The sequence below is a fragment of the Strix uralensis genome, chromosome 2 (genome assembly GCF_047716275.1).
Source record: "Strix uralensis isolate ZFMK-TIS-50842 chromosome 2, bStrUra1, whole genome shotgun sequence".
NCBI lineage: Eukaryota > Metazoa > Chordata > Aves > Strigiformes > Strigidae > Strix > Strix uralensis.
The window spans coordinates 78,683,333-78,971,690 of record NC_133973.1 but is presented as its reverse complement, the minus strand read 5'-3'; the positions used below and the strand labels follow the sequence as shown (position 1 = coordinate 78,971,690).

The window sequence follows — 288,358 nt, the reverse complement described above, 5'->3', positions numbered from 1 at the left end:
ACACACGTATTTCATGCTGTTTGGTTAATCTCAAAGCAGCACATACTACATATATAATTGCTCAGTGCAATTTTCACATGTGGCATGGATATGTGCACAGACTATAGTGTTTTACTGGAAAATTTTCAAATCATTGTATTGGTTTCATTCCATGGGAAAAAAAAAAAAAAACACCTCTGACTTCAGAGAGGTTTCCTTGGAAATTTTAGCTGATCTTGTTAGGTTGAGGTAAGAGCTCTTTTTCAGCAGGGAATCATTTTGAGAGAAAATTATTTAGCCACATTTGTTCATAATTTAGAAGCCAAATTAAGCAAGCCCATAATTTGGACAAATTTGGTGGCCTTCTACAACACGGTTACAGTGCTGGTGGGTAAGGGAAGAGCAACTGATGTCATCTACGTGAACTCGTGCAAAGCTTTTGACACTATCCCACACAACATCCTTGTCTCTAAATTGGAAAGACATGGATTTGACGGATGGACCACTCAGTGGATAAGGAATTGGCTCAATGGTTGCACTCAAACAGTTGCAGTCAACGACTCGATGTCTAGGTGGAGAGCAGTAACGAGTGCTGTTCCTCAGGGGTCGGTACTGGGACCGGTCTTGTTTAACATCTTTGTTGGAGACATGGACAGTTGGGTTGAGTGCACCCTCAGCAAGTTTACCAATGACACCAAGCTGTGTGGTGCAGTCGACACGCTGGAGGGAAGGGATGTGCCATCCAGAGGGACCTGGACAGGCTGGAGAGGTGGGACCATGCAAACCTCATGGAGTTCAACAAGGCCAAGTGCAAGGTCCTGCCCAGGGGTCAAGGTAATCTCCAGGCTGGGCAATGAGTGGATTGAGAGCAGCCCTGTGGAGAAGGACTTGGGAGCAGTAGTGGATGAAACACTGACTATGAGCCAGGCATATATACTCACAGCCCAGAAAGCCAACCATATCCTAGGCTGCATCAAGAGAAATGTGGCCAGCATGTCGAGGGAGGTGATTCTCCCCCTCTACTCCATTCTCATGAGACTCCAGCTGGAGTACTGTGTCCAGCTCTCAGCCCCCAGCGTAAAAAAGACATGGACCTGCTCAGGCGGGTCCAGAGGAGGGCCACGAATACACTCAGGGGGCTGTAGCACCTCCTTTATGAGGACAGGCTGAGAGAGTTGGGGTTGTTCAGCCTGGAGAAGAGAAGGCTCTGGCAAGACCTTCTAGTGGCCTTCCAGTACTTAAAGAGGGCCTATAGGAAAGATGGGGAAGGACTCTTTATCAGGGAGTGTAGGGATAGGATGAGGGGTAATGGTTTTAAACTGAAAGAGGGTAGGTTTAGATTAGATACAAGGAAGAAATGCTTTACTGTGACGCTGGTGAGACACTGGCACAGGTTGCCCAGAGAAGCTGTGGCTGCCCTCTCCATGGAAGTGTTCAAGGCCAGGTTGGACGGGGCTTTGAGCAACCTGGTCTAGTGGAAGGTGTCCCTGCCCATGGCAGGGGGGGTTGGAACTCGATGATCTTTAAGGTCCCTTTCAACCCAAACCACTCTATGATTCTCTGAGAATTTGTCTCACTTTCAGAAGAAAACCCTTTTCCTGATTGTTCTCCAAACCTATTTGTGCTATTTCTCTTTTCTGGGAGTGCTCAGGCATTCCCCAGTTAGAGGAAGTAGTGGACATTGTCTGAGCATCCTGAGTATCCACTGGGCCCAGCACTCCTGAACAACCTTCATCTGCTCCATTCACAATGCCTCCACTCTGCTGCACGTTTTACCCTGGTCACAACATGTGAGTGGTTCAACCCATCTGTGGGTCCATTTGTCCTGTACAAAGCCTTCTCACTGAAGGCCCCTTTTTCTGGAGCCTTGATGTTGTATCTTTCTCTTCTTAGTGGGAAAGTTGTTTCTCCCCATCATGAAGGCCCTCGAGCAGTAGCAACTTGTGCCTGCGGCTCTAGCTGTGCAAGGTATAGCATCCCCCACAGATAACATGATAACACGGACACTCTGCAGGCATAGGCACTTCCAGGATGATGCAGAATTTCTCTGTGTGAGCTTCCAAAGCCTGCTGTCGACCCTGAAGGAGGCCAGTTGTCATCAGACAAGCCATGCACTACAAACAAGCGGGCAGATTGCTGATAATCACAGGCACTTTGAGGAAGGTGGTGACATTGCTGGAGGGAAGAACGAGCCAGAGGTACAGTCTCTGAACAGCTTTGGCATGGAAATAAATCTCAAACAGCACAAGATGTCCAGAAGCAGAGAAGAACCAAGCTGTAGCATGGAAGCTGCGCCTGCTGCATGTGCTGCATGTGTGTGAGATGCAACGTTGATGACCCTTGGAGCCTGATCATCTGAATCCAGATGGGTGGTGCTCCCAGAGGTCGTGGACATTTCTTAAAATGGGCTAATACTCAAGACGAATCACAGCCAAGCATTTTCTCACCCAAAACATCAAGACATGTTCTTAGCCAAAGCAACCACATCTTGCCTGTCATATCTTCAAAGCTGCTTGCTGCTATCACAGAAATTAGACTGTGTTTTAACTGGGAAATAGAACTACTTTTGACCACAAAACTCTTGCAGTCTTTGATTTAGCAGGAAAAGAATTTTCTCCTCACTGGATCCTCACACTTTTCTAGATCTAATTATTTAAAAAGTTCTTGAAGCATACACTTCACAAGCAGATGCTTTCACGGGACAACTCTGCACTGTGGCACGTAAATGACTTCTGAGACATGGGAGAGCTCTACTCACTATAACCAAGGCAGAGCTGCTGGTTGCCTGGAGAATGTTACATACTAGGCAGGACGCTGTTGCATCAGCATGCGGGTTTCTAGAAGCAGGCATCTATTTGAATTCATAATCTATTTTGGGGAAAGAGTGTTTCCTGCTGGCAAATAACTTCAGGATACCCTCCAGGTGATATTTTCTGTAATTGATAAACAACCAACTCATTACATTAAAAATCTTCCCATTAAGAACAAAAATTGCCATATTGAGTCCAGCTTAGAATCCTTCTAACCTGGCACCCTCTCTGTAATGGGAAGCAAACCCAGATATTTCATGGGAAATCAGAAGTTTGGAAGGAACGCTCAATCTTCTGTTTTTAATGGCTGGAGAAAGGCATCTGTCCTAATGCCTCCAGTTTAATATCTCAGATGCTTTGTCATCACCCATTGATAGATAAGCCAGATGGGCACGTGGCAGACACTTGATATGAAAGGATGATGCGTCCAGAATAAGGAGACATGCCTTACCGCAAAGGAGCAAAGCATGCAGGGGAGAAGGCAGGAATGAGGACCTTCGGACTCACAGGAGGAACCCTAATACAATTCTAAGTTTTCACCTGCCACGTCCATCACTGAATTTTCCCGGGGGTACTTAATTATTATCATTTTCTTCTGGATCTTTGTGGCTATTTTCCAAAACAGAATTATATCCTCCCAAGGAAAGCACATTTATTTATGACTATGGCACCAAAGGAAGCCAAATATAGCAAGAGTAATGAGAATGGTTCTCTTTCTGTCCCGTTTTCCAAACAACCTACTTTCCAAGCTAGGCACGGGTTGCCTAAGAAGACTTCTACAACTATAACACATCCAGGACCTGAAACTTGGACTGTAGCAGACAAAAACAGTGACTGAAATGTGCCCAGCATCCAAATAACAAGCACAGAAAACATAGAGGTAAACCATCACACATCCTCTTTTTTCATAGATTTCCTCTTTATATTGCATTATATGCCTAAAGGGAAAAATCTGGGGCAGAGTTTTTGCTGGTCCAGTGTGTCATTGATTTCCTTTGAGAATTTTTAAGAACAACAGAATGTGTCTGTTCCTATATTTTTGATGTATTTATATCAGCAAATTAAAAAAAAAAAAAAAAAAAAGGTAATCTGAGAAAAAAGAAAAACAAGTAAAAACCCCACAGGAGACTTTTCTGCAAATGCATCATGCTTCCCTGCAGATAATTTTTATTCCATTTTCCTACATTAATCTTAAAGAAAAAACATGTTCATCCATTTTTTTTCAATCTTTTTATTTGACCATTGCAATGGTTGGATATTAGCAACAATACAAATGCTGGGGAAAAAATAATTGGACTTTATTTACCAAAACTATCAGAATTAAAATACTCTGTCCCACAAAAAAATGTCATTAGATAAATGTGATCTTCCCTGAAAGATCTTTGTTTACCCATAATGAGAATCTGTCAAAACCAAGCAAATATTGCTCTGTTAAGGTTAACCAGAGGTGTGGTGATTTCTAAACCTTTTGTTTAGATGGCTGTTACTGTTTGCCAGTATTTATTACCTGCAATATAGCTTACTTGAAAGAGATAAACCATCCATCAATAAGACATGCCCCTTTGGCAGTTGTTTTATCAACTGTTCCAAGCATCATTCTTTTTCATTAACTGTTTCATCAAACATCTGTCTGTCTTTCATCCTCTTCTTACAAAGAAACCTCCACAGCAAACTACCATTGTCACATCGCCCCTTGCAATGGGTAATATTGTGTGAGGTTTTTTATGGTTTGCATTATCCTCTTCAATCTCCCCTGCAGAAAGAAGTCAAGCAAAAGGTAGTATGTTTTACCGAACCACATGAAAAAAAGTCCAACATGTATTTTCAGGCACCCAGCCCTTCAACACATCGGTTAAAAAAAAAAAAGTATTTGTATTATTTATTTACACTTATTTACATATTATATTAAAATATGTAACTCTTAGAACCATATAACAAGAGAATACTACTAAAAACATATTGTTGTTGCTGTAGAAACTGAGCTCGATTTTTTCTGCTACACTAGTACGAAGCAATTGACATGCAAACTAACATCTTGGCACCTTGATATTTTTGGCTAATTAAGGTGTAAGGTACAAAAAAGAGATATTTGGAATGTTTTTGTTAAAAAAATACAACAAAAATGTTTTTGGGTAGAGCTGGAGGAGGAGAAGTTGTTATAAACTATAAAGCATAGAGAGAATAGATACTGTACATTTCTTCCCAAATAGTGTGCATGATCCAACAATATATTGTTCAAATTCTGATATTATCTTTTCAGTTTGACTGAAGTGACAAACATCGTGCTCTGTCTTTGGCAAAAAAAAGAATCACAGGCTCCAAACAAATGAGTGAGAGCATGAAGAATACAAATACATGAACTACAGATAGCTTATGTGAGATTTACTTGATGAAAGAGAGATAGAGAAATGTAATGTTAGGAAGCTAAAAGAGACAAGAAGAAAAATAAAGTACTTTCTAGACTTCTAAGATAAGTTTGGTATTGAGGGCAATTAAAACTAAATTAAGTCTAAACTAGATTAAACTGAAACTCTTTGGAGCTCAATATGTCTTGCAGACTGTTCTCAGTCTCCATCCCTATTTAAAAAAAAAAAATCAAATCTTCTTTAATTAAACAATTTGACCTTCATTCTTCTTCAGGAACAACTTTCAGTTTCTAAGGGATAATGAAAAACAAGTGAGTGGAACCAATGCCACTTCATACTCTACGTCTAACAGACCCCAGGAGCCACAGGCAAGAATGGAATTTAATGGCTGGAAAATATCAGAATTATACGAGATGACACAACTACGTATCTTATAAATGAAAAGGTAATTAAAGAATGATACAAACTCAGTATGGTACACCACTACTGTCTTAATTTTATCAAACCCTTCTGTAAAAGGAACAAGCTTTAGAAAACTCTTTCCTCTTAGGATATTATTAATAGCAGGAATAATTAATAAATAGATATTGTTTTATAGGCTTAATTAATAGAGTACAGGTGCTCTAGGAACAATACTGACAGTTTAAGCAACTTAGAAAGGCTAGGCAATAAAAAAGCTAGACATAGATTAAGTACATGTTAAATAGAACATTTTGAGCCTTTTCTCAGAAGTCTAAAAGTGAATTATGATGAAGATTGTTCAGAAGATAAGTAACCATGATAACCGACGACCGCATCAATGAGCAGTGGTGTCCGAAGAGGAATTAGAATGGAACGAATAGAACTAGTCGAAACTGTGGAATACAATGGACTTTTGAAATTGATGATGAATTGAGAGCTGAAAGTTCCTGGAAAATCACCAAAGACTCTTTGTATTGTATGTTATATCATATATATAGAGGGCAATTTTTGTTAGCTGTTGCCACTCACTGAGGTGATGGCCCAACTCTTGAGTTGTTAATAAAGCAAGCCTAGAGATACCCACAGTCTGGTGAAATCCTTTAACACCTACAACCTGTACTAAAATTTTCCATGTTTTTATCAACCACTTTTATTATGATTTCATGCAGAACAGTTAGGCATTTCCAAGAATGGGACTAAGGGACAGTAATTTGGTTTGCCCACATTAAAAAATTCTTACAAGTTTTTCTTTGAGACATGCCTGCTTGGAAGGCCTTGAAATTTGCACTGGGGAATTTTTAAAATGCAATTATATGACATAAATTGTCTCTGGAAAAAGACATTTTAACTCAGCACACTTCCAAAATATTGCTCCACCTTAGAAAAAAGTCACAATTCATACATGCTGAATAGCGACTTGCTATGACTTTTTCAAGAAAATTTATCAAAAATGTTGATTAGAGTGAGAATCCTACAGGCCACTGTTGAGTTGGATTTTTATTCTGCAAGAGCACATCTAAGCCAGTTTTGCCCAGGTTAACATCTGGAACCAACCTGTAGTAACTGAAGAGTATAGAGAGACTGGTTCAAATACTCACTCACTGGAAATCCAGGCAAGAGGGAAGACCATACCTTTACGATGTTCTGACTTAATCTCATATGATGGATTTTTTACTTTTTTAAATAATAGCCTAGAAAAATATTTAAAATTACAAAACTAAGCACTCAGGATTTGGAAAATACTAAAATGAAAGTTTCCTGTGCAAACACATTTCAGACCTTTTATTAACATTACAGCACAGTTATTTACATACATGATCTCATATAATCACGGAAGTTCAAGAAAAATTTTCCAAAAACATAGCCAAAGGATATTTTACCTTTAATTTAGCTCATGTGTAAAGATATGTAATACTTCATATAACTCTCAACAGTGTAATCTGTGTTTGTAATGTCCATCATGGTAGTAATTGCTGATTATTTCTTCCAGCTTTTCCTTTTAAATGCATCCTCCCAGTCCCTTAATTCTAGATTAGCATCTGTCGGGGTCACCATTAGCCGGGGTCCTTATTTCTCCATGCGGGAACAGAAACGACGCTACACCAATGTGATGATCAGGTCGTCCATCTTTTTTTTATTATTCCTTTTCTGGTTACATTTATATTCTACTAAGTTCCGTACACGCACTCATCTATCTTCTAATAGGCTACAGGTCATCTACACGCGCTGTTCACGTGCCTCTACAAGCATTTGCATTGGTTAATTGCAATTAGCACGTAAAGCCCAAAACTTGCCAAAACTCCCTTATCTCATACCCTGTTTTGCTCAGACTTGTGTGCTTTTGCTGACCACAGGTGTTTCTCACTTATCTGCTATCTTGTGTGGTTTTGCCAGCCTTATTTTGCTGGCCTTGTCTTCGTCCTTGCATTCTTCTGTCTGCACTAACTTTCTCCCAGCGCGGCCCAGACTCCTACAAGCATCTTTCCTGTGATAAGCACATTCAATTTCCATCAAAGGGAATGGAAATGCCACATACAGTTTGTAATCTGCACTTCTGTTTGTTACTTTCCTCTGATCACACGAGTTGATGCTTCCACAGCAGTGATCATCTCTCCACTCCAGGAGGTCATGCTCCCTATTAGAGTAACCCAAAAGTACATTGGTGGTTTCGCCACTCTATCACTTTACCAAATCCTAATTTTCTCCCTGTCTTGTGTCCACACGTCCTTCCATCCAGTTATCAAAGATTATGACTAACTGATGAATTTCAGGTCTTCTTTTTCCATATGGATTACTTAATAGTTTCTTTACAATGAGTCACATTTTCATGTTTTTCTTAATTTCTTATTAATACTGGCCCTTTTCAACTGGCAATTAACATTTTCCTTAATCTGAAGATCTGAAAATGTTCTTTCAGAGGTTTGTTGAAACAGGTTAACAGTAGCTAAACCTTTATAAATGTGTGACAAATGCAAATATATGCAAAAAATTATCAAGTAATTTATGAGATGAACCATAGACTAAATGAAGTTTTACATTTGACACGTTTTAGGCATGTAAATCTTAGTAATTTGGAAACGCACCGTGTTATAATTATGCGCTTACAGAATATGCTTCCTCTCAATAGATTTCCCAATAATAAGTCAACTAATATGCCAAACCAATTAATGCTCTGTCTAATGTACAAACAATTGCAAATTTGATTCCTGCTGAAAGGTCTATTTTTCTCACAATATAGCAAAATGGGTTGAATTTTGACTATTTAGCAATCTCTTTTCTCCCATTCTTAGGGAAACTGAAAGGAGAAATGAAGTTGTGCAACAGTAAGGCAGAATCAGTTCTGGGGGGGAGCAGGAACTACAGCTGAACCTTGAATTCTGGCAAGCCAACCTAGATCTAGTCGTAGTGCATTTCCACAATAGTTTTAATTATTTTACACTATTTCTGAATAATACCTGATGAAATGTACAGCTGATAGCAAGGAGGTTGTTAAGTTACCAGCTTGATACAGTAGGTAGCTTTCAACTTTTTCAGTAAGAAAACTGAAATTTTTGGCAGGAGCTCAGCAGGTATTCCACAGTATCTTGCTCATTGCCTCAGAAAAAAAATTGCTTTACTTTCATTCTGTGTACTTATAAAATATGCTTTACAATAAAAAGGGTAGTAACTAATAGAAACATATGAAAATGGTTGTGCATCTGCCTATTCCCGCACAGCCTGGCAAGATGCTTTGAGCACAGAGGCTTGCCAAAGAAATAAATATGTAATCAGACCTGCTAGCATTCACTCATTCAAAACTACATTCTTTCATACTGAATTCATTTTAAGGTTGTCAAGTTTTGCCCTCTAGGCATAAAGGACATTTACTGTGGATATTATGAGACATTGACAAAAATCTCACTGCTACTCATTCCCTGAGGACACTGTGATTGAGGAAATGGTGCTTCATGTAACAGCCCACACAATGGCAATGTACTCATTTTGGAGTAATTCTGTTCATGTTCATATCTTGCTTTTAAAAGCAATGCTCCCTTTCCATGCCAAGAAAAGCGTCATCCATAGACCTGCATCCAAAGGACTAGCAGGTCATTCAAGTATTTTCCTGTAGTCTAGGCTAACACAGGGAGGATCAGAAAGTTTCTTTGCTCAAAGCCTCTGTGACAAGACTCTCTTTAGACCAACTTGTCAGATGCTTTTGACAAACTGCCCTAATAAAAGCAACAATACCACTGAAGCCATCTATAAATCTTCAATAATAATTGAATTCTCTAATATTGAATTCAATTCTAAGACAGGAATTCTATGAATGACCAATTTTTTGTTTGGTTTTTGGTACCAGCTAATCCCCTGTGTCTTTCTCTTAGTTTCTTAGAGAGTAGTTACATCTCTCCTTACTACCTCTTGCTGTTATCAACTAAAATGGATTTATCTTTTCATATTTTATCCATTTTTTTTCAATACAAATCCCATATTTTTTGCATTTTTCCCAAACTCTGTTTTGCCAATACATCAAATCATGCAGTCCTACAAACACTTGGTTCGTAAGTGTCAGAAAGGTGCCTCCTAAGTTAACAAAATCACATGGTCTTGTCTTGAACTCAAAGGCCTACATTCATGATGAATACAAACTACTATTTTTTTCAGTGGGACTTCCATGTGCAGCTTAGTGAAGCTCAGGACGTTCAATAAATTATCCACCTTGTTTTACGATACAGCAGGCACAGCCTCAGTGCAGTATTATCTGTAATCCACAAAAACTTTGTCTCCTACTTCTTCCACTTTATCAGTCTTCAGTAAAATGACCAGAGGGAAGAGCCCTGTTTGAGTAGTCACTTATTTCCACAGATTATCCCAGACCAGTACACTTCATTCTGCACTGTCTGGGGGTCTCTGGTAAGGTTAGCGTGAACTCTATCAGGTATACTTGAGCTGTCAGAAAATACTCACACACATATACAGAAGTCCCTATGAGTTCTGCTTTCTGGGCAGAGCAAAATTCCCTCAGTCTGATGTCCTCTAAAGGATATTTGACTTTCAGTGAGTAAATCCGACAGGGGGGAAGTCTGGGATGCCTCTTCCCAGCTCTACATAATGTTAAAAGCTTCTTCACAGATACAGTAGCTTTTCAAATCTGTAGTGAGTAGGGTCGGCCATATAACCTACATGTGAAGCTTCCCTGTCTTATCATTAAGCTCATTAGCCATTTCAATGACTTCAGAAAGTTCCCACCCAAGAATTTTGGATCTCATTAGTGGTTGATGGCAAATCTCCAGACTCCCAGCATGCTTACCACCCCAGTGCTCCTCTCATCTTATGGCTAAGCACAGCTCCATGAAGCCCAGCTGTGCCTTCCCAATAGAGAAAACCAGCAGAAAGCCACAGGTCAGGGCTTCTTGGAGTAGAACTGAATTGGCAGCATCTCTGTCAGCACCCTTTTTAGGTACAGGCATCCCACTCCCCATGCTTTGGGCACGGGAACCGATGGCTATGCCCTTCCTGAGCTCTGAGCACAAGAAAGAGATGAACGAAGGATTTGTGAAAACTGTAGTCCACTACCGATGTTCATTACCAACAGGCTTGTAATTCTTTGCCTTACCCCACATTTTGGCCAGAGCAATTCTCAGACACTGCATCCTCTTAGCAGATAGCTTCCTCTGCCAAGATAGCTTCGGCCAGCGCCCACTAGAGCATAATTTACCACTGACATGAACTTATTCCATTTTGTTGCCTTTTGCTGGAAATCTGTCTTCATGCACTTTTAAAACTCTTCCCTGGACCCTCAGGCTATCATGGCTGCATTTTTGTGATACGTAGAGGATATGGAATCCATATGGACCATCAACAGGCACTTTAAACGTATGGTAGACCTCCTCATATGGTAGAGCTGACATATTAAGGACTCTGGACACAGCTGGCCTGTTACTAATGCCTAGAGACTAGGTTTGGATTTGGTTTGCTTTATCTTTCTTTCCTCTACCTTCATCTCATTCTTTGCTTCTGAAGGTTGTAATACAGACATGTCAAAACCTTCACCTGTAAGTCAGCATCAAAAAGTATTTTATAAGAATCTGAGACACCTTTCCTCATTTTGTTTGTTATTCCACATCTCCTATCACTCTGGCAGAAACCTTATAGCATTCCTCAGGTATAAAAAAATCATTTCTCACCTCTCCCTTTCTTTATAATCCATTTGTTAGCAGAGTTGTGAAGTTTAATAGATACTTCAATAAAGCTTCCCCTTTTCCAAGACTTGAATTTTCAATTTCTCAGTCTGAGTTTTAAAATGTCAATAAAGTTTCTCTGCACAAACTACAGTACAACACACTTCCTAGGTCTAGACTGTTAGAAGAGGTCAAGGTAGTCCTTTTGATGTCTGTTATTTAACAAATATCTTCCTTTCTTTCAAAACGTGTGGAATAGTTTTCAGCACTTTGTACTGCCTTTTTTTTAAAAAGTTGAGACAGACTGCAGAAGTCAAGCAATATCCAGCAACACCGACATTGCTGCTGACTGCTTTGTGGCTGTATCTACTTGAGCTCTCCTCAGGTACTTGTTCAAACCATCTTCAGTGCTGATACCTGCTTCTTCAGCATAGCCTCTGCCTGCTTCCCACACTTTGGCTTCAAATTTGTTCTAGGCGAGAATGAGCACCTGACATGGCAGAATCTCTGATCACATTGCATCAGCAACATTTTGAATTCCTTGGAACTCTTTCCAAGGAATATCTTAACTACTTTTTACCTAAGTGAAGTTTTTAATCTGCTTTCACCAAACTCTGTTAGGAATTAAAGTGGAACAGCATTGATCTGCTGGGTTTACCAGCAGGTTCTTCTCAACCCACTGCAGATGCTCCCTTCTATGTTTTGAATACTAGGGCGAAATGTATTCAAATGCATTCCTAGAGCATTATACTACTTGAGTTTAATGATCATTATACGCACAGGAATGGAAAAACACACACACACACACGTCAAGAGACTCTCTCGCTAGGCTTGCTCTAACAAATTGCATCAGGTTGTTCCTGCCTTCCCCTTCCAAGGGAGCTCTAACTGACTCTGACTTTCAACACTGGTACTCCAAAGAAGATTTGGCAACTGATTTTTAGGTCTTAGGCAAATGACTGATCTCATTTGTCTAGCTATTTCTCAAAGACAACTAGACAGTTTTTATGTAACAACTGACTCCCCGCATCTACAGATGGAAAAAGCAGCACGGGCAAGAAAAACATCTTCCATATCCTGCAATTTACATTCTCTCCCCAGTCCCTATTAGATACTGCATTCTTTAGCTAACAATCCTACTGCAGATTTATGGTGAAATAACCATTAAGACACATTAAGATAAAAGCAAATACATTTATTCATTTACACATGGAAAGCTGACAGCAATGTTACTACAGTTCATACAAACCACAGGTGACAGAAAGGCAGGAAAATCATGCTTATTTCAAGACCACATCCAAAAGGCCCTCCAGACAGAACCTGTGACAAGCTGTAAACACCTGATCGACAAAGTTGGGGTTTGAGACATTTACAGAAGAGCCCTTCGCATTAGAAAGCATGCTTGCTTTCTTAATTCATCTTCACTTTCGGTCCTTCTGAGCTTTTGGTCAGCTTAAAATAATTCTCCAACTCTGACTGCAACTCTTTCTTAACTCAGTCAATAAGATGTTTCTATCTTTTTCCCAAGAGCTTGCTGGCTGCTCCCTCTTGCTTTTAAAGCACTCCCATCCCCGGAGACAGCCCAGCTGCCACCCGTACCCAGCCTGTACTGGATTCAGCCAGGCGCTGCCTCACGGCTGAACCCCAAACAGCTCCTTAGTGCACCCCGAGGCCGAAAGCCCTCCACCAGCGAGTGGGGCAATGTTCAAAGCCACCCACCATGCACGTAACGAACTTCATATTCCGCGTGAGCACAGGGGACACTAATTACCTTAATTCAATCACATACTTGGGATTCGTGAATGTAGCGTACTATTGACTGTTGATTGAGAACTGCCACGGCTTTGACCAGGGGTACCGGCATGCTGGGCTCGTTTGAAGCAGAGCTAGACAAGGACCCACATAAACGTATCCGCAGCAGGCTAACGCGTTGGATCCTATACCCGTCTGCCTCAGACCCTATGCGCACCTGCCACACGAACGCAGGGGTGAGAGCCGCCCGCCCGGGGAGCCTCTTCCCGCCCTGTGAGGGAAGGAACAGGCTCCCCCCAGCAGAGCGCCGGCAGTTGGGCCTCACAGACCACCCCCCCCGCCACCGCCCTCGGGGGGGCGGAGCGAAGCGAGGGCGGAGCAGCAGCACGACGTCACCGAGCAGGAGAGGGAGACGGCGGCACCCCTGGAGGAGGCGCCTTGCAATCTCCCGCGCTTTCCCTCCCCTCCCCCACCGCTCTGCCCCCCCCCCCCCCCCCCCCCGGCACAGCCCCGCCCATCCCGCACCGCCCGACCGCGCCTCCGACCAATCCCGCCGAGATTGCCAGAGCCTCCCGCCAATGAGAGCGCCCTCCGGGGCTTTTCCCCGCCTCTGCCTCCCACCTCCGGCCCGGAGGCGCGCCAATGGGACAAGAGGAGATAAACCCCCCCATACAGGGACGGTTGTTCAGTCGCTCTCCGCTCCCCCCCCCCCCCCCCCCCCACCCCGGGACGTCATAGAGAAGGCCGGCCAATCGGGGCCGAGGCCCCGTGCGTCACAGCCAATGGGAGCGTTGGAGAGCGCGGCCGGCGCGGCCAGCCCCAGGGGGGAGCCGGGAGCAGAGCGCGGCGGCGGCGGCGGCTCCGGCGCGGGCTCCGCCCCCTCTCCCTCCGCTGGCGGCGAGGCCGGCGTTCCCCCTCCCCCGCCTGCCTGTCCCCGCCCGGCCGGCCTCGCTCTCTTTCCCTTTCTCAGCAATGGCGGCGGCAGCGGAGCAGGAGCAGCAGCAGTTCTACCTTCTCCTGGGCAACCTGCTCAGCCCAGACAATGCGGTCCGCAAGCAGGCCGAGGTAACGGGTCCGCCGCGCCCCGGCCCTGGGCGCCAAGCCGGCCTGTCAGACCTCCCGGACCTTGCCGGAGGGAGGGAGGGAGGGAGGGAGGGAAGCGGGGGGGCAGGGAGGCGGCGGGGCCGGCCGAGCCCCACGTGTGAGCAGCGGCACCAGCTGCTGCCGGGGCCTTTCCTTCTCTTCCCCCCGCCCCCCCTCCTCTCCCGCACACGCTCACGTCGGCGCCGGCCCTCCGCGGGGGAACCCGGGCGGCTGCGGCGGTTCTCCCCGGCGGGGCGCGGAGGGGCCGCTCCGGGTCTCGCTCCCGCCCCCAACCCCGGCGGCCCTGCGTGTCTGGCAGCGCGCGGCCGCCGGCCGCCTCGTGTCTGCCGGGCCCCGCGGAGCGTCCGTTCCGCCCCCCCCCCTCCCCGGAGGGTCTCAGTCTCCTCGCTGCCCGTGGCGAGACGGGGCCTGGGCTGGCTTCGCCTGGGCTGGCCGGTGTGACGGAACGCAGCCACGGCTCCGCGGGGCAGGGGAGGCCAAGCCGGCGGCCGGTGGTGGGGCCGGTCCTCGCTGGCCCGGGAACTGGGGGGGGGGGGGGGCGCCCCAAATGAGGTGAGGGCGGGCGTCTGCCCTCCGTGGGTGCGGAGCTCGGAGGGGCGTGATCGAAGCGCTCCGCCGGGCCCCGGGGGCGGCTGCACTTGTAGCCTCGATTCTGCGCTCCCGAAGTGGCCCTCGCAGGGGCCCCGTGCGCCCCCCCCCCACCCCCGGCCGTGCCGCCGGTGCTGGGGCAGGAGCGGGGCCGCAGCCGCCCCCCCGCCCCCGGCCCGCCCAGGTCCTCTTCTGATGCTACACTGTAGTTTGGTTTTTAACTTCGGAACGGGCCGTGTATTCAAGTGTTTCGTCAGCTAAGAAACATTTCACTAAAAGAAGCATTTTCAATATACCGAGTTTCTCCGTTATCAGCAAAAACTTTTCAGATGTGTTATTTCAGCTAAAATTCTTTGTGATGGCTAAGCCACGTTAATTCTTTCTCTCTGTCATGCTTAAGACTCCATTGTCAAGCCTAGTGGGGAATCTCTCCCATTGAATTAAATACTAGCGTCTAGGTTTAGCATGAATTCCCACTGCATGGCTGCATCGGGTCTTTTATCGCTCTCATCACTTCGGCGGTCAGCAGAGTTCAGCGCATTGTTTGGCAAAGAATAAAAAGTATTATTGTGCCTGATGCTGCAGTGAAAATTCATAAAATATAATTCGGGAATGAAAAGGAGGGGAGACATACATTTTTTTTAGAAAGCTAGCAAAGTTCAGTATTGATTACTGCAAACACTTTCTAGAGAAGCAGCAAGAATTATTCCCACATTCTGGAACATAGGACTGGAATTTAGGCCATTCCCTGGGATCTGAATCTCTTTCTCTTCTCAACTGCCTGCATGTAACATCAGAAAACTGTGAGAAATGTTCTTAACTTTATTAAAATTGTAACAAAGTAAATTTATTGGACAGCTGTGTCGTAATGCTTGTGAAATAAAACATTCTTGGAAAAGAAGTCAAACTTGGAGTTTTACAACTGGCATATTCTGTCAGAAACTTTCTTGGAACTGAGTTGGAGTTTTTTTTAATCTTCATAGATACATAAGCACTATGGTCAGTCAGAATAAGAAATACTGTCATGATAGGTTACCAAGCTTTTCAAGTCTGTTAGTTTCATATGCTAATACAACTGAGTAGTATAACTTTTACTTATTTAACTGCATTGAATCTAGCATTGGTTTCTGGATATTTCCAAGGTATTTTTACGATTTAAGAACATTCAGAGTGGAAGGGACCTCAGGAGGTCTGTCCTCAGTAGTGCAATCTCCTGGTCAAAGCAGTGTCAGCTATCAGGTCAGACCAGGTCACTCAGGGCTTTGTCCTCTCGAGTCTTGAAAACTTCCAAGAATGGAGACTGCACAGGCAATCTGAGCAACCCGCTCCTGCTTGACTGTCCTCATTAGAGCAAAGAGGTCTGGCCCTCTATCTGGTCTGAACCTCCTTTTTTCAATTTATGCCTGTTGTCTCTCATTCTTCCACCATACCACGCCTGTGAAGAACCCAGCTCAGTCTTCTTTGTGGTGGGTTAATGAACTTGTAGGTAGAAACACAAATCTGTCTACAGTGTAGCTAGATTGACTTTTTTTAAGTTGTCTGTTTCTTCAAGTAAGATTTGTTTGGATGAAAGTATTGCATAGCCTTTAGAATTATCTGCTTACTAAAATCATACAGGACTCATATTTGATCTTAAACATCTACATGGTCCAGTCAGGTTTTTTTTAAAAGTGTACTTACTTGTTGGAAGGCAATGTTAAATACTGCAGGGATTCACATAACTGCAGGTAAATTGAATAGCAGGTTTTTATTCAAGTCCAGTGAAAACCAGTGAGGATGATAAATGGGTTGACAGGGAACTGAAGGAGACAGGCTTGGGTTATTTCTAATAGGTCTGGTCATTAAAATTAGGTTGGGGGGGGGGCGTTACATTAGAGACTGGACTTGATGGAGATGTAGAGTCATATCCTGTTTGGATGGGGGTGTAGTGAAAGCTGTAAAAAACAGATGAGGGGGGAAATCTAATCACCTAAAACCTGTTTTTATTTAAGTGTTTATGCATATGAATCTATGTATGTGCTAGCACACTCACAACTTACTCTGACCGGTTTGCTGAAACATGGTCCATTCATTTTATCTGCTGTTAAAAATTACTGGAATGTTGCCTGTTGACTATAAAAGCCTGTCTTTCTCTTATTTGTGTGTCTGTCTTCTGATAGAGAAACTTTTATTGACTTTGTCTTGGTGATTTTATGCTCTTTTTTAACATATATTTCTCGGGTTTGGAAGAACGTGAGTAATAAGTGTAGATAATAGATATTTGCTTGTGTGTATTCTGAAAGTTATTCATGCCATGTAAGAAATTTCATAGAATCATAGAATGGTTTGGGTTGGAAGGAATGTTAAAGATCATCTAGTTCCACCCCCCCTGCCATGGACTTTCCACTAGACCAGGTTGCTCAAAGCCCCATCCAACCTGACCTTGAATGCTTCCAGGGAGGGGGTGTCCACAGCTTGTCTGGGCAACCTGTTCCAGTGGCTCAACAGCATCACAGTAAAGAATTTCTTCTTTATATCTGATCTAATTCTGCCCTCTTTCAGTTTAAAACCCTTACTCCTCGTCCTAGCACTATGCTCCCCAATACAGAGTCCCTCCCCATCTTCCCTGTAGGACCCCTTTAAGTACTGGAAGGCCACTATAAGGTCTTGCTGGAGCCTTCTCTTCTCCAGGCTGAACAACCCCAACTCTCTCAGCCTGTCCTCATAAGGGAGGTGCTCCAGCCCCCTGATCATCTTTGTGGCCCTCCCTTATACCTCTGGATAAGGTAGCTGGGAAACTAGTCATGATCTGAAAGAACACAGTAAAAGATACAGTGAAGATGTAGCAGGATGCAGGTAGCCAAGGCTTGTAGTAAGATTGGTAGAAGCCATCAAAGTAGTCCTCCACCAGCACAGGGGGAAGGTTCTGGTTTTGGCCATGTGTTCCTCTTGCCTACCTTGCTCTGGTGCTCCTTAGCATCCTCTGAATCCAGTTTACTGAATTGACAGAATTATGCCAGTGAACAACTGGATAGGTTGCTGCCATTTCTAGTGAGTTTAAACAGCTCAAAATAGAATTTATTATCAGAATAGGCATGAGGGAAGCCAGCTTTTACAGTGCTTTGGCTGTCCATGAAAGCATAGCTTCAGGTCCATGCTGGGCCTGTGTTTAGGGAACCTTGTTTCTCTGTTTGTCTTTATATTTGTAGATAATAGTGCAATATAAATATTTACATTCATAGAAATGGTTAATCTGAGAAGTCTGACCCTAAACCTCATTTAATTTTGCAGTCTCCATGAAATGATTAGATTAAATACAGGGATTCATTGGGGATTCAGAGTCTCATTGACTGTGAGTGTATATGAGCATGAGTAAATTTACTGGAGTATTAGAGATGCTGCAATAGTAAGAATGGGAAATAGGCAGGCAGGGAACTGATCAAAATGAACCTGGGCTTTGTGTTGTAGGCTTGTTTGTTGAGTTCAGGATGAGAGAGGGAATATTTGGAAAGGGTGGAGTAACTTATCTTCAGGATTGTGTCCACAAAAAATAACTCTTTCAGAGTTTCCATTTTATTAAGAGGGTTTCCCTAAGAGGGAGACTAAATAGTGTGTCTTGCTGAAATTCAGACAGGAATTTAAAAATGAAAAGTTCATATTCAAAATGTGTAGTTGAGATGTGTGACTGCAATGTGACATTGTAAAGGCTTCAAAAAGATTCAAAAAAAAGAAAACAAGTTTTTGGACTATGCGTTTGTCAGTGGTTATTAGTCTGTGATCACATTCAGTCTCAGGCTTCCAAAGTTCTTAATGCTTTGATGTGATGCAAGCTACGATGGATTCCCAGGAGAATATGTGATCCATATATGTTGTATGTCCAGGAGGATACATGTTTTGTTTATGTTGTATTTCTTAACTCATAAGTGGCCAGTAATGCATATGTAGATCATTCCAATATGGCAGGTCTTATTAGCTAACTAAGATTTTACTGATGATTTTAAAATAGGTCATAAATTTTTATTTTGACAGGTTTAATTTTTTGCTGTTATTTTCTATTAACTGGAGGATACCGAAGTTGTTTTAAAAGGAAAGTCAGTTCATATTAATGCTTAACACATGCTTTCTAGTAATTGTTTACACTAAACTGCATCACTTTTTATGCAGGAGACGTATGAGAATATTCCAGGTCAATCTAAGATCACGTTCCTTCTACAAGCAATCAGGAATACTGCTGCTGCTGAGGAGGTATGTCTCAGTAATCTTTGAATTCTGCAGATTTTCAAGGGACCTTGGAGAAGGGGGAAGGAAATCTGTGCCAGTCATTTTGGGATAGATGAACAAGTTGTGTATTAACTGAATAATCTTAATTTACTGCACATTTGTAGAGGGACCACTCATCTAGTTTGCTCATGTCAGGTTCACTAGCTGAGACTTTTTCATGTAGGATATTTAGTTTCAAAAGTAGTCTTTCATAAGTGACTGTTTAGATCTCCATTGTTTTCTGGTTGTGTGTTTTGCTTAATGAATGGATTCTTTCCTTAAAATGTGTAACTAATATATGACTGTTACTGTGATGTTCCTTCAAGTTACAGCTGAGAAATGCTTTCCGTTTTGGGGTCCTGTGCCTAAATGTGTTAAACTTATGTATCGTCTGAAACTTCTCATGTTTCTCAAATTGGAATTGGGGGGGAGATAAGGTAGCAGTTCTTTTTCATGTTTTATTCAGATGGCTTTTGTATTTTGTCCTATTTGGAGAGGATATGCTCATTAAGTCATCCAGCAGTGTTATAGAATGAATGGAGAGCAGTCTAAGCACTATATAAAATTTTTCTGTGGGCATACAGTAAGTGTGCCTATTAGTTATTCCTTAGTTTTGTAAAGGCTCACATGCTTTAGCAATCAGGTATAGTACTGGTAAAACTATTATTCACTTGAATATGCAGAGTGAAGAACTACTAAGCTTTCAAGATACTACAAACTTCAGAGTCGCTTAAAAGTAAAAATGTTTGACTTCTTTTTCAAATCTAGAGTTTCACTGAACAATGGAAAGATGTAGCATGTAGAACTTCTGAACAATGTTATAAAGAGAGTATAAGTGTGCTGTTTCTTTCTGGATAATGATCTCTCCTGGTAGATTGTATTTGATTTAGAGGTAGATGCTATTTGTGCTTTTTAATGCTCAGTAAGTATCAGCTTACTAATACTGATGCTTATCTACCTACAAGGCAGTATTCTGACAGAATCCTTCAATATTATACTAGCAAGTGGTTGCGTAAGAGCTATGTAGTTTTCTCTCCTGCTGCTCTGAGATGTTTCAAATGATAGAAAGATGTAGAGCAGTCTCTCCTGTATTTAAATTTGCTGTGAAAAATAGGATCCACCTCTGCCCCTTTTTTATCAGAATAGTATAGAAAATAATCAGAATAGTTGGATAATACTATGCCCTAGAAGTCATAGCTGCATTGCACATGCTTCTGTTTTGCATATATTTGAGAAGTCTTGAGTTGACAGCTACAAAGTCATGCTTGTGTAAATAAATAATTGCTGCTTGTATGTACTGATTTTATTCCCTTTACATCAGCTAAGGAGATAGCCCAGTCTAAAACTTGTTCAAAATCTTGCCAATGACTTGGCTTCCAACTTACTCAAGTGCAAAGAAACTTTACGCCTGTAGAAGTTACTCTCACCAAAGACATCAGAGGTTAACATTTATAGAATAACTTGACATTTAACTCCACCAATGGATAAATCAAAGAAGGGTTTAAATATTAGCTCATAACTTAAGTAGACATTAGGTGCTGAACTCAAAAATCCTGGTTAATAAAACCTGCAAACAACTTCTCTTCCCTGAAAATCCAAATACACAGTAGCCTAATTAGAGCCTAAGTGAAATCATCCCCATGCTTGATCTAAACATTGCATATAAGCATGCAGGGAAGCATTCTGTGCGTGTTCAGTATGGTGCTGTTATCAACAGCTAGGCATTTTGTGTCTGCATATGTTTTACGTAGATCCAAATGTTGGATAGGATGGTGCATATATCACCAGTGGATAGGGCTTTGGGCCTGATGTGTGTCTTCTGAGCATGTTGAATGGACTGGCACCGCTGAATACAGGCTGCTGGAAGAAGCCTTAGAACTTTAAGGATCCCTTTCCCAGGCTATGGGAAAGCTGGGTTTAGATCCCTCTTCATCCTGACGCCTCTGTATTGGTTTACCTCCTTTCAGGAAATCAAGGCTGAAGAAAATACTCCATCCTGTTTGCAGGAGCTGGGCTGCTGTGCTGTAGAGAATACAAGATTTGTAGGACTATTTGGACAGCGTTTGGGGGAATCCTGATGCCGCAACCTAGTAGTTTTGGCATTTAAATGGAGAAACAGGGATTCAGGTCCTGCTTCCAGGATCCCATGCATTTGACATGGAAAAAAAATTAAGCTAGATCAGAAATAACTGTTTAAAAAACTAACTGTATAACAAGTTTTCTCCTAGCTAAATGCCTAAACTGTGGAAATAATCACCTTTTCCCTCTGTTCTCATTTCATACTTTCCCGATAACAGAGTAACACTGTTCACAGAAGTGGAGGGAAGAGTCTGACTTAGCAGTTAGAACACTTCTATGCCAGATGATAATGTGAATTTGTACACCTCAGACTGAGGAGGGGCTTGAACCCAAGTCTCCAACTTCCTGAACATGTAGTCTCACTGTTATGAAGTTAGGACTCTACTTCTTCCTATGAAACTGCATTTTAAAGGGTTGAACAGAAAGGTGGTATGTTTTCACGGTTTATCTGATGATTTTTTTTCTCAGGATGTGTCTCAGCTGTTAGAGGCTGTTCCATTGCAGTTTTGATTTACCACCTAAATCTTGGAGAGGAACAGAAGCTCTGCATTTCCTCCTGCATTTGTTTTCTTCCTGGTTAACTCTGGACTGGCAGTTGTCAATTGTGTCCTAATTTACAGTGACTAATTTCAAGCCCTGAGAAATACAGTAACAAATGCTGTGTAAAACTGTGTTTCTGCTGTACTCGCAGCCCTCTTCGAGGGCTCTGACCTTTCCCTTCCCCCTCTCTGTATTGTCGAATGAAGGGGTTGCATTTCTTAGTCTGAAAACTACTTCTCTGGGCAGCTTCCTGTTCAGCATTTGGAGGGGAAGGCAGGCAGTCCATGGACTTCTGATGCACCACAGTTCTGCCTTTGAGTTGTATGCGGACCTTAGGCACTGCACGCTTTTAATTCCACATGGGGCTGGATCCCCGAAGGAGATTGTGCAAGTCCATCTTTGGACCGTGTCCTAAATATTGATTGCTTCCATCCACACATGTTTTTCTTCTTGAGGACTGAAAAGGAATGGTAAAACAAAAGTAAAAATCACTGTGACTGTGCTACACAAGATGTTCAGTCTTTTTCTTACAAAATATATAGGATTACCTGGACACTTTGAATGCCAGTGGAGGACATGGTATCACAGATTTCTGTTTGTAATTCTTCTGCTGCCCTGCTCAGCAAGTTGGTTTTCTTCTTGTGCCTTGGTTCTGTCATCTGTAAAATCCTAGAACATTTTTAAAGCACTGTAAATGCTATTCATAAGAAGCAGTGTGTTGAAATTTGAGTATTGTGACGGCTTTTTGTGTTAACACCTTTGACATTCTAATTGTATGTAAGCATCTCAGTAATTTAGACATGGAGAAGAATCCAATGCTAGGAGAGAATTCTTTTTTTATACTTTGTTGGTAGATGGAGGTTCTTCTTTGGGGATGTACACTTTATATTGCTTCTGTTCTCATTAAAAGCTATAGCTGCTAAGTTGTAGGATTTTAAAATGCTTGTTTAGGTACATATTTTGTAATACTTAAATATAAAAGAGCATTTGGAGTGTGTGAAAAATACATACTTCCTTCCTTAAAGCATAAGAAACAGCCCCAGAGCTACCATTAATCCAGGCATGTTGGTCATAATTAAATTGACAATGGTAATTTTCATACATAGGTGGATATCTGCTGAGGAAAATATGCCATTTATTATTAGAAGTCAATTGCTTCTTTGATACTCCTTCAAACATTTGAATTTGCGTTAGCAAATTTGAGAATTTTTTTCTACACTAGTAACAATAACCAGGAGCTAATTCATGTAGCACTGATCTTGAGTCTTTCTGTATGTCTTGTTACTAGTGTTTTTACTTTGCAGTCAGTCTGTGTTTGTCTGTCATCTTCTATTTTAAATTCTTCAGAAGCAGAAGTTCTTATCTTTGAAACTACGTGCTTTATGAAAACAAGCTCTCTTCCCTATCTGGCCACCTATTATTACTTCAGGAAAGGAATGAATATAATCTGAGTTCAGTCATTATCAGATGTCAGAGAATATGCACAGAAACACGATGCCCTGAGTAAGGGAAGACATTGCATCAGTGTGTGCCTTGTTTAGTCCCAGCAAACTCGCTGCCTAGTCAAGGCTTCTCCTATGTAAGTTCACCACACTAAGGAGGAGAAATTTAATCTTTAACAATATTGGATGGGAGAAAGAAAGATACCAGTATGTTGTAGTACCATTAAAGTTTTTGGACACATTGTTAGTGGGATTCCCAGAGGCAGCGGAGAAAGAATCTTTCTCCTTCCTCACTCATATTCCCTGTGTGGTGACCTATTGCTGGAGAACCTTGGCTTACAGCACAGGTGGGCACTGTTGATCCTCTGTTCACCTGCTATATTCCTTAGATCTACTAGGGAAGATCTGCTAATCCTGCATATGTGGTAGCTTTGGTCCACACTGGAACTGTTAAGGAGGAGATAAGGAATGATCTGAAATAAGGTCCAATTCTAGTCCTTCCCTTGTGCAAGTATAGAGACTTTGTGTGCACTACTGTTTAGCTGCATAAAAGAGAGATGGGTAGATTGTGGAAAGGCATGGTGAGCTTGGAGACTGCGGAACATAACAAGAATAGTATCTTGGGTGATGTTCTAACAATACCTGATTTTTACAGGGTACATTAGAAGTTGAGACTTTGCAGCAGCTTGTGTTTCTCAGCTATAGATTACGCAATGTAGTTGAGAGATCTTTTGGAAATTAGATTTTGTTAGTTCTGCTGCTCATTGAACATTCTTGAATTCCAGAGGCTGTTACAAGTGAAACTATTTTTCATTTAAGTACATGTTAAAGAGTAATATCTTAGGGAAAGAAACTGAATGCATGTTGCATTGGATTATTTTTTGTGGGGATTCAACATGTATAAGGTTTTGTTATACATGTTAAACTTCGGAAGTTTGGGGGGTGGTTTTTAATTACTGTTTGTCCTTCCAGAAACACTGGTTAGTGAACATCCTATTTAGTAAGATATTCAGAGTGCTTCATGTGTCTTTTTGCCTTTATTGCATGTGTTGCTCTATTCATTTTGAATTACTCGGCCATATTTTTTGCTTCTAGTTCTTGTATAATTGTAAATAAATATAGATATGTAAATGATACTGTTGTAGAATTGCTGTATGCAAGCAGGAAGCATAGAAGATTGTAATAGGTGGTATTGAGGTTCCTATGCTCAAATTCAAGTTTAAAGAAAAACATTTCATCCTAGGTCTGTGAAAGGCTGAAGGCTTTGGGGTTATTTTTTTGTTCAGAGTGGAGTTTTATTTGCTAAAATCTAATTCTGGGTTCCTGAATCTTCAGGGTGACGTTTGGTTGTTAGAGAAGGAGGGTTTACAGATTACTTGTCTGACAAAGTTGTCCCATTAAGTCACTTGTTAATCCAAAAAACCCTGTCTGGATTATAATTATCTCAGCAGGCTGTTTAAAATAGAAAGAAGACATGCTTTAAACATCTTTCAGTAATGCAGCTAAGTCCTTAACTTGCCACAAAATATGTCCAAGGTTCAGCTCTAGAAAAAAACTGAATACTTAGTGGATTTCATTATTATCTCTTCGAAGAGGTGTAATTGTCAGAAACATGGTTGTAAGCTGATGTTACTTTGCTATGTTTTTACTATCGTAATTGTCATCTGTTGCTTGAGAGGTGTTCCATTCACCAAACAAGCCTACACAGTGAGAACTGATCATTTGGAAGTATGATGTCAGTTATCTTTTCGCATAAGAACATGATTATCATAGCAAAACACTTTCTTACTCAATAGGCTAGACAAATGGCAGCTGTCCTTCTACGACGACTTTTGTCTTCTGCTTTTGAAGAAGTTTATCCAGCTCTTTCACCTGATGATCAGACCTCTATCAAAAGTGGATTGCTGTTGATTATTCAGTTGGAAACACAGTCCAGCATGAGGAAAAAAATCTGTGACATTGTTGCTGAATTGGCCAGGAACTTAATAGGTACTGTATATAAGCTGATATTGTGGTAAAATGTTTATGTATTGGTAGTAGTTGTATTTTTATCTTTTGTTCTCTTGTCTTGTGTAGACATTTGCACATGATATACTAACTGATTTCATGGTTTAAAACAAAACTTAATATCTGTTTACATTATCCTTAATCAGATAAAAATAAGATTCTTTAACTCTGCTTTTTAAATTGCTTGAGTGTAGATGATACTGTATTAAGGTTTAGAAATCCAATTTTGTTTAAATTCTCATGAATGTTATGCTCAACATCTACATCAGTTTCTTTTTTGAGTGCTGTTATGTAACAGTAAATATTGATCATCTTCTGTTCCTGAGTGTCTTTAGATTTGACACTTCAGCCATATTTTATACTGCGACTTCGACACATCTTCAGATCAGGTTTTTGAAGTTAGTTTTAGTAGTCATGTCTGGTTGCCCTGCACCAATGAGGTCTAACCACTCTTAAGTTTGCTTATCCGAAAACTTTGTTGTGTTTAATCCAGATGAAGATGGTAACAACCAGTGGCCAGAAGTTCTGAAATTCTTATTTGATTCTGTCAGCTCTCAGAATGTGGGACTGCGTGAGGCTGCTCTACATATTTTTTGGTAAGCCTTCAGACTTTGCTGTGTTTTTGCAGGTTAGCCAAATCATGTCTGTAAAAAATGTAAGGGAAAACTGTCACAACTTAATTAACAAGCAATCATATATATTTCATTTATTCTGTTGTATTGCGGTTTATTTAACTCTTACATGTACAGTTACAAACTGTAGCTTAAACAATGGATAAGTGTAAAATAATAGTTAAGGTTAAACTGTGTGAATTTTTATTAAATGTTTTGGTCTTTTCTCAACCTTAGGAATTTTCCTGGGATTTTTGGGAATCAGCAGCAACACTATTTGGAGGTTATTAAGAGAATGCTGGTTCAGTGTATGCAAGATCAAGAGCATCCATCAGTAAGACTTTTATGTTCTTTTTTTTAATTATTATTATTATTATTATTATTATGTCCTGAGCATAGAAACTTAGTGTAGTAGTCTCAAACATAAAGGCTGAACTGTAGATTCCAACCAGAGAACTGCATTACTTGAAACTGATGTACACCTGGAGTTTTGACTATGCCTACTGTAAACAAAAGGGTCGAACCTTTTCATGGTCCTAAAGTTGATGGGCATATCTGCACGGCTTAGGTCCAGACTCTTCCCTAGTAGTTATGCTTGGAGAAACCTTGTTGTAGTGGTCCAAAGCAGAGCCAGGGCTTTTAGCCAGCATCGTGAGGGTTCAGAAACTCCTTGTTAAGCTCTTTTTCTGGCCCTTGTGTTTAACAGTATAGGTACATAGTATCTCTACACATAGTATCTGTACACAGTATGTCTCAAAACTGAATACATGACAGCTCCTTGAACTGTTTGTGCATGCTTTGCTGTAAGGGCATGTTAGCAAGCCTTGCTTTTCTGGAAGGCTTCACATCTATTGATTTGTGCAATGAATTGTACTTTGACAATGTTTCTCTTGTGAAAAAATGCTGGGCAAGGATAGGAAACCCTGCTGTGGTATATGGGTTCAGTTTGCTGCTCGCCCATGGATTACTTTTTCTGACCTTTGAAAGTCAACTGAGTAACATTTTCTAAAGTACCACAAGTCATGCCTTTAAAAAAGCATGTTTTAAACACTGAGATCACACTTTTTGAAAAATGGGACTTTGACACTTGCATACACATTTGAAACTGGGATGGAAGTTGAAAACAATAGTGTTTTTCTTTTTGCTTTCATTAAAAAAACCAAACCCAGAACACCAAAACAAAAAACAAGCTAAAACAAAACTAGAGAATACTTGCCACCTGATAATGTGGCAAGTAATATGATAAACTTTTTTTGTATCATGGAGGACATAGATGTTGAAGGTCTTCATTATTGCTTTAATTTGAAGTAAGATTTAAAATCCCATGTTAAAAACTAATTGCTATATCTATTAGGAAAACGTAAAAGGGAAATGATAATACAAAATGTAGTCTCATAGCAGGCCTCGTGTTAAAAGAAAACCAAGGAATGTTTCGTTACCAGTTCTTCATGCTGCTTTCTCCAATCCTGCCTGTCTTCTAGATCAAGACTTTGTCTGCTAGAGCTGCAGCTGCATTTGTGCTTGCTAATGAGCACAATCTTCCCCTTCTTAAACATTTTGCAGACTTGCTACCTGGAATCTTACAGGTAAGAAACCACACAAGTAACACTTAATGTGCCATTACTTCCTGTATTGACTGTATCCAAACATAAATTATGGGTCTGCAAATTTCTGTAGCATACGAGTTTTTGCTGAGACTCGAATTAACTACATTTTAGCATGACATCAGTCGCCAGCAAGATACAGTAGAAACTGATAAGGAATTTTTAAACACAAGCTAATTGATAGGGTTTTAAGGAAAATAGTTCAATGCTGATTAATTTATACAGTGTTACGTAGATAAGTGAGATAAAATTCTTTGTAAGGTATTTAAATCAAAATCATATGGGTTTTAAATTAACCATGATATTGAGATATAGTTTAAATATGGGCTATTCTGAGATTTCAGGTAATTGGGAAATTCATTGACCCATGATATCCTGTATCTCCAGTTAAGAGGAATTGAGGAATTATTCTGAACAAAGATTCTCAGAGTAAGAACAACAGTTTGGATAAATGATCTTTATTGTTTGATAAATTAGAAACTTGCAAACAAAATGCATTTTTAAACTTCATATAATTTCTGAGTCTGGATTAGATCTCTCCTAGGATGGTTGAATTTGAGCAAAAGTTGGAATTCTAATAGAAGGGAGTTTACTTTTGGGGGGAAGCCTACTGTAAACCAAACCAGAGACAGAAATAGTTTGAGCTCTGAAGGACAATTTCACAGTGCAGTTCCCTTTCTATATCAAGAAAAAGTGGAAATAACTAAGTACCTGTGGTGGTGGTGGTAGTGCACTTTTGGCAATTTTAAATTAGGCTAAATTTAGGTTAAAGACTGACTTCTTGATACAGTCAGTACAGCAGGTTCCTGTTGACAGTGTAAGCTATAAACCTTGTCTGTGTGCTTTGTGGCAAGCTGAAGAAAAATTGTGCCAAGTTTACTGTCTTCTGCAACCAATGGAATTCTGCTTGATCTTAAATGGAAACTGAGAGAAAATTTGTTAAAATCAACTGAACTTGAAAATGGGTTCTAGTGTGTACAAGATGAGTATTTTGATATCGAGGTCGCTATCTGGTGGTTAGTCCCTGTCTGTGACTCTGGCAATAACAATTGTATTGTTCAAAGATTGTAACTGGCTGAGAAGACCGTGTCTGCTGAGTACTGCATGAGTGGGAGTGAGGCAAGATTTGGGGTGGGCATGCCATTTGTCTTGATGTTTGGCAATTAAATAGTATGCTGTTTTTAAACTTCAGACTAATAGCCCACTTTGTGATATGAGTTTCAATCCTACTATTTTAGACTGTGAAAACACATGTACTTGGCTTGCATTTTCAAGCTTTATATTGCAAATATAAAGCACAGAACTATGTTATGAAATCTATCTTTGTAAAGTACTTATTGTGAGAAGGACTAGATTTTCTGGCTGCAGTAACACAAGATGGCTATGAAGATCTGAGTTTATAAATAGGAGATGCGATGTGTTAGAATAGTGGTGAGTGACCTTTGGAGACAGTTGGATGCTTTTTTTGTTGCTGTTGAAGTTCATTTTGTTGAAATATTGGCATGGTAAAAAAGCTAAAAATAAAATTCTGACTTAGCAGTTCAGTCTTTTCAGTACGATATCTGTAATGGTTATGCTGGAAGTTGAACTTTCAGAACTAATAGTTGAAACTTGTATCCAAGAGTTTTATCCTTCAGTGGAGGTAAAAGCAGCCAGACCTTCAACTGACTTCTGTGGTTGTTGGTGTTCAATACTACAGAAAAGTGCCTCTGCCTTTTAGGACTCACCATGCACTTTTGAACTTTCTTCAGAAACCTAGTCTTGCATTAAAGAAATGTCAAAAGTTGCAATGAGTATAAAATACAGAGTTTTACAGAAACTAACAGTAAATATTACATTATCCTTTGCTAGAATCAGGGGACGAGTGGCAACTGTTAGTCCAAAAGGCCTTAACCAAGATAGACTTTTTCCAGAACATTTCTGATACTAGAAGATGCTGCTTCTGTGTTAAAAGTGTGGGCTGTTTGAGTGGCATTATCAAAACTGCTGGATTCTAGACTTAAGTATTAAAAACCACCTAAAAACTAAACTCTAAAATAACTAAAAAAACCCTAAACTCTAAAAAATGTTTCTACATTAGGAAGACATCAGATACTTTGCTAATGAAAATGCCTTTCAAAACCCAAAAAGTGTGTTTAAAGACTGTTTTTTCTTTGGAGATTTGAGTTTTCGTGTCCTACTTCTAGAAGAGTTTTAACACCATTGAATACCTGTGTGCTGTTTTGGTATTAGAGTATCAACTTGATCAGTTAAAAGTAAGTTTTAAATTACTTTTCAGAATGTAGCTATGGGTTAGGAAAGATACTTGCAAAAAGCTTGATTTCTTTTTCTCTTTCCTACATCCTATGACTGAAGGCTTTAATTAAGGCCTTTCAGGTCTGCTTTAATTCGGTGGCTCTCCAGAGTTGTCTGGAAAAAAAGAAATTATTTAATCTTGAAGTTCCTGGTGTTTGTAAGTGTAAGCTATTCAAAGATGCTTTCGTGTAACAGGAAAAAAAGGAGTTAGGCTCATTTTCTTTCTTTTGGGCAGAGTTACTTTGAGTTTTTCTTTATTTAAAACAGATTTTGAAGTTTTGCTTGTCAAAACAGTGTGTGTGTTTTGCATGTCGGTGCCTCTGATGTGTGACCTTAATTTTATCTGAGTGTCTGTCTACTGTGTTAGATTTAAATTAATAATGGTCAATATTGATGGCGTATGACATTGCAAGCCATAACTTGTAGAAAATGTGTAGTTTTGGACCCTGCATATTAACTGTTTGTAGTTGTTACAGATTGACGCATGCTGGCCGCCATAGCAGGGTCTGACCCTAGGATCCTGCTGATGAAAATGCAAAGTCTGAGTGAAGGCTTCCAATTAGTCTTTTATGAGTTCTCTGGTTACAGCTTGAGCTGGGTGCCTCCAGAGAGGGACCCCCAACCCAATTCACTCCTCTCAATTATACCCACACCACCCATCACCTGATCCTCAAGCCCAATAACTTAATTCTGGTTTGTGGTCTCTTGATTTCTTACTGGGTTTTCACTGTTGCTGAGCTGGCCTTCTTCTGAAGTTACTTCATTCTCTTGGTATTGTCTCCTTGGTCCTTCTTCATCCCACTCGTATCTGCCAGATTCAGCTAGTTCTTTGTCAGCAGTGTTAGTTTTATCAAAAAGTTTACTTGGCCAGTTCTTGCAGCCTAAGGCTTTAACTGCTTTAGCTGCTAATACTAAGCCACTAATGCTAAGCAAGACTATTCAGAGAGACAAGAATGCAGTTAATAAATTTCTTCTATAACAGTGGTCTCATCCATAGTATTATTTGTTTTTATTTAATCTTATCTTCTTCTTATCTCTTTATAGGCTGTAAATGATTCCTGCTACCAAAACGATGATTCTGTCCTGAAATCCCTTGTAGAAATTGCAGATTCTGTTCCCAAGTATTTACGACCACATTTGGAACCTACATTGCAATTAAGTCTGAAGGTAAAGCTAGGAATTGGTTAAAAAAAAAAAAAAATCACTCTTTCTGCCCCAAAATTGCTGTTCTAACTGTTTGCTCTAATCTGGATTGTAGTTGTGTGCAGATGCCAGTCTCAGTAACATGCAGCGTCAGTTGGCGCTTGAAGTAATTGTGACCTTGTCAGAAACTGCTGCTGCTATGCTGAGGAGGCATACAAACATTGTTGCACAAGCCAGTAAGTATTTTACTCATTTTCTTTGTGGAAACAATTTGTCTTCCTTTACAGTGTTAAACTGACTTTGCAGGTGGTCAGTGTCAAAACCGTGTCTAACTCGGAGTTTGCTGGTGCTGATAACTTTAGGTGACACTGAATTGAGTTTTCTTATGGAGAAAACCCCTTCTTCTTATGACTCTTCATAAATTAATCTGTGCTTATGCAGCCACCAACAATGTGAAAAAATATAGTAGACTCTTCATTAGGTGCTTCCAAGGAAAATACTACTTTCATGCTTTTCTGCTGTCTTTGGAAATTTGTACTGTAAAAAAAAAAAAAGTTGATGCATTTAGTTCTGAAGTTCTACGTTTGAAGTTTGGTATGTAGGCCAGATATTCTGTGGTGCTGGCAACTGAAGACTGCAGGAATTCAGCGTGCATGTTGAGCTTTAGTGTTGGGTTAAAGCTGTGAATTTAAAATCAGGTGCTTATATAAATACTTAGAGATAGTCTAATTAGTCTATTTAACATCTGGATTGTAAATTCTTTGGAGAGGCACTTTTTTAATCATGCATTATTATATGAGATCCTAAAAATAACTGTCTTCTGGACAGCCCCAGCAGCAATACTGTATGCACTGGTATTTCTCTGCCTTTTAAACCCGTTTTGTGAGTAGGTCAGGGCACTGACACAGTGGTGTAGCCCTCTTTTTGGAAAGATTCTTTTCCCACCTTGTTACAATTGTATTTGTCTAGATTCTTGCTGTTTTCTGAAACTTGCATAAAGGCAATCTGTTAAAAGGCAATTTTTTTACTTCTGTGCTTCGGCTGGAGAAAGTTGTTTATATGTATGTCACTAAATTAATCATAAAACTTCTGGAAAACGTGGACTGAATCTGCACTGTTTAAAAACTATTAACTAGAAGTTTTGCTTACTTGTAGAATAGTTTTTTAAAGAACAGATTCTTTTAGAATATATTTTGAAATTTGAAAATATTTAGAATTCTGTGTTTTCAGTCTATCCTGTAGCTTGTTGGGAATATTAACACTTGACACTTGCTGTCCCCCAAATCACTACAAGCTTCTTATCTGGTCAGGCAGCATAGTGGAGAAGTACCTTCTATCTCTTCAGAATGTATTACTTCTATATTGGGTTGCTAGTTGCTGTTTAGGAATGAAATATTTGTATTAAGATATTGCATTAAGATAAGGCACCATGCAGGAATGAAATGCCTTTGGTTTGCAACCTGTTGTAAAATTGCTCTTAATGAATCACTAAGGTGAAAGACATTTATTTTTCAGACCTAGTAAAGCAGTTATGTTCAGAGAATGCTAAAAAGGTAGCCAAAAAGGATTGCTTTTGTCTTGGTTTTGTGCCTTAGTTTAAAAGGCTTTCTGTTTTCACTAAAAAGTTGATAAATCACTTGATCCTCACAACTAGAACTGGGTCTTAGGCAAAACTGTCATCTTATGCTGGTTTTACTGAACATGAGACTGATTTAGGAGTTAATCTGTGTTCTGTGTACCAGTTATCTACTCAGGAATTCTATTTGGGTTCAGACTTCCCTCCTTGAGCTCAGAATTCAAGATAGCAGAGTGTTGTATTGCTTTTTCCCTAGAAATTGGAGCTGCAGCCTATCTTTGCCTGTAGTTTTGTTCCGTCTCCAGAAAATGGAGAGTCATGGCATGCTCTGACAAGAAGGAGGCTTAGTGGGGTCATCCTTAACTTGTTTGTAAACAGTCTATATATTGGCAATAATTAAATTTTGAGGGCTTGTTGGGACAATGTTGAAACTTTAATGTGCAACTCTACATTTAAAAAAATTCTCAGTGAAACTATACTTCCTGGCAACCACGTTCATATTAAACTTAAGAGGAAACAGCATGTTTACAAGCTTTTGCAAGTTCTAGATATAATGATGGCCAGACAGCTTTGGATGACAGTTTGTACTCAGCCTTGCTTGTTAGTAGCAACAAATGCTATGACATCAGTTTTTGGACCCGCATAGCATTTGTGGCGGATGATGGTTGACTTCCCTGTTTCAGAGATGTGACGATACATTGTTTTCATATCTGTGCTTGTGAGTGTCTGTGTCTGAAAAGCTTCTGGGCTATAATACTTTTTTTTGAGGAAATTCTTTTCAGTGACTGGTAAGTATATAGAATTCTGACATGTGGGCATCATGCTAGAGAGTTCATAGTGTCCATTAAGTTATCTTGATATGTTTATAAAAGCTCTCTGAAGGTTTTTGCAGCCATGGTATAATCTCTGGCTGAAGATATGTAGTCACATCAAGCAAATCAATACATAATTTGATCTTTTCTTGATACGTGCCCCACAATGCTGTCAGTGAGCAATAGTTTCTTCTGTCATCAGTTGACCAGAAGTTTCTCATCTGTCCAGATGTATGGTGAGGTGAGTTTGCTTAGGGTTGTGTCTCTGTTATAGATTTGCAGTAGTGTAAGTAAATTACAAAATTCACCAGTTTCAGTAAGTCTCAGCAGCAGCATGGACTACTGTATGCCTACTAGGTTTTGAGGTTGGTTGCTGTAAAGGTCAGTTAATGATGATGCCTGACTTCAAGATATGTGGTAGACTGTCCTAAAAAGATTCTTAAACCTCAAAGGTTGAGTATTTAACTGAAAACTTCTGTTTCCAGGGCAAAGTAAAGCTTTTCTGCATAAATTGTCTTGAATTCAAACAACTGCTCTGAGTGGTTAGTGTAATACAAGGTAAAGAATACTTCAGAGCACCTTACTTTGCTCTGAAAGTGCAAGGTATACTTTTCACCCCTTGGGCTTCTGAAGTGCACAGGAACAGGCAGGCTCACAATAGACAAATCCCTGCACTCCTTCCTCCTGTGAGAACACCTCAGAAGAATAGGTGTTGCTTATTACATAGTAGTTGCACATTATGATATAAAGCATGTGTAATAATAGCCTCTGTAAAGACTTACACTGAGAAGAGCAGACAGAATCAATCTATGGAGATAGAAGTAGAAAACTGGTGATTATTATGTGCAAGATATTTTCAAGATACAAGCCAAAAATTTACATTAAATGGGGAGAAGTTTCAAGTTCTAAACCATTACCTTACTGTAAAAGTAAATCTTCATGCTAAGTGACCACTGTACATACAGTTAACAAAAGTTATCATGTTTGTAAAACTTAAGGATTGAGTGTTGTTTTTCCATAATGAATATTGTCTCTTTCATCAGTAAATGTTCAAAGGATGATGTCAAAGTTCTTAAAGCATATATACTATTTTTAACGCTTTCAAGGAACTTTATTAAGGAATTTACTTTTTACAACCTCCATAATTTAAAAAAAATTTTGCATTGTGCTATTAGTCCTGGTAAGAAATACACTCAACTTCTTTTTACTCTCGATTTGAATGTTCTGAAAATACTTTTCCGAAAATCTATTGTGAATTATTGGCTGATGCAGTTTGACAGACTTGGCTATATGCTACTGGAAGAAGAGTTATTTTTCTTCAGTGATTTTTTTGAAAGGAGAGAACTTAAATTTTATGCTTGTTATTTGAGGAGCTATTTTAAGAAGGCAACCTAAGTTTAAAACTTCTTCTTTTTTAGTTCCTCAAATGTTAGCAATGATGGTTGACTTGGAAGAAGATGAAGATTGGGCAAATGCAGATGAGCTTGAAGATGATGATTTTGACAGGTAATTATGAAACTAGTTGTTTCAATATATTATCAAGACTGTGTGGCTAAAGGCAAATTTTAAGTGTAGGATGCAAGTGACTGCAGTGCATTACTTCTTTACTCAAGTAACCTTTATAATTTTGTTCCCTCGGTCATGAGTGGTATATATGACTCTTCTCAGACAGTTCATATGTAGGTTATTTACATACTGTTCAGCAAGTAAGTAAATTCTTTCACTATCTGTGTATTGCTGTAATTTACTTCTACAAGTTGCATGTCCTTTTGTCTTCTCTTTTGCACTGTTTTAACTTTCCAAACTTGTTTCTTCTGTCATTTATGTTGCTTGGTTCAGAAGTCAGTGCTTTGTAACCCTTTAAATTGAGGACTTATCCTGAAGTTAGTTGGAGCCAAAGCTGAAGGATGCTGACCTGTTCAATCATCTACAACCAATCTCTTCATATTTTTCTGTATCTGTGCCCCTGAAAAGGTGGTGTTAAAGAAGAAAAACTGCCTACCTTCTGAAAGGACATCAGAATGCATAGTGGAATTCCTTGCTGGATTTCATCTAGCTAAAAAATATTATGATTTTGCTTTTATTTTACATCTTTTGGTATGGCTAGTAGTAGCTTATTTTGTTGTGTCTTGGGCAAGAAAGATCTAATAAAGATGTCCAGTCTTTCTGATTTGCTTATTCCTGTGTGGTTTGTAGCTTGCTCCAAATTTTCACTAAAATGACAGTTTTGTCTACAGCATCTTGTTACATCTGCTCTTGTCCAAATATAGTTAGAATGGAGTAGAAGAAAGCAGAAATACATGTAGGAGATAAGTATCTCCAGAATTCTGTGAAGACACAGATGTTCATCTACCAGTCTAGACACTTTTGCCACATCTGACATCTCCTTCAAGACTCAGATTTAATTAGAGTTTTGAAACATTTGTCACAGAACACTTTGAAATCTTCACAGGAAGGTAGGCAAGTGAAGAGATGTTGATTTACTACCAAACTGTATAGCAACTTCTACTAGATAGATGTGTAGGAATTTATGGAAGAACCTGTTTAATATCTGCTTGCCTTAGAATACTTTTTTATGTTCCCCTTGATTATAGAATTGAAAGTAAGCTGTCCTTTCTTCCCCCTCTCACATGGTAGACCAGACCCTTTTAACTTGTTTTGTTTCCTCAACTTTGAAATTTTGCCATACAGGTAGAACTGTCAAACACCACTGCACTCAGGTTTGTCAAGTATTTGAATCTTTTCATTCAGCTAAATTTCAAGGGGAAATAGAGTATTAAAGTTCAAATTCTCATCAAGCCTTTCAGGGTGTGGAAGTTTATTCAGACGGCCTGCTTTAGGCAGCTTTAGTAAGTATGCTGAATCATCCACTTAAGGCATGCCAATTTCTCTCTATTTTCAGCAGAGTAACTTTGTTCTTCTAAACACAAGTTAGTTGCCTATGGATTTTAGAGTGAAAATTTTCCTTTTTTTTGTTAAGAGTCATGAGTAGAGTGAGCAAAGATCAGAAAACAAATCCTGCTCAGCAACCTAAGCCTAAAGGGGAAATGTAGCTCATTTGGTCCTCGAAGTAATAGGAGAGCTTGAGGATTAGACACAAAATACTGGACAACAGCTAGTCTCTTGTGACTCTGTGCGTGGTGTTAGTTTTTTCTTTTAGCAGGTTCACTCATGTTACTATGTGTTTTCCAGCACCGAAGTTCACCTTTGTGGAGAGTTGTTCAGCTGATGTGCATGTTAATCTCTTTTGGTGCTTAAGTCTTTGTGGCTTCATAAGACAACTGGAATTCTGTGCAGTCCAAGAAATGGACTAATGATCATCAGGCTGTAGCCTAGTTAGGGTGTGTTCAGATCTGACTAAGGGGGATGTGAGTCAGCCTACACAAAACCAGCAGGGAATATTTTAGCATTTCCAGTTTTTTGTTGCTCTGACTTCATAGAGCAGTAAAATTCTAAAGGAGGAAAAGGTTAATCCAACTTCCTCTTTTCCTGGCAAAAGCCTTGCAAACATTGCGGGAAGGTGTGTGGTCATTTTTCTAAGTTAGACTATCTTTATTTCCTCAAACTAAAGGTGTGAATTAATAGTGGGAGGAAAGAGCTCAAAGAACATAATTTCAGACAAAAATTGCCATTAACTTTAGTGAGTTTCCTCCTATCTAAACCTAAGCGCCCATGCTCTGTTGTCTTGCTGGTGATGTGTCTGTTTATTTAAACATGACTAATCTGAAGAACAAATACAATACTGTCAATATATTTGTGCAAACACCTTTGTTCATAGCATGTGAGTTTCTAGACGGTTTGTAAGGAAAATTGGGGATTCAAGCATAATAGTTGAAGACCTCTATTTCTGACCCAGCTGACTGCTACTTCAAAGAAAAGGGAGGTTCATCCCTTTCTGAACCATTACTCAGCTTTTCCACCAGCCTGGGTGTCTAGGATGGACTGTAATAACCTTGAGTTATTACAGTGCAAGCCATACCCAGACTGTAACTGGAAAGTTTTTTGCTTTTATGTAGGGAATAATTCTATTGGGTGGAACAAGACACTTTACACAGATAATGTTTGGCTGTTCTCAGTTCTGGAACTGGCTAAGAGTCACAGATTCCTCACCTGGGCTGAATATTTTCTGCCTGAGTCATTGTCAAGAGAACATGCTACTAGACTACTGGTACTGCAGCCATGCAAGAAGGGGCTCTTAGGTACCAAAGCTTGAATTCTGCTGGTTCACCTGATTCATAGCAAGTCTGAACTGGTTTGTGTTCTCGTGACAGAAAGATGATAGCCAGTATTATTGCTTAATTCATTGCAAATTTAGTTTCAGCTTTCTAGGTATGTGTAATTGTTGTGAAATTGTCTATACCTTCAGTGCTAGCAAGGCCCAAGTTTCTTTGGTAATAACTTAGTCAGTGGGCTACAGATAATAAATGTTTAGGTGGAGGGTAAATAATTATTTTGTGACTGGTGTGTGTGCTTTTAGGTTTGGGTATGCTTTATTTACTTATGGAGGCTCATGTGTATTCAGATGGCAGAAGTTTGAAGACTAGAACTGCAGGAAAGGGCACTTCCGTGCCCTGTTGGACTGTTTGTTTTATTGTAGATATCAAACCACTGATATTTCTGTAACTGATGTTTAGCAATGCAGTTGCTGGTGAGAGTGCACTGGACAGGATGGCATGTGGCCTTGGAGGAAAACTTGTTTTACCTATGATTAAAGAACATATTATGCAAATGCTTCAGAATCGTAAGTCACTGCATTTTCTTTTCTTCTACAGTTCTATCCTTTCTGGGAGCTTTGATACCTCTTAAATCTTTGTGTTTAGCTACTTGATATATTTTTAAACACTTCCACTTTTGATTTCAGCAGCAAAACTTGTAAATGCTGTGAACTTGGAAGTTTAGATTGTGATTTATTAAACTTCTATACAGTGCATTACAACATTTTTATGGAACGTGGACAGCTGAACAGAGATGTCAAAAACAAAGCAGTACATTTTATTTTTAAACTCACTTTGAATTAAATATAAATAAGGGAAGACTTTTTACTTTAGAATATTCTTTTTAAATCCCTACAGAGTGCCTCACAGTACCTCAAATATGCCTGAACTGCCACCTGTTATTCTGTAGCTCAAATTTTTTGCTTCTTCAGAAGTGCTGCATTTAAGTGAAATTTTAATACTTTACAGCATTACAGTTCATAGAGGAAAACTTATCTTTCCTTTTTTTCCCTGTCTGTGGTAGGCTGGCTGTCTTTTGGTATGGTGATTTTAATACTTGCTTCCTGAGGTGGTTCCATATATTCTCATCAGTTGTTTTGTGTGCTTCTTTTCCTCTTAAAATACCTGTAATGCGTGCTCAGGCAGTCATTCAAAAAAGTACTGTGCATATGCTACATGTGCTTTCACTTGACCTGTGCTTTGAACCTTTGAAGTAGAAGATAATGCAAAAGTTCTGGGTATTTTTCCTACCTTCATGATTTAAAACCCAGTCCAAAAAAGACTTGTTGCCATATTGGATATGGAACATAGGGCTACTCAAGGTACCACCTGTAGAGTGTGAACACTTATAAAGTCAGTTTGGAATTAAGTTTTTCCATAAAAGAAGTTTTATTAAGGAAATGGATTAACCTGAATCTTCCAGTGTTAACAGCTTCAAAGCTAGCAAATGCCTAGTTTTGTAGTACCCACAGAAAGGTGTAGAGTCTAATGGCTGTAAGACCTGACTCCTGTGAAGGGGAGAAGTCACGCTGTTGATGGCTGATGCTTTCTGCTGGGTCAGAGCTTTCCATAACAATTAGTACTCTTTGGAAAAGGGAAATGCAGTAGATATTGTTTGGTTCAGAGGCTTTCACTGGTAGGGAGTTGGGAGGAAAGATGAAGACATTTAGATTAAAACATCATCAATAGTCTCAGAAATCAAACTTTCCCTTCTCTTCTCCACACCGCTGTTCTCACAAATGTTTATTGAAACAATAATTTAAAACTTCTGGGTCTGGATTGGGTAGCCAGATGGTCCAAACATGATTGTGTTTCTTTTTGTAGTATCGTTAATTTCAAGTCTGGAATGCATGCTAATAGTAATACAGTGGGAGTAACAAGAGGTGCAGGCTTAACTAGGAACATCCAATGAATAGTGCAAAATAAACTGCTTCTTCACTGTAGCTTCTGTCAAGTTGATATTCATCTCATCCTGATCAAACAGAAGCTTGAGTGTCAGGATTCCGGTGCTCTGAACTGCAGTGTTCTTCATTCCAGGAATTTAATACATTACCAGCAATAATGAAATCTTGCAGTATTTTGGGAAAGAAGTTCTGATGCATGTCTTTCCCGCAGGTCATTTGATAAACCTGTTCTTCTCATTTTCTTTTCTGTAATCCCATGGTTTCTAGCACAGAGAAAGATTTTGTAAAAAAAAGAAATTAAAGTTTCTCATGTTTCCCTTGCCTAAAGAAAAAGGAGAGGGGCATGAAAGATCCATTTCAACAATACCCATTAGCCTGAGAATAGGCTAACAGGACTTGGAGGTGGGGAAAGCCTTACATCCCTAAATGTAATGTTACTGCTCTTAAACAGTCTTGGGGAGACTGTTGAAAAGTTTAGTACTAATTATTTCTTTGTTTTAAATCTTGATATTATTTGAGTCACTAGACCTTTTCTCCCTCCTGACATAAAGAGGAAGGTATAGACTTTCTGATACTATTAAAAAAAAAAAAAAAAAAAAAAAAAGATGGGAGTGAGGGAAAAATAAACACTGCCCTGATGTTTCCCTGGTTAGCTCATTTAATTAAAATGCAGTTCCCAGGTTTTAGTACTATGTACATACTTGTATCAGCAGTTGAGAATTCTTTTTTCTAGGTCTGGATTTGGCCTGGATTAGATACGCAAATTTTCATGCATCTCTGGATGTATGAGGAAAAGTGAAAAGTATTTTAACAAATCAAGTAGATGCAGCAGTTTCCCTTCCCTCTCCTATTCTTCACTCTTTCTCCTCCTGTAGCCCCCAGAAAGGTGATTTGTCTTTGTGGTGCTTTTTAGTTTCCAAAATAACATATTTATTTTCATTTTTACTCTTCTGTAGCTGACTGGAAATATAGGCATGCTGGCTTGATGGCTCTCTCAGCCATTGGAGAAGGTTGCCACCAACAGATGGAGGGAATTTTAAATGAGATAGTTAATTTTGTTTTGCTATTCCTTCAGGATCCTGTGAGTATAATTCTGGTAATGATTTCAAAATGTTTTCATTTCTGCTGTCATGACTATTGTTAACTATTTGAGGGAAATACTTTTTCAGCATCCAAGGGTAAGATACGCCGCTTGTAATGCTATCGGACAAATGGCAACTGACTTCGCACCTGGTTTTCAAAAGAAATTTCATGAGAAGGCAAGTAGTAGAATAGTAAAAAAAAAAAAAAAAGGTAAAACTATGTCCTCTTCAGAAACTGGTTCTTCTGAAAATAAACATTTCTTTTTCAGGTAATAGCAGCTCTTCTGCAAACCATGGAGGATCAAGGCAACCAGCGTGTTCAAGCCCATGCAGCTGCAGCACTCATTAACTTCACTGAAGATTGTCCCAAGTCACTGCTTATTCCATATTTGGATAATCTAGTGAAGCATCTTCATTCCACTATGGTGATAAAATTGCAAGAGGTATAATATACGGAACAAATTGTTTCATGAAGGGTAACCTTGTAACATATGCAGAATTAAGTATAGCTGAACCAAGACCTCTGAAATAAGCCAGTATACATATCTGCTGATGTGGGTCTAAACTGACAAGAATTAGGATACAACAAGAGCAGATTTTTACATTTGGCTTGCTTTTAAGTAAAGTATGTGCTTTAGAAATATAACACTTTATTCTTCCTCTTTCCAAGTTGATACAGAAAGGCACTAAGCTAGTTTTGGAGCAAGTTGTGACTTCAATTGCATCAGTTGCAGATACAGCAGAGGAGAAGTTTGTTCCCTACTATGATTTATTTATGCCCTCTTTAAAACACATTGTTGAGAATGCTGTTCAGAAGGAATTAAGACTTTTACGAGGAAAGACTATTGAATGCATCAGCCTAATTGGTCTTGCTGTTGGTAAGGAAAAGGTAAGCTTAGGTCTTATCTAATGGTCTAAATATATTTTAATATGCCTTTGTTTTTTGCAGTGTTAACACTGAATTAATATATTCACTTGTTAAACATAGAGCCTTGTTGCTGATTTCTGTTTGTCTTCCTGTTTTCATTTCTGAGGTGACTGTCTTTCTGTTTAGATTCACAAATTCACAATAGAATCTTATGAGACTATTACAGCTTAAGTTATTCTTGTCACACTGAACAATGTTGAAATCAAGCATTTTTTCTTTGTTTGGGTTTTTTTTGCCTTAAGAGAAATCTTGGAGCATCTCATTTAGTCAGTGTCAGAATGGCGGGAAAATTTTTCAAATGAAACTTAACACAGTTTTTGTATGCAGATGCCTGAAAAGATTTAAATGTGCTCATAATTGAACTTGAAGTACTTGCTTGTCATGAGGCTTGATGTATTTGACAGGGGTTTTTTTGATAAGTTGGTTAAAACATGTCTCTAAAAGTATGGAGAAACAACTGTGAAGGATGTTGTAAGAGTCTAAGTGTTCTGATAGCCAGTTCACATTACATTTTGCAGATTTTCGTTTTATTTTATTGAGTGAACAAAACGGAAAAATCGCACTTCAAAGTAAAATAATGTGATATATGCAGTACGAAAATACTAATAGTCCCCCTCAAAATTACCAGCCCCTTCCTTTGACTTGGAAGGACTACCAGAAAACTTACTGTTCATGCACCCAAATTTTAAACAAATTTTAAACATAACGAATGTTTAATAAATCATTCTTGGATGACTACTGGGAACATGGGCAGTGAAAAGAAAGTAGGTGTAACATCACAGGGGCATGGGATGTGACCTAAAATGTTACTAGATCATAACTTAGTGGCTTTTGCTGTCAGCTTTTATCCCAGTTCCAGAAAGGAGTCAAAATAGTAAGGAGGTATCCGGGAAAGTTAGAATTGTCAGATACTTTTTGTGAGTACTAGTATTTACTTATGTAGTGTTTTATTTAAATAGTCCTCTACTTCTAAGTATGTGAACAGAGGTACAGTGAAGCTTAAAACAAGAATGACGGTGATGCTTCCAGAAGAACTACTTGTGTTTTCACTTCTATCCTCATTTCAGTCTGTTTCCAGCTTTAGCTTATGTCTTGATAATATGTTGGATTCAACACCAAACAATTTAAGTGAGCGTTTAAGTCTGAAAAGTACCCTTTTAATTTGCGTTTAAAAACATAGTTGTTTCCTGTATCTAGTTTATGCAGGATGCATCAGATGTAATGCAGCTGTTGTTGAAGACACAAACAGACTTCAGTGATCTAGAAGATGATGATCCACAGGTATGTTAAAATCGTGCATAGCTCATTGGTTAGTGTTAAAAATGTTCTTTGTACGTGTAACATTTCCGTGCCCCCGCCCCATGTAATTACACCTTCAGATTAATTGTTCAGCATGTCTTACAAACACTGAGATTGATTGCCCTAAGATGGCCTTAGAGTCTTCCACAGAAGTATGATTAGGAAATGAGACTTTCAGGACCTATATTTGCTGAAGAAATTTCAGCATGTGGGTAATCATTCCTTGTCTTAGTAACTACTTTGTTTGGCATTGTATGACCTATTCCCTTGCTGTCACCTTCTTATAAATAGTTCAACAAGACTTGTTAGACAGCTGTTCTAATGAGTGGAGAGCTATTTTGACGTGCAGCTGAAAACATACTCCTCTGAAAACACTGTACTGCACTCTTTTTTTTTTTTTTTTTTGCTCTATTTGCTGTTTTCAGGAACGTGACTCAATAGTATAATTTAAATTCAGGAAATTATTCGTTTCAGAAAGAAATTTACTTTTCAATACAGTTGTGATTGCATTACAAGTACATCTTATACTGTCACATTTTTACATGTATAGCAACTTTGATCAGAGGTAGTGTCAATACATTGTTACAAATAAAGACGTGGGACAGATCTTTTGAAGATGCATTTTTATATGGATTGCATACTGGATGAGTTCTTCTCTTTGAAATAAGTTTTATCACTGCTGACAAATTCTTTTAAAAAGTCCTGTTGTGTAACATTCTTCCTTTATGTTTTTCTTTTAAGTAAGCATTAAAATAAAATGTGGGACATGAAAATTCTGACTGTCTTCTCTTTTATAGATTTCTTACATGATCTCAGCATGGGCCAGAATGTGTAAAATTCTTGGAAAGGAATTTCAGCAGTACCTTCCTGTTGTCATGGGACCTCTAATGAAGACTGCATCCATTAAACCTGAAGTAGCTCTTTTAGACAGTAGGTTTAAGATGTTTTGCTTGAAAGAGTACTGGAATACATGATTCTGTAGCACTTTTAGATTACTTTTTTTTTTCCCCCTCTGTATAACAGCACAAGATATGGAGAATATGAGTGATGATGATGGTTGGGAATTTGTAAATCTAGGAGATCAGCAAAGTTTTGGAATTAAAACTGCAGGCCTTGAAGAAAAAGCAACGGCATGCCAGATGCTGGTGAGTAATAGGAGAGTTTTGGTGATCTGTGTATTGCTGGACAATCATCTGAAGCCAAAATCTGTATTTATAGTATCAAATGAAATAGTTCTGTTTTTCTTAGGGTGATAGTGTTAAGTTTGGATTTCAGATGCTTCATTGCATGTGGCTTGCTTGATTAAAAACAGTTTCTTCAGTTTGGAGCTTCAATTTTTAAGATGAACAGATAGTTTTCCTTTGTTAGCAAAACTTTTAAGGAATTTGAGATGTTAGAATAGTTCCTTTTTGCAAATATTGATGTTTCTGAATTCGGTTTGAAAAACACATGTGCGTACTAAGAGTGAGACCTCATGCTGCTATCAGGTTTTCTTAAAATACCATAATGGAGGGAATAGGTAAAGAAATTATTGCACGTTTTGTAAAATAAATTTTAAAACCTTGAACTTTTAACAGTCTTTCTCACCACTACATAGTTGAAAAATATTAGTTACAGTATTTTCCCTTAAAGGTGGCATTTCCATGCTCTGTGTTTCAGGTTTGCTATGCAAAAGAACTAAAAGAAGGATTCGTGGAGTACACAGAGCAAGTTGTAAAGCTGATGGTTCCCTTGTTGAAGTTCTATTTCCATGATGATATCCTATTAACGAATTCTACTGTGAAAACAGAAACTTAGTTTGGAAGAATCAGAGTTGTACTTACTGTTTTCCTAAATGAATTGAAAGTTTAGTGTTAAAAAATTCTGTTGCTTTATAGCAGAAATTGTTTCTGAGAACGTTGTTTTACACACTATTTTAGGCAATGTATCCTACTTTTTCCCCCTAGTTTCTTTTTAAATAAGCATGTTTATAATGTTAAAAGCAAACAGTAGAGAAAGTGATGTTTGTGACAGCAAAGTGAAGGAGAACTTGTATAGCTGTTCTGTCATGGCCTGAAACAGGCTTGAAACAACTTTTAAATAGCAAACAGTTTAATTTTCCTATGATCTTAATCTGTATCTAATTAAGAAATCAAATGCACTGAACGGTAATTAAAAAAAGTAAATTTCAGGTAGAAAGCTAGTAACTTCATTACGGTGGTAGGTGCTTAAATTCTAAGCACTTTATGTAAGCCTTGATTGTTTTATTTCCTTAATAATGAAACGTGTTCGAGTGGCAGCAGCAGAGTCAATGCCCCTCCTTCTTGAATGTGCTAGAGTTCGTGGGCCAGAGTACCTCACACAGATGTGGCACTTCATGTGTGATGCGCTCATCAAAGCCATTGGGACAGAACCAGATTCAGACGTTCTTTCAGAAATAATGCATTCTTTTGCAAAGGTAACTTTCTTCCGTACAAATTTTGTGGTGTTGCTGTTTGTAGCTTTTTATGGTAGGAAAGGACATGTGTTTGGTGTTCATTGCAAGGCTTCCTCTACATGAATTTTGGCTTGACTAAATGTTGTTATAGCTGATTGAAGAACTTAGTTGTACTTTTTTGCAAGAACCAAAATACCAAAGTATTAACTTAAAATAATTGCCAGATTTGTTAATTTTAACTGCAAACCACCGCAGTTATGTGCATGAAATGTACAGTGGTGCTATGCCTTGCTTGCATAATTTGAGCATTGATTACAGTATGAATGTTCTATTAGTATTACTTCTGCTAGTGATCACTTAAAGCAGAGCATGTATTAATATTCTCTGTGTGCTTAGATTTCATTGAGACTGCTCATGAAACTTAAAGCTGAAAAACTGATCATTTTATTTCACTAGTGCATTGAGGTAATGGGAGACGGATGCCTTAACAACGAACACTTTGAAGAACTTGGAGGAATATTGAAAGGAAAACTAGAAGAGCACTTTAAAAATCAAGAATTAAGACAGGGTAAGTTAACACAAATTCCTGTTAACATGTGATAATGGCTGTTCTTTAAAGCAGAATTCCTAATAATTTCTGAAGACACAAAAAAAGCTTAGTTCAGATTTCTTTGATTTGCATACTTGTATAAGATAACTGGGATTTGAAACTACAGAATCCATGAGTTACATTTGTAAGCTTTGGGAGGATTAAGATGGCATCACTTGCAGAAAGACTGTCGTTTAATCAAAGTTGATGGACAGATTTACTTGACAGTGCACATGTCTATGGTGTTGTCATTTCTGTGGTTTTTTTTCATCTGAAGTCTTTACAGTTTTCTTAAAGCAATGGTAGTTTCTTATTTCTGTGCACTTTTGTCCTTATGTACAAGCTGGTGCATTTATTCCTATTTCATGCACTTTTACACATTCTTAAATTGAGCTATCTCATTATACTACTTGTTTTTCTGTGAAAGCTCTTTGAAGCTTCTTAAAGACAAAAAAATCCTGTTGCCTCTTCAGCTACTATTTCTTATTTTCTAAATTGGTTTCTGCATGATTTTTTCCCTTTCACAGGGAAAATGCGCTTCTAGAAATGTAATGGTTTAATATTTGTTTTTTAATTTAGTGAAAAGACAAGATGAAGACTATGATGAACAAGTTGAAGAGTCATTACAAGATGAAGTAAGTTGGTTTGGGGAATTTTTCCACTCATAAAGCACCAGGATGGAAATACATTACACAGATACGCTATGCTACTCAATTAAAGCATAGTGCATCCTCAGAATGATTTCTTCCTGGAAGAATGTTCTGTTAGCATATTTCTTCAAAACTTTGACTAAGAAATCCGTCACACTACATGTGTGAATTAGGAAAATACAAAAGGTTTCCTTGTCCGTTATACCGAAGGAGTAAGTTCAGGATATAGATCTTCATTTTCTTCATCCTCTCAGATAATTCTTAGACGACTTTAAATAGTCTGCTGTCAAATGCTGTATCAGCGGTAATCTAAAGCCTAGCCCTGCTGACTTGCTTCTTCTTTGTGCCTTATGACCTAGGCAGCTCTTAACCTTGAGCATACCTCTGATACCTAGACCTCTGACGTGTGAGGTCAGGAGCCTGTCTCAGAAAGAATAGACCTAAAATAGTATCAAAGGAGGACAGCAGAATGAATAGCTGGCATAATGTGTTTGCAAGCTATTGTGTTTGTGTGAGAGAATACCAAAGTGACTAGCTGCTAAGATAACAAACTGACTTTTTAGTTTGAAGGGGAGGTGACTGTAGAAGAGATACAATAGTTCTATTAAGTCATTATTGGTATGAAGAGAGTAATAAAGAATAATAAACCATTGCTGCTTATAACATGAGACATAAAGGATACTCAGTAAATTTAAGAACTAGGAAATTTTTTTGCCACACAATGCAAGTGTGAAGCTTATGAGCTTGAATTGTGAAGCTTGTTTATATGAGTTTCACCTGTATGCCAACTCCAGAATGTATCTTAACAGATCATGCACCCGTATGTAAATACTTACTTAAACAACAGTGCAGTTCTTGAGCCCCTTTCCTTTGGGAACGTTAGGCCAACATTCAAAAGGATAGGTTTCTGGTGCCTACATACTGCTTGGAATCAAAAAATAGCAAAACTCAATTTCTGAGCCAAGAGCCTTTCCTGATTTTTCTCCCTTTCTTACTTGCAATGTTTACTGTTCATTCTTGCAGACAGTGAGATAGGTGGTTTGTTATCTTTTTTTCTTATGTGTCACTCTGTACTGATAATGAGAGAAAATGCTAGCAAGCAGCAGTTTCAGAAGAGCTGAATCCATACTCTGCAGAGTTGCAAGGCATTTTTAAAAATGCTTTAATTTATATTTGACCTTGCTGATTTTTTTTTTAGACTGCAAGAAAGACTTATCTGCATTACCCTGTGAAAGTAGGAGTGGGACCAGAATGTCACTTGCCATATGGACAGAATTAACATGCAGTAATGAGTAACATTTGGATATGCATCTTTGATCCCAAATATGTTTATGTAGCCCTTACCTCAAGGCAGCAGAAATATAAGGGAGTACAGAAGTCATGAAAGATATTTGAACAGTAGTTTCAGTAAGGTATCCAGATACAGCCCTAGCTTAGGCAGTAACTGCTGATTTGATAGAGGGTAGGAGAAGGCATACACTAAGCAAGTCTTATGCTCTCCCCATGAACATCTGTTACCAGCTATTAGTAAACAGGCAATACCAAGCGAGGTGGACCTTGTGGTGTGTTGCAGCAGTTCTCTACCTCTATTTTCATTTGTGCGTGTTTTCTGGAGTTATTGGCTGAATTATTCCTTGAAAATGCAGTTGTTGTTTAACCAGGGAGGGTTTAAATATGCAGTTGTGGGAAGCTGTCTGCTGCATGAGAAATACTTACTAGTTTCTCACTAGGGACCAGAAGCTAGCTGTATTCTGTTTTCCCTGCTTGTTAAAGTATGAACTTGATTAAAGGAACCATCCTGAGTACAACAGAACCTGCTTTAAAAAAAGTTAAAGGGTTTTCCCAACACAAGTGTGTCCAGGGAATGATTATTCCTTTCAGATACAACATGAATTGATAGCTGAATCTGAGCTAAGGATCTTTACTTCACCAGTTTGATGCATTAATTGGGCAAGATGAAAAATGAAGTTAAGCAATAAGAGGAGAGAATTGATATTCCACATATTTTTGCCACAATCTTCTGTCACAAATCTTTTTAAGAAGGGTAAAAAGGAGGACCCTGGAACCTACCAGCCAGTCAGTCTCTCTCTGTGCCTTGTAAGATCATGGAACAGATTTTCCTGGAAGCTGTGTCAAGGCATGTGGAAGACAGGGGGCTGATTAGAGACAGCTGATGTGTCTTCACAGAAGGCAAATCATGCCTGACTAATTTGGTGGCTTCTGTGATGGGAGTGACTGCTTTGGTGGATTAAGGAAGAGCAACTGATGTCGTCTATCTTGACTTCTATAAGGCCTTTGACACGGTCCCACACAACAGCTTTGTCACTAAATTGGAGTGGTACGGATTTGATGGATGGACTGTTTGGTGGATAAGGAATTGGCTGGATGGCCATGTCCAAAGTGTTGCATTCAGTGGCTCAACGTACAAATGGAGATCAGTAACAAGGAGTGTCTCTTGGGCCTATATTGGGACCAGTTCTGTTCAGTATCTTGGTTAACAACATAGGTAGTGGGATTGAGTGCACCCTCAGCAAGTTTGCAGATGACACCAAGCTGTGTGGTGCAGTTGATGTACTTGAGGGAAGGGATGTGCCATCCAGAGGGACGTGGACAGGCTTGAGAGGTGGGCCTGGGCAAACCTCATGAAGTTCAACAAGGCCAAGTGCAAGGTCCTGCACATGGGTCAGGGCATTCCCCAATATCAGTACACACTAGGGGGTGAATGGATTGAGAGCAGCCCTGTGGAGGAGGACTTAGGGGTACTGGTGGATGAAAAGCTGGACATGAGCCAGCAACGTGCGCTCGCAGCCCAGAAAACCAATTGTGTCCTGGGCTGCGTAAAAAGAAGTGTGTCCAGCAGGTCAAGGGAGGTGATTTTCCCCCTCTACTCTGGTGAGACCCCCACCTGAGCATGCAGTTTTGGGGTCCACAGTACAAGAAAGACACAGACCTGTTGGATTGGGTCCAGAGGAGGGCCACAGAAATTATCAGAAGGAAGGAACACTTCTCCTACAAGGAAAGGCTGAGAGAGTTAGGGTTGTTCAGCCTGGAGAAGAGAAGGCTCTGGGGAGACCTTATTGTGGCCTTTCAATATATAAAGAGGGCTTACATGAAAGATGGAGAGAGATCTTTTACCAGGGCCTGGTAATGACAGGGCATGGGGCAACAGTTTTAAACTAAAAGAGGGTAGGTTTAGATTCAACATAAAGAAGAATTTTTTTACGATGAGGGTGGTGAGACACTGGAACAGGTTGCCCAGAGAAGCTGTGGATGTCCCCTCCCTGGCAGTGTTCAAGGCCAGGTTGGACGGGGCTTTGAGCAACCTGATCCAGTGGAAGGTGTCCCTGCCCGTGGCAGGGGGGTTGGAACTACGTGATCTTTCAAGGTCCCTTCCAACCCAAACCATTCTCTGATTCTATCGTTCTATGATTAGACCAAGAGTTGAAAAATAGTGGACTTAAAAAGAGGTTTTACAAAGCTGAATCATTAAACAACTTTATTCCATTACTTTAGAGGCCTTAGAGTTTCATGTGACTTCCACTATTTTAAAGATCATTAGTCTTAATGTGATTTGTTTCCTTTTCCTATCAGGATGACAGTGACGTTTATATTTTGACTAAAGTATCAGACATTTTGCACTCAATATTCAGCAGTTATAAGGAGAAGGTACTGCCATGGTTTGAAAGGCTACTTCCACTAATTGTCAACCTAATTGTAAGTACCTTGCTTTCTTTTAATTTGATTTCGAGTATGTTTTTTTCTGATGTGTTAATGGGTCTTCCGTGGTGGAATCTTGGAGATCTTGGTAGGTAGAATGTAGAGCCATCCACTGTACATGCCATCCCATTGTAGAGCCAATGTTTTACAAATTAGAGGCAGTTGAAGGTTTATCCTGGATCAAGTATGAAGTTGATAGTCTATGTTTTTTGAACAGCTGCACTGCTGTGCTACTTCTGATTTCTGTGTTGCAAGACCCAGGATCATTGAGAGACACAAGTATTTTGAGAAATTTAATTTGCCTGGGACTGTCCAGTGATCTCTAAAATGGATTTCAAGAAGAGGACCATAAAAGTGCTGCAGACTAGTGAGGAAAATTGAGACCGAAATAGCTAACAGTGTGAAATAGAGTTAAAGGATTTTAAGGATAAAATCATTATTATTTTAATTAGCTGAGATAATCACCTGGATTTTGTTTTGTTTATGGTATTGCTGCAAGTATCACTACAGAAAATTATATATTTGTAGCTTGAAATTTAAGCCAGGAAGATTTAAACAAAAGCACTAGACCACTGTTGCTATGATTGTTCTGTTGGTATAATCATTGACTGTACAAAACTTACAATTTTAAGGTGGCTTAAATGTTACCTGTTTTTGATGCAGTGTCCACACAGGCCATGGCCAGACAGGCAGTGGGGCCTATGCATTTTTGACGATATTGTGGAGCACTGCAGTCCGTCCTCGTTCAAGTATGCTGAATACTTCCTGAGGCCAATGCTACAGTCAATATGTGACAACAGCCCAGAGGTTAGGCAAGCAGCTGCCTACGGTGTTGGAGTTATGGCACAATTTGGTGGGGACAGCTATCGCCCTTTTTGCACAGGTACATACATGCATCTGGTAAAACTATTTGTGTGATTCTGAGGGGAAAAAAATGTTAAAATTGCTCACTTTTTGGTTAATGATGTCTCTTCCCTTTGGCAGTGAAATAGATTGCCAGTATAACCTGTGTGGCAGACTGGTGACGATTAGTAAAGTACCTGAATTCCTTGGGCTTTTAATGATGTTTTGCTTAATAGCATTTCTGTTGCAGCACTTACTGCTTAGCAAACTTGATTTATGTCTTTTTTAAAAAATATGATCTGACATGCAAATATTCATTTTGTAAAAAATAGTTTTCTGGTACACACCTGTCTCATAGTTGCTTTTTATTAATACTAATGTGGTTGCATTTTATTAATGCAAAACCCTCTGGATCTCTGGAAAAATTATACAAGTAACTTGGATTGAGGAGTAGCCTAGAATACAACTAATGTGGCTTTCTGCTTTCCTGTTATATAAAAAGGAGCCTGATTTCTGTGACTAAGAAATGAAATGAGTATGATAATGCCTATCAGAAACACTTCATCTGCTTGCTTTCTGAATGTCCCGAGTTTCTTTAAAACTTCAAATGTGTCTTGAATTTAAAGAAATTATTGTCTGCTGGCACTCTTCTTGCCAGTCAACAAAGTTAATTTTGCATACTAAATAGCAGCCCTTATCAGAGGTGATTTTTTTTCTTTTTTAAGAAAATATTTAGTCAGCTGTTTCAAATATGTATTTTACATGAATCTTAAACGAAAGCTGAATTAAATGATGTAAGAAACTAAGAACCATGTGATAGGGATAAATTAGGGCTTTAACGCAAGTCTTACATCAATAGAGGCTGTAATTTTCACTGTTAATGTAAATGTGACTGTCACATAGTGACAAGATGAGGTGTCTTTTTAAAAAAAAAAAAAAAAAGAAAAAAGCAGGGGGGTAAACCTTGCAGTGGAACATTAAGAACACTAAGATTTTAAATTGTCTAGAAAAATAATTTCTTAAAGGGGTTTTTTTGGTGAACTTTTTCATATGGTGTTTTATGTCCTGTCCCAAGACTAGAGGAGAGGAGACTGAGGTCAAGACAGTTCTGATTTTGGAGTTTTGGGGGTTTTTAACATCTGTTGAAGTCTAATTTTATTTTTCATTCATTAGACTTGATATCTTGACCCACTTAAAATTGTTAACAACTTTCATCCTTTTCTTTGTGTTTGGACAGATAATCCTTGATTAAACCCAGACACTTGGCTTCTCCTTTAGTTAGATGTTTAGATAAAGTAACTTTTTTATTTTGCAGCATGCAGCTTATTAGCAGGCAGCTCAAAAGTATTCTAAATACTTTTCTATGTAAATAAAAAAACTTTGTGATTTTTTTTAATAGATGATGTGCTGTGATTACAAACAAAGTAAATATATGTCATGAGAAGCTTTTCTACCCCATAGGTTTTACTGTCTTCTCTGAATACATCATGTTTGTGAGTTTTTATTTGTAATTTAGTTTCTTTACAGATTAATACATAGCACTGGCATATTGTTCTATTGCAAGTTTGGAGCAGTATGTAAAGACTCAAGACTATTCAGAAAAAGCAGATGTATTAACATGAGTGGTTTTGGCAGTCACTTGAAAAAATACAGGAATACAGGGAGAACTTGTAAATGGCGCAAGAGCTACATTATGATGAGAAAAATAATTAAAAATAGAATTAGTAAAGAACAAAGATTGAAGGAAAAACTGCAGCAAATCAAGTAACTTTCTAAGTGGGCTTACGGTTTATGTGACTGCAAACTTTGCCTGTTTCTTATGTTGGTGGAAGAATATAATCAGCTATGCTCTGTGTACGCTATATTAATGAACTGCATGTGTTTCTTCCTAAATCATATCCGTGGCCTCAACTTTTGGTGGTGCAAGATGTCAGAGCAGTCAGTCCTTGGAAAAAAAACCTATTATTGTTATTATAGAAGATGGTCTTTTATAGTCAAAAGAGCTTTTTAGAGATTCTCTACCACAACATCTATATGAGAATAGATCTGTTTTCTAGACAAGAAGAAAACTTGTCTGCTAAACTGTAGGGAGGAGACTATGCTGATCCATTTTGAGGCCCTCCTAATCTTATGGCTGCAAGGACACACATACCTACAGAGTCATCTGTTAGTATTAAGGAGTATGAGGAAACATGGATGAGATTTATCTTCAGCAGTCATGAAAACCTGAGGTATAAGATGCAGACTCAGTTTGCCTGGACATTGTAGACGTCTATGAAACAAATTCTGCTTTGCAGAAAAGTCTGGCATTGTTATCATGCATTCAATACACAAGCTAGTGGGTCTGATGACCAATGTTTCCGCAGTTCTGTAATGTTTATCAGCCCCATAAAAGTATCCTTGTCTAGCTTAGGGTTAATCATATTTTTCCATATCTGCTAAATTCTTCAAAAATCTAATTCAGTGAAGTTAATGTAGCAAGTGTCATTGTGTATTCCTTAACTGCAAAACTGCTACTTACTCATCAGAATGAAGTAGTGTGAAATCTCACTCTTGCTTAGTAATTGGAGTTATTCTGATGTGTGCATTCTGCACAACTCCACAACCTGTTTTCTGTGCTGATACAGAATTTCACAGCTTTAGCATTCTATTTTTAGTAGAACACAAGGACAATTGTTCCTGCATGCATGTAGAATGCTCTGAAATCTGCATGGACACTAGTAATTAAAAATGTGACATTAATGTTCATTAGAAATGTGCATGTCATTATCCATGTGACTGTTAAAAAAAATATATAATTGCTATTAACCTAGCAAGAAAATTGGCATTTTTCCTTGATGTTTGATTTTTATGATCTTAAACCATGCCAGATGGATTCACCAGATGAGATTACTCCTATGAGCTCTTCCTAGTGCACCTTTTAGTGGTGGGAGATGTGTATGTGTATATCTATATGTGTGCACAAGATGATGTACAGCAGGCATACACTGTAGACATGCACTACAGTCCAAATTAATGTGAATGTCATCGTAGCGGTGCTTTTCTTTATCTCATGTTTATAGAACCTGTTAGATTAAAAAGATAATGCTTGTTATCTATGTTTTTACTATACATTACAATGTTTTGTGTATTGTAGATTGCATAACTCCAATTGAAAGACACAGAAAGTTGGGGTTTTTTTTCCTTCTGAACTTATCAAGCAAATCCAGACTTCTGCAGTAGCTGTTTTCTTGTGTTTCCTTGCATAGCTTTATCTATCTGTTTGTTTTTCATATGATGACTATTGAGCAGGGAAGAACCTAGAAGCAGGGGGACATTGGGATGACTGGATTTTGGTGCTTGGGCCACAAAAAAATCCCATTTTTAATGCATGCAGTAGTCCCACGTAGAATTTATGATGTTAATAAAATATAACTTGATTGTGCATTAAACGTTATTCTTGTGTTGTTTAACAATTAGAGGCGCTTCCATTGCTGGTGAGAGTCATTCAGTCACCAGATGCCAAAACCAAAGAGAATGTCAATGCAACAGAGAACTGCATTTCAGCTGTAGGAAAAATAATGAAGTTCAAGCCTGACTGTGTAAATGTTGAAGAAGTACTGCCACACTGGTTATCGTGGCTTCCACTTCATGAAGATAAAGAAGAAGCTGTTCATACTTTCAATTATCTATGTGATTTAATTGAGAGGTAAGACAAAGTCTTGACATTAATGCACAAAGTAAGCCTGTTTGCAGGTTCTTTCCTTGCATTCATTTTCCAAAACCGAGAAACTGCCAGGCTAATCTGCATTTGCTTTAGAGAAGATAATTTGCAATGTCAGAACTGAGCCTTCCACGATGTTATTGCTGTTTTCTTAAACAGTGAGTGTTCTCATCCTAACTAATGCCTTGAAACAATTCCTGGCTGCTTTAGATGTATGTGATGGGAAAGGATCAGTGGGGAACTTCTACAGAAAATTTCAGGAAAATTTTTGATCCTCTGCTTACATATCAGCATTAATAATTGATGAGGTCTTTTTACTTAAGAGCAGCACACGTGCCCTTGCAGTCTTCTTTTCATAACCTTTTAAAGTAGCTTTGTACCTTTTTGCTTTCCAAGAGCTTGAGTATCAACAAAACAAAGTATGAAGTAGAGAAACAATACAGATAAATTCATGGTACAGTGTTATCTCCCTTAATAAGTTTTTAATAATAATTTCAGTTATTATTGAAAGTATCTTGTCCCACAGCTTGTTCATTAGATTTGCACTCCCTCCCATAGGTTAATGGAGAGAAAAAAGATAATAATTCTATTGTGGGTGCAAGTTGAACTTCATAATTGAGTGGAAGAATGTCAGCTTCTGAAACATGTAGTAGCTATGTTCTGGCTGACTCTGTATTATATCTTAGCAGAAAAACAGCAAGGAGATTATTTAGATTTCCTACAGTCTTTTCTGCTGTGTGAATACCTGTATCTCTTGGTGCTTTATTAAGGCAAGGTCTTAAAATGGGTGGTGGCAACTGAGGTCCCTAGACTGATAATGGTACGGTTGTGTAGAGGTATCATAATAATACTGACACGTATGCATACACGCATGTATATAGAAATCAGGAATTAAAGTACTAGCTCACTTTTGTACCCAGCTCTGTGCAGGTGGCTCAGCCTTGCTATGTATTTCTCTAGAGCTCTGTCAGTCCGACATTCACAGCCTCTGCATTCCAGCAGTGGTAGGTGGCAGGGCTGGAAGTAGATCATGTTTTCCACCCAGCTCACTGGTTGCCAGTACTCCCCTACCCCAGCACTTGGCTGGTAAAGAGGGAGAACTGTTTACTTGCTCTATCGGTGAGTGCTGGCAGAGAGCTAAGTCACTGGTGCTCCTGACACCGGTAATACAACCTCCTCCAAGAGAAATAAGCCCTTTTAGGCAGGGTATTTCTGTCACACTGTTTACAGTTGCATCTGCATGGAACTCAACCGTTCTGTAAAGTTCAGATCATCTTCCTGATAAAGTGTAGGCTGATTGAAGAATCAGCTGGTTAAATATTAACAGGAGAGGGAACATTCTGTCAGCAGGCAACAAAGCTATGCGTACTTATTCAGCTGAGTAAAATTTAGATGTAAATCACTCAACTTCCATGTAAAACTCTTGCATTATTTTTTTTTTTAGCTAAACATTAATTTATTTGTATTATATATTTTGATTGTAACAGCAACAACCCCGTTGTCCTTGGTCCCAACAACTCTAACCTTCCCAGAATATTTGGTATAATTGCGGATGGTGAAATTCATGAAGCTATTAAACATGAAGATCCATGTACCAAGCGGTTGGCTAATGTTGTTCGCCAAGTGCAGGTAAATAAATGCTTGCTTAGGTATAAAGGGAACATTTAGAATCTACTTTCAGAAGTAACCAAACTGTTAAACCAATTTTGAGAGGCTTGTCTCCTTAGAGAATAATGCTTCAACCAGTGATCTTGGGGATCCTTGGACATTCCTTGCACCATTAATGATAAAACTTGGTAACATTTGCACTTGAATAAAGTCTGTCTCCTTTGATAAACTTCAGAAGCTTATTAATTTATTGGGGGGAAAAAAAAAAGCTTTAAGATATATGCAGCTGAATGAGTAACATGCTAGTCAGTATTAGTTGTTTACACTGGGGTTTTTTTCTGAGACAGAAATTAAAATCTGGAGAGAAATCTGCCTGTCTTTGTATCAGTGAACTGTACTGCAGGATTTGATCCAACATGTGGTTCCTGTAAGAGTCCTCGGCACCCTGTGGTGGCTCACTAATGTAGCAGAGGTTTGGGATCTTTGCTAGAGAATGATTGCAAACCACAAGTAATTTTACTACTGCCCTCTTTAATGCAGTGCAAATATAGGCAGCTGTTCAGTGTTTTCCCTACCTTTGGGGAACTGCTTCAAGGTTTATTTCTCTTACTCCATAATGAGTACTTAACGGTGCTGGGCACTGGGGATGTCCAAGTATTTAAGCTGCACCTCTCTACAGTGTTGTAAGTGACAGTGCTCATAGGTCAGATCTGATCTGGGGCCAGATGTTATCAGATGGACATACTTGACAGTTGCAGCATCTAATGATAGAAAGTAGTGTGCCTGGCAAGGACATAGCTTATAAAAATGTGTAGAGGATTTGGAGCAGCAGCTGTTCAATTACTGTCCATTCTACCTGGCATGCTTTGGCAAAACCCAGGTTCAAAAATTTTAGGAATATTTGATTTTGGAAAGGATTCACTTGGATGAGTGTATCGGCCTGTGAGATCCATTATGTCTGGTAGAAAATTACTTGTTAAAACTCCGAAGGCATAAAAAGAATGAAATCAAGCAAAGTTTCAAAGTGAAAGTGGTATAAGTGGCTGTTCTAGATTCTGGCTGACAGATACGAATCCTTGCTGTTAGTACTTAAAGTCTGGGTATGGAACTCTATATTTAGGATATGCTGATCCATTTGTTCGCTTTACCTTAAATACTCAATGTTTATTTTTTTTTTTTTAACAATACAACAGCACATACATGTATAGATTAGTTGTGTATATCAAAGTCTTGCTTTGGCCAGGAATGATAGCATTAATGTGGAAATGCCTTCTGCATTGGTTAAATTATTTACCTTCAGACTGTGGTGAAAAAATCTTAAAAGGTCATGGTTTTTTTTAAAAATACAATTTTACCATGCTGTTACCAGTCTTATCTCTCTTCACACATAGTACTCTGACTTTAGTAAAGTACTGTAAATGTTTTATACCATGGTAGGAACTTTAAAGGCTGTGTAGTTGTTAACAGTCTGCCTCCTGCTTCCCAGATTCCAGGAGAAAGACTGTTGGGTTTTTTTTATGATCTCAGTAAGCTCTTCCACTGCCAACATCTGACATGAGCAACATTATGGTCACAGTTGGAATTAAACCTTTTTCCTCATGCTCAGGTACTCTCAGGGCAGAAATATTTCAGTGTAGAGTATCAATTTAAATGTGTGTGAGGAATGCTGGAAGAGCACATTTAATTCTGCAATATTCCACTATACATTGAGAGTCTAAAATGTCTAATATTATTTAAAACTAAAAACACGAACCCAAACTCAACTTGAGGACTGTTTTCAAATTCTTTCAAATTCTGTGAATCCATTTTTATTTGATTTTTTTAAAAGTGTGTGAGAAAAGGGCATTATAATAGAGCTGAACATAAAATATAACAAATATAAATTAAAACATTTTTAAAAATTTACTTCACGTATACTGCAATTGCAAAAGCCAATCTAAAGACCTACAGCCAGTCACCTGCTATTTTTTTTTCTTATCATTGTCCTTTTAAAGAAAGCGGGGTGCCAGTTGCTTCCAGCTTCTATTGATAAGTGAATAAATACTTTTTCACAACCTTTTTTAATTTTCAGCATTTTCTGGTACCATTAGAACCAGTCTCTACTGATGGTGACTTTAAAAGCTAATGTCTCGGCCAGGGGCTGTGGTAACACAGATGAGGTACACCGAGGGGCAGGAAAGTGTGGGTTTATTCTTCTCTCTGGGAAGTAATTAATTCCTTTCACTAAAGAGTAATGCTGTGTGTTGGCAGCAGAGTTTTGGACGTAGACACACAGTGCATGTAGCATGTCATGCTGCAATCACAGTGCTCCCTTCCTGAATGTGTCACTGGTGCGCCAGTGCCCAGAAGATCCTCTCGCATTTAGGCATGGTTCAGTTTTGCCTGAATGTTGATCTTTGAACTTTAGCAAATGGTTTTGGCTATAGTTAACTTAAAAGTGTCAATTGTCATTTGACCCGCTTAGTTACAGGAGGTTCCCGGGAGTTTCAGATTAATTACTTTGCTGCTATTTAACCAGAGCTTGACTCTGTTTGCATTTTTGAGCATCTGTAGTTGAACCTATGTAGGACTGTGTAGAACTGAAGATTTCAGTCTGTTCTCTTTGGCATATATATTACAGGAATAAGCCCAGTGAATTCTGAGCTTTGTAAACATATGAAAGTTTAGCATGTGCCTTAGAAGCTTGTCAGCCTGCATAAAGACAACTTCTCGTTTGTTTTCTAGACGTCTGGAGGACTGTGGACAGAATGCGTATCACAGCTCAATGCAGATCAACAGGCAGCCATACAGGAGCTCCTGAACTCTGCTTGAAGGGCCTTAATTATCATCTGCGAGAAAACTAACTCCAAATAAACGTTTACCCTATTGTTTAGGTTTCTTTTGTTTCTTTTTTGAGTAAAACCAGAACTGTAGTGCGTGTAGGCCATTCTTCTGCAACCTACAGGCAGTGGCAGCAGGAAGAAGCGTTCTTTCAGAACAGCGTTTAAAACGGTTTTTATCCCACAACACAGAAGAAGTTTCCTGTAAACCCTACAATAGCACTGAAGAGTATTTTTCTAACGGTATAAGCCATCCATACGATGGTGAAAGGGAAACAAGTTGAATTTTCTCATTAGACATAATGAATTAAGAACAGCTTTAAGACCTTCAGCAGTAGATGTACGTTATAACAGATAAACGTTTCTCTACATCTAGTGTTAATTGTATTAATTGGAGTGTGAGTCTTTGTAGGGTAGAAAGTGTCCTTCTGCCCAGCAAGTTAGTAGATCAAAAGATGAAAAACTGAAGACAAACATCGAGCATGAAGACCTCATTGATCGCACTTTCAGATTCCCAAAAACAACTTGTACAGTGACTCAATGAGGAAAGCTGTTCAGCTTCCAGCCCTTGAATGTGAAGTCTCTTTGGCATGTCTGACAGTATCTCATTCACTCCTCAATAAATGACATTGAAACACAAGAAGCTTGTGTAGAAGTTCAATGATGTGTGGTTCTTTTAATTTCCTCTAGTGAAAAGATGCAAGTAACAAGCTATACAAGTCATGATTTTATATTTGAAACTTTGTATATTGTTGCCTATTACAGATTTTATGCATTTTTTTCTTGACTTTTTAACAAACTTTTTGCCTGAGTGTGTAGAATGGAAACTTAATCTTGACTTAATGTTTTTCATGTTCAGATGCAATTGCATTTCATAATTTATAAAATGTAGTGTTGTTCCAGCTGCAAATGTGCAACATGGTCTGGCAGCCAGCGATACTGTTATGGTAGTCTCTGTTTTGTTTAAAATAATCATATAGTTGATAGCCTGACCTGAAAGAACCAAAAAACTTTATAGGTTTTTTTTGGTACTGCAAGAGCAATAAATACATCATTTACCAGCTAACATAGCAGCAAATGTAAGCATAGAGCATCTGATTTCTAACAAAGGTGAGTGATGCTTTTGCACTCTATTACTTTGAAGATGTTAGCAGAGGCATTGATCTTTAAAAACTTCAGTTTACTGAATTATTCTTCAAGTCAATCTCAATAATCTCTAAAAACATACAAGTATTTTCAAAGAGGGTGTAAGTTTTCTTCCTTTATAACAAGAAAAGGTAGAACTTCATGTGTAGTAAATTCCTCTCTTACTAAAGAATAAACTTAGTTTTGCCCTTGGAAATGTTTAAAAAGAAAAACCAGTACAGAATGAGGTGTACCAAAACCAGCCCAGGACCATTATATCAAAATGTTTGTGACACAAACTGCCTTAACCATATGGGTTGACGCTGTAGTTTGTTTAGAGGCAGCTGAAAGTGTAATAAAGTATCTACTGGTTCAGTTTCTACTTTGTTAAATATTGTTAATCTTGTATTTATAGAAATTCAAGTATTCATACACCTGGAAAATGAATTGTTAAGGATTAGATACCAGTACTGTGAGAGAACTAGTAAGTCGGGTCAATTATCTCAAGTGCTGGTCCCAACTACAAAAACTGTGCTATATCATATCCATCCCCTTTGCGTTTTGTTTTTTTCTTTTTTTTAAGTATTATTTATTTTAATTTCCCCTCAGCATTTACATTTTTCCCTGCAGCTTGCTTTTTGTACTTTTTCTCAAAGCTTCAGGCTTAAAATTTTATTTTCTCTTCTTTGGACTACCACTATGTAGAGAAAATAGTAGTACAGTTGGTATTTCCCTGAAACAGCATCAACTTTGGCTCCCTGTGACGTAAGAGAGCAGTATTTGAATTGCTCTCCTAATGGACGCACTTTAATCTTCTTTCCTTCCTTTCAGTCCATGTGAATAAGAACACATAAAACCAGGAGATGGGGTTGCTCTGTGTGCGAGAGCCAGCACAGAGCAACTTTGTGCAATTGCTTCTACCTTGTTAATCATTTTATCAAAGGGCACTGAGTGAGTCACTGTGCCAGCCTGACGGGTCAGTTCCAGGGAGTACCTGGAGGTCTCGTCTTGCCTGTCCCCACTGAACTTGTCAGGGTTAATCCAAAAGCTCCTCTAGCGTTCTCTCAACTCATGCAAGCTTTAAAAACTCTACACTTGCTTTCCACCTATTTAAAAGCTGTCTGAATCATTAATCTTAGCCTTTCAGGTTCATTAATTGATGATTGCAGTACAGAATTTTTAAGCAGTCAACCATTCTTCATCTTCCACAGTACTGAAGTACTGTTGACCAAAGTATAGTGGAACAGTAGCTTTATCTGCAGCTATCAAAAAATGAAAAGTCATATTAGGAAGGAGATGAAGGAATCTAACTGTGATACTGATATGGAAAGGGTTGTAGCTTTACTTCATTTTTCCCGAGTGTAACTCCAATCATGCTTTATCAAAAAGCTCAGCCAGTGCATTTGGTAAGACGTGTACCTAACATTGCAAACAACAGCAGTGCTCTGATTTGTCAGAACAAAGAGGTACTGAATCCACCCTAGACATCCAAGCAAAAGTGTTCAAAGTTGTACTTGGTAACGACAAAAAACAACTAGAAAACTCCTCACACTTTGGACAGTGTTCCAGTACTGCAGTTTCATTAGCTTATGTAAGCATATAATAGTAACTAGTATTTGTGAGCATTGCTTTCAGAAGTAGCTCATCTGAAGCTTAGGTGAGTTTCCATCTAACCTCTCATCTGTTCTTACTGTTCTGAAGGTGAAACTACTTGCTTTTTGTTTGCAGCTCTAGGTTATTCATGAAAGATACTAATGCAGATAAATGTCTAGTCTCCTTTGCCTGGCTTTGTCTACAAGATCTCCCTGAGAATCCTGTGCAGAACCTGTAAGAAAGTGATTTGTAGACTTCATCTTTTCAACATGGGGTTTGTGTACTGCTGTGGCATTCTGTAATTGCTTTTTCTCTGCAGAGACTTCAAAGTAATGCTGAGTGCAGGGGCTGGTATTCCCCAGCATAGAGCAGTTGTTATTAGGCCAGTTGTTGTCTGTTGTTCTCTACACATCTAGATCTTAGTCTCATGTATGGAGTATACATGTGAGAGTAAGATGTGTTTCACAGTTGGAATTTTTGATGAAATAAAGAATTAAGGAAGGTGTATTTCCTAATGACTGTCAGTATGCATGTATGCACTGGGTATGCAGCTGCCTTGAGCTCTTGAACTGGAGCTTTATTTTTGCCTTCATGGTATCTATAGGGGTCCATGCATACACTGAGTCTTCCAAATACAATGAGGGTGGTATTAATATGAAAGTCAAGTATTTGCCACCCCATATTTTTTTCAGCTTTGAAGTATTTTACTGTGCATTGTTGGGGAGCAGCCTTAGCCTTTGCTGTTTAATCATTCAGTCCTCTCTTATTTTGCTAATTTAGCCAATTGTACTTACTTGTATGGGGCTTGATGGTCCTTTAAATTCAAAGAAATGCATTTGTTGTCTTCCAAGAAGCAGTAAACAGGATCTAAGCTTCTAGTGGAGGCCCTTTCCCATTTTTTGATTATCATGAAGATGTTTGTATTGCTTCAGGAAAAAACATCTCTCAGGACAGCTTACCATCTGTTGAGACTTCAGAGATATGGGCTCAATACTGGATAAAAGTCATGGGATTCGTCTCACCCGATACTGGATATCTGTAGCAGTTTGTACATAAATAATTGTCTGCAGCCCTATTCAGTGAAGGAAAACAGGTGTGTCTAGATGATATATTTTGCATAAGGGAGTGTTTGAGACTAAAGGGGACTACTATCTGAGTTGGTGCTGATAGATGAGAAATTGTTAGTATCTCTGGTGGTTCTTGGGATGGTATTTATTATTGGCAGTTTAATGGCTCACTGAATAGCCTCAGTAGTAGTTCTATAATACCACTACTCAGAAACACTTTGATTTCCTGGAATCTATTCTTTTCCTACTCCTAGAATCAACCAATTTAAAAAACAAAAATCCTTTCTGTAAAAGTCCACACCCCTGCTGCCTCCTCCTATCAGCTCTCAAGGAGATTTCACTAACTCTTGAGGTGTTTCACATTGACAGGTAACGTACCTGCTATTTAATCCCCATTCAAAGGTGTGATTTAGAAGATGCTTCTGTTTCTGGAGAGTGTAAGCTGCCTCCATTGATACCTCCTTTTGTCATCTAGTTAGACAGATTTCTCTCTGGTTTATGCCTCAGACTAACATACTAATCACATGCTATTAACATGTACAATAACAAGTTTGTGCCTCTTTGCCACTACCGAATTAATTTTCCTCTTTCACAGGAGCCTCATTCAGGAGACATTACCCACTGCTATAGCCCTAGAAGCCATAAATTTGGTTTGCTCTTAGTTCAGGAAAAGGTTTCTACTGTATCTTCTCTGACACGAGAGATGTGAGGAAGGGAGGCCCATTCAGGACATGAGACAGCTGTGTGTTTTGTGACTTTGAATACAAAATGCTAAGCTCAGTAACAGTATGGTTATTCCAGTAGAAATCTGGGTTTGTCTCCCAAGTTTCAGAACACTTTTCTGTATCAGAGTATTTGCTTTTCAAAGGCAGTGTCTTGTTCCTTCACAGCCCACGAGGCCCAGATATTTGGTCTTTACATTGGTTGTGAGTTCACAGACTTTGCTGGCAGAATTGACTCTGATCTTTCTAATTACCTGATAGAGAAGAAACCACATAGCCTCTCAGCTATTCTATTTAGAAAATCAGCCTGGGAGTGGCAGCCTGGGCTGATGAGCTCCAAGTGCTCTTGCAGGGCTGGAGTTAGTGTGAAATTCACCTCTTCGGTTTGGAGACAAGGAACAGCAATTTCTGCTCTGGGGAGGCTGTTTCTACAATCTCTGAGAGATCTCTTCCTATCATTCTGGTTCAGACCAGTGACGTAATTTTCTCTGTTTTCAAGAAGGTAAGGTAGGACATAATATGTTCATGTCAGTTTTGATTTTTATGATTTTGCTTTCTCACTTCAGAGGCTGCCCATGACCTCACTTCAGGTGCAGGGAATTTTTGTGGCTGCTAAACCGTGAAATCAAAATGTCTTCTGAGTTTAGTAGTGGTACCACTCTTGGTTTAAGAATAACTTGAGCTAATATAACACTAGATGCACACAAGTATTTGTAGTGGAGTTTCACTTATTTAGCAATAGATACTGAAAATTTAACAGTAAGCGGTGAATGCCTTAAGGGTTGGTTTTTTTGGAGGATGCAGTGTTATGTGTTGCTGCTAGCAGAGGAGGTTCAAAGTTCTCCTGAGGCACTAGATGAGCAATACTGGTTGCTGGAATGGAATTTTGGAATTTTCTTCCAGAAAAGCGGGAAGGATTCATGTTGGCAGATGCTCCCTAAGGGTAAATACTGAAGTATTCCCAAGTTAGTGGTGACTGATGGGCATTACAAATTTAACTTAAGTCAGTTTTGCTCAGAAGGTCGTTACTTGTCTCCCATTTTACCAACACCATTACCACTGCTTGCTACCTTTTGCAGGTGGCCAGTGTCTTTTGAAGGCAGGGAATGAGGCAAAAAGAAAGAGGATATTTCTTCAACTTACTATTTCTCCATTAATGTGTGACTGCTTTTTTCCTAAGTAGCAACAGAAAATTATATTTCAAATATAGCTGAAGTATGTTTTTTTCATGTAATATGTGCTGGTAACAAAATGTTGGACTTTAATAACTGCACTGTCCTATCTTGCAGTGATAAGATTTTACGTAAATTGATTAAAAGATTTAATATTCAGTTCATATACTATCTTAAAAACTAATGTTAATCTTCCAACCAAGAAAAAGCTTGAAATAAAATTCATGTTTTGGATTCAGACTGGTGAAAAATATGGTCGTAACACAGGATCTTGAATCAGGGAGGCTAGCCTTGCCTGAGTTACTTGAAGTAAAATTGTGCAACATCACCATTTTTAAATATTTGAGAATAAAGTGCCAAGAGATGTTTTTACTGTGGAGTTTCGTCTGTTTAGGAGTTGCTGTTCGTGGAAAAAAAACCCCAAACCACCAAACCCCTCAAAAATTCTAATTTTTGTCAATAGTTAGCATGAAGAAGTGTGTGGATGCAGTGGTTATATTTCACCAGTTCTGTGCTCCAGCTAAAGTTTCATCTGGCCAGTAGATGGAGATGATACAATTGAATATTAGAGGGCCATACACTTGTTCTGGGGAAGTTTGCTACTTTACAGTCCCTATTTTTTTTGGAAGGGTGCTTCTTAATAGGACCATTTTATAGGCAGAGTGTTAAACTGTAACTTCTGTTTACTGGAAACCTGTGCACAGAGTAGGTAGTTTGTCTCAAGAACTGCCTATTACAACCCCAGAGAAAGAAAACAAGGAGAAAGGGGGAGTGTTAAATCAATACAGGTTTAACCAGGTCTTCTCCCTATCCCTGTTTCTCCCATCATTAAAAAGTTTGAATAAAGTACATGCCTGTAAATAAAGGCCTCATTGTAAAATGAGACAGCCATAGCAACCTTCTCCTTGCCACTATGAAGGCAAACTGTCTTTGGAACCTGCCACCTCTCCTCATCCACAGGGTACGGAGGAAATTAGTTTCATTTGGGGTTGCCTGTCAGTCTCTGAGAGCAAGTGAAAAGGAACGGCAGCTGTGTGGATGAGCTCCTGAGGCTCTGTATTAATGTCAAAAAGTGTGGATTCCTGTCCCTAAAATGAGTAAAAGCTTAATGACATTGCTGGAGGTGGCAGAGTGGGACAAGAAAATACATTTCAAGTGGAAAGTTAAAAAGGTTTAACTGAAAAAAAGAAGTTATGACATCTGAGAAAGTGGAGTCTTCATTTGCCCTCATTGTTATTAAAATCTTGTCACATAATATTTATTACCCTTGGGGGAAAACAAACAAACAAACCAACCCCACAACCCAAACAAACTACATATAAAATGGCCTAGTCCAAGCCTCCAAGTTGCTGGAATTGGACTCCTCTCATCACTCTTATGCCCGAGCATAAAACAGAACTCTTGAGTAGTTGCCCACTGTAACTTCTGTTTTCTAAATAAACATTTAATATTGTTTTACAGGTCCTAACATAAGTGCAGTAGATAATTTTTGTCCTGCCTCATTTTTCAGCCATCTTGTCTGTATTGTTTGGTTTGCTGGAACCCAAGTCCCTTTTGGTCCTGTAGAAAAGATGGTCTGTTTCAGTTGGTGCGTTTTGTAGGCTTATTTTTCTTCTTTGACTCAGCTGCCAATGTTTTTCCTTACAAAAAGGACAATGAGAATTGAAACAACTTTGAAAAAAATGAACTTCTTGACAAGAAATCACCTGGACTTTGTGTCTAAGCTATGCATGTTGGACACCTAAATATTTTCCCTTGCCCTTGTGCTGTAGCACCAGTCCTAACCTCAAAAAATGCAAGCGAGCTTCTATTAGATCATCTAAAAAAGAATCATGATTCATTTTCCCCCAAATCCTAGATTTCTCTGGTACTACTATAATTATGGTGGAAGAGAATGATTGCTTTTGTTAGAAAAAGGGCAAAGCTGAATGACTTTAGGCTGGTTTTCCATTTAAGAATTCCTCTTCCTTCCTAAGGAGGTAGTTGAGCAGCAGGTGCTGCAGTTGCCACTGCCAGGGCTGTTCTGTGTAAACATCTGCGCACCTCTACCTTGACTTTGCATGCAGTCCTGATGCCAGTGCCAAAAGGATATAGCAGAACTGGAAGGGTTGAGAAAGAGGTGAGAAGTTTAAGAAGTATGCAGTGCAGCCATCTGAGGTGAAGCTAAAGAGGTTAGGGTTCTTCAGACTGGAAAAAGGTGGTAAGTGGAGGGAACAGGATAGACATCTACGCAGTTGTGAATGTAGGGGAGTAGGTGAATAGGGAACAATTCACTGTTTCTCATAACACAAGGTCAAATGCTACCCAAATAAACTATTAGACAGGATGATATTTAAAATCAACAGGAAATATTTTTTCATACACTGCAATTAAAGCATGAAACTAATTTCTCATGGATGTGTCTGGAAGTCAAAAAAAGAATCGGACCAATTATTTAAGGGTAGGTGTGTGAATGGTTAATAAGCGAGGTGCTCCAGAGGAAACTACTCAAGAAGTCCATAAATCGTTGGCTGTCAGAAGCTGGGCGAGTAGGCTAGAGAAAGGATCACTCTATTTGTCCCATTTCTTGTATTCTTTCCCTCAGGCTCTGTTACTGTCGCTCCTGTTAGACACCAGGTTCTCTGATCAGGCTTCACGTGGCCATTTGTACGCATCGTTCATTACAGCACACTTCTCCTCACTTTACCTTCCTGGTTTTGTTTATACAGATCAGAATCTCCTCACTATGTTGGAGTGGGACTTTGTGAGATACAAATAACTCTTCACCCAGGTCATACAGGATCAACTAGAACAGGAATCACTTCACATAAAACATATCTCAGTGCTAATGCTCATGTAGACACTTGCTCTGGGGCCTGAGAAGGAAAAAATGTTTTCTTATCTTGACACTGTTGAGCATTACGTGGATTCTAAATAAAAGACAAAGGAGAAATGAATAACAAATAAAAGCATAATAAAATGTTCTATACTTTTTTCCCTGTACCATTTTGAAGGACCTAATGGACTTTTCATGCATTCAATGTCTGAAATGCTGCATTTTAGTAATTTACACAAAGGATCAAAGTGCAGTAGAAAGTAAGGTATATGGTGAGACACTCTGGCTTTCTCTAGTAGAAGATTAAACCATTTTAATATTCAGGTAGTTTTATGAGAACTACAGCTCCTTTGTTACTGATCTGTCTCTTTAGGAGGAGAGATTACAGCAGGAAATAGGGATTAAGATTTCCTCCCCGGTGCCAGAGGGAGATATGACACAGTACAGATGTGCAATACCCAGTGTTGTCAACAACTGCAGAGACACTGCCAAGGGAACAAAATAAACAGGCAGTGGTGAAGCAATCGGAAATATCAAAGAAAAGAATGCATTTCAGAATTTAAAAGTATGACATGCTAGGTATCTTTATAATAAAGAGCTCCTTAAATTTAGTACAGACTATTATTAAAACTCCTGGTGCTTTAAAATATTTCCTGGGAACTATTCTAGTTAAGCCTGTCCTATTTCAGCAGAGTGAATTCAATCCATTTGTATTAAGCTCATGTTCATTTTGAAATCTAATATTTAAAAAATAAGATTATTTTCCTTTTTTTGTTGTTTCTATTGCAAATAGCAAATAATCACTACAGAAAATTAAGATATTTTTAAAGGACAAATTATCCTAAAGATTACTGATAAACCAGAAATGACTGTTTTCTGTGTTTCATTGTCAGAGCAAACAGAGAATCTCACATTTAAAATATTTATAAAGTGGAACACTGTACAATAAACTGAAAGGCTATGGAACACCATAATGCTGAAGGGAATGCAGATATACATGACATCCAGACCATTAACTGAGGAAACTGAAAAAAATACTAGTAACAACAGACATAAGGGAATTTTCTTCTCTTAAGTAAAAGTGGGAAAATTATCTAATGGGAAGCAGTGGTAATGAATTATGAATGATTATATTAGGTGGAAAAAACTGGGCATGGGAAAAATTCATACCACCTTTGCCTGTACCCTGCACCTCAGCAAATTAAGAGACTGTAAACAAAAACTCTTTTCCATCCATCTTTCAGCGTCAGAACCTAACCTGGGAAACGGGAGAGCATTCATCACTCACACTTGAAACTCACAGGCAGAGCCAAGTTGCTACAGACATAGAACAGGTTAAATAGGATCTTTGACAGTGATAGACCAGCTAACGTGGTTGCATGGGGAAGAACATGACCAACAGTTCTGCATAACGTTGTCGGCAAGTTGATGGGAGCTGATGGGACAAAAAACGTACACTTAGTCTACCTGACCTTTAAGGAAAATTTTCTTTCCTGATTTTGAAAGTAGATTATAGCAGAAAGTAGATGACGTCATTGTATATGATTTTTCTAATCAGTAAGATGGAAATGATGCTTCATATTTTTTTAGTCTAAATTCTACCTTTTAGAGCAGTTATTGTTTTCATTCATTGGAATTTTATTTCTGAGAAAAATAACTGCAGTGGATAAAAGATAATAAGCAGGAAAATAAATGCTTTTCAAGTCTCTAATCATTTGATTATTTGATTTTATTAAATGTAAATTATGCAGATCTTGCTAAGCTTTCTACAGTGAAATATTATTTCTGTAAATTATTTAACACCTTTCACTTTCTGAACAGAAAGTTTTGCAGATCCCTTTTGAAAAAGGAATTTCATTAGTGATATTATACCAAGATAGAAAATAGATGGTCTTGTTTCTCTTCACTCTGCTATGTTTCTCAATGGGAAGCAAATAAATTACCACCCTTAGAAGACCTGGCTTCTGGTCTGACATTTAGGAATAGGCTAATTTCAGAGGCTACATTCTGAAATAGCAAAATCATATGCTGAATTGATGTTTGCTTTGACAGTTTTACAGTTGCTCCCTCCAGCCAGATTTAGATAGTCTAAAAACTAAAACAGAAGAATGTGACAATGGAGAAGACAGTAATTAAGCCACCAGTTGTAACTAGCCGTTGTAAAAATAAAATTACTATCATCCAGCATGAAGCTAGAAAGGAAGGACCCATGGGAGATCCTGAATGCAACAGGGCACTAGATAAGGTTCCCCCACACACACTTTAAAGTGGGATTTATCCCAACAGGATTTGTTTAGACACACTGACATGTTCCAGGTGTATTTCCTTGCAGGAGGTCGCAGCAAAAATATTGGCTGGGGGGATGGGGGGAGAAGAGAGCAAGAGAGCTATTATTTTCATGGAAATCTTTTAAGTCTGATAATGCTAAAAGCCATGTTTAATGTTCTATATTCTTCTCATTTTCATATTTGCCAGGGGACTCTTTTCCACTGTGTTTATTCATGGTATAAATTCTGAGGGGCTGCAGAACAGCATTTTTTTCTGTTTTAGAACCATATTTTCTTATATCAGTCCAGGTACTTAAATGTTTCTTCATCACAGTGTTAAATAGTCTCAAAATCATTTAATGAATTTAGTTGCACTGTCCTCCTGGAAAGTATTGCCTTTTTTTTTTTTTTTTTTTTTTTTTTTTTTTTAACAGATAAACAGTTTGCTCTGTCCAAAATGACAAAAGCACTGGAAGAGAATGAACTATGGTGCTGGGAGTTCTACCCTACACTCTGAGGGTACATTTCTATTTCAAACAACACATTTGGTTTTCTTCTCAAAAGTAGCGTTGAAAGATTAACATGGTTAGTTGGTTGTTTTCTAAAAGCCACGTCCAACAGAGAGATGATGAGCTTTCATTCCTGCCCAACACACTGCATCTTGCACGGCAGGCTTGATGGCACTTGATGAAGGTGGCAGCTCTTTTTTAGTATTATTTTTATTTGTTACTCAACATGTGAAATCTTTTCATATCTGCAAAGATTTTCCATTATCACTTCTCTCTTCTCAGCATGACAGAAGAGGTACATTGTTTCTGATGGAAATACTGGCATAGAATATATATTTTGTCCTGATACTCAGTGTTCTTTTTGCCTTCTTTTGGGAGAAAAGGTGAAAATGGTTTGTAGGAGAGGAAACCTGCATAAGAATAGCAAAAGGATGTTTGGGGATTTTTTTACAAACCTCTGTATTTTTCCTTGGCTTCTCTTTTCCTGAAGGTTCTGATATTTGTAATTTGAGAAATTATTATTTTATAGATAATTATAATAAATTACTATTAATATTTTCATTTTCATTGCAGTAGTTGACAATTTTGTCCATTAAGGAATTCTTTGGAATCCTCAGTGTCATTTACAAAATGAGTCTTTTTTTCCTCCTTGGGTTTGCAGAAGGAAAAAAACAAGCATGAAGCAAGTATAAGCCGATGCAGTCTATGTAGTTTTAAGGAGTATAAATTGTTCATGAATTTCAAGTGAACTTTTTAGGTCTGAAGCTTCAGGGATGATTCATCTATTAATGATTGCACTGGTGATCATCTTAGCAGAGATATGCAGCTAACATAACAAATAAATTAATCCTGAAAGAGGCAAATACATTGGACAACACAAGGTAAATATGATGACATGTAACAGACATGACATTGTATGGTATTAATACCGAGGTTAGGGAGAGGGGCTTGTTCCAACAGCTTGATATGCAAAAGCTCTCTTTATATAAATTCTTAAGGACTTGGGAAACTTTTGCATATACCATTAAAAGGCTCTTTTAATTCATGATATTATACACTTTGAGCAGGCAGTAAACAAAATCTGTTAATTAGCTGGCTCTAAGCGCTTAAATGGCTTCTTTTCAATAGTTGAGTATTTCTTTCACATGGAAATCCTGAAGTTTGAGAATGGAAATGGACTCCTTTGCTAACTGGCTAAATATTTATTTGTTTTTTTCTTTGTTTTTTCCCTCAAAAGTTAAGACATGGTCTACTGCCAGTATTATACACTATTAGGAAAATTGTTAATTACCACTGCTTCTAGCTATAGTCTGACATTGCATTCTGATGTGGAGGCAAGAAAGACATATTAGTTCAACATTAGTAACCTTACCAGAAGAGCTAGTGGTATGATAATCTTAACAACTGATGACTGTAATAATATTTTGAGAAGACATGGATAAAAATATATTACAAGCAAGAGCCGCTCAAATGGTGGGAGGCATGTGTGCTACGAAACATGTAATAAAAATAATGGTGAAATGATCCTGAAAGAACTGGATGGATAATTCTGTCATGCTCTTGCACTGAAATCAGCAAAAACAGATGAGTTAACACAAGTTAACATAAGACATATGAGAGAGAGTCTAAAACTGACTAATCAAATGCCGTAGGTTTGCAAGATTGAGCCCCAAACCACATTTATACAAGAACACACTGATAAATCTAGCATGAAAGTATTTGCTGAAAGGGTCTTTGAAACAAAATTTCAGGCTCCAGGGAAAACATCTGTGGAATGTTTTATGAAAAAGAATTACTAGACAAAAGACATAGCTGAAATACACAGATTTCGATTAGTGCAGCATCTTAGCTTCTCGCCTTAATAAAACACAGAAAGACATTTGAACTAACACATATTTTAAAGTAGTTTACAAAGGAGGCATGGATTTTAAGGCCAGAAGGACCACTGAAGAATCTAGTCTGACCTTAGTATAAACCAGGTCAAAAAACTTAATCCATGTACTTGGGTTTTGAGTCCAATAATTTGGTTTGATGAAGCACACAGATAGGCAAACAAGTTACATGGCAGGTGAAAATGTGAATTTGCAGGTACTCTGCCATAACTGCCTGCATACATGCATACCTTCTAGAACCTCACAACAAATATGAGAAAATGTCGATGAAAAAATAACCGCGAATCATCCCAGTTTATGAGAGTTGTAAAAAGTGAGGGCTTTCCAGAGATCCATATTAGCATTCCATCATAGCTGTTGCCTTTTCTTTCCTAACAGGGAAAAAGGCAGAAGGCACAGAGAGGCAGTCTCCCAAGACGACAGAATCCTTTTAACATATTTTTCTCCTTCCCTTCCTTTCCCTTGGGTTTTGTCTTATCAGGTAAGGCAGAAATGAATGATCATGCCAGCTTCATCTTGCTTAATCTGAAATCCAGTTCCAGCTCTTCTCTTCTTTGTCAGTGGATGCAGACAAAGCTTATCTGTTTTCTTTCAGAAACATGAACTAACTAGGACCATTTTTCTAATTTCAGCGACTTTTCAAAAACAAATGCTGTTTCTCTCCAATTCTCCTGTTTATTTGATGTCCCAACAAATTCCACATCTCATTCAACAGGGAAGAAATGTAACCCTATATACTACAGGAAACTAACAGCAGCGATGAGTGCTTTTCTTAGCAATCACATCAGAAGAGTGCAAGTTGCTGCCATGTGTAATTTACAAGAGATAAATCCATTTTAGAGAAAAATTGCTGCTTAACAATTGTAGAGAGCATCAATGGGAATGAATGGGTGAAAGATGACTTTATGACCAACTAGATAAACATCAAGAGACAGTAAAGAAGTCCTTTTAGATGTCAGTCCCTAGCTGTCTTTGATGCCTTCAGAAGATTTAAGAATTGAGGAGTTAACACAATAAACACATGCAAGCTTGCCTGTGGCTCCTGCGGAAATGACAAACATATCATTATCTTTGATGCTTCAGTAAGTATACCATTCAAGATAGTATTTCACTGTTGCTTTTTGGAGCTCAGTAATAAATGACCAGTAGCTGCAGGGCAACCTGTTACTTCTGTTCAGTACTAAGAAATGCTTCAAGGTCACTCAAACTTGGAAGGCATTGAAGATGATCTCACTCACTTGATGGAGATTACAACAACTCTTTTGTTACATGTGAATGATCTGGAAGTGTACATAAAAAGGACCAGGAAATTCTAAATGCTATGATTGACCCTTACAGTGCTGCTCTTACCCTAACTGCACCTTAAGTGAGTTAGAGCTGCTGACAAAACATGTATTTGGAAAAAGGCAATCTTTTTTATTATGTCGGTGTTTTTAACCACAGTTCATATGGTCAGGCTGCTGGACTAAATGGTTGTTGTAGGTCCCTTCCAACCGCAATATTCTATTCTAATTCTATTCTATGTTTTCAGAATGAGAATGTAATATTTCTTCTTGATCTTCTACAGACAGACCGTACATTTTGTGTGGAAAATGTCTGGGGGAAAAAGACCATAATTACTATCTTACCAAGTATTGACAGCTAAAGGCAATTTGCAGCCTTTCAGTCAGTAATGTATATTAAGGTTTCAGGGCTGACCAAAGAAATGATCTCACAAGGTTGGTTGGCATATGCATTGAGGTAATTGTAGTGAGGTGTTTGTGCACAGAGGCACTGCTGTTGACAGCAGAGGAATTTGTCTTTTGGGGATTAAGCAAGGCCAAGGCTTAGACAAAAAAAAAAATATTTATAGCGTTCACACGTAATTTCTCTTTTCTCCAGTGATTAAAAACTGGAGATAGTAATTGGACTCCTTAAATTGTATTTAAATGCTAAGTGCTCAGAAGGGTTACTTTATAAATACACACTTAGTTTACTGCTCCCTCCTGGGTCACTGAGAGAACTTCAAAGATCTGAAGTGTCTCCCCTGCGTCACTCATTTGTGTGCACCACCCAGTCTTCTTCCTGAAAAAAGACTGGAAAAGACTCGAAGAGATGCACACCCCAACACTTCAGTTATGCAAATGGACAGTGGTGTTTTAAGTGCTGCTGTATGCAGGCAGCTATGCTGGTCCTAGCTGTGACAGCCTTTTTGCTATAGCTCCAAATCTTCTCTGAGGCAATGTACAGGGTCTATGGAAAAGGCACAGCCCCAGCCCCGGCCTTTGCCTGGTGGTCTCCTTTCTACTTACATACTGGAGAGTATGCCCTTGAAGCTCAGATTGCTACTACTTGTTAAATTTTACAGTGCTGTTATCTGTGGTTGTCTAACTAGGAAGAAAATATAGGTTACGAACTAGTAATTGTAAATGTGAATACGCTACCCATACACCTAGTCCTTTGGCTTCTCAGGCAAGCACTTGAGCGTGGAGGGCTACCTCTTCGTAAATCAAGCATTGATCTGTTCGCCGTTAATTCCTGGAGCCTCCCCCTAAAGCAGAAAAGCTGGGGTATTAATGGGTTTGCCCAGACCCCCTGAGGCAATGCTCTGGTTCCTCCCGACCGAGCCACCTAGTTTCACAGCCTCCCCGCTGCCGGCCAGGGAACCAGCTCCGTCTCCAAGGGCAGCAGGGGACAGCCCTCAAGCGGGGTGCCCCTGCCCATCAGGGCACCTACGTCGGACGGTCCCCGAAATCCACAGAGAGGGGCAGTGACCGCGCAGGGCCTCCGCGCTGCCTCGCCCCGGGGCAGCCGCTCGAAGGCGGGACGGGAAGCCCCGCCATCCCTACTCGGAGCCGCCCTCCGCTCCCCCAGCTGCGAGGCTGCAGCCGGGCTTAACCCTTCCCTTCCGCCGCGGCCACCTGGGCGCTGCTCGCCCCTTCTGGTGCCCGGGAGGAGGAGGAAGAGGAGGAGGGCGGGTGTCTGGAGCCCCCCCCCCCGGCACCGCAGCGGCGCAGGGCGGTGGTCGCTGCCCCTCCTCCCCTCCCCCCGACGGGCTGCCGGGTACCTGCGGCCGGGCGGCTCCGCCGAGGCGGGCACCCCGCTCCCCTCCGCCGCCGGCCGCGCCGAGCCGAGCGGCCATGGCGAGCCGCTGCCGCCGCCTGTGAACGCTGGAGGGGGCTCTCGGCCGCCTCCTCCCGCCGGCGGCTCCCCCTCCGGGAGGGGGCAGGGTTAGGGGAGGTGCAGCCGCGGCAGCGCGGCGAGCGGCGTCCAGTTCCCGCTCCCCCGGTCTGCAGGCGGCAGCGGGACCCCCCTCTCTCCCCCCACCCCCGTCGCCGCCTGCCCCCGTCCTCCTCAGCGCCCGGCCCGGTGGGCTCCCCCCGCTGCAAGGCTGGACATGGCGACCCTGCTCCTGCGAGCCCCCCGCTGTCCTCCTCCTCCTCCTCCTCCCCCCACCGCCACTCCTGCCGCCGCCTTCTCCTTCTCCTCCCCGTGGAGCTTTTAATGGCTCGGACCTCCGGCGGCCAAGCGCGACTGCCCCTGCACCAGCCGCAGCGAGGAGAGCCCGCGGGAGCCCGCGCAGCCCCAGCCCCGCGCACGGTAAGGGCGGCACGGCGAACAATGGGGCCGGGCGGGAGCGGCGGCGGGTGGCACCGCGGCCAGGGCTCGGCGGGGCAGGCGGCGGGGGCGTGGGGGAGCCGGCGGCCGGGAGCGCCGGCACCGCCGCCCCCTCCCGGGGCGGTGACAGCCGCGGGGCCGCGCTGCCCGGCGGGCCCCCCGCGGGCGCCGCTCAACCCCGCTTAATCCTATTACCGCGGGTAATCCGCGGGGAGGCTCCGCGCCGAGCGGCTCCTTGACCGCCCTCCCTCCTCCCTTCCCTCAGGCCACCGCGGCCGGGCGCAGTCCGGGCGGCGGCGGGGGGCGGCCGCGCAACTTGGTGCCTTTTGTTTCGCCCCCCCCAACTCTGGGCTGGGACCCGGCCCCGGCGGCGAGGGCGTCCCCCGGGGCGGTTGCCCTGCGGCGGGGCGGGAGCCCTGAGGGGACGCTCGGTGACGGGCGGAGTTGGAGGGACGGGCGTCCGCGCCGGCCCGAGGAAAGGTTTCTCCTAGGCCGGCAGCCGGCGGGGAGGTGCCGCCCCGGGGGGGGTGTGCGAGGGCAGCGCGCCGGCCTCCCGCGCCTCGGCCCCGGGGCGGCCCGGCCCAGGCCCCGGCGGCGGTGGGCGTGGGCTGGGCTCCCCGCTCGCCCCCGGCCAGCGCCGCCCCGGGCTCCCCGAGCGGCTGTAACGGCCGCCGCCGCCCGGTGCTCCCTCCGCCTTCGCACCCAGGGGTGCGCCGGGGTGGCCTCGGCCTGGTTCCCTCGACGCCTCGGCCGTGGCCGCGCCCGGGCCCGGGCTGGAAAGTTCGTCGCTTCCAAACCCGAGTGTTTCCCGCTCTTCGGTATGGCCGGCCTCGGGCAGGCGTGAACCGCTGGGGAAAGTTTTGAGTAAACAGTTTATTTTCAGAGTGGGAGCTCATGTGTAGTAGGCCTTATCTTTTGTGATTTGGCTGCTTTGCTTTTTTTTTTTCTTTTCTTTTTTTAAAGCAGACGCAAACTCTGTGGAGTTTGGGGTTTTTTTTTGAAGTTGCCGGATTTGCTTGATTGCTGGCATGAAATAAATGAAATGCGTAGCATATCTTTTTTTTTTTTCGGTCACAGCCTTCTTACCAGGGTTCCTTCAAAGAGATTTGTCCCTGGAGAGTGGGAAGATGATTGCTCTAAAGGAGCAGTATTGCTCAGCTGTTTTATTATTTGTCTCTCTCAGATACTTTGACTCTTGCTCCTTGTATTGCTTCCAATATGTATTTACAGCAAGCAGCTGATGTTGGAATCGAGCCAACAAAAATAAAATTCTGAAGGAGTCCAGTTAAGAATAGCCCCAAATGTTCTCTTGAATTAAGATATCCCCTTCCCGTACTTAGGGATGTTTATGCGAGAATTGCGGTATCTAGCTAAGTAGTGGATAAGAGTGTTTTAGAAATGGTCCGGCGTACCAAGAAAGTACAAAATCCTCTTAGCTATGCCTCACGTGTCCGACCTGCCGGGGTCTCGAAACTCTGTGCTGGCTGGCACGACAGGCTGGGACCTGCGTGCGCTCTGCCCGCCGCGTTGCCTCCTGGGGCTTGTAGTTACCCCGACGTGCACCTGACTGGTAAACTCTGCGTGTGTAAGGACCAGCCCGGTTCATGAGGCCATGTGAGAGCTCGTCGTCCCCCTTTGCCCTGGCCTTCCCTGCTATCAGCAGTGTCCGGTGCTGAGCAAAGTGTAACAACCTGGTGGCTTGGGGATCCCGCTTAATGGATTTGCTTTCTAATTCAGAGCTTCATTCTCTTAGGTGTGGTTTTGCTCAAGGATTGGGTAGAGTCTTTTTCCTTTGTAACTCACAAAGATGAGGGGTTATACGTAATGCGCTGAATTACAGTGGCTATTTTTCAAAGCTTAGACATTGCTATGTCAGCCCAAACACGCTGTAAGTTCTTTTATCCCCACAGACTTATGTTCAAGTGTAGCTGTGGAAGGGATCGTTGGCAATAGGGCCAACTGTCATCATCCAAGGGAAGGGGTTAGAAAGATGTATTTCTCTGCTCATTTTTTTGCAATATCTTGTGTATAGCCAGTTAAATTGTGTTTTTTTCTTCTGCACTCTGTTTTCTTCAACAAGCCAATAAACTAGGAAAGTGGGTGAAATGTTTAACCCACAGTAACATGGGACTTCAGAATGTCAAAAGTAGGTAAGAGATTGAATGTGTTATACCAAAGCCTGATTTTTATTTAATGGCTGGACTTCAAATTGGAAATCTTCCCCGCCCTCCAGGTTGACACAGTTCATTAGTCATTTTGTAATCAATATCTTAAAGCATGCTATTTCTAACCAAACTTTTTGAAAGAAAATTGTTGATGATAAATGACCAAAGGGGAAACACCACTTAAATGTGGTGTTTTGAAAAAGAAAATAGCAAGACTTGCTTTAGGAGATGTATTTCTGCATTAAAATTTAGTTAGAGAATTCTGAATTTATAGAGCTATCAGGTAAATTTTCCCTGCTGATTTTAGATTAATTTGACTTAAGAAAAAATCCAAACTTCCACTTAAGAAATTCATGTATGATGAAAATTAGCAGCTCTTTTTAAAAAAATATAAAAATTCTTGACACTGATGGATATGAGGCTGCCAGTGCTGGCAGCTTTTTAGATTATGTATGCTTCATGATGGAGCTATGCAAAAGAAACGTTTCTCTGGTTTGAAATATCTTTGCATTAAGTCTTGCTTTTGGGCATGGATTTCTAAAAGGGTGACTGGTGCAGTGACTCCCAAACTGGGATCTGTTAGGGCACCAAGCTGGGGAAGATGGTCCATGGGACCATATTGTTTTCACAGTGTTTGCAGTGACAAGTTGTCTGGCAGGCAGAGGAATTTCAGGTCTGCCTAGTGGGCTAAAGAATCATGTGCATGTCTCCGGCTGAGTGTGACCCCTCAGGTTTTGCAAGGTGCAAAACTGTGCAGAGAACGACGTTTGTCTTCTCTGATGGTTAATGGCTGTCCATCCCTCTTTCCCGAGACTGGAATTTGAAGTGTAGGTCAGTGCTCTGACCTCACCCGCCCCTCTGCTTCGCTTGGGGAAATGCAGATATGCGTCTTGCTGACTGCAGCAGAGATCCGGATCCAAGACTTCACTTCAGTAGAATTGACTTGACTCATCTTTTTAAACTTATGTTCATAATTAGGAAACATTTTTTGCAACTGTAGGATCGGTTTCCAAAACCTGATTATCGACATAAATTAAGTTCTAGTGGATGTTTTCTGCTGTTAAACCTCTGTGTTATTAATCTTGGTTACATTCTAGTGCAGAATCAATGTATTCGCATTATACTTTTCATACTGTGCTGCGATGTTAGTGATAGGGACTAAACTTACTGATTTTGGTTTCTGGTTTGTTGTTTTTTTTTTTCACCAATTTTTCTTAATGCTTGTCTATGCCAGTGTCCTTATTTTATATTGTCTTTTTTAGAAAAGTATGATAAAAATGCTGTTTATTGAATTTGAGTCCACCAACTTGTCCTGCTTTTTCTGTTTCTTCTTTTAGAAATTGTCATGTTTATCTTAAGATCGCCTTTCCAGATTTAATTTCATGACTTTGAAAGATTGCAGTTTGTGTACTTTTTTTTTTTGCATGTACTTTTCTGACTGGTAGGTGCTGAGTAGATGGTGAAGTTTATAGTTACAGGTGTTCTACTGAAATAGGGAGAGTAAAGGGGCAACTTGCTTGTCTGCTTGCAAAGGCACAGAAGACTAATTACAGAGATATAAAAGATCATCAGGCTCAGTCAGCTTTGAATTTGTGCAAAACATCAGTAAATTTGGCCTGCAGAAATGTACGTGAATCAGACAATTAGGTCAGTCTTTATCAGATGTGGGCACTATGTTGTTGGTAATCAATTGCAGCATGATGAGCTTTTTAGCCTTGTCTGTAATGAAGTAGACTTGATTAAATATTATGAGAAATGAAAATATGATACGCCTTTTGGAGGATTTGAGAAACAGGGTATGCAACTACATTTTTTTTTTCAGTGTGGAAATATAAATGGGGGAAATTATTTTTAATGTTTGGTTGTCAAAAAGGACTTAAAGAGAAAAAGAATGGTGGCTCTGTTAGTTGGTACTCAAATAAAATGAAGCTTTGTTGGTGAAGTTCACGGAGGTGCTAAGTTCTGTTTTCTGTTGATCTCGGAGGGAACTGCCATTTTTTGTAATGTGCCCTTGAATGTTACGCAGTAAAATCTGTACAGTAAAATCTGGCTTTGTGTCACAGCATAAAATGGAGCAAAGAACTTTCTTAAGCCATGAAATCTGGATACTGAGGTTTACACTAGAAAATTTCTGTACAATACATGTTTGTTATTAGGCATGAGAAATACTCAGGGGGTTGGGTGGTATTTTAGTATAAGGCAAGGATGGTGTTTCCAGACTGTTTTCTTTCCCAGGTTGTACTTTGGATGTAGTGGTAAAGCCCACTGAAAAGTGGGAGATTGTGTCTTTGAGATGGTGTTGCTGGTTCCCTCACCGGTGATGCCTTGCCTTGCAGCACTCTGCTGCTTGCCATTAAAATCATTTTTTTGGCTACCTTGGCATCTGTGCTGGAGGTTGCTGTCCCATGGTACAAGATTTCTCAAGTGAGTAGTAATGTTAACGACAATTTCAATCCCTGTTTCCTTCCAAATATGCTGACTTGGGGGGCTAAAGTTATGGTCTGGAACTTGCAGGGTGGCTGAATTTGCCATAATGAAAGTACATTAAGAGACTATTATACTCCAATTTGATGTGTGATTCTACTGTCTTGTAAGGCTCTTTAAATTGCCATTTCAAGCTCTCTCCCTCATTGGGTGTGTTAACACAGAAGTGAAAGGGTAAGTCGTGCAACCGAAGGGGACCTTCCACTCATCCCCCAAGGTACAGGTCTTCCCAAAGCATCTATTTCTATAATACACAAGGTATTTTAGTGTATAATACACAAAGTATTATAGAAATTCTGCAGCTGGGGATGTGTCACGTGGACAGTTTTGTCTGAGGAGAAGCTGTGACTTTCTGAACAGAGATATTGGTAGCAAGCCATCCCTGCTTGAAACAACTGTGTCTGAGCGCTGGCAGTACATTTGTATACACAGAGGAAATGCGAGCACTGCCTCTGGGGCAAGCTGCTTGTGTACCTGGATTGTCTTGTACAAAGTATTGCTAGGGAAGAGCATGCATTTTTATAGGTCAAAAGATGATTTACTGGTAAACTGGAAAACCTAGCAGTAATAGGAGAGAGTTGGTGTTGTTGGGTGTTTCCTTCTCCAGTCCGGGGCTGCTGCTTCTGCTGGTCACTGTTGGCCTTTCTGCGTCTTTCACTCCTGGTTATTGCAGGACCAGTTGTTTGATCACTGGTCACTAGTAATACTGACGACTCCATCTCTTTAGTCATGGACCCTTATTTTCAGTCACCTACACCACAGGCATAGGTCAAGAAGACATTGTCAATTTATTCAAGTAGCAAATGTGGCATAAAGGGTCTTGCTGCTCAGTAACCTGTGTACATTTAATTGGCTCTTTCTACTCTGCATCATGCATTTTTCTGTTGGTTACCTCTTTCAAATAATTTTTTTCTGTGCCTGGATTAACCACTTGAGCTGTAGACATTGTGCATTCATTTCTTCCATCTCTGAGTGTTATTTTTGGACATGTCCCAGCCTCTGTCTCCCCACTGAACAATACCAAAGGTGTTCTGTAGGGACCTTTGCTAGCCCAGCAACGGAGCACCGTCAGGCTGCTCATTAGTCTTTTATGTCTCTCCTTATCAGTTTTACTGTGAAACTCCCTATCGCTTCGGTTGCACATGTTAGAATAATTAGGCTTCCTGTTTGGCAGGTTTGTATAGCATTGATTTTGTCCTGAAAGTTCAGAGGAGGGGAAGGTTACTATTAAATTATATGAAATGGCAAGTACGTCTTTGGTAGTTGCCTTTTTCCATTATGAGGTGGGTTTAAAACATAGTTTTGCACAGAGAGGCGGGCATGCTGAGCAGACTTTCATGCTACTTATACAGGAGGTTTCCCTTGCATTAGTAAATAAGTGAAAATAAATCTTAAAAATCAACCTCTTTTAAGAGGGAAAGAGGATGTGGTGACACCACTATTTGGTTGGAACAGGGCTTCCCATCATTCAGAGGCTCTGGGAACACAGCAGGTATCAGGCTGACTTGGAGCATTTCCCTGGCCACCCTGGTCTTCCTACGAATATGGGAAAAGAGGATGGGGTGTCTTTCGGGGGTTGAGGATTTTTTTTCTGTTCGTCTCTCTCATCTCTTGAATTATCTTGGAGTTTGCTGCTGTTTATGGCTTACCATCAAAGTGAAATGAATTTGATTTGGTTTTATTTTGTTAATTCTCTGCAGTCCTATGATTGCAATAACAGTGATTACAGCTGAGAAGTCTCTGGCCAGCTCTTGCTGTGGTGTATAATAGTAGTGTCTTTTTCAGATTAAGGAAAAGTATGATTTGTTTAGTTTGTCCCGCCTGAGGTTATTTTCTCAAACATCAAGGCTAAAAAGGAAGGTAAAGCTATTGTGAAAGTAAGAATCTGCAGAAGTTGTTGTGTTTTCTCTCAGGAGTTTCCTATTTTCCAGGGAGCGGTTAGTATTCAGGCCCTTAACAATATGAAAAATATTAAAGGGAGAATGGGAAGGGGGAGATTCAGTTGCTGTACCCTTTAGAGAAGAGTGTCTATAACTATGTACCAAGTAATCCCTGTGCATTATAGAAGTTAAACTTAACTTTGTGTGAAACTTGGAGGTAATTTTCAGTCTTTTTATTTGAAGGCTCCTATCTTTGTGGAAATTCCTCCTGAAAATCTCTGTTTTGCATTGTGTTTGTAAGATCTGAAACCATTAATGTTTACCTTTAACATATTAAACATTCAATAGTTTTGTTGCTTTTTAAACAGAGGCATCAGTATATTCATATAGGAAGATCAACTGTATGGCTGTGCTGTTGTAACCTGTGTTGTTCATTAGCCATTTTTTACAGCTTAGCTCAATTAACTGGTGTAATGTGGAAAATAAAATTGTTCAACGTTTTGGTACAGAGCACCGTTTTATTCCCCTGTGTCCTTTGAAATGTTGAGCATAATTTTTAGTACTATGAAAAATAAAATACTAGAAACCATGAAAAGAAATACAGAACAAGCAAAAAGGAAAAGAAACCTAGAATGTACCGCCAATAAATATTGAACCTGAAGCTAGCAGAAAATATCCTCAAAGTGCTTCAATAGCAAATAAATAAATAAAACAGAGACAAAGCAGATGGTGTGATAGTATTGCAGTGGAGAGAAGGGCAAGTGACTCTGCCATTTGAATATAAAAAAGGTTTTAAAAGGCATTCTAATTAGGTGCTGCTCACAACTCTGCGTTTACTAATAATATTTGAATTTTGAGATAAGTCAAACGGCACAATTCCAAGGATATAGGATCCGTTGGCCTAAAACGTGTGAGTTGGAAGTGAGCCTCTAAGAGAAGAATTTCTAAATAGACCTGTAGGAGAAGAGAAGTTGCTGATGGTAATTTTATGGGGCAGGTTTTTCCATCTCAATTTTTTTTTTCATATTATTTACAATTAAGGCCTGAATGGTAATGCTTCCTCTTTGTTTCTGGCCATACCTCTGTAAACTGTTGGGCAACTTCAACCATGTTAGACAAACAATGAAGCTTAATTAAAAAATAAGTGCTGGATAGAGGAGAGACTCAAATCACAGCAGCTGTTGCTGGAGGTCATCTGCGTCGCCTGTCAGCTGCCCCATTGGCATATGTGTTGGCCGGGCAGTCGCATAGGTGCTGCTCAAAGCAAATGCAGCCTCATGCCATCTAATTAGCAGTGAGCAAATAGGACAGTGTCGAGAGAGGGGTCAGGAAGGCTGTCAGGAGAGGAGCTGTGTGGTGGGGCAAGCCAGTCAGGGCCTGAGGGAAGAGTTATCAGTTGGGTGGAAACCAGTTTTTATTAGCTCTGTTCGTCACCAAATGTGAGCACGTTTGCATAGTGGCTCTTAGTGGGGAGGAAACAAACCTAGCGCTAATGAAGCCTGTCCAGAAAGTGAAATCTTTATCAAAAACCTTGGCCACATTGACACCAAGCACAATTTCCCACTGTTACCTGGAAATGCTTTCTGTAGCCATGAAGTAGTGTGCCTTTATTCAATGAAGTACCAAAGCAATGGTACAAGAGTAGGATATCTGTGTGAAATTTACCTCCAGTTGTCCAGCTTTTTAAGTGCAAATCAAGGACTATTTCAGATTCTGAAACAAGAAATTATCAATCAGGCAAGACCTTAAACATGAGCATTTCTCCCTTAATTTTGTGTGCAGTGACTGCACGCTAAGGCACCAGAGAAATCGTTGGAGCAGTTTCTAGTTGTAATAACGCTTCAAGGATCATTTGAAGCAATGGACCAGCAAATGACACTTGATGGTAGCTCTCTGCTTGAGAAAATCCAGTGCAGGGAAGCCATTCCTGCCCTCCTGGATGAAGAGAAAGTACATGATGGAGGAGAGCTAGGGACTAATAGTGGCATGCTATAAGTGGGTGACTGAAAAATTAGATCACTGTTGTGATGGAGTGGTGTGTATGTATGTGTTTGTACATATGATGAGAAGTCTGAGTTCAGAAGCATTTTCTTTTTCTGGAACTAAGTTGTAGACTTAGCAATTTCCTCTGCATTTGTTTGTTTTTTAAAATCAACAGTCTATATATGCAAGAAAATTCAAACATGTGTGTGAAAGCATTAAAACTGAACACAGTTCTTATTGTTCTTAACCACATATTTGCTAGGGTTGCTTTGACTTTCTTAGATCTGCTGGTAAAATTTCTTTGGGCAGTAGATAAAACTACCAAATTTTCCTTCAAAGTTTCTTTCCTTAAAAGTGAGAGTAATGTTTGAAAATACGTGTGTTGCTATTTAAAATACTTACAAACAGAAGATAGGTGATGTGATGAGAATAGCTAATACGCAGAAAAAGAACAAACTAATTAAAGCTGAAGTAGTTAGCTATAGACATGGTGAGCTGTTCAAGTGTGTACCGCAATAGATGGATGTAAGTAACAGAACTACATTTTCACTCCCAGTGTCATGTAAAGAAAATAACAGGGAGAGCTAGGTATCCCCCTTCATCTTTGGATTCAGATTATCTGCAAAAGCTGCAGGATTAGATGGTATCTGTCCTTCAAGAAAGCTCAAAGAATTTTCATTTTAGTGTAAACATAATTCAAAAGAAAAAATCCCAAAGAAGAGTCTATGGTCTGCTTTTCTGCCTGCTTTTGTCAAAACAAAATGCCCCCTCTGACCTGAACAAAGTTCTTTCTACTTAAAAGCACCCCAAGATTGGAACCGAAGCTTAGATGTATACTGTGAAGGGAAAATGGTAGCTATACATCTAAAAAATATCTAGAGAAAAATGTAAAATACTTGTAGAACTTTTAAAGCCTCATCTGGGCTAACCTTGGAGCAGAATGAATTTCAGAGAATGCTGATCTAAGAACGGTTCCAGCTTGGCAAGGAAAATGTGATTTGGAGACGTGGAAGAAAAAATTAATCAGAATAATAGGTCTGACCCCTGCAAGTAGATTAGGCCTAATGAAATTAATATCTGAAAATTAATTATAAAACCAACCTGATAATATATAACAGGATTTAAGAGGATGTTTTCAAATCTGCAAGTAACTCCAGGATTCTTCTGCAGAGGAGGTCCCAGGAGTAGTATAAGAATATCTGCTTTTGTCTTCCCATAAAATATTTGAATTGCAGTGAGCAACCCCACTTCACTCGTGTGCATATGTTTCCTGTTGCAATCAAGTGACAGTTTGGCTCAACTTGGAAAGGGCTGAAATGCCTTAGAGCTGGATTGTACGGTATCAGCTGGGTAAAAGTTTCCTGAAGTCTTTTGGCAGTGTCTGACTTTTGTGAAATAAAATACGCTGCAGCAATTTCTAGTTTGTATGTGTGCATGTTGACCAATGAGTGAATTTATTCTAAGCATTAACTTGCTTGTTTATGGCAAATCCTGGAATAGCGTATTGTTTTCATTAGCTTTCCAGGCTAAATTTAATTGGAATTTTGTCAGGACGACAAGCTACTCTGGTTACTTTTGAATGTGTTTAAGGAAAGTTTCATAACTCCTTCTTCGGTATTCCTCCAGTAAGGCCTGATCCTTTTTTATCTACGAAGTTTAAAGCTTGAGGGGACAATAAAGACTCAAATCAATTGGAAGTAATTGCAACTAGATCATCAGCATAGTTTTGTTTAATTTACAGTGTTTATTTAGTGCTCTCCTGTTGAGGAAGTTTAATCAAATTCCTTGTGCTGCGGGGGACTGCAGGGAGGAATAGTAATGACCCGGGTGCTTGTTTTGAGGACTCTACCGTATATATAACCGTAGTTCTGCGTTTGGGAAAGAAAGAATTTTAATACCTGGTGTGGTCGCTGGAGTGGTTCCTCTGTAACTGGGCATGGGGACACAGAGGTTCCCTCTTGGCTGGGTGCTTTCAGTGGGGCCAGGCTTGTCCCCCATCAGTGCTCTTAAAGCATCAAGAGAGAGGAGCTCTGCTTTTTAATTTGAAGTCACGCAGCAACATAGGTGAAATGAGTCATTTGAATGTCAAAACAGTAGACACAATTGTGTTAATCCCATGTCCCTGCTATTTTGGAATAGGCAGAATAGCCTTTAGAAGCTCTTGGCTCACTACTTGTTGTTTGTACTTCTTGTTTAAGTGTGCTGTGTTTCAGTGCTCATCTCTGAGGGCTGTGTTGGTGGTGCCTGATGCAATGCACTGTGCAGAGCTAGAATCCTTAACCCCCAAGTTTGAGAGTGTGTGCACTATGGGACAGCTTCAGGCTGTTTTCCTCAGGAATAAGATTTGATGGGGACAGTTGAAAAGCAAAAGTCTTGACCTTTGAATGCATGGAACGTCACAGGGGATTATCCTTACCCAGTATGCAATTAGCTCATGTTAGAGGGAAGAACAGTAACCCATTTCTTTGTGCCTGTTTCTTTTGTCTGTGCTTTATTTCCCCCTTTCCCCTCCTTGAAATTCCCATATGTATATACTCTCAGTGTTTTAGCAGTATGTATGTTTTCTTCTGATTCACTAATAAGGCTGAATTTCTTTCGGGGTGAAAAAAACCCATGATGTAAATCAAGGTTCTTTGATTCTATTTCTGCACATCATGTGTGCTGCTGTTGTCAGTCCTGGGAAGAACCATTCCTCTTGTCTTAGTTTTAACAACAGTTTGTGAGGGAAAAAAATAAACCCAACAATACTGTCGCCATTGCAAGGCTGAGATTAGGGAAATGTATTTAATCAGTACAAATTAATGAATATATGGCTTTTCTTCTTGAAATAAAGGGTGAAGGGTCTGAATCTGAATCATTCCTTTAATGAAGGTGGGATGTTACTGATGCTACTTTTATCAGGTTTTTGGGTAGTAATAATTATTTGGTGTTCTCCAAACCTGGCTATGCCCTCATGAGGACAGGCTGAGAGGGTTGAGGTTGTTCAGCCTGGGGAAGAGAAGGGTTCAGGGAGACCTTATAGCGGCCTTCCAGTACTTAAAGGGGGCCAACAGGGAAGATGGGGAGGGACTTTGTATCAGGGAGTGTAGGGATAGGACGAGGGGTAATGGTTTTAAACTGAAAGAGGGTAGAGTTAGATTAGGTGTAAGGAAGAAATTCTTTACTGTGATGTTGGTGAGACACTAGAACAGGTTGCCCAGAGAAGTTGTGGCTTCCCCCTCCCTGGCAGTGTTCAAGGCCAGGTTGGATGGGGCTTGGAGCAACCTGATCCATTGGAAGGTGTCCCTGCCCATAGCAGGGGAGTTGGAACTCAATGGTCTTTAAGGTCCCTTCCAACCCAAACCATTCTATGGTTCTGTGACTCTGTATTGATTATTTGTACAATATTTATTCGATCTTCCTTCTTGAATTCTATGCATGTTTTTATTTCCCAACCCTTTTTTTAATTCGGTTACTATCTGTGACAGCATTCTATAGGATTTATCCATAATACTTGCCTTTATCTCCTCCATAGATAAGGTAAATGTGATGGAAGGACACACTGTTTACATTTTGTAAAGTTTCAGTAAGCTTATAGCCAAAACTGTTGCTGGTATAGACTCCTGGAACTTGTTAGCTGTTCATTTACATCTTCAACAAAAGTATAAGTATGTAAGTTTTGAGTAATACTCTTTTTCCATTAGTCCTACAGCTTTCTTGACAGTAAGGAAGGAATGCAAATCTTTGGAGGCTCATCTGGGGTTTTGATAGCTCAATAAAAATAAAATTTTTTTGGCATGAAGCCTTTAAAGGCTGCAATAGATCTTGTGTATGATTGGTATGAATTAAAAGGGCTGCAAATGGCAAGCCTGATGTTGGACAGTTATCTTGGTGGATTTGTTAGAGGCTTTTTTCCCTTCTCCCCTATGGCAGAAGACAGTCAGCTAAAGATTTTTTTTTGTGATCATCACAAGATTCAAATTTTAAATGTTTTTTAAATTCTGTGCTTTTTCATGTAAGTTCTACGTACACTTTGTTCTGTACCATATGGTTAAGAAAGAAACATGCACTGATTGTGAGACAGTTACCAACTATTAAGAGAATCTGTCAACGTCCCTGATTTATTTTGTTCAGTCATTTTTCCACTAAGAGAAATCCATCTAAATTTTTTTTTTTCATGGATTTACACATCAATGTCTTTCTAACACTTAACAGATTAGGCACCTGGAACAGTAAACATGTATCTTTGACTCTGTAATGGACAGGACTTGATATTCTGGCTGATAATTACCCTTGATATTACCTGCTTCCATCTTCGTTCAGTGATTTGTAGGATGAGGTTCCTGTTGTTTCTGTAGAGCTGTATTTTCAGTGATAGACTCAAGGGCAAGTTTTAGGTAACTACAGGCTTGAGCTAGTGTTTGTAGGAATTTTGGCGATGGTCCTAAATTGTCTTTTCTGTATCCATAATCTGATTCAAGGGTGCTCCCTATAAGGACTGATGTTTTTGTTCAGGCTTCTTTCAGATGTCTTAAATACCATTGCTTTCATTTAAAAAAAAAAAAAAAATCTAGTCCATAGTTTATGATCTTACTGTCGGGGATTTTTTTCCTGCTGGTAAACTGGCCTGTGTAAACCTGCTCTAATTACTCCTAATCTTTAAACTTCCCACTCAACTTGCAGACCACATCCCTATGGTCCTACACTTTATTATCCTGCAAATGGTTTGCTCCCTTGCTGCTCTGCTGTGTCAGTCTCCTTGATTCCCTGGGAAGCTTTTGTTCTGCCCCGGCGTCATCCAGCTCTAGTACAGAGTTCCCTGTGAGACAGAGCCCTTCAGGAGGACCCTGTGCAGGGGTTTGTCTTCATGGCAGTTGGCTTTCCAGAAAGATCATGTGTAACCTAGTTACTGGACCAGTAGATCTGTCACTCTCTCTGCTTCTGAATTTTAATAATTCTTTCCTAACTACTATCTTCCATGTTAGATAAAATATTCTGTATATTTTGTTTTCTTGAAATGTAGTTGCTCATTATTTTATTGCTGAGCTAAAGCAGTTTGTCATTAATAACCTCAAGGTTCCCTTTTGTTACCACATATATAGTCATTTTATCTGTGTTAGTAAGGCATGATGACCTATTTTGGTTAGTATGTCTGGTTTTTGAGCTGAAGGATGATAGCAGAAGTGTATCTTGGAATTTCATGGGTGTGCTAGAGACAAAAAAGGGGAGTAAAATACCAAAAATGTTGGTGGAGCATGGATTCTGTTCTGTAAGATGTTGGAAGCAGTTAGACTATGAGAGCTTCAAAGTGTCACCCTTGTTTTTAAAAACTGTCTTTAATAAGGAGTTTATTTATATACTTCTGATGATTCTAAGACCCTTCAAGTAAGCCTGACTTTGCTACAGGAATTCAGTAAGGTGCCACTATGCCTTACATCCATTAACAGAGGTTCTCTGCTGCCTGGCAGTACGTATTCCTTACTGACTGAGACAGCCAATAATTTTTTTTATTAGATGAATGCAACTTTGAAGGCTCCTCACTGAATGAATCCATTAAGAGAGTTGCCTAAAGGATATCTTATTTTTGCAGAACAGGCAAAAGTCAGAGTCACTTTGCAAGCTGAGGGCTGTGGTAACATACTATTTCTTTCCCTTAAAGCAATACTGCATTTAGCTGTTCTGTTGGTTCTTCATGCTTAGAATTTGCTAACTGGGAGGAAAAGAAAAGGATTGAATAATCATACCCATACTCTTTTTTTTTTTTCATTATGTTGTCTTCCATTAAAAAAAATCCCTGTTTTTTCCTTAACTTACAAGATCTAACAACTTCATAGGTAGTTGCTGTTTATCCATTTCCCCATCTTAAGTACTTCCAAAAGATGAGAACCAAGCCATAAGCATCCGAAGTTGTACACGTAGTTAGTATTCCCTGGCTACTAGCTAGTCCTAGTAGTTGCAAGGCTCATACTTTGTTGCAAGAAGGGTGAAAATGTCAGGTTCATGACTGTGTTTCTACTTTGTTTTAGTAACAACCTCGGCGGTTTTTCTAGCAGTTTTATTTGAACTGACTGAGTGAATAAAGAAGTGTAATTCACTTAGAGGCTGAATGTTCTGAGGCAAGGATACAGGAAAAACTGTGTAGACTTGGTAAACAGGGATGAAACTCAGGATCCATGGGAGCAAACCCAGGAAATAATGTGAGTGGTGAAACTGCAGGGTTTGCCCTTGAACACAGCTGATAACTGAAGGGTAGGAACAGTTTATCTTCTGTCCATGGGATGCTCCTGTTGACCTTGCTGCATTGCGTGGGCTGAGAATAGTGTGGTTTTCCCAAGTATGCCAGAGGGGATCTGGGGAGACCTTACTGGGAGAAGGGGAGAATTAGGGCTTTTTAGACACCAGCATATAGTGTTGCATGTGGCCTTTTTCTTTACTTTTTTTATTCTTCTCCCCTGTAGTCCCTTACTGCAAAGATTGTGTCAGTAGCTTTTCGGTATTGTGATACAGTTGCTGAGTGAAATGACTTCTATTTCTGTAATCTTTAACAGCAAGTAGAACTTATCAAAATTACTGCAAGGCTAGAAAACAGACTGGTGTGTATTTGATTTTAACATAGTTAGGATTTCAGGTCCTTTCTGGTGTGAACCTTTTATTCTACATATGAGTTGCTGTGAGCAATTGGGCTGCTTGCACAGCTTTCAGGGATTGCTCATACCTCCCCTGAAGTGTTACCCTGCCTGGTCAATTAAAACTTGCAGTTGGTACCACAGTTGTCATTTCCTCTTTGAAAGCATTCTGTAAGTACTTGAAAAGTTGATGTAAGTTGCTTCTGTACAGCGCTCTCTTGATTTCTGCAGAAACATCACTCTTTTTAGGCAGAAATATTCTAGGTGGTATTTCTTGGAGGGGCAGGAGGGAAGAAGGGCTTCCATGCCTCTCATTAGCTAAATGGGCCCTTCCAACACCTACTTCTTCTGTGCTTGATTCCTGGATAATCATTTTGCTGAGAGCATCCTTGTGTCGGCACAGTGAGCCAGAAAGGTTGGTGTTCTTTAGTTACATGCAACTTGAAATTCAGCCTCTACTGCTAGGAAAAGAGAAATTGAGCCATATTTTCCCTTTTGTAACCTTACAAAACAACCAGATGTAGAAGCATGAAAACCATTAAGATTTCTTTCCAAAGCAGGGGGGAAACATCCCTCTTTCTGAATCATTCCAGCATTCTTACGGGCTATTTTTGCATAGATGGGTTGGGAATCTCCTGTAACACAAAATGTTCATTTACGGTCTTATTCTGTGGCCTGGTTGAGGCAGAGCGCTGGTTTTATGGCTGCTGCATGCCGTGTCTCCGTGTGCACTGCCTTGGAGCCTTGTGAAAATCTGTGGGCTCTGCTGGGGCAGCCTGGAGGCTGCTGTCCCTGCTGTGGTATAGCAGTTTGGAGAGAACTGAAACAAGGAGCTGTGAAAGCATTGAGACGTTGTCAAAGGAAACTTTGAACTTCTTGGATTTGTTTTCTTTTAAGTAGTAATGAGAAGTCAGATTCTGAATGTTGACAGCAGTCTGCTAGTATTTCACCAGTATTTTGAGAAAAATTATTTCAGCATGGAAGCAACAACTTGGAAACATTAACTTAAAATCTGTAATGTGAGCTGGGCGCAGTGTTTAATACAGATCTTGTGAAGTAGCAGAGCTGTGGATGATAAGCAGGTTGACACCAGAAGGGATAAAAAATAATGTAAATGTCTTTTTTTTAAAAAAAAAACGCCCTTCCTGTTCAAAATAAAACTGACAAATTAAATTTGAACCTTCTGGGAAGGCCTTACCTGTACCTGCTAGTTTCACACTTGGTATCAGTAACTTCTCAAATTAAGTAGGTCAAACGATGTGCCTTGTGTACTGTCATTTATTGTATACAGTCATTTAAAATATATAAGGCAACTGAAGGGGAGCTACCCCTTACATTTTTTAGATCTGTTTTTAGTGTCTTTACACTAGATAAAGTTTTTATTTTTACATTTTTCCAAGTGTAAGTACTCTTCATTTTTTAAGAAGCAGAAAAGCTTTTGTGTTATGTACTTGTTTTCAGTTTAGCTACCAGATTCAGAGAGAAGATTTTCTTTTTGAATAAACTCAGGGCTGAGAACTCATCTGGGAGCTCAGAAAGTAGGAAAGCTTTTTCTTCTTCCTTTGTCCCTTTTTAATCTATGAACGGAATAATCAGATGGGAGAAAATTAGGATTATGTGCATTAAAGCTTGAAGCACACAATAAACTCCAGATATCTAACTGAAGGCATCATGCAAATTAGGTATCTCACAGGCTTAGTGGTTTTTAGATACCTAATAGAACTTCTTGATATTTCAGTAAATTTGACTATTAGTGAATTGGGAAGTTAATTATGGTCACCAAATCTTAACCTCTCCATTGTATAATAAATCATTCTGTTTTAAATAGCAATCTTGTTTATGGTAAAGTTGTGGGTGTTTTTCATTTTCTGATGCTTTTTTAGGGTGACTTTTAAGACATCTTAGTGGTTTAATTTTAGTTCCTTCCAAATGCAGTGCATTGAAAGACATAGTAAAATTGGCTTCTCGGTATAAAGAAACAAATTCACTGCTAATTTCTAAGACAAAAGGTGTAAAAGCAATCCACATAACCAAGACTGTATAACACTTTTCTAAGTGTGTAAATATTGTGTAACCTGCTGGTTATGGAAAGAGGTCCTAAAGTAAATGTAAAGACTATATTTAATTGCAAATGAATCTTTGAGATGTATCAACTGATGGAAATGAACTTCTAGAGGAAAATGACAAAAGCAATTTTAATGTAAGGGTTTTGTCCTTAATAATGTGTTTACTTTCCAATAATGACTTAAGCCATCTGTTTTACCTTTCTTTCATTTGGACCATAAAATTTATCTAAAAATACTTTCAAATAGTCTTATGCTGTCTTTTTTTTTTTTACTTCCCCAAGTTTCATGTCCTTTTAGAGCATGTATTAAGCCATGGAGATGAGTCAAAAGTAACACTGCCAAGGTGCAGACTACAACATAACTTTATCTTTTGTAAATGTTGAAGGACATACGCAAAAAAGTTTGTGTGGTTTTTTTGTTTGTTTTGTTATTACCTGTGTTTTGCTGCAGAAGAATAACCGATTCCTTCCAAGCAAGGTTTCTGATACTACTGCCACTAGTCTTAGTCTGTGAAGATACATCTTATGAAATGTATGAGCCTCAGATATACTTTGCGTGTGCTTATCTCTGAGAGATTTTCACCTCATTTTCCCCTGCAGATTAGTTTGTGCATGACTGGTTGTCTATTCAGATGAGATTTCTGTCCCCTGCACATGTGAACTTGAATTTCCTGCCATTTCACATGTTGGGGGGAGAATGGAATAACCTAAAAGCAGATCCTCCCAAGCACAATTCCTGGAAACTGTATGCCGTTGTGGGCATGTTTATTTTCTACTCATCTCCTTGCTGTGATAACCTCAGCTTTTTGAGGAAGGGAGCAGACAGTTTATTTAAAAACCTGTTATAGCAAATTTCATTTATATAAGCAACAGTAGATGCCTTCATGCTTCAGAGTTTTTCTGTGAGTCTGATCAAAGGATGCCTGGAGTCTAGAGCTACATTATCCTGTAATGTTACAGAGATTTCTTCAGCAAGGCAAGACTGAAAACTCAATCTCATACATGCTTGAAGAAATTGAAAGGGTCTATACTTGAACTTTCCTTTTCAGAGTTATCAGGAGCTGAGTCCAGTGTTCAGGCTCCATTTTTGTTTGTAGCCCAAGGCTCTTTTGCCTTCAGATCTTGGTGAAGTTGGAGGATAAAGAAACGTTCTTGGTGATGTGATGGGATTTTGCAGTGTTTATTCATGCCCTCCCTTCGCCCAGCTGCTTCCTGTGTGGTTACATCCAAGTCTTAACTTTACATTATTGACACTTTTTTTAGTTTTTGCTCGGATGCTACCTGGATACTACTTGATACTGGAAATAGGTTGCTTTGCATAAATATGCCTGCTGTCCTCTTTTACCAGTATGAAAACTTAAGTGCTTCCTCTTTCTGCAACTGGATCTAGAAGGGATAGTTATACTGGTGGCAGTGGTTCCCAGAATATTCATCTGTGATTGGTGGGTAGTCACAGACCCTCTCGAAGATAACTGGAATGACAGTAGCTTTCTATTTGAATTAAATGGGGGAGCAGTTAAATACCCTTTTGTTTAGGTGAGACAATAGTTTAGGAAGGATTTTTTTTTTTTTTTCTTCCCTGAACAATGGTCTTGTGAGACTGAACACAGAGGCTTGTGCTGAGCAGTTAGAGCACTGCTGGTGGTTGGCTTCATTGTCTGACTCCTTAACTGTGAATGATTCCCAAACAACACAAAGCAGCATATTAAAAATCACATCTTTTTATGACAGTGAATATTATATTACTATTACCAAAAGGTTTTAGCAAATTTCCTTGGAAAACGTTCTTTGCTGCAGCGGTTCAGCTTGCAAATTGGACCTGAATACAGGAAAGGCTGGGTGATTGCAGAGACACCTTGTAGATAAATTGTCTGGAGCACCTAGCAGTTTAGGTGCAAAGCAGTTAGGAGCAAAGTCTAGAGACTGTTATGTAGAAACAAATGGGGGCAGGGGGTGCAGTACCCCCAAAATGCCCCTTCCAGGCAGTGGTACATTAAAAATAACGTCAAGAGTATGTCTGATACTGGGCAAAGTGTGAACTATTATGGCAAATTTTCCTGCTGGTGAGGAGGTCTTGCAGTAAGCTGTGAAACTTGGTGCAGCATTGTTTCCATTCCTCCATGCTGAAATTGGAAACATGAAAGGAATTTCAGGGGCTGAAAAAACCCAGGATGGGCGAATATATCTTAACGTTAACTTCAAAGGATCTGTAACACAGAGGAAGTTGTTAAGGCTCATTTCTGACTGTATGTTTAGTACAGAAGGGGAAGAGTTAGTGCTGAAAGCATAAGAGAATGGAACAAGATAATACTGACCTCTGGCCTGAGAGGGAAAACCTGGCCTTTTCCCTTTGTAAGATAGTTTTCAAATATTTTCTATTCAGACTGAACAGTTGACTGTACTAATGAGGTCTGGTTTTCCTGAATGTGTTACACTTGCCATAAAAGTGCCTGGTGGTGGATCCCGTGACTGAATCAGCATGATTCTGGGTGTTTATAGGAAAGTACAGGTCAGGACTTCAACCGATGTCTGTCTGGTTGGACTGGTTGGTTAAAAGTGACCACAGAATAATAAATTACTTGCTATTAAATGATCTGGAGTCATATATTCTGATCTGTATCTAGCACTGGTAAGTTACAGAGAAGTACCAGTGGAACATTCATGGAGATATGCCACATTTTGTCTATATGAAAACAGAGCAATGGTGCTTTTATTTAAGAAACGGTCTCAGAATTAGTGGGAGCTCAGAGGCATGCAAAGAGAAATGAGGTACCAAGAATAGACTAGAGCTGTAGTCCAAATGCTTCTACAGTTTTGCAGAAATTGTAGATAAGGCAGAGTGTTGTGGGAGCACAGCGTTATTAGAAGAGGTAGGGCAGCAGTTATGTGATGATGATGCTCTGGATGGAGTTGCACTTTGAGATGAGTGGCACTGTTTTGAAATCACAGTGGAGAAGTAGGGGCGAGTCACCAAATCAGTCATCTTAGTGCCAGTATTGAAATTTGTGGGGTAATCACTGAGCTGAGACAGGCCCAAGAATATGATAAAATAAGCACTAACAGACTTACTGCCATCTGACAAGTGGTGCTGATATCTCAAGGAAGAGTTGACCTCTTCACACAACAGCATAAGGCACATCAGTGACTGAGCTTTGTTGTTTAACAAGCTCCTCGAATATATTTCATACCATGCTAAGAGTTAGTGTTATCTTCAGCGTGGGAAGGAAAATGTGGACAGCTGTTCCATACAAGCCTATCATAGGAGCCAGTAGAAACTAGTTGTGGTTTTATGTGGAGGTTCATGTGGTCAGCGCTGTACAGCTTAGAGCCTGGACAGTGAATAAAGGTGATCTCCAGTCTCTGCGGCTTTGAGTGATTTGTGCAGAACAGGAAAGCCACCACCCACTGTAGAAGTTATGGGGCAGCTGAAATGGCAGCTGAGCCCATTACAGTGTTCGAACAGATTGGTTTATTGGTTGGGTTTTTTTGTTGGGTTTTACTTTATTTAATTTTGTGTGTGTATGTAAAACTGTGTGCCTGCATGCAGAACATTGTAGAAGAGTGTAAGAGGTGGTGTGTGGAAGCAGAGAGAAAGTGCATGAGGGAAGAGATCTTGTTGAGCAGGCTGCTATCTTGAAAGAGATTTCAAGTTGGAAGTTTCCACATGACTGATTCATTCTTCACAGGGGAAGGATTTCTCTGGGTTTCAGCTCTATCAGTTTCTCCCAAGAGAAATAACATACCTAAGCTCTAAATATTTTCTAGGTATTTGAGCAAAAAATGGGTGATACTGAGAAATGCAAATTCACTTCTCACTGGAAGCTCACTTAGTACTTCTGAAAGGGAACCAAATTTTACATGCTTTCTTTAAGGCACTTTAAACATGTTTTTAACAACAGTTGAGAAATGCAACAGGTTAGCTGCTAGGCACAAAATAGAATTGTATTTATAATGTGGTGGTAAGACTGTGTAAATGGGCATATATCTCACCTTATGAGTTGCTGCATAAATCAGCTAGTGCCTCATAAATCTCATCAAGAGGCCATTTTCTTGACATCTCCCAGATTCGTAGTTTGCCTGCCAACCATTTTAGAAGGTTCTTGGGAGAAGAGCTGCATGAGTGGCAGGGGACGTGAAGGCAGAACAAGCTTTAATGCTGTCTGTAGTGCCTTCCCTTGCTGATCAGCTGCTTGAATGCCTGCAGAAGTAATGGCCTCTTTCTTCTTCCTCCTTCATCTTCCTCATCCCCTTCTGCTACTGCCTTTCAGAAACTGTGCAACTTGTTAAATAACTTTCAGATTCACTAGCACAGCACCCTAATTGAGCTCAGCCACCTAAAGTGGAGGACAGAAGCTCTTCTTGTATAACTCGGCTTTAATGAGGTTTTTAGTACCAGGCCACAAGTCAGAAGTAGGTAAATCTGATTGTTTAATGTAGGCAAAATTTCAGGTTGGCCACACCTAACCCAGTCTAGAAACATGTAGCACAGCACTGCTCATGTAACAGAAACACGTTTAATGAAGTGCAGCTCTCCAGTAGGAAGCAAATCTTTGTCTTGTGGCTTCAGCAGGTGCTGTTTATAGATGTTCCCTCACAGCCTGTGGGCAACCCTCAAGAAGAGAGTGGAAGAGGTAATACTTTAGGAGGTGGACATCAAAAGACGGGGCTTCCCAGCTCTGCACATCTTGCTGAAGATTCCTAGGCCTGTAACATGGGATTTAGCACTGCTGTTTCCAGCCAGAGATCTGGTTTAGCACAGCATGCTACCTCTAATAATGGCCAGTAGTAATGCTTAGGGGGAAAAAGTGTTAGTAAAGACAGTGATTCCTCCCAGCTTTTAGCAGGCTGCAGTTCAAGGACTTTGAGCAAGTAAGTAATGTCTGCACCTTTGTTTAACAGTCCTTGACAGACTTTCTTTTATGAATACATCTAATCATGTGTTAATCTGTTTTAAATTTTTGCCTTCACAACATCCTGTGACAGTGGATTCTGCAGTTAATTATACTATGGAAAAAGTACCTCCTTTTCCTCTTGTTTTTAAACAAACTGCCTGATAAACTTCATTTTATACCACTTAATTCATTTATTCCGAGACATGGTTTCCTATTTCCTTTCTCTGTAATACCATTCCTGGTTGCATGTCTGTCATCTTACCTAACTCCCCTTCTAATCTAAAAGCACTTGTTTGTTTAGTTCTCCTTAAGTAAAAGCTGCTCTAGACCTCTCATCGTTGTCACCCTTCCTTGAACCTTTTCTTGTTCTGCTATGTCCTTCTCTGAAAATTGCTCAGAGCGGCAGCCCTAGGCTGCACCAAGGATTTGCAGTGGTACAGTGGTGTTCCCTGTTGCATTGAGTATTCCTGATCTGCTCACTCCCAACGTTCCCTTTGCTCTCTCAACCGGCACTGAGCTTCGCTGTCTGTGAATGAGTGGTTCCTCACTTTAATTAAACTGTGGCAGCTCCGGGGTTTCCATTCACTATATATGATATTACTTTGTGTTTTGTGTGTATAAATACCTGACAAATCTATCTGCAGCTCTTCAGTTAGTCTTCCTGATTCTGTAATCACCAACAAGCTTTATCATCCTGCTGCTTGCTCCATTTTCCACATAAATAATGAATATATTAAGTAGCACAAATGCAAAACGAGAGCTGTTGTGAAAAGTGGCTATTTATTCCTGTGCTGTTTCTTCTCATCTAACCAGTTGTTAATTCACAGAAGGACCTTCCATCTTATCCCATGACAGTTCAATTTCTTTAAAAGCCTGTGGTGAGAGACATTGTCAAAGGCTTGTTAGAGCTCCACATACGCTACATATATTATACATACCACACTTATCCATATATGCCATGTGAAGTTTGTTGTAAAAGAAGCTGTGCCATGATGGCACTCCTATAGCATGTTTATTTGTATAACTGCTAATCTGTTTTTACAATTCCTATCAATTTTCTCAGTGTAGGGGTGAGCCTATAGCTACCAGCCTGTAGTTCCCTGGAGCCCTTTTATTGAAATTGGCAGCACATCCTCAGCTTTTTATATCTCGTTTGTTAAGTTTGTCTTAGAGGGAAGCTAGGCAACATGGTTAATAGTTCTGTGGTTGTATGCTGGAGTGCCTTTAAAATTCCTGGGTGAATAGCATCTAATTCTGGTAGCCTGCTGTTGGTCCTAAAGTCTGATCTAATGATGCTGTGTTTTTGACAGTTGTCTTGCACCTGTACTGTCTTCTTGCTCCTGTACACACCTTGTATTTTCCTGAGTTTCAGGAGAGTGGTGGCCAATTTATCTCTGTGGTCCCTTGGCCCTGCTGAGTAGGTGATCAGACCTTTCTTCTTCTGTGTTGCTGCCCTGAGTGATTCCTATGTGTGAAACAGGAGCTGGAAAGGCGGCTGCTGGAAGGCAGGAATATGCAGCCATGGGGGATCTCCTCTTTCTGCCTCAGTCCTAGTTTATGTTGGCTTTAGCAGGTCCAGAAGCCATGGCAATAATTATATACATATATATTTACAGGCTTTTACTACATGAATTATTTGCATGGAAGGTGTAGTTGAATGTAACTGTTTCCAGTCCTTATCACTCAGAACAAATCTCAATTTCAATTAAAACAAACTTATACAGATGAACTTTTTCAAATTTTTGCATAGGTAATGGATTTATTTAGTATATTAATGTATACTGGTTTGGATTATATTCACAGCAATATTTTAATGCAACTCTTCAAGTGTGTGAGAATTTAGGATCAGATGAAGGGGAAGATGTTTATTGTTCAGAAGAGTTAATGTGGATTTTGATTTTGAAGCAGTTCAAAATTCAGTGTTTCATATTAATTCCTGCCATTGATCTTCAACATTTGTAACAAATATCCTCAATTGTCTGCAAGCTCTATTTTTGATGTGAATCAGGCTTATGCTCCCATGTCTCTCATGGCTTTCTGGCTGTTTTTCTGGTTTTTACTCCCTGGAAAGAAAGATGTAATTCATTGTTCTAGTCTTGGAATACCTGAGGTGAGGCAGCAGCGCTGTTTTTCTTCCTCTCTTACCTGCTTCATTTTTGCCTTTCTCTGTCTTTATGTATGTGGATATTTTTTTATTCTGCTTCAGTTTGTGTGTATGTGTGTCCCATGGTTTTCCTTAATTGCTTTTTGCTCTGACTGTGCAGGATTCTGGCTTGTGTGTGACGTTTGCACAATCATTTTTATCTAGTTTCTTGCCTTTTTCAATGGCTTCTGAATCAACTTCCCTCCCTTGAATCAATTGAGGTAATGTGGCGTGGTGTTGCTTAGCAATGCTGGGAAGCTGATATAGCCTGGGTGTGTGCTGCAACTGCACTGAGCAAAAGAGACTACCTGTCCTCTGTGGTCTGTGCAGAGAAGAAATCTTGCATTTTCTAATGTTTTCAGCATTCTTGCCTTTGTGTTTAGGGTTTTGGTTTTTTTCCTTTAATGTTGCTGAGTAGCAGTTTTATAGACTTACAGATGTTCCTCCCCCCTTTTTCCTGATATGTGCAAGTGTAAAAAAACTTTATAGCGTGTAGAATCAAAATATAATTGGGATGTTGATTTTTAAAGAGCTGGGTATCTAATTAACTGTCTTGAGATAGGTATGTTTTCTGTCTTCCTCCCCCACATACCAAGCAAAGCTGTTGTGAAGGCAGAGCTGAGCTTTGTAGGATGTTTCAATCCTCCAAAGCAGACTGGATTGACAGCCAATCTAGTGTGCATAGCAGAGGATTAAAAACCAGGATGAATTTGATACCTCAACCATGTAAGCATATAGAATGAGTTATTTCAGCAGCAGATGTAAAGGTGTTAATGGAAGTTATTAGCTCTGAAATATTTCTTCAAAATTATTGGTGGTTACATTGAAATCTCTGAATTTTCAGCTGTGGCTAGATTTTAGTTTCTTAAATGAATGGCAAAATTGCAAATTGCAAAAGAACTAAAGTATTTTTTTCCACTTTCTTGTTTTGTCATTTTTTTCCAAAGCCAAGGGAGAATACATAAAAAAAAAAAAAAGAGAAATCTGCTAGTTTCCTTCTCTCCCTTGTTTTCTTTTTAATAAGAAGCAGTAGAAAAATTACATATAGGTGAATCAAATATCTTTGAGCCACAGTTTTACCAGGTGGTTGCTCTTAAGACAATTGCATGGGAATAGTGTGGGATAACCCCATATTTAAGTCATAGGGTAGGATAAATGTGAAGGTGGTATTTTCCCCTTCTAAACCTACCTGAATACAAACCCAAATTTTTACTTACAATTCTGGGGGGAGACTGAGGAGGTGTTTCCCCATCAGCCCAGAAGGAGTTGTGGACCCTGACACCTTTTCTTTCTTTGATGGCAGTTATATTGAGCGTAGCTGCATAGCAGATATAAAAACTTTATCAGACTTTTTGTTTGTTTGTTTCATGCAATAGTATTTGTGCTTCAGTAAGCTCAAGCCTACCATTCTTTTTCAGAAACTCTCCCTTGGTGTAGGAAGGCTTGCAATCTGCTTGTAAACTTTGTGTACAGTTAGCCAAAGGAATTGAGTAAGCGATCAGAGCATTCAGGTGCCTGGTTCCTGCTCTCTGAGTGCTGCCAGATCACCCCTTCCTTCGAGCCTGGACCCTAGAGCCAGACTGTCTTAGAGATCAACCTAGCAAACAGCTCTGCTGATGGGGTGGAGGAAAGATAATGATGAGGTGGGGGCATGGATCTCCGCAGCCAGATCTTAGGGGCCCAGCCTGAAGAACGGAGCTGAGCACTGAGGGTGCAACCATTGATGCCAAAATACACGCAGAAACAGACGGTGGTGGTGGAGGGTGGTGGTGGAGAGATGCAGTCTGGACACTGATCCCACTTCAGTGCTGTTTATTTAGGGCTGTAAAGGATTCCTTACTAGGTATGAGATTGCTGAGTGGTTGGTGTCTCTGATCAGCTACTCCTGCCTCTCTTAACCAGTGGTTTTCATGACTGACAAATGCATTTCCAGTAGCCTGCTAGTTGATTAATTTCTGGTTTAGACCATTTAATCTGTAGTACGCACTCATTTATCCTTGTCTATAAGGAAACAAAACACTGAGCTGGTGAAGGGATTTATAACAGGTTCATTGCCATGGTTTCAGACAGTCTTACGTAGCCTAAAAATAGATACAGGAAAGAATATTCTCTTCCCTTCTCTCCCTCCCCCAGCTCTAACTAATTGGAATTTCCTTTTTTGTTTGTATGGTTTTGTTGTTATGGATTTACTGACTGACAGGTCAAGCAAACTGGTTTGATGTTTTGTTTGAAAGAGGAAAGTTCATCATAGTATCTAATACATTGGGGAGTGACTTCCCTGCTTGTGTGCCAAGGCTATTACCTCCTGCTCCCTGTCTCTTACACTTGAGTAGTGCTGCTCTGGTGGACTGTAGCTTATTACAAACCAGTGCAATAATAGTCCAAGCTGTGTAAGGGACCATCCTGGGGATATCTTTGAAAATTATAACCTTGACTTTGCCCTGTGCTCAGCAGTGGAAACATACTGAGTACACGATAATGTGCCTTTAGCAGCCTGCGCTGCTGCCTGAACAGGCTTCTCTTCCAGAGTTGGGCTGGCTGCTTTGAGTGGATAACATTGTCCTGCAACCCCACAACTAGGGTGTTGCAAACAGGTGGGGGAAACAGACAGGGTGACCACTGCTTCCCCTTCTTGGTATCCTTGCTGAGACAGCACGACAGCTACGCAGTCTTGGCTGGCTTGCTTAAAGCTTGCTTGGGCATGGCTTCGCTACCTCCCGATTGCAATGTTGTTTGTCTATGTACGTCAGAAAAATGGAGGTGGAATGCTGCTTGGCAGTTAATGTTGTTCTCTTCTGATGTGTACCGGCTAAACTATGTTTAGCTTTGGGCTGGGTAGTTGAATTTCCCTCCCCCTTGCCTTCAACAGAGGTGTTGACTGTATCTGTTAGCAGGACTCCCGGATGCTTTTAGATCTCTCTCTCTCCAGACAGGAAGGGCATGGATTGGAATCACACCGATGCCTTGGATTTCCTGCATTGCTTCCTGTTGAATTGATGGGCCAAAAGCTAAGAGGGGAGATACTGTATCACAGGGCCTGTATTCAGTGTGCAACTCCTGAGGCTCGCAGTGTGCCTATTTATGTTGGAAAGCAAGTAAATAGCCCCACCGCAGACTTATCAACTCATATCTTGTAGTGACAGGTTTTGAAGCAAAGGGAAAGCGTTCCGGGTTGAATTGCAAAGGGGGAGAAATCCTGTGTGGTCTCTTAGCAGATTGTATGGCAAACAAGGTGTTGGTTCTGCTGATCCATTTTTCATGACCAAGGCTTTGACTGCCCAAGAGAAGGTGTGGTAAGTTTATTGATTTATATGTGTTGCTACTAGTACTGGGCCTTTTCTTTCTTGCTGCTGTTGCTTTTGTGGTCAGGGTGCCCTAACCTTCCTCTGTGGGGACTAAATGGAGAAGGACTGATGTGATGTCAGGATGCAAATATGTTACTGAATGGCTACAGAGTATTGCTATTTCCTTTACTTTTTGTCTTATTTACTGGTTGTAAATACTTGCAAATTTTCCCATGTTTCTGAACTGATTAGAGTTGTAGCTTGTTTTTCTATATACCATACTGCATAAAATTTGTATGTTTAGGAAGAAGGTGGTACAACATAGATAGGACTGTGGATAGAACAACTTAAAGGGAGGACTGCCATTCAGAAGAGATTAAACCTTATCCAGGAGTGTGCGTTTATGTAGGGGTGAAAGGGTCAGATACAGCCTGGCAGTTGAATTTTTGATGTTTTGCTATGAAGTCTTTGCTGTTGCTTGCATGCTGCATTGCATTTACTAGCTGCAACATGTGCCTATGCTTTCCTGCTGCTTTGTGTGGTATTGTGCAGTGTTTATGTGCCTAACTTTGGCAGCTGGAAAGTAGGAGAAAAGCAGTCCCTAAGAAGAGGTGAGAGAAATGTGCCTTCTCAGCCTTCCACAGGGGCAGGGACCTGCCTTGGCCTGTTCATCACCAGTATAGGGCAGACTATTTGGGGCAGGGGCATGGGTGGGTTGGGGTGGCTGTTTTGTTGTTGTTCTGAAGAACCACTCAGCTCCTCTTGGAGGGGAGGTGAGTTTGCCATCCTTTTGAAGGAGGCATGCTAGGATTTCCACAAAATGCAGGGCTTCCTGGCTGTAAAGGGTAGCAATGCGGTGTTTTAAAATTTAGTGATTTTTCAATTTCCCAAGCCAAACTGAAGCTGAAGGAGTTCCTGGAGGCCTCTGGGTATGAGAGGATGACTACCATCTGTGTTCGGTTGTGCGCTCCCTCAGGAGAAGTGCACACTGTTTCATGCAGGCCAACCCAGATTGCAGAGCCAGGCCATGTTGGTGACCCTGTGAAAATGTAATCCAGTATGATGCTAAAGGGGAAAATTTTCCATACCTGGCAGACGTTTACATATTTTTTAAGTGGACCTTCCTTATGCTGTAATGATTGAAACCCCTGGAAATACTCTACGCATGAATTTACATAAAATAAACCAAGCTGCATAATATTACACCAACGCATAGTAGTTGATCATCTCTTTCCCCTCCCATTTATCCAACACTTGTATTTCAAATGCTGTCATTTTACATCCATTTTTGTTCCCTCCAACCCTTCAGCTACTTCCTTGCTCTGCTCACTGCACACCAGTGTGTTCCACATGGGAATAGCTTCTGTGTGTGCATGCTCCCGAAAGATGCCTGGACCTTTGCATGAGTGCTCACCTCCTCTGTGGAGAGATGCAGAGACTTGGGGGGGTGTGTGTATCTGGGGGTGGGGGTGGCAGATGGCTAGAAGCAGAGATAGGGGGTGTATGTATGGAGGAACTCAGGTTGCTGTGTGCATCTACAGCAGTAGAGAAGTTGGGGGTGAGGTGAAAGCAATGCCAAAAGCATCAAAAGCTGTTTGTTTTGTCTGGATATTTGAAGGCAGATGCTTTGCTTGTAGACCTTGTAGGAATTGGAGTATTCATATTCAGAAGGTATGAGTATATTAAAGATACTGTTTTCTGGACTCTCAAGGTTGTGTCAGTCATGTTCTTTGCTTTCTTTAAAGTTCATTCAAGAAGTCAGTGCATCTTAGTACTTCAAATATCATTATAGATTAGATGCTGTTTAAAAGAACATGATTAACGTCGGAAAGCAAAAGTCCATAGTGAAAAGGTGTAATTCTCCCTTTTTGTGACTTATGACACAATCTCTAATTATTTAGTTACATTTTTCCCATCCCACAATCTCCATCTTGTTTGTTGGGAATGGTAGTAATGCACTGTTCTATATGATGTTGTCTGTGAGAAAGATCTTGTTCCTTGCCTTTCGCAGATGTTGAAAGAGGAGGGTAGTTGAAGAGAGCAGATGGCCTCCCACATTTAAGGAGTTGGATTCAATTCTTGACAGAATTCCCTGTGTTGTTAGGAAGTGACTTACCCAGAAAATGGTTAAATTCTTGGTAGACTTGAGATCCATGAGCTAGTTTTTAGAAAGCCTCATGCTCCTGGATGCAGCCTGTAGTAAAAGGATCCATAATCATGTGTAAAGAAAGCTGCAGGATGTGAAATACTTGAAGAATTATTTGGCCTTAAGAGTCTCACTTTGGTGGTACAAAATTAGATCTAGACTCCAAACTCCCCGTGGAGCCAATATCTACATGTCTTGAGGACCTGGGTTTTCTGTCTGTAATTCACCATATGGGGAGTAAGGATAATGTGATGCCTCTTCCTCTCACAAGGAGTAAGTACTTTTTGAGAGAGGACATCAGCCTACTATGCAGAAAGATGTTAATTCTGTCTTAACAGCAGAGTATAAGTAGTTAAATAAGCCTTAAGGATAGAACAGCGTGGAAAAAAATAAAGCCTGATTTCCTCCCCCATAACTGTCTGTGCTCCCGTGTGGTGAAAGAGGCAGAATGGTCTTTGATAGGGCCTAGGAGGGAAATCAGTGAAGGTTATGGTGTGCAAGAACAGGAAGGATAACTTGTGGTTTGATGGCATGCTTAAACGCAAACAATTCCTGATCCTTAACTTTTCCTGTCAGGTGTGCAATTTTCCCCTGTTTAAAGAAAAAAATGAAAATCCGTTCTGTTTGAAAATGAAAGCTGCCATAGAAGCTGTAAATTTTACACCCTCACTGGAGATTTCTGGCACTGGGGTGAGAGATGTGAGTGGCAGCAGCAGCAGACCGTCGTGCTCCTCTGTGTGGCTCTCTCCTGTGAGTGAGGGAGCCCCCTGAGCTGTTGTGAACATGCAGGACAGGACTGTTGACTTCAGGCCCCAGCTCTGGAAGGAAATGGACACAGCCCTCTTGTCAAAGAGCACTTTTTTCCTCCCTCTCATTTGTCTTGCCTTTCCTGACAATCCTTTTGCGCTTTTTGGGACCTGTCTCTAGTTCTTGGCTTCTTATTCTCTTTCACCTGTGGTTTCTCCTTCTGTCCAGACTCATTGTCAGAGACCGAACACCTTGACTGTCCTGGCACCCATCCCCACCCTTGTCCAGTTCTTCTCTCACATGCAGTCGCCTTTTTCCCTTTTCCTGCCTAGTTTTATGCACTGCCTCGGGATCCTTGTCTCCCTTCCCTGCCTGTTTCTCTCTCTCCCCCTCCTGTTTTGGGCCCATGTCCCAGTCTGCTCCTTTGCCTCCCTCAGGTCTGTCTCCCGTCCCTGCTGTGCGCCAGATGCATGCCTTCCGCTTCCTCGCTGCCCGGGTGCCAGCAGCCCCACCACAGCCAGGGCAGGAAAGGTGGGCTCCCTCCTCTCCTCTCCATGGCCTGCTCTGTGGGGAGACGTAGGGTTGCCGTTGGGAAAGTGTGTGAAGTTCAAGCATGCTCAGCAAGGAAAAACTCCTGGGAGATACTAGTTATTTACTCTAAAGAGGTCTTTGCCTGCCATGGGTATGCTGTCTACTACTATCGGATATGGGTACAAAAGCTGCTTTCCGTGTTCAGCATAATCTAAAGTTACTTGAGACTCAGGAGCCAAGAAAGGAATATGAGGAGTATAGGATGTTCTCAAAGGGAAGAGCAATCTAATACTCAGTCTCCGTGTTCGCCTGGCGCAGCAGTGCGCTCTGCCGTGCTGCTTTACTGGGAGACTTGTATTTAGTGAGAGGACCTGTTAAAATTTTTCGGGCAGCCTTCACTTTGACTGATTTGAAATGTATTGTTTACTATGTCACTCTTTCTGCTTGATCTTTCACTGACAGCTTCTACCTCTTGATAACTTAATTTTAAAAAAGGATCTGAGTCTTACGCCTCTCCGTCCTGCTTGGACTGTAAAGGCTGTTTTGGAGTGTTACTTCCAATGATGTTTTGACATGGGTGCAGACCAGTGGGCTGCTTTGGCAGTATTTCTGCTTTCTCTCCTTGCAAACGCTGCAAGGAAGAGAACAGAACAAGAGAATTGATGCTTCCCACTGTCCCCTTTAGTAGTGAAAAGTACAGATTCCACAGATAATGCTTTTTCACACTTGTAAGCAGGTGAGTAATTAGTTTTGAAATGTAACAGAAGCCACAGGGATGTAATCTGCACTAAAACAGGTTTGTTGATAAAGGGACAATGGGGTAGTGGAACAGGCAAGCCCTTCTCTAGGTACATCTTCTAAAGCTTGCACTTAATAGTGCTATGGTTTGGAGTAACATGCCAGTTTTCATTGTGAAGTAAGTTAGAGTGGAAAAAGCAGTTTATTCTGCAGACACAACAGCAGCTAATAGAGTGCTTTTGGTCTAAATCTGTCTTGTATGAAAACCAACCCTAGTCTGCCTTCATGCAGCATATATAATACTTATAATTTAGCCAGACATAAAATGAGGATTTACCTGTGGCAGCAGTGTATCTGTATGTCTGTCTCACAGTATCTCTGATAGCTGTTCACAGAATAAAAGCAGTGTTATCAATTATCTAAAGATAGAGAAGCACTGTATCTTGAAAGATCGGAGAGCTGTCGTCAGACAAACAGGGGCAGACAGTGTCTAGACTGTGCTGTTCAGCACAGGTAGAGTTCCTCCAGGAATCTTTTGGTGGCTCAAGCATTTGCACAAAGAGAAATGAGATAGAAATCTAAGCAAGTTTTAAAGTTTTGCTATAACTTTAAAAATAATTTTGAAGGAAGAATAAATACATAATTTTAAAACACTGTAGGTTATTTGAATCTGGATATTATACAATCACACCTCATGAGCCACTATATCTCCACCAGAATGCCAAAGAATCTATTAAATTGTTTTCTAAAGAGCAGTACATAAACCAAGTTTTTTGTCCTGATGGTACAAGCATTTCTTACTAGAAACTGTGTCATTACCAAGTGTGGTATTTCCTTGGTCAAGCATAGTAAAGGCTTCTGGTGAAAGACTTAATTAAAAAAAAAAAAAATAATTGTATATTCAATTATATAAATTTGTAAAACTGCTTGATAAAAAGTCTTTTGGGAACAGATGTTTAAATATTTAAAGCCTGCAGGGATTTTTTTCTGGTTTTATAGTGGGTTGTATACTGAGCATACAACTGTGACCATAAATATGTTTTTCCTGGTGGAAGACCTGTGTAATAATTTTGTGGGATTCTGATCATAAGCTTTGGGCAAAAAGGAAACTAGTCAAGGCCATTATGTCTTCAACTGACCATGTTTGGATAGGCATTTTCCCTGGGTGCATCATGCTGAACACTGATGCTGTGTTCATCTGTGGTTTCAAGCCACTGAGTCATAAGGGTACCCCTTTCGTGCAGCACAGCGTGCGTGGTAGCAAGCTCATGAGCTTCTGCTCTGTACTCGTGCAACACACCACAAATACAACAAATTGTAACCGATCTCTCTCAACAGGAAAGAGAAAGGGGTCTTGGCGTGCTGACCACTGCAGGTTGGTCTTCTGCTAGGGGTCTGCCTGCTCAAGGAAGAGAGAAGTTCCTCCGAAGGGCTACTGAACACCCCAATCAGGCTCTGGTGCCTGAAGCTCCAGTATTTGGGCAGTGTAAATACCTCTGCTATATACTCATACTTGGTTCAGAAAAATAGTATTTCCCCCAAGCTGTTTTATTTCTCAAAACCAGGACTGTATCAGATTTTCCCCCAACTGCTGAACAGTAGTATTAATGTAGTGTGTTATTTATTCTTTTGACATGTTTTTATTTCATGGAAAATGTCTGCGTTATGCTTGAGGCTGGGTACGAGTTGCTGGATCCCTTTCAGAATTCTGTTAAATCTGGAAGTAAATCAGATTACTTTCTTCTACTATAAGCACATTCGGCTTGGCTTTCATATGAGGTGTTGTATGGGTGAATGAGCCCAGAGCACTCCAGCTGGTGCAACAGCTTTATTTATGCAGAGTGATGGCATGAAAGGGTTTTGGAAAATGCTTTTTAATGAGTTCAGGAGTGATTTGTACTACCATTGAACCACCAAACTTTTAAGTTCTTACCCACTTTGCTTGTGTTTTCTAGTGACAAACTGTGGGCTCAGGTGATGACCCAGTTGATCAAGAAACTCTGTGCTGGATGGAAACACAAGAAAGAGAGGTTTTCTTAAACTCTCTTTATATGTTCCTAGCATTTACCACATGGCAATAAAGGTGCCACAGTCTTTCTGTCCATAATGTGAAATAGCTGTTTACCTAGATGATGATGCTTTTATAGCTCAACCTCAGCTTTAGGTCGTCTTAAAATTATAACATGTACCTTGTCACTTCTACAACATGTTTTATCATCAATAAAGGACTAGCTGGGTGACTTCAACATGTATTTCACCCACTCTTCACTCCTATTCCCCCCCCATGGATTTTTTTTTTTTAAATTGCACTTTGTCACTTGTGCAAGCATGTTAGGTTTCACTTTTTCCCATAGGTTTTAGTGACGGTTGGCACAAACAGGTTATGCCGAATGGAAGGGGTGTCAATGAAATTGAATAAAAGTATATGGTACCAGTAGCTTGCAACTTCTTCCTAAGCATCATGTCTTATGCAGTCAGTTTTGACAACAGGTTGAAAAACATCTCAGAAAGCAGGTTGTGAGTTTCACAGTAAAGAAGAAATATCCTCCCCCTGCCTCAAGGTAATGCAGAAATTTTATAGAAAAGATGTGATCTGTTCAATTGGGAAAGTGGCAGGAAAGTATTTAAAAAAACCCCACTGTGTTGAAGTTCACGTACAAATAAGTTATAAACACATACATGGTAGTTAAATGGCGATACAATAAATGCAAAGCAAGTGAGCGGTATTTAATTCAAATTTTAATGTGTCCAATAACAGATGAAGCATTTGGGTGGAAGTATCTTCATCTGGACTATTAAGGGATTCATGGCTCCAGGAGCTCCCCATTTTGCTCAGACTGTGCCTTTGGATTTGAAGGGAAAACACAGTTCTTGGGGGAGAGTCACTAACTGAGCAATTGGAGCTAATCATGCCCTCAGCTTAACAGATGGGACACTAATTTTCCTTCCAGGAATAGCCAGAATTACCTGTTTGTACAGTGCCTTCAAATTGACTGATTTAAAACCTGAAGAAAAAGCTTTAAAATGGTCTGTGTTGGTTTGAATAGGATATTGGTATTCCTGATTCAAGTAAATAACATTGATCATGGTACAGGCAAGCCATGAAGGGATAGTGAAGAATAAACAGGAGTAATTTGTATGAAGAGGTTTCTGAGGATTCCTTTGAGAGTGTGAGCATATGAAGGCTTCACTTAATTGCTGACTTACATATATATGATGGCTTGCCTGCAATAAGTTTCTAATGCAGGGTTGTCCGGAAAACATAGCATACAGCGAATCAATATGTTTACTGTTTTGTTTAATATCATTGACAATCATCAAAAGTAATTCTAGTTTTGTGGGTTTAAAAAAGAATATTTGTAGACTAGACTGGCTTGATTCAATCTGTATTTATGCGTAAGGGATGAGGGTTTTTCACAGAGGCAGTTGACAAGCATACAGAAATCTATTACAGCACTTGTTGATAGATGTACTGACAGGTGTGTGGTTGAGGAAAAAAGATAGCATACATCAGATTCGTGCGGGATGGGACTGCTCTTTGCTGACATCTGGCAGAAGACTTGGAATCTGGGACAGCTGCTAGTGCCACAGAATTGCAAACAGCTTTAGGACCTGAATGCAATGAAGATAAATGAGCTCCACTTGGAAGCTGAATGGCCCTAAAGGTAGAAGCAGTAATGAATGCAGGCACTCTGAATGCTGGACAGATAGGCTTGTGAGAGGTGTTTTTTTTGTCCTATACGTAGATAAATGTTCATTATTCTGGATTTCAGGCCACATTATTAGCATACTGAATAGTTTGAGTTTGTAAAGCTTTGTGTTACTTGCTGTTTAGGTCCCTAAATTTGATATTGGTTTCATGTTCTAGCTGGTTTGGTGCTAACAACTAAGCTTACTGTATTGCTCTACAAATCTGAGTATTTTGTCCATCTACATGACAGTACCATAGAAACTGGGTCAAGGGATAAGACAGTGTGATTTAGACGTTTTCAGAGTCTGACCAAGGTGGGCAACTTTGTGGGCTATCTTTATTTTCATGACAGGTGATGAATTTTATTCTATTATTGATACTCTGCCCTAGTTGAGGGCATTTCTTATTGCTGCAAATTTTAGGAAGTCTGCAGAATGCTGAAATATCTGGTTCTGAGACTTGCAAAAAGTAGACAGCTGTGGTGTTTTTGTGGGCAGGCAGGTTTTAAGAGGTTAATTTTCTGTGTCTTTAGGGACAGGAAAAAGAAAAAGCAAATCTGTGTTTAGAAATTAAGCCCAGTTAAGGAGCTCCCCCTTCATCCTGTTGTCCCCTATATAGTCAGGAGAGTAGATATGAGCTTCAGTGCTGATCATCTTCACCAGACCTCACCTAGAACCTCCCTACTTCTGACTTCGTGTGTCATCATTTACAACGTTAAAATACAGCTCAGTGGTACAGAAGAATTGGCTTTTTATAATACTTCCTTCTCTATCTGAATATTGTGGATGTGAGCAGAAAGGGCAGACAGGTGTCTGAAAATGAATCCATAAACCACCTTCAGTTGCAATGTTTCCATTAGAGGCTGAGCAACCAAGCATAGTCTGCTGGGTGCAAGCAGAGAAGCAGACACCCAGCACCTGTGTCTGTGCTACTGCCCTTCAAGCTTGAGCTGTTTTTCTATTAAGAGCTTTTTGGTGTCACATTTCTTTGCTTCCACAAAAATGCTGGTCTGTTAGCCTGATGAAAAATTTCTGGATTTATGTCAGATTTCTAATGTATGTTTTTCTTTGTAAGGACCTTTATGTAATTTCAAGAGTGTATGAGGTTCTGTGCCGAATAATGTAAAGCATGAACATTGTGTTAGTGAGGCATCTGTTTGTGGATTTTTGTAGTTCCTTAAGAAAATCAGCCTTTGAAGAGAAGATTTTTCCAAGAAATCTTTGATATTCTCACATGAGAAACTGCCAAAGACTCCTAAGATGATGGTGACTTCAAAGCTTTCAAAAAAATACCCCTTTCTCTGCTGCGGACTTCTCCTTCCTGCTGAACATACTTGTTTTGTATTTGTGAAAAGGATAAATCTGTCACCTCTAGGTATTCCCACACAGCTGTCCCCTGTGGTACATGGTGACTCCTGCTCAGGAAACCAATTTTGGTTATTGTTGTTTGCCTGGAACAGGGCTGATCCATCATTTTATGTAGCATGACTTGAAAATTTGCCATTTATTGCTGCGATGGCTAGTCGTGTGCATCATGTCTGCTGCCTCGCAGGTTGACTTTCACCACTGCTGCACCTGGTATGCATGAGTTTTCTGCTGAGCAAGTGCTGGAGATGGTTTCTTTCTTTTGCATTGATTCATTGCAACTTTCAAAATTGTTTTTTATCAAAGAAATTGTATTAGTATTATTTAGATGAATAGCTTGAATTTTTGTAATTGCCTTATTTGCGTTGTGCAAGTCTGCCATGGACTTGTGGAAATTAACTGGGATAATGTTTCACAAAATATAAAAACTTGAGCTATATTTGCGCTCTGTCTGCTCACCATCATTTCAGACTAGATTCGTTTTCAGTCTTCCTGGTCCTCTTGCCTTGTATTATATATTTTTTTTAATATGGGTTCAGAAAACTTAGTCTCTTATTTCATGTTTATAATCATTCTGGTATATTAATGAAAGTGCAGCCTCACTGACAATTTATGCTGCAGGTATAGAATTTTCTCTTAATGAGTACAGGTCTGCTATGTGCTTTTGACAGAGTGATACATTTACACGTACTTTGCTGTTGTCCATGGGGAGGGAAAAGGAAATGTGAAGGATCGGCACATCATATGAGAAGTGGGCTTGGTTGATAAATTAGCCTCTGCAGTTGAGCTGCAGAGGTGCAGACATGCCCTGCTCCTTGTGCTTTCAAGCATTAATGTCAGGTGCAGGGGTGCACTGGGTCTTGGAGAGAGGTTGTATCTCCACCCTCAGTTAGATTTGTCACAGCTGCTCTCTCTGAGCCCTCCACGTGTGACCTGTGCATATTACCTGGTATTTCTGTAGAACTTATTTGTGATGATTCCTTAAACTTACTCCAGTTTGTCAAGTTTTATGTTTTTCTGCAAATATGAAAGTGCTTAGAACTTAAGATGAGTACTTGACAGAAGTGTTACCTAGCAGTATTCACTGTAGTCCTCTCCACAGCTGAGGCTTTCCAAAAGTTTTACAAGAAGCTGAGAGTTAAAAGCACATCTGAGCGGTTTGCCTGGATTGCCCCTCTTTCTCCTTTCTGCTTCATGTTTGTTACCCTTCGGAAGATCTGGGTTGAATTTGTTCCTTTCTAGTCCTCTGGTACCTTCCTAGTTCTTACTGAGGTTTATAAGCCATTGAGTCAGTTTGACTCATCTCATCTGGTATTATATTGATTACTTCAATCTCTTTCAAATGTTTCATTGCCATATGATCTGAGAGACAGATCCGCAGCTGGTCTGCTCAGTGACTTTGCAGGCCAGTCACACCATCCCACTGTGCCTCAGGCTTCCCCACCTTTAAAAGGAGAACAGTGAGCAGTGTGCAGCCTTCTGTTTCGTGCTGTGAAAATGTGTTTAAGCAAAGCAAAAGAAGTGGAAAAGGCCTAGATACCTGGTACCATTCTCCCCCTATAACAGGAGTCTTCAGGCTTCTGGGAACCTCTTGCATCAAATGTCCAAACCTCATTGTCTGATCTGGAAGAGGAGAGTAGTTAACAGGTCAGATTAGCATCTATTCCAACATGACCCCTCTCCACATTTTTAACAGTGGCTTATTACTTCTCTTTTTCTCAATATTTGGTAAGTTTTGTAACCCTTTATTCCCAACCCTCCCCAACCCCCCCAAAGTGCTGTTTATACTCCGAGCTCCCTTTAGACTACATCAGTTTGATTGTTTTTTCATCCTGTCAGAAAAAGACATGGAAATTGGCTTGAACCTTTCCAATGCTATAAAATGCACCTGTTTTGAACATGGAGAACTAAAATTGCTTTATGCTGAGCCACATTGTGGCCTTTGTCCAGTTAATGCATGAGTATATACAGAACTTAAAATTTCAATCAAAGTATTTAGTATCTGTGTAAAAGGATTGTTAACGTGTGATTAGGACAAAAACATGTTTGCTAATCTATCTAATGGCAGTTGTAGCTTTTTGTGCCTTCCAGGTGTTTCAGGTAGAGTTGGGTGAGATGTCTTGAGTCAGTCTCGTGGCCTCCCAGCAGCTGGGTGGGCTCAGCTTACCCTGGCTTTAGGTTTGCCAGCCTGCTGAGAGCTGATTTAATTTGCTAACCCAGCAAAGAACAAAACACTGAATTTTTTTCTTTTGTGTTAGGTGCATTGGCTCAGTGAAGGCTCCGAGGAAGGTGTGAGTCAGTGCATGGCATAAGGCAGGACTGAATGGGTGGGAGCTGGGAAGGAGCAGGAGGGGCCAAGGCTCTGTTCTGGGCAGCTCTGCTGTCTCAGGTAACTTTTCTCCTGATGCAGGTTAGCTCACTGCAGCGGTCTCTCTCCATCTTTGCAGATGCTACGACGCTACTGAGAAGGGCACTGACACCCAGCAAATCTGCAGCAGAAATGATAGATGCAATTTTGGCCTTGGGTTTCACCAGCTGTCAAGAGCAGGCAGAAACTCTTTAATTTTCAGAGTTCAGATGAGTCCTTTTTATTTGTCACTCTTTGCTCCTTTACTGGTTGTCTACCTCCACTTACGTTTTGCTTAGAGCCACATATGTTAAAATCTGGTGGCCACTGCTTTTTCTTCTCCATTAATACCCTCCACAATTCATCAATGTCATCTTTCTACTAAAGTGTTCTTAAAATTCTCCATTCTCTGTCCAAACTTGATCCTTCTCCTCATTGTGACAGATGTTAGGTATCCTAATCCCCCCCCAGGTTTGTTCAATATTTGCTTAATACTCTTCTGTTGCATTCTGTGACCTTAGTTTGCTGTCTTCTAGATCAAAGTGATTTAGAGAAAGGTATGCAGCTTGACCAATGCACTGTATTATTTTAGAGAGCTTAATTGTAATAATTTTAAGGCCTCTTACATAAAGGCATAATAAAGATATTATGCTGATGTTATGACAGCACCACAGTGAGACTAGTGTCACACAGAAAAAACCTTAAATAATGTCCAGTGCAACATACTGATGTTTAGATATACATACAGATTAAAAAAGGAAGTCTGCTTCTAATTTTGTAAGTAGCAGATGCATGTGATCAGGATGGCCAATACTTCTTAGATCTTTGCTTCCAAAGGGAAGTGTGTGTGTAACTAATGGTTCAATATATATATTACAAGAGTTTCTATACTACTAACTGTTAATAAAAAACTTCTTGGCTGTATATATGGAGTGGTTTGGCTTGTACTTTTCTTCCATGATTTTTTTTGGCTCCTAAATTTGGGTCTTTTTTCCTTGTTTCACTAAGTTTATTGGCCTGTCTCAATGTGTGTGTGGGCCACTAGATCATCTAGTCAGAAGGACATTTATAGAAAGGTTCAAACTCTGTAATATTTCCTTGCATTGATTATTTAATGGTATCCCTTGAACTGACTGAATTGATTCCTATGTTTAGGATTTAATGGAAAGAACAGATTTCTTCATCCACTTTAAATGTATACTTAGCCAAAACCTACTGTAGTAATACAGCAATCTTTTCTGCCATGTTGGTGCTGTCTGCAGTATATGGTGACTTCAGAAGAGCTCTTAAACTGGCTTTTGAATTAATAAGGACGTGGACCAGTATCTCTGTGTGTGTAGTGGCACTTCCAGACAGGATGCATGTGTTACCTTTTTAAATGTTCCTCTGTACTTCGCATGCAGAAAAATTAGATTTCTTTGTAAGTAGGCTTGAAGTCTCGCTATGTAGAGCTTGGTGTCTTCTAGAATTCCTGCCTCCAACTGCAGCTTTCTTGTTGGCACTTCTTGTCTCATAAAAAGATTGAATTTAGTTTTAAAGAATAAAATAAATTTAATTCATTCCTCTTATGTTTTTAGATTACAATGCCAAGTGAGGAAAACTTTGCCTCTCCAGTAGTGTTTGGCATGTACTTGGGTAGGTTTCCTTAATGTCTCTCCAACCTTGATGGGTAGATAGTGCCGAAAAGTTTGCCTGCATTTTTTTGTTCTCCTTCAATCATGCCTTTTGAGGTGATAAGTAGAAGTGTGTGATCCCTAATTTTTCATTGCCTTCCTTCTAAGCTAACACGTCTTTTAATCAAAGTGCTGTTTTAAAAAAATTTTACTCCAAGCTACTTACTGTGTGAAAAATGTGTGGGAACAGATTAGTCAGGGACATGGAAGAGTGATGTCTAGTAAATAGTATATCCTGCTGAAGAAAGGACTGTTTTTATTATGTCATTTTGGAGGGAACTGGTGTCTTATTACCTGGCACTGTTCTTTATAATATACTGTTGAACTGGTGATGCATTCACTAATACATAGGCTATCTTGTGCTTACGATTTTTCCCATAGGTTTCTCAATAATTGTAACCTCAGCGTAAAGGCAGTGATAGACAGTACTCTTCTTGTGCTTCTGTTCAGCTGGGAAGTTACATTCCCGTTCTTTGTGTGCTACGTGTTTTTTTTTAATGGTCATTGATCAGCATATAAAAGCCACGCAGAATGAAAATGTGATTACCAAGAAAGATAAATAGACAGTAGCCGTGGGTTTCATCAGAAACCCAGCTAGAGTGTCAAAAAGCAGGGGGAAAAAGTGAAATAAAAGTCTAGTATGATGTGTAACATTTGACAAGTAAAACTAATGGTCCTTGAATTAGAAAAGAAGGTTCAAAATTGTGCCAGTTAATGAAAAAATCACAGTGAATCACTGTTGTAGCTCTGCTTTCTTTTTAGGATAGAATAATTATTTAGCAGAAATGTGCTCTGTAATATGGTGTGAAAGCTGCATGGAAACAAAATTAGCAAGCCATTTTCTGAGGTTATTTTCCATGGGTACGAAGCAGACATCCATATTCAGCAAGCGGTGCAGGTGAGCTGGTGCAGGTCTAGCCTTCCCCTAGCACAGCGAGGAAGGTGGGTTCCTTGCTATTCCCCTTCCGCTTACAGGGCTCCGTGGGAAATCTGATTCCCCGTGCTTTTCTCAACCAGTGTTATTGCTCTGGCTTTTTTGGGCCTTCCCAGTAGCATGTCCTTACAGGCCTTGGCCTATCAGTGGGATCAGGCTGGGCTGTAGGTTCTAGAGCAGCTCTGATCCCCAAAGGAAACAAAATATTTAGGCCGTGTAATTGGGGTGATTTTGTACTCCTTTGGCTTTCCTGCTTCACAGACCCTTAAGCAAGGTGGCAGCTGCAGAGGGCCAGAGGAAGAAATGCTGATACAGACAGGAGATGGTCAGCAAGTGATGAGTTGTCCCACCTGCTCTCCTCACTTTATGTTAATGGTCATATGGTTTATTAGCTGTAAGTATACGTACCATAATGCTTATGTGGAAAACCTCTTATTTGTAAGTGATATGGTCTTCTTTGCCCTTATTCTTTTATCAGATATAAGAAACGTGTTTCCCTAAACATGGGTGAAACAGAGCAGAGACCAACAGCAGGATCCCGATTGGGAGCTCAGGAAAATGCTGGGATCAGTACCTTGGAGCATGGACAGAAACCGCCTATGACACCTCCAGGAAAACTCATCTCTATCAAAATTCAGATGCTGGATGACACACAAGAAACTTTTGATGTTCCGGTAAGGATGTGGAGGTTGGGGTGGCTAAAGGTTATTCAGGCTTTTCTAAAAACACATGTTTTCAAACCAGTTCTCTTCTTATTTCAACTGTGATTCGTTGGCTAATGAATTCATGTTGCGGAGAAAATGACTGCTATATCAGCATTAACTAGATGATGGTGCAATAGAATAACATTAAACAGTGAAGTGAACTGTAAATTACAGTTGTTATTCTGTTTGTTTGAACAGCTTCAGAAGAGGTGAAAGTCCTTGGTGTTCGTTTTGTTGTTTGTGTTGTTTTTTTTTTTTTTCCCCTTCAAATATTACATCAGTTGTTTACTTTCTAAACTCTTGATATATTTCCTTGGTGCTGTTTTGCCCTTCATCTAGTAAACCATAGTTATAGTCTATACAGATTTTTTTTTTTTTTTTCCCCCTCTGGCAAATCCTTAGGGTAGTAACTTGAAATCATCAAAGTTTTCTCTAATTTATATCACTCTTACAGGCACCAAGTACTCTCACACATGTTGAGTGCAAGGAAAGAATCAAAACAATCTCATCTGAAGTTTCTCTATACCGCATTGAAATTAATCTAGGTTTGTACTTGGCAAGGAAACAGAGTTACTACTGCTTGTGTGTGTGTGTGATCAGAAGAATTAGTTTGAATTAGTGTTGATACAACAACTGATTCTGTTTTACAATATCTAGCTGTTAGTAACCACTAATATTTTTAACATGACACACTTAGGTAATTAACTTGTAAGGTTTTTTTGAACACTGTTGCCGTCATGAAAGTGTACTGGAATGTATGTTTTTTTCAAAGTCCTCAGTGTTCAGTGAATAGGAAACTGGAAGCCTGAGTTCAAATTTCATCCTTTGTTACTTGCATTTTATGTAGCTATGGTGACTTCCATGCCTTTTTCCCTTCTGCAAAATGGGGGGTTACTAGTGAGATACGTAGATCTTACACATGTAGTGCTCTGTCTGTGAAAGTGCTTATGGTCACTGAAAAAATCTTATCCTTGTATTAAAGATGAAGGAATTCCAATTAGGTTTGGTTTGTCTGTTTTGTGTGTGTACATGCACATGCTTTTTGGTCTACCCTCTGCTGCTGTTTGTGACCCAACTCCAACTGTGTGTTCAGTCTCAGATTTTGTTGTAGTAGAAAGTAAGTTCTCTGGACAGGTGAGTACGTGTGAACTGCACTGTCATCAAATGAAATGCTCATGTATGTAGCAACTTGTGCTTTTGTGCCCTTCAGAATGTCTATCAAATATCCGTAGCAAACAGACTAAAATTAGCAGTCTTTAGGTAATTGTCACTGTTCAAAAGTGTAGTCCTAGTTTAAAATATCAAATGCTAATGGAAGTTGTGCTGCTTATCTTATGGGGTGTGAATAAATATCCCTGTTATCCCAGAGACAAACTTTTTTTACCCCTCCACAGCTGCTACTTCACCATTCTTTGGAAAGTCATGCAATTTTTAAGAGTTAATTGTTCTATTTAAAAAAACAGTTAGTAGGAACCATTTTGAGAATAGGTACCTTTCATTAAAATGTTTAGAAGCAAAAGTAAGTAATGTGTGGATGCAGTATACCCATATAACTCCAGCTTTGCTTCTGGGAGTTTGAGAAAACAGGATTTTTTCTGATCTTCAACATTAGAAGATACCAACATTATTTCTTGTTTTTAAACTTCAGCAACACCTGGAAGACCTGGGTATTTAGACAACTCTCTGTTCAGATCACTTCAATATCATTATTTTCTGAGGCTTTTACTTCATAACTACCTCTATTCAAGGAAAGCCCAGCTGGTTTTAAAGTCAAATCTTGTGGTGAAATTTGCAGGATGCTTACATTATAAAGTCTCTTAGAGCAGATTCCTAAAGCCTTTTGCTTTAAGGTATGTATAGTCAAATGGAGCAATACATACAGTTTTCAGTCTGCTCTAAAAGGCATTAATTTTTTAGTCCTGTCTCGCAAAACAGAAAAACTTTTTTAATACATCTAAATTGAGATCTTTATTCATGTTGGAAAACCCATGTTCCTGTTTATAAACTTGCTGTTTTTAGCCGATCAGTGCAGTATACACAGAAAAAGAAAGTGACACCATTTCAACAAAATATTTTAGGAATGGCAAGTGTGACTGCAGACAGAGGATGTTAAACATACAGGCCTAAGCACATCTGTGGCCTTGCTTTTGAGTGGAGAATTAAAGGCTTTTTGCATGTTTGAAGGTCTGGACTACTCTTTCCAAAACTTGAGCTGCTGTGGTTATGAAAATAACCTTCCAAATATGATACAAGTATAAACTGAGAAGATTTTGTTTCCTACAGCTTGAGGAATTTTGCTGGACAGATTTTTCTCGATTAGCAAATGGGCAAACTTTGAGTGGTTTTATTGCTGCTTGTAATGTGTCTTGTAGGATGGTATGAAGTTTAAGTCATGACAGTTTATTATTTGCTTGTGAAGTCTCTAAAAATAGAAACAGGTACTGGTGCTGCTACTTCCTGAATTTGGGGAAAGTAGTGAAGTAGTTGGGACTGTCCATCTTCTAGTCTTCCTTCCTTGCTACTCCTACAATTCCTTTTGTTCACCACCACCACCCCCCAATTAGCTAAAACTGGGAAAAGTTTTTACCCATGTGGTGGTGTTCTTGGTTTGTTTTTGTTTTGGTTTGGGTTTGTTGTGGTTTTGGGGTTTTTTTGTGGTTTTTGGCTTGTTGGGTTTTTTGGTGTGGGTTTTTTTTTTCTTTTAAATTCTCTTCCAGGAGAGACAATATTCAATACCCTTGCGCTTAGGCAATCCTCTTTCTCCCATCGTGTGCAGATGACTTGTTTTTATTAGAGCAAAAATCTTCAGATTTCTATGTCTGTTCTGGATATAATGAAACAGGAGAAAAACATGACCTACTTCCATTTCCCCCCCAGTGCTGTTGCTCTTCGGGCTGTTTAAAAGTGAAGTAACTCTGGTGTCATTTGTCCTTCTAAAGGAAAATTGATTCTTTTGGTGTTAATGTTTTGATGTTACATAATCATACCATGCTTGGCTCATTGTATTAGCTTCTCACAAGCGAGGAAAAAAAAAAGGAAGGAGAGATTCACATGGCTTCATATGGGCCTGTAAATGTTACTTTTTGCCGGGAAAAAACCCATAAAGTACATGGAGAGAGTTTGTATGGGAGACTTGAAAAACAGAAGCCACAGTGAAGGCCTTTTCATCAATCTTTGCAAATGCAGTATTGTAAAGGGAAAGGATACATGAGAAAAATCTTACATGCTTCTTGCTGTTAACAAACAATATCGAATTGCAGAATTTCCAAATATTCCTATATTCCAAGAAGCCAGTGAAAGCTTGAATAGATAATCCTCGATCTTTTACACACATCCAGTTAGCTGGTTGCATGACTTTTTTTCAAGCAAATACAGATGCTTGGGGGAGGTGAGGGAAAAGTAGGCACTGCTGCTTTCAAAAAAAGGATATATTACTTTCACTTTGTATTTCCTGCCTTTGGCATAAAAGCAAAGTATAAAATTAATCAAATATCTTTTCTAGCACATTTCTGTTTATTCTGCTGTAAGAAGATAAATTATGTAGAATATCCTTCCCCCTCTTAAGTTATCTAGCTTTTTATGACTGAATTTCTGTACTTTAATTTGAGTCTGTTGTGAGCTCTCAGACAAGAACTGACTTCAGTTGCAGTTATAGGTGATCAGTGCCTGAAAATCAGGCCATGAGTTGAAAGTTCATGATCATTAGGCAGTTGAAGCTGTTGGTCATGGTGTTAGCTTTATGGAGGGGTTGCATACAAGTGTGGAATAATTTTTTTTTTGTCTCTTGCTTTTTGTTTCTAATTTCCAGTTTGTCTGTATTTACTGAAAAATTAGTTGGATATGCTAACTGAAGGCTGCAGAGGTCCAAAATATAGCGGTCTTTCAGCTAAGCGTTTGGCTGAGTTACGACTACGTGATAGAACAAGCAAATACAGTCCCTTTCTGCTAGGTGAGAGGACAACAGCTTTAGCTAAAATGACTCATGTGAAGGAGGAAGAACATTTTTTCACCCTTGTACACATAATGGTAATCATATATAGATAGATCTTGGGCACTTTGAAAGGTCGACACTTCTACCATAAGACTTGTGAAACACAACACTGCCAAGTAGAAGTTGTGTATTGTACAAGAGAGGGTGTAGATATACAATTCTGCTTGATTTTGCTCCAGTTTTATTTCTACCAGTCTCACCTAACTTAGTTTGTAGAGAATGGGATTGATTCCATAAAACCATAGTAAAATTTATGAATTTTCTTATGTTTGTTTTAATATGATCTCCCCTATAGATTCAAACCCGTTTAAGTAAAAAAGAAATAGATTTTTTTAAGGAATAGTAAAAATAGCTGATGGTTGCATCTACTGCAGATCATTCTGGGAAAGAAAACCCTTTTATGTTTAGTGTCCATGCCATTTATATTATATTTACTTTTATAGTTGTTTCAGTGCCCAAAGTGATCTGCTTTAAAACTACTCCTAAGCAGAAAGAGTCAGTGTTGTTCTTTTCTAGATAATCCTGAAGACATGACTGATTCTCATGTTAGACTGCTGGGATGATTCAGTGACTCAGACCAGGTTTTACCGTGACCAACATGATGCTTGTCACTGATCATGTCTTACTCTGAGTGAATGACACTGATGTGACTGGAATGATACTACTGATGCTAAATAGAAAGTCAGAGTAGTTTCTTGATACTACTGATGCTAAATAGAAAGTCAGAGTTGTTTCTTTCCAATTAGCATCAAAGGTGGGATCAAAGTATAACACAGGAGGTAAGGATTCTTCTTTCAGTTATGATCTGGTCTCTTTAATTAAAACCAAACCAAAGTCCTCTTTATTGTGTCTGGAAGAAAGTAGTTGCTTCCTTTCTGTGGCTGTCCTTTGGAAAGACCAAAACATTACTTGCCTGTCAGATTACTCAAATTTATTAAACATCTGTTTTGTGTCTTACGTAAACTTTCTTTCCCTCTGAATGTGTTCAAGCTTTGTGAAATATGCAGGGTTGGAAAATGTCATCCGCTTTGAGGGGTTAACACCTGGTTTCTTAAGCAACAGGAGTCTCTTAATAGAAGGCAGGGTGAGGGTATAATCCTTAGTAAACATTGGTTGTAAACATTTCATTTCAATTTGCTTTTCTCAGAAGAGAAAGGCTTCCTCATCTTTATGTTATCTGAGAATAAAGACCAAATGATCTTGGTCTACAACTATTTATCTTCCACTGAAGTTTGGATGTAGTACCTTGGCAGGGAATTTCTGTGCCTCAAGTCCCAGATCTTCAGAGAGAAAGACTTCATACGCCTGAAGTCCCGAATTTTCAGAGAACTTTATTATCCTGCTGGGACTCTGTTTCTTATGGCCAATGTTCTGGGTGGTTTTTTTTGTTTGGCTGTTTTTTTTGTTCATGCAGCCATATAATGGTGGTTCATATACCCTTTGTGGGGAAAATGCCTTCTGTTAAGTGTACTCCCCACCAACTTCAGGCCAGTGTAAGTGTGCCAGAAAAAGCTTACTATTAGAAAGTCTTGATACTTAACAACAGAGATTACATGTGCTTTATTATAAATTTGCATAAGCAAAAAATTTAAATACTAAATTTGAAATTTCACTCATGGTTTTATAAAGGTTTACATTATTTTCTGTAACATTTATGGGTTACGGTAATTGCTTTGTCCTAGATATTTACCACTCTCCTCAATATGCATGTTAGAACCAGTGAATAAAACAACTTTATGAAAAGAGCATTAGACAGTAAGGTAGTACGGAAACATGAAACAGTGTTTTATGCTTTCTTAACCAGCTTCAATTCAATATGAACTGCATTTTTTTCCAGCTTAGGAAGTGAACAGCAGGTCAAATGTCAAGTTATTCATCAGTCTGAGACTTTCTTTTCTTCTTACGCCTGAAATTATTTGGCCATCACTGTCAGAGTATTTCCAATGACTATCAAGCATTTAAATATTCCCTAATTGTCACACCAACCCTGTTGGATCTTCTGAAATTACAAAAAAAAAGGCATTTTTTTTCCCGTATAATTCTGAAACACATCAGATGCTTTTTTCTCAGCAGAAGATTATTAGTGGATACCCAGTAAACTGTGATTATTTTTTTTTGCTGTTGACAAATTATTAGAATGTCCTTGTTGAAGGACAGGGAATTTTAGTGACACTTGTGTTAAAAATTTATGTGCTTTTCAAAACAGAAAAGAGAATAATTCACAAGCAAACTTCTGTAATCTGAGGCAGCAGGCTATTTAAAAGGCTGATTTCTTCGTTATGATATTCTGTAGAATGAACAGAATAAGTGGGAATATAATTTTAAGTGCCGACAGATCCAGTCTATTTTCAGAGTGAATTGATGTATTTGAAGATAACTGGGGAATGAATGTCACTTTCTTGAATGAATTAGCCTAACTTTTAATCAGGGAAGTCTTCTCAACTAATGCCTTTTCACCTCTCTCGGTTCAGCTGGCTCACCAAGTCACACAGCAGTGTGTGAGCCAGCACAAAGCAGAGGACGGAGCTGGCACAGGGAAGGGCAGCCGTGAAGAGGCAGTGCGTGAGCGTTTCTGAACACTGCTGCCCTGACTTAAGGGGTCTGTGAAATCACGCTATTAATTTTGGTAACAGGGTCTGTGCCTGTAAGTTGGTTTGCACAGTACAGGTGAGGTTAGATTGATGCTCTGTGGGGAGAGCATGGGCTCCCTCCCCAGATAGCACCTGTTCAAGGAACAGAGGGAGATGTTTGCCATCTCTCTTCAAAGCATACAAGTATCAGTGAGTGGGTAGCTAGTGGCAGAAGTGGAGACTGGTTCTGCTGCGACTATGTTTTCCTGTTTCAGGGACGATGAGAGATATGTTCTGCCTCTGGTCAGAGGAAGAAGGGGAGCTGAACTGCCTGTTATGTGCTTCTTTCCTTCCCCCTGAGACTGAGGTTCATCTCTTCTGGCTTTAAAGATTTTAAACCTAGATGTCAAAGCCTCAGCTAATCACTCTTTCCTTCACAGTTAGGGTGAAAACATGGTCCCTTCAACAGGCTGTTCATCATGCCTGTCTTGAACATGTATTTTAGGATGGGATTAATTGCTCTCTGAAGGTGCTTGTGTATCCATCCCTATAAGGAGAGCATAGGACAATAGCTTAGACTTCATTTATCATCTAGGCACCTGACTTGTTCTGCAGAAATTCCTTTGTTTGCTTTTAGTTCCCAACCATGCCAAAGTGATATGTGAGTCTTCTCTGCACCCCACATAGGTGGCCAGCAGTGCTGTCTAGCATGGATATGCTGGGGTGGGTGTGTTATCCCTGCCGTGGTGCTGCTTTTCTCTGTCCTAATAGTAACAGAGAAGTTGCAAAATAAAGCATGCTGTGAAGGGACGGTGGGTTGGTGCTGTGCTGCAGTGGTGCACATGCATGCCATGATTTACTTAAGCCCATTCTTTGTCAGCACAAGGTGGTCAAGCTCAAGTCACTTTCCTTAAGCTCTATGAAAAACAGTTGTCTTTGCTTCTGGCCATATGCTCTGGAGGGGCATAATAAATGAGCAGGATAAGCTTCTGGGAGAAAATAGCTGCCTTCCTCCTCTTCCTGAATCAAGTAAGCGTGTGTTGTCCATAGCTAAAGAAATTCAGCATGTGATGCTTTGCCAAGAGCACAATCTCATCCTAGACTTCAGGCATTTCCAAGCACACCCAGTTTATAGTCCTGCACTGAGCAAAAGATCAGAAAACTTGGGCTCATATGTAAAGCACTACTGGTATGTGATTATATCACACAGCGTGATGAATGACGCTGTGAATTTCAGTAACTTACTTTGCAAGTAAAAGCGTATCTCCCTGTACCTTGTTCTCTCACCTGTTTGAGAGATGAAGGAACTTTTATTGTGGAATCCCTGTGCAGCTGCTTTCCTCCATTATTTTGAACAGAATGGAAAGTTATCTGTGTAAACAAAGGCTTAAGCAGTGCAGGATAAAAGAATAGCAAAATGTTATAAATTGTCCATTCGTTTCCCTTTCAGTTTGTTCTCAGTTAAACACGGTCACGTGTTAACAATTTTTGCCTGGTGATTAACACAACCTGTTGACATGCCTCTCTCCAAGTTTATTTCCATTCTATGGATTCCTTGCTCTGTGTCCAACCTTGCTTTGCTTTTTAGCTTGGGATGTAAATTTTCTGCACTGGGATTCATCTCTGTATGTTTGTCGGGGTCACCGCCTGTGCTTTTTTCTTTCTTCAAACCTTAAATCTGGCACAAGCCCTCTCTTCCTCCCTGCTTCTGCTGGATGCCTGGGTTGCTCAGCCAGTGAAACCACAGCCTTAGGAGCTACTGGAGGTGACAGTCCCACCCGCTCTGCTGCACTGGCAGGGGTGCTTGTCTGACTGTGGCAGGGCAGCCCGCGGGGGAAACCCTGCATAAAAAGCTTTGTTTTTCACCAGTTTAGCTACAACCATGAGCTTGCTACAAAATCAGATGGATGCTGATGTGGGTGCAATAGAGGGGAGGAAAGGGACAAGCACCATGTTAGCAGTGATTCAGACTGAGGTAGAGCTGCTGTGGAAGTACACAAGTGCAGAAGTGGAAGGAAGAATAATTGTTAGGAAGTCCCCTTAAAATGCTTAAGAACATGACTTTGTATCAGTTCAGATTTCAGCACTTCTTGTCGGTATCTTGTTCCTTCCTTGCTTGGCACTAAACATGCCACCTTATATTGCTTATCCTCTTTGTTCTCTCTGTCTCTCCACAGCTCCTTTGCAACTGCGGGTTCAATTCCTTGCTGTTGGTATTCTCCACACAAACAGGAAATAGTGCAGAAAGATGCAGGAGTCGTGGGTGTATCTCCTAGGTCTGTAACCAGTTTCATTCTGATGACGATCTCCTTCCTCAGCGCAGTGTCAGGTCTTTGTATTACAAGCCGTGTGTTGCACTGCATAGGGCAGAAAGTGCTCATCACTTTTAAAAGCTCTATCTTCACTACAGAACTAGGGATGCTTTCTGCAGTGGCATAGTCAAATTCTCATCCATACCCAAACTCTGCAAGTCGGATGATCTATCCAAATTTTACCTAAGGTAATTTGGGGTTTTAAAATGAAATTTGACCAGTTTAAAACGAACTAAAAAACTTACAACTAGGATGAAATGATTAAACAGTATGTCTTTGTCTAATCTTGGTACAATCTAAAGGGGGTCCACCAGTTCCCAGATTTAAAAGCCTTCAGAAAGACTTAGTAACAGGCTGCTTACTTGTAAAATTGTCTCCACTGCTCCAGCGAGGTGCCTTCACAAGGCTGTCATTACGATACACATGCACAATTAAATGTTGCCTTTTGCATGCCAATGCATAAATCACATAAAATGCATGGCTGAAAATGTCTGCCAAAGCCTTTGTACATATTTGAGTAAGGCTAGTGTGTTAAAATAATTTTTTGATAAATATATCAATTTTTGAATAAAAAGTGATGCATGAGGCACACATCAAGCACCAGATAACTCAGTGAATACAAACAGCAATAGCAGAAGTAGATTACAGTATCTCGTTTTCTTATCCCCATCCCTAAAGAGGAGGCTTTGACTGATAGAAATTGCACAAACATAATGCTGCCAGAATATAAATAGCAAATGGTGAATTGTGACTTAGTGCCAATTTGCTTTTTGATGGCCTGTTGGCAGGTGCAAATATTCATGCAGCGTACAGCAACAGGCAGTTTTTCTCCTCATTTCTTTTACCGTTACCTTCTCACTGGATTTCTGATTGAACCTGGAGTTCTTTCTTCTTTTTTTCTTCAGCCTTGTCTTGCTTTCATAATTCTGGTCCTGTTCTCATGCCATAATATCTTCATATGGTTCTTGCTGAATTTATTTGTGCTAATCTCCATTTAGTAGATAGTGGGTTTGTAGGTAGATGTTGCTTAGTATTCAGAGGCTAGTTCTTTGTGCGTAAAGGGGGACATCTTTTGTTCTTAAACAACTCTTCACATTTCATTGTTTCATTATCTGGTGCAGATGCTCAGTTTTATTCCCTTCTGTTATCTCACCCCCATCTAACTTCTTAGTTTTGTCCTTTCTTAGAAAACATCCGTCTTTGTATCCTCTGTATGGACAAGTTGTGTAGCTCCTCATAATGCTTTGTTACAGAGCTCTCTTTCTGGTCTTTTACAAGGAGCACATTTGGGCAGAGCAGCTGATACTGGATTTGGAGAGACTGCAAGTTAGGAGAGCAGCTTCCCTTTCCGATTACTGGCCAGATCCAGATAAGCCAGATCCTCAAACACTGTGCATTGTCTTAGGTCGACTGGAGTTACTGGAAATAATCTGGGTTACATTATGCAATGATGTGACCCAGGGGTCTCCTCTAAGAGTGCTGCCTATTGAAATTAACCTCAGATACCACAATTTTGATGAACAGAATTGAAATAAAAGGGATTTTGCAGAATTAAGGTAATGCATGTAAACTGATGTGAAAGAGAATGCTTTTTCAAACTTTATATAACAAGATATCTTACAGGAATTATAGAAGGACCTTATCAAGTAGTTTCTAGTGTTGGACTCACACAGATTAACGCTGCAACCAGAAATAAGTGTAGCCTGATGTTTTATGCTCTTAGATGTTCCAGAGTAATTCAGAAACACCTCTGCACTTAGGGGCAAACACTGGCAGCTGGTAAAAGAAAATGCTTTTCACAAAAGTACTTGAGTACTCACTCATGGCGTGATATAGACTGGAAGGAACCGCTTGAGGTAGTCTGGACCAACTCTTTGCTCAGGGCAGGGCCAGCAGTGAGCAGATTGCTCAGGGTCCCTGAGAAACACTCACTGTAAGGATTCAGGACTACTGTGTTTTAGTATCTTTTTTCTTTGAGACACTTAGCTGAATTTCAGAGTTACTAGTTGAAGATCTGTCACTTTTGAGCCTGTGGCTGGCAACTGTGAGGTAGAAAGTTTTAAGTTTCTGTGTGGCAAATGGGTGTTTGCAGCCATATCTGCAGGCTTATAAAAGAAACAAGACAGTAGTCATTTTATAAATGAGACATGTCATAAGCTTGCTTATGTTCTAGAGTTTGTCAAGCCCTTCAGATTTTCTTCTTAGTTTTTTACTTCATGTCAAAGTCTTAACTTTGTGTGTGTGTGCGTTGAAAGACTATGGAAGATTCTAAAAATAAAATTCAAGTGGAAAGCAGGCACTTCAAATGGCTGATTGTGTCACAACATGTTCAACTCCGTGATTTTGGCAATCTCAAGAGCAAGGTAGAAATATCAAGCTGCAGGAGAGCAGGCTTTGTGAACAGGGGAGACTTTCCTAACTGCAGCTGCTTAAAATGTCAGCACCCCCCCCAACCCCCTAAATCTTGTGAAAACCTTCTGGATTCACACCAGCTGTGGAAGAGCTAAGTTTCAGGCTTTTTTTCTTTGAAGTCAAACTGGATTGCTCTTCTTAGAGAAATAGAATTTCGAGCAGGTAATATTTTTGTTTCACTAACATAAGCTGAGTCTAGCTGTTGCCATTTCTTTTTGTATGTGTTCCATGAAACAAGTAACTTTGAACAGATACATGCCTTTCAGTGGAAAGGTCACTTCTCTGCAGAGCCTTTTCAGATCTGTACTGCTTATGTTTCATTACAGGGAAGATCGCATACGCACAACTTAGCCAGGAGAAGTGACAAATGGTTACTGAGGAAACAGTTCAGCATTTTCTTGGGCTGATGGAACACATCTTTGAGGGGTCAGTTAACGCTGTTGTTGCTAGTTGCACTGAAATGACAGATTTCCTGTATAGGTGTAGCTCTGGAGTAAATTGGTTGTATGTGTTTTGGATTTGGTGAGGTTTTTTTTCCCTTTGAGCTTCATCTATTTAGGATGCTGTGGGGGAAGAAGGAAACCAGAACTCAAGTCCTTAGCGTCTGTGGTAATATTTTACTGAGAGTTAAACTGAAAGTTAACTCCTTCAGCACTCTCAGAATATATTTACTAGTCATTTTTTCTATTGAAATAGAAATTATTCACCTGGCAATAAAGTAACATGAAAAGATTAAATAACTAAAATAACTAACACAAACTAGTATTTTTGAATCTGTTGATAGTTTAGGTGTTAACATTTAAATTTTCTATTTCAAATTAGCAAGATGTTTTAACAGGAGATGCTCACTTAACGGGAGATGCCTGGCTAATTTGACTGTGAATTATTCCTGAAGATAACTAACTTGTCCTCCTCTCCTGCAGACATCTTAGCACCACTCACAGGTAATTCATTTGTCCTTCGCCATCAGATCCTTACATTGATATTTCCTAGGTGAACAGATGTTGCCAATTACTGCTGTTTTCATGTAGGAGCATTTGAAGGCCCCGAAAGGCTGTCTAGTGGTGATGCAAATTCTTTTGAAAAGGTTGTGCACATGGAAGCTGATACTGTATCAATGAGCTTACTTTTTGTAGAAATGGTCCATGGATTCCTGGGCACTTGTTGCCATGGGCTGAAACTAGGACATGAAGTGCTTGGGTATGTATATAGCGTTGTTACCTCAGCATATAAACTATTTTTTACTCTTCATCTGTCACAACTGCACACAGTAGTCTGGCCCTGAAGAGCACTGTAGCAACGAGTTGAAGCCCTCACTGCAAAGGGAATGCCTTTGCTTCCAGGCTTCAGTCCAGGAGTGGGTTTTTTTTGCATTCCTGTACTGGTAGCTAAGAGGACCAGAGAGTGAGCTGGAGCACTAGGCCCATGATTTTCCACACTCCTTAGTTGGTTTTCTGGCTGTGTTTAGGCTGTTCCAAGGAGATCTCTCTGAGATAATTCTAGCTTTGAGTGAGGACTCATCCTGACCTGCAAATCAGTACATGCATTTCTAGTCTTTGGGGTTGCTCCCTCATCCTCTTTTATTTACAGCTGTAAGGATAGCCCTGGAGTACAGCTGAAGATGGGGCAACTCTTCTAGCATGCCAGATAATAAGCTTGTTGGGCTTTGTTTTCTTCTCATGTCATTTCTGTGTGTCCTGACCCTCTCTGATAAAATAATTTAATGGAAACATAAATGCCTTACTGAGTAAGGCTGGTGGTCCTTCTGGCTTTATATTTGTCTCCCACCCTGGCACATGAACTAGGGCCTCTGTCTTTCTCTTGTTATTCCCCAGCATCCTAAGTCCCTTTTGAACCTGCTGATGCCTCCTACCTCCACAATCTCCTGTGGCAGAAAGTTTTAGCAGTTTACTGCTGTTTATGTAAAGAAGCTCTTTCTTTTACCTTCTCTAAACCGACGTATTGGTTTCATCAACTGTTCCCCTAATCTCTGCTTTGTAAGGCTGAGCTATTCTATTTAAACTGCATCACAAAAATGGGCCAATTATTTTTATTGGGGATGATTACGTTTTAGTGAAAAACAAGTCTCTTGGTCACTGACTGACTAGGAGAGTGGTAGGTGAAGAAGATAGGTCTGTTTAGGGGAGGGCAAATCTACTTTGGTGACAGATCACATGCAGGCAAGAGAGTGATGGAAAAACGGTAGGATAGGTGGGGAAAAAGGGGCATCTGAAGATGCAAATATATAAGAAAGCATTAGGAGAAGGGGGAAAGAATTGTTCTGGACTTCTATACGTCTCCGAATTAATTTTCTTTTTTTTTGGCTGTACTTGCAACACTGGTGGTCTGATGCATTCGTGTCGCAGCATGACACAGTCACATAAAGGAAGAATACTAGAAAATAGCAGTGACTGCACAGCTCAGTGTCAGAACTGGAAGCAGAATCCCTTACTCTGTTTAATTGCCTCCTATCAGATGCTTACACATAGCAGAGAGTTAATGATGTACCTCTTAAAAATGACTGCAAAACTGCAAATTGCGAGTCTGTTACATTAATATGATTAATTTGAACTAAAAGCTGTAGCTAAGATACTGCAATGGCACAGTTGTGTATAAGGCTGTGAAGTTGTATGTGCAGCCATAGCATAACTGCCTGTTCCTTTCTCTTCATGTTCTGTAATGGCAGAAAGGGACTGATCTGTTAATTTTATTTTTAGCTATCAATATAGGTGTTGGGAGCATGATCTTTTAAATAATATGTTGAATCCAAATTACAGTGGTCTAACATATATTCGAGTGAAGAAAATACCTGCAATAAAAATACCCAAAATAACCAAGTCAGTCCAGGCCCTTACAGGTATCCAAAACGATGGACACTAGACTTCCAAAACAAAACCTAAGTGATAAACTTAACAGTAAGGTGCTGCAAATTAGCTTATGTCAGTTCTGTGCCTTTAAACATTGCAAGTTGCCGCAGTTTAAAAAGAAACCCAGGCTTCTGAAAACACAAGTGATAGAGAAAAGAATGATTTGGGTTTGTTTTGATTTTTGAACCTGTTTGTCTGAAAGAGTTTAATGTTTTGAGTTCGCAGAATGTAGAAAGATCGGGGGATTTTGATCCCCTCCAGGAACTGCCTGCGCCAGCTGCTTGAGGGAGTTCATCTCCTACTTGGCTTCACATCTGCTTATTGCCTCTCTCTGTTGCCGCCATCTTCACACCAGAGCAGGAGCCCTGTGACTCCCCTGGCCCCTTTTGCCCATTCCAGGGCTCGGCTTCTCACTTCCTGGGCTCCTGCCCCTGTTTCAGCCTGTTGCCAGCTGCTCAGGGAAGAGCTGCCGTGTGAGTGCTGACCCTTGGGGAGGAGAGGGAGGATGGTGCAGGACAGGTTGTCTTCTCCAGAAGGGGAGGGAAGTGAGGCAAGAGCTGTTGGAGCAAGTTTCCCAGCATATGGCTGAAATGACCAACAAGGTAATTCCAAATTACCGGAAAGGCAGGCTTCCTGCTGCCCTAGCAACAGAAGTTCCAACTGAATTTGTGATTCATGGAGAAAATAAGGTAAGCATTGGCAAAGGTAGTCCTGCTTATTATTCTATGCTTTCGTTTTCAGTTTCTCAGTGATGCAGTGTTTGAGATAGAGACATTGAAAGAAGATTTTCATGTTTAAAACAAAATTGGGAATGTTTGGTTTTCTTGCATCCTTTTTAAGAGAGTGGAAACATTTTCATCCTTGGTACAAGAAAGCTTTTATTCAGCCAAGCTTGAGCTAAGTATGATGAGAAGTCAATAAAACTTGTAAGTAGCTTGAAGGTTTTTCAAGTTTGCATGAACTTTTGTCCGGTGAGCCTTTGTCCTGGAGAGAAAATGTTTAGCTTGAAGGTTAAGATGAATTAGGTGACTTTTGATTATCCAAAGAATGAAGGCTGTGTTCGTACCCTCATTCCTGTTTCCTTTGCATATGGTTCTTTCATCCATTCAGTCTGTGCTAGTCAAGGAGGAGGACTGTTTGAAGAAGGCACTATAGAGCACTCTGTCTCTCATCCAGCAACAGCTGAATACTTTATGGAAGTATATTAAGTCCTTGACAGGAGAAGGTAGCCAGCTGGCTGCTGCAGCAGGATGTTCTTGTTCTCCCTCTCAACTGAAAAGGAGGAGTTGGCAGAGCGCCTGCTGAGCTTACTGGGGAAGAGGGAAGGCACAGACTCTTGCAGTATTTTAACTAGGTGGGCCGTAAACCAAAAAAATAAAGTAGAAAACACATGTTTTGAGCCTGCTCAGGCCACCAACTGGAAAGTGGTAAAGGGCTGACTTTAATATGAGTAATTACCACCTAAGAGCCTCCATGGTTTGGGGTAGCTTAAGAAACTGCTTACTTAAAGGTTGCAAACATGTAAAGTAACTACACCAGTATTTGTCCTGCTTGAAACAGCATGCAGAGTGGTGGTGTCTTACTGGTTAATATAGTTATGTGACAGTTCTGCAAAATCTGGAGTTTGGAGATTATTTGACTATCCTTTCTTGTCCTAATGAGTACAGTTCAAGTCAAGATGTCAGTGTGGGTTACCAAGAAAGACAACTGGAAAGAAAGGTATTCACATTATAATTGGCAAGTTCAGAAAAGAGAGACCACTAAAACAGTACTCACCACTTCATTATGCCAAGTTTTGAAACAACATGAGATGCTATCCAGTTGATCATTCATTTCCAAAAAGCAAGCAGGTGAAAACAGCTTTAAGGCACCAGTTAGCACAGAAATAGATACATATTTTGGGGGTAGCTGACCAAATGTGCTGAGGTACAAGTATTTGAGACAAACCAAGCCTCAGGTCATTAATTTATGGTCTGTTCTTCCCTATATGCTTCTTTAAATTAACTCTCTCAAGAAATGCTGTGCAGATTCTGCGTTGACTGACAAAGTAAAGCTCCTCATTTAAGCAGTGATGTTGGTGGTCCAGGTGATTTCAGTAATGCAATGAAGGAATCCTACTGGCTTATATAGACTCAAAGGACAAACCAGATTTGGGTTCTGTGTTCATAGATGCTGTTCAGTGACCTCCACTGTATTTTGGAACAGACCTTCTCCCAAGTTTTTCATGAGTACTGAAGATACTAACAATAAGTGCGGAGGCCTATATGGATTTTTGGTGATGGAGTTTTGTGTACTTGAAAGGTATTTGAAACAACCATGTTATAGAAGTTCAACCATTACAAATATGCATTCAGATGCTATAGTTCTTTGAATACATAGTCATACTAAGCCTCCATGTCCAAGACCCAGGTCATCATTTATGAAAATTACTAAATATCCATGTGGTCTGGACTGACCTTTCAAAAGGCAGGAAATATTGGCCTGAATTGCTTTCTCCTAATTTTGTTTTGATTGACCTCTTGAGTAGAGTTGGGGAAAAAACTTGAATGCTGCTATCAGTTTACTCTCTGTTCCCAAACTGGCAAAATTAAAATAAGCTCTGATACTTTTGTGCTAATGCACAGTGAATCAGATGTGTTAAGTAAAAAAAATACCTGTGACCCCTGAATGAACGGGTTATGGCTCTGGTTTAAGATTACACGTTGTTGTTATAATAGGTGCTGGTTTTATCTCCATCTTAGTGGCTGTTTGTCCGCTTCACAAGTTTAAAGATTATCTGGTACTGTTTGATGCAAATAACCAACCTGCCTCAAAATAGCAGAACCATACAGAGGTGGGTGTGCTGTGTTGTACATTCGTCTGAAATCTGGTTTTCCTTAACTTTTGTTAACAGCAAGCACAGTCACATTGGAAGAGATTAAAAATATGGGAATAGTTTATAATGTAGATGTAACTACTAATTGAGATGTTAAAAGTAACTTTGACTCTTTGTCAAGCATACTGTGTAGCCTTTGCTTGCAGATTTTATTTTGCAGCTTGCAGACACACTTCAGCTACTAGTAGAGCTCCGTGGGCAAAGGTTGAGAGGAGGGTTGGGAATTCATTATACTTTTTCAGTTGTTTAGAGAAGAGGGAATGGATACAGCTCAGGTTTCTCTTAGCAAGTTGAAGGAATTTCAGCCCTTGTTTTTAGACTCGCAACTGCTTGAGGCTTCAAAGCTGTATATGTGTGAAAGAGAGGAAAAGAGGGAAGGAGGAATACCTAACAGTGCTAATCTTATGTTAACATAAATGTAAGGGTTGAAACCCCAGCTGTAAGAAAACATCTGCAGTAGCAGAGGGGATATTCAAAACACATGCATTCAGTGCTCTCTGAAACAGGTAATGCCTCATAAAGACCTCGTTATCCTGTTCATCAGGGTACTGATTGTATACTCAATTTTTAAAAAATCTGTAGCTATTTTTTAGTTTTACTTCCAAGAAAACTTATATATTTTTAGTTACAAAATTTGACCAGAAATTTTGTAACCGAGCAATGTGTATGTAATTTGCAATAAGGAGACCATTTTAAAGAATTTGTCATACATTGAAGAATGGGATATAAGGAGAGAGGTTAACTTAACAAAAAAAAAAAAAAATTACCTAAAGTTTCATTTGGAGGAAGAAAATAGGAAGCTTTAGTTGCTTATTTTTACTTCTGGTCCAAGTGCTGAGAGTGCTTAAATGTGTCTCTCCCCTGTTTTTTACTGTGTGTGTTGTCAGACTTCTAATGTCTCCAGCTGAAAAAGGAAATTAAGCTGGAATCCCAGTTCCGTCTGTTCTTTTGTACAGTGGCACTTTCTCACAACAAGGCAGCTATTTGAAGCGAAGCAGGAATGTGTTGCCAGTTTGTCTCAAACTCTTGCTGACCACATGGGAAAAGCTCAAGAGCAGAGAGAAAAATCTTGGCCTTAGTCTGTTTTGTCCGCTTTTGCACAGGGGCAGAGTAACTCTCAAACCTGAAGAAGCAGTTGTTACTGTGTACAGGAGCTAGAAGTGTTGCTTGTTTCTGAGGAGGTGGCTCTGCTATAGACTTCTGCAACAAATCTAGCTCTGTGGGTTGCATTATAAGAATACATACAGTTAATAGGCAAAATAAACTGGACAATTATAAAATGTCTCACTTCTCTCCTACAGTTAAGTAATCTGTTTCAAATTCCAAATCACTGAGCAGAAGTAGTTAGTCGAACAGTAGTGTTGTATTAATACGCTATTTAAAGAGAAAGTGAGAGAGTATGTGTGTATTAGTATATGACATTACAGGATCACAGACTGGCTGAGGTTGGAAGGGATCTCTGGGGGTCATCTGGTCCAACCCCCCTGCTCAAGCTGGGCCACCCAGAGCTGGTTGCCCAGGATCGTGTCCAGACAGCTTTTGAAAACCTTCAAGGATGGAGACTGCACAGCCTCCCTGGGCAACCTGTGCCAGTGCTCGGTCACCCTCACAATTTCTAGATCATTGATAGCAGTACAGACAATCGCTCTGCAGGGCCCTCCATATACACTTGTAACTATGGGACATGAAGGCTGTCGTGTTGGCAAGGAAATCTCACAGAACACGTGAGGTTACTTTTACAATTTAGCTGGTGAATTCTCAGCAGTGGACAATCCACTCCTATGTGCCAGGAGTTAGGGGATGAAACTGCATTTGAACTCCTGCCACATGTAGAACATAAAGATATCACATCTCTTATCAGGAAGGCTTTAAAGGCACTTATCATCGACTGTATAGAAACCTTTGACACATGAGCCAGTTTCTACGTGAAACTAGGTGGACTGGATGCCGTGCACGTGCTTTGAAACAAAACAGAATTACTGCCAGAAGTCTTTGCAGACTTAATGTCTTAGAAGTGTCTTTTGTTTTTTACTTTTGGGTGGTGATTTTGTTACAGGACTTGATGTAAGTAATTGGAGAAATTAATGTTAGATTTTGCTATTTTAAACTGCTTGGAAGAAAGGTTGATGATTCAACTAGCACAGCTTTCAGTGTTCCTGCTATTATAAAAGATAAGTTTTATCAAAATATATTTTAACATATATGTGTTAGCACTGGAAATTATTATTTGCATTTTGGAGTTAATCAGTAATGCATGTCATACAATCCCGGGAATACACTGACTTATGGTGTTAGTGTAGCTACAGATGGGGTTAGAAAGTTCCTGCTTCAGATTTGTAATTTATACAGAGAAGAGAGAATTGTTCTCTCTCTACTTCTCTACTCTTTATCCTTCTAAAAAGAAGAGAGATTAAGGGATGTGATTTGAGGGGTGACACACGAGTTTTGTACCAGAACTATGAAAAAGAAGTGGTTTCTTGGGACTGAGCTGAGTGCAGTAATCACAAAATAACAGTTTTCTCTAATATGAGAAGTTATGGGTATTTTAGCAGAGTTCCTTGCCAAAAATTAAGCATTTACATTCATTTCTAACTGTTAAAGATATCTGGAAGCACTAGTGTAATCCCATAGGATGAGGCTTCATAAGCTGCAAAACCATCTGATAAATAGGTATTTAGTCTTGGTTAGGACTTTATTCCCTAGAGCCATACTAAGCTTGGGTTTATCTCATGTGCTGTTTGTTTAGGATGCTTTTATTCAATAAACTGTTCTGATTAATCATAACATCTACTCAGATCCACTCTGTTCAATGTGCCTTTATGTTTTCTTTTCTTTTTTCCCTGGCTAGCAAGAACATAGTGCTATGTAGGGATGTAAGTGTCCCTTCACTGTAGAAATTCTTTTCCAAGAGTCCAAAGTAGCCCAGGTTCAAGATTTTTTTTGTTGCAAACACTCTTAATAACCTTGTTAGTAAGTCAGAAATACTGGGTTACTAACTTCATTGATTATTTTTGTCACATTGACCTTGAACTACTAGACCAGACAGTAGCTGCCATTTTGAATGTAAGCAGAACTGTAGCTGGCATCAGCAGCTATTGTGCTATTTTGCATTATCTGTCTGTAGTCACATTCTTCTGTTTTGCTTTGGCACCTGCTGGCATTTACAGACCTAAATTCAACGGCAGTTGCACTGTGACAGTCAAAAATACGCATGCGCAAACTTATGAAATGGAGAGATCATACTTAAATGCCTTACAAGGGAAGGGAACCCAAAATGCAAAGCCAAGACAAATTACATATATAACTTGATACAATTAGCAGCTGTTGTCAACTTCTGTCAGACAAGTTATTCAAAGTTAAGTTTTTATAAAACATCCTGTATCCCTCTATCTGAATCATTTACTGTTAAAAGTATTAAGAAAGTTCAAATATAATTCTTTTGAGATATCTGTAGAACAAGGTAATATAAAATACTCTGACTGCTTCTGTCGGTTTTAAAAGTGCCCTAAAATATTTATGTTCTAAGCACGGAGGTATATACTTTTTCTTTAAAGTCACAGGCAAGTCTTTTTCCTTACAGTTTATCCACTGTATTATTTTTTGCAACCGGGCAAAAATCTGAATCTTCTGGTTTTGAAGCATCGCTATCTGGAAATATCCCACTGATTAAGATCCATATGAGACAATGTTTATTCCATTTTTAAGTGAGAGGAAAATACAGCCGTAAACAGGAATCTTTAGCTTTATCATTCTTGTTCCAGTGACTGTCAAACCATTGGTTTCCCACCATGGTTCTGGTTTTTGAATATCCATCAGTTACAATTTCATGAATCCTCATTGCTGGCAGTAACACACATGTTTTCATTTACTGCATTATGGCTATTCTCTAGACAACCAGTCTGTTGAAAAGAAATTAATCCCAGCAGTGAACTAGGATACTGAATTCTCAGCAGTTTGTGAATTCATGTTTTTACATTGAGGCTATTTATATCTGGATTGAATTAATTTGAATATGTAACCAGGTGGTTGTGGTTATGTCTTTTATTATCCACTGGATGTGAAAAGCCAGCAGAATGCAACTGCAGGATGGGAAAACTCAGCAAATTCAGTTGGGAAATACAGCATTGCATGGTTGAAAACTCAGCTTGTATTTCTTTCATTTCTGTCCATGATTTCAGGCAAGACTAGGATGAAGGAATACAATTATACAATATATTGTAACTAGGGTATCCTAAGTAAGGCACACCAGATACAATTTTTTAGATCTGACTTATTTTAAAATTTCATTGAAGAGGAAAATCTAGTAACTTGTTGCTATTTTATCCTGTGGTCCCCATTTCACCAACAATGAAGTCACAAAATATCCAGACAACATCTTAGACAACCTCTTTTGAAGGAGAGTGGAGACTTCATAGATAACTTGCAAAGCCTGTTACTAGGCTGCAAGCCTCAGCAGGGTTGTGCTTTTTATGTCTGTCTTCTCCAATGAATATTCAAAACTGTTGGCTCAAGGAAGAAACAGGCTTAGTCCTGAACTGCGTTTTACACGGAGCAAAGAAGTAAAAAGCTTTAACTTTGCTTCTGTTTGATATTAAGCACTTTAAACCACCCAACCGATTTTCTTCAAACCGAGTTGCTCCTTCTAAGAGGAAGCTCACTTAAAATGCAACTTCTGTAATTATCTCTTCTACCCTATTTCACTAAGATTGAAGGTTAAGGGTGAGTGAAAAATTGAAGGGATTTTTATCTCAGTCCTTGATTTGTTTTTGTCCAGTTTGAGAGAATTTCATAGCAAAAACTAGAGAAAGTGATAAACTTGAAAGATTGTAAAGGCAAGTAAAAACTCCACTGGCAAATTCTTTAGAATTATATTAAGCCCCAGTTAGGCATGTCCCCATGATGTTAGTCTTAGCTGTAATACTTGGTCATTCTTGTAGTACGTAAACAGCAACTGCACGGAGTGAGTAGTAGTGGCTCCTGAAATCTTTGCCTCTCTCTGCCACAAGAAGTACCTGTTCTGGAGGTTGCCTTTGGTAGAAAGTGGGTGATACGCTTTCTAACACTGAGCAGTTTCTGATCTTTGGACAGGAAGGGATTTAGGATGGTAGATACACCAGGCTTTTTTTTTTTCCCCAGATGTTACATTGAAACTAGTCTTGCTTCCTTCTTGAAGACTTGTGCTGGGAATTCACTGTTTATGATGTATTACTTTTAGTAGCAGTCTCTAAACACAGCCTGCCTTTTTCAAGATGATAACATGCCTGGAATCAAAAGTTTCTGAAGTGTTAGTAAATAATTGCATAGTTTGTTTGCAAAGAAGTATGCAGGCAGTGAATTTGAGTACATGCAGATAGTTCAGCATTTTTAATAATAAGAGTATGCATAGCTAGAGGATTAGGAAATATCTGGTTTAGAAATTGTTCTGTTGGTTTCTTTTTCACTATATTGATTTTACAAATTCTTTTTATCTAGTGAGTAATATATGCATGAGGAATATCTTTGTAATCCCCTGTGTCTGAGGGGCATCATCTCTGTTGAAATGTGTTTCCCAGATCAGTCTCAATCAGAATATTCTCTTCTATCTTGAGTCAATATACAAAGAAGAGGAAAACTCATGCAGTTTTGTTTTGTAAGTGGTAAAGAGAAAGGAAGCTATATGGTTGTTTTGATATGGAAACACTAGGACGACTTTTTTCCTGCTATGTGCATACAAGATAACATGTTGATAAAGCGGTACAAATGGTTTTGAGAATACCCATCAGACTCTCTGTAATCTCACAGAAAACTTCTGACATATGTTTGACTTAGAGAACATTGTAGTGTATTCTGGTTTTCCTTCTGCAAATTATTGTATTTGAATGCACTCAGTATTTTTGTTACTCATTCACCTACTCCAGTGTCTGTCTGTCTTTGCATTAAATAATTTCCACAGGAGCAGTTTGGGAATGGTGGTGGTGCTTTCTTATGCCACAGCAAATAACATTAAACACAGAAAGGACTTTGGAAGAAACTTTTTTATTAGGAATAACTGTTATTTCTATAGTGAAATACCTCTCTTTATATTGTGGCAATGGAGAGAAATACATCTGACAGAGAAATCATTTGTTTTGAGGTTTAATTTATTTGTGCTTCAGGGAGCAACCAAACCCAGTGACTCATGTGTGTATTGATGGTGGACCTCTCTGAGTTTTCTCTCCATGAAGAGCAGCACCTGGCCCTGGCTGAGGCTTAGTTCCCCTTGCTGGGGAGTGCACGTGCAGAAGGCAGCTGGCAGAATACGGCCACTCCTTCCACGGAAAATGTGAAATCAAGAGGCACAAGCCTTGGTTGGCATCCCTCAGGCCTCCACCATGGGTACGATGCAGCAACTGTTGATAGCAGCCCTGAAAACTGTGAGATGCAAAAGAGCATAGAGGAGTTGTTCGTTGTATTTTCCTGGCATCACATCGTGAACAAGGAGGGCCATGATCAGGAGAGGTGTATTAGTTACAGTATGTGTAGTGAGTTACAAACTCCCTTAAGTGGTTCCGTAGCCATCTTCTCTTTCTGCTATCATATTTAACACAGTGATTTCTTGGACAGTATACGTAAGAGTTTAAATAAATAAGTTCGCAGTAATTCCTGAGATTCTATTTGATTCTTCTGGTCTCTGCAGGAATGCTACTAGGCTCTATCTTCCCATTTTATGCATGAGAGAGTGTATGCAGGGCATACTAAATCACTGTCTGGAAATGCAGTCCAATATGGAACATACACAGAGCAAAATTAGGTTATTCAGAGCAGTCAGTTTTGTTTTTCTCCCAACTTATAAAACATGTATGGGGGGTGGGGCAGGGGAAGGCTCCCACAGTAGGTTGTTAGACGTCAAATGTAGATACAATTCTGTAAGTATAAAAAGTGAATACAAATATCCTCTAATAGATACCTTTGAAATCGGTATCTGTAAAAGCTTCTGTATTCTTACAGTTTTCTAGCCAATCTATATACTTTGGGAAGGGAAAACAGGCTGGGAAAAAAATGTGTGTTCATGAAACTGAGGAATGACCCTAGGCAGCTCTGTGTAAAAGACATCAATTGTTTGCACACCAATTAAAGGCTAAATGGCCTACTTCTTATTAGCTAAGTCTAATTTTGTTTCTAATCAGGAAGCTAAATATCAAGGCAGAAAGGGCTTTTCTGATTTTCTTCAGTGGCTATTACGTAAACATTTCATTGCAATGCACCTATCTAGGAAACAACACATGAATGGAGCAGTTCTGAATCCTTGCACTGTTGTTGGAGTTGGTCTTTTTTTACTGCCACGCTGTGATTTAGAAGAGCTGCTAACTTCTGAAAAACGTTTAGCAGATGCACCATCTAAGTAAAAAAGCACTCAACATAGCAACAAAAAAAGCTCTGCTCTTTCCAGTACACCACCATGTTGTGTTTCTCTCCCGAAGTTAAAATCTCACCCTACTAATGCTATCAGCATTGTCGCTTTTTTTTCTTCCAAATCAGTCAAATCAAGCATCCTTTAAGAAGAAAAATCAATTTAGCCTGTTAATTAGCTGGACTCAGTATAGTGCCTGAAGGCCAGAAGGTCATTTCCCATAAGATTTGCTTTAAAAATACAAACTAAATCGGAACACTCACAGCTTGTCATCAGAAAGGGCTCTTAATATTTCAAAATACACAAGTAATCTTTATCCTACCTGATATAAACCTATCTGAATATTCTAATTAGATATTTTTGGTTGTATTTGTTTTGGTTTTCTTTCTACCACATGTTAGATATAGGAACTTCAGCCAGCCAATATAGCCAGTATTTGGGCAAAATGTTACTACAGCAAGCTACCAAAAGGTTGTACCTGATAATGGATTGTTTTCTCATGGTACAAGGCTCTTTAGTTTCTCAGCCCTCAACAAAAGAGATTATAAAATTTAGATTACCAACTCATGAATAAAGGAAAACAACATTTAAGAAATTATTAAATGAAAGTGGGTGTGTTGTAACTGTTACTGCATATTCATAGTTACCACGCTGTCTCTCAAAGCTGCATGGAGAGAGTAATACTTCTTGGTGAAAAGCTGCTTTACCATTATATCTTTTTGGTGGCAGTAGTGAAATGTATTGAAATAGACGTTCAGAGTGATTTGTCTTCTAAACTCAGTAGTTGGTACATGTAGTGTGATTTGAATGGCCGTCAGGAATAGAGACAGTAAATTCATCTCAGAGTCAAACCTCTCTACAGAAAATCCCAGCTTATACTCAGTATCTTATAGTCCATGAAGCATAAGGAATTAAATTACTATTCAGAAAGACAATGTAAAGGCTTGTATGTCCCTGGTTTCACCATGAGCAATACTCAGATCTAACACGGTTCTTGTACAGAAGCTTGCCAACCTTTCAGCGAGCCGTCTGTGCTAAACACCATATTGGTAATGGCAGCAACTCAATAGCGCATTGGATTTCTTGTTTGCTGAGCCTGCCAACTAAATGCTGTAGGAAAGGAAACTTTTACATATTCAACCCCAAGTAAACTGCAGGCATACAGTCCCTGCTTTTTATGTGTTCTTGTAACTGCTCACCAGCTAGCAGCTTCTAAAACTTCTGTGAGAACTGAACTATGCTAACCCAAGCCATGCAATGGGTTTAGCAAAGTAGAACGGTCCTATTCAAACAACAAAAACAGACCAAAGAAGTCCTGACAAAAAACTGATTAAAATGTTTTATCGGTCAAGCCACCTTACTTTTCTTCTGACTTTGGTATGAATTTTAGGCCATGTTTAGGACTTGATTTAGTGGAAGGTGTCCCTGCCATGGCAAGGGGGTTGGAACTAGATGATCTCTAAGGTCCCTTCCAACCCAAACCATTCTGTGATTTTATGAGTTCCAACTCATAATGATTGACTTAGAATAATCATCAGCCATCAAGCTGAGTTTTTGTTTGTAAGGATTGCATGATCAGAGTAATAAACTCTTACTGCAGACATGTCAGCAGTATAGTCTTTCATCACTTTCCTTTGTCATACTGTTTAAAGGATTTGGTTCCCTCATGTGCCCTGATTTGTGTCTGTATTGTACAGTGTATTTTTCCAGAGGTTCACCTGGCTTGCACTGCTTAAAATGAGAAAGAAGACGACGGCCTCAAGAACTACTTATCTGTTAAGTGCATGTTAGCCACTTGAGGAACTTCCCTCTAAGGAAATGCATCTGAGTATCATTTAAGCAAAGATCATGTTCTGCAGCTCATCTGGCCAGGCAGATGCCAGTGGGATTCAGTGTAGCCACTCACAGAGCAGCTTGTGGGATTGGAACTGAAGATGCATTAAAACCATTCAAATATTAAAATCACATGCAGGAGGAAACAGGAGAAGAAAAATGGAAACCATGGTAATTAAAAAAATGAAGAGTTTGTTGTTGCTTCTTCAACTTACAAGTTAAAAAAAAAGACATTTGTAGAAATATTCTCAGATTTGCCAAACCCATGAGTTTAAACATCCAGTTGGAAAGACTTAAGAGTCGTGTTGGTAGTTCTTATGTTCATAAAAATCTTTCTTCTTCAAGCTTTTAAACTTTCTCTGACCTTCCTGGCAGTGCATGTATGACAGTTATAAATTGAAAAACTCAACTTGCAGCACATACAGAATATTCACATGAAGATTCTTCACCTTTCTCAGGTGCCTTTCCCACCGTGTCAAGGATCTCAAAAGTGATGGCATCCTTCTGCCTCTTGCCTGTGAAAGGAGTTGTTACTGGCCTGACTTTTCTCCTCCCACACGGTGGGTGAGAAGTAGTTCAGGTTACTGAACTGCTGAGTTCAGAATTGTGTCACTTTGGAAGTGGTTGGCATGGGAAAGTTATCCTGGTTACACAGGAACTGTTTACACCGGTATCTGTTAGGCAAGTAGATCACAGTCCTATTACATTCTGACAGGGTGGTTTTTTTTTCTTCAGTCCCTTGCTGGGTGATGTAAGCTAGAACAAAGATAAACTTTTAGATAAAAATGCCTGCATAGAGTGATGATCTATGGTAGTACAAATGAGAAGTTTGTTCCACCTGTTATTGAAGTTTCATGATATTTTCAAACAATGATATCACTTTAATTCACTTGTTACTGTACTGGGTTTTTAAAACGCGCACAGTGCTTTTTGCTAAGGGTGTTTGCCTGACCCTGAATTTGTCTCTGAATTTTTTTCAACAAAAATAGTTCATGAAGTTGCAGAAATTCAATTAAGTTATGAGGTGCTGTGCATCATCTTAATCGTGTTCTTGTTCATCTTCCTAGTTCTCAACAGATGTAACGTAAATACAGAGGCTTCACTGAATTTTAAACACATTTTATTCTGTTGGGTTTTTTTGGTTGTGCTGAGATACCAGTTCTGAGTTGTGAGCTAGAAAAAAAGCTTTGCTGTTTCATAGCTTTGTTGTGCCTGTTAACCTTTTTCTTGAAAGCTCCTAATGTCACAGTGTTTTAGAGCAGAGGGTCTTGAAATTTGTGAATGAAAGCTAGTATATCCTTATGTCACGTAAGCCGTGTGAGGGATTGTAATTCTTCCTTTTTTTTTTTTTTTTAATGGATGAAAAACTGTATGAAAGCACACACCCACAACCTTTACTCTTGACTCAACGGGGCCGGCTTTACACTAGCTTCTCAGTTTTCTCAGTACAACTACTCTGAACCCCAAGCAGAGGTTGGGATGGGAAGGGGCACTCTAAGAAGTTACTCAAAGTCCGTGCAGCATTTAAAACACCACCACCAAAAAAACAACCACCCCAAAACAAATTCAGTAACTGAGAGAAGGGAATCTGCAGTTCTTGGTTCCTTCTGCCAGAGCAGATTTTGCCTTAAAAAAAATCACTGGATAGTGTCCTAAATCTGAATATGTATTTCCAAAAATTCAGTTGTATGCTAGAAACCAAACATTGTGTTTTTAATGTCTTTGAATTAGTAGGACCTTTGCTTGATTTCTCACACATTGGGATTGGCCATTCTTGTGCTTGGAGGAGAACATCCTGGTCGCTTTTTCTGGGAAAAGATCAGGATCACCTGATTGGGAACAATCCCAAATGAAGTAAAGGTGGCAGGAAGCCTGCATGGATGAACAAGGAGCTCCTGACTAAACTCAGACATAAAAGAGGAAGCACACAAGGATTGGAAGCAGGGACGGATGTAGCAGACCCAGGAGGGATATAGAGATGTGGTCCAAGTGTGCAAGGATGGGGTTAAGAAAGACAAAGCCCACCTGGAATTGAGCCTGTCAAGGTACATGAAGGATAACAAGAAGTACTTCTCCAGGTATATCAGCAGCAAAAGGAAGACTAGGGAAAATATGGGCCTGCTGCTGAATGGGAATGGAGACTTGATCGCAGTAGATATGGAGAAGGCTGAAGTATTCAATGACTTCTTCACTTCAGTCTTCACTGGTGTAAGACTTGCCTTTGGGAAGTCCATGAGGCCCCTAAGACCAGTGAAAAAATCTGGGGCAAGGAAGATTTACCCTCACTGGATCAGGATCAAGTTAGAGAACACATAAACAAGCTGGACATACACAAATCCATGGGACCTGACGGGATACCTGCACGGGTGCTGAAGGAGCTGGCCAATATCTTTGCAAGGCCACTCTTGAAAGGTTGTGGTGATCAGGGGATGCTCCTGAGGACTGGAAGAAAGCAAATGTCTCCCCTAACTTTGAGAAGGGTAAGAAGGAAGATCTGGGGTACTATGGGCTGATCAGCTTCATCTTAATCCCTGGGAAGATGATGGAGCAAATAATTGTGGAAACCATTCTGAACAAGTGAAGGACAAGGAGGTGATTCAGAGTAGTCAGCATGGATTTATAAAGGAGAAGTTGGGCTTGACCAACCTTGATAGCCTTCAGTGAGATGACAAGCATGGTGGGTGAGAGGGAAGTAGTAGATGTTGTTTATCTCAGCTTTAGCAAAGCTTTTGATACTGTCTCCCATAATGTTCTTACAGACACTGGTAAAGTGTGAGTTAGGTAAGTAGATGGTAGGGTGGACTGAAAGGACTGAAACCTCTCTGAACTGCTGGTGCTCAAAAGTAGTCAAAGATCAGCAGCACAAAGTTCAGCTAGAGACAAGTCACTGTTTGACACTGAGACCAACATTCTTTTTGATGACCTTGATGATGGGGCATGATGCACCCTTAACAAGTCTGCAACACTAGGAGTAGTGGTTAATACACCAGTTGCTTGTGCTGCCATTTAGATGGACCTTGACAGACTGAAGAAATGAGCCAATGGGAACCTCATGAATTTCAGGAAAGGCAAAGTCCTGCACCTGGGAAGAATAACACTGCACACCAGTACAAGCTGTGGACTGACTGGAAAGCAGTTTTGCAGAGAAGACCCTGAGGGTCCTAGTGGACAACAAGTTGACTTGAGCTACTGATACATCAGTGTGACAGAGAAAAAGCTTTTTCCCTGTGAACATGGTCAACACATCAAGCACTAGAACAGGTTACCCAGAGAGGCTTTGGTGTCTCCATCCTTGTAGGAGATTTTCAAAGTTTTAATTGAACAGGGCCCTAAGGACCCCAACCAAACTTTGAAACTGGATCTGACTTTGAAGTTGTCCTTGCTTTGATAGGGTGGGAGAGAGGCTGAACCAGAGGATCTTCAGAGCTTCCATCCTACCAAAGTTATGTTGTAATTCTCTGATTGTAGCACAAATGCTATAAAAAGCACTCCTTTCCCCCCAAAAAAGCCCCAGAGAAAAATAAAGGCAATGGTCTTTCGTGTTTATGTGCTGCAACACAAATTAAATCACAACACATGTTTCTGTGGCTTATAGTTTAATAAAGTTTTTCCCACCTGTTGAATGTATTTAGACTAAAAATGTACACTTTACTCCAGTGTCATCTTCAATGTTATACAGTTCCTTTGCTGCTTTCTATTGTTTGAGCTGTGCCAGGTGCTGTTCCAGGTCACTTTTTTTCTTTCTCACGGACAGTGTGTTTTTCTCTTTTTCTCCTGTAAATTGTTCTCTCTGGGAGAATTCAGTGTTACGGTTCTCCTGGACACAATCACTTGAGTTGTTATTGCAGTTTGTTTTCAACAGATACAAAGGCACTGCAGTGCTTCCTTTGCTGAAGATGTTGCAAACTAAGCTCTCATTTTTTGTTGTGACTTAACTTTAATGGAGAAGTATGGCAGAATGACAAAATTTCTTCTTCTCCACTTTTTCTTCCCCCTCCCTCAGGGTTGATCCTGCTTTCACCATCTAACCTCTGAAAATTAATTCTAGATAATAAGTTGACTTGAGTCTGAAAAAGATGAGAAGAGGCATATTTATTCTCAAGGGAGCCTACTTTTAATATGAAATAGAATTCTTCTCAGTCCCCCATAACGTTATTGTTCTCTGAATCCATGAAGTCTTAGGCAGTAATACTGGATTTTTGCTTGTGTGCACTTCTTATTCTTAGTTATCTAAATACTTGAGTAGATGGTAAATTTTGTAAAGAAAGATTTTGGGAAACACTACATTTGTTGAGTCAGAACCAAGCCTGAGCTGTTTGTTTTAATCCAGAACACCCCAGGTCTGACTAACTTTTAGCCAGTCTAGATCAGGATACCTACTGATACCTCGAATTTGTGTTGGTCTGTCTGAGGGCTGGATGTAACTGACTAAGATAGAAAGAAGTATTTAAGGTCCTAAATTTCCTACTGATCTTGGTAGAAAGTTAGAATTCTGAGTGTTTCATTGACCTTAGACCAATATGCTTATTACTTTGTTTTGATGGGAAATAACATCAAAATTCCTGAGGTGCCTGGAGGAAGAGATGGTAAGGATTTGTATAGGCTTGCTATATTTTATGTTTGAGATAAGAGAAAAGGAGGAAAGACAGTTTTGGCATGTGGACTCTAGAAGTACTTTATCTGAAATTATCCTAGTAGAGGAGATGACATGAGGATGTTTGGGAAGCAGTAGGTACTAATTTTTCCATGAGATGTCACCGTGAAGAAGCATCAGTTTGCATAAGATCTGTTTAGTATTCCCCCACTGTGAATCTCAAGGGTTGTTTGGAGTCATCCACTGTCAATAAGAAAACCAAGCCACAAGTTTGGCAAATATTAACTCAGAGATTGTCTTTGCCTGTGAAACATTTTGTTTTAATATAAATTCAGCCTCATGCACAACTCTTTGAAGGATCTGGGCCAAAATTTGTTACAGTTGAAGCTAATAGGTTCTAACATTTTGGACTGAAAGAAATTTTAAAACCTTTTGGAAATCTAGGAAGGAAGTGCTAAAACCCAAGGAAGTACCCGCTTTTGTTTAAAGGAAATTGAAGTTTGGATGTTTTCTGTACCCACTCTGACAAGCTAATGATCTGTGGAATGAGCGGGAGACATGCTAAATGTCCCTGCTCAGTCATGTCATTTATTGCATCCTACATTCATCTGCACTGATGTCACCCTAGACTGTAACCTGTTCTGGTTGTGGACCTTGTAAGTCAATTAATGCTCTTCTGTTGCTATATATAAATATTGTTTTACTTTTGACCCTTTGAGACACCAATTTTTTTTAAGATAATATTTAAGAGCCAACAAGTTTTAACATTCCAGTTGGTATTTATGTTAATTTGAGTTCAATTTGTTCCCTGAGTTTTTGAGATCAGCTATTTTTAGCCTGGTTTCCTGAGGAACTGAAGTTTATAGGATGGCTGTATCTATCCATCTGTCTTCCACTGAGCTTTTTGAAGCCAATGATCAACTATCCTGATTTGGTGGAGAGAGTGAGGTCTCAATGCTGTTAAGCTCTGGCAAGTTTCATTAATAGCCTTGGTTTGGTAGAGAGGAGACACACAAATGACTACCCCATCTAAGGAAAAAGGTGTAAGCTAAGCTCAGCAGTTGTGTTTTGTATGGTTTGGTGGGAAACCAGTTGAGCCACGACTCAGTGCTGCTTCTCACTCATGGGGTACAGAGAGAACATGAGTGAGAGCTGAGATTGCTGTGGCTGGGGGGCAACTGGAAGTATTTAGATTGTGAAACATGGGCTGTGGATTATCAGAGTTGGGGGGATGTGTGGAGATTATGGACAAGGACCCCATGTTCCTGTGGTGAGGAGGATGTGTGAGTATGTAACAAGAAGTCTGTAGGGCATCAGTTTTATTGCTCTGAAAACTGCTTGCCTTTAACAAGGGGAGCTATTGTATGGACACTATTCATATTCCTGGAAGCCTGTAAAAACATATGGCTTACTCTTCATGTCGGGAGAGGGTTCTTGGACGTGGCACACAGGCTTTTATCTGGCGAATTTGCACCTACGAAACAAATGATCTCAAAGTGCTTTAGAAACAAGTTGGGCTTTGTTTTTCCTTAGCCCCTATATAAATGAAGTTAGGATTTCTTTCTCTATGTGAAACTGGGAACAAGGGAAGAAATGAGACCTAGAATTTTGGTTACGAATGGTAATGTGTTTGTGGAAACAAGCTCTGAGCTGAACTCTTGAAGTCAGCTCTCAAAAACGCCACACCTAGTGATGATTTTTAAAAAAAAGTTTCCTAGCAAAGGTTGTGCCAACAGAGTTTACTGCCAGAAGACAGTTCTGTGGTTTCAGTGACTGAACTTAAAGTATTTATGTACTGAAATAAAGCTGAGATTTTAATTCTTCAGGAGTTTACCTCATTTCTTCGGTATTCAAACACTTCTTGAGAAGCTCAGCGTCTAGATAATCAGTAGCTGTGATACTTGTTAAAAGAAGAACAAATCAAATAAATTCCATGTGCTCCTACAAAGGGAGGATTAGCACTAAGAATCACCACACGGCCTCTGCAATTGTGCTCATCGTAAAATTTAGGACGTGAGTTTTGTTGAAATGCCTGTCAGCTGTGATACTGTTTCATAAGCCGTGCTACCAGCAAAATCTGTTCAGCTTTAAATCTCCAAAAGACTTTCTTGGGCTTTGCACTGCCTTCTAGTTATGTGAATGCTTATAAACAAAAAGCACAACACAGGACTAGAATCTTACATTGCATTTTTCTGTCTCCTTCTTCTGTATAAAGCATGTATGCATTTATCTGTCTGATTACAGATAAGCTTGTAGAGAAGTGTGTTTCAATCTGGTTTGGTAGATTTTGGTTTACTTTACAGAAGTCATTTCTTGAGGAACAGAAACCAGATTTTGGTTATAATGAACTAGAAAAGCAAGACAAAACTAGGTTTCAGTTTTCTTCTTTAAAGCTGATTACTTCTTCAATTTTCAGAATCCAAATCAAACCCCCTGCTTATATGTGTTAAGTCGGCTTGTGTATCCATTCAGCTCGAAGAAAGGCTGGATAATTTGTAACAGAAACTTAGAGATCATGCAGTAGTCAGCTGGAATGCAGAAAATGAGGTCATGTTTTTTGACCTACAGTTGATTCTGCATTGCCCTGTTGTATCACTGAAATGCATTAGTAAATTCAATCCATGTATCGTTTCAGGCCTTTGGAGTTTTTAGAATTCTTTTGTTTTACTGCTTATTTCTGCAGTTACATTTGGGATATTTATCCTAATTGACCTTTATGTGTACCTCATGTACAAACATAGATTCTATAAAATATTAACAAATCAAGCTGCTCTACAGATCTGTCTACAGTAAAGAACTGTCATTTGTGAGCTTGTCTTATGGAAAAGCTTCTAATTTTTGGTAGTGACAGTATATTAGGAATTATGTTTTTGATGTGCCAATTCCTAGAGTCACTACCTAATCTGTTGTGCCAACAAAGCTGTTTCGTCAGTGAAGGTGATCAGGATTTAATCCAGCCCAATAATGACGACCCTTCTTTCTGTTTGTCAGCCTGTTGTTTTAGCTGAATCAGTTCCCTGAAATGCTTTGCTAGCCAAAGAATTTCTGCCATGTATGTGAAGTTGGTGACGCTAATCTGCAATGTTGAAACGTGAAAGTTAGTGAAAAGTGGGTTCCAGGAGCCCGGGAGACATGGGTTTGACCACCTATCCTCTCAGCGCTGAGAGGTTCCTCTTGGTTCTGCCACTGCATAGCCCAACTTACTGAATGAACTATTGCTGGAAGACAGCACTGCTTGGAAGGCTTCTCCTCTTTGTTGCCTTCTCCGGGAGAACATCTAACTGCCCTGCTGAGCCTGGAAGTTGTTACTGACATGCCTGGAAGAGCTTCAAGAGCTGGAAGTAGAGGTGTGGGGTAAAGCTAGAAGAGCTTTGGGAGACACCACCCTGACTCCAAAAAGCACCTGTAACTGCCTACTCTGGAAGTGGCTGCCAGCTTTTCTAGAGGAAAGGAAGGGAGGCACCGGTGCTGAACAGTGTAGTTTGGAGTGGGATTATGCATGGGGTGTTAACAGGGTCAAACAGTTGTCATGGTGCTGTGTTTTGGGTAGAGCAGCACTTCTGCATCTGTGTGCTGTGGCCTCCCCCTCTGCTGTAGTCGGTAGGCTGATAGGACCCAGTGGGGTGAAGGGCAGGTGGCTGCGTGGTGAGGGAAGAGGCTGAGATCCTCATTGCCTGTGTGGATGAAGAGCTCAGCCATGGAATAGAGTAAGGAGAAGAGTAGAAAATGTTTATTAATTGATTTCTTACTGGGTTTCTTTCTTCTTTCTCCTGTCTTACAAATACAGTGTGCTGTGCTTTCAGTTCTATGCTGTTTGTGACTTTAAGCCCAGAGAAACCCATGCCTTACCATGAAACTTATTCCTGACAGTTATTTTCAGGTACAGCCACGCTGCAATTCTTGAAGATACTGAATGTAGCAAAAGGAATGAAGACACCAGACAGGAACGGAGGACTACTGGAGGAAAGGGAAGGCAGGGAAGATCAGACAAAGTGTTAAATCAGAATGTCCCATGTGAAAACTGTTGGTCTGTGCACGCCTATGTCAGGTGTACTTCTGCTCCACAAAAATGGCTTCTTCCATATAGAAGATAGCTTAGCCTGAAGGGGTGAGGCTGGGCTTTTTGCTTTTGCCTTGTGCCACTTTCAAAACACTTCCTTTACCAACAGGTATTAAAAAATTCCATATTATATTAATAACAGAATTTCTTCCACCATTTACTTATGAAAACTCAGTTAACTGAAACGTATCTTTAAATGCCTATTTGAGAGTTCATTACTCAAATTACCAGCGTATCAACTTTTATTTTTTAAAGGAAATTGAATATGCTGAACATACTAGTATTTCCTGAGCTGCTTGATTATGTATAGAACTTACAGAAACGTTTTTCACATTTTTGTCAGATAAATAGAGGATAAATACAGTTATGTGCAAATACATTGGCCATTCCACGTAATAATAGATGTGCAGGTGCATGGGCAGAAAATGATATTTAAAGACATGCTGAGAACTAAGTGTATGTAGTGATAGTAGCAGTGCATTTGCCACAAAGCTTGATGTCATGTTAGCAATGGATATAGGCTGTAAACATTAGCGCTTAACATAAAAATGAGCAGAAACAGGGATGACAAGTATGAAAGTTTAATAGTCTTAGCTTGACATTTCCTTGCTAATTAAGTGTCTAAACATACCATTGTTAATTTGCTTCACAAAGGAGACTTGTGTATTTCCAATATTTGATATGCATCAAATTTATTGCACTGAATTTCTGTTGATGCATTTACCTAAACTGTAATTTGGCCCAGAATTCATATTTGAAGGTCATAGCTATTCTCAAAGATGAAAAAATTAAATCTAGAAGCGAATAGCAATTCTTTATCAAATACATCTTTTATGTTGTACACCTTTCCATTTCTTTCATACTGGTTTCTGCTGCTCTGAAGCTGGAGAGGCAGTTAGCAGAGCAGTGCAACATAAGCAAGAAATTTTGAAGCTATCAATAGCCTTACTTTTACATTTAATGTCATTATTCAAATCTTTACCCTCCATTCTAGGCTTTAAAAAAACCTTTAGATAATCAAAAGCTCTGCTGACAAAATTAATTGTATTTTTTCCATTGCAATACTTGCTGCTACAGGAAGATAAGGAATCAAATATTTCTGCTCATTTTTTTAAGAGCTTGGTGATTTTTTACCATGTTAAAAGCCATGTATGCTAAGGTAATTGTAGTGAAAATCAAAATTTGATCAAAATAAACCAGGGCATAAAGTAGTTGGGTTAAGGAGGCTGAGAAGAAATCTGTGTTCTCTTGGACCCCAAACTTGGTAGATCATAACTAGCTGGGAGGTGACTAAAGACTTTGCTCTCCTCTGCAGGGTCACATTAGAGGCAGAGTGTTGAAATGGATTGACTGTTGATAGGATTTGCCATACTGGATCGTGCTTTCAACTGTGTGCTTCTATTCTAGCCTATTACAAGCTGGCAGAATGGTCACAAAGGCTGTATTGAAATATAGGTTAGCTTATATATAGTACATAGTTAAGAATAGACTCTATTTCATGAGAAGTACAGTCCGAAACTGTTGTTTTTATTGTTATCTGCAACAAGGATCTGTTCAGTTCAGAATTTGTGGTGGGTTGTTTCACAAATATTTTCCAAGTATTTCTGAAAATTAGTAGAGTCAACGTAAATCTAAAGGTTGAATAGATACATTTTAAGTGTTTGAAGCTTATTCTTTTGCACTGGAGAGTAGATGAGGTACATGGAAGGGAGAATATAATGGCACATTGTATCATTTTCTGAAAAAAAACCTTACTGTTCCTTAGTTCTTCCTGCTGGACAGAATATAAATTGCTGGTTAGAGCTTTAAGAGCTGATAGAATGCATTCAGAGTTTTTCAAACTATTTTTGGATTTGCTTTAAAAAAATCCAGAACCTGACACTTTCATAGAGTTTAGAGATGACAGACTTTGTTTCTTTCAACTGCCTTACATTGTTGGTAAGCTTCATCTAGTTCAGTAATTCAAAGAAAATCAGCATGGCAAAGCAAGCTGGAGTTAGCAGAGCAATGGGGGAGCAGGTTGATCTGGTAACGACCCTGAGGTTTTGAACTGATGTGTTATATATTCATCCTTCCTGTGTTGTCAGTGTTTCAGAGGCAGAGCTCCCTGGGATTATTATAAGTTCTTTACGAATGACAACTTTTCTGCATGGAGTGCTTCTCTGTTTTCTGTCCATGCATGCAGGGACACCACCACTGTGTGTTGGGTGCAGTTTTCCTGTAACTTATAATTCTTCTGTCTTCTAATAGATGTTCAGTGACCAAATTCAGATGTGCTTTTCAAAACAGTCAGTAATCCAAAGTAATTTGATGGTGATTCAGATGTGTTCTGACTCTTGAGGCTCAGAGCAAGAATCTAAGCTAAAGACGTAGGAGCAAATAACCACCAGTAGAAATGGACATGTCGGCTCCAACACTGGAAACCAATGATTCCTTCCTAGTGTTGTCAGTGACTACCAACACCTGGAAGAGCTGCTGAGATACAGGGCTGCATCCTGGCCCCTATCTGGTGAAGCTCTCTAACCCTACAGCTCTTGCTAAACTGGGAGATCCTTCTGGCTGAAAACAACCCAGGTGATGACAGTGACAAAGAAAAGGCTTTTCTGACAACATACATGAACACGCAGCACGTTTAGTGAATGTACAACAGTATGTTTTGTGTGCTAGATAAGAAATAGCAATCTGAGAGGCCAAAACATGTGTGATCTGCTTACATGAGCACCACAGTTCTTGCAGGATCTAACAAGATAATCAGATAATAGGCTTCCAGCAGTTGCTTTTGTTATACCTAGTCACGAAAAGAGGAAGAGGTAGCCTATAGCGTATCAGGAAGTGATATAGAAATAAACAATATAGAGATAAAATCAAAAGGCATAGGATATCATGGAGAGGAAAGGATTGCACAGAACAGCCCTAAATGCTTTGATTACTCAGCATTATGTTCTTGTTTGCATGAGACTTATTTTACCAGAGAACAGGGTGACAGAACTGAGCAAATTGCTCTCAGTGAGGGAATGTTTAAAGACAAGATTAATAAGGACATTACAACTCACTCCTGACAAGGAAAAAGACATCTCTTTTCCTAAATGCTTGTGTTAGTGTGAGCGGTTTTTTGTTTGTTTGTTTTTAGGAGAACCAAATGCTAGCAGTATAGATGAGAAGGAACAAGTCATCAGTAACTCCTTTCTGCATCTGCTGCCTTTGTCTGTATATCTGCTTCCTTTCTGCATCTGTTGCCTTGTCTTACAGATCATTTAATTTTCAGAGATTAGACAAAAAATAAAAATACAATAAGCAGGTTCTGTTACCTGTTTACCATCCTTTTTTTTGCCCAGACCTCCTTGCAGGCTTTCTTTAGTCTCATTCTCAGAGTTTTGCTTATCCCTATCCATTTATTAGCTTTTCTTCCATTCCATTCAAAGCTGTCTATATTTAAATATCTCTTGACTCAGTTCATTGAAAGTGAATCTTCAAGTGATATATATATTGCCAATTTGTTCCCTTAAATTCTTTATAATTCTTTGTCTAGCTTTAGGTTTTGACTTATTCTAAGACAGTAGGTCCCATCTTGAAAAACTAGAAAGACCTTCTCATGTCTTGAAGCACTGTTGAAGCAAATGGGAGCACGACTTGAGTTGTTGCCCACTGAAAAAAAAAGATCGGTGATGGTGCTTCAAGATAAAGCTGTTTGGGTTACCATGATAATTTTTCTAGCAAGTAGAGTCAGTTGAATAAATTTACCAGCTTCAGACACAGTAAATGAGGCAGAGATCATGCTCACTAGGTTGGATGGTTTCAGGGAGGAGAATGAAATTTGCAGTGACACTTCTGCATGTATTAGAGCAAAGCTCCGGTCTGTAGAAGTGAAGGTATCTGCTTGCGGGTCCTTCCCTGTGGTGAAAGCATATAGAAATGTGGGAAAATCACAATTGTCATCATCTGTGGATTGTCCCAAATATGTGACTCTACACATACATTTGCCTCAGATAATTGTAAAATACCAAAAACCCACCCATCTTTTTTCATAGAAATAATTTGTTATTTGAGGTGACTGGTGCACTGCCCAGTGACAAAGCATGCTCTGTCCCTGGCATCTCTAAGAGTTTCCTTTTCAGATCCAGGGTGGTATTTTGAACTTTGTGCCTCTGTTAGCTCCTGCCTCGTGTCCGCCAGCTCCTTAGAGCTGCTGCCAGGTCTGACTCGTGTTGTCCTTTGGGCAGGTTCTCTTGTTGATGGGCCACATCTTGTCCAACTTGATCATACACACCAGGACATCATTCATAAATGTCTGTTTGCCCTGTAAGCGTTCACACTGCTTTGCTGGGCTGAGCACAGGACACAACTTTGATCCTCTGTAGCCCATCCTTTGAAAAATGCTAATTCAGAGTAGTCCGGCACTGCTCACCTGTTATCTCCTGCTCAGATCACAGCTCTTGATTATTTAGATTCATTTAATGGCTGCCTGCCTGAGTTGTGGCTTTGTCTCTCTGCTTGAGGATTCCTCTGGGGGGTCTGCTCAGTGCAAGTAAGATATACTGCATGCTTTATAAGAGGCCTCTCATTGTCTGCATGTTGTGTGTTATAGCTCCTCAGGGATTCAGCTGCAATAGTTAAGTATTATGGCAGCAACTTCCACCGACCTGATGTTATGTATAGATCACTTAATTGCATTCGAATGCCTGATGTTTACAGGTTTAAGAGATGTTTCTCTTTTGCAAAACCACCAGGCAAAACCAGGTATTTTCAAATTAAAGCCTCAATTAGATTCTTTAAAACCTATGTTGGAATACACCCACTGTTGGATAAGTATAATTTGTTTCAAATGTTACTGCACATACTGAATCCTTTCTGAAGAGCTGTGTGAAAAGATGATACTTTGTTCTGATCTGAAGTTGGATCACTTGGAGAAACATTTTCTTCATGAAATGAAGAATTGTTCTGAATCAACAAGGGAAAAAAATTAAGAGGAGAAATTTTTTTTTTTCAGTCTCTCTTAATCCCTTACACAAGAAGGAGCATTTATTTCAGTCCAAAAGTATAAGATCTAGTCAGTAGATTATGTGAGTTTTGTTGTTTATCCGCAGAAAGACTTGAGGGGAAAAATGTGATAGTGAATGCTTGTTAGTGAGATCCTTTTCTCTTAGAGAACTGAGCTAGAGCCTGAAGTAAAAATGGCCTTTTCTTGTACTTGTGAATTTGTTTTTTTCAATAGTTAGTAACAAAAATGTCTTTTTAAACATGAAAGAACTTTAAACTTGCAACAGCAGGTTGTAGTAGGCAGGAATGTGATTTCTGGTTTAAGTGTGATGGTGTGTTTAAAAAAAACACACCCCAAAACTGGAGAATTATTTTCTCTCAAGCAAATAAAATTAAATTTGTTAGTAATATGGACAAAAATCTCATAAGTCTGGCTGAAGTAAAAACTGGCATTGACCTTAGTGTAAAGATACAGCACGGTTTAAAGTATTCCAGGCAGGATTAATTCCCACTTAGTCAGAAGCAAATTTAAGGTTTGGGATGGGGGGGTTGGAAGGAGACAGATATATAAATAATTGCCTCCCGATCTGGAATTTCCGCTTGGTTCCTGGCCAGCTGGAGCAGTGGACATCTTGAGGCAGGACAGTGGTTGTTAGTTTTTCTCATCATTAGCAGTCAAGAAAGTTTGTCCTTCGACTTTGTTAACTGAGAAAACTTATTGAACTTTTAAAAATTGAGCTGTCCATGGGTATGTTCTATTTATGCAACAAACTGCATCTTTTAAATATGTTATCTTAAATTAGTCATTAAAATTGTTACTTTTGACAGGAAGGAGGCGTATTTCATTTACAGTGTTTCCTTACATATGCAAGACCTATTTTACTACATACTTAAATAATTATGCAGTGTAGTATTGATATCACAGACTTTCTTAAATGCTGGTGTGCTGCATGTGCTAACGCATGTGCATGAATATGGCCACGTTAGTAGCTCCATAAAATGCGAAGGCCTCTGACGTGAGGGACAGGCCTTGCTGGATCAGGGCCTGGGGAAAAATAAACGTTGCCATTTTCTTTTGGCGCAAATCAGAGGAATATCGGGCTTGGTTTGCTGTGGGCTACAGGGGCAGCTGCGACTGCAAGTGGAATCTCGAGCCTTGCCCCTAATCTCGGTGATGGGAAGCATCTCACAGCTCTTCCCTCCCCACCTGGGCTCGGCCCCTGCACCCTCTCCATCCCATAGCCCTGGCTGGCCCGGCGGGGCAGGGGTGCCCCGAGGGCACTGCCAGGCCTGGCTGGCCCTGCTCGTGGCCCAGGACCCCATGCCAGCCCCCGCAGGCCATCAGCTCCTGCCCCAGCAATGAACCGGCAGAGCTGGTCTCCCACTCCCCACTGCCTGGCCTGGCCAGGGCCCCTTGAGCTGGGCCCATGTCCTGGCCCAGCCTTGGCTGGGGCTGCCCCAGTGCCTGCTGGCTGCCCTGCTCCTGGCTGGGGCGGTGGGACAGGCCCAGGCTGCCAGACCTTGCCCTGCCACCCCATGGGGAGCCCCCACCTCTCCCAGTGCCCCAACCCAAGGAGGGCTGTTGGGCAATGCTGCTCTTTGACACTGTGAGACCATGAGTCATCTTCAAACCAGACTGCTAATGCTTATTGTGACCAGTAGAGCAAGAAGGATTTTGTAAGCAAAACGCAGCACAAAGCCTAGGGATACACCCTGCTCTTCTGCACTGCCCCTGCCAAGGCTTGTCCACAGTGGCACTGGCTGCTCCTTGGTGTACCCTCTGCAGCCTCACCACTGACTTCTTCCAAGCATTTCTCACTGCTAGATCTCTCAAGCATTGATGAAAGAGCTGTTATAATTTTCCTTCTTTAATGCGTGGTGGGTATAGGAGGGATTGAAGTTGTTTTCTGTTGTCACACAGTGCTTTTAGTGCCAGGAGCCCTGCTCCGGCTCCCTTCAATTACTCTGAGTCAATGTCTGACTTTCCCCTGAGCCATTTCTGTTTAATCCTCCCTCCTAACCTTCAGGAAGAAGTTGTCTTTCTCCTCTACTACTCACCTCCCCCACACCCTTTAAATGAAAACTCATTCACTGGCTTTCCATCTGTAGCAGAACAAACAGAAGTTTAAGAGACTTAATTACTGAAGATGTGCTGCAGTAAATACAAAGATCATCGATAGCAGAATTAAACCTTGGTGGGTAAAAAACTTGCATTTCAGGTGTGGAAAAATTAATGTTGTGCGGATCTCAAATAAAGTCGATTGAAAGAAACCAGTGACTTTTATAAGCACTACTGTCTGCTGCTAATCAAAGCTGTTATTTTAGAAAAAAATGATTGTGCTCATTAAACAAGTTACTTCCTCCATGTCAAGACACTCATATCTTCAATAAACTACTTATTCCTATTCCTTGTTCAGTTTTCTACTACCAAAACTCCATGGATTCTGTGTAACAAAATATGTAACATGTCACAAAAATGTATATTTAAATATTGTGGTGTGACATAACTCAAAACAACTAAAGAACAAGAGGTGCAATGGGTGACTGCCTCATTGCAAACCTTTGTCTTCCCCATTGTTCAATCTATGGAAATAGGAAAAACTACCATTTTGACCATAAATAATGTTCTTACTTGTTAAATTGCCATGAGAAAAGACCCTCTTTATATTGGCCTCTGCCTCATGCCTCCCTGTAGGACATAATGCATACATAAGATCCCTACATAAGGAACATACACTTTGTTGTGCATAAGATTTATGTAGTGAATTTTATCTATGCCTGGAATCCTTCTGTTATTAATGATTATAATTGTTAGGGAGTGTGAGCCATAGCTGCCATTCCCACAGGCAGCAGTCCCTCACCCCCATCTTCACATCCCCGCAGTAGCAGCATCACTTTAGCAGCAAGCTCAGATTTCCAGGTTTCTTCAGCTCATCTTGTTCTTTCCATCCCATCTTTGCTTTCCCCTCCTGTCAGTGATCCTAGCTCTGCCCTGTCCCCTGCCCACTGCTGGCTTTCAGCCTAGACATGGGTGATGTAGTGCAGTTTGCCAGTACTGCATTGCAAACCATATTTGAAATGGTTTTCCTTGGTGTGTATTTTCAATTGCTTCCAGGGCCCAGCTATCAATGCATGGGATAAGAAGCTATTCTTTTTCAGGTTATACTTGAGGAGTCATAAGTTTTTTACAAGTTTTTTTCAGTTCAGGTTAGATTTCCTTCAAAGATATATGCTTTTAAAGTATAATTTAAAAACAGAAGGTCTTAAATAATTTCAAGTGTTTTTTCTTCAAAGGCAAACTCAACAAAAGAAAGTTGTTTAAGTTTTTGGTTTTCTCCTGAAATTGTAGACCATGTGTACTCCAGACTTCTGTTGAGGGGTGTGTCAAGTTATTCTGTCAGTGAAAGTGTCAAGGAAAATATGTACCATTCAAAAACATTTGTATGTGAGACAAGTACCAAAGAAAGAGTTTTCTGGAGCCTACAGGAAAAGTCATGAATGGTGCTGCAGAAAAAGAAAAAGATGACTGTGGAAGTGTGGCCTCTGCATTCAGGTAGTGCTAACCAGCTTCCCCATCCTTCAGGTTTCTAATCGAGTAGAAAAATCAGTAGTACTATGAAAATTAGAGGGATAGTGGGTGGCCTTCTCACTGGTGCTTATTTACCTGTTGGAATAAGGGCTTGCAGGTACTTCAAGCTTTCAAGGCCTTACTTGGTATCGGTGAAAAAAATGCTGTCTTTTTTGAACATCAGAGGGTATCAACAACCTGTGCTACATAAGCATAGTCTAGAAGTACTCAGTATTTCTCTCTCTTTCTCCTGAACATTTTGCTGCACGTTTGGAGTGCAAATCCAGCCTCTTGAGAATGAGCCAACCTGGCTCCGTAAACAGGGTGAGCGGTCAAGTCTCCTCTTCTCCTGGACCTTTGTCTTTAGGCCCCGGTAGTGGACGTCTGTGTAGGCAGTGTGTCTTTGCAATGGGACACAGTGTCCTTTGGTGAAGTATATCGCGAGACCTAAGGGGTAATTTTAGCTCAAACAATGGCCTCTTATGTTGCCAATCTGATAACAGCCATCCTGGTTTACGGAGATCACTATCTACTTTATGCTTTGTGCACTGTCAGTCTTTTGCACATTAAAAATCAAATACTGTTTATATAAAGAAACAAAGTGGAAAAAATAGTTTCATTCCTGTTGAGAACTTGTCAATTTATGTTACTAAATGTCATATGTTTTTCCTGCCTGCGATCATTTTTTGCTCCGTGAACTTGTGGGGGAAGTGCTGCGCAGCATCTTGCGGAGAGGAAGCTGCTCGTTCGCTGCCCTGACCTTGGAACATCTCCTGGCAGCCTGTCCTCAGCCCGCTTCCTATGGCTTTTCCCACTGCAGAGCCCTTCCTCTGGGGACTCATCACACTGGGCTGTTGCGGCTCCTGCCTCAGGATGCACAAAGTCTGCTCAGTCTCTGCACAGCCTGGGAGGTTTTTAGAAGCTCGAGCGGCATCAGTGTAGTGGCTTCCCTCCTTTGATGTGGAGAGCTGAGGATGAGTTCCCAACCACAGGGATGCAGCCTCCAGCGGTCTTGCTGCCCACCTCTAACTGGGTGTTTGGCATTACAGCAAGCTGCTGTGAGCCAGCCAGCCACCTCTCCAACATCAGTTCCAGGTCAGGGTGGAGAAACACTGGCGGCACGAGGCAGGGACAGTAATATAGAACAGTACCTGTGTGGTCAGGGGTCTCAGGGTGCCTCAACCAGGCCCTAGGCTGCAGTCTTATCAAACTCAAATTCTCTTAATCCTCCAGCCCATGCTACTGTATCTGTAAAGCATCTATTGCCTATTCATGAGAATAAAAGCCTCCAAAATCATATTTGTACAATTAAAATCACTCTGACCCAGTAGCATGCAGATGTTCTTGCCTACCCCCCGATACTCTGAGGTGTAGCCAGAGACTGTTTCTGCTTGTGCTGTAGAAACAACTGGTGAGCAGGAGCTGTCTCATGCTTTTGCACCATCGTTTAGTAATTAAAGGCTAATCTTACAGCTGCCTTAAATGGCAAAATGGGAGCTAACTCTGCCATCTTTTTTTTTTTTTTTTTTTAAATTAAATAGATTGCAGTGCCTTGAAAATCCCCTTTTCAAATACGTTCTTTGCTGTTTGACTGCTTAGTATGTATCCCATAGTCTTACTACATGTTGATGCACTGACAGCTTTAGATCTTTGTATGATACATGAGATTATTTTTCCAATGTGAAGCAATGGTGTGTGTTACAGGTCTGGTAATTTGGAGTCTCAAATTGCGTTCCTGTCAGTAAAAGCACAACATTCCTTCACTCCCTTAACAAAGAGGAAATTAAATCTAAAAGTCTTTACATTTCAAATATTGAAAGATGGTAAAGGTCTACTGTGAATTGCCTCAGGAAAAGAAAAAGGCATCCCATTTTTTTTTCATATAACTGAACATAATTATTTAGATATCTAAACCCATTCCTTGTTGGACAAAGACTGCAGGATCAAGCTTTACAGTCCCTCATTGAAAGTCTGCTGCAGTATCAAGGTGTGATGTGACAGAATCAAGACAAAGAGCAGCTCACACTGCCTTTTTCTTTTCTTTTTTGGGGGGATTCTGTGCTACTTAAGCAGTACTTGATGTCTGGTGCAGTCTATTCCTCACCCCTCCACGCCAAGAATAAATTGTCACAGATTTATTCTGAATGTGATTGATCTCACAACAGTATGTGGTTTTTCATTATTTTCTTCAATACTCTTAAGAAGGTCTATAGGAGAGGTGGATTTACTGTAATGGCAGTTAAGTAGTTTAACTTAATCCTGAATAAACAAACAGATGCTCTCACCAAGGACCTGGCATCTGGGGCTGTCAACATTTATTACTGCAAGGCTTAGAAGAGATAAAATTATCATTAGCCTTCACAGAAAGACCACGGATACATTTTGAAAGGAATGTACTTCAAACTTCAAGCTAGCCCCTCAGAGAAACTAGTTCATGTATTTAGATGCCTGTATTAGTAATGACACAAACAAAATGCTGCTTTCTTCACTCGATTGTGCTTCAAAGCTCACATTTTACATGTTTGTGGTTCCTCCCTGTAGGCCAAGGCTGAAATAAGTGCGTGTTTACAATTGTACGAAGGTGCATCCTGCTATGAGTTTATACTCAAATTTTCTCTACAGCTTCTGCTGGTTTCTTCTAAAAACATCTCCATTAAGGAAACTGAATGTTATTTAGTAATTAACTGAGGTTTGGTAGGGAGTAGCCATATGGCAGTATGCCACTGTCAATAAGCAGTCTGGGGTGCAGTGCCCAAGGACTAGCAGGTCCAGGGGACTGTGTTGAGCATCCTTATTATATTTGCCTGTATAAAATACCAGGGTCTAGGATCTTTCAAGCTTTCAGGCCATTAGTTTTAAACCTGTATCTGTCAAAAACCCTAAATCCACAACTGCACACTTTATTTAATGCAATAAGGTGGTGGGTTTGTTTTCCCTGTGATCATTGTTCTTGACAGTGGTTTAAATAGAGAACTTCAAACTCAGATTTCATCCCAAACAAAGGTATTTTAGCAAAATTTGCATAAGTATTTGAAAGTGAATTTGTAATAAAAATAATAGGTTTAAAATTGACTCTTAAGTATTTCTCTGAGGGGAACACCCCCCATCCCAGTCCCCAAGAATACTTGGATTTCAATGGGTGGACTAATATTCCTTATAAGCCTGGGCTTAAGAGTTATACTGCAGTTCCTGTGAGAAAGAAAATGTTTTCTGAAGAAATTTCTTTTCCTCCAACCCTCTTTTACAGTAAAGCTAATATTTTCATGACTTTGCCAGGAGCGCTTATGCAGAAGGATTGTTGACCACTGCTGCTTGCTCTGTGCATGCTGCGGCCTGGGTCAGAAAGCTGCTGTGTGTGTTTTACATATGAAAGACAAAGACTCAGTGGAACTTTATGTCATCCCAAGGTCTCATCTTCTAATTATAGCTCTCCTTCCCTAAAAAAAGCATATATATACATCTCAAAGCAGTTCTGTCTTCCTGAAAGGTTGAAGATTCATGTGTGATATATTCAAACTGTGCCTTACAGTGAAGTTTCCCAGTAATATATTAGCTGAATGGGTTTCAGAAGGTTCGAGTTATCCACCAGAAGGAAAGATGACTTTCTGGTCAAGCTTGTCATGAGCAACTATGCTAGATAGACTGGAAAGTATTTTTATCAAGAATTCTTTACCAAGATGAGGCATTGGTTTTTTTGAGAGAGTATCTGTAGCTGGGAGTCTGAGTACTGGAAAATGGTTTGAACTAAAAATATCTCAGTGGACTTTGGTTCTTGATTTCTTATAAAATTGAAATGCAAATTTACTTCTGAGTTATTTCTTTCAAAGATTGACCGTAGAACACAGATTTCTGAATTGAGCAGATCAGAACAATTTGGATAAAACATTTGGAAACTGAAATTTCCTCCCAACATATTCTGAGAGCTCTCCCGTCTGCATTGCTTCTGTTTTATTCTTGCTCACAGTTGGCAATACCTTATGCCAGAGGTAGTTGAATTAAAGTCAATAGGCTAGATTATGTCCCGAGGACTTGACCCACAGTAATTGTGGTATGTTGCTGAGCAACCTCACAGGACTCCCAAGGAATGAACTGTGCTTAGGGAGCAACAATTTACTCATTTTTTTTTTTCAAGGGTTTTAGCAATTTGTTGCCAGTAAACTGCTTCTACTTAGCTTTTTTCCAGAACTTGCTTAGTTCTAAACCTTAGCTGGTCTCCATCTACCTGTCCTGGGAGAAGCAAATAGGGGCCTGTCCCCCAGTCCTCCATACACTTGTATTCCAGCAAGGAGCAGAAAGGGGCTACTTACTGCTCTTGTTCAGAAGCCCACCATATCAAAATCAGTCTTGAAAGGATCGAGTTGTTCATTAGTTGTAAAAGACAAATTACAGTCTGGGTTAATGTTTTGATAAAAACCAGACTTTTTTTTTTTTCTTCTGCATGTCTACCAAGGCAAGGAACTTTTTAGTTTTTCTTTGAGCAAGTTATTTGCATGAAGTTCATATTCTGTGGTTCTTTGTGTTATCAGCTGAAAAGAGTCGGTTCTTTCAAGGCCAGATTTACTGCTGAGCTTTGAGAGGGAAATAATTATTTTCAGAATAAAGTGACTTTTATTTCAGATCAGCATGTCTGCAGGGAGAGTGGAGCTATTCCAATGTAGTTTATTATTCAATACCTCTTCCTATTAACTTCTCATATAAAGAGGACATCCGTTCTAGCATTCTTCAGGAGCTGTGCCACTGCCATTTAAACTGGACGCTCATCCTGACAGGAGAACAGTTTGTAGAGCAAACCAGCACCACGATGAGACATACAGAGTTATGGTATGTTACGGTACAGAGTTACAGGCATATGTCCACAGACACAAATCAGTATTATAAATAGCTTACAGGAAAATATTTTTATTTCCGCAAATACTAAGCAAAGATTTTTTAGGCTTTCTCTTGGACTGAACTGTTAGGCAGAGAAACAGTTTGGCAATGGGGCCTTAAACGTTTTAAAATAATGTTGCAGCAAACCCATGATGCACGCTGTTAATATACAGGAGGGGAACCAAACCTCTGTAATAGCAATGTTCTTATTTTTTATGTGAATATATATGTTAGGACCTATGTGTAGTGACTGCTGTGAAGCTGCTTTTTCATTCTGCTAATGAACAGAATTTCATGTCTCTTGTCTCTGTGTAAGCTGTATAAACTTGCAAGACGTTTGTAGCTTGTTAGAGTAGGTTTTCAAAACAGCTGCTTTGATGACGGGTATGAAATTTGCACCCGTAAAAGGTGAAATCTCTCCTTTGATGTCTTCCCCATGAGAAGCAGTACCATTAAACTGCTCCAGATGAGATTGAGTATTGTTGGGGGCCATCTATGTGTGGATTTTACTTGACAGTATACTTTCTGTAGGTATTAGTTAAGTCACCTTTTGGGAAGGTGCGGAAGCAGTCTCAGGAAGAGCTTTTCCCACAGAAAAGGTTTGAAATATATCAACAGGAGTTCAGAGGGGGCTTTTTGTTTAGTGATGCTAGAATTGCATAAAGAAATTATTGCTCAGTCTGTTCTCTTTTTCTTTGCAAAACCCTTTTGTATTTCTTGACTTTGATAAAGGGGAAGCTAATAGACACAGAATGAAATTAAATGATGGAAAAGATAGAAAAGAGCATTTTAGGCCCTGACATTAGCAGATTCATCTCCTTGACAGGGTAGAGGCAAAGACCGCAAAAGCATGGCTAGTAGAAGTGAACTGTTATTAGCCAGCTCCATTGAGGGAAGACTTGGGATTTCTGCCTTTGCACAAGTTGCTGGAAGCTGAGCATGTGGTAGCTGTTGTTTGCTGCTCTGATCTCCCACTGAAGAAGCACTGTGTTTTTGGTCCTTACGAACTATGGACTGCTGCGATTCTGGTTAGCAGCTGGCTGTTAATCATTATGAACTCTTATCAGGTTTGGGTTTGGGAATCTGTAAATAATCAAACCTGTTTTATCTTTGTCATCCAGTTGGTCAGTCATCCCTACTGTCGCACAGAAAATGCAGAGTAGTTGGCCCAACGTTTCGCAGCAACCTGCTATCTCATTCCACAGATGTCTGCTGTATAGTGCTTAAGCAGGGTGGTTGGTAGGTGTCTTTTTAAATGGATGCAGTATGAGACTGTGTGTGTACCTGTGGTTGGGAGGAGGGAAAGAGATGACAGTTCATTGCTCAATTTGAGAATATGTTTACTTAGTCAGTCCTAGTATTAGTACACTTCAGACAAACACTTGGGAAAAAACCCTGCTTGCAGGCTCTCTGCAGGCTTTTTACTGCTGTGTTGCTTCTGTGCTAAGTTGCCCTCACCATTACGGTCTGTAGAAGACAAAAAGCCAACTTGACATGATACAGAATCATGACTGATAGTCAGATGAGCAGAAGCTCCAAGTGTGGTTCTTCCATCGTGATACCTGATGTGCTCCATGGATGCATCACCAGGAAAATGCCAAGGAGGTCTTGCAAGCCTGCATTACATCTGCATTTGGCATTAGAGAAATACCACTGGAATGTTGTGGCTGGTTTTGGTGCACAGCATTGAAGAAGATGGCTGGTTAATTTGCAGAGATTTCAGAAAAGAGCTGCAAGAGTGAATAAAGGGAAGAGATTAAAAAAAAGCTGACTGTGGAAAACAGGAGGTCATTTAGGAGACAAAGCTCGAAGTGATGTTTGGGTTGTGGTAATAGAGGAAACAACACAGTGTGAAGCATTACACTGCAGTGAAGAAGAGAAGTGCTGGCATGCAGTTGAAGTACAAGCAGCAGGTGGACCTATCCTAGATGTTGCACAGGGATTACTCAACAGCAAGATTAGAGGTTAAAAAGAGGATTTGAGACACCTGTAGAAAGAAGCTGGAATTGGATGTTACTCCAGCCATCAATCATAATTTTTCCTTATACTTGTTGGAAACCTGTTCCCATCACTCTGAAACCAACCAGACCTTTTCCAACCAGTGTCAGTTTATCAGAAGTTCACAATTACATACATAAATTCTCTTCCATCTTTGCTTGGCAGAACTCCTCTGGGTTGTCTGGCTTCTGCAAGCTTAAAATAATTAATTGGTTTCTTGCTTCCAAGACTTCAGTCAAGCTGAGATTCACTGATTCATGATTCCACCAGATACTGAAGTGTGGATCCATCTGCTCACTGTGCAGAAGAGAAATAAAGAAAAGTACTAAGATAAAAGCTCGGCAGCTGAAGAATATAGGCAGCTGAAGCCTCCTTGGTGGTACTTCTCACATCCATTCTTCCATGTATGTAGGTCCTTTCTACCAGCCCTTTTTTTGTCAGACTTTGAAGATTTCAGAGAAGAAACTGGAGGAGCAAAATAAGTCAAAATCCAGCACTTTTACAAAAAATCAGAATGATGCAAAAGTAGCTGAATTTACACCGTTTGCAGAATGATGTCAACTATTGTTGGCCATATTGGCTGGAAGCAGATGGTGATTGTCCCTCTGAAACCTGCTTCTGGCTGTTACTTTTGGAGCCGTTTCTTGGTGGCCAATTTTTTTTTTTTTCATCAGAAAATGATTTGGTAAAGTTCTGTCTCCTACTCGCAGTACAGTATGCGTATCAGCGTACTGTCAAATCACACCTTACTACAAGTTTTTTGGTATTGTGGCAGTCTCTTAAGGCCCATGTTAACAAAATAAAAATTTGCATAAAGTAATAAGGGCACTTTAAGTGTGAGAGGAAACATATGTTTTGGTGCAGCCATTCCGAACTTCTTTCTGATTCAGGTAGTTTCCAAACTGCTTGACACTAAATTGCTGACATATTTTTGTTTTGTTTAACTTTTTCTACGTTGCCAAGGGAGGTAGGAAGAAGGTTATATTTTATTGTCGCCTCCCCTGTGACTTTGCCACGGAAGCATTTTATGAGTTACACATATTTTTCTTCCACTGTCTGAGATGTAAATGCAATAGGCTGTCTGTGCAAAGGTCTGAGTTAAAAACATCTCTGAAGTGGAATGGGATGTCTCTGCTCTGGTACACTTTAAAGCTGTGGTCAAGGAGGATTTCAAGGGCATGTTCACCTTCATCATTCATAAACCTCTCTGAATCTGGAGAAGTTAACTTCAGATAAAAAAAACTTTTACTCTATTAAAATAACAGGTATCTATCTTGTATTGCTTTATTGTGGCTTCTATTAATCTGGTGACATTTTAGGAATTCTCCTACTTTTTTTGACTCATTACTCATTACTAATGTGTTTTAAACTCAGGCCAATCTTAATGCAAACTAACCTTCCATGTATAGGTAAGTCCTTTTCTTAAACTTCTAAGATGCATGAAATCCAGCTATGAATGACACAATATGTTCCACTACTTCTATTACTAAATATGGAAATAAATATGGTAATTTAGTTATCTCTGGTTAGTCAATTGTGTTGGTCAATGGTGTGACTTTTAAAGAACGAACAAAATACAACTTAATTCATTGCATCTTGTTACTGCAGTAATAATCATGAAAAGCAGTTGTGGTTTCTCTTTCGTTATATACAGAAAACAAATGGAAGGTTTTGTCATTTGTTGTTGCTAGATTTTGCAGTACACTAATGGAGTAAGGAGTAGAAAGGCAGGTTTTAATTAAAACTCTCCCTGCTACACCAGGAAAACTTACACCGCTAATAGTTTAGCGTGTGGCCTAGAAGAGACTTCATGTGAAAACAGAGCAGAAAGCGATGGTGGGTCACCTAGGAATGCTCTGAAAGACATGGTTCACTGAAAAAACTCTAATAGAAGGTAGATACTGTTGTACAAGCTCTATACAATGTAATAGACATTGAGGAACATTTATGTGCCAGAATAACTGGGTGTGACATGAGATGTACTGTTTGTGTGTGCAGTACACCTAGTGTCTGGGAAAAGGCAGCCTTGTAGCCAGCTTGTTACGTACTGGAAAAGTGCAATCATATAACCACTGAAAGGGCTTATTCAACCAGCTGTAGAAGTGAACTAAGCCTGCAAGATGTGTCTTTCCTCATAGTTCGTGTTTCAAGCTGAGCAAACTTGTAAAGCTCATTTGAAAACAAATTCCTGAACACTGCTCTAAGCCCCAAAAATTTAGCATGAGGCCCAACCTTTCTGTCCAGGAAAACGTTTCCACATTGACCAGGATACCTGCAAAATTGACTTCTCTACTCTCTCCATTTTCTATTTTCAGTAAAAACAGACAAGCTTAAATCCAACAGAGGAAGGTATGTGAGTGACTCTGTAGACACTAGTAGGTACATTATGGCAACCAGGCTTTTGATTTGAAAGGTAATCAGGTGTTTACAAGTTTGGGTAAGAGTAAAGTCCTGTAAATTAAGAAGAGAATGAATTTTAAAATTAATAATAGGCCATAATTAGTGTATACTGAGTGTAAGATGTAGCCATAATTTTGTAATCATTGTTTGCTGATGTAAAAAGTAGTAAAGAAGGAAGAAAATGTGGTGTTTTAAACTTTAGAGCTTTATCCTGGAATTCCCCCTTTATCTGTTGTACATTTTAGAAATATTGTCTTTACTTACAAACTTGCACATTAAGCCCTCTGACCTCAGTGCTAAAGATTAGCCACCACTTGAGACACTGGAAAAACACAGAGTCAAAAGAAAACAGAAGAATCTGCTGTTTTCACTTTCCACAGTGTGAGTTCTGGTGCCTGTAGGATGTCTGTCATTGTTTAATACTTTTTGCGTTACTATAAGGATAGTCATCTTGATATGAACAAGAGCATGTCTGTACTGCATCCAACAGCATAGTGTAGCCTAGTTAGATGTGAAAATAGCAACAGCACTATGTGGCAGCAGGGAACTCTGTGTAAAAAGGATTTATCCTCCTCAGTAAAGAACATCAGCCCACACCTCTGTGTTCCCAGCGGTAGATCTCTTCCGGTACCCTAGTTAGCTGGGGTATCATGTACGTGTCACATAGACATATCCTTATTTTGAATTGGCAATGACTAAAGTCACTGTCGCCCAATCATACAGGAAAATAAAAAGGCAGTTAACTCCAGGTAAGTTTACCAGTTGACTCCTACAGGGTCCCTAATCCTGAGAGTCAAGTGTAGCTCCCACCTATTTAGTTCATGTAATAAGCTGCATTAACTTCTCTTCTCTTTCATGTGAACAGGCCACTGTTAGTCTCAAATGCTATGTGTAGTACTCGCAGTTCAGTCTGAGAAGGTCTTTGCTCTTTTGGTAATGACTTAATCTTGATATTAGTGAATTTATATGTGGTGCCTGGTCCCCACAAGGATTTTGACTATATGACTACTCATCTTGGGAATATGCTTCCTGGAAAATCTAGCTTTCTGTGCAGTCCTCCTATATCTGTCTTGACCTTTCCTACGTGCTGCTTTGTACAGAGCATGAACACTACCTTGGCTCCTGCTAGGCTGAGGGAGGGAAACAGCACCTGCACACATAACATGTTGAGGTCAGATGATACTTAGAAAATGAATCCAATTTGTTTTTCAAAAGATGGTTGCCTAGATTTATGGACCTAAATGAATGTCCTGGGTGTTCTTTTCCCAACTTAGTTAAGTATCTGTAGCTCTCATTGCCTTCACTGACAACTGATTCTGATATTGCTCCAATTTTATGGGAATTTTGAATTCCAAACTAAGACACCTTCTTCTGTTATTTTGTCTGAGTTGCCTTGATTTTATTGCACCCTCCCTGCTCTGCTTGCCCCTTCTTTGTAGGAGGTATTTCTACAAAACAGATTAACTTTCTATGCTGAAAATTGAGATTTTTTTTTTTCCCCAGTGCACTGTTGAAATTTCCTTCTGCTCCATTTTCTGTCGTTGCAACAACTGCAATGGAAGATAGAGGCACTGTACATTTTTACAAGCTTGCCATTGCTTAGGGGCACGTTGTGAAAAGCTTAGCACATCCTTGTTCAGTGCTTGGAATTCTGCATTCCTACAGCAGAGAGACATTCACTCCAAGTGTAAGCTTTGGTCTGGAGTTTAAATATAGCACAAATATTGGGAAGGATTTTTCTCTTCTCATGCCCTCCTACCCTCAAGCAAATCTCTTGTATGGTGTTGCTTTCCAGATGTTCTTGTGAGAAGCAGAGAAGAATCACTGAGGTTTGCACAATGGGAGATAAGTTGTGGGTTTTTTTCCATTAGCTCTGCCAGGCAACCTGAAGTGCGAGATCCCAACAAGTTAGATTGGCTTCAAAACTGGTGTGAAGGAGAGGGGACAAATATTCTGTCAATAACAGAAATTCTTGATGTCGCTGGCTTGTTCTGTAAGTTATTTTATTATTACTGTTCTCCATGCAAACCATAACCACTGTAAAGGTGAAGACTGTAAGGAATGAGAGATCTGTAGACTTCGCGTAGGTCATTTCACATTCCAACTGAATTTCAATGTACAGCTAAATATAAATGTGAAGATTCAGTTATGCCAGTGCTGAGCCTCTAAGGCATGAATCCAAACCTAGTGCAGGCTGCAGACGTCACAAATTGTTCTGCCATCTCTGAGGCCTTTGAAGGAAGGGGTGAAATACTAACGATGGAAACAGGACAAATCCTTTCAGAGTCAAAGTGTTAATTGGGTTCCCTTTCTGGCAATTTTGCTCTTTGTAAAGATGGACCCTTTCTTTTGGAATACATGACACAGACATGATTGTCAGAAAAAGCCTTCTAAAATAAAACTTCTGCTGTCTGGTCTGTTCCTCCCTGCAGTTTGGAGAGGTGTAGTGGAGAACCTACTGACCTGCACCATCCTGTCTCCTTCCTTTCTCTGTCTCACGAGCTTGTACAGAAACTGAATTGTTGGTTTGCTAGTCTTGAGATTTTCTCTGACTGTATCTACTTGCTAAGGTCATTGAAGAAGTATTCCTGGTGGTATTCTACAACATTAGGATGTGAGTCAATATACAACACATTCATACTTTTTTTGTTGCCTTTTGTAGTGCAGAAAGGTGTGCCAGGCACCTCCTAAACAGATAAGGCCATGTAAGACTTTGCAGTGTGATTTTAACCATAAAGTAGGTCAGATATAAAATATGTACTCAGAACAGAAAGGAAGGACCCTAACTTGCTGGTGTCAATTTTTAGCTTATTAAGAAATTAAAAATACATGTCTTTGGCTCTGTGTTAAAAATTGTCATTGCAGAGACTTAGGCAAGGTGGGTACTGTCTCTGTGAAGAAGAGTGAAAAGGGCAGAGTAGAAGGTGAGAGAAATGAGCATATGGGATGTTGCAGATGGAATTAATAATGGACCCATGTCAATAATAAGGTACGTAATTTATGTTTGACCCATAGGAGCTTCAGCAGAGAATCTTCATAGTTTCTAAAGAACTTTCAAGATTTCCCTTGATGTCCACAAGAACTTGCAGTTTACATCAGCATGTTGGACATGTGGAGAAGCTTTTTTTGGTGGCACTTCACTTTATGTTCCCAGAACACCTTTCCTGAAAGTGATGAGTTCTGCAATGAATTCATTATTGGTTTTCCTTCTGTCATTTCCGAGGTTTAAGTATTTTCCAAGTGAAGTGGTAACTTGAGTCAGATGAATGCTTCTTCCTTTGGATCTGACCCTGAAAGGTGTTATGAGGCATTCATTTCCACTGACTTCGAATAGGAACAGAGAGTGCACAGGATCTTGCCAATTCTGGCCTTTAAATTGCAAATGAATGTAGTGCTTTTGATGTTGAGCACTCAGGAATACCCTTCATTTTACAGAGTTGCTAATTGCTTGATTGATTAAAAGTAGTACTGCATTGCTGTGAATGCAAGTTAAGTCTTCCTTTCAAACATATTGCTGGACTTCCCAAAAGGGTAGTACCTGATGTCAAACACCTCCTTATTTTACAGCCAACTCATATATGATCTGATGGTTTCAAAAAGGCTCCCCACCCTTCTATAAATTGTATTTAGCAGAACAGCTCTAATGCCACAGTATACATACTTAACATACTGTAAAACAGAATTCAGATTTATGAAGTTTCATAGAGTGGAATTGTTAGATATTGATAGATTTGGAAGATGATGGTGAAATGCCATCTTCCTTCTCTTGTAGGTTTCTGAGAAATCTGAAGCTCTACTCCCCTCTAGCTGCTGTTCTGTCTCTTATTTCCTTATTGTTGAGGGGGCCAGCAGGACTTGTAGTTTTCTTCTCACTTGCATGCTAGGTTCCTTCCCCTTATAGCAGTGTCTTGCTATCTACTGTAACTCCTCTTAGTCACCCAGCTATCAGTGTTAAGTGGACATAACTCCTGACTGGTTTGTTTTTGACCAAGTGGTTGGTCAGCATAGCAACAGCTGTGCTACTTGGTGTTTTGATAATTTCATACTGTAGCTCCTTAACAAAACTTAGCCTCAGAGCATTCAGTGTACCTCAGACTCTGGAATATGGCATTGCATTAGTATATGCTTGATTGAATATCTGTGAAAGTATTTTTGCAGCCATGAGAAGCCAAGAGAAATCCTAGGTTCTGTAGAAATTAGTGTATTAGGTCCACACACAGCATGCAAAGCCTCTCAGATGTTCTGGTGAGTTGAATTCCCATGCACCTTGAGTAGATTTTGTTGAAGCAACACCAGCGTGATCTGCAACAGTAAAAACTGATCATGCAAACGCTATTTAGCAGAAAATAACTGTGGTAGTACAGGTAATCTCACGTAGTTGGCATTTAGATCATTTCTGCTCTGCTGCACATTTACAAGTGATTTTTACCATCTCTAATGTTGGCTTAAGTGGAAGGCAGAACTTTCATTTGAGCTCAGCCACTGGATCAGTTCATACAGTTGGTCTGATTTATTTTCTGCTAGCTCAGCTGCTCACTTTTCGTTTCATTCACAAATAAAATGTGCTTAGACTAAATCTAAAGATTACTCTATCAAAGAATAATGCGTGGCTGTAAATTTACAACAGTGAAGTATTACTTTAGTAATACTCTGAAAGTTGCGGAGCAATAACCAAGCACATCAGAGTGGATCAAAATTTATCCGGTAGTTTATAGACTCCTCTGCTGCTAAAAATTGTCCAGAGACCTAATGAAGGCTCCACAGATTAACGATAATGTGTGAGCCTATTTGTCACATGGTCATTAGGTGGAATATGATTCATATTGGTACCATCCCCCAGTGCAGTAGTTGCCTGGTAAGTTTAAAAAAATATCGAGTAAATTACTCTTCAGATTTGCACTCTTGGTGGAAGATTCAAAACATGGTATGTAAGTGTATGTATTGTAAGCACCATCTGAATTTTCTCTCTCCATCTCACATGTTTGGTCCCTCTGGATTAATGGCAATGCAGAGAAAATCTGCACTCTCTCTCTCCCATGTTGACATCTCACTGGGGTTTATGAAGTCTGTCCCTGCTCTGCACTTGCTTAAAATCTTCCGAAATGTCTTCACTATTGCACAGCGTCACAGCTGCATGGTTATGACTTTGTCCCAGTGGTCGGAGTGGTTAAGTACAGCTGATAAACCTTTCTAAGTTTGAAAGCATCTTCCTCATTGCTGGTAGGCTAGACGATTACATTTATGAAAACAATTTTTTCAGTCTCACAAAGAAGTGTGCTTGAGAAAACAGGCATCTGGGGTAGCTTGTGCACCCAGGTCCCTGCCCAGGGGAGGAGGTAAAGGAGTCCACATGCCTCCTCTGCTGCAGGCAGCGTGGGGATTTGCATGAACAGATGAAAATACCTGCTGTTCTAGGGACTGGAAGAGTGGGTCCCCAGGGACTACATGGTTTCAGGCATGCACCTTGGTTTGGCCTGCCAGCTCTGACCTTGTGAGTAGAGAGGAAAGGTTGTGGGGATGTGCCAGAATCCCGCTTCCTCGGAGATCGGGAGCATAAATGAGCCACTTGCATGTCTGGTGGGTGAGTCATGCCTTAGAATAGCTGGCGTTTTTAACACTGTTGCATCCCTGAGTTTCCAAAAGTTGATGGGTGTATAGTCCCAGGCAGTTTTTCTGGGCTTCAGTGCTTCTCAACAACATGTAACACTGGTACCTCGTCCTGTGACACATGGGCTAAACTGTTATGTTAAAACCGAAACAGTGTGGTTATGGTGCTCTGCAAAAAGACTGTGGAAGAAGGGTTTTTTTTATTTGAGATCCGAGTCTGTGACTTGAGGGAACATTTGCTTTGCTGTGCTTGTGAAAACTGAGTGAGGACGCAGTTGCTGCTTAGCCCCTGCTGTTGCAGCCACCCCACCGAGGGGGACAGCCATGGTTTGCTCTCCTCTCCTCTCATCCTCCCCAGCCGTATCCCTTTGTCTAATTAAAAAAAAAAAAAACAACAAACACCTCCTCTTCCTCCTACAGATCATGCGTCTGTATGAAAGTGTGCCATACAAATTCGAGCAACTGATGATTGCTTACAACTGTGTTGCATTTGGCACCGCAGCCTGTTTGATCTACTCTTGTTACCTTCTGGGTTTTTTCCCCTTCTCCCCCCTTCATTTACACAGGCCAATTACCAGTGCACTCATTCTGTAAATTGGTTGCTGTTCCTATCAATCAGAGAATTGATTGGGGTAAACCTAATTCCTTCCTATTTTTCCTGCCCCTGAGGTCCCTTTCCGTTAGCCTGGCACCAGCCCCGGTGCACGAAATGGCTCTGTGGGTGCAGGTGCCAGCAGCAGGAGCAGCTCCTTTCTGTGGGAGGTCAGGGTGGGCTTTGGTCTGCTGTGTTTGTGAGACTCAGCCTGGGAAGGATGGTGATGGGCCATGCAAGCATGTGAGGGGAGAGATTGATTTTTGTCACCAGTGAAAGCATGGGTGACTACATCCAGAGTGGGTCAGATCACATGGTTTTATATCCTTAATGAAACATTTCTTGTGTTGACCTCTGCTGCTAATTAAAATGGAAAAGTAAACTGAGGTGGCCCAACTATTTTAGTACTTCACTGGTAATTGATGCTGCTAGTCACAGCAAAAGCAAACAAACCCTTTATGGGTTTTATTTTATGTTTACCTGGAGCAGGTAAGTGTTTACTGAACTGCCCAGTGCTTGTGAGAACAGGAATGGGATGCAGAAAACATTCTTCTCATAGCATAACTGCTTCAAATGGTTGTGGTAGAAGAAAAGAGCTGCACTGCCCTTTGCAAAGGGCCTGCTTTGATCAGCAGGGTTTTTTTTCACCTTTTGCCAGCACTGTGTGCCTTGTCTTAATACTCCCTTCTCCCCTCTTCGCTCCAGCTGCTTTTGTTTCTTTTGGAGGGAAGGGAAGAATCTTGCCACATCTTCCACTTCTGTTTTGAAGTTGTTCCCTCGCCCACTACCCACCTCCAGCTTGTGGTTTGTAAAGGAGTTTGTGTATGTAGTTACTATGGAACACCTTTTTGATGAGACATTCTTATCCAAACTGTGCAGAAGTAATTACTTAAATATACCTTGGTGACATGGTCTGCAAATCATGTTTTACACCAAGAGATTTCCTTCTGATCTCTCAGATACCTCAGCTCTTGGATAAGAACCAAATTTCTGTGTTCTTTTTTGGGGGTGTTTTACTTGGTCCTTTCTATACTCTGCATTAGGAAAGTAAGTTGTGGAGTTGAGACAGGATGCTGTTTGATACTGGAGATTTGTCTTCCCTTGGAATTATGTAGCTTTGCATATATAAAACTCAACTGCAGTGCCAAAAAGGCTGTCGTATGGCAGCTTTGGCAAGCGTTAGTAAAAATTGCAAGTTCACATTCTCTTAAGCTGCTTCTTATTTTTCTTAGTCAGTATGGCTTGGTGAGTGAACTTTGTTCTTCAAAGAGCTAAGCACTTTGCAGAGTCTATATAAATCCTAATTTTTTAAAAATTGTTTTTATTGGCTGTGCTGGACAGGGAAAAAAAGGACCCTAATGTAAAGACTGTACCGTTTTTCCCAGAACAGCAGCCAAAACACCTTCTTAGTTTGTACACAGGGTAGATGGGATGTAAAAGATGTCAACGAAGTGATGTGTATGAATTGCCATACCACCTCTCCCAGGAATGCTTTTTGGGTATTACTGAATTGTAAGCAAACAGTCATTTCAGATGAGATGGTGGTGAGAATGCCACCTGTTTACAGTCATTGCTTCATCTGCCTCTGAGATTTTCTTTTCCTTCTACCTGCATTTCTGCCAGTACCACTGACCTTTTTCCTTTAATGACTCCTCTACATTCTCTCCGAGAAAAGTTCTGATTTGGGTGAAAGAGAAATCACAAGCTCTTGGCTGATCCCGTAAGGGGAATTGATGCCCGTATTCTCCTTCCTTCACCCTTGATGCTAGGGAAGTTTACATGTGGGTGAGCTGTTAAAATAATCTCCTCTGCTTTTACAGAGTTTGTTTGGATTTGTTGTCACTATTAGACAACAAAACCTTCTATATTGTTAATAGTATGGATTTGGCATGATGCTTAGTTTGAATTGCTTCTTCAAGATAAAGGTGTTTTCAGTTTCCTGTTTTGGCTTTTCCCTTCTTTTTGTTGAAATCTGCAGGGGATCGAATCAATGCACTTGAATATCAGGTTTTGTACAGATTATCCTCAAACAGACACCTACTTTTCCAGTCTGGAGAAATCTGTATGACTCAGTGTTTGCTTGATGGGCCATGTAATTTTTTTTTCATGCTGAGAGAAAAGACTTTTTGAAATATGATTATTTTATTCTCTTGAATATTCTCTTGTTGATAGATTGGCAGTATTACCTTTATCGCCTTAAAAGTATTAATACTTGGCCAACTTGTATCTCTCACTTTTTATAGCACTTCTGTTCTAAACTATTTTAATTTATTTTTATTTCCTTCGCTTCAGCCTTATAGCCTTTATTTTGCAGCTTTTGCTATGAACGTGGACTACTTGTGAATGTCTCAGTAGTCACTTCTGGAAATCTTCTCTGGGTTGTAGCCTTTGGGGTTTTTTGATGCTGACAAGCTAATTACTAGCTCCTTGTGGTTTCCTTTACAGGTTTCTGAGCTGGCTAAATAAGAGATACCAGCCTTTGGCAGGGGGCTGCTGTTTGCCAATGATATACGGTTCTCCTAAATCCAGGAGAAGAGGGAAGTTTTGCTTCCTAAACTGGCAGCATTTTCGGGCAACTGATTTCCCACTGAAGTGGTGAGGTAGTTGAGTCCCTGCGATAGGCATCTCTCTGATGTTTATCCAGTAGCTGATTTTGCCTGGGTGAGTAGACTAAGAAATGGAGCCAAGTCCAGACTGCATCACTTGAGATGCCTCTGGTGGTGCAAGTGCCGTTGTGTTTGGCAGTGAAGGTCATCTTCATCCGGTACTTCCCTGTTATTGTTTAAAGATGTGGTGTACCATGTGCATGTATATGTATGTGTGGATCCAGATACGTATCGGAAGAAATGATGGCCACAAGTTTTCGACTGCTCTTGTTCTCTGGTTTCTGGTATCTTGGAAGATTCCTGATTATCTTCTTAACACCTGAGAAATAAGGACATGTCCCTTTTTCCATCCCCCAGCTTTTATGGATAGATGATCGTAATTACACGTTGACTTACTGATAGCAAAATTCACCACAGATGACTATAGTTGAAGTCACTTAGCTTTTCTTTCTGAGGAGACGTAAGCAGTGCTTTGAAGTTGGAGTTTGGAATGGGAGCCGGTATTTATTAAAGGAGTGGAGGTTGTTCAGCCCATGGATGTGCTTCCCACCCTGTGAAGCCCTAGGCATGATGAGGGCTGTAAGATGCCACATCAGCTGTGACAGAGCGCTGCTAATCACATACTGCCCCAGGTAAGCGTGTATAGATTGCCGTTGTAAATCACTCTCAGAAATCCTTTTAACTGGATCATGGGCCTTAATTTTGGTTTATGACATTTGTTCTGGCAGGTCAGTAACTGTTATGGATTTGATGACATTTCTGCTGTTGCAGGTGTCCTAACAGAAGGTGTTTGCTTAGCTGTCCGGAGAAGCCATGGGCATTTGGCAGAAAGCCCAACCTGTGGTTTTGGGTTTTTTTCTCAATAGGGTTTTAACTGAATCACTTCCCTTTGTGCCAGTTGCTCTTTCTCAAATAGAGAGCCAAGGAGCATCCCAATGAAGAGTAGCCAGCATGGGTAGAATCATAGAATACCAGGTTGGAAGGGACCTCAGGGATCACCTGGTCCAACCTTTCTTGGCAAAAGCACGGTCTAGACCAGATGGCCCAGCACTCTGTCCAGCTGAATCTTAGAAGTGTCCAGTGTTGGGGAATTCACCACTTCCTTGGGGAGATTATTCCAGTGGCTGATTGTTCTCATTGTGAAAAACTGTCCTCTAGTGTCCAATCGGAATCTCCTCAGGAGTAAATTGTACCCATTACCCCTGTCTTTTCCATGTGATTCCTTGTCAAAAGGGAGTTTCCATCTTCTTTGTAGCCATCCTTTAAATTCTGGAACATGGTGACAAGGTCTCCCCTAAGCCACCTTTTCTCAAGGCTGAAAAAACCCACTTCTCTCAGCCTTTCCTCACATGGCAGGCTTCCCAGTCCATTGATCATCTTTGTGGCCCTTCTCTGGACCCTCTCCAGCCTGTCCACATCTTTTTTGTACAGTGGGGACCAAAACCGAACACAGTATTTCAGGTGTGACCTGACAAGCGCTGAGTAGATTGGGATAATGATTTCTTTATCTCTGTTGGTGATGCCCTTGTTGATGCAACCCAGCATCCTGTTGGCTTTCTTTGCTGCTGCAGCACACTGTTCACTCATATTGAGCTGCTTGTCCACCAGGACCCCCAGGTCCCTTTCCACAGAGCTACTCCCCAGCCAGGTAGATCCCAGCCTGTGCTGCACTCCTGGATTATGTTTTCCCAGGTGCAAGACCTTACTTACACTTGTCCTTGTTGAACTTCATAAGGTTCCTGTTAGCTCACTCTTCCAGCCTATCCAGGTCATCCTGCAGGGTGGCTTTCCCTTGCAAAGTGTCCACTTCCCCACTCAGGTTGGTGTCATCAGCAAACGTCATGAGGGTACACTTAATCCCATCATCCAGATCGCTTATGAAGGTATTAAACAGCATTGGGCCCAATATTGATCTCTGGAGGACCCAACTTGTGGCAGGTTGCCAGTGAGAAAATGAGCTATTTCCTACCACCCTCTGGGTGTGGCCTGTCAGCCAGTTCCCCACCCACCACACACACCACTGGTCTAGACCATAATGCATCACTTTCTCTAGGAGGAGGCTGTGAGGAAGCCTTGGAGAAATCCAGGTAGACAACATCCACTGCTCACCCCACATCAACTGAGCAGGTCACTTTGTCATAGAAGGTGATCAGGTTTGTCAAGTACAATTTGCCCTTGGTGAATCCGTGCTGGCTTTTCCCAATTGCGTGCTTCATTTGATTTACAATAGCCCCCAGGAGGATTTGTTCCATGACTTTCCCAGGGACTGAAGTATGACTGATGGGCCTATGATTTCCTGGATCCTCTTTTAAGCCCTTCTTGTAGATGAGGGTGACATTAGCCTTCTTCCAGTCTTCTGGGACGTCCCCCGATCTCCACCACTTCTCAAAGATTATGGAGGGTGTTTTAAATTTCGTGACAAATTCTATGGATTTCATTACCTTTACACTAAAATAAGATTTCAAGATTTTTGAAAAAGAGGTAACTTCAGAGTATTTCTGGTAAACTATTATTTCTGGTTTGGTTTTTTTTTCTTTCAGGGTTTTTTTTGGTATCATTTACACTTTCTGTAAATGGTAGTCAAAACTTATCTCTTATGGAGCACTTACCATAGACAGTATCACACCGTAATCTCCACTTACTTTGCAAGATGTAGAAGTATGTGTCTAGAATAACTATCTTAACATAGATTTTCCATTCCCCTGAGGGTTTTAGATTTGGAGGAAGGATTTTGATGATGTTTTTGTCCTGTCAGCAAGTTTTTTCATTTTAACATGCAAGTCATGGACCCTTATGGATTAACTGTTAGAGTTCTTTTACTCATACAGTAGTGCAAAACTTGCATTAAAATATTCTGAATGTGCATTTCTCTCATCAGTTCTCTTTACACTACAGTACAGCAACAGTTCTGGAAGTCTTTTACAGTACTAAAATTATCTACTACTCTGGGGGAAAAAACTTGCATGGGTTTATTTAGAGAAAGCTGCATTTCCAATATGATGGGGTACTTTTCAACCACAGTGCTCTGAGATTTGAAGAGCCTAGCAAACAGGATAGTTGTATGCAGCTGCTATAGCTGATACAGACAGCTTTGTTGCATTGATTTTTTTTTTCCACCATCCTCTTTAAGAAATGGAAGAATGTTACTGTACTCTGTAAGACTACCATAGGTCACCAGGTATCTTTAAAAAAGAACCCCACCATCAGAATTAAAGCTTAGGCACATTACTGCAGGCAGTTAATCATTCTGGGTGTGGAGGGAATATGCAGAAACAAGACATTTCTCTGGGTGAGAACGTAAACCATGCTTTTGATTGAAATAATCATGTGGCGAACTTTTATATATGTTACACAGCTTGCCAGACTAAAACAATGGTACCAAGTGCCTTTCTGCGAGGAGAGTTCATCCAGCCAGTGGCTCCCTTTCCTCTGCCCTTTTCTCATGACTGCTCAGACCTGTGCAGGGATGGAGCTGTGGCATTATGGACTCCTGCAGTCTTCTCTCTGGGCTTTTTCCACCAGAAGTCCTGGGATGGGACCGTATCTGCCAAGGTGCACAGCAGGGATGCTTGCATGAGTTTGGTGATGTGTGTCACATGCAGGTCAGGTAACAGGCACCTCTCTGGTCATGCTGTAAAACCAGGCAGAAGCCACAGCAGCTTGCCTGGCTCACCGCAAGAAATGCTTTCAGCTCTTTGCCATAGCTGTTGTCCCTGCTCTCTTTATTTTCCTGGTTGAGAGAGCCTGGTTTTCACAGAATAACATTTAATATTTTTAACTTGTGCTGCTGTGATGAGCTCAGAGCTCAAGAGTGATGTTTAAAGCCCTGAATGGATCAATGCTGATCTTGGGCTATCTGATAAATTCTTATTTAGGTTAGGCCTCCTTGGGGCAACCTGTGGAGAACAGTATGTTAGATCCTGTGGCAGTTTCCTGAATGGAATAAGCCAACCCTCTGTAACTGGCCTACTTTAAGATTTTTTTAATAATCCTGACAGCAGACAGCTGATTTTTATTTTTTTTAACGGATAGACAGCTCTCATGCCAGATCCATGCTTTCCTCTTACTTAGCAAGATAAAAGAGTACCTGTTGCACAGTTATCCTTTTGCTCACTTGCAGGCACTGTAAGGGCATTGGAGGAACAAGGGGTGCTTTGAAATGCAGTCTTATCTATAAATGTGGTTCTGCCTCTTTTCCCGTTTGAGTACTGCAGAAACTGAGCAGGACTGGAGTAGGCAACTGTTGCTGAAAGCATCTAACAGCAGCCTTTGTCACTGGAGTACCTGCTTTCTGCCCGTTGTTGTTCTTCGGAGCCTATGAATTGTCAAAAGCTTGAGCCAAATTTCATAGACCCAAGCATCAGAGAGAAATACATTTGCTGTAAAAGGCGAGGGCACCCTCTTCCTGCCTGGAACAGCCTGAGCTGGTTATGAGCACAGAGCTGCTATTGTTCTGCCCTGGGAGACTGTTAAAAGCTTTGAAGCAGGGTTTGCATGTAGGTGTCAGTTTTCTAAGCAGGTTTTTTTTCCTTTCCTTGTTAAAAAAAAAAAAAAAAAAGAAAACCAAAGAAAGAACCTTGCCACCCTCCCCTCCCAGCCTTTTCTTGGCAGCAGCTGTTTGACTTGGTAATTTTTGTTTTTATGATGTGTTGTTTAGGCTTCCCAGTTTTTCTTTGGCCTGGCTATTTAACTTCTTTTCCTTGTTGGATCTAAATCAGCATATACTCAGTGAGTTAGTGCAGGAACTTTGCCATCACAGATACTGGAGATGCATGTTATATTATGCAGTATATTTTGTGGAGTATTATAGGTGATATGTGGTAAACTATTGTGCATGTCCAGCATTTATATTTTAAAATTCCTGTGTGAAATCAAAAGATTAATCAAATGGCTGCATTATAAAATGTGGGCAGGAGCTTAAGAACTGTAATACACAGTACTGCTGTTGTGTCTCTGCTGCGCTGTGCTACACAGCACCTCCATTGCTTGAGCCTAGCTTATGCGCACAGGGTTCATCAAAGTTTGAATCTAGTAAGGTGTCAGTCTGAAAGATGTCATCCTGCTCTGCCTCTGCATAAATCTCAGTCAAGCGCTAGAGGACACAATGAAACTGTTTTTAATCTAGAGGCTCAACTCAGATTGAATTGTGTTGGAAAGTTTCAGGGCTGGTGCAGTGAATGTAGGATAACCAGTAATTTCCCTTCCTGCATGACCTTTCCCAGTTTGCTGACCTGCACCTGACTTGTATGGGGAATAGCAATCAGGGGAACTTCTAAAATGTTTAGGTTCAACCAATGTTTGATAAGGGCTAGGGAAGAAATTCTCTTCTGCTTTACCGTGTGGTAGCTTCCTGTTCCCTCTTATTAAAATGTAAGATCCCACCCAAAGTGGAAGAGAGGCATTTGTTTACAGATGAAGAACATGAATGAAGGTCAGTCAGGGGTGAGGGTACTATAGGAAAGAGCCTGGTATGTCATGCTTTATTACTCTTATCCCTTTCAGAAGGTAAATCTAGAGTGAGTGAGAGAAAATGTGAAAAGAGTGACCTTCCTTTCTTGAGAGAGCCTGTGGGGAACATGGGGTGATTGAGCACTGGTGGAGACACTTCTGAGCAGGTACATGCAAGTCATAGGCCATGCATGATAGAGTCCCCATGGTCTGTTCAAGAACATGATATTGCTGTATTCAAACATCAGAAAATAAGCTTTAAAAACGTAAAAAGTGGGAAAAGTAATTTTCCTTTTATCTGTGTTTCTTGGAGATTTTTAGATTGTGTATGGATTGGGCTTTTAATCTTTCGTGTGAAACTGTGAAAGTTAGACTCTGTTCTTTCTCTGAAAGAAATACCAATTTATTGGACACATGGTTCCAGATTCTGGAGTTTTAGGAAAATCACCAGGATACCTGTTTAAAAGGATAAGAGTTGGCAGAGTGGGACAGGGCTTATCAGAGGGGATCCCCATAGCGATTCCTTTAAGTGAGGAGGAAGGACTTGACTTCTTTCCTCTGTTCTCCCTGTGGATAAATGTGAATTTATTCCCCTGTTTTCATAGATGTCCTGGTATTTTTCAAGCAGTGCAACTACAGCGTGAGGAAGACTGTATATGTTCCCATTTGCCTGGCTGGGAGGGTATGGGAGAAGCAAGGAGGAGAAAAGTGAAGATCACTGCCAGGAATGTTGTGGTGCCTTGCAAAGATTACACTGGCTTTCCTTAGAGCCCTCCTGACTGAGGTTGCCCTTGATTTTTAGCACTCCTTCAGACAGCTGGAGAAGGTGTCTGGAGGACTGGGGCAATGTTGCATGAGTTGTTGTTGGTCGAGTGGGTGGATCCATTGTGAACCTGAATGGATTCACAAGGAAAGGTCCATGAGGGCTGCAGCCGAGTGTCCCAGGTGGTCAAGGATTTGGTGGCGTCTTGTGGCTTGCCTTTACTGCATCTTTCTGTTGCTATATTTTGTCCTTGTTCAGAAGCTGCGGTCTGTTGGTTGGCCTGGTACTGCCGCATTCTTCGGCGCAAATTTTCCAAAAGCTTCAGCCTATGCTTATCAATGCTGTGCTTTGCTTTGCTACTTTCCCCTTCCTCTTCCAGACACCCACGCCATCTGGGAATGTGCACGGAGCTGCTTTTAAGAGAGGTAAACATCCTGCCTGGCAGCTGCCTGCTTCGTAGGAATAGCCATTAGGTTGCCTGCTGTATCTGCCTTTTGCTTTTGTGGCCGGTGTCAATGGATCAGGCTTGTGCCTGCCGAGATATGGGGGGAGAGAGGAGAGGTGGGGGGATCTCACCTGGTGAATCTGCACAGGGAACACGTAGAAAGGGGCAGAAACCACGGTGTAGGTAGGAATGTACAGCCTAGCAGGTAAGGTTACTTACTTTCCTAGGTAGGAAAAACAGGCAGCAGAGGAGGAAAGGAGTAATGCAAAATAAAGAGCCATTCAGAAATATGGTACAGAAGCTGGAAAGAAGGTGTAGTAAAACCAAGGAGGAAAAAAGATGCAACAAAATTAAGAGATGCTATGTTTTAAAATTAAGTTATAAGGAGTTTAATGATTTGCAAGAACTTTTGGGGTGGGAAGAGAAAGGGTAGTAGTGCTACATACCTTTAATCCCCCATGGTAGGAATAATACTCAGCTGAAAAATTAAAATCTGTCAAACCTTGTTTTATGGTTAATAAATACATTTCTCTGAGATGCTGATTAGAGGTGTTGAGTTAACAGCATTGGAAATGAGGCCATTTGCCACCTTCAAATGTAAAGGGTTTTTTTTTTTTTGTTCTCAAATAATTCAGTAACTTCCTATGAGCTTTAGTGGGCAAGTGCTAGCATGGCAAAGTTAAGTTCTTTATCATCTCTTTTGATCTCTGCTAACTTGCTGTTGTAAGAAGTGTAACTTGTCCTTGAGTTGGAGCTGCTTCATGCTGGTGGCAGCACGTAGAGTACAGAGTGTTTATTTAACTGGGACTGCGCTGCCTTTGCTCCAGCCAGCTGAGGGGGAAAGGGAAATTCTTAGGGTACACTTTACCAAAGGGAGATGAAAAAGTTTCAGCTAGGGCAGAAGATCTGGTGCTTTCTTTGTCTCTCCTATTTCAGAAGAGCTGAAGGTGTCAAGTTGGTGAGGAAAATGCTGACTTACCTGTTTCAAAAGAATAGTTCAGAACCCCGCAGAAAAAAACCCACAGTGGGTGCAAAGCTGGCGTATGTATCTGTTGTTTTGCCTGTTCAGAGAGACGATGTGCCCAGAGAAATGTGGTCTGGAGAATGGCAGTGCCTGCCCCCAACTGGGGAGGTGGCACTGGGCTTGGCAGTTGTACCCTAATGGCTTGATTAAGGGGAAAAAAGTGGTAGTTGCTAGGCGGCAAGGGGCGCGGATAGGCTGATGAAAGCACAGAGGGAACGTGTTTTCAGCAGATGCAAGACATTTGCATTCATTTTTGTCCCTGGAGCTTACCTGAGAAAGCCTTGTCTGCTTTAAATTGTGAAAAGTATACATCTATATTTGCTAAAAAGACTCTCTTTAAATTACATGTTTATTCTTACTTTAATCTGATTTTTATTGTGTAGGGTTCAAAACAACCCTTTAAACAAATCTTAAGTGTGTTTAAGCTATAATAGAGGAGAATTTCCTTGTATTTGTGTCTCCCCAGCCTCCACCAGGGAACCTGGAGGATGGTTCTCTAACAAGCTGTGGTGAGAGCAGTGGGCAAGATGGAATGGGGAGAACCAGGGTGCCAGCAGCAGGGGTGTTTGGCAACACAATCCTAAAATGAAGAAATAGTGGCTTTTGATGTGTTTTTTCGAACAGCATGGAGAAAAAAGTGGTTAATCTGACTATGTCTGAATTCTGAATTTTAAATTTGATGTAGCAGAATTCTTTTATTTTTAAGGGATAGATTACAAGGAATTAAATTCAGGTGACTTTATAGAACATATTACTTCTTTCCTTTTTTGATAGGAAAAAGGAAGGTGAGATTTCAGTGTTCCTGATGTGCCATTCACAAAATCTATGTTAAATATGCATGTTTTAGTTTGCCATTCAGAGTATTAAGTACTTTTAGGAGGAAGAAAGGTCTAGCATAATCCAGGCTCAGAAATGTTACCAGTCAATCTTCTTCATTTCTGCTTGCATAACATGGCATATTAGCTTCTTTGCACCCTGCCTGAGTGATCTTCATACATCTTAGTGAGGTATTTGACAGTAACCATCTTTTTTTTTCTCTTGACAGCTGAGTGAGGAATAAGACATTTATCTCATTATGTTAAATTTATCATTAGAAAGATTCATGTGATATTGATAAAGATAAAATCAGACGTTTCTTCTTGTGCCTGAGTCTGTCCCTGGCATGGGTGGGACCCTATGAATGCTTGAAATGGAAAGGAAAACAAACCCGTAACTGCTTCCTTGGTGGCAGTTCTGAATGCTGCAAAGCTTGCTAGTGCACACTTAAGGGCTCAGTGCCCAAAAAAATCATAAAAAGTGGCTCTCTGCCAGTTTCCCTACTCCTTTAATTGTAGAATAGGGATGACAAAGCTGTTTGACACAGGAATTTTGTTTCTCATGTGTGGTAGTTTTCTTGTGAATTAATAGAAGTTCAAGCAGATACTGTGCTGCTTGTGGTTGCTGTACAATAGCAAAAGAAGATGCAGTCCTCACATTAATAAGCAATTTACAGTCCCTATCAGCAGAATTAGCATTGATGAAGATTTTGCAGATTTCTTTTAAATTCTTTTTTAGTGGTAGAGAAGGGAGGAAAAATGACTTGTGAACCTAGTTAAGAGTAGGGTCTTTATAGGTAATGCGGAAATGTTACAAGTTTTCATGGTTGAATATGTTGTTTTAGTCTGATAAAAATCGTGATGCTATACTTCAGAAGCAGTGCTTCAAACACAGCTGAAGTATAAGTGAATGCTTGTAATTATTTTTCTGGGCTCCACAGGAGTGTCTCTTTAGACTGATGAACTTGCCTAAAATTCAATTTGAGAGAAACTTGGTCAGAGAGTCACGTAGTAAGGGAGGGAGGGTGTTTGGCACAAACATGGCAACAAACGAGTATGCTGCTCAGACAGTTATCTCTTCCAGTGAAGGCCTTGCCAAGGACCCACAGCCCGAACAACAGCCATGCAGAGCAGAAGGGAAACAATAGTTTTGCCGGTGTGTAAAAAGCATGGCTTGGAGAGCTGGGAGAAACCAACTGCAAGTTTCATGCTATGAGTGTGAGACTTTAACAGGCTTGTACCTTGCTTATGCTTAGAAGTTTCAATGTAAGAGAAATATGGATCTGTGTTTCCAACAAATAAAAGATACTACAGATTTCTGGAGATTGTTCTTTGCTCCAAAAGGCAGAGGGGATTTTATACATAAACCAGTCATATAGCTCTTCATGTCACCACTATATATCTTCAACTCCAAGTACCAGCCTGAGAAGGAAAAGAAGAAATCTCTTGTCTTCAGGTGAGTGACCTGGTGGGGTTTACCTACCAGCTGGGGTCACCCCACCACAAGGCAGAAAGAAGGCTCAGCGGAAAAGAGTCAGTATAACATGTTTAAAAGGGCCAACTAATTTCAAGAAAGCTTGCTTGTTACAAGCAGCTCCCACATCCAGCAAACCCTCTTGGGTGCACCAGGGATGGGCACTGTGCATGGAAGCAGCCTGGAGCAGAAGCTTGGGGGTGACAGTGGCCCAGAATCCAGCTGTTCCTCAGAGGTGCTGCCACCAGCACGGGTGTAACAACAGAGCAACCCTCAAGGCCCGTTTCAGAGGCTCTTCCTTTTTTGCCTAGCTTTGGTTCTGCCGAGTTGTATGTGCCATGATTTTCCCCAGAGGCCGACGTGGGGGATCATGGTTTCTGACTCATTTTTATTGCAAAGTTACGATCATCGCTTGCTCTCGAAGAGCTAGCAATGAACTGCATGCAGTAATGCTCTTCATTCTCTTTGATAGAGTACGCTTGTCAAGTGCCAGTGTTTGAGATCTATTTCAGCACAGGAAGAAGCTTCACCTTCAGATTTGAACGTTATCCTGCCAAAGAGAAAGGAACATTTTCCCCCTGACAGATTGTTTCTTCTTTGTTAAGCAGCAGGCAGACACTTATCTTGTTCAGTTTACCTCTGAAGAAGTGACTAGATGGTTTAATCCTACCCAAAGAGCATTAACATTTCTACAGGTTTGTTGAGGGCAGGATGTCTATCAGGAAAAGAACATTTTAGTTAGTATTCTTGCTGTCCTTCTGAGGAGCAGAATATTTGGGAAGATTTGAATGAAGGTGAACCCCCAGGAAGGCTCTTTTCATAAAATGTGCTGTCCATGGGGTAGGCAAACCTCAGGACTTTGGGCTAGCCTATGAGCTGACAGGGCTTGTGCCTTCAGACCTGGGGAATACAGACAAAGGGAAAACCTCCTGGCTCTGATCTGCAGTACAGCTAAATTTAATTTTGGTGTCCTGTTCACATATTGCTAAAGAAATTATTGTCGCTACACTCCCTCTGTGTTCAGATTGTGTAAGGAAGTTTTCTACTCTCACCCTTTTCTGGTTTTAAGGGCAATTTCAGGGTGACTGTCACACAAAAGCTCTTAAGTTGTCATAGGCATGGGGACGTTCAGGTGTTGGGCATCCCAGTGCAGCTCCCCTGGACATTCGAGAGATGGTACACCAACAAACTGCAGACCCTCTTGGGAATTACTAATGCAAACTTCTCTGGGATTGAGATGGCTTTTAATGGGCCACAGCAGTGTAGTTGTGGGGAGAGAGAGAGCTTCAAATGTGAGGATCTCCCAGGGGATTTTGAACAGTATCTCAGTTTGATTTTGCATGCTTGTCTGGGTATACACAAATGACAGCTTCAAAATCATTTCAGTGTGTGCTCCTTTCTACTGCCAAAATATCTGATGCTGTGGTAGATTCCACGGTCATAAACCTAAATCTTACATCAGTTTCAGACTATAAGAAGCTGAAATTATTAAGTCCTTCCAGAAGATAATGTTGGAGTCAAAGGGAAAACAATCATATGATAATAATTTTCATTCTGTTCACTGTCTTCAGCTCTCAGTCAATCTTTTGGATGTTTTCTCATGGGAGGAGGTGCATGTGTGTTTATGCTGATTCTTTTATTGTCAAGCATTTTGGTTCACTGGGGTGGAGCTTTCACAAAAGTGATTTTTAAAAAAATAAATCTGAAATAGTTGAAGAAAAATGTCTAAAAGAATGTTCCTGTTGTTAACTTGAGCCTTCAGTCATAAGCACATTGTAGGATTAAGGCTGCAGCCTTATTTCAGGTGTATTATGCCATAAATTAGACTTTCACAAAACAGTATACTGCTTCCTGGAATGGTTCTGACCTTAGGCTATTCCTTGCCCAGATTTTAAGCCCTTTCTCAGAAGCATGAAACCAACTGAACCTTTGCAAAGGAATACTTGCAAGACTGGTTAAGGTGAGGAAACAGTGGATGTGTCCCTTTTCTCATTTTTAGTAGCCTGCCTAAACCGCTGTGGTTGAAACTTTCCTAAGAAAACTCACTTAGTGTGGAACATGACCTAGCAAAATTTTAAAAGTAACTGAAACCAGTTTTTAATAATGAAAAGTGCCTGACAAACCCAACTGTAGATGCCACTACCTACTTCTATGGCGTGTAGCATGTTTTTCATGTGCTGTCTACTTAAAATAAGTTATCCAAATAAATGTAGGAGCATTTGGAGGCGTTCTGGCTTGTATACCTGCCAGTTGTGCCTTTGCTTGCAAGCATCATTGCATCCAAGCCAAATCCAAACTGAAATGCTAACACATGACCCTTTTCATTTGTCTCCAGTCTCCTTCAATGGTCGTGGCTACCTAGAGTTGCCATCTTCAACTTTTTATTGGTGGAGTATTGTAAAGACTAAAAAATCTTTCTACTGCTGGCCATATCCAGTTGATTTTTCCAGTACTGGTGGTTCAACAACAAATGCTACAACAATGTTGATAGCTCTTCTTCTGTTAGAATGTAGTGGGGTTTTTTTGTGTGTCATACCCCAGTAAGGAAGCTGTATTTTACTGGGATTTGAGTATCCCTCTCCATAGCAGAGATGAAGTGTATGCCCTCTCTTAACTGTTGGCAAGAGAGTCCTGTGCTCAGCAATAGGACATTCTTGTAAGGACTTAAGAGTCCAGCAAGCACTAGGAGTATATCTAAGGGCCTTTATTAGAAGTAGACAGAGTCAAATGGGGACAAAAAGATTACTTTATTGAAGAACTTTTGGGTTGCGGAGATTTTACATATATGACATCATTCCAAGTAAACACAGTTCAGGAGAAAGACCATGGGGTGGAGAAAGAGTGATGGTTTCAATACCAAAGCCACAGTTTCATGAGCTGTAGGGACTAGTTGGAGAAGGAGTGGCCAATGGTGAGTTGAATATTTTTTGAAATGTACTTTACTGGTTGCTTTTAAATGTGACTTTTTAAAATGAGTGGGCATTACTCAGAAAGACATTGTATGTGTTTAAAAATTCACAACACATCAATGCATTGCTGGATATTAGCTTTGATGGAGAAAAATTAATTCACAGCATCATCCAATGGCTGTGGTGGGTTGAGGAGCACTAGCATGCAAACTATTATGATCATAGATAAGCATACAAGTAAAATTAAAAGGTTAGAGAATGCAACTTTAACAAGTGAAGCTTAACAATTTTTTTCTTAATTTTAAAGAAAAAATTAGTCCCTACCTTATGAAAAACAATGTTATTTATATTGTTATCTATTTAATGCTATGTCATTAATTTTTACACTGTCTTCCATACCCAGCATAACTCAGAACTACTGTACCTTTAAAATATGAATGTGAGATGCAAGAATTAGACTTTAAAGGTTGTTGACATTAATTATAGATTAAGGACTTCTTGAAGATGTTAGCTGATTTTTCTTCTGCTAGCTGTATTGTAGTTTGCTTTTCAGATTGGAAGGAGGACAGACAGAGTTATGCTTGTGTAATTTTCTTCCAACAGTGCATTCAGAAACAATGTTTAAAAAAAATACAGAAAGGGATTTGAATTCTCATCTTCTGGATTGCAGGCACAACAGGCTAATGCAGCTGTAGAGAGGTGCTCAAGTAAGAGAGTTTATGTTATGAAAATGTTATTTCTGAGTAATTTCAAACAAAATCATGGCCTTTGGAATAATATAAAACTATTACTCATAGACCAATTATTTTGTTACCACTAAAATATTGAACCTTTTCATGCAAATTCAAGGTCAGCAACTGCTTCCAAGGTCCAAAGCAGCAATTCTGCTGTAGTAACCACAGTGCTTGAGGAAAACGGATGGCTCAGACTGTGTCTTAATGGCCACCTTTTGCTAATGTGCAAGCAGCAAATACCAACTAACAAGAATTTTTAAAATAGTCTTGTTTTCTGTTTTTACCATTATCTCCTAAAGTACAGAGGGGAGCTAAAAGGTGAAAATAAATGGATGTGACTACTCATTACTGGTTCTTTAGGTAACAACTTTGTGTTACAGATATATTGAGAAGCTTTGGATTTGCTCTGCTGGGCATTAGGCACCTGGAGAGGGATAAACACTCAAGAGTTAGTCATGTGAAATGTTGACCAGCAACAGCAGAGTGCTTGAGTTAAGTGTCATTCCTTGCGCTGAGTGGGGACCCTGAACCCAGCCAGCAGAAAAAGCCAAGAGAGTTTTAGACACTCCTGTGTGATTTTGTGGCCTCAAGGAGAGCAGGGTGAGGGGGCTTGGCTTTGGACCTTGCTGATGAAAATACTTCAGTTGCAGTCATGAGCTCACCTCCCTGTTCCAGAGGTCATTAATGTATTTTCTCACTTAACTTGAGTTTGATATGAAGTGTACTTGGTCTTCGGATGGAGAAGACCAAAGCCCAGGTCTGTGCCCAGGTGGAATGTATTTGTGAAGGGTTTAGAGGTTGATATTCATTACCTCCTGACTCATGTTGTCCATTAACATAAGGCAGGGTAAAGGCGGAAAAGGTAGAATAGTTTGGGTATGACTTGGCAGCTTTAAAAAAGAAAACAAATGTAAAACAAGAGCTTATTGTTTTACTACTGACACACTGAAGTGTTATCTTTTAGGTAGCCCATTTTTTAAAGGAATTTTCTAATGCCCCCTGTTTATGAAAGCTGCCTGAAATACCTTCCCCAAATTTTCTTTTTGGGCTATATAAGAATGTATTCCCATGCTTGGTGTCAGTACCTGACTCTGCTCCTTTTATTTAGACATTCTCTCTGGACAGTAGTGGGATGCTTGTTTACCGACTGCAATATGAGTCCAATCTGCTTTCAAACTCATCAAATATAATTTGAGTGCAAAGCCTACAGTGTGGCACCTGTATTGCATGAAATTCAAACCAAAATGCAATTGTTTGTCACAAGAGAGAGTGAGAGGTTTGTAGGTTTGATCTTCCCGTCAAGAATCTAATCAACCAATGAAGCACTTTTGCTATGTAAATAATGCAGGGCTTGCTGCTGTTAGTGAAGCAGAATGCACAGCTGGTTTTTATTGTGGATTTTTTTTTTTCCCTTGTAGCTGTACTTTGTTCAGGCTGTCAACGTGGTGGTAAGGTCTTATGGTATTCTGATGATACCCTAGGAAGAGATTTCTGTTTCTCTGATGTGTCATGTCAAAAGTAGCAGATGGTGTAAAGAGACAGAGCAGTTAAAGCTGGAAGAATATTAGGGAAATGTGAAGGGATGAGATCAGAGAGCCACAGCAGCTATGGAAGTCCTGCAGGCAGGACAGCGTATGAGGGGAAAGGAGTTCTTCAGTGACACCATTTCTGCTTGAAACTCATGTCAGCCCACCATCTTGAAAAACAAATGAGAATTCTGTCATCCTCATTACCTCTACCAAATACTTGCATTTGATCCTGCCTTGAAGGTTGAACAAATTGCTCTCAGGAGTCTGCTGGGAATAAAAGAAATTAATTTTATAGTTGTAACAAATAATTATTTTTAATGTTACTGCAGTACATTGGTATCACTTGAGTGCAGATATGCAGAAACAATGTGAGTGTTTGAGAGGTAAGCTGTCTTTTTAAAACTGAGATGAAGAAGCAATCCTAAACCTGAAAAGTGCTGGAGTTTTTAAAATTAGCTGGAGTTCTACAAGTCTATTAGTAACAGCATTGAGTCCATGATTTGCCTCATATATCAGCATAATTTTAAAGGGTTTGTCTTAGTAGGTCCATTGACTTTTGCTTAGAAATGACCAACTTCTAGAGGAGGAGGAACTGTGGCTGCTGATGAATCAGGACAAAACCAAGGGAGAAGACCTCAAAGCAGCTGGAAAACAAAAAACATTGTGGCCGGGACAACAGGCTGAGAGAGAGCTCTTGAGCAACCAGAGGGTTGTGGTCAAAGCTCATAGCTGCTTTCTGCTTAAAAGCAGCAGCAAAGAAGTTCAAGAAGTCTCATTTGGAAGTTGAATGTTTAAATTGGGCGTCTACACTCTTCCATTTTTAGGCATCCTAGTGCTTTTGTGTGTGAAGTTTTGGACTCCTTCACACTTTGTTTCTTTGAATTGTCAACCTAAGCATTCAGAAGTCATGAATCAGCCTCCCTCTGCCCCCAGTGGCTTAGAAACCATGAGATTTTAAGAAGTAACAGATGTTTTGTTCTTTTTATTTGCCTTCTCGTTTTTGAGCTTGCAGAGTTCATATTTTAAAAGTGTTTCTCCTCGAACCCCAGGCTAACACTTTATTTATTCACTCTTTAAATTTAAAACAGATTCTCCCATCAGCCTTAGTAATGGGGGCTTAAAGAAGAAAAATTCCATGCTTATGACAAAATGACGAGTTGGCGTTGCTAGGTTCCTTTGGTTTTCTTTGGGAATATAGGATAGGACTTGATTTTCTGGGTTACTGAGCACAGTTCTCTCTTATTGCAAGCAACCATATTATATAATCCCATCTGTAATTTATTTTGACTCCATCTTAAATGTACTTACATTTACTGTCCTCTATATCCCCTATGGAAAACTATTCCAGAGCCTCACTAATCAATCAGTTATAAAATTTCTTCTAATTTCTAGTATAAACGTATTCATAGCCAGACTAATACCCATTTGTTCTCGTGTTAACATCATGCTTCAGATGGTGTGAGTGTATAATGTTCTTTCAGTTTTATTTCTGCTTTTGCTCTCTTTCCTGACATCTAGCTTTTGTTCAGGTGTGGTCAACATCATCTTCATCATTGCAAACTATCGGAAAAATTGTACTAAATCAGTATAGCCTCCAACAATCTTAAGCTGGTAAGCCATCCCCAGTACACAGTGGCCTGTCTTTCTTTCACGTCTTTGATGTGAGCAAATTTTAGGAATTTTGCACATTTATATATAATGCTCGAATGTTGGGTCAGTTACAGTAAAAGTAGTACAGTCTAGAACGAGATAAACTTATGATACCCCTAGGAAGCAGTGTAATCAGAAGTATGCATATGCTTTTGATTAACAGTTCATCCTAAAGATTAAATAGAAGTTAATACGTGATTTAATGGCAGTATGAGAGTAAAGTGGGGAAGGTATGCTGCTTACTTCCCAGGTGGTGTAGTGTAACCTAGCATGTAACTAGTTTAATTGGTGATGTATGGAAAGTTACAGTGGAAATTATGTAAACATTCAGGCAGAATGGGCGTTCTCTGGAGATTGTCCCAGCTAATCATTGCAGATTATATTACCTCACAGTTCAGTCTTACTTTGAGAACGCACTTTTCAGACTTGAATACTAAGAATAAGAAGATTAGGCTGACATTTTGGGGCTTTCAGTGGCAATTTGAATACTGATTGAGCTGAAGACCTGCAGCTCAATTGCTTCAAAGATTTTGTTTGAAATTTGTCAGTGTCCTGGGTTTGTTTGATGCACTTAAAGCAATGTCTGTGGTCATATGGGACATTGCATCAGATCCTCTGCAATTAGTTTTCTGATAGATTAGCTCTATGGAAGCTTCTACCTCCAATTTAGACTTTCACCTGTGTGTCTTAAATTTGATTTTGGTCAAGGAAGGTGAAAAGTGAGATGCCTGAAAGTGAGTTACCTTTCCCATAGCTATTTTCTAATAAACAATCTTTTGATAATCTGGTTTCTAAAGTATCATGATTGCTAGTGGTTGGCAGGTAAGATGTCCGCAGTGAAAGACTTTCAAGACACAAGTTTGAAATGGCAAAATGAAGAAAGATCATAGAATAAAATCATTTAGGTTGGAAAGACCTTTAGGATCATCGAGTCCAGATAGCCTGTTGCTGCTTATGTTACCACTTTCCTAAATGGTAACTGCAAGGTCTTAAGAAGTCATCTCTTAATGCAGATAACTCATCATTTAAATATATGAATGAATGTTATTCAGTGCTCACCAATCTGGTGTATTTTGACTACATCTAGGTTAATTGCATGACATTTCACAGTACCAGATTTTCTGGAATTGATTTGCTGAGATTTTTCAAAAAAACTTGAACTATAAATGATAGTGGGGGTGTATAGTTTGAGGTTTTTTGTTTTTCTGGATGATTATCACTATATGTAGGAACAGTAGTAAGTGGTCAGACATGCTGGATTTCACCTGCATTTGTGGAAGAGTACTGCTGCTTTTGTCAAAAACATGTTCATTTGGGATATCTGGTCTCACTGGCTACCATATTTTGAATTATTTCTCTAAGAATTTGTTTTACTTTTGGGAGGATTGCTTCTGTTTTGAATTGCACATAGAGGATGGTAATAACAGTCTGGAAATTTTGTTCAAAAAGGCATAAGGCTTTTTAAACTTATTTTTTTAGGCATCAATCTCTTTGAGAAAAGACTTACTATCGTAGTTTTTGAAGATAAAATGACAAACTAAGGAATAGTGAAATATACTGTGCATGCTTGTTTTTATTTTATTCTGTTTGCCTCCCTCCCCAAATACAGTTCGGTGCCCAGCTCTCTGCTGTTGTTCAGCACAGGTCTTCTCTGAAAGGCACTTACATCTTCTCTTCTCCCCTCCACCTTCAGTGAAGGAATACCATTACTTTCACACTGCTGTGGTATGTGTCAGTCACTAGACATTGTAGGGAAAGGCATTTCAGGTGCTTTTGCGGTTGAGGCTTGCCAGCCCTAGTGGGAAAGGATGGCAAGGTGACATCCACTTACAATTCAGCAGCACCTGAAAAAATTTATCACCTATGTAAGTCCCTGAACTTGGGTTTAGTTAGGAAGCTTATTGCCACTCCTGTGGCAGGGTCTGTGTTTAGGCTTCACCTTTCTGTGAGATGAAGAAAGTGAAGGTAGCTCAGAAACTGACTGCTTTAAATTAGCTCATGTTCCTTATCAGAGCTTCCTGCTTGGACTTCTGTTCACCTCTCAGGGTATCTACACTAAGTTGCTTTATTTTTGTTGTTGCAGGCATTCAGACTTTTGAGGCGAAAACACTAGGCAAACTTGGACTCAACTCAGAGCAGCTGTTGCTTTAGCTGTTCTCTCTGTTACAGTACTTGGCTGAAAGGTTGAGTTTTTTGTTGTTCGTTTGTTTTAACCATGTGAACAAATGTCAAGAAAGCAAGATATGCTTCCAAGACTGAGATGTAACACTTATTGCTTCAGTCCTGACATAATCAGAGATTAATTTTTGTTCTACTGGGAGTGAACTCGTAACTGTGGATAAAGGGTTATGGAGTGGGAGAAGCTGCCTCTTTTTATTTCTGTATGATTTTGAAATGTGCTTTTGTGTGATAGTGTGTGCCTTTCTGTGACAACACTGACTACAGATAAAACATACATGTACACACATCAGAAATGAAGTAGAACAACCATTTCCAAATGTGGTTTTGGCCCTTTCCCTGGCCTTGTGAGAGTGTAGGGAGGATTTCCAAAGAGAGGGCTACCACCAAGTCCTAGCTGATTTTAGGAACTTCACCTTCTTGCCTCCCCTGTGCTTGTTCTTGGTTTAAGGACACAAACAGTTTTACAGTAGGAGTAACTTCTGGGCAGAGTTTTGACGTGAAGGCTGGTGCCCCTAACATGGCTGATGCCACAGGGACAGGCTTCCCCCACCTTGACTGGTGAGCACAAGCGCGTGCTGCCTCCTGGGTGCCTGTGTGTTGGAAGGGCAGTAGCTGGGGTTGTAACAGGTACCGTAGATTAGCCTTCCAGTTATGGGCAAAGTGACCAGGAGCCACACGTTTAAAAACCAGCTGTGTAGTGACCAACGCAATCATTGCAAAGTTTAAAAAAAAAAAAAAAAGAGAGAGAAGAGCGTGTTGCTGAGTGTAAGAAACCCACTGTTTGGTGAAAACAGTATTCACAAATTACTTCAGATATTGTGATGCTCTTCAGTTAGGAGACATTGTGAAGACATTAAGAGTTTCTGGTTCAAGGTGCATGGTTGTAAGGGACCAACGTCTGTAGTTGTGGTTTTTTTTAATATGAGAAGTGAAACTCATCAGAAAAGTACAGCAGAATATTAAGTATTGAAAGGTGAGTTTGAGCACAATATTTTGGTTGAAGCTTTCTGTCAGTCTTTGTATAGGTGATTGACAGTTTGAAAATATAATACTTGGTGTTGTAGCAGTGGCTTGTGATTCTATATGAATAGTGCCCATTGTTTCCACGTAAAAGCCATCAGAAATAGTAGTATATCATGTATGCAGAGTATTACATCGATTGCTCTAACTACAGGATCAAGTCTCTGGTTTATGATACCTGTTGAAAACTTAGTGAGTGATATTTTTCTTTCCAGAGCATGGTTCTCAGTATCCTACCATGCAACTGTGTTATTACATTATTAGAGTGATATTTCTATGAATATTTAGAATTTAGAGGTGCAGTTTTATTAAAGGTGTACTGCTGTAGGGATTCTCATTATTTAGGCTATTTTTGTTGTCAGCTTTGGGCAGCTTCAGACATTCTCAACAAAGAAAGCAAAGCCTTGTTCTGTTTGCTTGATTTTATTTATTTATCTGTTTATGGTGTATGGACTTCTGTGATGCTTGGAACCATGATTTACAGTGTAGCATTTCAAGCCTATTGTGAATACTTTAGAGGTCCCTCCCGGCCCCACATAGGATACTTGACTAATAGTGACTGCACAAAACATCTTAAATGAAGTCACAAAACCAGATTTCACAAACCACTTCGCAGCAACATAAAAGGTTAGTGTATGTTTTCTGCTGGGTTTGTTGGGGTTTTTTGTTGGGTTTTTTTGGGTGTTTTTTTTTTTTTTTTTTTTTTTTACACAAGACTGGCTGTTTAGCAAAGTATGTTGTTACTAGAAATAACAGTAAGCAGATTTTTGCCTTTGGCAAATGCAGTCATTAAAACAGGGCTATAAATCACCCCTTGTGTAACTGCATTCATTGTATGTGCCATGGGTATTTTTCAGTCTGTTACTCTTAAGTGGTGAAGGAAAAAAAATGCATACATGTATTTTCAATATAACTATATAAATATATAGCTGTCTAATGGTTTTTATAAGGTATATTTTTCAAAATCACTTATCTATCAGTGTGGAGGTACTGGAATCAGAGACTGAGTATATCAGTTACCTGTTTCTTTTAATTCATAATGTCAATTCTTCATAACTAGAAAAGTATGGCTATTAGACATGTTGTTCGATTATTTGGCATCTATTTTAAGACCTTAAGGAGCAGCCTACCCATAAAGCACTTTATTTACATTTTTCCTATTTGAGTTTCTTCATTGTTCTTGAAGACTGTTGCTGAGCAATTTTCTCCTAGCAAAATTTTGCCTGTGGGGCCACATGTGTTCTGGGAAATACAATGGGCCATTCCAGCCGGCTGGCCTTGCAAGCTGCTCAGTTCCTGGACAGCAGCACCACATGTCTGCAGGGCCGGGAGGTCACTCAGCACAGTTGCTCAGCACCTTACGGGATGGGTCTGCCAAGTCAAAATTTGATCCTTATTCAGTAGGCTACTGTTGGACTCTGAATCTCCTTAAAGCCATCACTTGAAGTCTAAAAGAACTATAGACCTTCTTTTGATGAGGATAGTGCTACTGAATATTGTGTCGTTGAGTCTTGAGTTTCCTTTCACCAATGCTCTAGATGTAGAAAACTGCTCAGTGTTCGTGTTTAGGTAACAAATTTACTGGAGCTCCCTTTTAGTATTGGTCTCAACATGATACTGAATAGAAGTGGTTATTTATACTGTGAGGAAACATGGGACTTAACGTTTTGCTTCTAGCTCTGGGTTGTAAGTGCTGGGCAACACATTTAGAAATCAGAGGATTTTCCTGTTAATCGTAGCCTGCACTGTAGCTCAGTTTTGGGGACCTGTCCTTCTTGTAATACATTCTTAGTGCTACTCACTTTATTTCTGTTTTGTTGACTGTTGTCATCTTAAGACCTTTTGAGACCATTATCTTGCTTAAAACAAATACGCAGCTTTATAAGAATGTATGTTTCTTCTATTCACCCCTCTTCCCACAAACAAAAATGCCATGTGTATCATATCTTGAGCATGTGGAAAAACTGAAAGCAAAAAGTGTGCCAGACCATACAATCTTACCTGTGCTACAGTTTTAGAGTAAGATTGATTTCACCTGATTTTAGTTGTTTGAACATCAGATTCACCGGGAGTAAGAAAGGCTCCCCCAGTTATCAGTGGAACGAGAGGTGCCCCTGGTGAATGATGCATCTGTCTCCAGATAGGATGAATTTTCTCTCACAGCACTTCTCTCTTGTATGACTACAGAGAGACAACCTTACAATGGGCTTAGACTAAACACATAACTTCTAGACAGCTGAAGTTGGGTGAGTTGAATTCCACCATGGCCACCGGTGTAGCTGTGGGAGCAGTCTGCACAAGCCCACCACTCACCCCACAGCTCAACCCTGACAGAAATCTGTTGCTTTTAAAGCACTCATTGCCTTAGTTAAAAGTGTATTTAGGAACATCTGGGGACACTGTTGCCAGCAGTTATGAGGAGTGAAATGGATTTTAAGTGTCCTCTCTTGATCGTAATTATTGGGAGTGGAAGAGAGTTGGTCATGAAGTGCAGTTGATGGGGCAAGTTCACGTCTCTGCTGCTTTCAGGATGAATGGCTTTTTGCACATCAGCAAACATGTGGTCTGTGGAATTTTTATGTTCAGTATGGGATCCACATGTGATGTCAGAGAAATAACCTCAACAGATCCTGTGATTTCTCAAGCTTTTAAAATTACTCAGTGTAATGCTAACCCTAATTATAAATCTCCAGCAAGGGCACATATCCAGATATATTCAGCATCACTCAAAAAGAAATGTAAGCCCTTCCTTAAATATTTGATTTAATGTCAGGATATCCTGAAATAGCTGGTGGTGAGAGCTGCTTAATGGGTATGAATTACATTTTTTATTGGGAAATGTTTGTCTTTAGTAGTTTGATCATTTGAACTGAGTTTCAGGAGACTGTTTAAAATATTCTGATGATGTCAGTTAATATGCGTAATATCTTTTGTGTAAGCACTTATCTGTTTGCTAACACCACAGTAGACAAAACACCTCATGAATGTTAGTGATAACAAGAAATAAGCATACCACCATGTTAAAGATCACATAATCCAGAGGGAGAAGCAAAGTAGCAATGAGATGAAGGCCAAGTTCATCTATTCGGTTTTGGCTGGCCTGAGTGTTTCCCTGGAAATACTCTTTCTTTCCTTTTGCCATGAAGGAAGTCCAGGGCAACTGAATGCTTAATTGCAGTTAAAAAGGGATGAATCTCAACCCAGGCAAGGCTCTGAGGGTCATGGGGGAGAATAGCCATCGTAGTAAATAACATGAAAACATGTCTCCTGGTTAGCATGTAACCAGAGGTGGAGAACACCCTGTTTTGGTGCCGGGAAATCATGTTACTTTATACTCGAGAAGGAAGCGTGTGCCCTTGGAATGAACGGTTTCTGACGGTGATGATCATAACTCACCTTTTCCTGGCCTTAATTGTTCACAGTCTGCTTACAGTTGTGATATGCTGGGTGGAAGGAATTATCTGGGAACGGACTGAATTCTTGTTTTGGATTACATCCTTGTTTTCAGCCCTTTTCCCTTTCCCTGTAGGCTATAGAGAGAAATTAGGGGCAGCCCGTGGCTGTAGGCATGTGCCATCATATGGGAGCAACAGGAGCTATTGGCTGCTGGCATTTGCTGCTTTCTTAAGAGCAAGTACTAGTCCTCTCCGAGGCAAAGACTGTGCCTGGGTATGATGGTCCCACCAGTGAGAGCCACACACTAAACCCATTGGTGGTCTAATCTCTATATCATACTGTCACTGAATAAACCTCACTTTCTTCTTGCAACAAATTGTCAGTGTTGTAAGTACTCATAATACATATTGATTTTTTTTTAGACTTTTGGTAACAGCAATGATGATGAGATGTAAATTCCAGTGATGACAGACCTCTGTATTTGCTAGTCTTCACAATTCTTCAGTGTGGTTTTAGACCTGTTGTTTTACTACAGACGTGAAGACTTTTTTTCTTGGTGTGATCTCTGGATGGCTAGAAGCAGAACTGCAGCACCTTATTTGGTCACCAGGTCTTCGGCCTACCTGGGGCGTGATGGCCAACCTCCTCAGCTCCCCCAGCTTGTGCTCTGCAGGAGTCTCCCACTGGGGCTCAAAAGTCACCGCCTTCAGTCAGCATGTATGAATATGCTGAGGAGTGTTGATGAGCTGGTACAAATTAAAAAGCCATCGGGATGCCAGGCACACATGGCTCCACATACCTTTCTCAACCTGTAAAGCCTATGCCATTCTCCTGGCTAAGAGTTCATTCAATGTTCAAGAGTAGACAGGATGTCTCAAGCTGTTTAGTACCAACAATTTAAGAAATATTTACAGTCTTTAAAAGCAAGAGCTGATAATATTGGCTCCTTAATGCCAAATCAGGGTTACAGCTCTCCCTGTTTTCGTCACATGGTGTTCTTTGTCAAACATTAGGAAACGTGATTAAAAATGAGTAAAAGACCTGTATAAGAAGTATGCAATCAGTAATCACGGTTCAGTGCCATTGTGGTCTTCTGTATTCAGAAGTTCTTTCTCTGTGGAGATTTATTCTGAGTCTGACAGGGTAGTCTGACCTCTCTAAGTAAATTATGATGAAGAAAGATAATTTCTGAAGCTGGTAGCAAGACAGTGTTTTGGTGGAGTTGTGTATATGCTGGGCCAGAACTTCACTTGAGGGCTGCTGAGAACATGGATAAACTAAACATTTTATAAATAGGCAAAGATGAAGGATATTTATTAAGGCCCATAAAAGATATAAAAGTATTTTCAATTTGGAAAAAAACAAATCTGGAACAACTTTCTGATGAGCCTATTTATATAATAGATGATCAGTAGTAAATTCTAAGGGGCATTCTGCTGGCTTTTGTCTCCAGATATTTGTGGTCTTTTAAACAATTAACATTTAACAGGAGTGGCTGTTGATACTTGAGGTTTATCGTAAGGTTTCTATATCCTGGTAAGACTGTTCCTAGAAAAAAATTATGTCGTCCTTTTCGGTGCTTTGGCAAATCTGATCTCATCAGCGCAGTGCTGGGCAGGTGGGCCCTTGCTGCTTTGTAGAAGCCCCTTGCCTTTTCTGCTTATGTGCATGGCCAGGAAAGGATAGTTGCTCTCAGGTAAGCAACAGCTTGATGGTATTGAATTCTGGCTGTTAGAGGTGCAGTCATCCTTTCACTGGCTCAGTCTCCATCTGGAGGCACCTTCAGCAAGTGGTGCACTCTCTTTACATGTGGATTTGCTTAGTTTTATCTCCCTTTGCTTTCTGTTGGGGAGTTTCAAAGCCCATCTAAGGAAGGAATGAGAACACTCTGCTTTTATTTTGGTCATTTTCTGAAATGTCTTCTTGTAAGAGCCAAAATTCTATTTTACATAAGAACGAACCTCTATTTTATAAAGGTTCTCTGGTTGTGGTTTTTTTTCTTTTAAAAGTTAAATATTGTAAAGAATATATACCCATGTAAAACTGTTTTCAATAAGAAATTTATGCCAGCTGCAGTTACTCTAGTTTATAAAAAAGTGGAGGAAGAGGGGCCACCTCCCAGATGATTCAGATTTTAGGTTGACTGGCAGATAGTTTGAAAGCACTTATTTTCACTCTGTTGATCAGAAAGGGGTCTGGGAAAATTACTTTTCTACATTAGGCTCCTCAGTGAAGTGCTTGGAGTTAGGTGGGATTAATTTAGATTTATGCTTAAAATAAAAAGCAGAAGATGGAGAAGTTTGTTTTCTGACAAGTTGCTCAAACCCTGACAGAAAATATTTCTGATACTGATATACTCAAATAGCATCTTGTCAATAATCACTTGTAGCATCCAGCTACGTTCTTTTGTTGTAATAAAAGTATTGCTCTTGCATAGCCCAGGAATCTGGAAATTACCTGAATGTTAACACTAAATAATGCATATTTGTAAAGGTAAATTTCAAATTAGATGCATGCCATCTTTAAGCACATAAGGACTTGGTTTTCAGCACTAAGAAAAAAACACAAATTAGATAAAATCAAATCCTTTTCCAGTTACACACATTATCCTCAAGGTTAAATTGATTAAAACTCTCTTCCTGGAGGAATTCAACTGAAGACTGAAAGTGTGGTCAAAAAAGTCGCATTGTGTCAGCCTGATGTTTGACTTTTGATAGCACATCCCCAAAGACTTCTCTTTGACGTATCCTGAACAGAGAACGCTTGTTTCCCACAAAGCCTGTTGTTGCTGATAAAGCTCATCTATATCAAAGTGGTATCTAATATGGCACTGCTGTACTCTGGCTTCAAGAAAACAGTTGAGTGGCTCATTTGCCTTTGTAAATCTGCTGCACCTAAAGATTTATTTTAACAATACTCTCCAAAACCAAATCACAGTAACTAAGTCTGTACAACACATGTTTTTAAACAGAGCATAAAAGAAAACAGTATTGCATGTTAAAACAAAGTAGAAGCCATAAAAGTTGTGTTTCAGAGACTGTGTTAATGTACTTGTGATAATAACATGGTGTTGCTTTCCTTTGATATTTGAGGCCTCTATCTGAGTGACAGAGAGCAGATCTCTTTGGAATCTCTTTAGCTTGAACATTTTGTATGGTTAAATGAGCAATGAAGCAGAAAGGGTGTAAGCTATTTTCCTCTCAAGTATTGCACATTAACTGCAGACACAGACAATTCTGTAAGATACACACACGCACCAGCACACATACATGCAGAAGGGGTGGAAAATCAGGTGAAAGCTGAAGGTCTCATATTCAACATAAGTAAGAGTAAAACCTTGCCCATAGTCAGGAGGAAGCACTCTGAAGATCAATGAGAGGCTTTTTGCCTAGCTCAGACCACGTGCTGTTAACAGACAACATCACGTGCAGCTTGGAAGTCCTGCTGGCCTTTTTCCCCCTCCACCTTCCCCAGCTCCGCAGATGCAAACACAAATCCCTTCTTTCCTTGATTTGCCACAAATGTATAAGAGATCTCTGCTCTGTCTGCGCTGCTTTGCTGTTTAATGCCAGATTCAACATATGGGTCAGTCCCAGCAGCTTTGGATTTTGAAGTGGCTGGAGGCTGTCACTGTTTCTCCAGTGCACACCAAGTGGCACCACTCCTCTGTTTGTTCTCCCCAATGATTGCTACAGTTATGTGTTGTTTGCTAACAAAACCATTCATCAGACTTATACAATCCAGAGGCAGTTTCATCTTTCAGAGACCTGGGGTGACTCATGGGTGGATTTTTCAGAGTCTGCTGTGTTAGGAACACAGCAAGTTGTGGGCAGTGTGCAAAGAACGAGCAGAAAAGCTCCTGAGGATCCTTCTGAAAAACTATGTAGTTCTATTAAAAAGGGAGGTGGTTATTTTTTATCTTTCCTTGAAAATGTGACTTGACTACATCATTATGAGGTGCCTCTGAAAATCTGTTGGTAGAAGCAGCCATTATTGTAACACCCACTACACCAATTCCCTTTATTCTTTCCACTCTGGTTTGTGTCCCTCCAAAGGTAGCACTTTACAGTGATGCACAAAACACAGAGCTTGTACCTTCCCCTGCAAATCCCGTAAGTGTGTAGACAGTTCTCACTTTTTCTCCTGTGTCTTTATTGGCATGTTTAAAAGACAGTTCAGACTCCCAGTGTATTCAGTCTTAAGGTTTTTTGAGGCTGCTTAGAGAAATGTTGAATACATTTCCTATACATACATGATACAAAGGTTACTAAGCTGTTTGAGTCTGTCAAGTTGGTGACAGATCTTGCATGACCATGCAAGAAATTCTTGCGTATTGGGATCTTGACTGGCAAAAAAACAACCTGAAACTTCTGCCATTCAGATACTTAAAGATGAGATAGCTTTCTGAGACTTATGTTTTGCACTTGGAGGTTTTGTTTCCATGAAAACATTTTGTGGGTATGAATTTTACTCATTAGGAATGAACTTGGGACCATCTTTGTTTTAGATTCACACATAAAATATAGGGTTACTCCACATCCAATCTGGAGTAATTATAGGATGCTATAGCCAAGCTTTTACTTAGCCAGTCCATGTCAATTTTGCAAGACAGACTGGTACCAAGTGGATCCTACAGAAACTCTTAATTCTTTAAATTTCATGCAAGGTTGCCTTGCTTACCCTGTCTAACGTTGTGGCTGTAGGAGCACCAGATCCAGCTGGAGCAGTAGCCTCGCTGAAGGCAAGAGTTAGGGTGTAACGTGAGTACGTTATAGATTAGCAGCAGCCACAGCCTGAAGGCTTCATCTAAAGGTGTCCTTTCCAGTTAGCAATCCAGTCATGAAAAGGTCTGTGTCCTATTGTTAAAACATGCTTTCCTTCCCCTAGTAAAGTAAAAAGTAAAATATGTACAATCCTGGATGGTGTCAGCTCTTGCTCAGATTAATAGTCATGTTGAGACTGTTGCAGGGCTGAACAGGGATTATGAGAAGCTTTTTCCTGTTACATTCGATTTTGCTTTAGATTTAGGATTTAATATTGTACATCTCTCATTCTTTGTTTGTTTTCTTGTTTGAGGTTTTTTTTCAGGTTTCAGAGTTCTTGCATTTAAATAATTTCTTTTCTTCAAAGGGTTTTACTAGAATCATGGCTAAACTAAAATATATCCAAATAAAAATAGTAAATAACCACTTCACATTTCAATCTGGTTTTATAGTTAATAACTCCCATATAGTCATAACACTCCATATTCTCATGTTTCCAGTCTGCATATAAGGTTCTGTTTTCATGTTTGATGACTTCAGAATTGCCTACTCCTTCATTCTAATGAAGTGTTTGCTTATGGCTAAACAAAATGAGGAAGAATGAGCAGGCAAAGAAAACAGACCAGAGAAGAAAGTGTTCTGAATAATAGAATGATTTTATTTTCATCTCAAGCACAACTTAATGATAAAAAAAGAAAACCCGAGAAGGTGGTTAGACGATTTTTGCCTTGAAACCGAGAGGGGTGGTAAAGCGGGAGGCAAGGGGTGAGGGGTGTCACAGAGATTGGGGTTTCCTTCCCCAATTACATGCTGGCTGCTACGCTGCTGAATTACACTGAAAGCACTGAATGGTGCTATTATATTCCTTTTCAAAAGTTGTGGGCTATGAAATTCAATCTGAGGTATTTTTAATGAGTGTTCTGAGCCTCAGTTGCAGCTCTTCCCAAGAAACAAGGAGCACAGTGTGCTGCTAAATAGCGCCGAGGCCGGGGGTTAAACTCATTCAGTTTTTTGCTTGCAGGGAGGGAAAGTAATATCAACATTTATTTGACAGGTATATACTTGCTTCCAGAGTTGAGCTTCAGTAAAACAGCTTTCCATAAAGAAAACGTTCTGAAAAATGAGGTTCTATCAGCTTTGCATCAAACTCCCATCTAGTTCCTGAAAACAAATCTTGTGGTGTGTTTTCCAAAGCCAGTGCCCACAGTGCACATGCTGGGCTTGTGCTGTGGGCATCCCTGCGTTGCAGGATGCCGTGCAGATAGCCATCAGGCACATCTCTGGGCAGAGGCTCATGGTGGAGATGCAGCTTACACCAGATGGGGACATCTGCCCGGTTACACTCCCTGTCTGTCAATTAAGCATAGATAATTCAGAGGTAGTCTTTGTCAGAGAGGTGTCATCTGGCATCCCTGGGTCTCTGCTAAGGGTTTTGATATCATAGTTGTGGTGGCTTTTGGGTGACTCCTTACCTTCTCATACTTCTCAGCAAGACATAGCTTTTCAGGGAAGATTTTTTAGCATGCACCTGGTTTTAGAAAAGCCGTGTAGCACGAAAGTATTGTTGCTTTCCACTTCTCTTGTGTGCTGATTTGCAGACGAGTTTGTTTCGGTGCTTGAGGAAAGCACTGTTTAACACATCTACCCTGCGACTCACTCCAGGATCTGAAATTCATGATGGGTTGGCTCTGGTTCTTGCAAGTCATTGCCATTCAGCATCAAGGCTCTGAAGCTGGAATACATTGTGTCTGATACTCTTCAGAAAGGAAAATAGTCTCTTCCAGCAGTGGACGTTTGCCTTGCTAACGGAATAAAGAACAGCCACAAACCACTTTTTAGTTTTGCGAGTAAAATTAGGCAGAGATGACTCAGCATTTGCAGGAGCTAATTTAGGGAGTAAGATGACATATTTTTAGTATGTTTTCTCATTGTTTCTCATTTTTCTTGTCCACACTGTGCATTTAAAATTATGTTCAAGTAATTTTATGCTAGTAACAGTGGCTCTGGCAAAAGTCTCCCACTTGGAAGTCTCCAAGAACTGAATGGTTGGTGTGTGAAATTTTGCAGCCTTAAGCAGTTACTTAAAAGATTTGCTCAGCCACTACAGATTTCCCACAAATGTTTTACAGCTATCTGAAGGAAATTAGCAGTAATGGTTGTACAATAAAAAACAAGGTTTGGGTTTTTTCAGGAGGACTAATTAGCTGTGTAGAGACCTGTTGTTGCAATTTGATGGTTTTTTGGAGTTAGGATTTTTTAGGAGTTACTGAGATCAGCATTCACATTTCATGTGAAGGCATGCATTGTCCCCATCGGGACAGTTTCTTAGAGGATTGTTAGGCAGACAACAATGAGGTTTTTCAGCTGAATTCATTAACAGAGGGGATCAGAGCATCCCTTTTAAGTTGATAAAGTGATTTTTTTGGTGCGTATGTGTCAAATGTAGTTTTTTTAAATCAGTACAGAAACGTTAAGACAAGGTCAGTTGTACTGTCTAACTGAGAGTTAGATGTCAGCCAGTTAAAATGCTGTAAATACAATGAAAGGAACCAGTGAACTGGGAAACTAATCATAAAGTGTTTTCTTAATGCTTTTCACCATGAATAACATTTTGTAATAAACAGATGTGTACTTAGACTACAGTGACTAAAGGCTGAATGTTTTTTGCTCTGTAGGGTTTGTGGTGTTTAGCTGATGAGAAGTTCCAGATTTCCTTTGGCATTGATGACAGTGGAATGGATGTGTGAAATAAATTCTCCTGTGGGATTTTGTCCCTACAGCTACCTGAGGAGGAAATTCTTCAGTCTACAAGAATCTGCCTCTTTCTTCCCCTTTCTTCTTTTTACAAAGGGCTCTGCTAACTTTGTGGTGGTTGCTGCTGGCTCATGTAGTAACAAACTCCTTGTCAACTAGAAATTAGAGTAATGTAAAGGTGGGAACGAAAATCAGTGTTAATATCAGTTTGCATTTGTAAGAACTGCTAAGAAATCAAATGGTTGGATCATTACACCTGAAGATGACAGGTTGATCTGTGATATGAAGGGCTCAGTTCTGAAGGTGCCCAGCCCATCGCTTCTCCTTTTTTATTTCCTCACTTGCATATTGAAATAGGGTGTACAATACAGTGTGGGTGGTATTTGCCCATTAAGTTAAAAAGCTATGGTTTTATCAGCCAAGTGAAAAGAGACCAAGCAGAGCCTCCAATTCCACTAGCTTTACTGTACTGTCATTATGGGGAGGTACAGTTACCTGACGTTTTACTGTAGCTGAATTATGTATTAGTCTGGCTCTGTTGTAAGAAAAGTTTAACCAAGCACTGCTGAAAATACCCTCATCATAAAACTTTACATTAGCTTTCCTAGATAATCTTTTTCCTTCCACGCTATTTAACTATTAAAGAGGGTTAATTAATTATTTTCCTGATAAGTATTTAATTTGCACCAGAATTTTACTGTTGATTATTTGTAGTAAAGTTGATTATGGGCATTGGAAGAGAGTTTAAAGTCTAGTCAGAGCAATCCCTCTGCTTTGGCCTATTTTAGAAAATATTTTGACATACACCAGTTTGCCGTGATCAGAAAGAAAACCAAGAGCATGGTTACAATAACAAATCTGTATATGTTCAAATTTAGAAAATTGCAAGTTTCTTTTGGAGACCATGCTAGAAATGCAGGTGAATGCGACCATTATTAAAATCCTTCTCTTTGTATTTTTGCCTCAATAATTGTTTGCTGTGTTCATTTTTTGGTTAGCAAACACATACCTAAAATAGTCATTTTTTAAAGTAGTCTTGTTTGTCATAGCTGATAGAAGGGGGCGGGGGAGGAAGTGTAACTTAGCCTCTGCATTTTTTTTTTTTAAGGGCAGCTATTTAGAGTAAAACCTGCCTGAAGTAAAAAGCACCATATCTTACAATCACACTGTGTAGAATAGATGCCACCACCACAAAATCAACGGAAGGGTAAAACTGTACATCCAAGACTATGGAAGGCAAGCACTGACATTAAAGGGAATACAGCTTATGTGGTGAGTGTAAAGTAGGAAAGCAGTCCACTAAAATCTTGAAAGAAAGGAACACTAGTCTTATTGTACACACAGAGCAGATGATCAATCGCCTGTTTTTAAGGCAGTATAAGAGACTTATTCTGTTACTGCATTTGGCCTTGATCCTGCCTTTGATGGTATGTGCACAGTCTGTGCAAAAAAGCATGTGGGATACGTGCCAGGAGTGGAGCCTTCAACTACATTCAAATGGAAAATATCTGAAAAGCAATGAAGTGCCTTTAGGTTATCATGAAAATTTGCCTCTTCTACACCCTTCCTCCAAATGGGTGGATACCTGGTGGCTGTAGCTACAGAGTGAGGATCTGCATACTTAAAAGTAGTGGTGGGAGTGTGTGGCTGCTCTGTTAAAGGTGTCACTTCCCTTCTTTGCTTTGACCTGGTATGTAGGGATGACGAATCACGCTTCTTCCAACGCTTCCTAACTACCCAGTCTTAAGCTGAACAGCAAAGTAAAAACTAGTAAGCTCAGGCATAAGAGCTATCTTTACGGTCTAAAGCTATTTTTATAGTCATCTAATCCTTTCTATAGGATTAACACCTACACTTTGAAAGGGAGGAGAGGAGAAAAAGGGCAGAGGATCTCCAAGCGTCTTGACAGTGTTAGGTCCAGAGCAACAACACTCACAACAGTGCTTTTTGCTTTTTATGCACCCTTCGAGCAACAGACTTCTGCTAAATATGAATTATGCATTTCATTTTATGCCAGAAAGGAGAACTGTTTAAAATACAAAATTTGTCTTTGGATGCTGACAGCATTGTTCTCCTGCGAGTAGCTTTCAAGCCTCCTTTGAAGTATAAATTTCTGGCAGGGTTATTTGTTTAAGAACCCTGTTGCTCAATCTCATCTTTGAGGTTATTTTTATACTATTTGCTTATCATAAACACTTGTTGGTTGGTTTTCTTTCCCTTCAGAGCTGTAGATATATATATAATTTTTAACAGCTTTGAATAACTGAGAAAATTTATGCTGTTAAGAATGTGGGGTTGTTATTTTTAGTATTGATTACAACTGTATATGACTTCAGAAATAGTAATGAAAATACTGGATGAAGTTTTCACTATCATTTCAATGCAGTTATTAAACTGGAGTATAAAAATACTTTGGGAATCAGACTGATCTGAAGTCAAAGGGGTTTTCTGTGTAATTACCCATGAAAGAACAAAAAACATTTTAAACTTTGTGTTTGAACTTTATTCAATATAATATTTAAGGATTTATAAAATATTTAGCATGGCCAAATTGTCACATTCCATTTTTGAGCACTCAAAATGTGATAGGAACAGGACATTAATAGAAGTGTCTGCCTTTATATTGTGGCAGGTGTGAATGGTGAATGTACCTTTTTCTTTTAGATGAACATAAAGCAATTATTTTCTCTCCTTACCAGCTGTTACTAATGCATAAGCAAATATAATTTAAAAAAAAAAAAAAAAAAGACAAATTTTTTTCTGATCCATTTGCAGCAGTTTTGAGGAAGTAGAGAAGGAAAATGGAGTAGTCTGTGCTTTCGCATGAAACTGTCTTTTACTTTGACCAAAACACTGATGGGACTTAATTTTTCAGATGTTCTGAAAAAAGTACTTATTTTATTTGGGTTTTTAATCTGGTACTGCTCAGTAATGTAAAAACAAACAAATGAACAAAAGCCTTTTAATCAAAGATCTGTTCAATCTGGGATCTGAGATTAGTTGGCTGGACAGATAAAAAATGGTTAAATCACTATTTCACAGAATCACAGAATATTTGATCCTAAACAGACACTTTTGGTTTTTTTTTTTGGTAGATGGTTAGTGAAATAATTGCTAAATTAACTGGGGAGTAGCAGAATGTGTCCAAACCCACTTCTTTTAAAGTCCTGGATATCTTCCAGATATTGCTCTGCACTTCTTTTTTTAAAAAAAATCTGTACTGCAGTCTGTGCCAAAGAATGGTCTAAACAAATATGTAGAGGGAGATTTTTTTAAATGATTGGCGATTGCTAGAACATGAAAGAACTGTTGAACCTATTAAAATATTCACCACTGGAAGATCATAAGCAAAGTACTATTTTCGGTTTTGGTGGGAGTAGAGGGAGGGTGAATTGAGTAGGGCTGAAATAATGAGCAGACAGCAAATGTTGAATGCATAATGTGTAAAGCAGGCTACTCTGACTGGATACCTTCATAGCTTGCAGCCAAATGTGGTGATGCACATTATTCGTAATTTAGAACTTAGTGGCCTGACGTTCCTTGAAAATGTAAAGTGACTTTTAAAATGCAATTTCACAGAGCTAAATGAAAGGCCAGTTCAAAATGCATTAAGCAATAAGGGTGCGTAGCTGGAAATCAGTGAGCCTTTCACTGCAATAAATTTATAATGTTATTTAGGTATAACTAAATACCACCTCAAGAAAATAATAGTAATGCCCTTCTGTCAGTATGTCTGGGATTCACCTCATCTAAAATTGACCCTGTAACACAGGTGTCTGGACTCCTTGTTGAGAGTAAAAGAGTACAACTGTATTGCTAAGGAAAAGTTCATTGTCAATGTGCTCAGATGGCTGTTTTGGAGTAGGAAGAATTTCCATCTGGAGCTGCAATATTTCTTCATTGATTATACAAGAATCTGGTTGTCAACAGAAACAGGAGCAAGGGACTGCCACCCGCTGCAGCTGCTTCCTAGCTCCTAGGTGTTGCATGTGACCTTCCCGCAGTTGTATTCCACCAGTATACCACACCTTCCTTCTTTTCCCTCGCTATCTTACAGTGTGGCATCTGTGGTAGTGAATGGCCTGGAGGTATAGTCTTGCCACCAGCCTTCATTGTGGCAGCTTTGATGTCAATGTCCCACTTGCATGCCTCATCCTTCTCCTTTGATCTTCACCTTTGGGTCAGTTCTTACCCTCCCTGGTGCGAGCTCTCATTCAGTGATGCTCAGGGAAAGCAGGAGATTGGTCTTCTGGCTGTCCCATGTCCTCCATGTTTGGCCACATTGATGATCTTCCCTCATTCCAGTGTATGAGGCTTTCATGGTCATGTAATGGGCCTGTGCTTTCTCACTGTAGCAGGGAAAGGCCCTCCTATACTGTAGGCTGTTGTGCAGCCTTTCCCCACCCTGCAGCCTTACATGCATGCATAGCTATTTTGGGGGGCTCATGGAACCCCCTGGATCAGACCATGGAGCAGGGAAAGCAGCCAAGCTCTGGCTCAAGGGACATGGGTGCAGCTGCAGGGCTGTGGGATGGGAACCAATGAAGCTTGCCTAGTACTTGTTGTCTGAGGCATGGCAGCAGGGCCACACTTGATGGTCAAAAAATGCCTTCCAAGTTCTGTGGAAAACTTGTCTTGTCCCATAGCCCTCGTAACCATGTTCAAGTCAGACACAACTGTTGGCTACAGATGATGTCATTGGTGCGGCGTACTCATTCCTGAATGCTTCCTCTGTCATCTCGTGTTTACTGTGCCCTGAGTGACTGCTGGTTTGCTTCCATACCCAGCGGACTGAGATTTTAATTTATTGTGTTTAAATTTTTTAGTAGGGATGTCATGGAGCTGCACTGAATCAACATCTCTCTGAGACCCGAGAGTTCCAGTTTTTTTGATGATGTTGTTCTCTTTCTGGTTTTGCAAGACCAGAGTGTCATCAGGCTCTAAATCTCAGCAGATTTTACATGCACTGTGTTTCCGTTGAATAAACTGTCAGGTTTTATTTTGAGGTAGACTGATCAAAGCTAAGATGAGTTTAGAATAATCATCTTATTTACAAATACTTGAGTAAGAAGCATTTCATGTTACTGAGGCACACTCCAGAGAAAATGCCAAGGGACATAAATGGTACAAGACTGCCATTCCATTGTCTAAATGCCTATAAGAAAAAAACTTTATGGAAACACTCAGCAGGTTTTAATCAGATGCTTTTACTTGTGGTCTGAGATCAGACAGGCTTAGTGTCCTCAGCTAACCTTGGGCATTCTGCTAATGCATGTGGGGTCATTGCCTTTTTTCCTATTGGTCAAAAATCTCCATGCTCCCAGAGATGTCTTTTTTTTCCGGGAGGGACAATGAAATTTGGTCTTTGTCAGACTGGAGTCCATCAGGTACTTTAGTAAGACATATATACACATATGCACAGGCACTTTCTCATTTTTCTGGTTGTGCATAAGGATGAAAGCAAATATCCTCTGCCTCTTGCTGCCTTGAGGGTGACTGATAAACATGTCCTTCCACTCTCTAGCAGCTCCAGCCAAAGTGTGGAGGCCTGAGATGAGTCTGGGAGCAGGAACATTTGCCTGAAGTTTCTAAATCTAGGTGTATTTGTGGAGCAGTAAACTACTATCATTATTACACTAAATCTAATGTCTTTTTAATATTATTCTGTTACCTCCAATGAAATGCACTTACTGGGAAGCTTTTCCATTAAGAGATGATGTATGTTTGGATGTGCCTATGTACAGTGACACATGGAGTGGGAAATGTGGGAAGCTTTCTGTTAGAACTGACACACAAGGCGCAATGGCTGGCATGGGTTGGGCGGTGGTCATTGGGGATGCTTTAGGTTTAATGAAGCTGGAGAACGTGAAGTGAGTGTATTCAAATATATTTGCACTTGAGACTTATTTTGGATGGCATTACGTCAGATCAGAAGTGCTCTGTCTAGAAAAATATATGTCTTTTTTCCTCAGCTTCTCTGTATCCTCTTATTTGGCATTTTGGTATGAATTACTACTGCAAGGTTGGTTATGGCAAATGCTTAAAAAAATCAGTATTTCTATCTGCAGTTGTTCTTGATGTGTTTTCTGACAGTGTTCATGAGGCTTATGTTTGCTACAACTAACATTAACAAACAGTTAATAAAATAATCTAAGTGAGCATTGCTTCCTGGTGGCATAGGTCTGTTAGAGGCATTGACGGTATGTTGGGCAAAAACCTGCTCAGCAAGTTCCTGCGGAGGTGAGCTTGGCTTTTCCCTTCTGTCTTTCAAAAGCAGCCAGCATTGAAGGATTCAGTCATCGTGACCTGAGTCACTGGGGTGACAGCACCACTGTGGTGGCACATATATACTGTGCCTTCCTTAGAAAAATGTCATCCTTTTGATTTCTCTGGTATAAGCCTCACTACTGGGTATTTACTTTTCACAATTCATATTAGACAATGTTAGATAAATTGCCTTTGGAAAGGTGCTTTGTACTTTGGGTTGTGGTTGAAAACCAGGTATTGCCCTAGGTGGAAGAAACCTGGGGATTTATTTTTTGGTATCCCAGTGAAACAGAAACCAAGATGCATAGTGACACATCGGGGAGGAGGTAGGATTGAGCAGCTGCCCACTCGCAAGTAGCCTGTTGGTACGGGCACTGCTTGGAGATGCCAGGACGTGGGCTCAGGCTCAGGTCTGAGCCAGGTTGACCAGACTGCCCACCTCTAATGGTTTGCTTTTCTTCACTTGGTTGCTGCTGGTTTATTTTGCCCTAGTAATTATTTACTGGGCAGAAAGGAAAAGGGCCATTCTGTAGGTTGAGTCCAAGGGCACTCATCTGGGGTGTGATGAGTCTCCCGTACCAGTGGAGTTTCTACAGTTTAATGAGTTATTACTTGTTCTGAAGTGAGCGGAGATCTGTGTTGCAGGGCCTCTTGAGTTAAAATAGGTGCATTTGTCCAAGGAACAAAAATATTTGATTTCAGTGATTGGCCTTTTTATACAGAAACAGTGTTTTTTGCTGAAGGCTTGCTGGTGAGCTGTAATTTATAGTATTTGCTGCAGGTGTGGATTTAACTGACGTGCTGATGAGAAGAATCCTTATAATCAGCAAAGCAGCAGTTCTGGGAGCTAATATTGGGCTAGAACATCTGGTCTTTATAGAGGGAAGACCTTCAGTGTGTGGAAGGAATACTTGCTCTTGACTCTTCCAAATTACTTGACGATTCTGTTAGGGTAGCACAGACTGGCCTTGACTAGCCCTAATGCCTCGCAACAGGTGGCTCGGGATAAGCCCATATGAAGTCAGAACCCAGGACTTGAAGCCTATCAAGCAAAGTCCAGCAAACCCTCAGATCCTTGTGTTTTGTATGACAGGTCTGTTGGTGAGTGTTTTGATTTCAGTATGTTGTACACAGATGCACATAACACTATCTGACACAGCTTGAAGCTCCATGGGATGAAATAGCTATCTTGCAAAATTCACAGTAGAAATTAGCCTTGGCAGATGTAAGAAAACTATATCCTAAATCCTCCCTCTTCTACCTCTTCTATTTTATGGTATTTTTCCCTCAAAAATACAATGCACTGAAGATGGATTCTGAGCTGCCATCCAGGGAGGGATGGATACTTTCTGCTGCTTTAGAACTAGTGTAATTATTGTCAGCTGCCCTGTGGGTATGGTTGGAATATCCACTGATTTTGTAAACTATTTTTGACAGTGTTGTTTGCTGGACAGTTGGTTAGCACAATAATTTTTCTGCCACTAATTAAAAGTATCCTTGTAACCCTAGGCTTTGTTTTCTTCCCACAGCAAAGAGCTCCAGGGAAAGTTTTGCATGATGCTGTTTGCAACCATCTGAACCTTGTTGAAGGCGACTATTTTGGCCTTGAATTTCCAGATCATAAAAAGATGATGGTATGTATAAGATTAATTTTCAGCTGATTTTCACATTTATGAGCACTGTATTCTCTTCTTCTGCTCCTTACTTATGTTTAATCCTCAATCTCCAAAAGAAAAAAAGGACTGTTTTTAAAAAAATGTTCTTGCCTGCTGGAGTTGAAGAAATGTTTTTTAAACTTTGATTACTCCTGTCAGATTTCATCTGTGTTGAAAGTAACAGCCAATTCAGACACAAGTTGGAAAAGCATTTTATCTTTATCAGTTGCAGTAGAGAAGCCAAAGGCTGGACTGTTGCAGAGTCTCAACTCTGATTTTACAGTCCTGCTTAATTTGGAAAGCAGAAATAGTCTTTCTCCACAGACAGAGAAGTTGCAATGATTGTGACACAGTTCCATGAAAAGCATTGTGGGGCAGGAAAATGGATAGATTAAATATAACAAGGTTAATAAAAAGAAAAGCAAAACCAAAAAACCCAAATAAATTGATGCAAGTCCTGTCTGGGGAGCCATGTGGCACAGGCCAGGTGTCCTGGTCCTGTCTCTGAGAGCAGGTGCTGGCAACATTCAGGTGTTGCACTAATACTTCTGTGGTGGAAACTATCATGTAACAGAGAAAGTCAAAGGCTAATGACTTCTCAGCCTCTAATGACTTTCTTTCTGAAGTTTGTTTCACTTTAGACTTACTGTGTGACCTACTGGCATGTGTGCTAGTTACCTGGATTGTTTGACCAGTACGTTCTGGTGTGTACTGGATTTCTTGCCTGTTCAGTGAATTCTGCACCAGTAGTCTGACTGACCTAAACGGACATGACTTTGGGCAGTTACAAAAAAAATCTATTTTCTGTCCATCTATATAAAATTTCTGTAAGGAGCGGTATTTCTTAACAAAAGAAACAAAGGAGTATTCATCTGCTGCTGCAGTGATCTGTTGTACGTAGACACTAAAAGTGAACACTAGTGATCATAATGTTTTAGGCTAACTATAGTTAAGGAGGAAATTTTAAGAAATGGACATTGATCTTTAAAAGTGAGCCACTTCACAGTTTGCACAGTTTGCACAGATTTACATGAAGCACAGTTTACTAGAAAGTTTTGTATTCTGCCAGATACCCTTGGCTAATGCTTTAAGTAACTTGAGAGCTTAACATAACACTTCAAAACAGTGTAGCTGTACAGTACTATTACAACAGAGAGTCCATGTAGCCATGTTGATAATGACATACTGAGATTCCTGATGTATGTAAAGCTGAAACAAATCCTAATGTCTTGTGTATATACAGTTGCTTTTTAGTTTCCTAGAAAATAGAGAAGGTCATTTGATCAACATTTCTCTACTTCACAGGTTATTAAGTTTCAAATAGATGACCCTCTGCATTTTGCTCAGAGACCTGAAGTAAACTAACAGTTTTCAGTCTTGTGAAAACAAAATGGCTTATTTGTTTGAGGCAGAACACAGGAGAGATTGAGGTGCTGCCAGTGCCTGAGGTCCAATCAGTGGCAGGAATTGACTGGCTGAAATATGTCCAGACGGTCACAGTCAAGGAGCCAGGGCTCTGATGAAGAGGAAGGTGGAAGAAATCCCTTAATGCTATTGCCAGTTTGACCTGAAGGGAAATGCCTCCATCCAGAGCATGGTAATTCACATGGCCCCTACTCTTGCAAAAGGAAATATTAACCAAGTATCTGAGAGCACCGGTCCGTGTTTAAGTTGGTTGTTCCAATCTTTGTTTCTGAAATAGGGAGAATTCCCAAATCTTGCCCACATCTAGCCAGCTGTGCCCCAAAAATGGTGAGATTCAGTGGAAGTAACACCTTCAACCACCTAAAAGCAACTCTCGGAAACTCTGAAGCAGGAGATTTGATTATGAGTTGTCGTTTCAATGTGGAGCAGTGCTCTGAGAGTAATATTTACGCTTACAGTAACCAGCTTATATGGTGCAGTTGAGATGAGTGTTCCTGTGGGATTTAAAACTTTCTGAGCTTCATAATGGCCATAACGTAGAACTCAAGCATTATGCAAATAAAAATTGCAGTTAATGGTGTGTCTGAGAAATAAAACACACATGTATTTTACATTCATCATCTGAAGAGAATGAGTTCCTTTTCCAATGTAGAGTGCAATGTAAAAGGAAAAATAAATATTTAGAGTATATTTGTTTGGATGTAATCATATGTACATGAAGTCATATATTCACAGTTCAGCTGTGTTTGTTTCAACATGTAAGGCTCCAGACCTCATATCTGACATAATGACAGTAGTATGTCAGGAAGCCTGGCAGCTGTATACATTCAAGCATGCCATGCTTGTAGCAGACAAGATGTGCATGGGAGATGAATGTGGAGGGTCTGAGGGCTGACTTCCTTCTGGGACAAGGGGAAACGAGGCACTGTTGCCAAGCCTGGGGTTTCACAGAGTTTCATCACACTTGATGTCTGCCCCAATTCTCCAGCTGCTGAAATCTGGTCACTATCATGGAATGCCAGACTTTGTTTAAAAAATAAATAATCTATCCTTTGTAGATCCAGACAAAATTGAAAACATGGTTCTTAATTGAATCCTTGCATTATTTTTCATTTCCAGTTTATAAACCAGTCTCAGATTGGCTGTGTTTAGATACATTGTGGGAGTTGCATAATGCATAAATTTTGATTGCTTGGGTTTGGTGATAGTGGTAATGCCTTCATTTTGCCCCATCTTTCTCCCTGCACACATTCAATACGCACATTTCTAGTATCAGCAGTGTGGTCCAGCTTGCTTGTAGGATGATTGGGAAAGTGGAGAAAGGAGCGACGCACTTGTATGCTCATGCTGTATCATAAACTCCCTCTGGAGAGAGAGAAAATTTTTTTGTTTTTTTGTGTCAAGTAAAATACATTACTCCCATATTCTTGTAAACTGCCTGCTTCATATTCAAGATTATTTTTTTTCCCCACTAAACTTGGCAAAATCCATGACCTTCGTTGCAGATTTTGTACATGTCAACTTTCTGAAACAAAACAGTTTTAACTTACTGGAGTGCCAAAAAGTGTCAGAAACAGTTTAACGTGTAATAAACACTGTGTTCCTATTCTTGGATAACTAAGTTTCTTTAGCCCTTCTGAAAAAAAATAAAAACCCCAGACTTTCATAGACTGAGAAACATAAAAAAGAATTTCATTGAGAAACATTAGTGGGTGTGAAATGACAGGAATGTGAGGTCTTTGCTAATTGGAAGCACTCAGTAATGATGAAAATAGCAAACAGCATTGGAGGAGTTAAAGCAGGCCTCCTCCAGTCTGACTTCTCAGGTGATTTTCTAAAATGGATATTATGATATGTTTCAGTCTCTGCATAATCTAAAATTATTAAAAGGTTGAAGATGTCTTCATTTCAATACACAGTCTTTTCTAGAGGAAGAATCAGTTAATTTGGTTTTAATGACTTTAACCTTTGTGACGGTTGTAGGATGTTCCTCCACAAATTCCAGAAGTCTCCAAGGGAGAATCCATACAATTTAGTGAGATAACAAAATACAAATCTTGGGCATAGGCAGTTACCAGCTGAGGACTGTGAGCTGTCGCAGTTCTCCAGGCCCTGCCACTCATCTGGCTTTTACCTCTGCATGATTGTCCCTCGGCTTTCCATAACATTTTGCCCAGGCCCTTCAGACTGAGACTGCGGAACAGGGGTTTAGGCTCTAAAAACTGTATTTCCACCCACTGCTTCTCTTTTGAAAGCTGAAGGAAAGACCCACACACTGTCTTAAAAAATGGGTTGTTGAAAACCAGATGAAAGTAAACTCTATGCAGAAGTTACACTGTCCCCAATTAAGAAAGCCTAAGCCTGAGCTTCCCAGGTTTATAGAAAAGAGAAAATGTTGCACAGCTTGAAAGTAAGCTTCCTCCTACCCACGTTTTGTGCTGTTGTCTGCCTCGCTCCCTTGACCTGAGAGGACGTTGCTCCCTGGGTGTTGATGGTGAGGCTCCTTTATCTCCATGTAGCCAAGGCAGAGAGCTCCCTCCACATTTATGCCCAGGCCTCACAGTGAGACTCCTGTTGGGTCCCCAAAACCAGGAGGTGTTTGCCTTCTGTTTCTCTGTTTGCCCAGTGTCCCCAACTCAAAGGAAAGCCCCTTTCACTTGCCTTTCTCAGGATTAATTAGGGTGAGAACCACAATGACAGTGTAGGACTGTCTTTTTCTGAGCTCCTTGTTTCGGTTGTTCTTTCCACAAAATGAGTGGTTCCTGACCAAATGTGCTGTGATTGTTGGTATCCCAAGACAAGTGAGGAGGAGATTTCCTCACTGTTTTCCAGCTTTCTGAATCTGTACTGCTTCAAAAGCTGTGCCACAGTGACAGCTCATTAACAGTGCTGTTTCCTGAGCATCTTCTAGAGTTTGGGGGAGAAAACCTACTATGTATACTTAGGGAGAGCATGATGACCACACTGGAAAAAATAAATAAGTGACTATAATCTAAGTAGTGCAATGAAAAATGCTCCTCTGCAAATGGTAGTTTGTTCAGAGATGATGACACCACCTTCTTTTGTTTTCAGGTGTGGCTTGATCTTTTGAAGCCTGTTATGAAACAGATTAGAAGTAAGTACTTCCTTGCTGTCATTTATTTTGTCAGTCTGAGAGTACTTGAATAAATTAGGACTCTGTCAGTTGGGATCTTTATCTTCTCAACTTTCTTCACTGAATTTTGTTTGGATTATCTTTTATTTGTGGTCTATTCTTAAAAGATGTACTCTGCATGCTGTGAAATTATGTCACAAGAACGTATGAAGGGCCTGACCCAGTAGGAGTCTGAGGCTTAGTGAGTCACTAGAAGAGCCAATGGTGACAATAGAGGGAACAATTTTGTAGAGAAAAAAAGAGTGCAGTAAAAGCAGGATTAAAGGAAGCATACATTGTTGAAAGGCAGCAGTAATCGGGATAAAAGAGAAAGAACAGGAAGACATTATTACTGGGAAGGAGCTAGCAAATATATTACAACTGTGTGGGACATTGCTGCAGAACTTGGAACTGTCTTGAGACCAGGAGGGTAGGGCCATCAGGGAAAGTTATGGTGGGTGGTGGGAAAGGACAGGAAACTGTAAATAGCTATCAGCTCTGGGAAGAGTAGAAGTGAACAGGGAAGGTTTTGGTGATTTTGTTTCTCCATCAAATACCAGCAAAGTTCTTAATTTATTTGAGCTTTACCACTGAGATTAAGTTTTCCTAGGTGCCTTTCTGGTCATAATAGTCTGAATGTATGCTCTGGCACCTCTCCTTCTCCCGAAAGAGAGAGGCTTTTGTCAGTGGTCGTACTTGTAAGAGTCAGAACAAATGTGCTGCTGTTAAAACAGAAATAGTAATTGACTAGTGGACTTGAAAAATAGAGTGTATTTTAGCTCCTTCCTGTTCTAAAGCAAGGAGGATAGACACACATATTTTATTTGATCAACTGATGTAATTACTAAAAACAGACTCTCTTTTGGCAGAGTATCCCTCAACCAAGTTATTGTTCTATTTTATTGTGTAAATTTTATTGTGCAATCTCTAAATAACCTGAATACTAACAAAGGACAGGAGGTTATCATTTATGTATGCACTGCAGGTTCCATGAATCATCCCTTGTACATCATTCTGTGTAATAAAATTTGGCCAGCATGTCAAATGATGTTCACTAACTTACTTTGACATTTCCTCTAGGACCGAAGCACGTTGTTGTAAAATTTGTGGTAAAATTCTTCCCACCTGACCATGCTCAGCTGCAGGAGGAACTGACAAGGTTAGTAGCTGCATGACTGGGGTTTCTTTGTTCAACCTCTGGTGGACAGAGGGGAGAACATGGAATTTGAGACGGTTGGGTGAGGATCAATGGCTGCCTCTTAGTATTAGCTTGATACTATTTGCCCCCACCTTGAATGCACCTGAAAAATAGGCCCTAAGATTGGTTGCAGTCTGTGCTGAGGGACTCCACAAAGTGCAAGAGTCCTTTGCCTCCTTGGATTTGGGGTCCTGGGAGAGCTTTGCTCACCCCAAGAGAAGGCAGTCTGGCAGCGTAGTTCTCCAAGCCCCTTTGGCAGTGGTATTGGAAGGGAGCTAAGGGATGAGTTGGCACCCTGGGGTGCTCCTCTGCTGAGGGACACATGTGATTGCATCACATTTGGGAGAGAGTTGTTTTGGATGAACTGCCAAGTTGCAGCAGCGTTGGACCTTATTTGTACAGCCAACACAAATGCCAAAGGTTTGCACAGATGGAAGTGTGACTTTGAAGATGGAGAAATGAAAAGGAGAGGGAATAAAATGAAAAGAGGAAGGTAGAGAAAAATGCACATATATGCAGAAGAGTACCTTAAAGGTGTGTTTATTTTCAGTGCATTTCAAAAACTTCGTTTAAGCTCTGAATTTCACACTGCACTGGCACAGAGTCATACTTCTCTGTGAATAAATATGTATATGAGGAACCTATTAAGGTTCTTTCTTATTAACAGGTCCTTCCTTTATGGTCAGAAACACTGTTTTGTTGAAGTATTTCTTCACTGCAACTTTTCAACTCTTACCGATCTACAATATTATTATTTTTAATTACATTTTTCCATTCTGATTCAGTATTTTCACTATTAGTTTTTATTTTCAATCTTTCCACAAAGAGTTCTTCTGTCCTTATGACCTGCTTTATAAAGGACAAGTCCCACTTTGTGATATTCTGTGTTTATCTCTGTCTTGTTTTATTTTGGTAATAAAGCAATGGAATGGAAAAAAAAGATATTATTGATATCTCTTGCAGGCCTGGACAGAGAAAAGTAGAAAGGTAGGGTAGGTAGAAGGAATATTTTCTTGAAAGACTGAGTAAAACCAATAAAGGGATGAATGAAAACTCACAAAGTGATGTTGCTAATGAAACATTTCTGTTTCCAAATAGATATTCTGCATATCAGTTGCTTAGTATGTGAACTATAATTTGATTTTTGGTGAGCTCTTTCTGCACCTGGAGACGTGTCTCTGAATCGTAATGACTCTTTTGGTTAGATTTTAAATGTGTATGCTAGGGACCTTGAATATATGTACACAGCAGCGTGTAGGATGGGAAAGCATATCTGCAGGGAACAGCTTCATCACTTGAAGAAGCAGAGAATACAACACTTGTGTGCTTTGTTCTTCTACTAGGGTGAATTTTGTATGGGTAGGCAGATGCCTGCAGGTTCTAAAAGGACATTATTTAGATCTCCTGTATTATTTCATGTACTGTGCATGTTTCCATACTCCTCAAATCAGCTTGCCCTTTTCATGTAATTTACCTACATCTTCTCATTCAGAAACTCACTGTCCAAATGAGAGCTTTTCACTGAACCTATTAAAATCTAGTCTTATTAAAAACTATTGAGATCCTAGTATGAGTTCTCCAGAGGAGCTGCAGTCTTTGGAAGGGTTTTTAAGATGTCTAACCAGTTCAGGTTTCATACCAACTGCAGGAGAAATGCCCACTGCTAGCTCATTTTTTTTCTAGGGAAAAATTTGGTGCTGGGTAGAACTAAGCAATTTCAATTCCCGTTGAAGCTAGGAGAAATTTAAATGTTGAAATAATGTCATGGACCTATGTTGTCTCTGCACTTAAACCAATGATGTAGAATTGCCCTATGTTGCTGAGATAGTTTGGAGGCAATGTTAAAAATGGCTGGTGCACAGGCGGTGCAGTTAATGGGGCCACAAAAGTACCAGAGCTAGCTAGAGCTGTTTGATCAAGATCTTGCTCCTCGTTTCCAGGTAAGTGCCAAGGTGGAAGTTGAGAGTTCTCCTTGTATTTTACAGGAACTAACTGATACCTCTAAATCACTGGTTTATCAGGCATTTCTTCATAGTTACAAGCAGCTCCATTATCTAGTGCTGCTTGCTGTGCGGTTGCTGAGCACTTAATAGCTGTCACATTTGCTTCCACTGTCATATCTAATTGCTCTGGTTCCAAGGGAAGGAAGGAGAGAGAAAAACAGAGATATCTTGGTTCTGCAAAGCAGCCACCATATAAGACTCTAATGGCTGTAATACAGTATCTGTTATGTTTTATTTAGCCTCTAAACAGGAAATTCAGATCACTTCTGTAGATTCCAAAAAGTGAAAGGAACATGTAGTCAAAACCAGAGTTGGCACTGAAATACTTTTCCCTCTTTCCCTTATGCTTTGTGTAACTCTTTGTTCACTTCTGTTTTGCAGGTACCTATTTGCATTGCAAGTGAAGCAGGACCTGGCACAGGGAAGGCTAACGTGTAATGATACCAGCACTGCCCTCTTAATCTCGCACATAGTACAGTGTAAGTTCCCTTTTTTCTTCTTTCCAGGAGGATAAACAGGTTGATTGTTGGACATGCTTTGCTGGGTTACCTGTTCATAGCTGCTGTAGGGACAGATTTAAGCCATATGGGCAATTTATTGTATTTCTCTATAATGGCATTCAAATACAGATAATATACTCTTTCAAATAAAGAAGATCTCTTGGACACTGGATTTGCATTTTTTAAAGTACTGGATTTGATAGTCTGCCTATGAGGATTTTAAAAGCAAACTTTGCAGGTCGTGGCAAACAGGTTGAATTCTTCAGAATTCCTGTTTTATTATACTTTGTATCATGGAGGTGGTGGAGTCACCATCCCTGGATGTGTTTAAGGGTCGTTTAGATGAGCTACTGGGGGATAGGGTGTAGGGGAGAACTTTGTGGAGTAGGGCTGATGGTTGGACTCGATGATCCCAAGAGTCTTTTCCAACCTGAATGATTCTATGATTCTGTGTCAGCAGAGCATTCAAATTCCTGAAGATCTGTATGCTGTCTATAAAATGTCATAAATAAACGTGCTTAGAATGCCAGACTAAATCACAGTCCTAAGAGGAAACTGATAGAGAAGAAAAACACAACAGATTTCGAGCTTCAGTAGAATCATATATTAACTTTGTTCTTCACATCAAAGCTTCTTTTAGCTTCCAGATCCCTTGAAAGGCAGTGTATGCTTTCCATTTCAAGACTTTATGGATACTCATCTTGAGAATAACATTTGGAAAAAACACTTAGTAGCATGTATAATGATTGGAATAGACCATTGTTTTGAATGGTCATTGTACAATTCAGTATTGCATATTTCCACTGAAATGCTGTTGTATGGAAATTGCAGTCAACAAAGACTTTCAGAATCTCTTTAGTGATGAATAGATAAATCTCGTGATCCTTTGTCATAGTCAGTTTGAGTGTTAGGGCAGTTTCTCATGAATTGCTGTTGGAAAGACAGGTATTGCATGTTTTTCTATTTGCCATGGTCATCGTTGCCCGGGGTGACTTGAGTAGCAATAAGAAGCTGTACAACAGCCTTTGTGAAATTCTATTCCTTGTACCATTTTAAAACTGAGTATTTTTGCAGTACAGACTTAAAAAAAAAAAAAAAAAAAAAAATTAAATCCTTGGCTAGCAAGCTTTTTGTGTCTTTTAGTTTTTTCCTGTTACAGTGTCCAGCATGCCAACTGTAGTTCTTTCCTTGGTTGAGCTTGTTCTAACTTCCTTTCATCTCAGGCAAAAAAGTCTTGATTGTTTGGGGGAAACTGAGTAGCATTTGTTACACTGCATTCTAGGAGGGTGACTTTTCCTATTAAATACCTCTGCACCAAAGAAAGATGTTGGCAAGAGGACACCCTAATGCATGTGTGTCTCTTCATTTTAAGATATTTCTTCACGATCATCCTCTCTTGAGCTCTCATACTTTATATGCATTATTTTCCTTGTGATTTCTGCTTAGATCCTATGTCATGTCTTACTCATCTCTTATTGATTACTCAATTAAGTTCTTCACTGAACCATCTACAGCGCTGGTGTCTGAACTGCTCAGAGTGCAACTGCTTGTTTTCCTAAAGCAACAGCATAAGAGGATAAAATACGGGATGTCCTTTCACCTTTAGAAGCTGTCCCTTTCCCTTCTCCCCACAGTCAAACTCAAATTTACTTCAGTGTTTTTTCAAAATTCCTCTGTTACAGACCTGGCCATTACCCCTGACACACCTATGCAGGCTGGAAAGAAGCGTTCATTTCAAAGCGTGCAAAAATGGCTCTTATGCTGCTGAGATGCATTAAACTGTTGGATTAAATAATTTTCCTCAGTTGCTGGAAATGATCATGATGCATTTGAAATCTTTCTAGTTCTTCGTCCCCTTCACCTGTGAGCGTGAGGTGCAGAGTGATTCTGAACTGGGATTTTTAGGAATCAGGTAATACTCTTCTTATGGGAAGAGTAAGATAAGATACTTCTGTACTGAAAAATGGAGTTTTTCCATCATGTCAGAAGGAGAGAGGTGAGAGATTCATCATGCAGAAGTGAGACAGTATTCACACAATCTGAACTGCTATTTTGGAGAGAGGGATGTTGTGCCTTGTGGTGCACCTGCAGTGCTGCTTCCCCTCGCCATCTCCTCATTGCAAGCTGCACCTTGCTTTTTGCTATTTATGATTTTTCCTCTCTTCCTTTTTTGTGTAATAATGTTTGCTAGAAACCTCTGCTAGAAGTTTACAACTGTCTCATCCATCTTGTTTCTCATTAACATTTCCTTGTGAAAATTTTCTCTGGTAAGATTCTATAGCTGTATCTTACCCACATGACTGTCTTTTGTATTTATTTTCTCTCTAGCTTATTATTCAATAGCAAAAAATATTACGTATTTGTCTGCAACAAAAATAAAACTAGACAGCTGATAAGAGTAATGATATCAAAGTGGAAAGATTGAGGATGCAGGAGGTTAGGTATTGTATGTCTTATCGATGCTGTACCTACGAGCGGTTTCCGTATTACGTCTACAAGCTTATGTCAATGTTACAGACTGTTATTTATATGAAATCATAATATGACAGCAAATAGGTTTCTGTTAAATTAACATGTATATTACAGAATGAAATTTATATTTGAAACATTCTATTTAAAAGTACCTTAAAAGCATTGTAGAAAGCGTTAGAAGTGAGAGGACACTTCGATATTGCAAATGATGCAGTAAAGTGAGTATGTGAAGTAAGAAGATGGACTGATTAAAGGAAAAGAGGTGAAATATAAAGCATTAGACATATCAGAATTGCTAATGCAGACAGAATACAGCGTGGTGTAATGCACTTGCAAGGTAAGAGAAAAGGGAGCATAAGTGGAAATCCGTCTTCGGCTAAAACACATGAGAAGATTTTAAAGAAGAGTTATATGTGAGGTTAACCATATCCAAAATATAACTCCCTCTTATTCTACAGGGAGTGCTACTAGAAAGGCATTTAAGGTGGAAAAGGAGGACTAAGGAGAGAAGTAAAAGCTATTGAATACGAGGTCAGAGAGAACAAATTCAGAAGTAACTTGAAAGCCAGGAGGACAATTTTGATAATGGATTTACAGCTGACAAATGTAGAGAACATTATAGAAATCGTGTAGAGGTACTCTTGGCTCTGAAGAAAGCCCTGCAGAAGGTGATTTAAGTCCATCCATGTACAAGGACGTACAGGATATGAACTGCATTTCAAAGAATCAAGGCCCCTGTTATTTGAGGTGTTGCAAACCTAGGTGGGCTTACGGCTTCATTAAAGAGAAACTTGCCTTTCATTTGAGCTAGGGTTAAAAACAGACCCTAAAGATTTGTGATGCTAGGGTGAGTAAAACTGGTGTGAGGGAGCTGTTTCTGAGATGGAGACAGAAGGGACATTTGTACAAAAGAGAAATCTCAAAGATTCTGTAGTATTTCGGTTGTCCCAAAGAATGATTCAGAACAGATGGGATGAAGGAGGGGTGGAAGTCAGTCAGTCTCAGTTATCAACTCTTTTCCATCTCTTACCTCCAAAGTATAAAAAGTCATCATGTGGCTGCAGGCAATTTGGGTTGAAGGGCTACTGCTCTGTCATTCATAGATGCTTTGGTCCCCATCTTCCCTGCCTATGCAAGGTTATTGCTCCCCCTCTTCATTTGCGGGTACATCTGATCCCAGGCAAACTTTTGTCAGAAATCACTCACGGTGTTTTAAACATCATCTGAAATCTTTCTTTTTTTCTAAACCAACTGATTTTGGACACAACTGGTTTAAGGGTTCATTTACTCAGACAGAATAAGGTGAGGATGAGGCAAGCATCTGAACTTGGGCCTGTGATATCCTAAGTCAACTGCACAACAACATGTCTGACTGCAACCTGGATTTAATTTGAGGGTGCTGTATTTTAATTTCACTGACATTATTAAGGTAGCAGCTTTTGTTGTAGTGATATGCTATTCCAGCAGGTTTGCAGGCAGAAGCAGCTACACTGTTTTGTGAAAAAGCTAATAGCAAGATTTTCAGAGGCATTCCAAGAATAGCAGGCAACAAGATAGTAATCTGGCATCCCCACATAGATTGCCTGCGCCGCCCCGCCCCCCCGCCCCCCCCCCCAAAAAAAGAAAAGGAAAATTTAAAAAAAAAAAAAAAAAAAGGAAATCTCAACTCTCACTGAATGGGCTGCAAAATAAAAGGTGGGTGTGACATACTGTTGCACACATGGTATTGAATAACTGCAGCAGATGGGAGCAACTTTGAGGAGGAGGGAGACAGAATGTGTCTCAAACTGCTGCAAAACTAGAGGAAGACAAATGTTTCATAACCCCATGAGGTGGAATACATGCCTGTGTTCAAATAAGCAAACAAAACCGTCTCTCAGATTTTCCCCAAAAGGTTACAGTGTGGGGCATGGGCCTGAGGAGGAAGCTTGTGCTTGGCTGCTCCAGGAAAAGACACCCAAGCACCATGATGCGTGTGAGAGAGATGGATGAGTTCTGCTGAATTAGTGCTGTCCTCCCTGTCACACCTGCCCGAATCCCACACATAAGTAAAGGCAGCGCTGTGATGGCTTCGTTTGTTCAGTTGACATCCAACAGCTACTTACTTGGTTGGGATGGATGGGGGGAATCCTTGGGCTTCCTCTCATGTATCGGATACTAACACTGAGGAGAAGGGAGAAATGTGTGGAAGATAATGTGGTGGGAATCTGAATCAAAAAACCATGCCACAGCATGCAAGAAACTATGTTTGCTTCTCTGGCCTCTTCCCAGCCATCTGCACCTTTTGGATTGCCCGAAGAATTCAGTTTTAATATAATGTTTTAATAGACTTTTCTTGAAATTCTCCATAGCTGAGATTGGGGACTTTGATGAAACCATAGACCGTGAACACTTAGCGAAGAACAAGTATATACCTCAGCAAGAAGCACTAGAAGACAAGATTATGGAATTTCACCGTAGCCACATGTAAGACTTTCCTGTTCTTGTTATTGGCCTTCTCTTCCTTTAAATAAAGAATTCCTGTAAATATATGCTAGATCATAAGTACAAAAGAGATTTTGGACCTCTGAGTTTCTCAAAGGTTACTTCTCAAAACATTCAAACCTATGAATTTCCTGAAGGTTACTCCTGCCCTTCTCCCATCATCATAACAAGATGTTTAAAGAGCAATTGATTTTGATATTCATTCAAGCATGCCATTATTTTACAGACTATTTCATACAAAATGCTTCACTGCTGATTTTGTGCATGCAGGTATGATTGGAAATGACGACTGATTAGTCAGACACTTCTGACAGCAGTCTTTTTGATTTCAAGGACATTGAATGTTGCCTTCTCACCTTTCCATGCTATATTTAGAGATGGGTGAAGAAGCAGTTTAATGGTAGTTTTAGGAAAAGCACAAAGTGTTTGCAGAATTAAGGATTTGGGGGAATAGGATTCAAGATGATGATGCAAATTGGTATCCTAAGGTCTAGAGACAAGACTAGTAGTAAGAAAATGGATAAAAGAATTACAAATAAGGCATAGAAAGGTATTTTTTTGCTGTTGAGACCACTTTGAGACTTGAACAGTTTCATTTTGAACTACATTGAATTAGATATGAGTAGTATAGGGAGTTCTACAGCAGTAATAATCAAAACTTTTGCATAATTTCATCATGATTACTTTAGTGCTTATGGGTTCCCAACATTTATGTTAAGATTTTTATGTCTTCTGGTTTACTTCATTTTGGTATTGCATTCACTTTTAAAATTAACAGCATCCTTACATACTTCTATTTATAATTTTTCTTAGGAATACAGCGTGTTTTTTCAATGAAAAATACAGAGAGGTAGTGAATTCTGTTAAACCTAGCTGTATCAGGTGTCTCAGAATTGGAGCAATCAAAATTTCTTATAGACTAAAATCTGTGGATTCTTTGGTATGTTTTAAACTGAGATAAAGTTGTTCTGGCTGATATAAATCTGGGGACATAGAAAAACCATACGGATATTATACTCTGACAGGTTTCAGTCTCTTTGATGAAATGTCTCTTTGTTCTCTGGAGGACCTGTTGATCTCTATTAAAAGGTGTGAAGAATTTGTGTGTCTCCTCTGTTTTCTTTCTCAAGGGGACAGACACCAGCAGAGTCTGACTTCCAGCTTTTGGAGATTGCCCGTCGGCTGGAGATGTATGGAATACGCTTGCATCCAGCCAAGGACAGGGAAGGGACAAAAATCAACCTGGCTGTTGCCAACACAGGCATTCTGGTGTTTCAGGTTAGAGCTGCTCAGGGCACGACTTTGTACTTTTTAAGACAGAGAGATATCTTACAGCAATAAGAATTCAGGACGTCAGCCATGTCTAAAAATGTGGTTTGGAAAACTCAGGAACTTCCAATTTTTTTCTAACAATGACCTTAAACCTTTTATAGCTGCATTAGGTCCTTCACTTCCAGGGTCTCTTACCTTATTTGCATGCACAGGGTAGAACTCCATCTACAGCCACAGTGTGCTGTTCTAGATGCAAACTGATCCATAGCTCACATACTGCAGTCTGGTCATGCTGACACCTCCTACATATAGGAGCAGGTAGGTCTTGCAGGCATGGTGCATACTAAATAGGTGTGAAGCAGGGACAAAAAAACAGACAACTGGAGTACATAGAGAAGGATGTAGGTAGTGGATATAAGCTCTCCGTAATGTTACTTTGTCAGAGTTTTTACAATTTTCTTGACCAGTGTTGGCCATTCTGTCTTTGCTGAATCCATGAATCCTACTTCTTTCCCTAAAAGATCCAAAGTATTTCCTTAGATTTCCCTCTCCCCTCCCCATCCCCTCCCCATAAATTTATCAAAATCTTGTTCTGCAGTTCCCCTTACCTAAATAACAAGTTGGGCTTTTACAGTTGTGAAGGTACAGATAGTCAGCTACTGTAGACTGCTTTCACTTCAGATGAACTTCTGTCTACTAGCATCTGAAATGCTACTTACTTTACTCTGTGTTAAAAACAGTAAGTAAACTGTTTTTTAAAATGTCCGTTTTTACAATTGTCAAAAAAGACTATTCATTTTAACTGTTTGACTATGCTTAAGATACTAGTGTTTCTAACCTTATAAAGTACATTGAGTCCTTTTGTAAAGAAAACCAACAGCAACAAACAAACCTAGAAATATGTATGACCCAGATGCTCTGAGATCTAAATTTAAAGTAAATAAATAAAATTAAGAAAACCCTGATAACTAAATGGGTTGCTAGTAGAATGCCAAAACTGAAGCATAGGTTGAAACATGAGAATACCAGGATGTTGTTAGAAATGCACATAATTCAAATAATTGTGTGTTCTGGCCCTTCCCCTGCTACTTGACAGTATTTTCATCAGCTGAATTAATGAATTGCAAAGCCTTATAAATTAAGACTGTCTTAAGCTGAAAATATATGTCCACACAAAACAGCATGGACCTCACTGAGTCAGCTGGGATCCTTTCATAAAGATGTAGCTGCTGGTTGAAGGCCCAAGGCCTGATTTGTAAAGCTGTAAAACTCAGTCATCTCTTCCTGTCCTAATGTGTTCGGCACTTTCAAAACAGGGGTTTTTTTTAACTTTCAGAAAAGCTTGGAAATTTTGCTGGATCAGGCTCCAAGACTGAATGCTGAAAAGGCAGTCAGGCTCTGACCTGCTGGAGTCTGCCCAGCAATAGGTGTCTGGCAGTAGGCTTAGAGCTTCCTTCAAGCACTTCATAGGGCAAGAGTCTTAAGTTCATCTTTTTATTTTCGATATAACTGATAGAAATTGAAATATGAAGACCTCAAGGAAAATAAAGGTTCACTCATAAATGGCATAGAGTAGTCAGGCACTTATTTTAAAGCCTGCCATTTATTTAGAAACCAGTGTCAGTTCTGCTGAATATTCTAGGGGAGATTAATTATGTGATTCTTAGACAGCAGGTTGATTTAGCAGAGATCATCACACTGTCATTACTCCTACGTCCGTCTGGTAACGGCACCCAAATCAGCATGGGTTTCTACATTTAGCAATCCTGTAGTAGCTCCCCAAAACTCCTGTGCTGTGCTGTAAGCATGTTTGTATTGAAGTCTTTACTGAACAAACTGCTGTAATAAATATTTTAAAATAATACCTCCAATACCTTCTAACATACATTAAGAACGAGACTTCTGGGGGGTAGTGGCTGATGATGCAGTGGCTGGGAATTGTAGTATTTTGAAGATAATTCCTCTCAGGTTAGCTGTTTGCTTCTCGTTTTTGGTTGCCTTTTTTTTGGGAAAAGCATTTCACGACTCTTCAGAGACAAGTAAGTTATTTAGGTTCCTTTTACTTCTGTTGCTCGCTATGAAAGGTCAAAATACTCCCACTATTTTGTACTTCCAATACAAAACTTCCAGTTGCTGCTTTTCTCCCCCAGTTAAGTATATATTTAAAGGGGTGTTTATTTTGCCCTGTAGACAGACAGGGAGGAAGGAAATCTACCCCATCTGTTATGTGTCTGGATTCCCTGCATTCTCTGTAGCTGGTGGAAAGAGGAGGTGACACTTCTGGGAGGTGACTTAGTCCACTGAAAATCTGAGTTTGCATAGTGGAACAAGATAACATCATCTAGTCAAAAGCTGTGCTGCTCTGTTTTGTGCAGTGATACTGGGTCAGATACTTTCACATCAACTCGGTATACCTAGTTCTAGAAATATGCAAGAGTTTAACAATAAGTACCTGCCTTCAGTCACAGCACCAGATGCTTATGGTTTGCGGTGTCAGAGAATGAATGATAAGAAATACATAATTTCAAGTTAAGTGAATAGATTAATTTATAACAAGCTTTCTTTAGTGGTTTAGATCTCTCCATTCAGATCTGGAATGCTTAAATTCTGCTGGCTTTCTTCTCTGTAGGGTCACACCAAGATCAATGCCTTCAATTGGGCTAAGGTCCGAAAGCTGAGCTTCAAGAGGAAACGTTTTCTTATCAAACTACGGCCTGATGTGAATGTAAGTCCTTGTCAGGAATTGATGAAGTTGATGAAAGGTTATTTGGTAGATTTCTACTTACATATCAAACATATGTGTTTATCACTCAAGAAGATTTTTTTTTTTTTTAATTAATTGCTAATGTTCGCTGTTGGTACTGCACGCATCAACCTGGCATCTCAGGTGAGCAGTCTTAGCAAAGGACATGTAAACTAAATGTCACAAAGTTGTCTTCTGGATGCAACTCTGGTACTATATCATCAATTATTTCTCATTAATGTTAAGACCACTGCTCTATCTCTGTCATATTTGTCAATGAAAGGAAGTTTGAGCAATAGCCCTAGTACTGTCAGGCAGATCACTGGTGTCTCAAAGTGGGAAGGACAGGGCCTGTTAAGCCTGAAACCTAATGAGTTGGGAAAAAGTGGGGGTTTTTTGTAGCATGGTGCCTGCTTTGTCAGTGCATCTCCGTAATGTATGTTGCTTGCTTGCTTACGTTGCAAATGCTATCTCAATTTTCAGAGTTCGTTCCAGGACACCCTGGAATTCCTTATGGCCAGTCGAGATTTTTGCAAGTCTTTCTGGAAGATCTGTGTGGAGCATCATGCCTTTTTCAGGCTTTTTGAGGAACCTAAACCAAAGCCTAAACCTGTTCTTTTTTCTAGAGGTTCATCATTTAGGTTCAGGTAAGACCTGCATTGTTCTTTCCACCTTTGTTGCCGCCCCATTTCAAAATCACATCCATAATGATCTAGGATTAAACCTATTATTTTCAGCTCCCCTTTTTACATTGTAGTTTGCTCCCACCTTGCATTGCATCTTCTCAGCCAGAGCAGTGAGTAAACAAGCTATCACTTGTTAAGTTTCTGCCTGAGTAAATAGAAGACTGTAGGGGCATTCAACTTACCTCCTGGTTTGGAGAGTAGGTTTTGGCTACATCCTCTACTCACTGTGGTCTGTGCTACATACATTCAGTAACTTTATCCAGGCCTTGTGGTAATTCAGTTAGTTGAAAGCCTCTAATGAATGGGAAGAATTTAGTTCTCTGTTGAGCATTTTTGAGGTGTGGGTTTCCTTTACTGCTCTCAGTTCCCTTTGGAGTTTATAACTTTGCACAATAGGAAGTGCTGGGCTTTCTCACTACTTTTTCGTGACCTGTAGCAGAAGAGGAGAAGGCAATTTCCAGCCTAACTCTCTGCAGAAAATGTATATATGCTTAGCTATGTGTTTAATAGTAGCAACTGAGTCATGAAATAGATTTCAGCAGTTTTCATCTTGGTTCCAGGGTTTACTGATACCAGGTAAGGCGGGTATTTGACTCAGAAGGATTCAAAAATATTTTTTGTTCATGAGAGGAAAACTTAACCCCTGCTTCACTTTCTGTTGTGGTGACTTCCCAGTAATGTAGTACCCTATAAAGGGCACACAGCTGAATTAAAGCAGTTCTGAAATGGCATCAAAAAGTAGCTCCATAGCAAAAAAAGAAGCAAGTAACATGCAAAGTGATAAAAATCTGTGTGTATCTGACGAGGTCGCCTTCCTTATGATCTTATGTGAGCTTCTGCTGATAGGGATAAGTACTTTTCTGGTTGCTGTGACTTCATATGCAGGTCACATACATGTTTATGATGACCAGGTGGTATATTGTATTAAATATATTAACTGTGGTTTTCTTCCAGTGGTCGGACTCAGAAGCAAGTTCTTGACTATGTTAAAGAAGGAGGGCACAAAAAAGTGCAGTTTGAGAGGTGAGAGGAAATAACTATGAACTATGCCAATATGTTTTAATCCAAGAAAAGTCATGATTTCCAGTTAGTTATATTCTAAGATCTCAGTACCAGTCCAAGAAAAAAATTCCTTCTTTGTTGGTTTGACAGTTTATCACTTGTATAATATCCCCTTGGTCCTGAATGTTTGACAGAAGTTGGCATAACCTGTAGTTTGCTTAAAATCAATAGTGTTCAATCTGTTTTTCAGCAATGAGTGTCCTACCATCCCAGGTAACTTCCTCCCATATTGATTTGCACCCTCTTTGGTGGGATGTGGTTAATGTATGTGAACAGAGATGTTCACCTCAGAATAAAACTGAAAGTAACAGGAATAGGTATAGGTCTCCAGGGAAAGCTTCCAACTTGCTAGAGCCAGTTCTGTCTGAACTCATCTTGCTCATGGTGAGCTGAAAGTAATGGCCAAAATGCTACAAAGACCATGACATTCATTGCTTATGACTCATGTTCTGGTGATAGACCATTTTTGCTTCAGTCCCTCTCCCTTTTCTTACAATGGTATGTTTGCAACACATAGCGCATTTAAATTTTACAGAAAGGAGGAATGTTAATCTGCTTTGGAGCAAACTTTTATAAAAGCTTCTATTCAAATGTTTTGTTTTAAAGGAGGCATGTCTCTGGATTCCTATTTGTAGGAAAAAACAAAATGGCTTCTTACTGTGATTTTCCTTTTATCTCCAGGAAACACAGCAAGATTCATTCCATCAGGAGTCTGACTGCACAGCCTTCAGAACAGCATACAGAGGTGCCAAAACAAGTCAGTGATGTTGTTGAAACCCTGGATCATGCCTTTTAAACATTTCTTGTTAGATTACCCTGCATTGATTGCTGTTTTGAAACTCTAGGAGCCATGGGTGTCATAAGTTTCAGGTTCTGCAAGTGAAACAGAGTCATTTCTGCTGTGGAGCAGCATTGCTTCCAGACAACCAGACAAATATAAATAGTGAGCTTGTCTGAGCTGTAGTAATGACCATCTGAAAAATTGCAGTCCATAGTGTTACTGCTGGGGTCCTAGGTTGTAGCTGGTTATTGCATTCTTTTCTTTCACTGGGGAGTCTTGGTTGTCCGTGACAAGGTGTTTTATTGTATTAAACAGGGAGAAGAATTATTTCCTCAGAAAAATTATAGCTCTGGACTTTTAAGCCATTATCTCTGGTAGATACCTAATGTATTTTTCTTATGTTAATAGCTGTTATGCATTAGGAGTTTGCGAATCAGTAACCCAGTAGAGGCAAGATTGCAGCAGCTGCGTGTTTGCAGGTCCAGCCAGTAGTAAGGCTGAGCATGTATTTGCTATAGGCCCTGCAAAAATGCATATATACAATATATATATACATATACATATAGCCAGCCACACAGGTAAGCACAAACAGAAAACAGCACTCCCACAAGCACAAACAGTGCCAGTGGCCTCACCCTGTTCCACTCTTTGGCTGATCAGGATGCAAGTTCATTCATGGAAAATATGTATACATATATACAATGTGGATCTCTCCTGCAACTAGTATTAGACACTCAGGCAACTGGTATTAGACACTCCAGTAGCAAGCCCCTGGATCCCCAGGTCTCCCAGCAGCTGGAACCTGGACGTACAAGCTCTCAGGGCTCACAACCCCACTCCAATTGCTGGTACTCAGCTCTACAGACACACGTGCGCACGTACACACACACACACACACACACACACTATGGGTTCCTCCAGGAATTCATCTTAGACACTCAGGCTATCCAGTAACTGACACTTGAATCCTCTGATTTCCAGTTACCTCATGCACATGCAAAAGTGTCTCTCCAATAGCTGGTACAGACTTAGGACATTGCCAGTAATTGACCCCCAGGCCCCATGGTCTTTCCAGTGTCTGGCCTGACTTATGGCTGCTCCAGAACTTGGCTCCCAACTCTCTTATCCCACTCATCAGCTAGTCCAGTTTAACATATGCAGACAATTACACACTGACCTACCCACCCAACCAATATGCACATGTTCTGGTCTCCCCTGTTGCTGGCATCCTGGAAACACCCAGATGAGGGCCTGATGCCTCTCCTGGGACAGCCCTCAGAGGAGCCAGGCCGGGGAGCTCCATTTTCCTGACTAAGTTATTGGGGTTCCTCCACCTACCCGTGTTTCTCTGTGCTCATCTGTGTTTGTGGAGGTGAATCTTTAATCCCATAACCTTATGTTAGGTGAAGCTTAGATGGCAGGAGCAAGCTACTAGGTTAATGTATTTAAACCTTCACCTTCCTTGCATTGCTTCCTTTTGATATTCACAGGCTCTCTCATTTCTGAAAATCTCAGAACTTCAGAGAATTCTGTTATAAATGCAGGCCATTTCAAATATCTTTCAGCATTTTAATATTGCTAAGACAAGCTCAGGTAGATGGAGCATGGCTACTGGGCAGATTCAACATATTTATGTGTACAGAAAAGCCAGCCCATGGCAGGTGTGCTCCAGGGATTAAATGTGGGGTGCTCAAAAGCCCACACATGGCTTTTTTAGTCTATAAGTAGGCTGTGCAGAATTTGTCTTACTTGTTTATCTTTTCCTCCAGCTTCTCAGAGTAGTGTGAACAGGTTGATGTTCTCAGAGAGTTGATGGCTGCTTTAGGGCATGGAAACACCTCAAATACCCCTTTTTACATATCACCACATTCTGTATGCCTTCTCTTCCCTTGCTTAGCATATGTATTTTTCTGTTCTTCAAGATCAGAGACCTCTTTTTTAATTCTAATTCATTTTGAAGCTTAGGTTACCTCTTCTGCTTTCAAGAGACTCATACGTTGCTGCAGATGCAGTGCAAAATTCTGGTGCATAATTACACGTAGCCTTTTCCCTCTGGCTCCCTTCCCTCCCAAACCTCTCCCCTCCCACCCCTCCCTCCCCCCTTGTCTCCCCCTTGCCTTCCCTCTTTTATCTTTCCAGAGCTCTAGCTTTGCCTGCGGAGATGACAGTGATGCTGCAGCAGTGCAGAGCTGCCGGCAAGGAAAGGAATTGAAAGCTTCAACAGAAGACACTGGACAGCACAAGAGCCCTTCCTTGAAGAAAAGCCCAAAGGAAGGCAGAAAGGTGGATGGAGCAGTGGTGTCAACAGTGGAGGAAGAAGAGGAGGCTGCTAAGGACAGGATGCAGCAGAACAGACCTCAGTCACAGCAACCAAGCACAGGTCCAGCTTCCAGGGCTGCTCATGGCAGCAGCACCTCCATTCCTTTCATTGACTGCAGTGATGTAGATAGCGAGTATGATCTCCTCAGAGGACAAATAACCCGGTCATATTCCCAAACAAATGACAATTATGAGGGTGATTTGACCAGTGGTGCCTGTATTCACTACAGAGATGAAAATCGCAATAGAACTAGGTATAGGGATTCCTCAGCCTCTCTAAAGTCTTCCCAGTATCTCTCTGAAGAGTACCCTGATGATAACCCAGCTAATCTCTCCTTCTACACTGGGGGAAGCCCCAGGATGCCAAGGCACAGCTCACTGGTTGATGAAATGTTTAGAGGGCCAGGAAGTCGTAGTCCACTGGCCACTCCATTGCCTCCCAGTAGCAAAGGGTCAAGCCCTAACAGGAGCCTGAGTAGAACTGGCTCTCAGGGTTATGTCTCAGAAAATGGGCATGACTGCAGGGCGAGGACTGGGGAGGAGGACAGCCATGCCAGTAGCTGTCATGGATATTGCAGATACTCTCCAGGTTCTCAACGGCCTCGTGCACAGAAAATCCCAAATCTCTGCAATAAATCAGTTACAGATCCATTTATCCTAAGCCAGATATCCTCAACCCCTGGGCAGGAGTATAGATCAGAGAGATATTGTAAAGGAGGCGGGGTGGCTAAGATGTCTTCTCCAGAAGGCAAAATGATGGCCAATGGTATGCCAGCTGGGGCACAGCCAAAGCAGAGCCCAGTCATACAGTCACTGCATGCCAGTGGTGTGATGGACCACATGGCTGCAATCCAGATGATGGAGGGCTCCACCAGCAGTGGGACAGAATCTAGCGATTCCGACTCGGAAATCATTAACCCCTTCACTCACCCCCTGGTGTTTGGAAATCCCATAGTGCTGAGTTCCTCTCCCATGCCTAGAAATAAGTACTCCTTTGGAAGCCTTCAGCTTGAGGAGGAGGTAGAGGAGGATGTGTCTGTTGGCCTCAGTGATGAAGATGGTGTGCAGGTCTTCAGCTGCTAGGGACCGGGGCATATGAGACCAGTGGATACTGTGATTGCTCATTAGAGTGGTTGCATCTTCTGGGGCTCATGAAGAGTGGCTGGTAATCATTTCAGCGCATGGGCTGTTTCAAATACTATCATTGCACTGACCAGTCAGAGGGAAAGGATGCTAGAAATACAATAATAAGTCTCAGTGAAGCTTAACAGTAATGCATCTCCTCTGAAAGGCAGGAGGAGAGGAAGATTATTACTGATTTAGGTACCTTTGTAAGACTTTATGCACTCACTTATTCTTTGTATGAAGTCATGTATTGTAGCTTCTTTGACACTTGACTAGTTATTTTGACAAAACAAACAAAAATGAAATTAAGTAGGTACATTGTGCTCTTTTGTATGTCTATTACAATTTTTTTTCTCTCCCATATAAGGAGAGAAACTTATGAGTGCCTCAACAGAGTTAGGGGAAAAAAATTTAAACTTACGGCCAAATGCAGGCAGCTTGATATTCAAGACCAAGACTTGCTGAAATCTTGAAATATGCTGGAAAATCATTTCATAGCAAGAATGTGTTTGGTCTACTCATCTTCATAACCCATTTTATAATCTTAACTGATGAACTGAGGATAGAAATTAAGCATGTATACAGGAACAATGACAGTATTGGCTTTTTCTTCAGTGGGTTCAACAGGCTGATTTGGTGATGGAGATTTTGAAACCCCAAACTCTTCCTTGGGCAAGAGAGAGAACCAGATGAAAGATATAATTCAAGTGGAAAAGAAACTTAGATTGAAAGAGCTCTAATGAAGAGTGGTATGAGTTTGACTTTCAGGGCAGTCCTTTCTATCCTTTATCAGTGTGGTATAAAGATTAATTGCAAGAGATTTTTTCCCCTTATTCTTTCAGTGGAATTACTATGGAGACATCAAAGTTCTGTTGTGGGTGATTTTTGCTGGGGGGTTTGGAGGTGGTGGCTGTTTAATTTTATTTTTTGCTTTGATCATGAAAAGTCTTTATCTGTACAGGATCCAATTAGTCTGTCATAGACTATTTTTTCAATAGTGCCACCTCATAAATTTTTCATCCCCTGACAGAGTGAGTGATGGGACTAGCTGGGGTCCAGGCTGATTGTCTTCTATACTGTACATAGAATAGTGAGATTTTGGCACATGTGCAGAAGGACAAAGAGACTAATTCTTTGTAAACTTCCTTTTCACAGGCTAAAAGTATTGAGAATTAAGGCTGTATCCTAATAAAATCTGATTCTAGTTTCTCTTGAGTTAATTAAGAAAATCCAGATGAAAAGTCTCCTGCAGTTATTAGAGCTGGGAAACAAGACGTGCTCTTTAACACTGGCCTTAATTTTAACTCTTATATATTTTTCTTGCGGGGGAAGGGAACTAAATCTGAGAATTTTAAGTGATGAACAACAGCACTGACTGGACTGCAGATCACCTGCAGTGATCTGTATCATGCAGTACATGCATGCAGCAGTGATGAATCCACCCACATAAGTACCGATGAACAAGTTACAGGACTTTGTAAATCTAGACAATATAAAATTTTCAAAATCATTTTTACGAAAATAATAACATAAGAAGTCTTTTTAATTTTTCTAATGCCTTGGTCTATGCACACTTTAACGGAGTTTAATCTGAGTGAAGGATATTTAAAAAGATACCTACAGTAGTTAGGCATGTCTTGTCATATACTTTACTTTTTTGCAGTGAAATATATCTTTGTGTAAATATAAGGTTTAAGTCTCATCTCCTTTAGTGTGTTGGTTTTCTTAAAGATTAGGTACCTCATTTTTGAACAGGAATGATTTAAAGCATCTCTTTAGACAGTGGTATTTGGAGACAGGGAATGTTCTTGTTTGTTCCTGTAGTTTAAAGCATGAATTTAGAAACAGCAAGATTGATAATTAGGGGAAAGCTTGCCTGTATATTATTCTAAAAGAAGGTGGTTTGTGTTTTGGATTTAGAATAGCTGTAAAATAATTGCCTTGAACTTCTCAATATTTAAGATGAAATATAAGTAGCTGAAGCCCGCGTTAGCAGATAGCGTGAGCACGGAGAGTGGGTGCATGAGTGTTCTTTTCATTTTTTTGCTGCCTGTGCAGCAAAAGTACCAGTAGTTATATTATACAGTAAAGTAATAGCAATCTGGACAGATTAATTAATTGCTTTGTTAGCCAGTAAGATTAGAGTTCAAGTAATGGATTTTCAACAAAAGGATTTGCAGTTGTTTCTGCTACTTAAGTGAATAGATTTCCTCTTGTTTGGATTTTAGAAGTGGTGTTTACTATTTTCCATTCTTTCAGATAACGTTTTCAGGCCTGATTTCTTCTCTCATATGCCTACAAAGATAATGGATTTATAATTTTATAAAAACTGACGTGCTGGTAGCTGGACTTAGCCTGGTTGCTAATAATGTATCTCAACAGCTTTTCTTTTCCCTTTTGACTGTTATCCTCAAAAATTAAATATGAGGATTTTTCTCCAACTATTTTCTGTCATCTAGCATTTTTTCAATTTTAAATGTTTAAGTAGTTGCTGTTTTAACACATGTGGAATTCTTCCAGTTTGAAGAAATAAAGTTTGTAAAGTACATAGGAAATAATTTCATTTAGGATGAATCATTTTAGCAGCATTCTTATGCCACTGAAGTTCCGTTCAATATCAGTAGACAAGCATTTAATTGAAAACAGTCTGTGGGCCAGATTCCTTCACCAGACATGTGGTTCATAAGAGTGTTTGCCAAGAATGATAAGTGAGAGAGCAGTTTTAAACTGATGTTTTCACATAGGAACAGGTCCCTTTGAATTCATCTGGGAGTTTGTTTCTGTGGGACAAATACAGAAAGGCCTTAGAGGAAGGAACAGAAACCTTTGGGGCAAGACTGCAGATGAGATGAGATGGGGGAATTCTTGTTCTAGTTCACAAAGCACACATGGGAAGAAGAGCCTCTCAGTTCAAGTTAGTTGTTGCAGTTGTTGATTAATCTGCATACACTGGTCAACAGCAGTGGGCTAAGCATACCTGTGTCTCAAGTCTTAACAGAGGTAGTTACAGACTAAGTAAAAGATTTGATTCTCCCACCAATTCCAGTAGATTTTGGAGTGTGGATGATGGTACTTTTGATTCACCATTCTAAATTTTTATTCTCAGTAATTAGATTTTAAATCCCATACTCAGTAAATGCCCAGATATCCTTAGGCAGTTGCTGCAAACGAGGGAGCCTAATCCCAGCAAGATTGAGCAGCTACGTCTACTCTGAATGAGTAGTTCTGAGCCCCCCATCTCCTCTCTTTCCAGAGGATGTGGAGGAAGCCTCTAGTTGGACTGTCCAGATGGCTTATCACTGTGCTGAACCAACTCTGTCCACATAGTTGGATGAATGTGGAGACTAGTGGCAAAAGCAGTTTAGGCATTTGTCCCAAAATATGTGCAGATGTAGTTAGTCTATGGATAAAAGGCACTCTGATTCTTTCTTTGCTATTCCAGCTACTTGACCACATTCAGTCATCTGCTACAATGACAGCAGAAAAGTCACGTCCGACAAGTTTAAGTTTTCTCCAGCTCAGCAGCAGCTCAAACTTGGAATGTTCTGTGGGGATCTTCTGGAGATTTTTTTCATATCAGTCTTTCCTGGAATCTAGTTTTCCTCAGTGACCTGGGATATAAAATTTGAGAATAAATTGGCTAGATGAAGGAAGCGTGGATAGTGGCAAGTTGATGTAGCAGCCAGGACCTGCGTAGGATATTGCAGGGATGGAATTTTGAATAATTGATATCTGAATAGCCTAGACTGCACTATTTTTGGTTTAAGACCATATACCCTATCAAACATACTCCTTGTGCATGACAGAGAGGGGTGTTATCTGAAGATGATTTGCGCCTAGTGCTGCCATTGTCTGAAGTGACCCATAGCTCACAGGCCTGCCTGAAAGGTACCATCGTATTAACTGTTGTAGTGCACGCTAAAGACAAATATATCAAAGAAAAACTGGAAGAGAAATTTCTGTAGCTGAAAAATGTCAACATGTAACTGAAAGGTCTGCTGTATTTGCATGTACATTATGTGAGCTATGTGGAGCTGAGATCAGTTATAAAGTAGACAGATGAGCATAATGAGAGTTGCATGTTAATAATTTGAAAAATTAGATCTATCTACCAGTTTGCTTCAAGGTTAAAGGGCATGCAAAATTAGACAGAATTTCCTTGACAGAGCAGCATTGGCAATGACGAGCATAATAATTAGAACCCAGCAAAGGGTGAAAAAACAATGGTTTATGAATTAGTTCACTAAATAGGGCCAGTATTATTAGACCAGACTGCTTCAGGACCTGTATTTTCCCCTTTGATTATTTGTAGGGCTGGTTTCTGTTTGCACAGATGTTTGTGAAGCAGCTTTTATTAGTTGAAGCAGCGGTATTCATTCTGAAGCAGTAGTATTCATGCCAAAAGTTCCTATCTGGCCTCTCTATCTGTACATGCAATTACTTGGTGGTGACCAGAGAAAGTCAAATGGAAAATGAGTTAGACAGATCTAAAACCTGTTTATAGCTCCTCCTTTTCTTCACTAAGAAGCAGAGATGTTTCAGATTATGTCGTCTTCTGTCCCATGATAAGCGCATGCACATGCAGAGTCTCTATAATGAAGTAGAATTTTCTTCTGGGGGGGCTCCAGGGTTGGGAAGACAAGAAAAAAGAGAAGAATAGGGAATATCTTAAGCACACTAACAATGTCTAGCCTTATTTATTTACAGTTTCCTTTGGCATAGCATGCTTTCCATTCTTTTTCCTGAGAGTTTAAAGCCCCAGTAGTTTCTTAGGGTACTTAGAGAGCAAGAATTGTGATAATCAGTTGAACTGATGAAGCAGATCTGATTTTGAATATTGAAAAATTGATTCAGATCTCATCAGTATGATTTATATGCAATTACCATGAATTGTGGCTATTTCTGGCACAGTTCTTCAACAGAAGACAGGATGTCTGACCTATAAATTCTGTCAAATACCATGTCTGTTTAACTAGTGTCATTTGTTATAATGAGGCATTAGACTGCTGTCAGAGGTGACTTTAGAATGAAATTTTAATTGCTGCAATTTAACTTCTAATGATGAAAAACAAATTAACGGTCCAAGTTTTTCCTGACTTCCACACATGTGTGAAGGAGTTGGGTGTCACTTACCTTTGTGCACATGGACGTGGACCTCTGGAGAACCACCTCATTCAGCAGCATGGTTGTTACTGGCTGGAAAGGGCAGCGAGTGTGAAGGAAAGAGGTTCTCTGCTCAGGCATGTATAAAGTGAAGGAAGCCAAAGTCCCTTTTAGTCTTCCAGTAACGCTTTTTTTTTTGTTAGCTGCTGTCAGACACAAGTGGTAGGAGAACAGTACTTTTGTCAGAAACCCACCTGCTTGTTGGTGTCTCCTGCTTGATGATGATGATTTTGGGGTTTCTGATTGTGACTGATGCACAGTGTTAACATCAGGAGGTCCCAAAAATTGATGTGTAACTTTTCTCAAATGTGGGTAGCAGCAGACTCTGGTTTCAGTCAAGCTACATTAGGAGAAATTTTTGCCCATGCTGTCAGGTTCTAGAAAGGAAGGAAATTTAAAATGAATAAAATCTTTCCTCTTCTGTTTCAGTAATTTCTGTAGTTGCTGAAATATGCCTAGACAAGGGCACATATCTTATTTACTTATTTATAAGGGAAATAATTCTTGTGTAACATGTGGATCATGAGCAAAGGCATCTTCTACGTTCCTAGCTATGGTTAGGCTGCGTGGTGCCATTGATACTTTAAAATACAGAGCTTCTACTTAAAAATCAAAGGCATCAAATGAATAAAAAGCCTAGTTTGGGTGACATGTAGCAGTTCTTTAGAGTATTTTGTCTTCTGTTCTAATTCTGTGGTGTATAAAGAGCATGTAGAATAAGCTTGGTTCATGTTGTTTGTTATTAAAAGCAGTGAGCACTTTCTTTGAAATGTTATGAGATCTGGAAATCCTGTGCGTCTGGCTGAGCTGCGTATTCACAGGCACGTTTTTCACAAGTATGAGTGTAAGTAATGGTGGTGTTACTACAGTAAAGGGGGTAAAGACCTTAGGATCATAAATTTGTATGACATGATGATACTTAGTTTGCTCTAGAATGATTGGAGTTTTAAGGTATAATTTTTACTGATGATTTTTTTGTAAAGTTTTGGCCCCTGAGAACCATAAAAATTCACAGTTTCTACTGATAAAAATTATCTCAAAAGCCAGTAATGATACAGCTGTCACTGACTGAACGTGGAAGGTTGAAGGAGAATGAATGCTTTCTGATTCAAGAGCTTTCAAGCTTGTTAAAATTAGATTAGATGCTTGCTTTAAAATGCTGCAAATCCTGTTTTGAGAAGAAAACAGGTTTTTGCCTTTGATAGTTTACAGCAAAATCAGAGGTAGATCTCTCTGTTTAGTTCAGTGAATGTTAGAGCTCATGCCTGTTACTTTTACATGAGGCACTTAGAAGTCTTTGATTAGCTGAATCCGTATTTTCTCCCTTTCCTGCTAAAAAACTCACCTGGACCCACTAACAAAAGTTCATGAGCCTGGCAGTGTTTCACTTATCCAGCCCTTTCCTGATTGTGTGTGCACATGCATAGATTTTTTTAATAAATCTGAGTAGTCAAAATTAATTTTTTAAATTGAAAATACTGGGGATTTCATTCTCATTTTTGTCATTTGTTTAATACCGTTTAAAGAGAAACATTTTTTTGTTTCATTGTATGCACTGTTTTGTCAGCATGTACCTCTCTGGGAGAAAAAGCCTTTTCAATGTTCTGTCTATCCTCAAAGCATGGTGTATCTTCTGTTCCTTGCATTGTTTGGAGCACTGTCTCAATGTCCTTTTATTGCAGAAATACCTATTTGTATTGGGAGTTCCTAGTTCCTCTTATTACAGTGATCCTGTCTCATAGAGCACTCCTCACCTCAGAATTGGAGAAAACCCCCTCCAGGTTGTGAGTCTCAAGTTGAGAAACCATACTGTGTTGAGGAGCAGAAGAATGGAGGGAGGGGGGAAGAAGGTCTGTTTTCCAGGGCATTTGGGCTCCATTGAGCACAATTGGATTGCCCTTCATTTCCTAATGAAGGCTGCACCCAACGATGATCAAGCTAGTCTGCCATAGCTCGTAAGCAGGATCACTGCAGTCTTGGGGAGATGTCTTGTTGAAATGGACAGTATCTGTGGTATAAGCCTACATGGGGGCTGAACGTTTTCAATTCTGTTGTAGCACTGTGTCTTGCTGATTTAAAGACAAACAAATAAAAGCAAACCAACCCTAACGCTGAGTACAGCCGGGAATCCTTCTGTAGGTTGCTCTATTCCTGTCTGGAAAGATCAAGGCTAGACAAAGGACTGATGCCCAGTGACCTTGTATTCTTCCCAGGCTGTAATGTTTGCTCTTTGTTCTTAAGATGTGAGTATGCCCTGATGTAGGCCAACAGCAGTTACTGTCTGATTTCACACTCACTGCTGTCTAATACTGCAGTATACCAATAAAGCATGGACCTTTACCACCTGGAAAGGTTGCTGGCTACTAAACCAACACCAAGCTTGATGAGACTATAAGCATGTCAAGCCATTTAACTGTGTATGCATGGAATTAATTTTTTTTTCTATTATTTTTAGTTTTACCTGTACTGAAGGCTTTTACTCATTCTAACTGGTATTTTGCTGTAAAACTGTCACTGGTTTAATTGTTCTGTCCATTTGCTGGCTGATGCTTTGTCCTAAATATGAGGAAATCGGTTCATTGAGGAGGTGCACCATTCTCCCAAACCCCTGCCACTCACTGCCACTCCTTATGTGTGATATGGGATCTCTTCCTGAGTTGTTTCTCCTTCCTGTTCCTCCTCAAATTCTTTGGTACTGTGTTTAGGGATGTTTGTACATAAATTTATGGCTGATGTATAACTACTTTTCAAGATCTTTAATTCTAACAAGCTGTATCCAGCACTCCAGCTTGTTTTGTTTAATGAGGAAGAGAAGTGCAGCTTGATGAACTGGTCCCTCTTAAGCTTTTCTGAAAGTCGGTGGGATTTTGTTCTTACATTGAGGGAGAGCAGAGCAGAATCTTCATCCCATAACTCTGTTAGTTCAGCAGTGCAGCTGTGCCTGGTTCACAGCCAGGGAGAGAAGGGATGGACACCGTTATTAAACTCTTCTCCAGTCTAAGGTACTTCAGTCATTAGTGAAGTGCATATGAAAACTCCGGCCACTTCATCTGGTGCTATCTATCCCCTATGTCCTTTTGTACTACGCATCTTTCTCTGACCAAAACTTTTAGGTAGAGGTTAGAGGTATGCAACCATTGTGACTGTGGAAGATAAAGCAAGACCTAACTCTGTGGCCACAGCAGCAGCAGCTCTGCCAGATACTTTCTTTCAATAAGAGTCTTCATAAGTGATATGCTCAGTATTGCCAAGGACAAAGGGGCAACAGCTTGGGTTTCATCTACCAGACTGGAGTTTAGAGAACACTCATCTGCCCTGAAAGCAGAGTAACAATGATCTGGATGTCACAAGCTTCCCCTGACTGCAGAGCAGGCTGTGGAGCTTACCTAAGAGAGAATAAGCCCTGCAACGTTTCAGGTATTGAGAAAGGTGCTTTTCTGGCTCTTAACACATTTTAATCTTTAATAATAAACCTATAAACCTTGAGAACAATATAACCCTTAACAGCTGAGTTAGTGACCACTGTAGCTGTACATGAATTTCCAGCAGAAGTTCAGTTGACCTTAGTAATGGTTGATGTTTCCTCTCAGTTTCCATAACTGAGTCATTTTCACTTCTTGGTACTTCCCAGAGGAGGAACATACCCAGGAGCATCTTAACACCGCTGTACTCTTCCTTGCTGTTAAAACACAGTGTGTAGGGATGGGAACTGCTTCTTTTGAAGCATATGCAGCGCACTAAATAGCCTGAGTGTGTTATTCAACAGTTTCAGGAGAAAAGGAATAGAGGAGGAGTGTCTTCAGGATACATTGAGTCCCATTTGTCTTCCTCACAAAAAGGGAAGCCCTCCCATGTTAAGTTAAAGTCTCTAACCAAGGATTTCAGATTATCTTATGCTGTCTATGTAGTCAGCAAAGAAGGAGGCAGCAGGCAGTTCAGCTTGTCTATGATTTGAATTGACCTCTGGAAGAGACTTCATCAGTTGAAAAGTACTGATTTGAATGTTTTTTCCTGGTACTAGCTGCATTTTAAAGTGGTGTAGCTCAGCCAGCCCAAGGCTCCGTAGGTGCCAACCTCAGCCCCAGTCCCTGTGGGTTAACATCTGGGCATGACGGGAGCCTGGAGCAAAGCAGATACTGCTGGTGGGATGGATCGCAGCTTGCCAGCCACGTACAGAGCCCAGCTTGCCCGTCTCCGGCTGGGCACCCACCGCTTGCCAGCACTCCCCTGCATTCCCACCACCAAATTGCAGCAAGCATCTGTGATGTGTGTTTTGACAGAGGTATAGCTGTTAAGTATTTGATTTTAGCCACTGGGTTCATTTTACTTAGCACATGGAACTTGTATGTTGATGGGGAGTGGTTTGAGACACATGTAAAGCTAGGATGATAACCCATAGTTTAATGTCCTGTGGCCATGTAAAATGCCATTGGCATTTTGTAGATTTTTTTCAAGTTAGATTTCAATCAAGGTTTACTTTTTCTGTCACCTTCCCTACTGCAGCACCTCTCCCCAATGCCTGGAGAGTAAACTGGCTCAGTGGAACTAAGAACCACTCCAGGTATTTTGGCACTGATGGGCTAACGTGGCATACCGTGGTAAAGTGCATTCTCATTATTTGCCACTGTCATCAAACAGTGTTTGTTTCTCTTCTTAAACACAAGCTCAGAAAAGAATTGAAGTGCATGCTTAATTCCTACCCACTCCACCAAGGATATAATTTTAGTATGTGCTTAAGCAATCCTTAGATAAACATCCTTTTGTACTTGTCTCTTGGTTTGTGTGTATATAGCTGGCTCCATTATATTTGAAAGATGGCCCAGGTCTGAATCTAAATAAAAATCACTTGAAATATGAGCAAAGACAATTCCATGTTACCAGCTGCAAACCTTTTAGGTGTCTGATGTATTGTGCAGTACCACCTGATATCTGGCAACTGACATGCTAATAATTGCCTGTCAGTCAATGACACCTGTAGGGTAAAATGTGAGAAATTTCAGTACCCTGTAAATAAGATTGGTCCTCTCCCTTCTGCTTCTGTTTATATTCTGGAGTTTGTAGTTGATGAGTAGAGCCTGTGTGAATATACTCTTCTGTGGCAGGAGGTCAGATGAAACGCTAAGGAAAGACCATTTGGTTAATACAAGTTATTTGTTCCTCACCTCCATGAAAGTCACTTTGCAGCATTGCCATGACCCATCAGCATGATACATGTTCTGATTGATTGACAATGGGGGAGAGAAGACCTTCCATTTTCATTTCTTCATAACTTACTGACTTTCTCACAGGAGAACGAGTTTGTTTCCGCCTTTACCAGAAAAACATCTAATGTGTTGATCTTTGTGGCTGTGTTGGTTATAATTAGGCCCCAGAATGTGCTAATGTAACAGCATTTTGAGGCCCTTCTGTAATATAGCCACTTTCATATACCTAGTTTTATTTCTTACTTACTCAGCATATTAGCGAATGGGGTCTAACCGAGCCCTTGACTTGTAGGTAGTGGTGGTTGGATTTGGTCACTGCTCATGTCCATGTTGATATCATAAAGGAGGATGCAGCATTTCAACTTGCTGCAGAATAACTTTTGAGAATGTCAGTGATGTATCGATGTGCAAGTCTTTAATCAGTGGGCTGTATACTCAATGCTGTGAGCCACCAGGCATGTTTTTTTGTGACACTTTCCAGAATATTTTTCCCAAGTCGTGTCTTCCAAGTGTAGGTTAGGAAGTCTTTTAATTAATTGTTCATTTGATATTTTATAGTTTGAAATACTTGAGTTGTACTGATAAAAATTCCGGTACATCACAAGTTAGATGTAGGATTATAAATAGGTAGGTAGATATGTCAATATATCTATCTATCCAGATAGGTGCTATTTAACTTCTAGAATATAATGCCTGTGAACTTCTCACAGAGGTGCAAATCATTTATTCGCTGTCATATGACAGGCATAGTGCCAGAATTTCTTTGTTTCCACTTTCGAGGTGATATCACTTTTCTTATGTCTTTTGTAACATAGAGTTAAGTACTTTTAACCTTACAAACTTGCTATTAATCTGTTTCACTATTTCTCAATGATGAATTCCATTTCTTTTGAAAACAATGTATACAGTTGTGTGCTAGTGTCAATAAAATTGACATTTGTGTAACAAGCTGTGGCATTTTCTCAAATTTCACTTAACATTGATTTAGTGTGAAACTGTTGGTAAATCCTTTCTTGCTAGCTGTAATAATACAGACCTTTATTTCAGACAAATACTGCTTTGGATTTGATTTATAATAGGCTACATAACTGTCATGATTACGTAAACTGATAACTGTATTGGTTTTTTCCTTCTCTTTTCAAAGGAATGAGATATAAACATGAACTGGTTTGGAATTGGAAAACATTCGTGTTCTAGCAATAAATATTGAGTTCTTCCAGAAAATGAATAGGTTTTACCACTGGCCTAATTATATTTATTGGTGCCTCTGTTTACGGGAGTATCCCAGCTGTGTGGTAGCAACAGGAGCACTTACCTATCATAATCTAGGGAGGACATAAACACAATAGTGAAATGTATTTTACCTTAATGATATATGGCAATGTATGTGTTTTACATTTAATCCTGGACAGCGTATTAGCTGTGGTAATCAAGAACTTGTCACATTTTTTTGGTTGGATTTTAATGTATGATGCCCAAATGGTACAGACTGTAAATGTTCTTTCAGATGACAGATCCATCTTCTACAACAGGTTTAGATTTTCAGAGGTTTGAAAGAAGGGATAACTGGGAGAACACTGGACATTTTGGCAAACTCTTTCCTTTGTGCAGTCAGTAGTCTGGCTGCCTCCCAGAAGACAAAATGCTATGAGTAATATTTAATGTAGCATATATTAATCCATGGAAGTGTAATTAATTGTCTAATTCTTTAATATTTTTAATCCAAAATTAAATCGGACTATATCTGTGATAATCTAAAGTTGTCATGCTTTGTGCATTAAAAGTATTGCTTTTCTTATGTAAATGTAATATTAGCATTTCCATCCCAAACAATCAGAGGAGCATGGAAAGACCTACAAGGTATAATATACATACTCGTGTTGTGTGTAGAAATTGGGGAACTAGTAGTTTTCTCCCTTCATGTTAGATGTGACTGGTCTTAGCAGCAACACTGCTGTAGAAAGTCATAGTTTCTTCTTCTCTAGACTTCCACTAGATAAATTTGTTCTAACTTGTGTCCTGTAGCTCCCTATGAAGTACTGATTTGAGTCTTTGAAGTTCTAGTTTGCTAGAAAGAATGGCACTCCTAGGGTGACTTCTTCATTGTATTTATTTTCTTTCATACAGTGGATTACAATGGTGAAAAATTTGGTATTAATTTGATATTTAGCAGTAAATACTGCAGCTCAGTCATGCACGCCTTGATCCCTTCCCTACAGAGACACTAATTTCAGCCAGTTTCATCAGCTAAAAGAACACTCCAGTCCCTTGGTTAATGCAAGTGGATGCAGTTGCTCTGGCTTCAAGTCCATTTGGATTAGTTTGAGGACCCTGATGGCTGTCTCTTGTAGTGTAATTTCACATGCTGCAACTCAAGGTTGTAACTCTTTCAGGTACTTTCTAGAGAGAGCCTGTCCTAACTGATTTCTCTTTTACCATTTTTTTTTAGCAGGTTCTCTGACTGGCAGCCCTCACCTTTCAGAGCTTTCCATCAATTCCCAAGGAGGACCATCGGTGGCAAATATGTCTTTATCTCCAAACCTGAGCCCTGATGCTAAGCAGTCATCTCCCTTGATCAGCCCTTTGCTGAATGACCCATCATGCATCAGGACTGATGATGAGGAGGAGGTCAAAAGAAAGGTAAAGCAGCAGCAGTTGGCCTTGGCTCTCTTCATGCTGTGTTGCAACTAGTGCTGTTTGTCAAAGTGACTAATATCTAGATCCCCTGCAGCTTCCTCATCAGAGATCCACATAGATAACTTGAGTTCGGTCACTTGGTATCTGCTGTCCTCAGTCACTGTGTGTCCAAGAGCATCCTTATGCTCCTGAGGCCAAACACAGCTTGGAGCAGTTCAGAACTGCTGTAGCCAAGGGCTCAGTGCCCTGGATTCGTTCTCCTGAATAGAGATGAAGGAGTTAGGCACCCTAGCTCCTCTTTAAGCAGCAGAGAGCAGATAGGTACCTCTGTGTCCTAGGGTTAATATGGGATAAATCTGGGCCAGACCCATTGGTTACAACCTTAAGAGTTTGTTTTGACAGGGTCTTCTATAAATCTAGCTTGTTTTTAAGGTGTGGAGTTTGGTAGTTTGCTGTAACAAAACCGTCAGCTCCAATGTATTATCAAAGGGAAAATTTCCAGGTGACAGAAGGAAAAGGAACAGTGTTGGGCCTGTGCAGGAGTGTGCCACCCAAGCTCTGCAGTCTGTCTCTGCTGGGAGCACCATGGGGAGCATTTGGTTGTAGGAGTAGAAAATGCTCTCTTTGAACCACAGTCTGAGGCATTCAGCTGGGAGTGTTTGGCTCAGCCCCATCATTGCAGCAAAGCTGTAAGGGAGCATCACATCCAAAACTGCTCTTTGAAGACAGAAGTGATTCTGTCAGAGCCAGGGTGTTCTGGGTGCCTCTGGCTCGTCCCTCCTGTGCTGCAGGGTGAGGGGGAGTTGCTCTTGTCCTTCTGTTGCCTGCTTTTTCTCTTGAGCTTAGAGCATCTCAGAAGGAAGAAGGTAGGAACTCAGATGGCTTTGCTGGAAAGTGGAAGCATGTGTAAGGAAGACCTCTTTTACTACTGTGCATAGTTAGAAGATATGTGACAGAAATTTGAGAAGAAAAGCCAAGAATCAATAGACTCAGGATTCTCTGTGTCAGTCCAAGTTACAGCAGCTGGTGACTCCTGCGTATACCAGCTGATGGTGGTTCCTATGGGGTTGTATACTGACTAGGAAATGCCCACACAGTCTCCCCTTGCATCCCTTCCTAGTGCATCCTCTGCATCATTGGTCTACAGGGAGGAAATATAGAAGCAAAAGATCTCTGGATGTTTTGCTCTTCCTTTTTCCTTCCTGAGCAACACAGAGCAAGATTAATTGGGATCCTTTAGTTCTTCAGAATTCAGAGGTCAAAACCACTTTTGCCCCTTGGATAACACAGGAGGATTTGGGAGCTTTTTTCCTGAAATTTGAAACCTGTAGCATACCCTAACATCCTTCCCCTCTCCCTCTGTTAGGTTGTCCAGCCACACTAGGAAAATCTTACGGACTTGATTTTTTTTTTGAGAGTATTTTTAGTGTGGATTCTTAACGCTGATGATGGAACTTAAAATAATCAGACACGAATTTTTGTCATTTTGCCAAATCTGACATTTGTCAAATTTGATTCAAATGGTTATCTAGCCTACAAAGGATTTCTTTGTTAACTTCAAAATGTGTCCTGCTCCAGATGTGAGAAATAAGCTGAAAGGAACATCATCACCCCGAAGCTGTAGAAATCACCTTGGCAGAAAAAAAAGTCTTAGAACTTAGAACATAGAAAGTGCTTGTTCTCTTGTGTTTGCAAGGAAGGATTGTTTTCAGGCCTTTCAGGGCTTAGGAACAGTCAAGGGTCACTAGTCTGTAACTCTTGGTGATTGTTGACTGCAGTTTTTTCCTACGGAAAGCAGATGAAAACCTAATGTGTTTGCAATTTGCAGAGATTCCCAACTGAGAAAGCTTACTTCATTGCTAAAGAAGTAGCGACCACAGAACGAACATACTTGAAGGACCTTGAAGTCATCACATCGGTATGTTTACGTGAGCATTACTCATGAAACATGTGAAGCTCTAGTCAGCAGAAGTATTCTATCTGCTCTATTTAACATCTTAGCTGTTCCATGCTACTTTTATATTCTGCACTGTAGGTATTCTCTGGGAGTTCTAGGGAGGAAAGAACACAAAAAGCAGAAAGTAGAGATTTGTACTGTGGTTAGTAACGTACACTACAAAAACTGTATCAGATTGAGGAACTTGGGACACGGTTCAGTTATTTTTTTTCTTGCTCCCGTACTTTGTGGTTGCAATTACTAAAAAAGCCTGTGGTTTTTCAATGACTTCTCCTAAAACTGAAGTAGCTCCCTAGGGGGACGTATAAATGTTTTCGCTTGGATCAAACACCCTCCATTTAATATGAAATATTGTGGAGTACCTATTTGAATTGTTTGATTTTTCAGTAAGTAAAACTGTCTGTTAGACAAGTCATTAATCTGTAGCATCTGATCAGATTGTGACTGTTAAAATCACCAAGGCAAATACAAGGCTTCTTTGCACACACACCAACAGTCTTGTTTAACTTCCAAAAGTAACGTGCGCAAGATTTGGCCTTAAATAACAATTGTCTGTAAAAGGGCACTGGATCCGAAATCCCTCATGGTATTTCAGCAGGGCTGCCAGCTCCAGACCTCCCAGCTCTTTAATTGCCCAGTGTGTGTGAAACTCTGCTGAGGTGCGTTGCCATCTTCTGCATTGAGTGTTGTGGTAAGGAGGACATGCTGTGGGGAAGAATCTGTTGGTACCAGCTGGGAACCAAGGAGAGACACCTTCTCCCCAGCTTCTCGTCTGTTCCAGGAGCCCACATGGCAGATGCAGTTGACCTGATGCCAGCTTAGACATAGCCAGTGTAGGCTGGAGCAGCATGGTTGTTACAGGCAGCAAGATAGCTGTGGCTCCACTGCCTACCTACCCTGGCTTTCTGGGAGGCCGGGCCAACAAGGGAAGAGGCCAGGTTCTGTGGGATGGTGGTCATTGCTGCAGTCTCAACAGCAGATATGCTGTTTTCATCTTCTATTTCACCCAGTGCTGCAGAAACAAAGATTTAGCTCTTCAGAGCTAAACCCCATTTCCCACCTTGGCCTTTATTCTTGTAGGCAAATTTGAAATTGCTGTGCCACCAAGAGGCTGTAAGCTAATCATCAGGCCCATCAGCTGTGCTCCACAGGTGACTGGCCCAGGAGGCCACGGAGAGTGAACAAGTAGCCAGCGTTATTGGAAAAGGTAGAAGGAACAAGTGTCATGCATGAATTTTGAGACTTGGTAGGTGTGCAGTTCTTCAACCTTAGCTGTGCTCAGTGCAGAGATAAAGCAGGGGAGAAGGTGCCTTGGGAGGGATCTGTCTTTATCCCAGGTCTGGGTCAGCTCCAGCTGATGCAGTGTCAATCAAGACTGTTGTAACAGCTTTCTATGGTCCCAACATCCTTCTAGGCATTGCTGGAAACCAACCACAGATAGCTGGAACCCTTCAGGGCAGCAAGGAGTGAGTAGTATTATCATGTTGAAGATAATAGTCTGTGCCACCTTGGCAAGCCCCCTAGTCCTATGGCTTTATGTGACCCATAGGTCTATTAGGGTGAAATAAAGAGAATATGGAGCAAAACTGATCAGGAGCCTGTTGCAGTCTTAACAGTGTTTGGCACTGAGCCTTCTATTTTGTTCTACTAGTGTCTTGTCTCAGAAATGCAAAGTGCTGTCCTTCTACTTGTTCACTTTACGAAGTGCATGATGTTCTCCATCTGCACACAGCAACGCGGGCTTGAGTGCTTACTGCACTGAATCCTGTCAAAGGGATTTCAGACAGAACTCAGCAAAAGAAAATGCAGAGCATATTTTTTGTTTTACTGGAACATTTGCAAGTGTTGCAATATGCTTTCCCTTGCACCTACAGCATTTGCAAATTCAGTTTGTATTGACTAACCAGTTTGGGCTTGAGAAGAATTTTCAAGATTTGATCAGTGATGGCAAAGGGGAAGGGAGGGTTTTTTTAACTGTGCAGGGCTTGACTGCTGATAAGAGCACCAGTTCAGTATGTAGGAGTGTCAACAGTAGCCTGGATTGTATTCCTAGTGCCAGCTAAATAAGGTCCTTACTGGGTTAGGTGTATAAAGACAGCAAATGATCATACCTGCTGCATTCCACCCCCTGATAATTTTGCTTTTTTTTTGCTTTGTAGTGGTTTCAGAGTGCAGTGAGTAAAGAGGATTGCATGCCCGAAACACTGAGAAATCTCATTTTCTCCAACTTCGAACCTTTGCACAAATTTCACACTGGTTTTCTCAAGGAAATTGAGCAGAGACTTGCTCTGTGGTAAGATTATGTTTGTTATTTAGCTGTGTTATTTCATGCAGTTTAGCATCTTTGCATTCTCTTTTTGCTAACTCTTTGTGATTTACTGCAGTGATTCATTTGTGAAAGTCACAGATGTTGATTTTTAAGAGACTGGGTATATTGAATCATGCTTTGTTCGTGTTTACTTGACAAACTGTTGTTCGGATATCTCACTCAGGTACAGATGTATGCAAATGAGATCGTAATTCTGGATGGATCTTTCTCTTGCCAAACGTCAGTGTTTCTGTATGGCAGCTTTTCTGAAAAACATGTTGCAAGCAAAGGCTTATCAGTAATAAAGAGGGGGCAGCAAAGGACCAAGTCCTGTTTCTGTCAAATAGGTGTAGGCTGGGGGATTTCAGAGACCAGCTTCCTATTCTGCAGCACTGCAGTTTTGACACTCTCAGGGTCTACAGCGCACTCTACAAATTGACAGGGTGTTGGAAGACAATACTGGGGTTAAAAATTATCTGTCCTTAGCATAATAGTGACAGTAAAACATGGCATTTTTGTGAAATAGGTATGAAGTGAGTAATTTTTCCCTGGCAGGACTCTTAGGTCATTTGACAACTGATATCTGAGCAGAGGCAGCACACAGAAGCCCTCTCCTTGCTCTGATTTAGACCTGTCTGAACTAGATTGTCTTGCTCTGTGTAGGCATTTTTTGGTAGTTTATCTTTGGTGCTGGGAGCCCAGCTTTTCTGTCTCTGTTAGAAACATGACAATGGAAAATCATGTGAAAGCAGAGCAGGCAGACCTGATGAGTGCTAATCAGTTTAATGCCTCTTTAATTAATCAAAACAAAAACAAAACTCAGTCTTAGAGTGTGTGAGTTTAGCTCTTGTGATGTGATGAGCAAGGTCACTGAATGTGAGCACAACACATTGCAGACTAGTGCTATCCAAACCCACCCTGCACAGTTCCAGAATTAACGGGTATTTTCTGGGAAGAGGGGAGTGTAATACTGCCTCTTTAGAGCTGACATCCTCACCCAGGACTTTGTGGTTGATGTTTAACATAAGGTTACTCCTAAGGCATGTGCTGCACGGCAACTCTGCCTATATCTCCCTTTTTTCATTGGGCTGCTACTGCTTTAATCCAGTCAGGATTCTTACTGGTGTTAATTGCTTTTCAATAAGGAGCATTTATTGCAGGTACTCCAAGAAGGCTCTTTCAAATGTTATAAAATAGTGATTGTTTCTCCAACCATGGTGTAGGATTAACAGTAGTTGGGGTTAAGGGTGCATGATGAGAAAAGGAAAATGTATACAGTTAGTGAAGGGCCAAGTTCTGCTCTCTATCAGACCAGTCTAATCTAGGGAGCTTGCTGGGTACTGATTTCTGGGGCGTGTGTTGAAATAGAGATTCCCCCTATATCCTTTTGGTGGCATTACAGCTGGATGCCAACCTCTTATTCAGGTATGATGTTTTTAAAAAAATGCATGATGCTGCAATAACAGTCCGCTGTGGAAAGGTGGCGTTGTGGTAAATGGGGGGGAGATATGTTAAAAGAAAGAATATTTAGGCTTTTAGACTTTCCATGGTTTTATTTTGTTTCTCCATTCCAGAGCTTCTTTTAGAGCTGAGTAAGCCTTTTGTTTTCTAACTTTGCCTTGTGTCCTAAGGCTACAGTTTCACAAAGCAGTAAACCTCAGTTTAAGGCTCCTAATATCATATTTAAACTGCAGTTACCCTATGATATGGTAAAGTGCTGATCTGCTATGAAGTTACTTTGCAATCCAAATTTGTTCAAAAATATTCTGCTGAGGTAACTTTGTCCCAGCTGGCACCTCATTCTGACTTTGTCAGCTCAGCTATTGCATGTCCTTCTACAGTTAGCATAAAGCCAGTGGGAATTCTCTGTTGTCTGCTCTGATTCACTTGACAGAAAAGCAGTCACATTCCTGCCCGTGGTCTGCATCCAGTTTGCAACCGACAGCATGGGTTTGCCTAACAAAATTCCACTGTTGTAGACGGTGTTTGTTTTTAAAGTTCTGGAAGATCTGAATACATGCCTTAGGAAGGGAGGCGGATTTGCTGGCAGGTGTTATTTTGGAGGTGTTGGTGTTTTTATATAATGCCACAGATGCTGAGATAAGCTGCAAGCAATAAACTCTATCCTATAGAGATTAACATTTAATTAAACAGTGAGTGACAAAAATAAACAGCCCCTCAGCATGTAGAAGAAACTGGTGGCAATGTGGTAGGGAGCTTCTTCAGCCGTATGATCAAGGTCACTTAGCTTATTGTCCATACTGTCATGACTGTACCTGTGTCTTTGGCCCCGGGCTGTTTTCAGCCAGAAGGCTTCAGCTGCGTTCACCACTGCAGTGCAGAGCAGTGCCCAGCCTCTGCATCAGTTGTGTAGCTCCTCACAGGCCTGACTGAGCCGGTGGCACTGCTGCAGGCAGGTGTGGGCAGGATTCAAGCCAACTCATTTAAATCTTACTCTTTTATGTTAGCTCTTTTAAATTTCCAGGCAGGTGGAAGGGGGAGGAAGGTGGGATGCTTGTCTTGAGACATGAGCATACTCTGCATTCATCAGAGGGTGGCGTGTCCTATAAAAAAAGGGCCGTTGAATGAAAGGGTTGTGGACTTCTGCAAGCTACTGGAAGCCCCCCGGTGTTTTGTCTGAGAGGAAGAGCCTACCACAACCAGTCATCTGTGTTCCCCTAGTGAGTAGGATGCTGGGTTTTATCATCTTAAAGTGCAGTTCAGCCTGCTCGCTCTGCCTAGACAGCAGTGTGTTTGTCTCAGGTTTGTTTCAAACCTTTGTGCTGCGTGTTGGAAGCTCTTATGGGAGGCCATTCCCTGGTCTCTTAGGACCGCGTTGAAGCTAATGCTCTGCAAAAGAGCTGTGAGGAGAGCAAGGCTGGAGAGGATCGCATGTAACAATGTTAGGTGGCTCTGTGCTTTTAATTTGTTAAAACATCTATAGACTTTTAGTATTTGGCTCAAAGAAGCTCAGGTTGTGCTCATTATTAAAAGCATTTCTGGCTTCCTCGAAGGCTTCTGAACTGTTTGAATCTTCTGTCAGAGGCAGGCTGTTTGCTTCTGAACATCTTAACAGCTGGTATCCTTTTGACCCAGTTATAGATTCTGGCAGGTCTGATTTGTTTCTTTACACGATTCACCCATTTTTCTCTTTAGTACTGCATTTCTGAAGAGCAGCACATCTCAGTGTCTAGTACATAAGTGATAAAGTTTTTAACAAGACATGAACTGATGCTGACACCAATAGCCAACTGCAGAATATAGGAAGTTGCTACATTTTTCACAGCCAGAGTTTCTTTCTGGCCATGAAACTGAGCAGATTCCCAGTGGTTTTATTGCACAGCATCCTAACGATCAGTCATACCGTGCTCTGGGCAGTGTTTCCTGCTCTGCCTGTGCTGTTGCAGAGCCAGTGAAGCAGCCCATGAATCCCTTTAGTTGCCCCGACTGTGCTGAGCCCTCTGTTCACAAGACTGACCATGTTTCTGGGAGAAAGTGAAAATATACCCCACTGGAGGCCCTGTGGTTTGAGGAGAGGAAGGATGAGCTTTGGTGGATGCAGGCAGGCAGCAGGCAGGCGTGGGGCTCTGCCCTCTTGTGCAGCAACAGAGGAGGAAGGAAAAAGATCAGGAAGCTGCTGAGGTGGGAGAGGCAACAGGGCACATCAGGCTGTCCGGTTAGCAAGTGCCAGGAGAGCTGCGTCTGGCACCCAGGCCTCCAGGTCTTGGTCCTGGCTACCAGGACTCATCCAGGTTGCCCCTCAGCAAGGCTTTGAGTGCAAGGCCAGGAGTGCCCAACCCTTTTTTCTGGGAGGAAACATGGGAAGCATATCTCAGTGACTTAAAGCTAGCTCATGTTTCCCAGGGCCTGAGAGATTTTATGGCAAGGAGGAAGAGGTGTGGGCAGATCAGGCAGAGCGTGACATGCTCCATTAGCGTCTTGCCAGTTGAATCTGAGAAGTCACTTAGGTTTTGCTCCTTCATTTGTCTAAGCTGTTTAATATGCTATTCATTTGGGCCACAAGCACCATTTTCCAGCCAAAAAATTTGAGCTCATCTTCCCACACCCCTTTAAATGCTTGTATTCCAAGTTTCCAAAATGTTTTCTGTAAATTCTGACAGAAGGTGGCAAATGGAGAACCATACATTTCCTGCCTTGGTCAACTGATAAGCACTGCAAAGAGCAATGCTAGGGCAAGCCAGGATAGCCATTTCTGCCCTAGGAAGCCCTATCAGGTAGTGTGAATCGCATTTTGGGCCTTATCCATGTGCTAGGAAGAAAAAGAGTTACATATTTTCCAGAAATGCAGGCAGACTTGTCTTGTTTCAGGAAAGCCAGTAATTTGACTCCCAGTTCACAGGCACTTCTCAGGAAAGCTGCTACTCAGTACTACCAGATGTGGCTGAGAAATGTGCGGCTGGTAATTTGCAAAAAAACCCTCTTAGATCTTAGCATATGAGAGGAGAATGCTCAATCAGGATTCATGAAAGCAGTTTGAAAATGTGTAATAAAAAGCACTCAGGGAGGTGTAGGAAGATGAGCTAAATGTTGATTTATTAACCATTTTTTGTTTGGGAAGCAGTACTTGTGGTCAGGAAGAACAGCTTAATAAACAGTTTATATAAACAAGACAACAATCGTTATCTGCCTTCTCAAATGCATGAATGCTGACTCCTCAGCTGGTTCTGTGTGCCTAGTGAAGAAGGATGAAGAGGACAGTTTCAAAAGTGTCTTTGTCCTATGTAGAGAAATGAAGTATGTATTGTAATATAAACCTCAGAGGCACGCAGTGTGGATTCCTGAGACAAAGACATGAAGAGGGGCTTGGTGCCTGTGCATTGTGCTCACTTTTGAGAGGACCGTTTGCATTGCTGAAGTCACTTTTGGGTACTTCTGGGGATTAGAGTCATGCTATGCCCAAATGAATTTGAAATGGTGGGAGAGAAATAGCTTGTCCAGGATCCATTAGTCACCCCCAGAGCCATGTTATGTTCATCTCTGCAGCTCTTCCAGCAGGAGTGCCCAGGATTGCCTCTGAGGAGGTGCCACAGCAAAGTATGAAATGTTGTGTTTTCAGTATTTCTGTGAGATGGTGTTACTTGCTCTGATCTCTTACCATTTAAAAGCATTACTGACTCATACTTGCTGTAGATTGGGTTTCCCCCACAACAGGGATAGCCAGCCCAAAGTCTTTAAATGTGTGCACACTCGCCGAAGGCTTGGTAGGACTCTGGGAAGCTCTGGTGGCTTCGGCAGTACAGTTCCTGGGCTCTGAGCAGCGTTTCATGCACTACTTACTTCTGAAAGGACAGCTGCAGTGTCATCTGGAATGGGCAGGGCAGTAAGAGGCACTGTGTAATAGCAGGGTGTGAGCAAGGAAGAGGATGTTTTGCTTTTATCCGCTCTTCTTTTCCAGTTACAAAATGTTCTTCTTATTTAAAAGTCAATTGTAATGGGGAATGTTTAAGGTATTTCTTAATATTAGAACTTTAGTTAATAGTACTCTTAAAAACTCAGAAAGCGCTCAAAGACAAGCTATCTTTGGATACTATCCAGGAGGGACATGCTGTTCATGAGCATGTAATAGAAGGTCGCACACTGTAAATATAATTAGCAGCAATTGATACTTTTTTCGCTGAAATTGAAGGGCTGCAATCAAAGTTTTTCATGTTCACCTGGGAAAAAAACCAAATCTGTTGAGATATCTTTCTCCCCTTCTTTGCCTTCCTACCATCCCCATCAAATTTTTGTTTCTTCTACTACCGTTCCTGGATGACTGAGCATAGTATGGGCTGACTTGAGATTTCTTTCCATTCATTTTTCAATGATGTATACTGAGAAGTTTATGTAATTCAAAAATCCAACATAGCTGCTTGCGTAGTCCCTGTAAGTTGAGCTGGTGGCCATTTTTGGTAATATATAAAGTAATGCCTGAGTTTCTTATCAGGTATAAAAGTCAGTGGTCTCCTCTTCGCAATTGTACACTTGCAGTACTGTAAAAAAGAAAGGGACTATTTAGAGAAACATGGGAAATGAGTTTATTATAGAATAATATCTCCACTATTCAGCATGATTTTTAGTGACTTTAGACCTCCCCACACAATGTCAGTGAAGTGAAGGCACGCTATGTGTGGGCAAAGCAGCTCCTACATCTTCTATGGAGCTGGGGGTCATAAATCAGCTTTTGACAAAAATTTGTAAAAGCCTAATCCCTGAGCTCTGTCCCTTGTCACTGGCAGATAGATACTATGTTCAAACATTGACCCATGAAAACAAGGAGTAAAAAGAACAATTTAGCCATCGATGCACAACAAATGAGCAGCTTCTTCCCCCCCAGCAAGCTGAGTGTTGTTATTCAAAACATACACCACAGGGAGAACTCTCTGCTGCTATGCTTTGGGCTGTTGAAGCAGTAAGACACCATCTGATGGGTCGGGTGTTTGGTTTTTATTCAAATATTCTGTGTATTTGGATGCTCTTTTCTTGGGGTTTCTTTTCTTCTTGTTTCCTTGGGATTTGCATGTTGAGGAGCTGGGGGAGAGGGCAGCGTAGTGTAGGGGTTACTGTGGAGTCCCAGCAGAGAGCTGGGGTGGAGTGGAGGATGGGGTTTAGGAGGCAGATGTGAAGCCATCATGTTCCCCCATGCCTGGCTTCAGCTTTCCCTGCCTCTCTGCGCCACATCACAGCTTCCATGCCTATGCACCATCCCCGGTGGGAAAATCATCTCTGTTGCAAGAGACAGCATTTGCATGGAAATAAATAACCAAAGCAAGGAGAATGGCTGGAAGAAGGAGCAATACCTGGCCATCCCATTTCTGGATTGTCTTAGGGTTTTATTTTTTGCAGCAGTACGGATCTGCTGGCAGCACAGGTTGTCTCTGGCCTGGGCTGAGGGCTCTGGTATGATTCAGCTCTTCACTGCTCAGTCAGCAGCTGGAGAGAGGCTGTTGCTTGTGGGGAACCCCTTTGTCTCCCTCTTTGTCATTCTGCCAAGATGCAGAGTAAGATTCAAAGCCCTCAAACTGTTTTAAAAAAGCCTTGGACCAGTCTGTGGCCAAAGCCAATGAAGAAGAATGTTCCTGATGCTTTGCGTGTGACTGATGTGATGAGATGCTGTGCAAGCAGTCGGTGCTGGCTGTACTGAAGAGGGGAAAATAAGGAAATAAGGACCTGACCGTTCAGTGAACAAACTGCACTAAATATTAGCTGAAGTTCGTAAAGTCAGTGGAAGCACTCACTATGACTTTGGTAGGCGTAGGGTCAGCCTTTGAATAGTTAGCTAGCAGATAAGAAATTTGCAACAAGTATTCTAGCCAACCTGTACTGTAGCCTTGAGATCAGAAAAGCAACTTCTATTTAGAAATAGCAGTCTGTAATGATGTACTTAATATTTATCTTGGCAGTAAGTCAGAAAGGTACCAAACTGCTAAAGTCCATTAGATTAAATCAAACGTAGAGACATAAAAAAGGATCCAAGCAGTGCCAGAGAGTTAGAGAATAACACATAAAGCAAGAATTCTTCTAGAGATAATTACTGAATACCATGTCGTTACTGGCAGCAGCACAAATTCATCTGGCTTTGACATTTCTGGGATTGTGGCAGCAGCGCAGCATGAACCATTTGGGATGGGATGCTGCATGCTGGCTGCACGGGTGGAGGGCGACTTTCCCTTGCTTCCTGCCAGTGCGGTGCTACTGCCTTGGACTTCAAATGGTTGTGGTTTTCAGTCGGGGGCACTTTGATATGCACCACTTTGAGCAGAGCTTTAGTGGCTGGAAAGTTTTATTTACAACCTCTCAGAGGAAATCTCAGTGGGGAGAACTGCTGGATGGATAGGACGTGGGGGAAGGGAAAGGCAGGGAACAGCATAGAGGGAGCTGACTTGACAGGCAGAGGTTTCCTGGAGAGAGAAATTGGACTTTTATCCTCAGGTAATGTGGAAATTTTAGTCTTGTAACATCTGTACATACCTCTGCTGTTCCTTGCAACATAGACCATTTCTTGGGCATATCTGGAGTATGGCAGCGTTTATGTAATGCAGTGCTTTTGCAAAACTGGCAATGCTAATTGAAGTTACCATTGACACGACCCGACTTCCTACCCTGCTGTAACCTTTGGGTTCAGAAAAAACACAAAAAGTCTTGTTGAGAACTGTGGGTTTTTTGCTTAAATAAGCATGTGAGTGCCTGGGAGACTTAACACAATAGAGTATAATTAAAGACAGCCTGTGAAACTGGATATTGTTCAAATGAACATGGAGCAATCCCTTGTTTATCAGCTGAGCCTCTGTGTCTGTTGAAGGATAAAATAGGAGATGTTACTGTGTGGTATTCATAGCCCTCCAGATTTCCCAGTTAGAAAAGCATACAGAGCATGAACATAGCCATTTTTAACTTTACAAAACAAAATATATGTCTGAATATGCATCCATTCATGTAATAATATGGATTTTTTTTAAATACAAAATTTCTGTGTGTTTTACCAGTGAAAGTATATTCCTAACAGCTGTATCCTCTATGATTTGATGAGTGTGGGACCTCTCTGGCTAAATTGCTAGTACTAAGGAATGGAGAGATTTACCACCTGGTTGTCCACTTACTCCTTCACTGCACACAGAGTTTTCTTGGAAGAATTTTCTTGAGCTACTGCAAGTGGGTGAAAAACAGTATATCCATTTAGAGTAACACAAAACAGAGGTCCTGTTATCCTTGGGTTCATTTAGAGCTTGATTATATTTCTGTCCTCTTCCAAGGTGGTGCATTTCTTTGGCTGAATTGCAGTTGCTCACACCAGGACTGGATCTGCCTCCCAATACTCAATGTGGGAGTTGAGTTGAACTGAATTTTAAAAATTGAGGACAGCACATAAAAAGCCATGCTGCAGGAAAATTTAGATGCAGTATTAGAAGTTGAAAAGGAGAGGGGAACAGTGCTTTTCCCCACACTCCCCCTTAGTGATTTTCTTTTGAAAACCTAACTTGGGTGGAACAGATCTGTAACAGTTAGGTTCTTATATTCATGATTTTTCCTCCTGAGTTTTCCAAAAGGTATGTTTGGATTCAGTCAGAGTGTCGTATCCCTGCCTGTCTCGCACATGGGTTTAGAAGCAAACAGGAATATCTCTTTCATCAGGAACTGGATTTCTCCCAAATGGAGCACCCACCCAAGTGCAGCTGGCTGGGTGGGAGGGAGCAGTTTGCATTTTTAATACCAAAAGTGACATACTGAAAGAAAATTCCTGCCAGTATATAACACTTATGAGTCAAACCCTGATGCTGGATGGATTTTTTTTTTTTTTTGTCCCACTGTCCCTTGCACAAGCAGAAAGCTTTTCAGAGGAGGAACACCTGCGGATTCTGTGCTGGCATGCAATCCTTGATTCTGAACAGAATTATCTTTCTGCTCTGAGCCCACGTGTTGTGATGGGATTTTGATGTCTTCCTTCTTCTCAAGCCATGTTCAGCCTTCTCTGGTGCGTTTAAAAACGCAAGCAATTTTCTTTAAAGGTCTAATCCTTCTGTTAAGTGCCTGCCCTCTCTGTTGTTAGGAGTGCAAGCCAAGCTGGGTGAAGGATGTACTGTACCTGGGAATTACATGTCTGTCAGGAAGATTCCTCTCATGCTTCTGAGTGAAGGAGCATGGGGGTCAGGAATTTAAAAGAGATGAGCTATTGAGTTCCTTTCTGTGCCTGTAAGTGATTATGCAATTTTATTGCATGACTGAAGTGTGTGATATTTCTGTTGCTGACAGGGAAGGCCGCTCTAATGCTCACATTAAAGGAGATTACCAAAGAATCGGAGATGTTATGCTAAAGAACATTCAGAGTATGAAGGTAAGAATCATCCTGTAACTATTAAGCTTTGACACGGATTGGAATTATTGTGCTTTTCATTTTCATATGATGGTGCCTCTTGTGCTGTTTTTTGTCAATTGTAATCAAGGCTTATGCTATAAGTTTCCTTTGATGAAGTAGCAAGCGTTCAGTGAGCCCTGAGATTTCAGAATTGCAAGCTGATTTTAAATTGTCCAGCCCCTTTCCTCAGTCTACTCTCCAAATGTAGGAACAGTGAACACAAAAGTTCAAGAACATTTAATTTCCAGTTCTTTTTTCTTTCAAATAAGAAGGCAAAACATTGGAATTTGTATGGCTGAAGAGTGTTCAGACCCCAAGTGAACCTATCTGTGCATGCAAATATAAGTGTTAAGATATTGCAGGACTAGTGACCATAACATGGATATTGATTTGATTTGGGAAACATTTGTGCACTGTGGTGCCAAGTTAGGTGAAAGGTTTTGAATAAATGCGAATAATTGCCTTTGATCCCTTTAAAGCTAAAAGCAAAAATACGTGTATGAACTGTAAATCTAGGTGTAGTGTTCAGCAGACTTTGCATCTGTTCTTAGTCTGGCCGGAGGAGTATTTTTGATGCTCTGTGTTACTGAACAGCTTGGAAGGTAGGTGCAGGAGCCTGTGAAAACCCTACAGACCTTTACAGTATGGATGGATAACACACAGGTCTCCTTGTTATAATGTAGCTATGCATCCAGACCAGTGCCTGGCAAAACACGGCACTGCACCTTCAGCATGTGGATCTCAAAGTGCTGTCAAATCTGTCTGATAAATCTTTCCTCAGTGATTGCCACTTCAGCATTCTGCAGTTAGTGAATGGAGCCGCCTTGAGTCCTTGGCTGGAGGAAAGGGTAGTTTAGTCTTTACAGCTCTCCTGAGACATTAGTACTAGGCTTACGTTTCAGAAGGACAGAGAGATGCAGAGAAGTTAAGTGACGTGCAAGTGATTATACAGCAAATCAGAAAAATAGAACATCGAAATCTTAATTTACAGTCCCCAACAGAGACAGCTGTGTCACCAGTAAGGCAGCCTTACTCCTTCTGCAGTGTCCTTAGCAGGAACTGCTTTTTCCCCTCAAGACATAATTCAGATGCATTAGAAGAAACACATAGGGGACTTTTCTACCTCCATCGTTGCTCTCAAGAAGTATGCACCTTTTCACAAACAGTTTTTGAAATCACAGAGAGCTTCTGACAGATTCTGCTTCTGCTCTTGGTATCTTGCAACATTAAATTGTCTGTCCTTCACTGTCTGCAAGTCTAAAGCACTAGTGGCGCTAGTCTAAAGGCAGTGCACAGTCCTCACTGTAACTTAGACCTGTTGACGTGCTTTCACCTTTGCCATTCTCCCTTTCCCATTAGAGCATTTTCTTCATTTGCTTTGAGATCCACCACCACTGATAAGCACAGATATGTAGAGGAAAGAGGCAAAATCCAGTTTGACTTAAAGAACTGCACAGAAAACAATGAAGTTAGTTAAAACTCTGTATAGTTATCATGAGACTTCTTAAGAGACCTGAAAACTGACACTCCATGTTTAACTAACATAGGAAAGAAGTTAAGAGCATGTAATTAGTGGGCAGCCTCTGTAGTAGTCCAGAGGGTCTGCTGTGTCTTTGCCTGAGTTAAATGCTTGTAAAATGAATATGCAGTGTATGAAGTGGCTTGACTGTCGGGAAGGTGTGTTTCTGGTAAAGACATAACATAATCACAGTAGAGAGGGACTTGATTGAAAATGTGTCAAAAAGCACAAGCTTTAGATTAAGACAAACTGTCTTCTCAAGTCCATTCAACATATGCATTTAATTTCTTTTTGTTGCTGGTTAATATTCTACCGGGTACTGGGAGACTTTATTTGGCTGCCCAGAGAAGCTCTGTGCATCCTGAAGAACCAGTTTACCTTCTGCAAAACACAAAGCCCCTGTGTTAATTGTTCGAAAAAGTACTGCTGAATTGTTTTAAATGTGACTCGCGAATGTCTGTGATACTGAGACCTAAATGAAGTTACGTATTTCATGCAAACTTCATTCACTTGTTGGTGCCTGACTCCCCTGCTGCCAGTGGGATCATCTTGGAGACTGCACTAGGGAGAAGAGGACGTAATCTAAGGATGAAGAACTCTAGCACACCCATTTCTGTCAGACAGCTCCTCTATTTTTTGCATTTGTTTGGATTCCCAGGAGATGCAAATTCTCGTTAATAATGGGAGCAGAAGCTCCGTTTGCCTGCATCTTAGTTGCCCAAAAGCACCTAAGGGAATGGGGTGTAACTAAACCCCTTCATCCTCCTAGAAAATCCCATTTCGTTTCCTAGCTCTGCAATCGCATTGTCTAGCTCTCTCACTGTTGCACCTACTTGCTTGAGCTGTGTTCATGTTATCTTGCCTTTGGACTTCTCACTGATACCAGGCTTAGTTTTGTTTACTCATGTACTTTTGTTTTACAGGGAATGCAGAGGGGGTGGGAGTGTGTACTTCAAACGAGTAATGTCATTTCTCCTTTTCAAGTGAATATCAGAGCCATTGTGTTGTACAGTGATTTTGTTTGGATTTTTTTACTGGAATAGGTTTGGGCTGAGTCATGTCTCACAGTGATTACTAATAGCTCTACCCTGTGCTCTTTCTTTGTGCCTATAAGCAATTGACAATTCACCTGTGGAAGCACAATGAGATTTTAATTGAGTTGGAGAATGGGATCAAGAACTCTCGCAAGCTGGAGACCTTTTGCAGGGATTTTGAGCTACAGAAAGTCTGCTACTTGCCTCTCAATACCTTCCTTCTCAGACCTTTACACAGGCTTATGCACTACAAGCAGATAATGGAGAGGCTTTGCAAACACTATCCACCAAGCCACATAGACTTCAGGGATTCAAGAGGTAAGTAAGAGAAAAGACACCAATTCCTGGATCTGGAGAACGGCTTCCAACTCCATTAGAGGTGTGTGGATGGGCAAAAAATAAATCTTTTTTTAAGCCTACATTGAAAGAGGATTGAGTTGCAAAATCCAGCACTCAGAAGACCAGAAATGGTAGGATTAAGGTTGCTCTTGTATACACATTATGCCACAGTCTGGACAAGTACTTGAAAGAGAAATCTGCTGGGGGTTATTAAACAAACAGAAATTACATGCAGTTCGGGAAGTCGCTTGAACTGAAAACAGTTGGGAGGTTGGGAGAGAGCACAGGGAAAGTACCGTATGTGCTTGTCTTGTTCCTAGATTTCCCTAGAGATCCACTAGGAACATGGAATATTGGCCCAGGTGAACCCTTGGCCTGACCCAGTATGGTGGCTGCTGTTCTTATATCTTTAAGTGTTACTTGTCTTTTTTTCCAGACATATAGTTTGCTTTATTACCATTTCCATGATTTGTTTCAGGAACTCAAAGCTGCCAATGTGTTGTTTTTTCCAAATGTGAAGAAATTTTTCTCCTGTAGTCTGAACTCACTGCCTGCTATTTCTTTCTGATGATTTGTTTTCCTCCTTTCTTACCCCTGTCCCCCACCCCCGTTGTAAGCTGTCTACATAGATAACTGTGTTATCTACACTGTTATCACTCAGTGCAGATCCACGGAAGGACCAGGGCAGGGAGCAATGCTCAGCATGACTGCTCCTGGCTGCAAGGTGTTAGCTGAGTTAGTTGGCCAAGTTTCCTTAGTTGCCATGCGATGAGACCCACAGCAGGCAATGCACAAAATGCGGAGGGAACTTGACCTGTAGGAATAGGAAATGCCACAGAGGTCTGTGGCACTGAAGTGCTGCGTGACACAGATGTTTGCCTAAATGTAGCTACTACCCATTCGGGTGTATCAAGGTTGGTGCTCACATACATGATGGCACAGGGAGCCAGTCCATGAGCTGCTCCCCCTGAAAAGATCGAAGTGATTTTCAGCTTAGTTCTCTGAGTGGACTTACTGCATTGTTGGCACAGCAAAGACAAGATGCAGGAAGTAGATTGGCAGCAGCCTGCACTTGATTTGGCTTCTGCAGCTGCAGAGTGGGAATTTGTAGTGCCTGCTTCCTCCTGTATCCCACCTGATCCTTCTTCACCTGGCAAAAATCTCCTTTAACAATGGAGATTTCCCTTGGGAAAATCACTCCCAGGTGTTAGGTCACCCATTGTTGGTAGTGTCTTCAGAGAGAATGAAGTAGAACCATGATGCGACTCAGCGACATGGAGCCCTTTTAGTTGTTCTCATTGCTGGGTCTGAGGGCATACCCCAAGATTACTGTGTTTACCATCTGAAGTGACACAATACATGACACTGCCATTTTCTGGTGTTTTCAAATATGGACCTGACCCAGGGTGCTGCAGGCAGGGGTAGAAATGCTTTTTTTTTTTTTTCCCCAAGCATAGAGAAGATCCCTAGATTAATTGGAGATGTAGGAAATTAAGTCCTCTAGGAGAACCCAGTCACTGGTGCTCTGGATTGACCCAAGTATTCCTACAATGTTCCTGTGGCTAAAATAGAGCAAACTTTTGGTTGAAACAGTCTGTCTCTTCATTACAACATTCCACCCTCTCCCCTCCACTCCATAAGATGATGTCCAGAGTTTGTGCGGTTTTTAGTCTGCCTGAGTAGCTTTACACTGTGAAGGAGAAGGGTAACACAAGAAGGGTGGTGTTAATGAGCAGGGTGCTGCAGACAAAAGCTGTCTTTCTTTTCGAACATTCTTGTAAATTTTTAATAAGTGTTTTATGGTTTTGTCCATCTAGCTGCTTTGGCTGAGATTTCTGAGATGGTGGCTCAGCTCCATGGCAATATGATAAAGATGGAGAATTTCCAGAAGCTGCATGAACTCAAGAAAGACTTGATAGGCATCGACAATCTGGTGATCCCAGGAAGGGTAAGTAGCAGAGTTGTAATCAAGGTCCGATACAATTCCAAAGCATTAGGTATGTTTTAGAAACCTGTTTATTAGGAGCAACTGTGGAATTGCCTTTCCTCAAAGGACCTTTCCTCAAACCTTTTTCTGTCACCAAAAACTATCAAATGTAAACATAATAATACCATAGAAAACGGCGGCCTTTAAAGCAGGAAGAGGCAATCATCTTTATTACCTTTTTACTGATTTTATTAGGTTTATCTTATGTATAGATTTGGACGATTGTAGGCAATTCCAAACATCTATTACAACAGAAGCGGTAAAAATGTAATATTTATCACAGAGTTCAGAGCTTGAGCAGTTTCCTCATTTCTTGCTGCCCTTAATTTTTTTTTTTTTCCAACCCTTGATGCTAGAGCATGGCAGATTAAAGGAAAGAAAGACATTTGTGCTGGAGGACCTTCAGCTTTTTCACAATGCTTAGCTTTAAAACTCACAGCTCTGGGGACGAGCAGTCTCTTTAGTCTACATGTAACATAAGGCAATAATTTTTGAGACAGTGTTGCCTTAAGTAAACACTTAATTGTGTTATAAAAATATCAAAATTCTTTCTTACTTGTCATGCTTTTTTAAAAATGAAGGCTTATTTCAGAATAAATGAACGTCAGTGTAATATTTGTAGCCTTTTTTACTTTTCTAGGTGCACATATCTGTGCATGAAAACTTGAGGGGAAAAAAAAAAAGATTAAAAAAAAGATGAGTTTTGCATTGAACTGCAAATACAGCAGCACTTGAACTTTCCCTGCAGCCCATCCGTCCAGCCCAGATGTGCTCCTGCAGGATGGCTGGGCTACTGCTCAGCAAGAGCCACAGCCCCAGGTCTGCTTGCCACGCCGTGTCTGTGTCTAGTGCCACAGTGCGGTCGTGGCAGAGAGGCAGCTTGCTGAGCTCTCTAGGGTCTAGTTCATTTAACGATTCAAACATCTAGAAAAAGGGGTTTGAAGATGATGTGACACTGGGAAGGTGGGGCCGAGCACACCTATTTCTGGATTTGTGTCTGTTTCCCACTCCCTCACTTTGCCTCTTCCCTGTCTCCCAAGCAGCTGCCATGGTTCATGCCTCCTTCCAGTGATCCACAGAGCTCTCACTTCCTTGGCAAGCCCCTCAGGACATTCCACAGCCCGTGCATCTCTCTATTACATGAAATTAAATGCTGTCATTGAGTGTTTCTGCTTCCCTATTCTATTTAAAGACAGAGCAGCCAGCCTTCCTGTCGTAGGAAGTTCAAGAAAAGGCACACGGTGGGTAGAGGTTGTTTGCCTGCCAAGGCAAAAAGCATTGGCCACGCTCTGACACGTGCCCACAGTGTTGCTGCTCCCAGCCCTTTGGCTGCTCTTCTGCCTCTGAATGAAGTCCCTGCCCCAGTGCAGGCTAGGCTGGGAGGCAAATGCCACTGTCACCCATGGCTGGGGGTACCCAAAGGTGTCTGAACTCCACATCTCAGAGGAGAACTCTCATGTTAGGCCCATGATTCAGTGGTCTTAAAGGAGGCTGTAGGTAACTGTCCTCTTCACGTTGTCCCAGACCAGGGTCTCTGCTGCCACCGAGCTGCTTCCTGTGTTGGACGTTAAAACATCCCGTGGTAACTCAGTTGTGCTTGCAGATTGCAATGACCCACAGCTCTTGATTCGTGTGTTCATGCAGCACTTGCCGTGGTGGTGCTAAGCCTGCCAGTGGCTATTAGGTGGTACCGTATAAATAGTAGTTATGATTAATAGTCTTTGGTGGCTGACAACAGCTTCCAGTGGCCTCTCTGGTAACATAAGCCTACCGTGATACAGGGACAACCACCTCTAGCCACTTTTTCCACCCCTTAGCCCCTGCAATGCAGATGGGGCGGGACTGAACACATCACAGCAATCCAAAGGCTACTGGAGTGTCTCTCTGAACAGATTAATCTTACACAGCCAGTTTATTCCTAAACTGCAGGTGATTCGATTGCTTTATATGTATTTTACTTGCACAATTATGAGTAGAATGACCACAGGAAGACTGTAATAAATAAATATAAACCTTTTGGCAGAAGCTGAAGGTAGTAACTGAGAAATTATATTTTCATGCATTTCAGATAAGTGGAAGGGTGAGTTACAGTATAGTTCACAGTAAGCCCAGGAAATCCAGCATTTTGAAAGTTTCAGATGTGCTACTTTTCCTGTAATTCCATCCCTAAACATTTTTAAACGTTTTACATAAACATATTTAATAAACATAAAGGAAAAAAAAAAGCCTTGGTGACTGATAGTCAAGTCAATCCTATGACCAAGTAGTCACATTTATGCTTGCATAATAAAAAATTGTCATCATTTTTGCAGAAGATCCATATTTGTTTTTTATTTGTTTCCCACAGGAGTTTATTAGACTGGGCAGTCTTAGTAAGTTGTCTGGAAAAGGTTTACAGCAACGGATGTTCTTTCTGGTAAGCAAGACAACAGTTTTTCTTTATATAATGAAACACAACTATAGGCAACTATTAGACATACTGTTAGACTTGAATTGTGAATTACAGTAAGTGTTTTTAAACAGCCTTATTTAAGTTAACACAATACATCCCCTATGTAGCTGGTTAAGAATGTATGTCTCTGTCCACACTTGATAGTCTCTTTGTAACTGCTTCTTACAAAGATAAAACTATTTATTTTTATATGACATGGTGAACATAATGATAAAATAATACCTCCTAGCACACTGCCTTAAATAAAAGCAGAGCCGTCATAAAATGAAAAGTGGCACCAGGGTTAGTGATCATGTCCAGAGAAGAAGATAAAGAGTAACTCCTGGTGATACAAACACTAATCCACATAATGCTCTCAGGACACATTACAGAAGCAAGTTTCTCCACAAACCATCCAGTTTCAGCCCATGAGTGCCCAGCATGTTGACGGACCTGCCTTTACCTGGAGATACATTTTGTAGCTCTTGCACCAGGAAAGGTTATTTCCTCCCACCATCACTCGCAGCATTGTCAGGTTACAGTGATCCCACTTGGTCTCCGATCCACAGGAGCTGACCAGATGGTTCCTCCTCCCTTTTCTTCCCAGCCAGCTGACTTGCTCCCAAGCTCCTCATCCTGCTGCTGCTGAGCCCTTGGTGCTGGGACACTGGGGTGCCTGGCAGAGCGGATAGTCCAGAGTTACAGGGAAAAACATTAAAGAGTCAGTGCAGTGTGGCAGGTAAATACTTCATTGGCTTGTATGCAAAAAGTGAAGACAGTGGATGTGTAGAAAAGCTTGTGCTAGGTTTTATGAGATGTTTGACATTTAATCTTTCAAATGAGCCAAAGATAAACCCACTAAATCTACCTGGGTAGGACTATCCTCTGCCTTTAAATGCACTAAAGAGGAAGCCTAATGAATATGGTGCTTATTTTCTTGCATACCACAATGCTTGTTACCAGATGATGCCTCGATATTATACCGGTATAAAACATGAAAAAGTTGAGACTAGACTCTCAAGTCAATTGCTCATGCTGTCAAAGTCATCTTTGGTCTGTCTCAAGCACCAGAATCTTTTTGGAGGTAAAATCCCAGGTCAGTATTCTGGGACTCCGAATACATGTATAATCATTGGCAAAATTAAATCCCCCTCTAGTGGCTGATCCACATAGCTTCGTGAATAATTGCCACTGGATTGTAGACGCCTGTGGTGAGAGCTTGTTTCACACCACAGAGTATGATTTCCTTGATGCAGCTGTCTGGTTTGAGAAAAACCTCCTTTGACCCAGGTGGCACAGTGAATATGCCATTCATTTTATAGCAGGGGGTCATTTGACATGCTTTTGACAACTGCTGTTACATGCAGGAAGCTCCACAAATTGAGATACTCAGTCTCTTCACCTTGATATTTCTAACCTAAAGCTGTCTACCTTAAAACAGGTCTCCCAGCTTCCTTCTGAATATGGGGAGTAATAGTTAGCCACTTACTTTGTAAGAGTTAAGTTGGACACACCTCTCTCAGGCTTGCTTATCTTCCCACCAAATCAGAAGAAAATACTGGTAAAACACACTTACCTTCCATAGCTTCAAAGTGTGGCAGAGTGTGAAACGTACTGCTTGGTTTCACTGCTGTTGTGGCTTGTTAGTTCTGACCCAGAGATCACAAAGGGAAAGCATCGGAAGATATCTGGTGGAAAATTGTGGAAACATGCCTGAGACTAGCTGGGAAGGAAGGCAGGGAAAATAACAGGTGCCAATACTAGGTCCTGGGATATTGTGGAAGCCAGTGTTTTGCATTCATGCATGAGGGCTGCCATATAAACAGCTAGTACTGGCTAGCTTTCCCATATTTACCATTCTGATTTTTTTTATTTCCTACATACATCCATCATTTTAATAATGCTTATTCTTGCTTTTTAGTTTAACGACATCTTGTTGTACACAAGTAGAGGCCTGACAGCCTCAAATCAGTTTAAAGTCCACGGGCATCTTCCACTGTATGGCATGACAGTAAGTATTGTGAGAGCTTAAGGGATTCAAGCTTAAATGGCCGTTTGTGGTCCCTTCTTAATTGCTTGATGAATTTCTGCTGGACTGAAAGCAGCAGCAAAGGGCTGTTCTCTGGTTCAGGGAAGTTGTGGTTACATTCTGCAGTGCCTGACGGGGCTGTGTTGGGTTTGGCATGTGTTCATGCAGCCCTCTACACAGAGGTGATTATATAGCAAAAGGAGGGGGGAGAGAAAGGCATTTTGGGGGGTGGCTTCCTCATAATGCAAACTTCTTGTGAGATGGGTTCTTTATTTTTTTAAACCATAAATTTAACTGTGATTCTTACAAGTAATTCATCACCAATTGCTTACAAACACACTGTGAAAGGCAAGTAAACAGTAGCAACAATCTAATTTCTATAAAAAAACATTTCCTAATATTTTCAGCTCTGCATCTTAAAGCCGAAGTAGTGGGAAACAGACAGCAATATGTCATTTGGAGCTCTCGTTGCAATTCTTCTGGAAAACAGACAACTCAAGCCAATAGCACCTAGTTACCCCTTCTTTTATGATTTCAAAAATATTTTTGCTAGTTTCAAAACTCTTTCATTCCTCCTGTTATTTTCATTGGAACTTTTCATGGGTTTGTATCTATTCGGTACTGTTTTCCTGAGAATTGAGTTAGGTAATCACTACCACAGTAACTGAATTTCTCTAAACACTTGCGAGGCTTCAAGTTTTATCTAGCGTTTCTAGGAATCTATTCAATTATTGCTGTCCATTTGGCATGGACTTGTTCACAGCAGAACTGTTATGTTGCAGTGTCCAGAGCACTCCCAGCCTTTAACATATCCTTTTGTATGATGAATCACTCTTCTGATAAAAATACCACTATTTTCTTTTTTTTTTTTGACACAAAACAGACAAAGCCATGCTTTTGAGATTATTGCAGAACTACCTTAATGTTTTTCCACCATTTTTTTTCTCAATACCTAGCTCAAAATCGTTGTTTGTGAACATTTCTCTTAGTTTTTTTTCCCCCAGTGGTAAGAGCTTGTTCAGTTCACTGTTTCACCTTACGAAATACATACTTCCTGCAATCTGACTGCATTTGGGCTTTTATCTCTCAGATAGAAGAAAGTGAAGAGGAATGGGGAGTGCCTCATTGTCTAACCCTACGAGGTCAACACCAGTCCATTGTTGTTGCTGCAAGGTAATTCATTGGAGTCAACATACACATGTAAACTCTATTTCTCTGCAGCTTTCACAGTGGGACATGTAGAAAAGCAGAGAGGTATCATTTTATTGGATTAAATGGTTATTTTGGATTCACTCCTAAAACAATTAAAACAATTTCAAAGGTATATTCTTTTGTGAAAGTCACTTGTAAAAAAAAAAAAAAAATGACTGGGACAGAAGACAGTGGCAATTGTGCAAGTCAGAACCAAAACTAAGTTATTAGGAAAAAAAACCTAACATCTTGTGCCTGAATTTATTTATTTAAATTAAAAGTAAGCTCAACTTGTGACTGTTTCTTAGAGTTTGCTTTCAGCCTGTATGAAAGTGAATAAAACCTGAATTTTCATTGTTAGTACCCGTGCTGAAATGGACAAATGGACTGAGGATGTTCAGATGGCAATAGACCTGGCAGAGAAGAGCAGCGGCCCTGCCCCAGAGTTACTGGCTAGCAGCCCACCTGACAATAGTAAGTAAATGCTAGAGAGTAGGTTTTATTCACTTTCATTAGTATGATTGGTGATTGCTTCTAAGCAAAGTGGTGAAAAATGCTGGCCACAGGTCAAACTGATACATTTGAAGTTGATTTATATATATATTCTTTTATATATGTGCCATTTTAATGTTCTTGTTGACGTTAGCAGAAAGTTTTCACTGAGTTGAGAAGTGACTTAAGCATAATGATTCCAGGAACTATTTAACAAGATTTTTGGGCAGTGCCTGTCCTTGGAAGGTATTAAAAGCACCAAAACAGCACAGTAGTTAGTCTTTGATTCTAACACTTGCAGAAACACGTAAAAAAAAAAAATCTACTTAACATCTGCACAAAATTATTTCAAAAAGTGTGTTTTAAAATTAGTTCACGATATTGTGGACAGAATTGATTTGTTTAATTTTTCCAATTATATATGTTGTTGCATAGAGGAAGAAAGATGCTTTTTCCCTGCATTTCATAGAGTCTCCTGATGAAACTACTGTAGACCAGGAATCTGAGGACGACCTCAGTGCATCCCGCACCTCACTCGAACGTCAGTCACCACACCGTGGCAACACTACGGTGCACGTCTGCTGGCACAGAAATACCAGTGTTTCAATGATCGACTTTAGTATTGCTGTGGAGGTATCTGCCTCAGAACGATCTGAACTGCAGCTCCAGACTCGCTCTTGAATGACAATTTCCTTTTTGCTCCTCCTTAATAAGTGCACTAGTCCATTGTCTCCTCCTGGGGAAGTTTCACCTATTAAACTGACTCCCGTATCCTCAAATGCTGGCCTAAACCATCAGTTCAAGAAACAAGTATCCACTCCCTTAGTGCACCTTTGTACAATCACTTAGAGCAGTAATTTTCATAGAAGTAACTGTCCAAAAAAAGGCTGATGCCCTTTAAAATTTAAAGCAGGTCAAACTGTCTTAATGCTTTCAGTTACAGAGGCATTAAGTCATTGCTTGAGCTGAAAGGATATTGTCTTTAGCTGCTGCAGCCAGAGTTTCAATTATGTGTATTACTAACGTACTTTCTTTACCTAGCCATCTTTTCTGGAACCTTGTCTCATTGCTCAGTCTCATCTGCTTTTTCTTTATTTGCGTTTTCCACCTCAAAATGAAAATCCTTTTTTCCCCCCCTGATCACAGCTAAGCCAATTTGATACACATTCCTTAATTCTGTACTCAACAGATGAGATGCAGACATTGACCTTTCAAAGATTAAAATGAAAGACTCCTAGTTCAGTGTAGGTTTTAGGACGAGGTGGTAAGCCTGTGCAGGTGTTCTTCCTTCACCCAAGAGAGTCTCCAGGGAACTCCAAGTATGTTATCACAGTCCTCATGAAATGGAAATTTATGCTCAATGACAATGGTAAAAGGAACCTTAAAGCTGAGTCAACCTGCACTCACGAGGCAGCCCTCAGACACCAGGCCACCGTTGCTCTAGAGGAGACGTACTGATGCAGAACGTAGAGATGTGAGGACAGACTGTATTCATAGTTTGTGTAACTGCCTCTGTTTTTAAACAGAAAGTGAGTTTGTCATATTTCAGCAACAAAGAAAATTATTCTTTACTAGAAAACGCTGACTGTAGAGCCTGTCTACATGCAGGTGGATTTTCTGCTCTTTATACCCTATATCCTGCAAGGGAGGAATAGTTCAGCACAGAACAAGGTCTTGTATTTTTCCCTAAAATAGAGGGCTTCTTATAAATAGATATAAAACTTAAACCAGTGACTAATTCTAATGATTAAAACAGTTAGGCAAATCTTTTGGTCTGAGATCAGTGCTCATCATTCCTTACTTTTGTTCCTCCCCCTGCCTCAAACGAATGCAAACAAAGCAGTGAAGACCAAACACACCCTGGAGACATACGTTGTTCTGTGAAAACATCTTCAGCTCCACTGCTGTTCCATGTGTGGCAGGTTACGCTCATGCTCACATCATTCTGTTGGTGCCTCTCACTTCAGCATTATCGTTTATTTTCTTTGTGTCTCTCCCTCCTTTCTGTCTCTCTCGTGGTAGAAGATCCTCTCTCTGTCAGTGACTGTACTTCCCTACCTGCTGGACTGATCAGTGATCAGCGGCCTGTTTCCATTTCATATGTCTGCTGGTACCGAATGCAAAGCCTGTCCTTTTATGATATCCTCCAGAGTAATGAGGTAACAGAAAATTAAGGACTACACCTGTAACTTAGGGCAAGGAGGCAGCAGTCCAGATATCAGAGAATGGGATGATTTAAAGCAAAGGCCTTAATGTATATCCAAGACTGGTGAAAACAGTACATTTTCAAGAATATTTCATTTGAGGTAGATATATCAGGACCACCAGACTTTGACTATTAAGCTTTACAGATTAAGTTATTAGCTTCTGCATTATATAAAGACAATGATGTAAACAGCTATTTTCATCCAGGTGAGAGCCCTTACAGGCAACAAGGAATGGAAAGTAATTAATAATTCACTGAGATCTGCCCTTCGTTTGCGAGGCACAATGATACTGGACTTTACATCTTCACTATGTGAAGAGCAGTTTCTTCAGCCAGCCGTTAAATACTTGTACTTGGCTATGGCTTCCTCCTCCTTTTTGTTAAAATACCCCAAAATACAGCTACGAATAAGGTTAACAGTCCTGCTTTTGAAATCTGAAAAGTTACCATGTGAACTCACTGGGTACTGAGAGCTCAATCTCTATCTGCAATTTTAAAGTATGTCATAATTTTCCTTTACATCACAAATCCATGTCAGACTTTCTGTTTCCATTATTCTATTTAAGTATCATTTGAAGAGAACAAAGACAGACTAGGATAACAAGACCGATGTTTAGTAATATATTACTGAAAGCCACCGCAATTTAAAAAAAAAGCAGCGTAGTAGCTTGAAATTTTTGGAAGTACCCAGCTACAAACAAAAAAATGTTACATTAAGTAAGTACTACTTAGTAGTAGAAAAATGCAAAAGAAAAATACATCCATTCAGCCAAAACTTTGTCACATACAAGGTCACATACAACCAAATAAAAGCAGATAATTTTTCTTACAATAATTAAACTGCAGGTACCTTTCACTGTTTTATTTGGCTACTTTTGATCTGTTTCAGAACCAGCTGTCTGGAAATCTCCTAAGAAAATTCAAAAACAGCAACGGGTGGCAGAAGCTTTGGGTGGTGTTCACCAACTTCTGTATGTTCTTCTATAAATCGCACCAGGTAACAGACTGCACGTGTGTGTGTGTGGCTGGAGAAGAACTTTTGGGTTTTCAAAGCAGTAGCAGAGAGAAAAGCAAACATTGGTCAGGGATGCTGTAGGCAAAAGAAGCAGCTGCACTGGTCATGGCTACCCAGCCTTTACCATCTCTGGAACATGGAGCAGAGACTGTTCTCTATCTGTTTACTTGTCAGTTGAAGAACACCTGCTTGTTTCCTGAAACTTTGAACACTGACAGTGCATACTATCCGTAAAAAGTACAACAGATATCCCTACTGCTCAGAAATTGTGGTGCGAGTTTAAGCAAGTTTCCCCTTGTACAAATTCTGAGATTATTACAATTAAAAACTTAATACTGACTTAGAAATTTGCTTAAGTCAAACAAGAGAGAACAGCGGCCAGTGATTAATCCAGCTGAGCAAACATCATGCTGCAGAAGTAGGGTTTCCTGTCTAGAATCTGAATCTTTGTGTTCCAGCAGTGCATAAGTACAAAATAATCCCAGTTGCTACATTGTACTTTCATTGCTATAGAAATCCTTAACAACAGAGTTTCTACACTAAAAAAAAAAAGAATGAATTGTAGGATATTCTACACATACACAGCATAACAAAATTACTTGTTCATACATGTCTGACTAAGTAAAAGGACTTGAGCCATGTGTGCGGCAGGGTGGCCGGTACATTTCTAAAGGAGTAGGTGTTTGCAAGGCTAGGATGAACGCAGGTGGTGCCCTGCTGACACTAAGTGATGGAGCTTTATGTTCGTCAGTTTGAAAAGTAGTGGAAGTCCAAGATTTCAGACAACTTTCTTAGGAGGAAATACCGATAGGATCAGCCTGCAGCAGATCCTTCTGAGAAGGATCCAGAAAGATGGGCAAGCTGAAACTACCAGACAATTAAGTTCATTGCAACTGTATAAAGCTGGTATTTTTTTCCATGTGCATGTGGAAACGTGATGATGACCTTTAAATGAGTGTGTATCTGTCTTCAATCTTACTTTCATGCTCTCTTTACTTCAGGGCATTTGATCTCACAGCATTTTCCAACATTTCTTTTCAGGACAATCATCCTTTAGCCAGCCTTCCTTTATTGGGATATTCACTTACCATTCCTTCGGAATCTGAAAACATTCACAAAGATTATGTGTTCAAGCTACATTTCAAATCCCACGTGTACTACTTCAGGGCTGAAAGTGAATACACATTTGAAAGGTAAGTCAGTCTTCTGTGAGAGGGAATTTTGTAAAATTCCAGGAGTTTCTTCCAAAGTTAGTAGATGCAAAGTTCAGTAAATGGATTCAGTAATACAGGCAAGTAGTTCAACACAACTAGAGAAAGAACCCTTTAAAATTTTAAAAGAAATTTTAAACCTGGTAATTCTAGAACCAAGTGGTTGTTTTTGATAATGCAGTAGCTGTGAGAGTAATCACTACACAACCTGTGTTATGTACAGGAATTATCCAGTCAAAATTGATCAGGCTGGCTGCCCGGGGAGCTCTATGCTTCAGACTTCAGGAAGCATGTAAACAGATCACAGGACTTTTCAGTAGCTCTTCAGAATAACTTCAGTCCCTCTAGTCCCACTGGATGGAAAATCCACACCTGAAATAAAATCCCAATTTTTCACAGAAGCAGCTGTTCTTACTATATATTTATACCACTTCAGCATGTGATTTTTACACCTCCCACAGAATTTCAGATACACAGAGAGCTAGGACACAGGCACTGCTCCTCCTAAATTGTGGTTTGAGGTGGTTGATACTGGGAACTAATTTAGCTCTTTCACATGAAGCATTAACATGTCAAAAATCTTAATGTCCTCTCTTATAGAAGAAAGCTATTATTAAGTTTTAGCCATGTCAGTCTAAAACTATAAATAAAGACAAGTTGTGGGAAAGAGGTGATTAAATAAATGAGTAGAATAGGAAAACACACAAAAGCCTTTTCTCAGTTCTAGGTAAGAGAAGTAGGAACTGCAGCTAAATTACATTTTTTCACTCTAGAATTAAGAGCGGTTGGTCTCAACTGCTCATCACTTGGACCATCCAGAAGTGAAAAAGATTTGGTGTCTGCAGAACAAGTAAAACTGCTACTTAAGCTCATGAATTTTGGGTCCCGTCAACCCTGTTTATCCTCTCTAAACCTCCTTACATATATGCATTTGGCAGTCATTGGTATCTAGAGCTTCTTGACTTCGGCTAGACTTAGAAGTAGCAAGCAAGATGCTCCCGTAGGCACTGAAGATAAAACTGTGTTCAACTAACAGCGCAAACTGTACCTTTCAAAAAATCTTTCCTTGAGGAATTGACGGTTCTTTTGTTTGTGTGTCTCCTCGTGCCTCCTCACAGATGGATGGAAGTGATCCGAAGTGCCACCAGCTCTGCCTCACGCACTCGAGCTCTGAGTCATAAAGAGCCTCACGCCTATTGACGGCTGAACAAGCCGCTGTGTTGATTGTCCAGCAGCTGCTGATTTTCTAGAGGACATTTGAAACTCTTTTTCTCCCTCCAAGTTTAGTAAAACTTACAATTTGGTAAAAGAATAAAAAATAAGTATGGTTTTGCAGAAACTTTTACCATTCCTCAGCAAAACTGTTTAAGTTCTCCGTATGTTCAGACTAGCTTACCATCATCCCAGTGGCTGCAGTTCGTTCCATGTCTTGTATTTTGTCAATCTGTGCTGTTTTTAGCTTGTGCCAGTATTAAAATATTGTCCTTATTAGAGTGCCAAATGCCAAAAGACATTTTGTTGCCTCAAAGATTGCACCTAAAAAAAAAACCCGACTTCACAATCTGAAAACTTTCTCCTCTGAGGCAAACACTATTTCTTCTCTTTTCATAAAAATATATTATTTTTTTTTACCATGTTAATCTGTAGACTGCTGGATTTTTAAATGTAGATGGACTTTCACAGTATAGAATATAATTATATATACAGCAAGCAGTCTAACAGGAATGAGGTAACTTTCAGATTTCATTTTTTTTCCCAGTCTTTCTACATTTAATCGCAAGGAATTACTAATTTTCTATCTTTAACAAGGAAACAGTTTACAGCTCATTCTCCTTTCCCTTTGGGGTTACAAATCCATGTGGTATAATAAATAAAGTATAGGATTCTTATCTAACCATTTTCTTGGTGCAAGTTGACCAAATTGTTCATCTGTTGGCTTTGAAAAGTGAATACTACTTGCAAGATGAAAAATTTTTAAAATAATCCAGTGCAATATTATTTGGGCTGTTAATGTACTGTGAATGGTATGTACAAGAAGAAATTAAAGGCTGTGGTGACATTCTGCTGTTTGTTTTACAAGCCTGAAAGAAAACCTGTACGCTATTATGAGAACCGCAGCTATTTGATCGATTTGTAGACTGTTCCAGTAACTAGCATGGACTCAATTGCTGTAAGTGGGGGGTACTACCGAAGCCCCAGGTTTTCATCCTGCCTGCTGCACATCCAAGCATGACTTTCAGTTTGTTGTTGGAATTTCAGTCTCTCCCTCTCCCCTGGTGCTCAGTGTACAACCAGCGGCAGAAACACCCATTTCGTATACCTGGCTTGAACATTCATTAACACTGAATTTTGTATAAGCTGTTGGCCTGCTCAGAAGGGTGACAGCACTGTCTACTATGCTTAGATGCTTTTCCTTATGTTTTAAGAATCACTTCATCACAAGCGTGATGTAAGACTTCCATTAACAGAAGTTCAACAAGCTGGAAATGCATCTATCACCACTACAGGCCTTTGAGGAAACACAGCGCTAGGCAGAGGGGGCCTGAGTATAGATACGGGAAATGAAGCTGGGACAGTTCTACCCTGATGTTTTCTTCCTCTAGCTATTTGCTCTGTTAATGGCTTAACCTATGTGCAATGTATAAATCAGCTTGCAGCTTTGCTCACAACAAAAGGGAATAAAATACCTCACAATGCTATCATACATATTCCTGGTTCAAGACAGTAAAGCCACCTTTCTGTCCCCTCCCACCCTGAGCACAGGTACATGTGTAGCTCTGACCAAGACAAAGATGGGCTCCTGACCCCTTAGGACAAGCAGGAGTCCCCATGGCCAAACCTGAGCCACCCTGACAAAGGGAAACAAACAAGTACTTCCACGTGCTGCCTGCAGCTGCGTGGAGACCTTCAGACCCTGGGCAGGTAACTTGTTGCAGTTGCTCTTTTCCTTAGCTATTTCCCAGGAAGAGCGGTACAGATAGAATAATAATCACATCTACCCTACAGCATCGCCTCTGTTTATGACATGATGAAGGACAGACATGATGAAGGTGGAAAAGGCTGAAGACCTCTTTCCCAGGTGCAAGTCCCCTGGGCTTGTCCAGTCCAAGCCTGTGACCCAGCTCTGTAGGGCCAAAGGACGTGAACTCAACAACCTCAGTGAACCGATACCGTACAGGAATGAGTGTGCTTCAAGACTGACCAGGAATGTGAACAATGATCCATATAGTCAGGAAAAGGGAAAATAGACAGCATAGATTAACAACAACTCCACAGCAGGCTCCAGGCCTGGAAAAACAAGGCTGAAGAAGCAATAGCCCATGATGTTGCTGTGGAGTACAGCGAAGGGCTGCAGACCTTATTCCCCCAAATTATTACTGAGCTATAAAATAACACCTGCAAAGCCTTACAAGCTTGGTCCCTACATCTGTCCTTTACAACTGTTACCTATCTATAACAATAAAAAGATTTTTTATTAAGTAGAAATTATATTGAGGGCCTTAATTCAGCTGAAACTGCATTTTATTTTAGATCACAGACTTGCTGGATACAATCTTGGTTACTGCTATCTGCTGCAGTAGTTTATTCTGAGCGCTCAAAAGAAAGGCTTTTACTTACATTCCTGAAATCAGGTAACACCATTTCTAGGGATGTTCCATTTTCATACAAAATAAGTTTGGAACATAATTTTTCTGTAACATCTAAGGCAAAGATCAAGATACAGTTCTATTTATCATGACAGCAGAGACCCAGCTAGGCTGTGGATGCAAATTCAGTGTATCCACCTGATTCATTGTTCAGCATTTTCACCTTTTTGTATATCTTTTTTCTACAGATAAAAGGTTTAAAATAAGGTGGGTTTTTTCCTTCTTTACCAGTGTGATTTTTAAATATTTTTTTTAAATGAAACCACTTTAACTGCTGTCATTTGTCAGTATTTTTCTAGTTCTTTATTCCTAAGGTTAACCCAAAACTGAAATAATGGTAAGAGAATAAGAGCAACTGTCTTGACAGTCTTCTCTTACAGCCAGCTGCAGTCTATGTGTGTGAATAAAACTCATAGTTTACTAGAAAGCTGTAATATCTAACCACTTATTTTTAACCCTGATTCACATCATACTGCTGTCCACCTCATCAAGTGGAACGTGGAGACAAGACAGGCAGGGTCACTGTGTGCCAGGTTAGTGTAGCCATGACTAAATACACCATTCTCATGTTTCAGCAGTGGAAAAACCTCCAACTGGTCACTCCAAGAGATTTACTCTTGCTGTTATTA

At 40.3% G+C, this 288,358-nt stretch overlaps 2 protein-coding genes across 8 annotated transcripts; both read left to right on the top strand.

The window, feature by feature from the left end:
• Nucleotides 1-13,913: 13,913 nt before the first annotated feature.
• IPO5 (importin 5) lies at nucleotides 13,914-59,502 on the top strand. Its single transcript, XM_074859396.1, has 26 exons — nucleotides 13,914-14,094; nucleotides 18,865-18,945; nucleotides 24,818-25,010; nucleotides 25,522-25,624; nucleotides 25,877-25,973; nucleotides 27,121-27,225; nucleotides 30,583-30,705; nucleotides 30,797-30,917; nucleotides 34,488-34,575; nucleotides 37,704-37,810; nucleotides 40,144-40,268; nucleotides 40,357-40,446; nucleotides 40,539-40,712; nucleotides 40,940-41,158; nucleotides 42,395-42,478; nucleotides 43,294-43,426; nucleotides 43,520-43,641; nucleotides 44,156-44,252; nucleotides 44,761-44,933; nucleotides 45,369-45,480; nucleotides 46,081-46,136; nucleotides 49,743-49,865; nucleotides 50,532-50,751; nucleotides 54,171-54,399; nucleotides 55,902-56,043; nucleotides 58,747-59,502. Exons 1-26 carry the CDS (start codon nucleotides 14,002-14,004, stop codon nucleotides 58,831-58,833), a joined length of 3,297 nt encoding a protein of 1,098 aa, XP_074715497.1. The 5' UTR covers nucleotides 13,914-14,001; the 3' UTR covers nucleotides 58,834-59,502.
• A 15,778-nt stretch (nucleotides 59,503-75,280) lies between these two features.
• On the top strand, nucleotides 75,281-286,144 carry FARP1 (FERM, ARH/RhoGEF and pleckstrin domain protein 1). 7 transcript variants are annotated; one of them, XM_074859393.1, is made up of 27 exons: nucleotides 75,281-75,582; nucleotides 117,751-117,946; nucleotides 218,178-218,282; nucleotides 222,801-222,843; nucleotides 223,942-224,020; nucleotides 226,444-226,541; nucleotides 231,386-231,500; nucleotides 232,649-232,796; nucleotides 235,420-235,515; nucleotides 236,017-236,180; nucleotides 237,174-237,242; nucleotides 237,963-238,026; nucleotides 240,202-240,442; nucleotides 254,326-254,513; nucleotides 256,339-256,428; nucleotides 258,627-258,760; nucleotides 268,526-268,607; nucleotides 271,262-271,499; nucleotides 273,338-273,468; nucleotides 275,855-275,923; nucleotides 277,860-277,949; nucleotides 279,058-279,140; nucleotides 279,520-279,632; nucleotides 280,120-280,283; nucleotides 282,746-282,853; nucleotides 283,913-284,064; nucleotides 285,201-286,144. In XM_074859393.1, exons 2-27 carry the CDS (start codon nucleotides 117,776-117,778, stop codon nucleotides 285,280-285,282), a joined length of 3,117 nt encoding a protein of 1,038 aa, XP_074715494.1. In that variant the 5' UTR covers nucleotides 75,281-75,582; nucleotides 117,751-117,775; the 3' UTR covers nucleotides 285,283-286,144. The 7 variants fall into 7 exon arrangements, with proteins under 7 accessions (XP_074715494.1, XP_074715493.1, XP_074715496.1 ...); XM_074859392.1 differs by having other exon boundaries at nucleotides 254,323-254,513; XM_074859395.1 differs by lacking the exon at nucleotides 280,120-280,283 and adding an exon at nucleotides 281,676-281,809 and having other exon boundaries at nucleotides 237,963-238,038; nucleotides 254,323-254,513.
• Nucleotides 286,145-288,358: the final 2,214 nt, after the last annotated feature.

What these genes read in the sequence shown, in the direction of transcription:
- IPO5 (XM_074859396.1), top strand. Translation starts at nt 14,002, where the DNA reads ATGGCGGCGGCAGCGGAGCAGGAGCAGCAGCAGTTCTACCTTCTCCTG. An exon ending in CACTAATTGTCAACCTAATT is followed by an intron (nt 49,866 to 50,531) that starts GTAAGTACCTTG and finishes TTTTTGATGCAG; the next exon opens with TGTCCACACAGGCCATGGCC. An exon ending in CTATCGCCCTTTTTGCACAG is followed by an intron (nt 50,752 to 54,170) that starts GTACATACATGC and finishes TTTAACAATTAG; the next exon opens with AGGCGCTTCCATTGCTGGTG.
- FARP1 (XM_074859388.1), top strand. Translation starts at nt 117,776, where the DNA reads ATGGGTGAAACAGAGCAGAGACCAACAGCAGGATCCCGATTGGGAGCT. An exon ending in CAGGCATTCTGGTGTTTCAG is followed by an intron (nt 232,797 to 235,419) that starts GTTAGAGCTGCT and finishes TCTTCTCTGTAG; the next exon opens with GGTCACACCAAGATCAATGC. An exon ending in ATACAGAGGTGCCAAAACAA is followed by an intron (nt 238,039 to 240,201) that starts GTCAGTGATGTT and finishes TTATCTTTCCAG; the next exon opens with AGCTCTAGCTTTGCCTGCGG.